Source organism: Pagrus pagrus, assembly GCF_965226575.1.
Source record: "Pagrus pagrus genome assembly, chromosome: 6".
NCBI classification, from domain to species: domain Eukaryota; kingdom Metazoa; phylum Chordata; class Actinopteri; order Spariformes; family Sparidae; genus Pagrus; species Pagrus pagrus.
In genome coordinates, this window is record NC_140190.1 from 14,593,368 (window position 1) to 14,877,686 (window position 284,319).

Below are 284,319 nucleotides of genomic sequence, written 5' to 3' on the forward strand. Positions count from 1 at the left end.
TTCCCAAAATGTCAAACCATTTCATGAAAACAAATCGTCAAATTGAGCAAGGCTAGTTTCCCCCCTTTACTCATATTTACAATAAGCTAGGCCAACCACCTCTTGGCGCGAGCTCGAATTTAAGCTTATAGATGTGAAAGTGGCATCAATTCTCTCCTCTAACTCGCCAAAGAGCAGATTTCTCAAAATGTGGAACCATTTCATGAAAAAGAAATAACTTCGGTAGGCCCACATGTTGAGATTGTGCTAACAAAACATGCTGACATGCTAATTGCAGCAGGAGTCTGAACTTGAAGTTGTTTCGTCTGATGAAAGTAGAGAAGAGGGTGAACCTTTTTGTTGCATTAATTATTAACAAACACTGGAAACTCCTATTTTAAGCTACACCTAACTCATCTCTCTGTCTTAAATCCATCCATCAATTTTGCGACCATTTGCTAGCAAGGCTAATGACTGGTTAAACAGAGAAGAGCGTCTAATTTAACAAATACTATCAAATTTTTGCAAAGATCAGTTTGGATAGAGATTTATTAGAATCGTCTTTTTAAAAACTTAAGCAGACCACAATGGGCTGCATTTACTTCAAGTGGGCTTATCAGGACTTAACTCACTCTTCCCTTTGTCCAATTTATTTCTGTCAGAGATGTGAGGAAAGCCTCCAGCTCAACTCAGAATCCACTGCACGAGCTTGATGCACAAACCTGATGCAACTTTGTGCTGCTGTGTTGTTAAAAGGGAAATGTAAAGCGCTACATTTCTGTCTTTGGCTTTTCTGAAACCGTTTGGAGACAGCGAGTGAAACATGGCTGTCGTAAAAAAATATTTTGGTAAGCTTGAACTTCGAAGAAAGCAAAAAGTATAACAGGGCTTTTCCCTTCCATCAAATTAAGAGTTATAAACCTCTTACAGCTACGATAGACACTTCTTCAGATATGTTTGCTGATTAGGTTGTACTTTTCAGACATGTGGCAAAACTTTTCACCGTTTGCAGAATAGGAACCGGTGGACAGCACATCCTGGCCAGGCAGAAGTAGTCAGATAACTCTTTATTGTTTTTCTCCCTGCATTTCAATCGTAATAAATCATAAGCCACATTACAACAGTCAAAGCAATTAGTTATAAAAATAGGACTCAATTGAACAATCTGCGCCCATATCAGTGTGCAATTATGAACATTGATGTCGGCAGCAAATCCTCATCTAGAATCAAAGCACACGGCGACTCACCACGAGACAATAAGATCCCACCGAAATTTAGTACTGACGATACTGAAGTGTGTTAGTCATGCTAGAAGAAACCTCAGAGAAGTTCTGGTAACAACATGGTTGAGTACAATTTAGGAAGGTTGAGTAGAAATTACGATAACTCCACGAGCAGGCACTGTATGTTTGCACACAAGTATGCAACAGGGATTACAACAGATCACTGACCTTCACACCAGAACAACCAGCAGTGTCACCGTATATAAAGAATATAGAGCATATCAATAACAGTGCTACAAGTGAGCTACAAACACCGAGTGAGAGTAATCCTCACAGAATTAAACTGAAGCTTCTGGGCGGTGTGGGAGGAACTTCAGTAATTTGCATCACTCTGATGTCTTTGACTTCTTTTTCTGTCTGCGGCTGCTCTCCTCCGCCGAGCACTCGAGGCTGCAATCACATGCAATTTCTTCTCATTCTCGGACGGCGGAGAAGAAGAAAAAGAGGCTGCTGCTCGTGTCAAACACTTGACATATTTTTCTTTTTTTCCTTCTTCTTCCCCCGGGCTTCATTAACATACATAATTAAAATGCCTCTCATCAACACTTCTCACTCGTTGGTGCATAATTGGCATTTCACCGACATTCGTAGAAACTAGTACATATGTAGTTATACAGAATACAAATTCAACGCACGTTTAGAGTCCAGACCATCCAAAAAGCATTTTACAAAATATTAAATGTGTACATAGAAATTAACAACTCGTCATGCTAACAAAACACACTCTCTTTCCCTCACACACATGTACATTAGTAAGGCTTTAGGGTTTTTCATTAAACTTTGAGCGCGTCATGCAAACACCAGTCTGTCAGTGACAAATTGATGCCATGCAGCTGTGACGCTCTGTTCTTCACAGACATTTAATACATTTACATGCACACAAGTTACTGTATTTGTCAACAGCCCACAGTGTGACTGAAGCAACAGCCTGGTTGCATAAACGGTTAAATTCTGTTTTTTTACATGACTGACGTGTTTAAATTGATTTTTAATAACCTTGTTTGTGGTCCCGCTGCGATCAAAATTCATCACAATCAATCAAAAAGCAGTTAAATCAGAAGTTAGAGTCACTGCCACTCTGTAAAATTATCTGTGAAATGCCATCCATCAGGTGCTTCTTCAGAAAAAGATGTCGGAGGGACGAATTTCACATGTTTGACTGAAGCGTCTTGGTGATCTGACATTTTGTAAAGTGGAAAATGGACTGAAAACAAATGTTAAATGTCCTTTCACGTGACCGCCACCAACTAAAAAACTCCAAGCGTATTTCTCTCTCTCTCGCTGCTCCTGCGTTCTTGGTGTCGAGAATCTGTGCAGAATAACACACAGGTATCGCCAACCAGCATGAATACAGAGTGACGATGTTGGTGAGTCTATTTGGCAAGAGCCCGTTGCCTAGTTGCACAAGATTTAATCAAGGTGTCCACACTGGAAGATGCATGCGTGACAGGCTGCAGCTGTGACATCCACTAGAGGCCCGACACAAGGCTGAAGAGTCCCCACCAACCAGACAGAAATAAAGTACATATCCAATATACAAAGGGTTTTTTTCATATATCCTGCAAACATTTCTTCCTTGTAGCTTCACATTCATTAACTCAGTGAGTTGGGTTAATGCAGTTGAAGACATTAACATCCAGGTACCCCGCACTGCATAAATTAATGTATCTAAATTTATACAGGGAAAAATGTCTAAGAACTGAGTTTTAACACATTTTTTATAATAGAAGCAGTGAACTTGATTAACAAATTCATTTGCATTGGAAACATTGTTAGCACACAGCTGATTTAAAGGCACCCTGTGGAGTTGTTGACCACTAGGAGCACTATAAAGCGGCGTTTATAAGAGTGGATCTCAATTTTGTTTGCGTCATGCCACTCTGGCTGTCACGATTTCAGACGATTATCACGGCCTAAAGAATTCACGATAACAAACATTATCGCAATATCTTTAGAAAATTTGAAAAGTAAAAATATTATCCGTCAAATTCATCTTCAGCTATCACCTTTATTGTGTGTTTTGTCTCTTTTTTGGCAAATGAATAGTCTCGAAACAAAAAGAGCAATCGCAATGGGTGGCACCGAGGGTTAAGGCGCATTAACGCCACCTATTGTAACAAAGTAACAATGAAAAAGAAACAAAAATGATTTATAGATGCAATGTGTAAGAATTGGCCACATGACGAATTTATACTCTAAACAAACAGGGGCAGCATATCGCCAGGGCTGCCATTAGCTAGTTAGCTCAGTTAGCTGTGCATCTGGTGGTGCAGATTGGGAGCTCGGCGCACCAGGGATGGGTTGGTGTTTACACAAGACAGGTTAGCATGCTAACTTCAGTAGATATCTCTGCAACACACTACATAGACATCCTTATGTCAAAACTGTTATTTTGCACCTTCAAGAGGCATGCATTCAACACACTTGTTACACAATGCATTTTAGTAAGTAACACTAAAAGTCAACAACTCCTTTTCGTTTAAATCTCCAGAGGGCACCTTTAACTTTAACTTTACTAAATTACAAACAAAACAAAGATTTTTGCAGCACATATACATTACTGGGGTTTCACTTCCTCCTAGTAAAAACATAATGACACCAACAGAATCTGAATACGCAATCATAGGACTTAATCTCGCTTGCATCACTAATCGCATTATGATTCGATTTTTGATGTGCATGTAAATGTGTCTATTGTGGCTGCTCTGTTTGTCCCTCGCTGTGCCCCGTAGGAGGCAGGCCATGGCAACTGGGATCAAAGGGTCATTTGCACATCAGGATGTAGTGCCACTTCAAAGCTCGCACTGATTTACAAAAGCATCTTTGTGCTGAACGCACGGTGTGGCTAATGTAGGATCACATCCTGCTGTGGATTTATGTCACATTACAATAATAAAACCACACAGGACCGACTCGGTGCAGACGAGGACGCCAGGACAGAGTGATGCAGGTGTCGTCCAAATGGCTGGGAGAGTTACGTCCACAAACAAACCCTTTCATCAGTCGTATTCATGTGTTGCTGTTGGTTTAATGAGAAGTCGTTACTGGGAGAAGGAACCAGGCAGGTTTCAACCATCATAAATCCTTTATCTGTCCACCTACAACAAGACACTCATATTATGAGCTTGGTGGTTTTCTTTCCTTCATCATAATGTTCACTGTTTTCATCTATTGGATTAAAAAGAGCGTTCTGTAGAGAGTGCAAACATCAAACTTAAGTTTCAATCAGGCCCTTTTCTTTAAATCCCTGAGAGCAGCTTGGTCAGAAGAACCTCTCGCTCTCCCAGCAGTGTATCCCTCTTGAGGCTGGTGCCTTTGTTTACCACCTTGAACTTGACCGACAGGTTTTTCACCTGGACTGAGCTGATCGAGTCAAAGAAGAAGTCCTCATTGAAGACCGGGTTGCGGCTGTTCTTGATGATGTTGCTCCTTTGCTTCTGTACCTTGCCTGGGTTCAGGTAGACGGACACACAGCAGTTGATGCTCTTGATGTCAACGTGCTTGTCGTAAAGACCCTCCGCCGTCAGGACTCGGATGAGCAGGCGGGAGGTGCTGGAGTCGTAGTTGGCGCTGATCCTCACTGACCCGCCCTTGTGCAGGGTGACGGTGTGCTCCCTGTGGTGCCCGTGGTCTGACGCTCCGGCACCACCGTGTAAGGAGGGAACGTGCAGCCGTCGCTGGACGTTGGGGCTGGGCTCAGCCGAGCTGCACTCGTCAGTGGAGAGGGAGCTGTGGCGGGCGAACGTCCGCTTGGCTTTCACGACTTTGGCCTGTGTCTCGTGGGTGAAGATCTTGAGCAGGGAGGCAGAGCGGGAGAGCAGAGGAGAGCTGAAGGGAGAGGACTCAGCAGAGGAGCAGGTGTCACTCTCCCCACCGCTGAAGTATCGATAAGGATTAATGTGAGAGGTGTTGTAGTCACCTGGATTCAGATGGTTTCCCCCATCACTGCTTTTGCCTCTCCGTTGAGTGTTCGGGGAGGTGATGGGGCTGGTATGCTCGCAGTGGAAAAGGGACTCTTTGCGACGAGTGTGGGGGCTTTCCTTCAAGGTCGCAAAGCCATAAGGCGTCTGAGTCTTGGGGACGTAAGGCAGAGACATGGCTGTCTGCGACTGGGGGTCTGCATTGGTGTCTCCAGCCACCACATCATCAGCACTCTCTATCTGTATGATGTGACGGTTGGCTGCTCTCAGAAGGTTCTTGGTGTCTCCTGCGATCTTGGCCACCAGACCCGGACTTCTCGGGCTGCTGATCTTCCTTCCACTGCTGATGGTTTGCTCTGAAGTCGAAGGCTGCAGTGACTCTTTGGGCTTCACGTTAGGAACCTCAGGCTCTGGAGGGACCAGTTTCGGAGGGATGAAAAAGTCTGGGATCTTGTCCGGGGTGAGGACGTTGCTGTAGGATGGGGTGACGCCTTTCTTGTCCCCGTTCTCGCCTTGACGCAGCACGCCGGTCTCCACCGACCCGCGGATCTTATCCAGAACCCACATGGTCCCACCGGACAGCGGGATGTGTGGGCTTGTGGAGTAGATGCAGTCAGGTGTGTCTGCAATTAATAACACAAGGGTGGGGGGTAAACGATCAGAGGATGGTTACACTACAGGGAGCAGGGCGATAAAAACAACGGCAAGGTGCTGAGGCTCAGAAAACACAAGTGTCTAAAGAATTAAGGCTGAATAAAGCAGCAAACTGAACTCTGGATCTGTTGACTACAGTCTCAAAGAGTCTTTTTTTTTTTTTTTTTCAAGAGCTGCAGCTAATTTTTCTTAGGAAAGAGAAACCAACATCCAACATATCTCAACAGGACAGCAGCACAGTGAAAGTCTTTGTACAGGCAAATGACACAAAATCAAGTAAAATTAAACTATATTTCAATATCATAACAAAGGAAACCGAGACAATGTAGGAAGAGACTTACAACAACGAAAGGGCGACGTCACTATTCCCTATAAAGGACTCAATTTAAAGTCGCATCCTTTATTTTACGCGTAATGGACGATGTATACAAGTAAAAAGTGCGCACCTTCTCCTATTAAAACATCTCTTGTTTTATTGTCTTTGAAAACTGACGCAGAGCAGTTTATATGATTCATGAAGTCAGCTTCAGCTTTACTGAAAAATCAAACGTCAGCTGGTGAAAGAAAAACTATTTTACAGCTCATATTTGCCAAATGAAATGTCCCCACATTAATTATCCAACGACAGATTATCTTTCTGCTCCTTTAAATCACGTGGATTTATGAGTTTTGGCCATAAAAGTTACATAAATCTTTGTTTTTTTATGTCAAAGTTACTAACGAGGATTATGTTCAACAGGTGCTTCCTCCAATTGCGCACTCGTTTCCCCAAACCTCCGACATCCAACGTGTTCACTCCGCTGCTCCTGTAGCAGCAAACACACTCATATATAAAATACTCACAGCTCTGTATGAAAGCACACGCTCCTCTTCCTCTTCGTCCACTCGCTCCGTCAGTAACAGGTGTCTCCTCCTCGGTGTGAAGCCTGCGCGCTCCTCGGCACTGCTCTGCGCCCTCACACGCTCTCCGCTCCGGAGCTGCTCTCATGCGTTTTATATAGACGGCACAGGGCTGCAGCTGACCAATAAGATCAAACTGTGTGTTTCCCAGCAGGACCTACTGGGAATCACACTGGCTTCATATCACAGGCAGAGGAATCTTACAGGTGGGGTTTTTTCTTTGTTTGTTTTTTATCCAACACAGCTCCACACTGAACAAATCAGCATGTTTTTTTATGGGAATGTTTCTTGTTTGTTGTCCTTAAGTGTGCTGCAAATATCTTAAAGGCCAGCCCAGGGAGAAGAATAAGGATAAGACAGTCACTCTTGTTTTTCCTCCTCAGGAATAGAAACACTTCTTTTTATTGATGCATTTTGATCGTTCAGCCTGACAGTCTCATCAGAAGAGCCAAACCCCACCAGGACACGCAGCATAAAGCCAGTGTGTGCTCTTCTTCACCCCTTTGCCTGTCCTTCTTTGGGTCTAAACCACCCGATCGGTTTCCCTGGAAACTTTGCTATGGCAACTAATACATTTGTCTGTCTAAAATAAGAACTGCCCCACTGACTTCATTGATTTGCAGAACAAAAAAAGCCCTTTATTTAAACAGATTGCTTGGTTTCTGAGTCAAGTGCCATGTAAAGCTGCAGCCTCTGGGTTATCAGAGACCAGTCGCATTGAGCCAATAACAACGCTGTATTGACCTGACAGAAGGGAAATGTACAGATTTCAGCTGCTGCAAGAGTCAATATCTGGAGATAGCGAGGACTGTGGCCTCCACAGCTTTACAAACAGCTGATTAGCAGACATTTAATGAGAATAGCCCTGGAAAAGGTGTCCAAAGCCTTGTCTCTCTCTGCCACACTGAGATGGAAAATGAGACGAGCTTGATTTGGAGGTTGCAGAGTAAAACAAACAGAGCTTTACAGTACAATGATCTGTTGGGTTTCACTTCCATTTGAATTTCAACCCCTTTTGAAGCCTTTTAAAGTATTTCTTAGTGTATTATACATTAAATCTTCTTGGCTGTACATGCAACAATAAAAGCCCAAATACAGAAATCTGTCATTGCAATGTAGGATCACATCTCACCTGTATGTGCTCTCTGACACATAAAGCATACAGGATAAACATGTACTGTAGCATTCCTCACCAGGCCGTGAAAGTAAACCCGTCCATCACGGTTCAACCTATAGCCACGAGGACAGACATCAGGACAACCTCGCTACTATGGTATGTAAAGCATGGGTGCTATTCAGGGTCTGAGTGGAGATAATTACACATCTGGCCTCCTGAGGTCCTCTCAGAGGTCATTGTCTGATGTAATCAACCTGTGAAAAGAGCCACTTACCATATAGATTGAAGAGGCACATTTGAACAGTCGCCCACTGCTGTCTGTCTTCTGGAGCTGGCAGCACAGAGGCAGACAACGGTCACCCAGAGGCTCGATTCAGACACTCGACCCGCCACGCTTGACAAGCAAAACACGTTTCAAAAGGTTTAAAAGGCATAAAAAATCTGAATCAGTTGTCGTTATGCAACTCAAGACTGGTCACGAGGGGTCAGTTTACTGGGGACGCAAATGATGATAACTTGGTTATTCTGTGTTTGCAACTGCTGTGTCAGAAAACAGAGCCCAGAGTGACACCTTTATTTTCTTTGAATCAGAAATGTGTTTGAGTAAAGTGGAACAAGATGATGATGATTATTATTATTATTATTATTATTATTATTATTATTGTTATTATTATTATTATTATAAATAGTGTAATTCCCTAACCCTTATTACACTATTTTATTTTTTTAGCGTAAATTCCCTGCTTTACTGCTTTAAAATATCCAGTACCACTTTGTAATAACAATCAATAGATACATTTGTAGTAAATTAAACTGTAGTTCATAGTTTTCACTTCTCAAAAACAATTAAATGCTTTATGAACCATTTGCAAAGCAATTGTAAAGGGTTGTAAACATCAGTTGCAACTTAATAATAGCGATCCATGAGCTACACATTATTTATTAACCACTTACAAAGTATTATAAACATCAGTTGCAACTTTACAATAAACAATCAGTTAATAAAAGGTTTATTAAGCATTTTATTGTTTGTTAACAGTTAAATAACTATTAACTAAAGCTTAATTTACTATAAATTTACAATTTATTAATGATGGTTGTCATAAAGTGTTACTATATATCGTGTATGTTATGTCCCTGTGTAAAAAACAAACTTGTTAATATTTAGCAAGATGCCATCACCAAAAACATATTGTGCTTATTTTCAGGTTCATAGTTTTAATTTGGGTTACTGCTAGAATAGGTTTACATGCTTTAATGCTCAAAAAACTGTTTTCTCATACTGTGCGGGGCTGCATCACTGTATCCCCCTCTGTCTGAAACACTCTGTTTTAGTTCCTGTCTCTTTAAGGCCCCGCCTATGCAAATGTGTGACATTATGACATAGTGTGATGTCACAAAGTCACAGAATTAAAGGCGGGACTACTGACAAGGCGTTTAAGGAGCAGTGTTTTCTGTGGGAGAGAGGAGCTTCTGTTGGTGCGGACTTTGACCTTTTACATGCAAAAGAACATATAACACACTGAAGGGAAGGGAAAAATGAAAAAGCACAATAGGTTAAACATGAATAAAAGAATGAAGAGAGAAAATGTATAAAACTGGGAAAAACACATCTGCTTAGTAACATTTGAATGTCATGACGCTCCACGCTCTCACTGTTAACAGCTCCCTTTACAAAATAATGAGATCAGTACACAAGCATCTAAGGATCTTCAGCCCTGAGACGAGGACAGACTACAGCCTGAGAAAAGGTTAATGTGTCTGTTCTGCTCTCATTAAAGGGCTGGACCCTACATCTCTGTCTGTCCAACACTGAAGCTATTACAAAAGTACAGAAGTGCACGCCCTCTGTGAACGATAGAGCTGCTTCAGTGTGTTGCTGTTCCTCTCCAGTGATAGATAGATGTACCAACACATGGGCAGTGACGAGGCCGATTATGTGCGTGTGTGAGCAGCAGAAGGAGTCGATCCATGAGTGTTTCAGACATCTTCCCTGCTGACATCTAATTGACTTCCTGGAAAGAGGAGTTGCGGAGGAATACGCAGAAATGAGGCTGAGCAGGAGCTGCACAAAAGCTCTGAAGGAGGTGTAGTGCACCTCCAGGTTTGTTCACTTGCTTCATGTGTCGGTCTGCATCGACACATATGGGCAGTCATTATGGCCGACACGTCATAGGGTCCATTTTTACCCCTGTCTCTCATCGTTGCCATCCATTTTTCTCCTTCTTGCCAACCAGCTTCCACATAACTTCTGTTGCCTTGGAGACATCTGATATCCTGACATATGAATCAACCCCCAACTCCCTCACTAACCAACTCTCTATTCTCCTCCTGTCATCTCACGTCTTCACCTCTCCGGTCTGTTTCAGCTCGTTCCCTGGGACGTCCAGCCATCTGCGGGTCACAGAGGACTCTGACTCAGTCTAGTCATCGGGAGCCCGCAGATGCCCGACTGCCACACACTCGGTGTGAGTTGTAACACCTGGCTTTGATCCAGGAGTCGGTTAATACCCTGGAGTTTAAGCAGAGTGTCATCCTTTCAAGACCAAAAAACAATGTGTGAAGTATGAAAGAAACCACAGGGAGAGGAGCAATGCTGCAAATGCCAGGACCATTTCAGAGTCTTTGCTTGTTCTGGTCCACTGAACTGGCATTTGGATTGGACACACGCAGGGCAAAAGGTCACACCTGTCGCTGCAGGAAACAAATTTGATGGACTCTGGAGCAAACAGACTGATGGGATGACCTAGGAGCTGCAGAAAGGAAACACACAGATCTGGTCCGAAACTCCCGCAAACAGAATATTGATCTACATTTTTATGAGGTTTCACAGATTTATGATTTTCATTTTCAAGCACCAGACTGCAATGGACCAATTTTATCGAGAAGAAATAAGAAAGTGGAGGTAATAAACCTTATAACTCATGTGCAGGAGCAGCACACAGGGGTACAGTATGTGAGTTATACTGGCACTCTGCTCATGTGTGATGAGAAAGGTGGAATTGACCAGAGGACATTTCACAAGGGTGAAATACTGCACATGGCTTATATTACTCTCAGTTTCGGTATATTTAAGGGAATAGCAGCACCACCGACTGGAGAACGAAGGCAGGGAAACCTTACGGGGCTTCATCTTGTGGTGTTGATTGCAGAACCACAGAAGTTTGAGCTGAAAACAAGACAAACGCACTTTAATAGGGAAAATCTAATTTCACATTATGCTCTAAATTAAGACTGTTTTGACTTTTTAAATCTACTATCTTTGTGGTCACTTGGGCTTTTGGCAGACCTCAAGCAGCTCCAAGTAACAAGAGACAAGCTGTTGCTGCCCCCTTGAGGCATGAAGCAGTCACAAAATTAATTCATAAAAAAAAGCATGTAGTTGGATGCAAATGTTCAACATTCATACTCACTCACTCCTCACACACACCCTACAGAGAGCTGTAATCCACATTTAAATAGGATTTTTTTATTTATTAGAGCTGAGGAAAATATTATACAAGAGTACTCCCCCGGGACCACTGATGAAAAAGTTGTGGCACTCGGGCAAAGCAAGAACAAACACCATCTTACCTCTGTGTTGCTGCATCACATTCCTTCCTAAAGCATCTGTAAGAAAAGACAGTGACAGGAATTTTTATTACTTTCTAGAAATGTAGCTGCATTGTCCAGCAATCTGCAAGTGAAGCATTACATCCCTTTCTGTCACCAGTAAAGCTGCAGAAAATATTTTAGAGGGCTTGTGCTGTTTTTGCCAGCAGCAATGTCCCCATATGCGACTTGTTTCTAATTAGTTTCTCTGCAGAAAGAAACAAAAAATATTGGCAAGTTTCAAAGGCACAGAAAATTACCAGGAGGCTATAAAGGTAAAAGGTCTATAATCTGTGTGGTATTATAATTGAAAGCAAGCTTGTATGAGGCAGGAAAGGTGTGAGAAGCCTGGAAAATCTTGTGCAGCCTTAGACATTAGAGGATGAGAAGTTTTGACGTTTCTACACACAGATGATTTGTGATTTAATTTATTTTAATTGCTTAGTTTTTTGCTTATTGCATAGTTGGACTGTTCTCGGCTCATTAGAGCTGCTGTGAGGTAATCTAACTTGAAATCTGCTCTGTAATGTGACCGATCAATAACATGAACACATAAATGTTGAACTTCTTTTTCAACTCAGGAACAAGTCAAATCACTTATATCTCCGAACTTAGCTTATTACACTCCTATTTTACTGGCACGCTTAAACACTGAATAATTTTCTTTCAGCATTTGTCAGTGGGGACCGTTACAGAGAAATGGTTTATATTTACCAAGACAATAATGCATTAAAGGGTGACTCCACCAATTTCACACATTAAAGTGTGGGGAATAATGCTGCATGTAATCTGATAAATTGCCTCCAGTGATGTCGCTCAGTCGCTAAATTGGATTGTGGGTAACTTCAAATCACTGAAGGCAATTTACCAGATTACATGCAGTTTACCACGTTAACCATCTTGTAAGTAGACTTCAACCTATACTCGATTTTTGGGGCTAATGCAGATACCGATATTAGGGAGTAATCTATGCTGATATCAATATATCGGCCAATATCTACACATTTTTTGCAATGGTCCCTCAAATGCGGTAGTCAAACACTTGTGACTGATAAAGATATGTAATGAAGGCTATTTTACAGTGTGACAGTAAACTTTATAGTCTAAAATGACTTCAGTGCATCAAAACAGTAAACGTGACTGGAGGTGTGGTAATTATAAATTGCCTCTGCATTATTCCCTCTAAATTTGATATTGGTGCATTTTATACAAAATGCCGATACCAGTGTATATCTGTGATAGGCCAATATCAGCTGATAATATTGGGCAACCAATATATTGGTCAGACTCTATGAGTTAGCATGCCAACATTGGCACCAACCACAAATTACAGCTGAAGCTAGTGGGATTGTGATTAGTTTTGTGGGGATAAAAAGTGTTTTTTGACCTGACAATGGAGCTAGATGAAAGTTAGAGGCTCAGAGTTGTTGAGAGATTTCAACCAGAACGAAAGCTAGAAGTACTGATGATAATTCATCCAATAGTTGTTGAGATGTACAAAAAGTGGTGGACCAACCCAACGGACTGACATTGCCATATATAAAGCTACATTGCTAGCACGGCAATTTAAATAAAGGTGTGATGAATGTGTAAATCACTGAATGCAAAACATTTACAAGAGAAAACTTCAGGCACATGAAGAGGAACGAGGTGATGTGGAATTTTGTCCTTGAAGATTTGCCAAAACAAAACTGGTTGTTTTTAAAACTGTTTCACGAGAAGCCAGGTGACAAAGGCTTCATAACTTCACATAACTCTTAATCCTCTTTGCGTGAAGTTTGCCCTTTTGCACATGTTGGAGCATTCTTGATCTTTTTCACTACATATCAGAAAAAAGAAGTGGCACAGAGCGATGATTTAATTTCATGCAAAACACAGCTAAATGTATAAGTTGAGCAGTGAGCATTGGACAGACCTCACAGAAGACAAAAAGGTCTTACCGTTCAAGACTTAACATTTCCTACAGTGGAGAAGGGAACAGAAAACAAGGAAAAAGAACTATGACCATTAAAAAAAAGTCAGTTCCTATATTCCCACTTGTAGTAGATCAAAGCACGGAAAGCATCAGGAAATCCTTTCAAGTCTCCACCACCCTCTGAGTTTAGCAGGGTGTCTACAGTGTACACATCTCATCACGCACTTTCCTCACATTGCAGTTCCACTACAAGGTTTAAGAAAACCATTAAGTGAAAATGGAGGAAGAACACAAAGTCTTACCTCTCAGAGCTAGCCCTGAGTATCATTCACTCACCGTTTTGGTGTCTACGAGAGAACACAGAGAAACAAATGAGACGCTTAAAGACTCTTAACACTTTACTCGAAATTTCAGTAATAAAAAAAACAGTCAATATCTAATAAAGATCTTTATTTCAGATTTTAAATAGATTTACAAACCATAAGAAAAAAAGAAAATATAAACAAGAAAAAAAAACCAAAAAAAAAAAAAAAAAAAAACATCAAGTGATCGTCAAATATCCACATGTGCATATCAAGGTAGAGATTGTAAACAGTCCTTTGAAGCCAAAAAGTGAGACTCCCCGGGGTCGGGTTGGAAAAGGATGTTTGTTTGTTTGTTTGTTGGTAGGTGGTTTTATTTTTTTCCTGAGGTTCTTGTAGTTTTCTGTAATTAACTGCTGGGTTTTTCCCCTCAGTGATGCTGCCACCAATCAGAGCTCAGAGAACTGGGGGACAAGTGGGCAAGAAAGACGATTAAAAAATAAAAAGAATAACAGTAGTTTGACAAAAAATAAATCCCATTCACCCTAAATCATCAAAACAGGAGGGAGGACCATTCATAGGCTTTGTTGGACATCAGAGAACTCATTTCCGAGCATTCAGGAATTGATAAAAGGCCAATAATTACTGTCTGGTGCGCTGTGTCAATTTGGATCTGCAGAACTTTTCTGCTGTTTGATAATTGTGTATAATAAGTCGCTATATTTATTCTTTCTTCCATGAACAATCCTGGGTTTTTGAAACAATCAGGTCGATATTCGTAGCATGTTATACATATAAGATAGAAAACATTGCAGCTCACACCACAATTTGGAAATAAAAGATAACATCAAAAACGTAAAAGAGCCTCCCCTCCCAAAAAAACAACAGACAACCCTCAGCCCATTCACAATGCAACAGTTTTAGATAAAATTGAGTAGAGGACCTTCGTCCCTGGACACAATCCCAACCCTTATATCAGATCTAAAACCACAAACACATCATAACAGCATGCTAGTGAAGAACCACAATCTTCTGTTCATGCTCAAAAGGTCAACCCCGTCTCCCCATGCCTTCCCATTCCTGCGCTTCTTCTCTTGCACACTTCTCAGCACATCTTATAAACGGAGCGGCGGATATTTGCACACAACAGAAAGATGGTTGAGAATTTCATCGTAAATACTGCTGGATGGTGGCCATGTGTCTTGAGAGTGCAGCAGAGTGAGCACTCCTGGCAGTGAGAAGAAACCACAGGGCCTGAAAACTGTTGGGACTGAAAACAAACACCCGTCAGTCGGGCCATTTTCATTCTTCTGAATCACTCACACTGCTTTGAGGTAACAGGGTTCATTGATTCAGGTGAGTCAAGATGGCTGCGGCCCATTCGGGCATTTCACAGGGGGAGAAAACAAAAAAAAACTGCCTGTAAACACAGCCACCACTAGAGGGCGAGCTCTGCTGAGTGTACAATCTCACTCCTTGTTTCCTCTGCGTTGGAGACTACTCTGAGTTAGAATAACAAACCACCGACGAACGTAGAGACGGATACCTCTGCACGTGTCCATCTCTAACTGCAGTCAGTCCATAGCTGGCTAATAAAACTCAAGCTGGAGTTCAGTTCACACTGTTGAAAGGGCCTTACTGCCACGTTTAAAGCACTGCATATTGAGTAGGTTCAAGCACTGACTGCATAGGTTTTATTTTAAGTACAGTACATTGGATTCCATGAGCAGCAGCAGGCTCAGCTAGCCGTTTCTTTATGCATCCAGGCCACTGGTAGCATGTGATTGTGTGATGAAGGCTGTGTGGCAGTCGATAGAGGACGTTTGTGAGATTCTGATCTACATTCCATTCTTCACTTCAGCTGTTGGGATCTTACCTTTCTCACTCACGGCCTGGACAAATCTGACAGGTGCTGCTATAAATAAACGTATTCCTGGGACCTTGTGAGCCTGAACATCTCCCCTCTGCTACCTTTGTTTGTCTGGCTTTGACCTGCTGTGTATATACACAGTCTGTCTCACAAGTCATTCAGATCTGGGATGTAAGGGAGTGAGGGAAGGCACGAGGGAGTGTGAACAACGGCTTTTTTGAAATGGATAACTTGGAGCAGCAACAAGCCCAGGGGGGCTCGAGAAGGTCAGAGGTGAAGCGTGGCAGGGCTTTTAAACAGCCTGCTAACTCAGAAGTCTCAAACACACACGGCTCAGAGATGCACATATTGTGGGCCAATTTTGCTTGTTTTACTCTGATGTGACCTGACCTGTGACGTTACATTCCACCCTGCTGAGAAAAGGCGTGAACGTTGATTCAAACTTGGCCTTTACAGAGGCTTTGTTCACTCACAGCAGGAACATGAAATAGGTGTTGGAGCTTCTGCATCTTGACAATTCGAGGAAATTTAAATCAGTTCTCAGCACTCTAAGTTGTACTGCTGTGTGTAACGTGTGTAACCTCTACTCAGACAAAATAACTGAAAAATAAGAAACAAGAAAATAAACCAACAACTCTGTAGCTTTCTTTTCTTCGATGCATCAGCGTTTAGTGTGCATATTGTGACTGCACATGTGACAGAAGGTAGACAGGGGGGGCCTGTGCTAAGTGACGATGATGAGGGGGTCGGCGGGATTCAGGAAGAAGAAGAGGGGACAGGGAATTAAAGTTCAGTCCATGATAAGAGAGGGAGGTGTGTGTGGTGGGGGTCAGGTCAGGGGGTGACATCACGAGGAGGCGAGGTCAGGAGTCCTCGGTGCCCGAGTCGTCCTCGTCATAGCAACAGCCCTCGTTGTCGTCCTCGTCTTCATCATCATCTTCCAGCTCCTCATCGTCATAGTAGTCGTCGTATAAGAGGTTAGAGCCGTCATCTGTGGGTGGGACTTGGGTGCGGACACAGTACTCGTCCAACGTGATGGGAACCTTGACGCCGTCCCGCTCTGCGTCAGCTTTGGTAGCCAGAACTTGTTTCCTGTGAGGTGGAAGGAAAAACACAGTCAAGGTGAGGCGACATTCAGCGCTTCACTAGCTTTCCACTATTATTCTGAATATGACAATATTCAATACAATATTGTTTAAGGGCAGCTCCGTGCATTGTCATGGATAAAGCAGGCCAACTAGCCAACAGTATGCAAGACTGGGGTAGAGATTCACGCCAGAAAGAAAAGTCCACATTTCTGATGAATGTTCTGATGTACCAATAAAATAGGGAGGTTGTGTTTGCACGGTCGAAGTACACCACCGGTGGATACAGTTTACCATCCGTCTTGAGTGGACTATTGGACAGCTTTAAGCCCGTCAATTCACACCATTAAATGTGTCTTGACATGTGTCTCAGCTAACCTGTTGTGATCGGACATCACTTCCCTGCTTTATATGCAAAAGGACAACTACGTCACTGGAACAAATGGATATGACATTTTTTACACAAAGTTTCTAAATTTTTTTATCCTAACGCCAAGGCAAGTCAGAACATTTTTTATGGGGGTCTGGGGACTTCCTCCACAAGTGACGAAGATGTAGCCTTTACTGGTTACTGTTTTTGTTATATTTGACACGTTTACCTCAAACAGCTGTTTGTTGTTCAGACTCGAAAACAGCCCCGGCATACTGACACTTTTTACAAAGAAATAAACAACTTAATGTATTGCATTTAATGCCAAATTTACAAGGAGGCACAAATGATTTAGAATTTTACACATACAGCTGTATCACAAAGTGTGTCTGGATCACTCAGGATGCATGTTGATACCAAATTTGAATAGGGCCTGAGAATTATACTTATTTTGATCCAAAGAAGCAGGTACAAGTGGCTCCAACTGTTCCACTTTTCCTTGTTTTGATGAGAGTATGCATAGCTGCATGTAGCCAAGCTTAGTAGGAATATTGTCTTTGTTGGAATAAGAGCAAATACCGGGATATTTTGGCCATGTAAACATAGTCACAAGACAAGTTCCCATTTGAAGTGTGAAGACTGCTGTGTTTGTGTGTGTGTGGTTCTCCTCTTGGTACCTGATGATCTCGATGTATTCTCTGTCCTTGCCCTTGCTGTCCCTCCACTTGCGGTACATGACGGATGCGTCCACGTTGGCTGGGGAGAAGGTGTTGGGCTCGTTCAGCAGAGAGATCACACTGAGCAGGATGGTCCTGAGAGGAGTGGAGAGATTAAAATACGGGAAAGCAATACAGGAGGAGGACAGGGACAAAGAGGAACATGGGGGTAGGAAGGGGAAGATGGAGGTAAGACGAGACAAGAGACATTGAGAGTGCAGGACAAAGAGGTGTACAGAGATGGAAAGAAAGAAAGGACACAAAGAGAGACAGAGAGGGGGAGGGGGAGAGACGCCTGCTAACCCCCCAGAACATCCATTTGTCTCTGCTGTCATCTGTCGAGTTTCATCTCTTTGCTCAAAGAGACGCTCATTAGAGAAACTAATAGACAATGGTGTTATACGTTATTTATACGTCGACTCTCGTGAATCAACTGGTTGAACTGGCTCTAAAAATGTTTTCAAACTGATCTCCTCTTTCCTTGAGACACAAAGTGGGACTAATTAACTCGGGGGATGCTCAGGGCCAATTACTGTGGACACAGTTATATCCAGCTATGAGAGTTTGTGTGTGTCCATAATGCATAAATGACAAAGCGAAGGCGAGGTGTGCGTGTGAGACAGAGAATGGTAAAGCAGTGGGGGGTTGAATAAATAAATCTGTGTCATGTAAATATATATGAAAAAGAGGTATGAATTATACATCATGTTTGGATGTTTGCTGCGTTTACACAGCAGGAAGTTGGTTGGCGGTTGAGAGACGATCTCAAACTGTCATGCTTCACAGCTTCAAAAGACGTCCATGAGCAGGAGAGCCAATAACCTATTAGCTAACAATAACAGACAGTCACTTCATTATATTATAATAGCATTGCTTCTCCTTGATACTGTTTAAATCTAAGACAATAGGGCAGCAGAAATAATCAAAATATAATAGTAATCACATTATGGCTAAATGTCAATATTCAAAATGCAAGAAGCTGCAATTTTTGATTTTGATGAGGTAAAATGTGTGAAAAAACGACATAATGAAGTACTGTTGAGCTGCAGAGATGTCCTGGCCTTCAAATCTTGTTCTCCAGATGAAAGAAAACATGTTTCTTTGAAACAGACCCAAACAAATATCACATCAAGATGGTTCAAGATTTCCACTACTACTACTACTACTACTACTACTAATAATAATAATAATCATATTGCAATCTTATTATCTGTCAAAATAATAAAATATTTTTTTGACCATATCAGTGCAGACACATAACAAACAGGGTGAGAAAATGGATTCAACATTTTGTGTGTAACAGGCAGGTTAAAAAAAAAAAAAAAGTATTAAAAGGCTCTGCTGGAGGTTTGTATCTCTTTGAAAGCTTCAATTTGACTGTGGATGTCTGGAATCAGTCGCATATTAAAGAAAGACATTTCAAAACAGCTGCCAGACCACAACAAAATTATTCCAGGCAAACCAAGGCTGCCTGGAAGGTGCGAAAATGAATCAATCTAAATCCTGATAGTCCAATCCAAAAATATAGTCACGTTTGACAAATGTAAACTTACATCAAGCCATTTGTAAGAGAGAGAACAACAATACCTAACGCCTCATCTCATCTCGACCAGCCTCCAAAACAACACAGAAGTTCCAAAGAGACCCTTCAATCCTTTTGCCTGTAGCAATTGGTGCACAATGAGATAATGGGGGAAATGTGGACAGTAGGAGAAGGGTAGTTATGTGACATCCCATCAAGGTGAAACACTACTGGAAATTAGCATCAATGAAGAGTTATTCCAGCAATTCATCTGACCAGACAACATTTTGATCCACATTCGATCTTTGTCAGGTGACAGATGATTCACATAATTACATTTAAAGCAGCAGCTGTAAGCCTCTGGACAAAGCTTAGGGACGAACTTTAGGGATACAGTCTGACATATACTGGAGCTATGGCGATTTGACGTTTGATGGATATGGACATGGCTTCAAAAAATAAGTAATTTAACAAAGTTTAAGTTTATTCTGCCTAAATCTGTATGCTATGCTTTGTATGCTTCGAGCAGTGGACAGGCTGTCAGTTCCCTGTGAAGCGGTTAAAGCATGTTAAAACTAAGAACATAACATACCTGACGTTCTGTGTGGGGTTCCACCTCTCTGAAGGCAACTCCCCGCTCTGTGGGTCATCCACTGGTGGGTGCAGGATGGAGATGCATACGTCTCCATTCTAGGATCACGACATACACAAACATGTTCAGACAATATTTTTGTTATTACCACTTCATTACTGTCAGAGTTCTACTGGAACCACATCACAAGAATCTGGTGTTTCTCCTATTGTTTTACAAGCCGGTCTTGCACTCATATACAGTATAATCCGCATTTATTACACCAGCTAACAAAGGCTATGAGGGACTACTATATGTGTTGTACTGGTCCAAGTTACCTCATAAATGTTGGGGTGCCACATTTTGGTGAGGAAGCGGAAAGCAGGCGGAGAGTATGGGTAGTCGATGGGGAACTTGATCCGAGCCTGAGGGCGACAGGAGACATATATTAGCATAATGTTTATTGACACGTTCCTTGCCAGCAGACAAGTCGCGACTGCTTCCCTTGAAACTTTTACTGTTGTGGAAAACAGTTTCTTCCACTAATCAGGTCAAAGGAGCCTTGCTGTAAAAGAAAAGGAGAGGTGGATTCCTTTACATATCGTAGTGCACTCGTGGTTTCTTTTGAGTATAGAAAACCTAATCATACATACTTTTGCTCAAAATTACTGTGCAGGTGGACACAGTCTCCCAAGGGTAGATTAAGACAGAATGCAAGTCTGTACAATGCTGCAGAAGCAATGCGTGCACATGCACATACACACACACACACACAGACAGCTGCAGGGGAGAGGAAGGGCTTCATTCTGAATGTTTTCTTCACAAAGACCCATGTTTGCGGCACTGGCGTCAACAAGCGGCTGCTGAATGACGCTCTCCACAATCATGCTGATCAGCCTCAATAGTGATTGATAGAAACCTATAAATAGGAGCTGTGGAGTCATGGCAAACCCTACTGAGGTGGCTGAGCACGGAGGAGCTAATGACAGTGTAATGTAATATGATGTGGAGGAAGGGAGAAGGGAGGGAGGCATTCAGCTGCCGAGTGTGTGCTGCTTTGAGAAGCACCGGTGGGTGAGGGGTGGTTGGTGGTATAAAGACATTGTGGGGGTTTGTCCTCTACAGCTGTCACTGCAGCCCAAGACAATCCACTACTCACACCCGTGTTCTGCCATTATATGTTCTCACATTGAAACCACACCCATCCACGACACACACACACACATACACACTGTATAAATCCTACTGTGTGTCTCTGACCCCTCCTCTCCTTCCATAAGGCGTGCCATGGGAGGGACGGGGAGGGGGACACCGGCTCCACTGATTACACACACGCACGTCACTCACAGCATGAAACCTTCTGCTGATCCCCCCCCCCCACAGCATACACACACACAAAAACTTGCCCACATTTGCTGATTCGGCATGGTCAGCTGGTCCTCGCCACAGTGAACCAACGAGCGGGAGGCAGGGTTAGCTGCATGGGAGCGGGGAGGTGGTGGAGTGGTAGTGGGAGGAGGTAATGGGGGATTTCACTGGGAATAAAGGGAGTTGTGCTCTATATAATACTATTGCTCAACATTAAGGTCTTATCCTGCTTTGCCTGCATTTAAACCAGGCTGTATGACTAATACGCTAAGAGTGTGACCTGTTAAGAGCAACTGTGTTATCTGTTAGAGCTGCATTTCAGTGTCCGTTGTCTGCGTCTGATTTGCGACAAACAGAATAAACCTGCTGTCGTCATATAACACCAGACTGGAGAGGAAACACTGACAGTCCTGGGAGAATGACGCTTGTAGCAGAAAAAAAAACTAAATCCCAGGGTCTGACTGACCCTGCCAGAAAGCTGGCGGCCCTTCAGAGTGCAGGGTTCAAGCCAACATTGTACACATTACAGGCTGGCAACAGTGCAACACGTAGCAGCCAGCCAGGAGGAGGAGGAGGAGGAGGAGGAGGAGAAGGGGGAGGGCCGGGCGGCAGCGAGAGCTCAGTTTGTCTTCCCAAACAATAAAAGCATCAAGATAATATCTGTCCAGTGGCTGAGAAGTCAGCAAAGAAAATCTTATCTGGGAAAAACTCCACATCATGTCCAACTGTCAACACTTCTGTACTTTAGTTTTTATCTTATTTGCTGACACCAATAAGATGAGCAGACAGAAGAGAGAATGCATAAATAAACCAGAAAACATTTAATTCTTGAGGCCATTCAGCTGAATGCCAACACTTTCAGAAGGCAAAGTCGTTCATGTTTGTCTGTTGGTTTGTTTTCCAACAAGACAGTATGTGAATGAAAAGCTCTTCAGCAGCTTGACTTCTGAAAGCCCCGGGTGGATTTTGTTCACGGGCAAACATCACCAAAATCAAAATCCTTTGGCAAAGATCATTACTCTATGTTTTAACGATATCTTAGAAACAAAAAGACAATCAGACGTAGAAGAAAACATACTTATATACTCTGGAAAGCGTTGCTGCTTTCATCACATTGGGTACTTTATGCCTGTACCTTTCTAAAAAAAGAAAGAAAAAAAAGGAAAAACATAGTCCCATCTCTTTGTAGCCTGTTGTCGCATAAACACTTCTCATAAAAGGCTCCATTCATCTCAATCCTACGAGTCTGATTGAAACCCACAAGTAAAGCAGAAAGGTGCATTAAGGATAAGCATGAGCATTGATCCCTGTAAGAGGGTAAGAGCATGATTTCACAATGCAGCTTACTAGGACGCTTTCAAACCATACTTCTTGCAGCACAAAGCCACAAACTGTATGCAAGCAGAGTTAATGCATGCGTATGGATACCATTTAGAGCTCTATGACACCATGTCAAAATACATTTGACAGTAAGGAGGCAAGTGGAGAAGAGAAAGACGCGTGTTGCTTGAGAATGCAGAGCAGTTTGTCCTGCAGGTCTATCCAAGCAACTGAAGACATTAAAACCACAAGTGATGTGGTGCTAAAACTCACTGACCAGGTCACCCTGGCAGCAGAGGGGAGGACTGATACCCCTGACCTGCCCACACAGGTGACACCAAACCCTGGATTGATGGAGAGAGGGAGGAGAGACTGGATGGATGGATGGATGTGAAGCTGTGGTCTGAACACAGACGGGTTGCTTGGTCATCTGATTTGCTCTGCAGCAGCAAGCAGCTAGTCTGCTTTCTAACCAGCACCAAGCAGACGAAAAGAAGAAAGGGTCTTAGAGTATCAGCTTTCCCTTTTGAGTTTCCAGAGATCATTCTCATGTTAAAAGCCACACACTGGAATAGATCTATATCTGTGTTCTGTGCCTTTCCTGTACCCCGCTCTCCAGGAAGATTTTTTTGCTTCAGACTTCTCAAATGAGATCTGACCATCACAAAGTGCGAGTTCCTGCGAGATGCTAACCGCTGACTTGCATGTCATGCCCCATAATTGGATTGAGCACAGAATTAACAGCATCCGCGGTCAAAAGGTGATCCACTCTTACCAGCTCATTCAAGCACCGGACATGAAGTGAAGCCAATTTCCTGCTAAGCACGCAAAAACAGGTTTGTTACAGAGAATACAGAACACAAGGTCAATTTACTCTTTCTATGAACAACTTTCAGCGAAAAAGCTGCCTTGAAGAGAGAAGGAACGAGAGTTAACACTCCCACACCCCTGTGGCAAAATGACAGCAAGGCAAAGTAAACCAGGTCAATGCAAAGACCCTGAACAGATCATTCTGTTCTCTCTGTGCACCTCTTTACCTTCGCTAAGTTTTTTTAAATATGCATTTTTTCCCCCTTATTTAACTAACCTTTTGTGTGCACTTTTTTCTCTTGCTAGTTAGTTTGTTGCCTGAGGCGGGCCAGGGAGGTGTGGGTGAGCGTTGTACTTTTTTTTCCTTTTTGTATATGTGCAGCTTCCAGTGTTAATGATCAATAAAAATAAATTGAAAAAAATAAAGTAAAGAAGATATGTATATAAAAAAGAGCTACAATCAGATTTTAAACCCAGTGCTGCAGAGATATTGGCATTATCAGGTTGTTAAACTGTGCAGAGGGCATTTTTTCTTTACTGCCAGGGTATTGAAAGAGGTATCAAGTATTGTTTTTGAAACTAGTAGTTTTAAGTTTTGGTTTATAATTCTGGCATCGTGATTAGAGGAACAAGGTCCTTGAGTAGAGCAACTTCCAAACACACACACACACACACACACACAAACTCAGGAGGAGGGCGTTGAGGAAAAGGAAATGGATCAAAAGTTGAAGTAATGTTACAAACTGACTCTTTGATGATCAGCCGTGTTTCAGAGTATGATCACCACACTGGTGGCCCATACAGGAAGAGAAAAAGACCACATGGCCTGGGCCTTCAGGGGACAGTTATAACTGTCTACTGGGGCCTCACACTCACCTCTATTAACAGCAGGCTCTCCTTTCAAAAGAGGCACCACTGCAAGCAAGAGTTTTGCCTGCTCTTGATCTGCCTGTTTCTGTAGTCCCTCTTCTTTCCTCTCTCCCTGCTCTCATTTCTCTGTGACACAGCCAGAGGGGGAAACATGAGCCAGGCTCGGCCCAGCCGAGCCCTCTGCGGCTGGGTTGGGTCCTCTCGCCTGTACCCTCCCCTCCGCTGCAACTGCGAGGCTAACATGGTGCGGTTACAAATAATGTAGCAAGCACCCTGAGGAGGAAGGAAGGAAGGCACAAACACAGTCAGCTGCTCAGCAGAACTGGGTGCCTGCCCATTGATTGTCAGGAGCTAAAAAAGACAGACACGCCCAGGCCAAAACTTAAGGGCAGCACCCGTCTTCTTCATGTCTGCTGTGAAGAAGTGGTCAGTCAGTGTTTAAAAACCACTTGACAGAGACATAAAAGACGTTCTGCTTCACAGTATATTTTGAGTTGCACAGAACCCAGTCACATCATAATTACGCACAATACAAAAATGTAAATTAAAGCTGCCAGGTGCTGACACAGCAGCACATCAAACATCCTCTTTCATAGATCCCAGGCTGTTCCACAGCAGTGCAGCTCTGTCACTACACACACAGAATAGTTTCTGTTGTACATCACTGTGACAAACTTTGCTGTGAAACACAACCAGATGTGCTCACAGTCGTGGATATAGAGCATGCCATATCTTTTTCTGCTGCTCTGGTGCTTGACACAAAATGGAGCAGGAAGTCAATGACTGTCAATCTGACAGTCTCTGGTGTCACAGAAAGACAAAGTCACAGTCCTCAAGTGGATTTATGGATCTGCACAAGTCTTTATGGCCATCCTTCTTGTATAGTTCAGATAAGATGGTCAACGTGGGGAGCACAGATTTATTCTGATTTTATTACACTGTACACATGGTAATAGCAATATGATATATATTTATAAAAACAATTCAAATAAAATATTCAGGCAGAGTTCAACAATAATCAAAAGCTGAATTATCTACTAGTTCCAGTGTGTGGTATTTGTGCCAAATACAGATAAAATGGCTCCATACAGCTCATCTGGCGTAATCCCAGTATCCAGAGGCCCAGAGAACACAAATTGATTTAAAACTGTTATTTACAGCCTTGATGGATGGTCGAGCTAGTGCACCCACTTCAGATTGGATGCATGCTCACGCTTTTAGCTTATTTCTGCTTTAAAAAGGGTGAGAATAACATTGTTTCAAATCAACTTGGGTTTTCTGGGCTTCCACAGACTTGGATTGCGTAGGACGAGCTGTATGAAGTCACTACTTTCGGCTGTTTTTAAATGTTTACTTTAGTCCCCATCTACAGTTCGTCAGTTGTTTAGGGGCATGCTGCAACATGGTTTGCTGTGAGGCTCCAGAAATGTTTTGTGGACTACGAAACTTCACCTGACTTTCCATTGGCTTGAGGGTGACTAGATAATGATTGAATGTTTATTTTCTGGACAATTTATCCTTTAATCACGGCTTCATATGTTCTGCACTTCAACGTAAGGTAAAAAATAAATGATAAATTATGATCAGGCCATTATATGTGGGGAAGTGTTGTGATTCCCTGCATTTTGAACCGTTCTTCCATTTTTATAGTTTATGCATATATAACCACTTTTAACCAGTTTGTGAGGAATTTGACAGAGAATCCAAATCAAAAATAAGTAGCTCATCCGCTAATAAAAAATGTTTGAGGTGACAAACATAAAAAAAAAAAAACAAATAAACAATAATTGTAGCAATGGACTGTACTTTGCATTGTTTTCTCTGAATGAATGTTGAGTACTGGCAAAGGGTTGTGGAAGGACGTTAATAGAAGTGTGGCTGTACTATTTCTTATAAACACTGAAGTCTCACTACTTGATTTTCATAAGACTTCCCCGGGGATCAAGAAAGTAGGAGGAGAAATAACAGATGTTAAAGAGAAAGGGTCAAGTCATAAAGCAGAGATTTACTAGATAAAATAAGCAGAGTAAATGACGAGAACAGATTTGATGTTTTATATCACACAATCAAGATACCATAGACAAGTAGACCATAAACTTGAGTCTTTCTATGTATATCAAATGGAATATCTAAACATGTCCCCCTTCAAGGTTTTAACATTCAAGCCTCAGATATATATAAAAAAGTGCATTTCAATGAATAAAGCAGACAGTTCAAACCTCACAATCACAGGACATTATCAGGCTGAATGTGTGCAATAACAACACACACAGTGGGTCACTATCCAAACACTCCTTTAAGTTTGTACTCTGAGGGAAAGCCAACCAGTTGCTCTGCTTCATACACGTCCCAGGACCACTGCTGGCTGTGGGACTGACTGGCCCTCTGCCAGTAATCATCAGACACTCAGAGCCCAGAGGGAAACTTCACATGACAAAGCAGAGGGTATTTGCACAACTGACTTTAAGCTTGGAAAGGTCTCAGAACAGATGAGTGATTATCAGCATCTGGGACTATTGTTAGACCTACTGGTCAATTATTAAAGATATGGCTCTGACATTTTAATATGTCTCGGTCCAGTGTGTGCCTGCAGTCATATGATGTAGTCATCATAGTGTGACTCTTTGAGAGCAACACCTATGTGAAATAAATACCTGACTCAGCCAGGTTTCACGTGACGTCATTACCCACCCTGTTTCAGACGACCAGCCAGCTGCAGCGTGTCATAACAGCTTGTTTGTTTGGGTTACTTCGTCAGAGCAACGTGGGCGTTTTTTTTTGGGATCTTTTTTGTTGGAATATGGCAAACAGGTTGGATGGAAACCCAGCACAGAACAATGAGTCACAACCATGCCGTGGATTTCACAGTCAGGCTGTGCATTCCTGGCCCGACAAAGGAATCCTGTACACAGCACCCACACAGATACGCTGAACACCGTCTACGGTAGCCCGGCCGGGGCCCTCTGCTTGTGTTCACGGGCTCGAAAAAGACCAAAGGCTAAAAGAGCACGTTTCTCAAGAACTGGAATCACCAAAGCACAGTACAGCTGAAGTGATAGAGCCGTTAGTAAATGCTGGACAATCTGAACCCAATGAGAGCCTTCACTGATACATTACAGTTTAGCTATAATATGCAAAGAGCTATGACTAATGTGGGGGTTAGCATCATGAGCCCATGACAAAAAGCTCTTGTAAAGAGACCATATACAGTTTGAGTATGCTGTTTTTTGTTTGCTACTCTAAAACAACTCTTCTTTCAGGGCCCTGACCTATATTATTCTCCTCCTTTCTCTCAGACAGGACTATGATACCACCTTCATAAAAGCTTATTATTTTTTGTTTGATGTCCAACAAAATGACTATCTAGGGCAAGTTTGAAGCAGCACTAACGGGGGTTTCTTTGCCAGACAGTAGAGTAAATTGGGTGAGCAACAATCCTCTCGGTGTTTCGCAATATCCTACATTTATTTTCACACACAAATCATCGGCAGGCTTTCAGCTATGGTAATGCTATCCTGTATTTTAAATGTAGGTGTGAGTCTAAAATACTAAAATATCTGGTACTGTAGCTCCAACTTGTATGACAAAGTAGCACTAACACAACCAGAAGTTCACAGGTCAAGGGTCAAAGCAAGGGAGCCATGAAAATACGTGTAAAAGCTGACAAAAATGTCACTAAAAGAAAAGTACAATTGAGCTGGAAGTGCAAATTAATATGTTTTTTAAACTAAGTAGTTAATAACTTAGTGGAGACTTTGGTTCTGCCGACCCACTGTGTCACAGAAATACTCAAAAAACAGGAACAAGACATCAGTGAAAGCAACACATCTCCACTCTCAAGGGAGGAAGTATGCTGAGAAAAACAAATTATAGTTAAAACAAATGAAGTTATAAAAGATTGGGGATGTCTACATGTCGAAAGCAAGGATTGGTTCCTTTGAGTAAATTTGACTAAACAAACAAAAAGCCTGTTTCAACCTAGGGCTGCTGACTTGTAAAGATAAACACAAACGGGGAATGATTGAATTAGTTGGATGACCAGCTTGGTCAACCATAGTTATGTTAAAGCTAAAGGCGGTTATGCTAACAACCTTTTGTTTCACACAAAAGTAACTGTCAGACGTGATCATGTGCTGACTGTCACCACAAAGCGACCTTAATTAATCCACATTTTGAGGGGGGAAAATTAAAAACTTTCGGTGTAAAATAGCAGGCAACACTTCAATACAACAATCCCGATTGAGTGGAGTTTGTTAAAAGTTGAACAAAGACGAGGAGATTGTTTTTTTTTATCACAAGTGAACAGGCGAACAACTACCATTAGCTAAGTTGACGCTATTAACTGTATCCTGCTGTTGTTGAGGACGGTAACTAAGGTTAACCGAGGCTAACGTTAACAGTTGTGCTGTCCTCTATGAGTAAATTACATAAATGTAGGCTAAATCTACCAGCTACGGAACAATAGATCGACTGCTAGCTAACATTAGCTACTCACCTTAAAATAACCACCCTCGTAGTGTGTATTTGGGGGTCCGAATATCGCTACTTCCCAGTTGTACATGTCCGACTCGTCCACCAAAGTTATTTTGAAGCCTTCGACGGGCTCGTCTTGGAGACTTTTCATCTCCAGCATTAGTGCTTTTTGGGAACTGGCTACATGATGTCCATGCTGAGCCATATTCCTCAACGAGTTGATATAAATATATCAGCCAACCCACCACAGCTGTGAATGCGAGTAAGGACAAAGCTAGCTCGGCACAAACAATAGCTATCAGTAGAAGGACGGAGCCTGCTCGCACAGGAACACGTTCACGCTAGTTTCTGTAAATATGGTCCCAAAAAACAGGGTCTGAAAATCGCGACTGGGCTTTATTTGGTCAGAGCTGGTGCGGCTTCCTCTGTTGTTGTGAACAAACCCGGGGAGCCCCAGGTATTAACGACCATCTCAACCCACTTCTATCAAGTCGGACACCGTCTCCACTCCGTTTCCGGTTACACCTTTAAAAATAATTCCCTATTTATATTCTCAACAAGCATTATTGCCACATATTGCGACATCGATGTGTGTTTATTTATGTTTTTTGTTTGTATGTGAAGTAAAGATGAAGAATTTGTGAGGTATGTTTTCCATTACGTCAGTTTTGTTGTGATTTCCCGTCCGTCCTCATGCTATTTAGCGTTAGCTGTAGCTAAATGCAACACCTTGGCCCCAATTAATCCGCGACGCCTCAATAAAAGCCTCTTGTCAAGACGTATGACGAAGCTAAACGTTTGCTCTACCTTTTGACGGCTCAGCAAGGCGCAATTTCAACGGACATTGCGCATAATCTTTGAAAAACATACAGTTAACGCTGCGAAAGGATGTTTTATTTTGAAGGTCAACACGGTGTTCTTGTGCCGGCGAGTTAGCTTGACAGCGATGCTAACTAAAGCTAGCCTGTCTCCTCTGTCGGATGTGTGGCTATCACACGGAAAAGAAGCCTGCCCGAGTAACTTTTGTGTTTAAAGACAACTAATAATCCATGAAGCAATAAGACTCAAACCATTAGCTTTGTCGGTTAAACTTTACTCAACTCAGCTGCTCACTGTCAGTCAGTGTAGGTGTCGATGACTTCGCTGTCATGCAGGGCTGTCTGGAAAATGAAGTTCTGGCAAAAATATCTTGTATTCAACAAACAAGAGTTTCTCTGTGTAAAAATACTAAATGAAGTATTTATAACACCAAACACAGTCTGTTTCCCATCTGTTGTGTCCTCTCACACAGGAAAGATAAAACATTTTGGCATATGTGGGCGTTTATTGGTTCACTGTAACACACACACACAAAATAAAGACCACAGCAGCTTCTTACAGCCTTTATTTTTAATTTTGGGTGGACTGTCTTTAAAGGGAATGTAGATAATTTATGTTGTCCCCTTTAAAACATTTACATTGTACATCTTGATATTTTGATTATGGACAAATAAAAAGACAGGACCTTCAGAAATCAGAGTCATATGAGAGTATAGTTCAATGTCACAAGCCAAACTTGGTAAAATAACTCACTACAACTGAACCAATAGAGAATTAAGACAGAGTGGGTCGCCTCTCAGTACACTGCTTCACGTGGCCTGTTCGACTCAACTTATCATTTGGAGCACCATGCCCTCAGTGTCATGACACCAAGTAGAACCCCCTTCCTTCCCCGTGTGTTTAATAATTTAAAACATTCAATGATATCACTGTTTTTTTTTTAATTGTCTGAACTTAGAATAGATAAAAACACAATACCATCAAAAATAGAGAATGGTCAAGTAAACTTCATTAAAAAAACTATAAAGAAAAAAAAGGACAAAATGGAATGACACGTTTTTGTTTGTGTAAGCATGTCGATGCAACAGAAAATAAAAGGGGAAATAAAAAGTGTACATTCCTAATCATGCAATATACAAATTTTAATCAAATATTATGCACAGGAAAAATGATCAGAATTAGGACGACGTATGATTAGAGGGGTTGTTTTTTCAGTTTCACTTAATACCAGTCATTTTCAGGAACAGGGAATACATACATACTTATTTTCTATTGACATTCCTGAAATACAGCTGATCACATGTGTATTCAGACTCTACTACTGGACAGAAGATGTCATGGAATGGCTGACCTCATCTTCAGGTCACAGACATCATTATCATAGTTATCTACAATAGCAGACAGATGTGAAGAGGGCCTTACCAGTAAATATGATCAGAGACGCTACCGAGTCAGTTTTTATCTTGCTACTACTGGATTAAGTCGTGCTGGACCGCGTAGTGACCTCAGACATGAATGACACAAACTAAAAACATCAAGTACCTCTGAGAGTCTTCTAAGAGGAGGCCATTTCTTGTTTTTTTTTTTAAAAAACAGCCATTCATGTTCATCATTATTACATGTCAATGAAGAAAAAATTGGCAAGGCAGTTTCTGAAGGGAGAAAGGAACATCAGGGTTTATCTGGTTACACGCCAGCTGGGTGTCAGCCAGCCCGGGTGCAGCTACTGTGATGCAAACATCCAAGTGGCACAGGCGTAAAGGTTTCACATGGTTTCACATGAAGACAGACAAAACTTTCTTTCTGCTTTCTGCTGTTGACAGAGTGGAAGCTTCTTTACAGTGGAGGCCACGTCGCCTAATACTGATTGAAAGGGAACCTAAAACCATTCAACAGTCTCTGCTTACAGAGAACTTCAGCAACCTGATATTCAGCTGGTTTTAAGAATAAAGACAGGTTGATATCGTAACTTTGTCGTCCCTTCGCCAGTCAAAGGAGGCAGGACAGTGATGTAACATGGATGGCTCTCTTTAAGCCAGATTATTCTGTCACTACCTTTACCATTTGGTAACAAACATGAGTGCCCTCAGCACCATAGCAGTTTCATAGAAATAACAGTATCCTTCTTTGTATTACAATAATATAACATCTTCTATACAACCGACTAAACCATCTGTGAGTTTGAGAGGACGCCGATCAGGCGGCACTGGCCCGATAGCAAACTGTCTAAGCATTTTCAGACTCCCATGTCTTCAATTCGTGAAAGGATTGATATGTTGGGAGTGCTTGGGGGGTCAAACTGCAGCTTAGCACAGTTGAACAAGGAGCGGATATACTGGGGGAGGGAGGTTGGGCTCTACAAGACTCATGATTCGCTGGAGTAGGTCAGACTGCAGGGCTAAGGCACAGAGCATCTACAAATCACCCGTAGCGCCACACAAGGATTCTGTTGAACTAACACTAGCAGATCTGCTCTGAGCCTCGCCAAAAGGCAAGTAGGGCAGCGGCTCGGAAAGAAGTGTAAAACCCATGCCTTATATGTAGCTTTGGTTTCATCTCTGCTCTGTTCTCACTGCAGTTGCTCAGTGTCTGGTCTTCTCCAGGCACCAGGTCAGTGGTGGGCGAGCAGGTTTCGAGTCCCCATTTACCCCCCCAGCTAGGACCATACAGAAAGAGTCAATCACATGGTTTTTCCAGGCCTACAACAGACGAGCAGCACGCACACGGATGTTTAGTGAGCGGAAAGAAAAGGGGTGAGACAAAGGCGCAGACAGGCTTCAGACAAAAATAAAGAGACAAAACAAACAAAAACAAACCAAAAGACAAAAAAACCTTTAACACAGTAAAAACACAATTCAACAGCAAAAGTCCAGTTGCCAACATTACATTACATGACTGTCACAGACTGAATTGCCGACAGAGTGGATGGCGAAGGGGTACACGGCAAAGAGCATCCAGAAACAGGAGCTAAGTATAGAGTCGGAGCGGGGAGGAACAGGGTGAGCTGCTGAGGTTTGAAAAATTAAATTGCATTGCAGAGAAGACGGCGCATGTGCACAGTGAGTCTGTAAAACAACATCAAGTGTCGGGGAGTGACCACAGAGCTCAGAGTGCAGAGAAACAACAGAGTGTGGGACACTGAACAGGAAGAAGAAGAAGAAGAAGAAGGTACGGGGAAAGAAATCTTGCGAATCTGAGGACTAATAAATAGGGCGATACTGGAAGTGCCAGCCGCAGTGTTTTCGTAACATGATTATGTTGTGTTTCAGCGAGGGAGGAGGGGGCGGCATGGAGGGGTCGGGGGGCACCCTGGGGCTGTCGGACACAATCAGCACTGAGAGAAGGTCTGCTTGATCTCATCCAGCACATTCCCAAGCAGCGTCGGCTCGTCACATTTAGCGTCAATGGACACTGTCTGACCAGACTGGGAGGAATGAAAAAGGAGAGAGAGAGGGAGAGAATATCGAGGTCACATTTTACACAGGGTTCCCACACTGTCTTCAACATCAAAATTTATGGTCTTACACGGGTCAAGGTTAATAACAATACAACACTGAGAGTTATCATAATGAGAACTAGCTGAAGCTCACAGACAACAATCAAAAATAGAGAGGAATGTCTGAACACATCTCTATTGTGCAGGAGAAACACAAGCAGAGAGCAGAACGTAGCCTGTTGACTAACAGTTATGTGAAAAAAAAAATTCTATTATCACTCAAAATATATTAATTCAAGAACTTTCAATGACCCATGTCTATTTTTTTCTATTTTCAAAAACTTTCAAGGCCTTAATTTTTTCCTTCAAAAAATAATTGTTTATGAAAAACTAAGGGAAAGTTCACCCAAAAATGAACATTCAGACATTTTTTACTCACTGTATCTTCACTGTAGCTGCTCAGCTAAACGCATTAGCCGCACCTCGTTTAAAGTAGGTACACAAGTCGCACGTGCGTCAAGGGTGTAAATATGTGTCAAATGTGTTTTGATAATGACGACATTTCCATTTTTGGGGGAACTTTTTCCTTTAATCACAGAGGATACGGGAGGTGTTTCATTGGTTCACTCACAGTTTTGACCAGCAGACAGACATGGTGACCCTGGATAGACCTGCTGTACATTGAGGCACAGGAGTCGATTCTCTCCACAACTAATCCAGAGACAAAAAAAACAGAAGTGTCAGCAGCACATCGTCATTAATCAGATTGTTCTCAACTTTCCTTGTAAATTACATGGTTTACTACATGGGTGGGGCTTACTGAGCCTGCACAATTTAATGCTGCAAGCTGACTTCAAACATACTAAATGGACTTCCAATACTTTCCTATGATGGTCGTAAGTTTCTGACAAACGCTGTATTGTTAAATTCTGTATATGGAACACCCAACCCATCTGCTACCCTGACGTGTCTGGACAAAAGTCTCTCACTTGAGACCAATAGGCAATGGCCTTGTGTGTTTATGTACCAGAGAAATGGTGGTGGAAGCAGATCCTGGCCAGTAGGTGGTGGAAGGGCATGTTGACTCCCTCCAGTCTGACGGAGCTGCACTTCAGGTCGCCCGACTCCAGCAGCTTCGCAAACGCATCACTGAAAAAACAAAGCAACAGAAACTCAGTTTTCAATTACTCCTCAGCCAAAACATGACAAAGGCCGAAGACAACTCAGAAACTAATGGCCAATGTTTGCTGAATGTACTGCAGATATTCACGGTCCTCAGATGAGACACTTTCAAGTGTCTGGTGACTTTTCCCCTAGTGCCACCGTCAATCATACATTTCCAATTTTACACAGAAAATGGAAAACTTTAATGGGTGGACTGACATGAGAGTTACTAAACCTATCCCTGGTGCCCAGCAGAGAACCCATTTACGTTTTGGACACCACTGTTAAGCCATACTGCAAATACTCCAACTCCTTTACTGTAAAGACTTCTATAAGGCACACAGTCATAAAACCAAAGGGGAAAAACTGTTCGGATATACATGACTGTCCTGGAGAGAATTAAATTGCCAGTATGCATTTTCCTTTTTTATAATGTAGTGTGGAAGGTTTTTCACATAGAAACTTAAATCACCAACCTGTAGCAAGGAGTAGTGATTAGGTAGGAGGTGCAGGTAAAGTGCAGTTTGAAATCCAGTTTCTCATGAGTAGAGGAGTCCTCGTTCTGTAGGAAAACAACAACAAATGCAGGTGATCGATGAAGTAACGTTGCACTTAATTGATTCTTCTTCGGCCTGCAGACCTGCACAGAGATCTGGGTGAAGGGTCAATGCTGAAGTACACAGTTTCTAGACCACTGCACCACCCTGCTGACCTTGAGTTGTTTAAACACATCAGTGGAATCAGCAAAATGGAAACAAGATCCACAAGATCCAACCAGTCTGATTTATGTTTGACATTCTCCGCTTTTTCAATGTTGTTTATTTAGTTGCTACCCATCCTCACAATGTCAGAGCATAAAAAAAATTAAGAAATCATAATTAAATAATAATATTTGAAACCAGTCATAGCTTCCAAATAGGATAGCAAAATATGAAAAAAGAAACCAAGTTTGTTTTTGTGAGTGTATATCTGTGTTTTCCTACTGACCTTTACTATAAAGGTGAGGGTTCCCTTCAGCTTCTGTGGCATAACGATGCTCTGCACAGTGAAGACAAATCGCGCCTCATTGGAGACCCCTGAAGCACAAAGTTCACAATTAAGTGAGGTCTTAAAGAGATCTGACATCTCAGTGTACTTAACACAAAGAAATTCCCACTGATGTCTGCTTCCAACTGTAAAATTAGTGAAAACTTGACATTTGATAACTCAAAAATTAGAACACAATGACAAAATGCACAATATATTTGTTCATGTGTCTTGTTGGGAAATCAAACCTTCAATTAAAAATCTGCATTTTACAGATAATCACTGACCAGGTGGAAGTTGGAAGGGGACGGTTAGGCCATCATGTGGACCCGACCCCTCTGGCCTCTGCAGCTTGGAGTTGAGGGAGTCCAGGACGTTGAACTCCATGGATTTAAGGAAGCTGTCACACTTGTTTTCAAATATAACAGACACCACCACCTGACTGCCATCCTGAAGATTTCCCTGGATGTCGTACACCTTAGGAAGAGGGAGAAAACAGAAAATTATTTTCACTTTTAAATACATTTATTTACACCAGGAATTACTGATGAAACTGATGTCTAAACCTCGCTCATGGTGTTTTATAAACTGAGCTATTTATAGAAGGCATACACAGCAAATCTGATTCATACAACCAACACCAAAGCACACATCACTGTTTCCAAGAAACCAGTCTGAGAAGCACACGGAGAAAATCACAAGAACAGAATCATTCTTAGAAACTTTCACATAGTCTGCCAGAGGCAAGTCTGAAGAGCAACAGCAACAGAGAGAAACGCAGCTAGAAAAGAGATTAATTAATATTCTGTCACCGACAGAACTTTAAGAAGTACCTCATCAGCATCCTCCATCATCTTTAAGAAAGAGAGAAAAGGAGAGATCTGCATACATTGATCTGTTTTTTTACTGCTGCTGTTACCTTAGATAACTTTTGCATTAATCAACAGCCTAAACATGAAATTAGCACGCCCGATTCAACATTTGTGTACACAGAGGTGTAAAGGTTAGAACTGGCTAAATGTTACGGGAAAGTTCATTTTATTATTGGTTATAACAATCTAATTTATTATTGCAGAGATATGGGTACATAGTGACAACCCAAAAACCGAGTCAATTAAGGGCAGATGTCACATGTGGTCAATCAGATGATCAAATATGTTTATCCCACAAAAGCGTGTGTTGTAATCTAGCAAGCAAACATATTTATAGATTAAACCTTGTTATCATTCCTGTTATACACTCAAATCAAATTCTATTTTTATATAGTCCAACATCACAATCACATTGCTACAGTGGGCTTTGTCAAGTCAATGAATATGATTAAATCAGGTAGATGATGAATTCTTGACGCAATCTGATGTCTGACACTTTCATTCAAGTTCATGTGCTGCTCTGACATTCCTGCTGGGGAAGTTTGAACACAGCTTTAAAATAAAATGTTATCATAACCAAATAAAATTTTAAAATGAATTTTCAGAACCCTCTGGTGAAGGTAGCAGCATTTCAATCGCCATCACTCACCATCTTGATGTAGGAGTTCTCAGCCAGCAGGCAGTAATTGGACATGGGCTGAAAGGAGAGACGAGCTCAGGTCAGATCAGGCATTCTCTGTCACTCAGTATGCTAACTAGGAAACAGGAGCTGGTTCTACCTAGTTGATGCATAACAAGCAAGGTTGTGTGTGTGTGTGTGTGTGTGTGTGTGTGTGTGTGTGAGTGTGTGTGTGAGAGAGAGAGAGACTGCAGCAGCCAGGGGTTTTAAACAGTGGCGCTTGGAGGGTAGAGATCAGAATGATGAGAAAGGATACTGCCTTTGTTCAAAATTAACTTAATTGCAGCTTCATAACAATATGAAATCAAGAGCAAAGTACAGAATGACACAAGGATGCTACTTTATCAATACATAAATTAAAAGCAGGTTGAGCAGGTAAGGCTGATTATTCAACGCTGATGACAAACACTGACCGGCAGAGGCTCTTCCTCCTCCACAGTCCCATTCTGCACCGACTCCTCTCCACCTCCATCACTGTGGTGATGATGGTGATGATGCTTCTTCTTCTTTTTCTTCTCCTTCTCTTCCTTCTCCTTTTTCTGCTTCTTCTTCTTGTGTTTGGAGGACTTCTTAACATTGGAAACCCACAAGGAAAATGGAGACAAATGATTAGAAATTCAAGGAGATTAAAAACTGAAACACGGCTGCCAGTAGAATTCCTCCAGAGACCACAGAAGAACTGGCAGGTCTCTGATACATCATTTACACAAACTTGCGAGAATAAGAGCTGCCAATAATCTGCATCCTGTCAGGTCACTGTGAACTGGAGTCTCTAGCACTGCAGCCTGACTTTCTACTTGGTAATTATCGCATCATCGGTGGTGACTCACAGTCTCCTCCATCTCGGTGTCTTTGGGCTCATCGGGCTCGGAGTCTGGCGCCGTGCCAGAGGTGGCCTCGGGCATGGGGGATGCTTCTGCTGCTGCTACTGTTGCTGTTTCCTGTTCACACACACCACCACCACAGAAACACATTACGGCATTAGCAGTGAACAACCGTAGCATGAAACACACACAGTAGTGTTTGCCAATTCTGTGTCAATAGAGGTAAGTGAAGTTAGTGAGTCCACTCAGCCATTCATAGAAACGTCATTCATGATCAGCTGCAACCTACTGAGCTCTGTGATACTGCAAACATAACTACACTGAGAACATTACATGCAAGACTAAAAACCAACCAAAAGAGCTGAACCGCAAATGAGCCAACGAGTATGATATATGTCTGTAGGTGTCTGTACATGTGCAGTGGCTTTGGGACTGGTGGATCGACTCTACAAACCAGCCACACTAGCTGCTGCTAACAGATTAAAAAGCCTGATTTACAGGATTCTACTAACTGCCGACGTACAGTATACGCTAATGTAGCTTCCTATGAAGCAATTCTGATCTTTTCTGCTCTTCTGACAGCAAAACAAGTCTTCCACATTGACATGTTGAGGAATGTCTTCTCCTGTTTCTAGGTCAGAAGTGCTCTCACTTTGGGGCTGACAGCTCACACGTTTCAAAACCAAATTCCTCAAAACCAAAGTTAATATGATATGGCCGACAGGCCTGGTTTTACTGAAAACACCCAAAGGTGCAACGTCAGCGCTAACAACAGGTGTAAATTTCAAAAGCTGGTTCAAGGGAAAGCAGGGCCCGAGGGTGCCACTGTTAAAGTCGCACATGCAACCAAAAATCTGTCAGGTGTGCCTACACTATTTACTTTTGCTTTTTGTTTTTATGGTCTCAATTTTCTTAATGTGCTAATATCTTATTTTAATGCATTTCTATGTCTCTGTAAAGCACTTTCAATTGCCCTCTGTCTGAATATAAATACACTTGCCTTGCAATTAAAGTGAATGTAATTTGTTGTTGCGTGTGCTGTGATTTAAAAAAGCATGTGTTTTCACCTTTATTCCTGTTTATAATTATTTACATAAAGACTGGAAACACCTGACCTGGCTGAGTTCAAAGGTAACATTTCCTTGATCTCAAACAATAAAGGAAGTGCCTTACTAAAAAAAAAAAAAAAAAGTAGTATTTTAATTTGTTTTATTATAACTTCAGAGCAAGTTAGAGTTATCTTGTAAATAAGGAATAGTTCTGTTTACAGTCAGTTATGCATCCTTGAGGTCTAACGAACATTGAATGCATATCCTAAAATATCTGCAAAAATCAAGAATTGTTTACATTGCTGCTAAATAACTGGCGTCTTTCTTCTTCACTGCCTTTGTCAGGGTGTGGCTACATTACCACATCAAATGTCGATCAGCAAAAAAGCCTGAAATTTGGGTATTGCACTGCCAATGTGTGCATCCGTGCGTGTGCAAACAAATCAGAGACTTACTCGCAAGAACAATGCTCCACAGCGCCACAAGTGTCCAAAAATTCCACAAGCTACCTTTCACACTTCTACTTCAAGGAATTTTTGTGTTTCACTGTGTACACTTCTGACACTGAAAAGGTCAAACAGAAACAAAGACGAGCAAGACCCCACATGTGATCATGGAGGAAGCAGTCAGAGGACACATGTGGTGACGACAGGAATAACAAGAAACTGACTCCAGACCAGTTTCCAGGGAACCTCAGACAACCTCCGCTCACTCGTCGCCACCACTGACACAACAATAACAACAACAACAACATTTACTTTGACCTCAAGACCGACACGACACCCAGCGAGCAAAACAAAAGCTGAGGAAGAGAACCACTGGCATTGTGAGACAAACACACACATACTGTGCACACATGCTAGAAAATATAGGAAGGCTGGAGAATGAGAGAGGAAAGTGTTTGTGACCTGTGAAAGAGAGGAAGTTGTGTCAAAAAGGTGAGGAAGATGTGAAAGAAAAAACAAGTGATCCAAACAAAGAGGCAATAGAGGGAGAACGTAAGGTAAAAACCAACGTATGAGGTAGATTTATAAAACATGGGAGTTATGAAGGAGGGACGTAGAGATGAGGGTAGAAGAGAGAGATGGAGAGAGAGGGGGGCGACTCAACCTGGGTGTTAGAGGGCACTGGAGCGTTTGAGAGCCAGAAATCCAGATCCGAAACCTAGAAGAGGGAGGGAGGGAGAGGAGTGCGAGGAGGTGAGAGGGGTGAGGGCCAAACAGGTTCTATATCTTTCTACTATTCATGAAAATGGACACAGAGATTACACTGTTCTATTTCATGAATAAATCAAGTATTTGGCAAGAGGCCGCACAGTCAGCTACCAGGACACTGATACTTGATCACTAAAGCTGATTGAAAGACGGGCTGGGAAGAAGCAATGGGAGCGTTGAGTCAATGACAATGATCAAAGATATCTTTTGGCATGTAAACCTTTTAGCAGAAATTGTAAAATAATGGTATTCTTAAACCATTTTTAATCAGGAATTTTACATTAGTTTAATTAATTTGATCAGAATTCTGGGTCAAATCAGATCTAAAAAAAACACAATCTCTGTTGCTAGGTAGGAAACGGTCTTGCTCCACCCTTCTGTAAGGACGTACCTCAGCACTAGTAGAGGTGGGTGGTGCTGCCACCTCATTGGTTTCTTCTGATTGGACCACAGGCTCCTCTGCCTCACCCCCAAGAAGATCCTCCCCCTTTTCTTCATGTTTGTGTTTCTTCTTCTTCTTCTCTTCTTTGCTCTTCTGCCAAAACAACAAGAGGATAAATTCAGCTGCATGTCACAATACGGTCGGGAACCTCAACCGCTGACTCATCATGTCATCATGGTTGACAGCTCTCCTTATTGTTTTCCCCCTTACTGAGACAGCTTCATAAAAATGATTTACTGGTTTTTAGAAGCGGTTTCATCAGTTCGACAGAATGAGGTGAGCGTGGTTTCCAAGAAGACAGAAGAATAATCGTGTTGATATCCTCACCTTCCTGTCCCTGTCTTTATCCTTCTTCTTCTCTCTCTTTTCTTTGCTGCTCTTCTTCTTGGGCTCCTGTGAAGCGGCATCTCCATCTTCGGTTGGGCTTTTTGGAGCCTCCGCTGCACGGTGTGACCTGACTGGTAGCTTCTCACTGTCTGCGAGTGGCCTGGATAAACAAACATGCACAGTTACACGATTTGACTTTGTTTTGATGAAGATGTACGAGGTAATGATGCTCCACTCGGAGTTAGTGCCATCATCTGGAAAACATTTTTTGAACTTCCTGTTTTTTTTTTCATCTGTTAGAAAAGGGGAACAAGGGTTGTAGGGGGCAGCAATCCTCTGTATTCAGGCGCATATTCTTCACTGTGCAGCAGCCAGGTCTCATTCAAAGCACTGAGTTAAGCCATTCTTCCAACAGAGCTAGAAGCATTGGGAATTCCCAGACAGCTAGAAACTACACCAATACATTCCTCCATATTGGACTGATGAGCTGTCAAGTTTATTTCCCCATGCCTGACCCTTTATAGAGGTAATGACATGCACTGCAGCCCTCTGCTGGTTATTCTCTATAAAGACACAAAGATATATGTCACTAACCCCAGCCTGGATAATAATGCTTGTACAGTTTTATCGGTCTTTATTACCTCCCCAAGGAGGTACTGTTTTTACCCGTGTCTGTTTGTTGGTAGGTTGATGGGTCTCGGCCCAGAATAGGCCGCATTGTGCGCTATGTGTTTTTCACTTTCTCAAACTTTACTAGACAGTGTGTTTCTTCATGTTTTCATTAATTTCTCAGCATGGATGATGATGAAAAAAAAATGGTGTATTTCAGGTGGCTTGTATCTATGAGTGAGTTAATAATAAAAATATAGGTTTAGCAGATTTAAATATGTTTCCACTGTAGCTAGTCCTTTTTCAGCCGCTATAACAAATAGGGGTAGAATCCTGCAACTGCCACCAATGTGCCACTGAGATAATGAAGATTCAGAAGTACCAACGGTGATTAGGCCTGATTGAATTAAAGGGAACTGTCGGGTCTAGCGAGGGTATGTGCTCTCTAAGGCCTCGTCCTCACGTATACTCCAATATCATAACATGTACTCTGGGTTCAAATACACCAATGATGCTACAAACACTGATAAACGTGGGTGCCTGCTCCAATGTTTCCAAAGATCTCCGTTTCTGCCCGTCTGTTTCTATTGAGGACAGCTGTCAGTGAATGAAAGCTATGGCATATAAATGTATGACTACTACATTTTCCTCCAGATGTTTACAAAAACTCCTGCACAATCTCTACCTACTCTTCATTTCTTAATCTAAAGCCAAGCCTTGTACAATTCAAATGATCTAAACCAATGAAGGGCACATGTGCATGTTATTTCCACCAAGGTCAGGCAGGGAGCATCCACTTAAAAAACAGCTGGTGAGAATTTGGAGGCATGGCAAGTCTATCAAACTCTACTGAGTAGGACCTTGGAAATGAGAGCAAAACAATTGTACTACCTATCCCCTAGGATGAGTTTCCTTAAAGCACAGTGATGCTGATGATCTTTTCAGAAACAAGAGTCAGAATGCTTTTAGGAACCTTTTCCAGGTGGGCAGATAGTGAAAGAATAAGTCCTGAGAACATCAGCAGCAGTCAAATTAATTTCTATGACACTAAGAAACTCTTATGAAAGAGATATCTTCTTTTATGAGAATTCTTCTTCCTTAAAGTACAGGAACAGAGTGATATGCTGCTGATATTGTCAAGCTTATAGAAGCAGGGTAAGAGCAAAGGCATACTGGATATTATTTTAGGCTATAATGAGCAATAGACATTGATAATACAGGGAAAGAAGAGCAAAAAGATGAAGCAGGTATTGCAAAACTCCAAACAAGGAAAGAAAGGACAGCTACGTTAGTGGGAGGAGCAAGACAGCTATTTAGAGAGATAGAAAGAGAGGCAATCCATGTGAAGTCGGAGCCCAGGTCCTCTGGCTGAGGTGCAACTCACCTGCGTGCAGCCGCTTCCACCAAGCTGCCCACACAAAGAGGCAGTAAATGGGTGTGTGTAGGCATAGAGAGGAGGAAGCAGAAAGCAGAACGCCATGAGAAGGAGTGAGAGGAGGGAAAGGGCCAAGTCTCATCGACTGTGACATTATGGCTAGGAACTAGGTCAGGAATAAATGCAGAAAATATTCAGATTATAAAGAAATCTTAGAGGATTCGACTTCAGTGTTGCTCAGCTCTAAATCTGGTTGGTTAGCTCAGTCAGCAAATGACAGGTTACAATATTTGCTTAAATCAAGAGTTAATTTACACAAATATCTTGATTATGTGTAGAATTAGGATCTACATAGTGTGGACTCACTTGTCTAGGTCGATGTCCAGGGCTTTATGAGGGTCATTAGGGTCTTTGTCATCATCATCACTGGGTAAGGCATTCTGAAGTAATAAGAAGGTGAAATCAATGAACAGAGTTAATAACTTTCTAAATAAATCTTTAACTACAACACACAAAATGTGAAGACATCTGTTGAGATATTGACTTCCAGTCTCAGAGCTGAGAACCCAACAAACTAAACAAGCAATAAAGGTATTTAATTCTGACTGAGACACATTCAATCTCAATTGTTATGCTTTGGTCAATAAAGAGGTCAGAGTAATGTGTAAACAGCAATATAATTCAGAGAGGTGAACTGATGCCTTTTCCATCTTTTCACAGTAAATTACAGTTTTATGTAGAGTTCAAGTGTAGTGTAGTGTACAGAATCAAACTGAAATCAAATATACTTTTAATACTATGAGTGAGGGCGCCTGTCAAATCAAGTTAAATTAAGTGTCAAGTGTACCTCTGGCATCTCCTCGGTAACAATGTCGACCTGGTGCGCAGGTGTGATGTCCTCCTCACTCTCTGGGCCCGAATCATGTTTCTTCCCTCGTCCGCTGCGCTTTTCTTTCCTCTTTTTCTTCTCCTTCTTTTTCTTCTCTGCCCTCTCTTTCTGCCGACGCTCCTCCTCCAGTTTCACGTACTGGTCAGACATGGGCAGACCTGTGGGGCGAATGAAAGCAAAGTGTGCAGTTTTATTTTAATAATTAGACAAATATAAAAAGAAAATCAGAAGATTAATAAGTGATGAAAATAAAGGGCAAAATAGCATTTATTTTGCATCTGAAGCCATTTTGATTTCACGACAAATAAAGTGAAGTGACGGTTTTGTCGTAGTCTTAAAACAGTGTCTCACCTGGGACTTTGAGAGGCACACTGAGGTCAATCTGTACGACTGGGATGTGCTCCACTCCTGGTGCTTCCTGGTACACCTACACAGAAGAAACATCCATATAAAGCATTAATTGCTCTTAATACACATTGTTTGTTATTGTATACATTTCATCGTCAAGTCCAGCAGACTGGATTCAACACAGACGTGTTCTCTGGGTAAGCACACCTTCTGAGATGATGGGGAGGCCTTGATGTAGAACGGGTTGTTGGCTTGCTCCTGCTTCCTGGCTTCTCTCCTCTGGGAGGTGGGGGGAAAAAAACAGCGGAATGAATAAATCAATGAAGGCAAATCCTTCCTCATTTATAGCATGAAAGGGGGAACCACATGGGGAGCCAGATTTACAGTAGAACTCAGAGAAAGTCAATAAATAGATAAGGACTGCATGATTGTGTGTTTAGATTTTATGTCCAATTTTTGCATCTTATATGAATGTCTTGACTATTTCCAGTAAGATGCGGTGAAAATAAAATTACACTACAACATACAAATCCACACAAAAAATGTGATTTATAAGACAGTTACAAAACTAAAACAATTAAAAGGGTTCATATAGAAACACACACATTTGTTTTACACACTACAACAAAGTGTGTAGTCATAAGACCCGGAGATGATTTAGCATTTGTGCACTTTCAGTTCCCTCATTCCCGCAGTTGCTAAGACTACAGACATTGTCAGGGACATCAAACATCATCGCACCCAACACAGAAACTCATGTCATTCATAAAACTAAATTTCTTTTTCAATTTGGAAATGCCACACTCATCGACCAGCTTACCCTCGCCAGTTCCTTCTCGTCCACCTCTTCTCGACGGGGGCGGGAGTGTTTAGGCTCCTCCTTCGCAAAAATAGCCTTGGGCTGCTCATCCTCAGACTCGCTCTCAGATGGAGGCTCGTTGATCCAGGCGTCCAAGTCCAGACTGCACAAAGAAAGTCAGTTACACTTCAAAGTTATGAACAAGTGCTAGTGGGTTTACCATCATGACAAATCATTTTAAAATGTAGTGTTTTTTTAATGAGCCGACTCACCCTTCAGGAACAGGCACTTTCTTCTGTGCCTTGGGGGCTACAGGGTTGAGTTCTCCAGCAAACAGAGCACTGACCTCCTCCGCTACCTCTACGTCCTTCTGCTGCAGTTTCTGGATGTACTTGACCAGTTGCAGGATGCAAGACGCCTAAGGACAGGGGATGAGACAGATGTGAAGATCAGCAGATTTATTTACCAGTTTTCTAGTTAGTAGGTAAACTTGTCAACAAAGCCAAAAAAAAAAAGATAAGCATCTATACTATGTAGATCTCCATCTTACCCTCTCCTGCACCTCCAGGTTGGCACTCTGGACAAACAGCGGCAGCCTGTCTATCATCAGTTGGCTCGTTTCCTGTGCTGCTGTGCCTTCTGTGTTCCCCTCCTGGCTCTTCAGCACGGTGGCAAACAGCTTGGCTGCGTTCTGCACATACACCGCCTGGATGTGGCCTGGTAACGTGGCCACCTTAGGCCGCAGCATGGCCTCTAGAGTCTGCATCGGGTTCTCCAGGTGTCTAAGAAGACAGTGCAGATTAAGAGAAAGCCTGACTAAAAACTACATTGAATCACAATACCGATGCAATTTCCAGAATGAAGGTTAATAAAAAAGGAGCAAGTGTGTCAAAGAGCTTTGAAAACGGCCATTTAATTTAGAGACGGATTTGCATTGCTGTGCGTAAAGAAAACTAAAGTGTCAACTGTCAATCAGGTCAGACTGCCATGACTGGGCTAGTTTTTACTTGGATGACAAAAGAGGAAGAAAATACAGATGTGCAGAGTGCTGTATCTTAACCAAGCGGTCAGTCATTTCCCTCTGGCTTCATTGTAAAAGCAACTGGGGTCATGGGATATCTTGTCAATATACTGTCGTGAATTTTTTATGTAGGATCACTGAATTACTTAACATTCACCTTCCCTTTCACTGCCTTATATGCTCATGCCTTCTTTCATCTTACACCAGTATGTAAAAGGACATCCCAATGAGATAAATCGACGTACTCTGAGAATTCACCACAGATCCAGGCTGCCGCATACAACACTTCACAGATGCCCATACGCTGCATGTTGCCTGTCAACAGGTGGGCGTTGTCCAGTAGAGTGGCCATCTGGGCAACAGCAAAGCCTCGGATGGCTTTGACCCGAATAGCCACATCCAGCATCTGAGAGGCGATGAGGTGGCCATGCCGTGTGCCCTCTAATCGGGTCAGCTCCACGAGGATACTGATGTACCTGTCAGGCAGATGAGAAGAGGCACAGGTGGAAAACATGTCACAGAGTGGAAAATAACATCAAAGTCGGAATTAAATATAAGACGATGCTGGGGTCGAGTAACTGCTGCGAGACTGACCATTCAAAGTTGGTGATGTACTGGTAGTTGCTCTGGCTGCAGATGTCGATGATCTTGGTGAGCAGCTCATCTCTGTAGGTGGTTCCTTCTGCTTTGTCCACATGCAGCATCAGTTTCTTTACAATCTCCATCAAGTTCTTTTTGGATACCTAGGAGAGGACACACCAGTTCAACAAAAGTCAGATCATAGGCAAGAATTCAAAAGAGATTATTATTTTTTCTTTGGCAGAGAGAACATTTTCAAAACAGCTTCAAAACTAAGAGGGCACAGTCGACCACATAAAATCTTATACAATGAATAAATCACAGAATTTGTCTTGTTTCTATGCCATGGAGTAGCTGGCCAGCAACTGTGCAATTCCCCCGACAAAGCTATAGTAACCAATCAAGTAAATTAACAATTAATGTCTCATAAAACAGTGCAAATGACAGGTGAACTGTGCAGTCAACCATTCTAACAGTTGAGGTAATTTTCTGAAATAAAATCCGACAGTGGAACCAAGATTATATGGTACTAATAATAAAGTATGCAACATTACGTAAACTGAATTAAGTGAAAAATGCCAATATAGACAAACTGACATGTATGAACATATGTCTGCTACATACCATGCCATAGAGCAGGTCTAGAGCTCTCAGGCGGATAGACTCATCCTTGTCATCCAGACACTGGAGGATGAGGTCCTTATGAGACTGTACTGACTTGGGGTGGGTCTTCAGGATCTTTGACATGGCCAGCAGGCCCAGGTACTTCACTAAAGAAAAGTATCAATACACATGGCCTCAGCGTATTTAAATACAGACATAAATGCGGCCTTAGCTCTCCGAACCCTATCAAGCAAAAGTATTTACTTCTATCTTAACATTATTCTCTGCATAACAAGTTTGTCTTCATAAGATTTTCTTAATCAAGTTCCTTTGATATATATAAACATGACTTGATGTGATACAATATTTAGTTGTATATAAAGTATATTCAGTTTATACTACATTACATCTAGTCACTCTATAAAGCCTCACTGGTTGCATATACAATCTATTAAATCACATGGAAGTGACAAACTAAATATCGCAAAGGAAAGGAACACAAAACATACAGGACGATGTAAAGGACACACAAACACATACACACGGTACAACACACACACACACAGACAGACACACACTGGACACAGTAGTTTTGTTTTGCTTCATCCTCCGTTGTATCCCCGGAAGATTTTCCTACATCCCAAACAGGTTTTTAAAGATTCCGAAATCTGCTGAGTCATGACCTTCTGTCGATCATCTAATCTGGCAGAGACAAATGCCTCTCAGGTTCTTGGATCAATAAGTGTGTGATGGTAGTGACCTTGGGGCGAGGCTGGTCACTGCAGTGAATACGTATGCAGAAATGACCGGACGCTGAGAGGCAGCCTCTGAATCTACCTCTGCTATGTGAGGAGCAGTTTAACTGCAACTTTCTCTCAGTGAGAAAGTGGAATGGAGCGATGAAATGTTAGATGGACAAAGCCGACATTTCAAAGATTGTTTACTACACTCTTGTCTTCACTTGATGCCTTTTCAGGATTATTTCTGTTCATTGAGAACATTTTGAAAATTAATTTAAAGTGACACAAGAGAGGAATAAATCTATTGCATCTGGTGTTTGTGTCAACACACTATGTAACTTAAATCATTGACTTAATAGTCATTGACATGAATTGCAAAACATCTAAAGCGTTAAGAATGACACTGCTGGTTTCATTCATTTCGTCCTAATTAAACTTAAATGTCTTCAAATTTTGCCTGCAAAGTGATGGAAGGACTTCCATTATGGCCTTTACAGCCTCATGTGTGTAACTTTACCTTAATTATTTCATCAGCAAAGTATCTTCACGGTCCAGAGAGGGTGTAATCTTTCACCTACTTTACCTATCTGCATTGGAAAGTGTAAACCAAGCAGCTATGAGAGCCAATAAGAAATGTAGTGTAAGGATAAACAAAATCTAAAACCACAGGTACACAGTCTGCTCTATTAACATCAGAGGTCTATGGTCTACACACACAACTATCTATGTATGGGTGTCCAGATAACTCGAATGGCTGGATTCAGCATGCTCCGCTTCAACTGGGAGTGTATTTATAGAGCCAAGCCCTATGTTTGTGAAGCACAAACTGGAAACCCCTTTCAGACTGAAGCAACAAACCAGGAAAACGCTGCTGTATGTTGTTCACTCCATGTGTCATACACAGGATTAATGTGTGAAAGGGGTAGATGTGACTTAAGTGAAATGGTATTCTAAGCAGGCCACTTAATTGAGAGTGGGAAGGTAATAAGGTTCGAGTTATCCAGAGTCAGGGGGTCTACGTTGTTGTTGTCGTCTAAGGGTGAACTGTTCCAGAAACACGCAGACAATGAGAAAATGACACACTGCAGGCATTGACAGAGGGCTCACAGTTCTGGTCCGAGTCTTCTATCAGGATTCGCAGTTTCTGCACACAGAGCTGAGGAGGGAGAGACAGATACAGACAGAGAGAGACGGAGAGAGAAGGAAGGGGTGTGGTGTTAACGTCACTGTAAACCTTTTCAACACCAGTTTCATTCTTGTCATGCAGGCAGACAAACAAAAGTGGGAGAAATGGGGCCTAACACTATGGTGCAAAATTACTTTTTCATGCTTTAGTGACAGTCACAAGAACAGCTTTATGAGTCTTGCTGGCCTGTATGATAGTTGCTGTGTCTCTGGTGAAAGCATGCATTCTGGTTCAACTGGAGTGGAAAGGTTTATTATCAGCTAAATCACATGAAAGTGCAGATGAAGTGGACCTCACAGGCTTACCTGGATACTAGCACTGTGGTTAGGCATCCCAGAGGACAAGGAAATCAACACTGTAATGTGGGACAAAGAAGATATTAGACCTGATTCTGAACTTAAAAATAAACCTTTAAAGATGTGAAATTAGTCTACATTTGTTTATAAGAGGCAACAACTTGATGCTAAAGACTTTGATATTGTTGTTAAAGCAACATTATGTAACTATTTAACCTTCAGACAGACAGTCAGACAGACGCCAAGCTGGTCTTCCTGCTGTTGGGACTAGAAAGTAATATTTGCTAGCTTGTTTAGTTGGCTCACTAGTTTTTGATCATAAGTAATCCAAATATTACATGTATACAGCTTATTCATATCCATATTTACGACAGAGGTGTATAAGTGCATTGCACTAAGCGCAGAGGAGCAAGATCGCAAAAAATATCAATTCTCGCATAATGTTGCTTTAACTACTAAACCAAACACACATTCAGGATGAAGGAGATCACAACATTGCACACAGAATACCAGTACTGACCTGCAATCACAGTGTTGACACATTCATACAGCAGAGACATGGCAGATGTACTGTGAGAGAGGAGGACAGGGTAAGAAACGGAGAGAGAAAGTGCAGATTATTAGTGAGATAACCGTCAGATCAAACTGCTGTGATAAAGTTAATAATTTAAGGATTTCATCTCACCTGTGGATAAGGTTCGTAAGAGGTTCAATCAGCTTCTTCCCCAATCGTGGCTCCAGTGGTGTGAGTGCACCAAACTGTAAAACACACACAGAAAGTGCCGTGACACACAGTTGAATATCTCTTACATCAGACTTAACACTTTTCTAAAATTAAAACTCCTCTTGAATTCTTTCCTGTCTGATCATAATCACTAATGGATTCAAGGAGTTATATTGTGAAAATGGGCTTTAATTTGTATTTGACACTTTCTCTGGTCACATGAATAAAACTCGCTATGCAATGCCACCAGTCATGTGACTGCATTGCTTTTTGGTTGACTAAGGCAAACATTGATAGAGGAACTAGTATCAATTCCTCTTTTATGATGGATTTATCCCTGCATGGTTGGTGCAATACAGGGAGTGTCAAACAAGAATCGTGGCTTGGTGGTGCACAGTATGGAGTATGTTGCTGTGTATCTCTTTGCTACAGTAGACAGAGAAATATAAGACCACATGTATAATTTCTACACAGATCCAGGAACTTTGAAAAGGCAGTTTTCTTGTATCCTGTTGACATACCAGCTTGATGATCTTAATGAGAACCCAGTTATTAGTAGAGGAGGTCATGAGTTTGAAGAAGAGAGGGGCCAGGGACAGGTAGTTCTTGGGATTTCTCCGAGCCAGCTCACAGATAACGTTTACTGCTGCAGACTGGACACCTACAGAGGAGAAAATACATTTGATACGAACAAAGAAATAAATAAATCAATTTAAAAAAAACAATTTAAAAAAGTTAGCAGAATAAATGGAGAAAAGACCAGTTTATTAGACATAGCTTGAAGCTTAAAACTAGGGTTTGTGTTGACTGATTTAGGATGATTTAAGTACAGTGGCTACAAAACAGCGCTGCTCTAAAATCGCAGTATAACGCAGTATAAAATTTCTACAGTAGTCATTAACGAAGCCCTTTCAGAAACTCAGACCAGTAAATATTGCCTCTCTGACACAGTAAACAAGTGTGACACCACCACTGCCAGATAAATGTCCTGTGAAATGCTTTTATCTGTGCAACAAAAATAGTCCTGTGAGTTCCCAGACAGGCCCTGGCAGTTTTACAAATGAGCCTTCCTTAATCTCATATTCTTAGTTGCTGAATAATTCATGGGGTTCAGGTGACAGAGAACGCCGGCCCACCGGTGTTTCCAGCCGAGTCTACCATGCACTGTCTCTCCTTATACCTGGGTCTGGGTCCTCCAGTTTCTCCTTGAGCCTGGGGAAAGCAGGGCGCAGGGACTCGGGGTACTTCAGAAACACTTTGTACATGATCAACACCGCTTTCTTTCTGATGTAGGGTTTAGTGTGGGACATCTAGAGTAGGGGAAAAAGCAAAGCGAGTACAGACAGTTCAGTTCAAATTCTTGAATGCGAATATAAAGATGCAGGAGAACTTAAGTGGAGAAATCGTGTCAGGAAAAAAGCAACAGAGCAGTCCTTGTTGTTAAAACTCTTCTCCATGACTCACCAGTGTCATGATGTCATTGGCCAGGTCCCGAGCCAGGTCAGGGGTCACAAAACAAGACAGGCCGGTGAGGGCAACACCTGTGTCGTACTGGTTGGGACTGCTGAGATCCTGCGAAACAAAAGGGATAAAAATAGGAACAGTTCGTTAGACTGAAATTGTTGGCCGAGGGATGAAAAACAGACACTGAGGGTGCAGAATGGAAATAAAAAAAATAAAAAATCACTGACCTTTCGGATCTGATTGGTTGTCAGCATGATGACATCAGTGCTCTCATGAAAGCACTGTGAGGCCGCCAGGTAGCCAATCCTCTGTAGGAAGAGAAGCAAGCAGAAGGCATTATATACTGATGCTAATATCAAAGCTATTATTACAAACATACAACAATACATAAAGGAGAAAAGAAGTCAGCAAACTGGACTGACATAGAAACAGGACCGCCGGGGGCTCCAGCGTCAGGACGAAAACTTGACAGAGCTCAACATTGGGTTGGCTAAGGCCTGAATAATACCATGTTTATAGACCAAACAATTAATCTTGAAAATAATAGGCAGATTATTCAATAATGAAAATAATTGGTCATAATGTCATACTATGGCAACAGACAACTTTCCCCCCAAAGCACTTCGAAGTGGTATTATTGTTCTGCTTTCCTCAGAGTAGCAACTACCAGCGACACAGGATAAAATGTGATTTTTACTCATTCATTGAGTCTGTAACGGAGACGTGACAGCAGACAGAAATGGTGCCAGACAGCCAGCCTGACTGGATTGAGAGTCAGCCTTCATTATCCCGAGAGATTTCGTGCCCAGTGGCAGACAAAATAGCACAGAGAAAGAGAGATTTATATGGAACCTATCTGAATGACGGTGGTGTCGTTATTCTACAACCATTACATTGTGCAATCAACATTTAGTTCATAACGATCCATTAAAGCAAAAAAAAAAAAGTCTATTGCCAGTTTCATCCAGGAAGTGATCAGACTGAACGTTCTGAGATCTGCATTTCAGAGACTTATTCCAATTGTACCTTGTATGTGAACTTGGAGGAACTCATGACTTCAACGATGTTGAAAGCAGCCCAGCTGACATCATAGCCCAGCATCTGAAGCTGTAACACAGAAAAGAAAAGACAGATAGAGAGAGATGTGGGTGAATAAACAGAGAAGAGAGGCCAGGGGCTCTATGGTGTCCCTATGGTGCACAGAGAGACTAAATGATCTGAACTGAAAGGTCTCAAAGTGAGCACAGATCCATGCCAATTGCATCAAGTCATCTAAACCTAAATGTGGGCCTAGGCTATAAATAGAAAGAGCGCTTTTCATTTTAACAGAAATTGTACACTGTTCTCAATAAGTGCCGGCCGCTGGCTATCAGGCTGTGCAGTGACTAATCCTGAGCTACAAAATTAAACATGCAGGTGCAGCTTTGTACCTGTTTTATATATTAGTCACTTCTATCTGCCCCTGATGAAGCCTTGAGCGTAAACAATGGGCTTTGATTCAGAAAGATGCCGTTTGAATAGAAAAGATAATATACTATACAGGTGCATCTCAAAATATTAGAATTTCATGGAAAAGTAAATTTTTTTCCCATAATTTAATCCAACAAGTGAAAATTTCATATGTTCTAGATTCAATACTCATAAAGTGAAATATTTCAAGCCTTTTTTAGTTTCAATTTGGATGATTACGGCTTACAGCTCATGAAAATCAGAAATCCAGTATCTCAAAACATTAGAATATTACATAAGACCAATCAAAAAAAAGGATTTATAAAACAGATGTGTCGACCTTCTGAAAAGTATGTTCATTTATGCACTCAATACTTGGTCTTGGCTCCTTTCGTATGAATTACTGCATCAATGTGGCGTGGCATGGAGGAAATCAGTCCATACAGTATGGAGATGCTCATTTCCTTACAACCCTGCTTGTGCTACAGGAATAAAGACACAGGCTCAGAGGTGGGCTTACACTGAGAGTCATTCACTGGCTGGTGTCTATGTGTATCAGTGCCTTTGTAATCAAGTAGAAGTGACAGACAGCGAGAGTAAGTGTTGAGAGATCTTACGTAGGTGAGCTTGCACACAGCATTGGCTTTGACAGCGATGTTGTCCTGCTTGAGCTCCTGTTTGATCTCATCGATGCACGTGGAGATGTACTTGGCCTGAGGGTAGACAAAGGAGAAAAAGGACAAACAACACACAAGATCAGATTAGGAGGTGGAGTGATATCCGGAGTGGGAGCCTGCTACCAAGCACCAGAGCAGGAACAAGCTGGAAAATCCTGGTCTGTGTGTTGTTGCTATCAAAGACACCAGCTAGCAGAGGTCGAGCTGTACACTTTATAAAGCCGTAAAGCAGGCTTCATCTCTTAGTATGCTTCTGGTGTTGGCCTTTGACTTTGGGCTTTAAGTTAAAAATTAAACCCAAGTCACGAGTCATTGACATTGGACTCAAAGTTAATCCAAGTTTAATATGAATATGGGTTATGAATATGGTAGTATACTAAACTAAGAGATCGAACAATACTTGATTTTTGGGGCAGATACTTAAAAAAAATTCCCGATTTCAATATATCTGCTGATAGACACATTTTTTGCAGTGATCTCTCAAATGTGGTTATCAAACATTTGTGACAAACATTTGTAATGAAGACAGGATATATTTCTGTGATGAGCCAATATCGGCCGATAATAACGGCTAACAAAACATATCGGTTAGGCTCTGGCTAAAATACATAATATGGATGCCCTTTTTCAAGTTGCAGTTGAAATATGTTATGTGGCTTTGGCTTGTTGACCAAGAAAGTTTCCCTCCCCGATGGCCATCATCGATACACATTAAATGGTACTGCCTGCCTATGAGGTAACCATCATAGAACAGATTGAGTGTGTTAACCTGCCTACGCTTTCAGAGCAAAAAATATTAAAACATGAGAAAAAGATTGAACAGTATCATTCTAATTACACATTTGCTAAAAACAGGCTGTTTTATTTGAGTCATAAGGTAACGGGTGACTCATTAGCTCGACCATCCTTTACAGCATTTTAACAAACGAGTGTTGTTCCAGGAGCCCCACGCCTGAATGAATGATAGAAACATAGCTGCTCTTCTGAAGGTACATTTCATTCAAACATTTAGACCTGTAGCCGTCGGTCAACCTCGTAAAACAAACACATACACATATAGCTCTGTGGAGCGTGAGTGTGTGTGCCGGTCATGTGTGCGCAGTCATGAGACAGCACAGTGACAGGAGGAGGTCGAGGAGGGGGAGGACTGAGCTCTGCTGCTGCTCCTGTGGCTAGCGGGGCTGGATTTAACCAGTCACCAGACACACACAGAGTGCTTCTCCATCACACTTGTTTTCAATGACCGATTCAGAACCCATCGAAATAACTGAAATATTTGTCAAAGGGCCAACAAAGACAATCTTTCAGCCACTAACGCAGACTGACCGAGCTGGACACACACTTGAAGGTCTAATAATCTCCCAACTAGAAGCGAGTGCAGTGAAGGTGAATAATGCTACACCCACAAGATGCCGGTTACGTATAATAAGCCTAAAATTCTTCCTCAGAATTACCCTTAGGACATATTCACACCTTTCTTCGATATGGCTGCTGTTTCCCGAAAGGCGTGGGAGGCAGAGTGAATGAATGAACCGAGCAAAGACTTAGCACACACATGAAAAATAAACAGTGTATGTGAAGCTGTGGGCAGGCCAGGAAAAAGGTCAACACACACTCGGGCGTGCACACACACAGCGTATTAATATTTCAGCAAACTGTCCACTGTTGACTGGGCAACCACCACCTTATCTAGGCTGCCCAGGTAGGGTTACCACTGGCGAACAGCTTAGCCCATACATTGAATCAAGAGATCAAGGATTGATAGCCTCGAACAACACAGCTGATCCTCATCTCTAGAGACACTGAGACTAAAAAATCCAAGCAAAACATGAATACAGCTGATTAGATCTGCTGGTTTTGTCTGGAAATTGGTTTTCTGATGAGAACAAGACGTTGAGACAGAAACCCAAAAGCTGCCCTCAGAGTCGGACACGCTACCTCGACATTTCACACCTGACCTACAGCTAGAGACAGGTGAGCACAACCCAGGGATCCTGCCTTACACGGGTTAGACATAGCCGACACACACAGCTCATGAGAGGAGCAGGCTGCTGTGGCAGTGGGAGATGGAAACGTGGCTGCCCCAAACAGTGCCCTCTAATGGCCCATCCCACCCTCCTCCAGCTTCAGTCTGGTGCTGTGATCATCCTGTCATCACCACCATCAGACCTGTGGCAGGGATGACATCAGCTTCAACCACCAACAGGCTGTTAAAAATGAAGGCACTGGCTGACTCATTTCACATAAAGTTTATATAGGATGCAGTGTCCATATAAACACCCAGAAAGATCACATCTGCTGTTTTTTCTCTTCTTTTCAGTTCAAGTGAACCAGATGGACTCTTTCACACACAGAGCACCACGACATCCATTTAGCAGTTGAGTGATTCATAGCGGTTTATTGACAACATCACTGTAAACCCCTCTATACTTCTCCCAAATTAATCCGCCACTAAAGGCCGACAACAGATACAGTTGTCAAGTAGTTGCCTGACGGTTAAGGGTGGTCACATTAGCAGTGGTTATCCTCTGGTATGATCTCTGTTAGAAGAGTATCTAATCTCCTGCTAAATTGTGATAATCTATCCAGCTGCTTCCTCTAACTGGTCAGTTAGCTAGGTTAGCTAGCTGTCAGTACAACAAGTCCCCTTGCTTAAAACCCTGACAGGTAACGTTAGCGCAAAGTAAGCAACGGTTTGCGACTCCTAACATGTTGTTTAACAAACGTTAAATTAGCATTGTGTGTTTGCACTAGCCGCTGAAAACGACTGTTTTGAGTGTCCGTTAGCTAGCGGGTGAGCTGACTGAGCGGACGGTAACGTTAGCTGGCCAGCCTACCTAACGTTAATTTACCCAGCGTTAGCTATTAACGTTAGCTAGCTAGTCAGCGATAACGGCGTTGGCAATATGTGTTGACGTGAAAGACATCAATGAATGTGAGCTTCAAAATGTTCCGGGTGACAGTGTTAGCTCGTCGGTCGTTTTACCTCATCTTCCTTGTGGTTCCTAATGCCACGTACTAAATCCTGAAGGTTTTTATCGAACATCCGATCGATGCTCCCTTTGACAATCTTCAAAGCCATGTCTTGTCTGTGACTGGTACCGCTTCTGTCCTGCGGGGCCAAGCGCCTTCCAGAGGTCTAGTGGGTGCCGACCGACCCGCTAGACTGTCTCTCATCCACCCGGGACCGTGTGTGCAGGATCCGCTGCTGTTTACCAAGCCCGGGCAGATGAAGCTGAGGCCAGACGGGGCGTCCTGTGCTGTGCAGAGACGCTGGCAATGGATCAGTGTAGGAAATGGCTGACAAAATGGCGTCTGAAGTCAGCTGACTTGAGTATTATGCGAGATTCTCATATGGGAATCAGGGGAATTAAAGGTCTAGTGCCCCCAGTTCAGAGTAGAAGACCATTTGGAAATGGTGAGAAACTCTTTTAAATAAAAAATTAAAAAATACACTTTTCGTCTAAAAGTGTGTGCTACAATCGATCATAATAACAGCAGGAAGTCCCATTAATGATCCTCATGACATTTCAACAGTCATTCACAAGCCTACACTAAATGAAGAGCAGAGAGGTTGACTATTAACTTCATAATTAAAAAAAAAACAATATGCAAATGCATTCAAATGTTTAGATGCCAAGAAATGAGAAAGAAACCATGCTGAGATTTTTATTCAAGTCTCAACTTAGTGATAGAAATGCTTTACCAATTTACATAGCACTAAAAACACCAGTTGTATTCATATGACAGAAGAATGGCAACAAAGGCTGCAGCTACATGAGATCTCAATAGCTTTTAAGGGCAGTTTTCAATCTGTACAGTTATCCCATTTATTATGCAAGTTACTGAAAGCGGACACTATGGGGAGACGAGAGTGCGAGGTGTTAAACTCCGCTGCGACTATTATTTTAGACAAAACTGTAGATGCAAATATTTGCAAACAAGGCTATAAAAAAGTCAGTGGACCTCAGTTGGAAAACAGTTTTAAGTGACTGAATTAATGGCTTTACATTTCAGACTGGATAATTAAAAAAACATACTCAACATAAAAGACTCACAAATAGTACTTTACCACTCTCACAATGCCATACACACAGACAAGAGGCCTTGGTGATGTTTTGTGGGCTTTGTAAAAAATTAAGCCGACAGATGCAGGGAGGGGGTTGCACAAAACTGGCAAAAATCTAACGTCATGGCTCCATTTCCCCACGAGAATCATCACAGTTACATCTCAAACTAACCCAGCCTAAACTCTGGTTAGAGGTGCTAAAAATCATTCAATATATATAAGGTACGAAAGACCAAAGTGAGAGTTCGTGTGGTAGAAAGAACAAAGTAGCCATGAGCAGGGGTACGGGGTGAGGATCCAGGACGGGCCGAGTGTCGTATAAAAGGAAAAGTACATTTCAGAAAACAAAAGGGGGGCCGCGCGGCGCCACAAGCTATCACACTAATAAGCTTTCCGTTTTGCTGTGATAAATAATGGACCAAACAGTTTGAGCGACAGGGCCTTCTGGTTCGATTTCATGTCATAGTACAAAATGTCCAAAACATCAACATTGACGTAACAGATAACTGTAGGAAGTGCTGGGTGTGTTCTGCAACGTTGTTGTGCCAGGAGCACTGTATGACGTCAAACAAAGAGGCCACCGTCTTTAGCACTTGGTCCACTACAGTGGTAGTTAAAGGTCTTTCAGCTTTCTACAGCAGGTGGTTCCGCCTCTGCAGAGATGGAGTTGTCTGCTTCTTCATGTGAGTGAGTTTGTTGCTCAGCCGGGCTGTCAGGATCCGGTCTAAAGAGAAAGTACACCGTCAGTCACAACCACCGGTGTGGTAAGAATGGGATAATTTGCACACATAAGCTTGGTAATGGTTGGCAAATGGTTGACAATGCTTCTGCTTCCAAGGAGGTCCATGTGTTTTTTATTGCACAAGACCTGCTTTCATTTCCTGTCAGTTGCTAAGATGCTGTATATTGCATCACGTGGGATGTTCACCTGTTTGGGCTCGAAGCAGCATCGTCATTATTCTCCTCCTGGGAAGGTGATTTTGGTTTTTCTTCAACCTCCATGTCATCTGTCTTCTGTTCTGAGTCCCCATTCACTGGAGTGGAGTCTAGAAAATGCAAATTTAGATCAATATTTATGAAAATACACGCAAAATGGAGGTAATGTTGAAGCCAGGTGGAGGCAAGATCAGTGTCGTGGCATTTTACCTGCGTTTTGTGTCTCATCATTGTTATCTTCTGCGTCCTTGTTCTCCATTTTAGGTTTAGCTGCCGGCTCCGCCTTGCCCACAAAGCGGAGTTTTAACTTGTTGTAGACCTCACTAGCTTTTTCCATGACTGCAGCGCTGGCTTTATACCGCCGAATCTATATTGTCATAAACATGGGAAAAACCCAGATGAAGTAAGTAGAGTTGTGCATCACGTCATGTATATTTTTTTCCATTATTTTACCTTTGTGTTAATCCTGTCTGAATGCAAGGTGAGTTTCCAGTCATAAAAAAATCAAGGTAGGTTTAACAACAGACAAGAAAATGCACCTTTTTCAGTGTGGCAATGACTTCAGCATTCTTATGTAGGATCTGGCTGGTGACAGGCACGGCCTCAAGTTCTGCCAGGGCTTGTAGACACCGCTCTATGTCCTAAAAACACACAAATAAATATAAAAAATAGAGTTTTCATGCTGAAACAAAAAACAGAAAGAACCAAATTCATAGATGTCACTTACCGGGTTGTCCACTTTGAGTGCAAACTTTATATCTGTGTGGAGTTTCTGTAGCTTTTCTTCTGGCGATGGCTCTGAATACGGACACACAAAGTAACAGTAAATATGCTGGAATGAATTTCCCTCTGACGGAAAACCATGTACTTAACTGATATTTGTGTGAATCTGTCTACCTGCTGCACAGTTTTAGTCTATGCAAATCAGTTTCCAACAGGCAATGATTACTAATCAGCTGCAGTTCTTGTGAAACTGTGAGTATATGAGAGACTGACCCTTTTTCTTTTCCACTTTCTTCTCTGGTGGCCTCTCTGGTTTGCGTTTGGGCTTTTCAGGCTTAGACCTGAGAGAGAGAGATGAAGAGGACTGTGTGATCTGTGTACATTAAATATTTATAAAGTTCTTCTAATGAGGTTTGCATACAGAAGTCTGTTCCCTGTTGTGCACTCACCTCGCTCTGGACTTCTCTTCTGATCGTCTGGCTTTCTTCTCTTTGAGCTCTTTCTCCTTTCTTTCTTTTCTCTCCTTTTCTTTCTTTATTCTTGCTTTCTTCTGGTTGTCGGGCTTCTTGGATGATTTCTTCACCTTTTGTTGGGTAAAGCACAAGTAGTTGTATGTATCAACAACACCTTGATTCACCTGTAGTCATTTTACTTTGGATGAAGCATAATGTAACAGAAGATTTTCTATACAGACGATTTTTTTGAGTAAGAGACGGTACCTCAGATGGTGGTGGAGAATCTGAGTCCGAGGGTGCAGGGATTGGCGGTGGAGGAGGTTTCTTGGACTTCTTCAATGGATGTTCGTCTACACCTTCATCGGAGCTACTGCTGCTGTCACTGTCACTCCCTTTTTTACCCTTATCTTTATCTTTGTCTTTGTCTTTGTCTTTTTTCTTTTTCTCCTCCTCCTCCTTCTCTCTCTCACGTAACCTGCGGAGTTCCTCTGCCTCCTCTTTTTTCCGACGATCCTCCAGCTCTTTTCTACGTTCCTCATCTCGTTTCTTCCATTCACTGATGGTGTCGGGTTCACTGTCACTGTGAAACAAAATAAACAAAACAGAGGTCCTGTTAACAACAAGCTTGTGTGTACCCTCACATTACAGTATTTGATAATTGGTATGGTCTTCAGAGCAGCCTTACCTGTCGCTGTCAGAGGATGACGAAGGTGCTCGTTTTGCCGGGGCGGGTTTGGGTTTCCGTGCACGAGGCTTTGGTGCGGGCTTCTCTGTGAATTAAAGAAATAAGCACTGAGCACATTTACATCAGAGAAAACAGGAGAATGAAATCTCTACTTCAGTATCAAACAAAATTCATCTCCAGGACTTTGGATAAAGCTGAAACTGATTCATCCGATCATAAAACCGGCCTGAACACACACCTTTCTTGCGTGGCTGTGGGCCCTTCCGAGGAGGCGGATCTGAGTCTGAATCAGACTTTGAGCCGGACTGGGATTCAGAGCCTGACAGAGCTGGTCGAGGCTTCTCGTCCTCTGAGTCGCTGACCACTACTTTCTTCTCTGACCCCGATGCCGAGTCTGAGTCCGAGTCAGATGACGCCTTCTGCAACATCACAGAGAAAAAAGGGATTTGGACTCGGACATAAAGGAGGAAATCACAAACAGCCGTGACAAAATATACTCAAACACTTTAATGTGTGACAAGGCTGATGGGTCACCTTTTTCTTCCCTCTGCCTCCTGCTTTCTTTCCACCTCGGCCACCAGCTTTCTTTTCTGGAGTGAAATCCTGTGGAAGAAAAAAAATGTGTAGCATTCATAGGCTGTTTAGTTTCAGATCGCAACAATCACACCATGATTTAGTGCACGTGTGTGTTTGTGGTTACCTGGTCACTATTCTTGCCAGAGTCAGACTCTGATGGTGTGGGTTCTGATTCAGAGGGGGATCCGCTCTCCTCTCCTCCATCTCGGTCGCTGGATGAGCCTCGAGCCTTCTTTGGAGGCGGAGGCCGCTAAAATAGAAAACAAGCATGCAAATAAAAGACTTTAACAAGGACATATTTGCAGCTCTTTATCATACACAGTCTAGTTGTTTTCCAGCCTGACCTGACAATTTGAATTAGTCATGGCTCATTATTGCTTTTGTCATTGCTATGACAACTCCTAATAAAAAACAGGAAGCTACCAATAATTAGTGGCCTGTTTTCTCCATCTCCTGTTTTCACTTCTACAAGCAGACAGATTCTCAGTAAATATCTGAGCATTACTAATTGTTGTGGTAACTACGGTTCTGCTGATGGCACCTGGTTGTGTATTGTGACATCAGCAGCCCTTTTGTACACATAAATGGGACCGTGGATGTCATTTTTTGTTAAGCTCAATAACACAGTTAAATTGTAACCTAATGAGTTTATTATTTTTTAGCCAAATCGCTAATAAGCTGTTGAGTTTATTTCCAATAACAGTGAAATAAAACAGCACCTACCTTAGCAGGTGGTGGCTTTCGCTTCACTCCTCCTCCCCTTCCTTGGTCATCACTCCCAGAATCTGAGTCAACCTCACTTCCTGAGTCTGCTTTCTGAGGCACTGGGGCTTCTTCCTCATCATCATCCTCTTCACTTCCTCCTCCTCCTCCTCCCCCTCCTCCTCCTCCTCCTCCACCACCTCCTCCTCCTCCTTCGGCATTGTTGCCCTCGCTGTCAGATGAGCTAGCTGGCTGCAGACAAACCGTGATAAAAACATTGATACTTGACAGCGGAGTCAAACATGGGGCCACAGATACAGCAAAGGTTCCAGGTCAGAACTGAACAGTACATGTTGCAGTAACTGGAATATCTTAGACTGCTGGATGCCATAGTCTGAAATGCAGTATTTCAATCAAAAGACATGACAAGGCAAGTTCATTTGTATAGCACCTTTCAACAACCAGACAATTCAAATCGCGAGTTCTCAAACAATGGACATACAAATCACATAAAAGTTCACTTTTAAGTCTAGTATCTTTTAAAGTTAGAGGTAATGTTGAATTGCGAATAATTCATGATTTAGAAATTCTGATATCAGGAAAACTTACTACAGGTGGAGCACTGTAGGAGGCATGTGGATTGTTCTGGATCTCCCATAAACCTTCATTGAATCCCTTCCTTTTGTTGGGCTTTCCATAGCGTTCACTGTATTTTTCATAGGCAAAAAGGTCCTTTGCGGCAAGGAATGCACTGTGAAACAAACAAACAGAGAAAAAGTGAACAATTAAACTTAACAAACAAGTTGTTTGCACCACTGACTCGAGACATTAGCACGGCAGAGCATGCCACCTAGTGATGGATTAATATACTGCAGGTGCCATCTTGTCAAACAGATGGCGTCTGATGCCAGATCAGACATATCAACACATCTCTCAATAAAACATACTGCACAATCAAAGTGATAATCAATGTGAACCTTCCCAAAACAATAAAGGATACTAACAAGCAACAGCATGAGATGAAAGTAGGGATTTGTGTTTCTGTGTCACACCATTCTTCTTAACCATGATCCCATGCTACTGTGGCAAACCGATGACTCAAGGGTTGACATTTGAAGTTAGCACAGTCGATTCAACCATGTATGAATTTTGTGATTAAATTCCCTGCTTTCCCTTGGTTAGACAACAAATGCATAATGCAAACACAATAATTTCGGTCTAAACAGGTCTAGGTGTCTACTCTAACAACTGATAATACAATACTGTACTCACGTTTCATGTGTCCCAAAGAAGAAAATTGGGATTTTATTAGGAGGTGGTTTCACTGCCCCATCAGCCACATCTTCGATCTGTAAACAAGCAAGATTTCTGAGCAAAAACCACAAAACCAAATGACAGACTTCACACAAGTTTTCTAGGACGTGATGGAGCCATGTTTTGGTGTTGGTTATCTCTGGAAAAACAACGTATTGCAGATGTATTTTTAACCGACTGAAATTGTATGGATGTGTGGTGCATGTTGTACAGTTTTATAGCGAAAGGGGGGGGGATTATTTCCTAAAAGATTATTGAGTTATCTCAAACGTCATTTCAAAAATAACAACGTTAGCTTCGCTGCTGTAACGTCTCCATGCAGATTAACGTTAGGCCAACAGCATCTCGTGCAAATTACGCTGCTCCCACACTGACTGTGGGCCTGAAACACAGCCTGTCAGCCCAATGATAAATTAAGATATGTATGTGTGTGATAGGTATCCATGTTTGCCAGTGCCGAGGATACACAGAGAAGCTTCTACAGCGTCCCATGCAGAGCAGCTCATCCCCTCCGCCCCTCCGGCTGCTGCTAACGTTAACGTTACTTGCTTACCCTGGCTGGCCAGTGGGGGTACCCCTTCATTTTAGCGAAGACCAGATCTCCAGGCTGGAAGTTGTGTGGCATTGTCCCGCTCCTCTTTGCAGCCTGGATTTAAAAAGTATTCAGCGTCGTATTCTTTCAGTGTCTCTCTTCGTTTGCTTTTTTTTCAGGTCGACACGAAACCTGGAAACGATGGGGTTAGCTAGCAAGCTAACAGTATACTAACGTTACCGCGAGAAGAGACCGCCGAGCGAAGTTAGCTACAAGACAGAAGACACTTCCGGTGACAGATTTGTGTGCGCCTTCAAAATAAAGCGCTTTCTACTTGATGTAATGCAACAGATTTCTTTATGGTACAAAAGTCAAATTCAGATCACTATCAGGTATAAAAGTAGGTATAAAAAAAAAAGTACAAACCTCAGTAGACTATACGTTATTAGAATAGTTATCTATCTGAAAACAAATTATAAATAACAAATAAATAAATAATTAAATGACTGAATGAATAATTGGATGAATGAATACATAAATAAACAAATAAATCTCAGCTTTCACAAATATAAATTGTGTCTTAATTGTTAAACACTGCATGTGAAATGGACAAACTTTTCCCTGGTAGGTCCCTGTCCAGAAGAGGGGTCAAATTATCCATATATGACTTTTTAATCAGCCGCCAGTCTCATCAACTTCCATATGTCCAAGTGTCATTACAGACATTAACACAAACATTGTGCACTATCCATTAGATTCGGACAAAAGATGTTACTAACTTATTTTCATTCAACTTTATTTGGTTTGTATTAGAGACACTTGTTTTCGAGGCATATCAAATGACCATAAATGTTTCTGAGCCAATATCACAAAATCCATGTGTAATAAATATAATCTGTTTTTCTTAAAAAGTTGTTCTGATAATAAATTACATGGATATATTTAATAAATGACAATTATGTAAAGTTACTGACTTTTATTCTATTAAATAAATTCGCCGTGGTTGTCATACCGGAAATGGAATCGTGCAGCATTGTGAGAGCCTTCACTGATCCGGATGAAGCAGCCTGATCGCTTCCACCCGATACGACCATCACAGCGGAAGTCCCGCCTCTCCTGGCTCGCCATTGGCTGGCGTGCCATCAATTTCCGATTCACCCAATGACAGTATACAATGTGGAAGGCTGCATTGACCTCCCCCCGGATTCACCTCTAATGCACAGCCATGTTTCGCTCTCTGAGAAGTGTTCGGCAGTTTAACTGCAACCTCCTGACTTTACAAAGACTCAGCGTCAACTCTAAACTCCACATCTGTACGTCCAGAATGGCCAGCTCGGAGTACAGGCTGGAGCGGGACACATTTGGGGAGCTCAAGGTCCCGGCGGACAAGTACTACGGTGCTCAGACCGTCAGATCCACCATGAACTTCAAGATTGGGGGACCAAGTGAGAGAATGCCGATCCAAGTGATCAAGGCCTTTGGTATCCTGAAGAGAGCGGCTGCGGAGGTAAACAAGGACTACGGCCTCGACCCAAAGATAGCAGACGCGATCGTCCAGGCTGCAGATGAGGTTTCAGCTGGTAAACTGGATGAACATTTCCCTCTGGTGGTGTGGCAGACTGGCTCTGGTACTCAGAGCAACATGAACGTCAATGAGGTGATCAGCAACAGAGCTATTGAGATCCTAGGAGGGAAACTAGGCTCCAAGGATCCTGTCCACCCTAACGACCATGTCAATAAGAGTCAGAGCTCCAATGACACCTTCCCCACTGCCATGCACATTGCTGCAGCCACAGAGGTCCACCACGTCCTGCTGCCAGGCCTGCAGACTCTACATGATGCTCTGGCTGCCAAGTGTGAAGAGTTCAAAGATATCATCAAGATTGGCCGCACACACACTCAGGATGCTGTCCCCCTCTCTCTGGGACAGGAGTTCAGCGCCTATGTGCAGCAGGTGAAGTACAGCATTGAGAGAGTGAAGGCTGCCATGCCCAGGGTGTATGAGCTGGCAGCAGGAGGCACAGCAGTGGGCACAGGACTCAACACCCGCATTGGCTTTGCTGAGAAGGTAGCCTCCACTGTGGCCTCCCTCACAGGTCTGCCATTTGTGACAGCTCCCAACAAGTTTGAAGCTCTGGCAGCCCACGATGCTCTGGTGGAGCTGAGCGGGGCACTGAACACGGTGGCTGTCAGCATGATGAAGATCGCCAACGACATCCGCTTCTTGGGGTCAGGACCTCGCTCCGGCCTGGGAGAGCTCATCCTCCCAGAGAACGAACCAGGAAGCAGCATCATGCCAGGCAAGGTGAACCCCACCCAGTGTGAGGCCATGACCATGGTGGCAGCCCAGGTGATGGGGAACCACGTGGCAGTCACCATCGGAGGCAGCAATGGACACTTTGAGCTCAACGTGTTCAAACCAATGATGGTCAAGAACGTGCTGAACTCGGCTCAGCTGCTTGGCGACGCCTCAGTCTCCTTCACCAATAACTGTGTGGTGGGCATCCAGGCCAACAGGGAGAGGATCGACAAGCTCATGAATGAGTCTCTCATGTTGGTCACTGCGCTCAACCCACACATCGGTTATGACAAAGCGGCCACCATCGCCAAGACGGCTCACAAGAAAGGCACCACGCTGAAGGCCATGGCTGTGGAGCTGGGCTACCTGACCGAGGAGCAGTTTGACCAGTGGGTGAAGCCAAGTGAGATGCTGGGGCCCAAGTAAACAGCAGCCAGCAGACAGCAGAAGAAACACTACAGAACAAAGAAAGAATGCCTTTTCCAGTGTGAGAAAAGACTATTTACATTTAAATCGAAGCGGTTTAACTGTGTGGACAAAACATTCTCTCAGTCCGAACATCTCGTCTCTTAATAAACAATCTGAGAATCCTTTGCTGTTGTTTGATACAGCTTCTTACTCTCACTGTCTGAAACTCAACAGTACTCCATCCATTTTGTTGAAACAAACAATTTCAGGACGCCTGACCTATTTCTGTCACATGCACACCTGTAGTATGTAGTTACACCTGTTGCTCGACAATACAAGAATGTTTACCATCAATACAACTTTGTCCTGCAAGCACAAAATGTGTGTATTTGTATACCAACTTGTTGCTTTTGGTGTTAAAGTCTTAAATACTTTTTGACTATTAGTTGGTACCTTCAGGGTAGTCCAGATTCACAATGTGCCATCCCAAATGATTCAGCATGCTGCTGTACCTTGTGTGTTCTGGTTTACAGTTTGTGTATACTATGTGCAGAGTTCCCGTTAAATTAAATCTGTATTCATTAAAAAAGAGTATATTCTGGTTTCTGACATGTTTTTCTTCACAGTTTATATCTTGCATACACACTCAGGTTTTAAAATATGCATTATCGACTGATGTGCTCTGTGGTCAAATCACAAGGATGAAAGCAGCGTCAGAATCAAATTAAAATCCTTTATTGTACACGTCAGGAATTACATCGAACAAATAACTGAACTCCAATTAAACACATTTGAATTGGAAATATATAAAACTAGCAAATAAAATGTGATGTGCCGGAGTTCTGTACAGGCGGCAAAGAAAACAAGAAAATGAACATTTGCTCCTCTTCTACTTGGTCCAACTGACTTTGGGAATATCATAATGTTCTGTCAGGTTGTCCAGGTGGCGATTGAAATCCTGCAAACAAACAAACCGAACAAAATGTAATTTATTTGAAAAAATGTGCTGTTTTACAAGTCTGATCTAACGAAGTTGGACTGTATGGTGCTCTGCCAGGACTGACATGACTTACCTCCACTCTGTGTTTGTGTGTCTTTGAAGCTTTGTTCAAAATCCGCTCCATTTGCTTCAGGGACAGAACGAGACAGAGAAAAAATTAATGTGGAAGAAAAATCACAAAATTCCTTTTTAAATGTCAGATTCGACAAACTGTAACACCTCATTACCAGGATACTATTAAACACACCCTAAGCACAGTAAAATTCATTATTTGAGTGTCAGTGACAACAACATCTGTTGGCAATAAATCACTTGATAAAACTGCCATCAAACTGTTGCACCTGCCTGCTGTAGCTTTAAATATTCAAACACACAATGGCTGTGTGTTATTTTTCAACATTATCCAGTGTTTTTGAGCAGTAGACATGTTGATCAGCCTACTCATAAGCTGAACATGGTGTCCTCTATGAACTATGTGTCCACTGAACTATGTGTATTTTCCACAGTGCATTATGTTGCAATATTCACTGTTTCAAGTAATGACCTTCGTCCTTTGAGTAGAAAAGGGCTGATACATGTCATAATATGATGTGAAGACTAATAAATTGAGACTATGAAACATCTTTACTACACTACAGGATTAATAATAATAATTGTTAATAAGCTTTTTGGTTGAACATTAAAGTTGAAACAGCACATCTGTTAATAATCTACAACCCACCCGCATATAGATAATGTGGTGTTTTAGCTATGAAGCTAAATGACTAAAATCTTAATTTGTCATGTTTTATATCTGGAAAGTTTCCGATCCAAAAGGTCTATTGAACTTGTTCTGTGTTTAGTTGGGAATGTTTGTTTTCACAACAACACCTCTGTGTGCTTCCGGTGACTGGTGCCAAAAGGTTTGCTGATTGCTGAACTGTGTCAGAGTATGGACCCTTAAACAAGCATGGCAATATGGCTGATAGTTCAATAAGTCATTCCTGCTAATTCAATTTCTACAGCCTATTACATGCTTTGGCCTCAAACTCTTGCAGCTCGTTGGTGCTGGAGAACTATAACTTACCCTCTTCTCTTGCATCTTGTCAAAAGCAAATTGTGCCGGTGTCCTTTTGTCAACATATGCTTTCTGAGTGTTCACCTCCTCATCGTTTTGATTGGTCACCTGCTCCAAGCGATGCTTACTCTCTTTGTCCTTCTTCTTCTTCCTGAAAATAAAAATAAAGATATGTAACGCCCAGTTTATTTAGCAGTGGCTTTCCAGGCCAACCACAACCATCAACAGGCAAGGAATCAGAAAGAGGATGCTTGCAATTGCACACGATCAGATGCAGGCAATTAAAAACTGTTCTGGGAATTTCTTGGAATGCCAAACTGGTGATTACCAATCATGTGACTTCGTCCTATTGAACAAGTGCCCCAGTGTCTATAGTTACATATTTATGTTATCAAGACGTCTATGTTGTGGACTTCACTATGTAAAAAGAAAAAAACATGTATTTTCCATTGTTATATCATATAATTTAAAATGAGATTTACGTGCCGAGATTGTGTCTATATCCTGTGTATCTATAATTTAAATACTTTAAAATGAGATTTACATGCTGAGATTGTGTCTACATCCTGTGTATATATAATTTATATAATTTAAATAACTTAAAGTGAGATTTACATGCTGAGATTGTGTCTACATCCTGTGTATATATAATTTTAATAATTTAAAATGAGATTTACATGCTGAGATTGTGTCTACATCCTGTGTATATATAATTTAAATAATTTAAAATGAGATTTACATCCTGAGATTGTGTCTACATCCTGTGTATATATAGTTTAAATAATTTAAAACAAGATTTACATGCTGAGATTGTGTCTACATCCTGTGTATATATAATTTAAATAATTTAAAACAAGATTTACATGCTGAGATTGTGTCTACATCCTGTGTATATATAATTTAAAACAAGATTTATATGCTGAGATTGTGTCTAGGTCCTGTGTATATATAATTTAAATAATTTAAAATGTGAGATCGTGACTATCTCGTGTAACTTAGCAGCTGTAGTTGCTTTAATGTAGCTAGCTCAGACTAGGCTGCCTTAACTAGCTAATGTTTTTAGCCACATGTAGCACTCCATAATACCGCCGTATTGACGCCAGTGTCTAAGTCACATACGAGACCAGAGATTTTCAATTGTACGATGCTATTTTCACAGTGAATGTGCACGAATATTACTTGGTTATATTTACTGAATCTCCGTACCCGCGATCGTAAGATTGTTTTTCTATTAGCAAACAAGCTAACAATAGCCTCGCCTAAAGTAGCAGGCGCTTTTTTTCAATCACTTGCGACTGTGTCTTAAAATATGTTCGTCGCGTCTTACAAAACATATTACCCAAAGCCACAAAACTTACTTTTTCCCAGCTGAAATGCTCCCTAAACCTTTTATTTTCAGGGCTCCCTTCTGGGCCTTGTCGTACTCAGCCATTTTTTCCGAGAAGCTCTCCCCTCGTCTTCTTCTGGTTTGTTGTTATACCACCTGACACGAGTACGACAGTGCTGCCACCTGCCGGATGAAAGTGAGACGACACGATCCCGCTAGCTAGATCCATGCTAGCTACCCGTGCTAGCTCCTTGTCTGAGTCGTGCTGCAGTGCGTCCTCCCGTCCAGAGAGGGGCAGTCGATTATTTTCACAGAGCCGAAGACGAAGCAGAAAACGGAAGTGGAAGGAACTATGAAAGTCAAACAGTAGCATGGTGTGCTGATAGCATAACGTTGCAGTAAAAATGTCAGGATACAGTTTATTTAGGATCGTCACGTTAACCAGAAGCATCACAAACAACGCTGCGACGTCGCTGTGCAGGACGAGCACGTTGAACAGAACACAGACATGCGGATATGCGAAGAAAGTTGGTGAGTAAAGAGGACATCTACCATCTCTGCTCATTTAAATATGCTTCTGTTGTTAATATGTTGAGCTTATCCACACTGTATGTAATTAAGAGTGGGAAATAAGCGATGGATAATTGTTTGATTGACACAAATAGGATTGCTTTTCTGTTATTTGTATAACCATTCATAGTTTTGCCATTATGTCATTACTATTAACACAATGTCAGTGGCTTCTTTTCTATTTTCATTCAACTCATGTCCCCAGTCACAATCAACGTGTCACTATAGTGATGTAAATATTGCAAATATCTCTGTCCGTGCTTCGCAGTGGCCAAAGGGAAAGGCAAAGGCATGATGAAAGAAGAGGTGAAAGGTCCAGAAGTGTGTAAAGACCCTGTCAGACTTACTTCTTACGCGGTAGGGGCCAACATCTTGAAGCAAGGAGAAGACCCTCAGCTGAAGCCTTCTGACCAATATCCAGAGTGGTGAGTATTTCTGTCATCATCATTTAGAAACAAACTCTTTCTGTATTTTGTCAAATTTCTTTTCCTCCTTCTCAATTTATTTTCTGAAGTAAATGTAAATGAATATCTAGGAATCACACACACACCAGGAGCCTTAGATTAATGATATATTACAGTGTAATATATATACATTTGTGCACAAAGAAACAGACACATTTGCAAGTAATGCTCTTTTTAATGTTATGTTGGCCACTTTTTATGGATGAAAAAGGCTTTTCATGTGTATAAGAAGTAACTTATTTAATCACAAACCCTGTATGTCTAAACATCATTCACTCAGGTTGTTCCAGTTGGATTTGGGAGAGCCCAAAAAGCTGCAGGAGTTGGACCAGGACAGCTGGAAATATTGGAAACGTCTGAGGAAGGACAACATTTGGCGTTTCAACAAAATTCATAAAGGGAAGAAGATGTAGGCCTTCACTGGACTGACAGAGGGCCTCTTCCTGTAAACTGGGTCGCTTCAGACACCGTGGTTGGAATTACCTGAAGTGGTTCATGTTCAGAGCCAGAGTTCAGCTTCCTGATTGAAATGTCAAATGACCAACTCTTTGCCTCTTCCAGCGTGTTGTCTGGAATCATGCATCACATTCAGTGGGCATCTGGTGATGATACTTGAAAACTGTAAGAGAGTTCATCATTGGTTATGTTAAAAAATGGATAATGGTAAGACCCAACACTCGAAGTGTAATGGATTTCAACACGCAACCAGAGTAAGGCATCAAAAGTGAAACAGTCAGCAAAAAATTAACATATAAGCTCAAGACAGACAGACAGACTCTTGACCTTAGGAACAGTACTTGTTCTGAGCTATCAATTGTATCACACAGTCTCCTTCAGCAGAAGGCATCATAAAATGTTAGAAATTTGAATTTCAGTGATATAAAGTTCTATAGTGTTGTTTTAGGGATACTGCATTGCATTGAGTTAATTTATACATGTATGTGTGAAATGGCCTGTTGACACAAATCACTTTTTCACTGTTTGTTTATTTTTTTGCAGACTCATTATAAATAAATACAGTAAATGAATATCCTGCTGATGTTTTGTCTTTTATTCTGGCATAATGCCTCATAGTAGGGCTGCACATTAAATCTAAATTATTTTTTTTTGCGTTTTTGGCTTCATGCACCACTGAGCATGGTCGATTGTCGTTTTATCCTCAGTTACAGGTGTTTCTGGCACACTCCTGACGTGAAACGTGATGCTACAGATAAATATCACAGAGGGGCAGCCTTGCCTGCGGTTAGTGGGAATGGGGTGAATAGACGATTGTTCAAAAAAACCTAGCAGACTCGCTAATCTTGGTGGAAAAGCGGTTCAATTCTTACATATAGTGCCTTTAACTGACTGGAGTTGACTTGAAGAAAAAAGGGTCTGCTTGAGACTTGGACTAATTGACTTGAGTTTTTATAAAACTAATTAGTGATTAATTAATAATTTACTTATACTTTACATGTCTCATAATCTACTAATAAGACACATTTGGGTGTTACCAGGCGGGCTGTACATCTGATAATATTTGTTCATTGAAACAAAGTTGTAATAGAGTTGCTATGACAACGCTTCATGCAAATGATCGAGGCTGCCCGGGGAGTGCAGAAATGAGGAACCGAAAAGAGAAGCAAATCATCGGGGGAACAATATCACGTAAGATTGGAAGATTGACGATGCATAAAAAGCACGAGCCGTGCCTTTTCATGTAAAAGGCCCTCGTTCCTCTTCCTCTACACATGGACCCGAACACCGGTCTCGAACTTTGCTTCTTGTAAAGTCGGTAAGTCCGAACTTTTTCTTCTTCTTTGATACTCTTCTTTGATACGCGTCAATGGCGGAAGACGGAAGCGGTGTCGCATTTTTTTTTTTTTTAAATCGAAACGTCGTTTCATTTTCTAGTGCTACTCAAGGTTAATATCCCTTGCACTTTGCCTGTGTACGTGCCCGCGTGTGTGTGTGTGTGTATACAGTTACAGGCGGGTTTTCCTCCTCGCCACACACTCTCATTTGAGTTGACGACGGGAAAACCCGAGCAAATGTTTACAACCAGTAGTTTTGTGGCGCACCAGCCGAGCAGGTGGGAGATTCATTCAACATCAAACCTCTAGCAGGTCATCACAGTCAGTCACACCCTGAGGAGTTACATCATGGAGTCACTGCTGCTTGCTGGAGCTGATCATTAAAGGCGGTGGAGACTGTCGGGGGCAGATTTCAGCAGCACAAAGTTTCGGTTTAGTACCATCCCATTTTTGTTTTTTGTCAGAGGTGACACATACGAAGATGGAGGAGGGGAGAACGAGTATTGGTACTCTGAGTGAAGATGTCCTGAACAAGCTGTCGCAGATGTTGGACAACTCCGCCTGCGGGTGGAGGCAGCTGGCCAATGCGGTGTCCGAGCAACCGAAATTCCGCTGCAGGTGAGACCCTGAATGCATCACACTAAGAGGCTAGCAGCACCCGTAACAATAGTCAAGTGATGGCCAGAATGACTTATTTGAACATTTACACTTCATCCTTTATCTTTATATTATCATATTCTTTGATATATGACACATATAATAAAAAAGGTTTGTACAGTGTTGCAAGCAGGGCCGTAGCCAGGATTTTAGAAATACAGAGGTCATGCCCCCAGGACAACCCTATAAGTCAAAGTCAAAGTCAGCTTTATTGTCAAAACCATATGTACAGTACACAGGAGTTGAAATTGCAGTGCTCTCTAAGGCCCACGGTGTAACATTAATATAATAATAAAAGATTAAAAATAATTGTTTATAGTATAGTATAAATTGTATAGTATAAATATAAATATATAGTATATATAAATATAAATAAATATAATATATAGTATAAATTGAATTATTTCTTTGCTAAAAAGAACTTACTGACATGAGTAACACTTTATAATAACCATCATTAATAAATGGTAAACTTATAGTTTATTAGTTAAGTAATTTCACTGTTAAGAAACAATGAAGTGGTTCATAACACATTTATATCGCAGTTGTAAAGGTTAAAAACATCAGTTGCAACTGTAATGCCCATCCGAATAATGTTTATAAATGAACTACACAGTATTTACTAAGCATTTACAAAGTTTTATGAACATCATTTGAAACTTTCAAATAAAGGATTGCTAACAAAAAGATTATAAAGCATTTAATTGCTTCTTAACAGTCAAATAACTATTAACTAAAGTTTGATTAACTATAAATTTGCCATTTTTTATGATATATAATTGTTTACTTTAATGTTATGACCGATATTAAGATTAAGATATCAAAGACCAAGAAAAAATACTGAGAACATGACCTCAGTGTCCTCAACAGTAGCTACGGCCCTGCCTGTAAGTGACCCTGACTGTCTGCACCTCTACCATTTTACTCTCTTCTTGCATATAGTGAGAGGGAGCTGACCAGCTGCTCACTCCAGGTGCTTAGCGCTGCAGGCAGCCCAGGACGCGCCCTCCTGGCTTGGCTAGCTGATCGTTCCTGCTCCCTGGACTTCCTGCTTCACTGCCTGAGGAAGATGGACCACAAGGAAGCTGTGCAGTACCTCACCACAACAGGTAAAGCAGAAGTGACATATGCAAATATATAGAAATGTTTTTCAGGAACTACCCCTTCAACGATAAAAATCCATCTGAGATAAACTTTGGTTGGTAACAGTAGAAGTTCATTATACAGGTTCACAAATATGATAGAAGGGGGTATTAGTTTCTTTGAATTTACCCCCAAATACACAGTATTTGCCTTAATATGTAAATCCTCTTCATGAAATGTGCATAAATGAATGAAGTAATACATACAAGTAGCACAATGAAAATGTAATGGAGTAAAAGTAATGATTTTTTCCTCCAAAAATCTACTCAAGTGTAAGTATACCACATCAAAACTACTCTCAGAAGTTTAAGTTACTCAAGTACCAGTAACAGAGTTAATGTAAGTCATTACTACCCACCTCTGTAAATAGCTGCTAATTTCCTTCCTGCTTAACTTCTGCTGATTATGCCAGCCTACCTTCCAACTAGTTTTCTGACTTACTTCTGCCAAACATGCCTGTTTAACTTCCAACTACTATTACTTGGTAATTACAGCCTATTGACCATGAAATTTGCAGACCTGTAAAAATAAGTGTTACACTTGTTTTTAACATAACGATATGCTTAGCAACTATGGGATCACTATGATATTACTTGAGATTTGTAGCTCCTGATCTAAGCCTGCTTTCCTAATATGGTATGAGTATGAGTTGTTGGGGTGACAGCACAGTAAGGTTGTATGTCGATAACTAAATCATGTTATTCTCTTTTAGGGTGACTCTTAACATCAGTCCAGGGACAGCAGATGTAAAATAGCCTTTTGGCTAATTCTGGCATGTTTACATTTGTTAAAATGTTTTATTAATGTGCATTGTGCCTGATTATTAAACCTTTAAATAAATAAATAAATAAGGTCTGAGCTCTGGTGAGTCGGGGAGGGAGAAGTGGCACAGTCGAATCTGTTAAAAAAACAGATTCAATTGTTTGCCCAGTCCTGGTCTCCAGATTCAGGGCCCCTCCCGCTGTCCTTTGTGTGGAGAGAGATGGTTTTCAGGCCTCTCCAGACCTCTCTGGCGTTGCTCCCCTTGAGGCGCTTCTCCAGCTTCCTCCTGTAGCTGTCTTTGCCTCTCCTTATCCCCCATTTCAGCTCCCTCTGCACTCTCCTCAGCTCCTCCTTGTCCCCAGATTTGAAAACCCTCTTCTTTTCTTTAAGCAGGGCTTTTAGCTCTGGGGTTACCCAGGGTTTGTTGTTTGGGAAACACTGTACCTTCCTGGTAGGCACAGTGTTTTCCACACAGAAATTTATGTAGTCTGTGATGCAGGTTGTCAGGCTGTCGATGTCATCCCCGTGAGGTTCACACAACACATCCAGTCGGTGGTGTCGAAACAGTTCCTCAGTGCAATACTGGTCTCAGACCAGCTCCTTACATACTTTTTGGTGGGTGGTTGTTTGTTCACCATAGGTATGTATGCAGGGGACAGATGAACCAGGTTGTAGTCAGAGCGGCCCAGTGGGGGGAGAGGTGTAGAGGTGTATGCGTCCTTGGTGTTCACATACATTAGATCCAAAGTTCTATTCTCTCTGGTGTGGCATTTGACATACTGGGTTAATGCAAAACTATCCGCTGATGCTCCACATCCAGGTAAAAAATACCTGTTGCTTTTTGTCTGTTGCATTTCATTATATGCCTTGTGTGTTCATTAATTATTTATTTATTTTTTTGTGTGTGTGTTTGTGTGTCTGTCTGTGTGTGTGTGTGTGTGATAGTGGCAGAGCTGATCCAGATCACCGTGCAGCCACAGTCCCAGCAGGCCACAGCGGGCAGCAGGGTGGTGTTGACCTGCAGAGCCTCTGGTCCCCCTGGACTCTGCTACCAGTGGTTCAGAGGCAAAGAGGAGGTCAGTCCAACATTGTACAGTATGTTTATGTGACTATAAAGAAAAACAAGTATTTGTTACTTTTTATACTGATGGACACAAATAATTTTCTTTTTTGATAGTTATTATCAAGTGTTATTTCTAAATTGCACTTTTTTTTGTTTTGTTATGTCTATTAGATTATTGATGCGACTGGGAGTACACCAGAGCTGGTCCTGTGTCCTTTAGCCCCGGTCCACCAAGGTCACTATATCTGTAGGGTGAATCATGGAGAAAACTGCATCTTCTCTCAGTGGGCTCAAGTTTGTGTCGTCCACTCTGCAGGTTCCTCCTCTCTCCTTACTTCTTTTGGCTCAGCTTGTTTTATTTCATCTCCTGGCGTGTGATTTAATGCCATTGAAAATATTTTCATCTTAGGCTGCAGCAGCAGTCTGTTTCCAGGCTCAGTGAGTGGACTGCTTATTACCCATCAGCCTCAGTCTCAAGCAGCGTCTGAGGGAGACACGTTGCTCCTGGAGACCAATGCGGAGGCAAACCCTCCTGCGCAGTACGAGTGGTACCACAACATGGTGCCCATGAAAGAACACAAGACTCGTTCACTCAAGGTAAGTGTATTCTTTTATCAGCTTTTATTTATTTGTTTTATTCTATTTTAACTACATAGAGAGAAGCCATGCGAAAGGTCCTGAGTGTATTGAGAGGAAAGCGCATTCATTCATTCATTCATTCATTCATTAATCCACAGAGTCTGCTGTGAATTGCTTACCTACCTAGGTAGGTAGGTAGGCTACCTAAAAAGCTTTACAACCAAGGCAATAAATATAAAACCAATGTGCTATCATCTTAAAATGGATATCATAAACAAAAATAAAAGTTTATCACATAAAAGTAAGTCTGTTTTACATTTAAAAGGGGATTTGGTTCCAGCTCCTCTGGAAATGTCAAAGTCCCATTTGTCACTTGTTTGTACTATGTATTTTCCAAATAACATTACATAATTTATAATGTGAGAGTCATCTTAGACAGATGAAATAATAAAAAAAGGTTGAAATTGAGACAGTGTCAAGATGATCTGAATCAGTGTGATGTAATAGATCAGGTCCAAAAGCACAATTTGGTTTCATCAGAAGAAGAGGTTAATAAAGCTTATATTAAAATGCTCCAACCATTATAATTAAATCTTTGTTCATCATCATATAAAAGGAGACATTTTTAGGCCAAACCAATGCAGTTGTTAACATTTTTTAGCAAAATACAGTTGACCAATAATTCTCAAACTATTTGCTCTGTGTATCTGATGTTGTGTTTTCTTATGTAGATCACATGTGTGACCACAGCACACAGAGGACAGTACAGATGCAAGGTGTTCAATCTGTATCACGAGGCGTGGACAGACACAGCAACAGTCACCATCGGTGAGACCTATGAACACTTGTTACTTTTGTATTTAAAATTTTAAATTATAATGAGTAAAGGGTAAATAGGTATTTAAAAGTTTTAATGCTTATGATAATCAGAGTTGGGCAAGTTACTTTTGAAATGCAATATATTACTAGTTACCTTAATTTTAAAGTAATATATTATTTTACAATATTACTGTCTGAGTAGAGATTACTATTACACTACTTATTAAGTACTTTCAACAAAATGCCCAAATAACCTATATAGAACACTTAAATAGCCTAGGACACTGGACACAGGGATGAACAGGCAGACAAAGCATCAAAGTCTGATATATTATGAGATAGGAATAAATATTTTTAATTGAAGGATTAGTCATGTGAAACACAATAGATCTATACCTTCTATAATGTCATGATAAGACAAAAATCTCTTTTTTTAATGCCTTTTTATTTTAGTCCACAGAACAAGAAATGCACAGGCATGTGTGATTCACGATTGTACATTAAAGTGTGCTCGGAGGATTAGGCTACATCATCAGGCCTACGAAATACAGCTCACTTCAGTCACAGAGACTTAAAGAACTTATAGGCTCGATTATATTAAACATGCGCACAGCCTATATTATTATTGTCATGCGTGGTGTGGATGGGTTCTTAAAAAAAAGGCAACAAACGCTTCACTTTGGTCGGTAACGCGGATTTGAAAGCGTTACATGACATAACTGTAGTAATATATTACTGAAATATTATATTAATGTAATAATGTAATATAATGTATGTTATATTACTCCATTACAGTAATATATTACTGTAACATGTTACTTTTGTAATGCACAATCCCCCAAAGTTAATCATATTATTATTACGTTGGAGAAATTTGCTCACAACACAGACGGATCAGCTTTTAGTGTGAAATTATACAATCACAGTGCAGTCTGTGCAGTGAATAACTTCCTGTTTTACACTTTCATGCAGGTCCCAGTTCCATCACTGAAGCCTCGTGGGTAGAAGTTGATCGTGGTCTAGGTATTTTTTACATTTTGATTGAATATTCATGAGGGAATAGAGGAACTATGGTAGAATGTCTTTTTACGCATCATTGCATCACACCTTAATTCCTCTTTTTCTATGTGCATCACTGAAAAAATAAAGATAATCATGTAGGCTTATTTAAATTGTGTTTTTCAAAGCAACTCATTTGACTGCTGGTATTGGTAGGTTGTCCATGTATTGAAATCTTCAAACTGTGGACACATTAATAGAAAGCAGTGTTGACGGTGTGTCTAGTTACCAAGCACCGTCGTAATTATATGAGACGTTAAACAAACAAACAGTCTGAGCTCGGGATTTTTTTACTATAATTAAATCTTTTAATACTTGTGTTGACAGACTCACAGGAAGTACACAGGTCAACCTGCGGACCAGGAGTAAATCCGCTACAACAGATGGTCAATCCGCCCCCATCAGACAAGAATTTCCATGGTGTCTTTTGGCTAAACAAATACTGTGGTTATGACTAACAAAATACAGTAAACACTGTAAGTTTAGCTTAGTACTTCTTTCCTGATGCCCTGCCTTTTCCCCCACAGCAACAGACAAAGTAGCTCTGCTGATTGGCAACATGAACTACCGCTACCACACTCAGCTGTGTGCACCCATCGCTGATGTCCACGAGTTGACCAACCTACTCAGACAGATGGACTTCAAGGTGGTTTCCCTACTCGATCTCAACTGGCAGGAGATGCACAGCGCTGTTACAGAGTTCCTTTTGCTGCTTGACAAAGGAGTCTATGGTCTGTCTCTTGTCCATCTGGACATTATGTTCAATATGTTCATGTTGTTTCATATCTGTGCTTGTAGTTTTGAAGATTGTGACACAAACTACGCACTGATCTACTCCTACATTATCATGACATTAAAGGTCCAGTGTTTAGGATTTAGGAGGATTCACAGTTTCTCTACAAAAAGCTTTGATATCAATTAAATATCTATAGAAACCAACTACATAATTATTTAAAACAGACAAGACACTAACGGGAAGAAGCTACAAAGAATAGGAATCTAAATTAAGCATCCGTGGCAACTTTTCAGCACTTGACAGTGTCCTACATGCTTTTGATAATATATCCGATTTGATAACAGCCCTTTGTCCTTCCTTCCACAGGCTTGCTGTACTTTGCTGGTCATGGTTATGAGAATTATGGCAACAGCTTCATGGTTCCCATCGATGCACCGTTCTCCTACACATCAGAGCACTGTTTGTGTGTACAGAATATACTGACCAGGATGCAGGAGAAAAAGACTGGACTTAACGTATTTCTGCTTGACATGTGTCGCAAAAGGTGGGAATGTTTACTTTAAATTAATGGATTGATGTACCACTTTTATGTCATGTTAAGTTTAGATCATCTGCTGTACATATTCTTTTTTCAGAAACCCACATGATGATATCATTGTACAACCAGGACTGATCAAAGTGACAGCAAACATAGTTTTTGGCTATGCCACGTAAGTCTCTAACTATGTTGGTGTCACCTGCTCTGCTTTTTAGCTTTGAATGAATCCAGTGTTGGAGACGATAGACTTAATGTACATGTCTAAATGAATCTCCCTGCTTTAGGCGAAAAGGTGTCACTCACATGTGGCTTGTTTTGTTTAGATGCGTTGATGCGGAGGCGTACGAAGTGAAGAGGGAAGACGTGTCAAATGGCATTTTCATAAGCTTCCTCAAACGGCGTGTATGTGAAGATGAGAAGGTCACAGTCATGCTTGACAGAGTGGCTGAAGGTATGTAGAGCATGTGAAATCTGAGATGTCTAATTTCGGCATACAATAGATTTGCACCCACAGGATTTACAATAAGCTATCTATGTTGCCTGACGTTTTAATGTTTGAGATGATCCTATACATCCAAAGCAGCTCCTGTGTGTGAATTTTCCTCCCACCTATATGTTGCGTGTGTGCTTCCTTGATTGAATTCAGATGATTAAATGTTCGCCTGGTCAAATAACTGATGTTACTGTTTATGTTGTGTTTATGTGTGTTTCTCTCACCAGACATGGGTCGCTGTGCGATCACACGAGGGAGGCAGGCTCTGGAGCTGCGCAGTAATCTGTCTGAAAGACGTTCCCTTACTGACGCCATACAGACTTCTGACCACTGCTCTGAGTCCCATTCGGCCAGAAACCTGCAGTGGGCTGTTGCTCATGGTACTGTTTTCACAAACATTAGCTGAAAGGAACATTTCACCCCAAAGTATTTTCCCTCTTACCTGTAATGGGATTATCCATCTAGATTGTTTGGGTTGGTGGGATTGTATGATGTCTGCCTTCTCTTGGATATAACTCAACTGGCCAAAAAAACAAACATGTTAAACAGAGCAGCTATGTGTCTCTCAAGAAATCATGACCCGGTTACTCAAGATAATCCACAGACCTTGTTGTGAGCAGTTTCATCTTCTTTGAACTGTCCCTCTAAGTTATTGTAGATTACTAAATTTAATGTTGGCATGAAATCAAAACATATTTGTCTCAGTCTAAACTTAATACTAAATGCAATTGTCTTTCCTCACAGTTCTACCGCAGAGTCTTTGCCTGCAGTTTGACTGTGGCGTGAAGGTTCAGCTTGGGTTTGCGGCCGAGTTCTCCAACGTCATGGTCATATATACTCGCATACTTGAGAAGCCCAAAGAAATTGTCTCCTGTTGTGCTCAGCTTACTGACTTCCCTGAGGTTTGTTATCTGATATTGCATATGAAGATTTGAGATTTTAAAGACACACAGAGATTTTTGTTCCTGCCCGTAATGCCTCATCATGGTTATGATCTGGAATCCATCAGTGTCCCTATAAGCAGGAATTTATTTGTTATCACAGATACTTGTACACTGTATTCTGTGCTGTTTTGCCAGGATGTGGACATTGATTTGAAGAAGAGTAACCAGGAGACTCTGTTTGAAGCGGGCAGTTTGTTATTGATCAAGGAAAATCTTCCTCCACCTGAGGTTCCTAGTCTCTACACACGCATCCGAAGCCTGCAGAGACTCAAGGTCAGATTCACATCATTGTTTTCATAATTATTTCTCTTACTTCTATCCCACAAGAAACCTGATAAATGTCGATGTGCCCTCTGGAGACAAACTAGTAGTTATATGTCTAACGCTAAAAAAGCATTTTGCTCTTCACTGTCTTTACAGACGGAGCTTACATTCACCGCCTGCCTTCATTATACCTATTCCAACATGGATGAAGAAGTGCAGGAAAGGCAAACGGTGACAGTTGGTAAACCACTGGTCTCCAAACTCAATCTGCATGAACCACGAGTGCCGCGTGCCTGCTCTGGCTCCTCAGCCTTCAGCCTTGACTCCTTCAGCGTTGCCGAGGGCTCTTCCTTTGCCTCTGTTGGTTCAACCTCAAGTGCTTGGTCATATTATGCACAAACTGCCAGAGAATCGTCCAGCACTGATTCTCCAACTACACCCAGAACTGCCAATATACCAGAGGAGACTGACAGTCCTGAATTATTTGATGCCCCTAAATCCCTTGTTGCCAGCAAAAGCTTGCCCCACAGCCAAGTAAATGACACAAACTACAAATTTAGTGACATGTACAATTTTCATTCTTGCTAAGCGTCCTGAAACCTGAGATTTGATCATTACATGCTGATAAATCAGAAGTACACATTGACAAAAAATGGAATAAGGATTTGACACAAAATAATGCATAGAATAAGTAATTACACTGTGGATCAAGTTTGATGTGTGTTCTGAGTGTAGGAAGGAAGAAATAAAACAACCTGCTTAACTGATGTTTGAAACTTTTATTACATGTCATGCACGTCTACAGTTTCTTGCCATCACTGCATTTGCATGTTTCTTGTTTATTCATATTTTAACACTGAATGTGTGTTTACAATATATCTATATAGTTTGATCACATTGACAAAATCTGTCCAAAGACATAAAGACACCCGTCAAAGTACTCAAAACCACTTATGTGGTAGTTCACACTACACAAAGTGTCTCCTGGAGCACACTTAGTCACGATGACACAGGTAGGAATGAAACTATCAAACATTAACATCCATAAAGTACACTGCAATCATACTGTATGTATACTGTGTTGGGATCTCTTTGGAGGAAAATTGGGCTACTGTGTAAAAATGAAGTTCCTGTCACCCTGTGTCTCGTTTGGCTTTTTCCCTGAGGGAGAAACTTTTAGTGTAATAGTGGTCATCAAACTGCTGTTGATGAGGAGCTGCTGTGATTGATCAATGTTTACAAATGAGTGCAGCTCTCTCTCCTGTGCTTGTCTCTGCACTGTAACTGTACTGCGCATGCGCCTTCACGTCAAGTGGCTTGCCGCGGCCTCCATTTTGCATTAGTTTAGCTTGCGAGCTGCATTCATCCGTGGTGCAGCGCTAATAAATAAAGTGCATACAAGGAGAACTTCAAGCTGAAGAGACATTTTCACGGACTAAACGATGGCTGACCCATCAGCAGACATGGAGGTCCTGGAGGGCGCAGAGGTCCGCAAACTGTCGGAGCTGAGAGTTATCGATCTGAAGGCCGAGCTGAAGAAACGAAACCTGGACACCACGGGTGTCAAAAGTGTGCTTTCGGAGCGTCTGAAAAAGGTCAGAGACTACTCACTTGTTGCACAATACAGACGCTGCATTTTAATAATACAATTACTACAGACGCCTGCGATTTGTGGGTAAACAAAGGCCCCCCTCTCAAATAATATCAACTTGATGCTAATGCTAGCTCACGAGGCCCATTGACCTGAACTGCGCGCTAGTGCTGACTGTTAGCCAACGTTTGCGCCAAGCATCTAGCGATCGTTAGCATTAAGTTCTTACACTTAAATGGCTTTTTACATGAACTACTGAATGTCACGCTGTGTGTCTATATTAATTGTCGTTCGTGGTTTTGGTTTAATCTCCATTAGGCAATCGAGGAAGAAGGCGGAAATCCTGATGAGATTATCCTCACTCCGGATTCAGCCCCAAAGAAAGCTACTCCTAAACGGACTGCCAAAGGTACAGTATGTGTTAGATGGACTTTACAGTGTGACACGACGTTTACTGGAGAGTCCTCATGGTACTGAGTGGCTGTGGACACTTAAACAGGCTGTCTTGGGTTAACACATCGCAAAAACTCACTGACTTTCCGAATGAATTGCAACTTAAAGGTGCACTGTGTAGTTTCGAAATCACCTTTGTTTTCTTTTGTTTTCATGAGTGAATAATCACACTGTCCTTAAAGAACAACACAATTACATACGGTTTTACTTTGTTTATATTTGACGTACCCTGCCACCTTTTATAGTTTCAAACAGTGTTCTTGGGACCTTATTTTCCTCTGAGGACAACTTGTTTATTCAGTTAGGGAAATGCTCAATATTTCTGAGTTTGTATTATTACCTTATTATTTAAAGTTCTTCTCCAAAACTAAATACCTTGTAAGGTTTTAGTTGATATTGATATGTGTTAGATGTACCTAATGTGCAGACTCGAGGGTTGACTCGGTACTTTTGTGACACAGTTGCAGAACTTTTTGAAGTGTTTGAATTGTGTAACCTGCCACATGTCTCTAATGGGTTGGATTGCAAAATACTGTTTGATACTTATAAGACACCCAAATGAGGACTTTGTCTGAACATATTGATTTTTCTTTTCTGTAGACACAAGGCAAGAGAATGACGAACCAGAGGACACTACTATTGAGGAGGATTCTCATGATGGCCATGTGAGTTTGCTGAACAATTTTCACATTGCTCTTAACATGATACGACTGCAAAGTTGTTAGACACTGGATATTGACGTTGACAAATGTCCCCTGTCTTTTTCAGGAGGAGCTTCAGGATGAGCACGAGAACATGCAGGAAATGGACATCCTCGACATGAACATTCTGGATGAGACGGAGAATGACAATGGGATACCAGCCGAAGATGTTGATGAGGGTGACATGGAGAATTATCACTCTGACGATGAGGCAGCATTGAACGACGAGCATGACGACAGAGCCCTGGAGTCAGAAGGTGAAGCAGGCGGTCCAGAGGTGAGAAACTAGACTATAAACATGTCAACTGATGTCTATCCTTTATTTGTCCTAATGAAATGTATTAATGTGTCTGCATTTGTATCTATTTTAGCAGATGGAGGACTCTGAGATGTTAGATAAGGATGAATACATGACATGCTCATCTATCAATATGGTATGTTCCCTATCAAATATTGAAGTTGCAGTAAAACGAAATGTTACAACTGGTCACCTTCACTGAAACGTCCCTCTTTTCTTTTTGACTCAGGATCCAGATGCAGATGACGTGAAAGAAGAAACAGGTACTGGTGAAAAATGGTTTATAAAAAGATGGAAGCATCTTTTTTACAGTGTTGAGCTTGGAATGCAAACACTTTAGGTTAGTTTCAACCAAGAAGAGAGACTGGAAGCCCAAAGGGAATTGCTGGCTTTTTGGACAAATTTGGTTAACCACAATTAATAATATCACTGGTAAATATTGATTTAAGTTGCCAGTTATGTTTTTGTAGTAGTAAAACAGCAGTGGTTAACAATTTGATGCACACTGTCAGCAATTAAATTCCAAAGGTCAGGGAGGTGTTGCAGGTGATTGCAGTGTTTCCAGGTTGCCACATGAAGATCAAGACAAAGAAGATCCATCAAGACTCATCAACTGTTACGGCTTTTTTAGGACACTGACTCAGAAATCAGCTGGATATGAAATTGCTGGACTTGAGCTGAAGTTCTGGCCATCACGAATGGACACTGGGAAAGTTCAAAGGCTGAAAGAAGATGGGACTGCAGCGAGAATCTACTGCTGTACTGCTGATCTTGTGGCTTTCTTCAGCACTGAACTCTTTGTCTGCTTTGGATCAGGTGAACAGAGTGAAGTGGTTCAGCTTGTGAAATGAGCCAAAGTGTTAGTTGCACTAGTTGTTTGGTTGTCCTCCAGCCTTTGGGTTCTTTTCCAGTCTCTCGTTAGGGTCTACTTCATCGTTTTAATACATAGCTCTAAGAGCACAGGCCAGTGGTCATGACGTTCCTAATCCAGGCCTTGCCAGTTCCTCGTTAACCATTGCTGTGTTTCAGAAGTGATTAAACTCTGTGCCATTCTATTCCTGTTAAATCCGTAGAAAATGACAAAGTAGCCGGGTCTTGTTTATCTGAGCCGCTTAACGAAGATCACCACCAGAGCCACGAGACGAGCCCTGAAGAAGAGCAAGCTGTCACCGCCGGAGGGGAAGAAAATGTGCCCGACACTGGTGCCAAGTCCGACATGGCCGCTTCCGGAGATGTGGTGAGCGACCGGGATGTTGTGGAGACTGACACCAAAGAGGTTGGGGACACGCAGAATGTCCCAGAAGAGACAATGGACGCTGAAAATGAAAGCTCTCAGGCTGTTAGTGTAAGCAAACAGGGCGCTGTGGGTGAAACTGTTGATTCAGAATTGGGTTCTAAGAAGGGTGAGGAGGATGAGAAGACAGAAGAGAACGCTGCTGCGGATTCAGCCTCGACAGTGAAAGAGTCCTCTTCTGTAGAGGGCGATGATCAGAAAAAAAGGTTTGTTGCTTTCTGTCTACTAGAAACCAAAATGGCTATCTCTGTTGCATTGGCTCCTTTGTGCTAGCAAAATTTGGATGCTCTTTTGGAGGTAAAAACGTTCTGTGCATTTGTCTGTTTTCATTTGTCATTCCTTACACCCACGTACCCCACTTGATTACCCATTAATCAGTATTGTATTGGGATTGCCATAGGGTATAGCTCCATTTATTCACTGTTAAACCACTGCACTTTGGTACATGATGGGCTGATCACTGTCAGTTATGTATTATAGCATAGAACACATAAATATATACATCTTTGTGAGGAGAAAGCCCAGGTATCCTCACTGCTGTACGTTTATGGCTTTTTTTTCTTTGTCCCTAGCTCTGAGGAAAACGATGGCAAGACCGAGTCAAAAGATGAAAAGGGTGAGTGAAGTGTTTTTTCCATGTTCGGATCCTTCAAATTCAATGGATGGATGAATGCTCATTAATTGTGTATTTTGTGTGTAGCTGCTGGAAGCGGTGCGGCAGCAAGCAGTAGCAGGAATCTGTGGGTCAGTGGTCTCTCCTCCACTACCAGAGCGACCGATCTGAAGACTCTCTTCAGCAAGTATGGCAAGGTGAGTCCATACACACTATCCCTCACGGTGCCTAGAATTAAAAATCTTTTATATTTGATCTGAAAAAATCATCTCCGTCTCCATTTCCTGCAGGTTGTCGGAGCTAAGGTGGTGACCAACGCCAAGAGCCCTGGGGCCCGTTGCTATGGCTTTGTCACCATGTCTTCCACAGAGGAGGCCACCAAGTGTATCAGCCACCTTCACAGGACAGAGCTGCATGGCAGGATGATCTCTGTGGAGCGGGTCAGTGTTGGAGAAAGATAATTCCTTCATTGTAGTGTGTTCCCTGGTTTTTCCAATTATCAAATTACCATCCAGAGGAGACGCTGTGGATCTGAGTGAATCTTAGCATTTGTAATGTTTTTAAGAACCTTTTTTATGTTATTTAACTCGGAGCTTGAGTGTCTGGTGAAGAATTACAAGTTTTGTTAACCTGATGGATTGTAATTACACTTGACATTCAGTCCTAATTTGATATGCATACACAAAGGTGTCCAGAGGGATAAGGCGAGCCAGATGAGTGAATAAACATGTCCCTGTTTAAATATTGTAGGCTAAAAATGAGCCTGCCGGGAAGAAGCCAGCTGACAAGAATGACACCAAGAAGTCTGGTGACAGGAGACACTCCTCTGACTCCAAGTAAGACTGCCTACAAGCTGCTGCATGCTCAAGTAAAGTCTCTTACTAAAAATGGCCCCACCGGCTCGGTAATTTTAGCCTAGGATGCTTTTAAATATCATGGCTGCATCCATTTTTAGCATGGCTTGCCCCAGTGGTAACCTTTAACCATAGCGGTTAGAGGCCAAGACTGAGTAAGCTATCAGTGACAGAAAAGTAAACCAGTCATTGGATTGTTGTTAAAAAAAAATTGCTGATAGTCTTGTTAATATTTTCAATAGATCTGAAGGAAAGGACGAGAAGTCTGAGGGAGAAGGAAAAGATGGCAAAGGTGAGAAATGTGGGATAATTTCCAGCTTGTGCGCATCAAGTAATTTACCACATTTTCTTATATTCTGAATATCAATTGTATTTGTTTTGACAGGGCGAAATGAGAGGACTGTAGTCATGGACAAGTCCAAAGGAGAGCCTGTCATCAGCGTCAAAACCAAAAGCAAGGAACGAGTACGTTAACATTCACCCTATAAATCCCCATATTACCCCTATGAAGAGACTTGTCATTCACATCTGCAGGCCAGATGTTACTTTGACCTCCAGATACTCTTCCCTAACTTATATTTATATATTGTTTCTGGCCCTCAGAGCTCAAAGAGTCGGGACCGCAAGTCACCCAGTAAGGAGAAGAAAGACATCCTGTCGTTTGACCAGATCAAGGAGCAGAGAGAGAGGGAGAGGCAGAGACAACGAGAGAGGGAGATCAGAGAGGTGGAGAGACGCAGATTCACGTAAGGATCGTGCAAAAAATAACAGCCTGAACCTACCATGAAGCAAAACAGATGACATTTGAAGCTGGGGGATTGATTTTGGCCATCTTATTTCAGTGACCGGGACCGTGATCGTGACAACCGTCCGGATCGTGAGCGCGAGCGAATCCGTCTGTTCCGGGAGAAAGAGGAGAGGAAACACTTGATGCGGAAGAGACACTGGCTGGAGGTCAGTATTTCTGCCCACTTTTCCTACATTGTTTTCTCTGGTGCAAATCTTAACCTGTAGAATTCATTTACTGTTTCCAATTCAAGTAATAAAGTAATCGAAATATCTGTTCATCAATAATTTTGCTTCCAAGTTTCCTCCATTTCTCACAAGTTTGATAACATTACAACAATGGAATTGAATGTTACTGAATGGTTTGATTTCCAGGCTGAGAAGCAGCGCCTTGATGCAGACCGCATGGAGCGTCAGTTCTTGGAGCGGGAAAGACTGCGTATTGAGTACGAGAGGCGGCGTGAGCAGGAGAGGATCCTCAGGGAGCGCGACGAGCTGCGACGGCAGCAGGAGCAGTTGCGTTACGAACAGGAGCGACGCTCCGTTAAGAGGCCGTATGACATGGATGGCAGGTAAATAAAAACAAACCTAGTGTAGAGATTTTAAAAAGAATGATTAAGTGGATTTATAGCTTAGCAGTGGTTCAATTCTGTTGGCTTCTATCAGTATTAGAATATTGCCAACTAGAAGATGAGTTTAAGTACTTTTGTATGTGCTGCATATGCAGAGAATGAACCTCATTCTGGATGTTGTGGCCTGCTTCTGTTTTAGGAAAGATGACTGGCCTGATAAGCGCATGACCATGGATGACCGTTACAGCCGTTCAGACTTTACTCGACAGGATCGTTATCAGGACTTCGACCACAGGGACCGGGGCCGTTACCAAGAAGACACGATGATAGACAGGCGTGACAACACTCGTGGCATCGGTGCAGACAGAGATGGTCAGGTAAGAGGAACAGTTTGGACTCTTTGAATCAAAATAGGAACACCAATGTGTTTAACTGTTTGTAGGCAATGTGATGCCTAATATTTGTATCAAGTGCATCATGAACATGGTGTGAGTCAAACTTTCTTGCGTCTCTCCTTGCAGCACTTCTCAGACAGGTCAGACAGACATGGCAGAGATGGCAGAGACTCTTGGAGTGGAGGCTATGACAAACGCGTTAACCCCAGGTGAGTGCCAAACTGAGTTCACACTGGCTTCACCTCAAGCCGTTTGAAAGCCTAAACAGTCAAGTGCTGACAGTTTTCCTGAAGGAGGAAAAAACTTGTACAAATGATTTTTGTTTGTCTTATAGGGAAGGAGGTCGAGACTGGGACTCCAGTCGGAAGATGGATGGAGACAGACCATGGCAAGGTACACATCTTGAAACTGTAGTTTGTATCCTACTTAATGGCAATAGACTCTGGTGCTATAAGTGCTGTAGTCTTGGTGCATGTGTCTGACGTTTTGCATTTTTTGTTCCAGCTAGAGACGGTGCCATCCCAGGCCAGAGCCACATGACTCGTGGAGGAATGGCAGGGTGAGTATCGGCTGGTTTAAAGCCTAATTTTTTTTCTTTTAAGCCAGAACCAGCTTCAACTGCAGCATCATTTATTCATTACTGATCGTTGTGTCTCTGCGTTTCGTTTATTAGCAGCCGCGGTGGCTACATGAACACAGGAACGTCTCAGTCCCTCTCCGGAGCTCTCAACAGACAGAACCAGCTGATGCAGGGCAGCGGACTGCAGGGTGGAGCTTTTGGTCGACGCTACTGATGCACGTCTGTCTGAAGACGATAGTGGGACCGTGTGAGTAGGTCACCTCATCAAATGAGACCTACTCGGTTTTGTACATGTTTTTAAATTCAGAATTCTTTTTTGACACAGTTCCAGTTCATGTTTGACGGATATCTTTTATTTTTCTGGCCGCTTCCTTTTTTTTTTTTTTTCCTGTTTGTGATGTAGTGATCTCCCTTGTGTTTATCATTCAGTCACATCTTCCTTGTTTGCATAACAATACTGTCTGGTTGCAAGAAAATGTTGGCCCGTGGTGGACCTCACCAGTGTTCTCTCTGTACCCCAGTTTGTCAGAAGAGCCTTATCCACGTTATTCTTTTTTTTATAATAAGCCAAGATGGTTGAAGTTGTGCTGCTGAAGAAAAGGTTTTTAAACCACATGTCACATTCTGACCATTCTTGGCTACGTTTTTTTTTCTCCTAATATTTCAATTAGTGCTTTTTTTGTAAATAGTATTTGATTTGTGTGATTGTTGGATTATGGTAATAAAAGCCCCTCAAGCGTGTATGTGTTCACAATCTATTGATTAAAGTGTCCTGTATGCTGTTTGAACTTAAGTTTTCTGTAACTCAAATGTGTTTTTACTTTTTTGCATAAAAGTGTTATTTTATTTTGATTTCTTGTTTAGTTGCCATGCTCAGTGCAGTTGCAGAGAGTATCAGCTACTGGTGTCTCGTGGGGCTCAGTTGTAAAAATTTACAGGGTGAAATTGCCTCCCACAATAAAAATATTTTTCATTTTTACGCAGCGGTGTTACTCAAATGCTCACAACGAATGTTTTTTAAATTCACACTGAGCACAGAAACTTTAAGGTTTTTGCACTGTCATGATGAAACATTAAAACAACTATCTAAATTTCAATAATTTCATCAGAGCTCTGTTGTCAACTCTTAACCTGATTAGGATTCAAGTAGGATTGAAATGACTAGAAAACGGCTCCCTCTAAGATTTGGGAATGCTCTGAAAAACAATAGTTGGATATGATAATGTTGCTGCATCATAGAAAACTTCTGATTGATGAATAACAGCCTTAAAGTAAGAATGTTTAGGAAGTGGATAGAGCGCAGCATGATTACCAGAGTCGGGAGCAGTACTCAGAGCTTGTCCTTAAGCAAATGGCAATACTACCATGTAGTGAAAGTCATGCCTTTAAATTTTTACAAAAGTAAAAATACAGAAGACTTACCATCAATATATTTAAAGTACCAAAAGTAAAAGAATTCATGTGGAATAGCATTTCAGAATAATATATTATTGGATAGTTATTGATACGAGAACGTGTTCATCGCTTTAATGATGGAAGCTGATAAAGGTGGTTTAACTATTTTTTTAAAGATATTTGTTAGTAACATTTTGTAAGCTAGTAACTTAACAAAAATATTAACAATACTAAACACATTCAGCAGGTCGCCATCAAGTGACGATGATTCTAATACTTGTATTGTAACATACAGTATGGTCGGTATTTGCTGTTCTGGTGCCATGAAACATTTCCAAATAGCAGAAGTGTTAGACAACTTGAAGTCGAGTGATGGAAGAAGATGTATTTCACATGACTTGTAGACCTCCAGTGAAGACTGATGAAATGGGGTGAGAAGCTGTCGGCTGCAATAGTAAACCCAGTGGGAGGCCTGGGAGAACTGGTCCGAGTCCAACAACATCACCTCCTGACAGTGACCTCAGTAGGAGTCAATGTTGCATTTATCATTCTGTCAGCAGAATAGCACATTGTCCAACATATTTTGTATCGCAACAGGAAATGATCTTGACTAGGATCTTGACCTCTGCGCTCGTAAGTCATGACTAGCTTTGTCTTCGATATGATTTCCAGATATAGCTCCTTCTTCACTCATACTTCCTTGGTTCTTATCTATTAGCGTCCCCAAGTTCCTCTTCAACAAATGGAGTTCCTCTCTATCAACAGATACTTTCCTCCTACAACACCCTGCAGCTCATTCGTCATGAAGCACAAATGATGACTCATAGTGTGTGTTGATCACTGGGGAAGTGCTCAACATCCGGCTCAGGTTGTAATTTGAGTTTAATTGAAGTGAAGTTGAAGGTGTATCCCAGAAAAAGCGTCCAAAATCCCTTAAAAACTTTGTAACTGAAATGCTGTGGTCAAACTTCAAGGTTTGGTTTGGACATGATCACGAGTCAGTTACGTGTTTTGTGAGCTTTGAGAGAAAACTTGATCATATTGTTTTAAAAAAGTCTGAAGAGACAACATTAAACAACTAACGATGGAGGGACAGGTTTTGCCTGTCATGACTAGTGATGGGAGTTATGGCTCTTTGTATTGAGCCAGATCATTTGGCTCAGCTCAGCATAAGAACCGTTTATTTGGACCTACTGTATGTGTACACATGTATCATTTCAATTATTCAATGTCATTATAATAAACCTTTTAATTTCCAGAATACCATAATGCTACATCACGTTTGGTAACCACAACATGTAATAATGTTTAATAATGCGTCATGTCATTTATGTTGGTGAAGAACCTTTTACACATTTCAATAAAGTTTCTTTCCAAAAACTTCCCCAACCTTCCTCTGTCGTTTTCCTTTTGTCCACTAGAGAGTGGTATATAACCATAAATAGGAGATTAAACTGGTCTTATTTATTTACAGAATATTTAGATGTTATTAAGCAGATTAATCAACAGTTAATTAAACTGTAGAATCAGCAGATATACAACATTTTCATTGCAAACAGCTGTGTGTGACAAGAACTCTTGCAGTCAGTTGGAAACGACTGACAGCAGTGAGTAAAACTGACAGGGAGGATGGGGCCCTCGAGGACACGACTGTTGGGGATGAAATCAGGACATGTAGCAGTGACCCCTTGACTGGTTCATATCTTTTCTCCTCTCGCTAAGACAGACCGCTCCACCACCGCAAATAGTCCACCAGATGTGGCACAACGAACAGCCTAAAACAGCATGTCCACGGCCTCCGGGCAGAGGGGCGCACAGGCTCCGAGCTCACCTGGATACACACTCAAAGAAAGAAAGATGTTTATGCAAGCACACACACGGTGAGGTCAGCATAGAAGGAATGAACACACACACACACACACACACACACACACACACACACACACACACACACACACACACACACACACACACACACCACTGATCCCCAGGGCCACCTCCATGCTGTGTAACATTATAACCCAAATTCCTGCCTTTGGAAAGTAACTGTGCTTATTTTCTCTGATGTCTGTCCAACTGAAGTGTCCTCCATGTTTCTACGTTGGTTGTGCCTTCCGTTCTCTCTGGGTTTATGTTGGATAGTCACTTGGGTTTATGACCTTTTGAGTGGCTGTCGATCATAAGATGGATTTGGCTACTCTGACTCTAGATTTTACAAACTGTGATGCATTTTGCTTCACTCGACATTTTCTAATGTCACAAACAAGCTTTCTCTCTTCCTTCGTGATGGTGTGTGGAGCTATAGCAGGTAATATGGCGACTACAGCAGGTGCCAGAGCTTCACCTGCGTCCTGTACGTGAGAAACAGACAATTCACATCATATCACACAGCAGGTTATCGGTAAGGTCGCATCAGTGGCAGTGCATTTTAACGTTAGAGCGGCAGCAGGGGAGCTGAGATACGGCTGAATGTGTGTTGTACACTCGTGGGCATTAGCTCCTTTGTATGTTGCTCAGCGAGGTACCAGACCTGAGACCACCACAGGTGGATCCACCAGGAGCTCCCTTGATCAGCTGTCGGAAAACAAAGCTGAGACAACATCCTTATTATGTTTCCAGGGAACTGAAGCTCAGAGAAACAGCTTGACCTGCAGGGAGGAGAACGAGATATGCAGGGCTTCATTGTTGTGGACCATAGATAGATGATCCTTCATCTGGTGGAAGTCTGCAGCTAGAATGATAATCCTTACTCTTTACCCAGACTTCATGTCGGACTGCTGGGCAGTGGCATGATGGGAATGTTGCAAACTCTGTTTTCTGGCTGCCAAAGACATCAGGCTCAGACAGCAGCCATGCTGATGAAAAGAGAGCGAAGGCCAAATCTGAGCCAAGCTGGGTCATTGCAGTCCAAGACCTTATCATGGAGAGGTACAACTGGAGAGTCAGACATCAGGGGGATGCTACACAATATAAGCAAACTCTGTCCCAAAGTCTTCATGCCTGACCTGAAAATAGTCTTCGATGTCCTTCTCAGGGTTCAGTTTGTTATTTTCTAATGTCTGGTTGCACAAGAAACAAAACACATGACTTAACGACTTCATAAATCCATTGATCAATCCTTTGAAATGTATTCTCAGGTAAGATTAAGTTGGGAAATAATTCAAATAATTTAGGAAAAGTTAACTGGACTGAACGTTGCGCTGCCTCAGCCCACATTTGCAACCCCCTTCTCTCTGCTGCCGGGACAGACAGACGCTGGCACCGTCTGGATGAGCTGAAATCAAACAGTTATGAAATGTCTTCTCCCTCCTGACTTGGGACATCACTGGAGAATTGAGAAAGTCGGCTCACACCAGACTGCCGCCGACTGCTGCATGCACAATCTTTCTTTAAACCGACTGAACGCTGCAGCATGACCAGCTGCCGTCATGAACCGAACATAGGACTCATTCATGCTTCTGCTCTGCTGCATTCCTCTCATAACACAGACATATAGCCATCCACACACATGTGTAATAGCACTTATGTAATGAACAGGCATGAAACTGTGATGGAAAAAAACTGGAGAGACCCAACTGAGCACAAAGAGTTACTGGAGTGTGTGTGTGTGTGTGTGTGCATCGCAGCCTTCACGCATCCATATGTGTGTACATATGTGTGCATATCACAGTCAGGACTCTGTGAGCATCCATGACAAATGTGTGGAGGCATTCATTTACTCAACAGCGTGTGTAAAGGACAGTTTAGAGTGAGCGCGCAGCAACAGATGTTTGGCCTCCAGTTCGTTCCTCTGTCTATTTGTGCAATATATGTACAGTACATTTATATATATATATATATTACATATGTCAGACATTATATAAGGGGGAGGGCTGATGTTTCTGGCTTCCTTCCAATCTTGCGTGGTAAGTAACACTACCAGCTCTCATATATTATTGGCAGAGTCAGACCCTCACTGAGATCACTTTTCTGGGTTTGATAGCAGTTAAAAGGCTCTGCACAGGCAAAACGGCACATATTTTTAGGCATAACGTCAATTGATTTTCTTAAAAGACTATTCGTGATAGACGCATTCCTCTTGTCAAAACATAGCGCCTACATTCCCCTCATGCCTTATCTCACTGCCTGAAAGAAAAGTCCTCAGTGCTGCCATAAGGTTTGGAATCTGTGCATGCACTTAGGTTTCATGTATATCTAAATATATGTTTATATATGTCAAAGATGATATGCTGTAAAAGGTCATGAACAAAGACAAAATGGCTCACAGCGAGACCACAAAGGTGATTTTATCTGCTTTTTTGTTTGCAAAACCAAGACGCATGCAGGTCAAATAAAACAAAAATAATGTTTAGTTTCAACCCAATTTTTCTGGAAAATCACTGTTAAGTTAACGTTTCTTTATGCTGCAACTTTCTGTTTGTCTGGGTAGAATTTTCTGCTTCTCATGTGTCACCACATTGTGCTTGTGCTCTGCTTAGGTTTAGACACAAAAACACTTTGCTAAAAATAATGGTTTGGCTTTAAATACGCAGTTTGGTGTCCACAATCACGGATGGAGATGGAAACGTTAGCTGCTAACATTATATCCTGGTGACTCGGCTGGTTTGTCTGGACATTTCTGTACATGTTGCATTCTACGTACATCAGATAATCTATAAGTATGATCTAAATTGTATATTTTGACACAGCTGGAGGACCTTTGTAGATGAGTCTTCCTGTGAAAGTGGTTCACTTACTGGAAAATGACGGCTGAAAGGTTCATAAAAGAGGCACACACAGTTTACAGTGAACAGTGGATACAAACAAGAGACACGCTCAGTGTATGTTAGATATAAACACCCAAACGTCCTGTGCACACACACGCGACTCAATTAACTTCCTCGTTAAACTGCCGGCACAAGTGCATAACACAACCTCTCCATGTCACCCTTGAATAGAGGGAATAAAATACTGCTTCTCTCACTCACTCACACACGTCTCCTCCTTCCCTCTTCTTTCTGCACTATTTTACGACCTGACTGTTTCTTTAGTAGGAGACTCGTAAAAGACTGAACCCCCACTGAGGAGCCTTTCTTTCTCTCTCCCCTGCCCAGCAATACTGTTTCCTCCTCTAATGGATTCTGAATGGACAATTAAAGCTCAAATACACTCTGATGTCGGCTAATTAGGGCTTTCTCTTTAACTTGCATACCACTAAGTAAAATGTGAAACCATCGCCTGTAATTGGCGATTGGTGTTTTTTGTTCTTTGACATTATTTATTCTCTCGCTGGCATTCAAGGTCTCAGCTGAATTTCCTGAAGGTCTTTTCATGTCCTGATGTGTCTGGCAACTGATGGCCATCAAACAGAGTTGAAACATTCAGATAAAAGGGAACACAGTGTGTCAGTGCAGTGAAGAAAAACAATGAATGGATGGCCTTGCGCAGACCACAATGTGCAAAATAGAAGTTAAAGAACTGAGAAGAGGATGGAAGTGTCGCCCTGGATCAAAATCAAGCCATGTTAGCATTAAAGGAGACATATTATGCTCATTTTCAGGTTCATAATTTATTTTGGGTTACTGCGAGAATATGTTTACATGCTTTAATTGAAAAAACACATCAGTTTTCCCATCCAGTGCTGCAGCTCTGTATTCCCCCCCATCTGAAACGCTCTGTTTTAGCTCCTGTCTCTTTAAGGCCCCCCGTGTCTCCTCTGATTGGTCAGCTCACACACGCCTGACCCAGCACCGCTAACGACAGCAGAGCAGCTGTGCCAAATCAATTCTTACATGACAAACTAGCAGCCACACGTGAATTATGCAAATGTGTGACATGGCGACGTAGTGTGAGAATTAAAAGCGGGATGAATGACGAGGCGTTTCAGGTTCAGTGTTTTCTGTGGGAGAGAGGAGCTTCTGTTGGTGTGGACTTTGACCTTTTTAACTTTCAAGATCTTTTACATGCACAAGAACTGACATAGCACATTGCAGGAAAGGAAAAAAACGAAAAAGGATAACAGGTCTCCTTTAAAAGTCACCAGAAAACATGAAAGTCAGCAGCTCTCACATACTGTACACACACTCTGAAACACAGTGAGGCCCTGCAAGCTACGCCGACAAGAATATTTATGCTGCGACGTCCTGTGAAACCCAATCCATGTTTTCCTTTTCCCGAGAATCAGCCTTCTCAGTGAGTCATCAGAATGAGCGTTTATGTTGAGGATTTCACCCTGTGAGAGTGTGTTTGCACGGCTGCTTAAACACATGTTTAGAGATTTACGTCTCACTTTAGGAGAATTTGTTTGAGCTCGGCTGACTGTATGCTGTTATTATTGTGGGACCGAAGTAACACCTGTGACTACACCTGCGTAGACGACACACGTAAATACTGGAAAGAAGAAGAGACATATAAGGAAACAGACTCAGTGTATTTGTGAATAATTTAAATATTTGCAATCAGCAGATGCGTGAGGCGGTTTGCGTGGCTCAACACTGATCTGCTCTGCTTTTGCAGGCTGCAGCCGACATCATCTCACGGCGGAGTAATGTGAAACAAATGTGCAGCCTTTCAGGTTCGCAGGAGAAAAAGCAGCAACAGGAAAGTGAACAAATTCCTCCTCAGCAGGAAATCACTGTTCTCTCCGCAGTGATCTTTTAATTTCCTCAGCGGGTCTCGGGGTCAAAACAAAACCCTAATTGGAGATCAAATGGACTGAACGACATTAAACCAGATCCGTTTACAGGCCGAAACACCACAAGCTGTCCGTCCGTCTGTCTGAGTAACCTCCTCACAAACTCCTCCTCCATGCTGCCAAACATAATTTTGATGAGTGTGCCAGGGTGTGTCTCATCTCATACAGGATATGACATGTTTGCCCTGTAGTTTATCAGTGCGAGGCTCCCATGGGGTCAAGTGCATTGAATACAGAGATCGGGACGAAGATCACAGGCCAGAGGATAGGCGTTGCTCTTCTCTTTAATCGCTGGGTTGGGTCTGTTGGTCAGGCCATAAGCAGCACCTTCCCGACAATCATACATGCAAACGCACCTAAACATATATATACTTGAACATGTGAGATGAAAGCAACAGCAGACTATATTTAGAAAAGGCAAGTACTGAGCAGCAGATGATTACTGAGGACGGAAAATGCAGAAAATGTTGTTTGGTGAAGGAGAGTGAACCTGATTCTTAGCATTTAGCCTAATGGACTCTGGAAACATATACTAGCAGTGACCCAAAACAAAATTTTGAACCCGAAAATGAGCATATGTCTCCTTTAAGTTTCTATTTCTGCACGGTTGAAGCTCTTCCATCTGTGTGCGTAGTGAACTTATAGAGGAGACCATAAAGGAGACAACACAGCCTTCCTCCTCAGTCACGCTCCACATGTGATATCTTAATCCAAATTTTATTTAGTTTAGTTGCTCTGCAGGTTTTAAAAGAATAATATTTTTGTACGTTAAACAAACTAGCGGGGTGGCATCTCACAGAGCACTGATTCTCCGAAAAATGAACGTATATCACGTTTAAAAACATGGAAAGGTTATCCTTTAATATCAAACATTATGTGGTACTCAGGTTCTGACCTGAGGTAGCACACTGAACAACAATATTGTGATGGAAAGATATCTAGGCTATAGGTCAGTCTTGTTTTATAGCCTCAGTTTGGAGAGGCGTGAAACGTTCTCCTGCAGGTGTTTTGGACTGAAAATCATCATAAAACTCAGACACATTTCCCTCGTGCCTGTTCTCATCCGACATGTGTCTTTGATTTCTCTGCCGTTTCTGAGCTTCCTTGGTGCCCCCAAGTGCCGCAAAATGGCTCTCACTGCCAACATAAAGTATGCACAGAGTGTCTGAACATCTTGTTTTCATCACACACGACATGATAGGAGACCGGAATGTGCTTTTTTTCAACATTTCTTTTTTATTTTAAACTTCTCAAGCTTCCTATTTGCGTGCAATCCAAGGGCATGGGTGAGTACATTGTGGTATCATTTGTTATCCAGCTGTGCTTTGTCTTTTTTTTCTTTTTTTTTTTTGAGTCGCCCCTCTCCCACCAATAGCAGAGGGGGCTGTTTGGCACACCCACACTGAAATAGATCTGTCTGAAATGACCACACTCTGACTCTGCTCTTGAAAGCATCAGCAGGTCGGAGCTGCTGACAAAGGCTTTTCAGCCCACACCAAGCCATCCATACAATTAAATAATTCATCATGAGATTTAAATATGATATTAAAACATCAGTGATGTGTGAGCAATTACATTAATCAACATGTCGGCTTTTTTAATGATTTAGCCACGACAATAAAGGCTTTTTAACATCTCCTTCCTTGTTTCTTGATATTTTCTTCTTTGCTGTGCCTGGATTGTCTTTGAAATCACCCTTTTCTCCGTTTTCTACGTTGCACAGACACAATTTTTGGCTACATTGTGCTGAATAGAGCAACCAGTCATCTTTTCCACATTTGTGTATAATTGTGTGTAGGCTTGACAGCTAAAACACCACACCACACTGTGCTGTTGTGACTGTGTTTTAATTGTTTTATTGTTTTGTTTTTTTCATATATGAGGGACTCTCTGGACAGCAGTAATTACACTGAGTGGATAATTCTGGTAAAACAAGGTAAATTTTACATTGAATTACAAGTAACAGAGCGTTTAAATTCACTGGATTTAATAGTATATGTTATCAGAGGAGGAATGTAGTTATTAACTGTACTTAACTACAACTTTGAGGTACTTTACTTGAGTATTTCAGTTTGATCCCACTTTATACTTCCTCACAGTTCTGAGGGTCATACTTGACTTTTCATTACATTTATTTGCCAGATAAAGGGGTTTACTTAAAAAACATGATAAGCTATTAAATATGGTCTTTTTTTAATAGATAACACTACAGAACAATGTATGTAAAATGCTAAAATGCTTCTTAAATATGATCACAACTAATGTATAATCTGTATTAGTAGATCATTAACAATGATCCTTTGTGCTTTTACTTCAGATACTTTAAGTATTATTATTCTTAATATTTATTCTTTATTATTGTGCCTGTAAAGCCCATGGAGCAACCACTGGGTATGGTAAGGTGCTACATGAATAAACTTGCCTTGCCTTCTTTTGTCTTTCCCAACACCTGAATATGAGTCATAAAATGTGTCCTAAATCCTGAGGTAACTGTCCTGTCATGTCCTAATAATCTGACAACCTCCCTGGTGACTAATTACCTCCTCTGATGATACAGTTTGGTCTTCATGCAGAGCCCTGCGCGCTCCAGCGGCTCAGCTCTCGAGTCTGTGAGGAAAATTGTGAATGACTCAGAGCAGGGACCGAGTGTAAGCCCCGCCCCTCGAACCTCCAGCCAATCATGTTTGAATATTCAAATGAGCCACCCATAAAGATAACTTGGAGCGGCATCTGTGACAGACCATAAGAAACTTTACTCCCAAACCGCAAGTCCACACCACCTTCTGACTGAAAACACACGATTGGATACACGCCCGACATCCAGAGAGCTCTTTCTGTTTTGATTCAGGATACCTTAAGAAAAAAAAACTCCTCAATAATATGGGAAAGGAAAATATCAGTTTTTTGACAGTTTGGATAATTTTGGGGAAAATCTTTGCAACTTTTTCTTCTGACCCTGAACCCAACACGACCACCAGCAGCAGCAGCAGCACTGTGTACGGTAAGACGGACCAATCAGAGATTTTATCTTATCATGAGACTTTTATTTTAATATCATGATTCATCCGCAGCTCTAATTAAGAAAAACACATCCTGGAAGTAGGTGCATTAAATCGTGCCGTCCCGTGCTGACCGGGAGTAACCCCGCGAAACGCTTTCACATTTCAGGTCTGCAGGTCTGCATCACATTTCATAGGCGAACCATTCATGTCCATGTGTGCATGAAGGAAAGCTGCAGGCCTTTTGTCTGGAGAGAGACAGAAAGAGAGCATTTTAAATTCGATTGAAATCACATTTATTCAGAGGCTGACACTGAAAACACACTCTAGTATTTATTGTTTGATTAAAACTACACCACAGCTGCTTTTTAATGATATTTCTCCGCTTTGAACCTGCAGCCTAATCAAGATTTTTAAAGACATTTTAGGTTGCTGGGCTCACTGAAAGAAGGGCCGTTTGTTTTATCCAGTTTGGATTCACGAAACTAAAGTGAAACTCTTCAGGAATTCTTAATTAACCATATTTTGTGGTTTCATTCAAGTTATGCTGGTAGAAAGGCAGAGGAGACAAAAGGGGGCGACACTGCCCTGCTCTATACCCCTACTGGTTGAGTCAGTAGAGTAGTTGTCACCTAATATAACTGAAAAGAGCAGCAGGATTTTCAATAAATAGTTTTTTGTTAGTTTCAGAGTGTTTACTTTGGGTTTTGCAAGAAAATGTTTTTAATAGATTGCTGCCTGTTTCTTGTATGGGCACAAAAAAATAGAAAAATGTTATAATAATGTTGTAAATTTACCTTTTTCATGATTGTGCATGCAGCTCATCTAATTAACTACTGCATACGGTTTGTGTGTGTTGTTACAGTAAACACCACCATCACTGCTACTCCCCTGCCCACCTCTACTGAATGGATCACAGACTACACTGACATTGTGTCCAAGTTCTCCTTGCGCACAGCCGACATCCCAGATGATGACATGTGCTACATTGTCGCCGGCAGTCCGGACACCCTCGAGGAGTGTGAATTCAACCCACAAACACAAACTTTCATCGTGATACATGGCTGGACGGTGAGTCAGAGGCACCATTATAGAGAATCATTTTAAAACCACAGCAGTCTTTATTAGTCTTTATTTTGTGTGTTAGCATCCAAGTCCTCTTCAGATGCCCCTCTGGTTCTGAGATATCAATGTGGTGAAATTGTTAACCACAAATACCAGTTGAAATAAGCTATAAAATGTGATCTTGCATCATTATGTGATGAAAATAACGATAAACACACATTTCAGAGCAGAGAGGCTGAGAGCAGTGATTCAGCTCTGCACACAGCTCATCTCCTCATAATGTGATTTAGAGCCAGTCATGCAACAAGATTTAGACCTTGGATTCTCTCCAGGGCTCAGAACGAGGGCTGTGGCCAGAGTAGATCACGCCATGCTGCAGCTGACCTCAGAAATATGCTTGAGAAAACCCCTAAAAACAAGAATTGAAGTGTGAGGTGTGTGTGTGTGTGTGTTACTGTAGGTAACAGGGATGTTCGAGAGCTGGGTGCCCAAGCTGGTGTCGGCCCTCTACGAGCGCGAGCCGAGTGCCAACGTGATCGTGGTGGACTGGCTGACCCGCGCCAACCAGCACTACCCCACATCTGCAGCCTACACCAAACTAGTGGGCCGGGATGTTGCTAAGTTTGTGACCTGGATCCAAGTGAGTGCTTTCATTGAACAGTATCCGACCAGCTGGGTCATATTTTCCACATCCTCTTTGTTAATAAGTGGCATACTTTACTTGGATGGCCGATTATCGCTGCGATCTACATTAACCTGCAGCAAAGACAGAGAGCAGCTGGTGAATGTGTCGCACATGTGTAGCAAATGGCGTAATACATTTGTGCTCGGTGTTGCTGCTGTGGATATGTTGTCCTACCGGTTATGATTTTAAACGCCCTATAAACTCGTTTTATGGTCGTGTTTGCCACTTGTTACAAGGCTCAGTGTTTAGTGGATCGCTGACTTTGTTTGAGCGACCTCAAGGTAAAAAAAAAAAGGATGTTGGCATGACCGACAATTTCTTTTTTTTGTCCTTTGTTTACCTGACTTCCAAGTTTAAGTTTAAAGCTTGCAAAGTTCTGGCAAAGCATAAAATTACACAAATTAATCCTCATCCTGGATTATGTCCCAGACTCTGTTGAGACTGGAGCTAGAGCAGTGCAGTGCTTTGCCAGGTGCAGCCTGCTGCTATTAGCTCTAATTCCTCCAGCAAAGTCTGCAGGATTCACTTTAAATTGTTTTAAGGCATGTCAACATGTTCGTCTGGCACATCTCATCCATCACCTCCCTTTCAGAAAGAGCTGCATTTGCCCTGGGACAGGATTCATCTGCTGGGTTACAGTTTGGGAGCACATGTGGCCGGGATCGCCGGAGACCTCACTGAGCATAAAATCAGCAGGATCACAGGTGAGAACATGGAGCATCATCTGCTCACATTATATGACGATAAACAGCGCGAGCATAGATGTATTTAATTGAAAAAGTGGGTCACTGTCATTGGTATTTAGCATTTAAAGCATTTAAAGTGACAAGAAACCTGCACCTATGATTCTCTGCCCAGCCAGAAGCTCCTGTGCTAGCAGTGCAAGCTTGCAGTCCATGCAGCGTATTTACAGTATCTGTGACGGCACCACTAGCTGCAAGGTTAACTAAGTCATGATTAGTCTGTTGTGATTGATTCAAATACAAGTGCTCTTTACAAATCTATAAACCCAGTAACGAGCATGTATAATGTGTTTTAGCTATAAGAATTCGGGCTGACTTGGCTCATATTATTTGGTCTCTGAGCCAATAAATTCATGCATGCAAACATACCATACTGTAACGTAACATATGGGCACTATTCTCTCCAGCCCCGCACATAAAAACAACACGGCACAGCAATGAAATATGATCCGCTGGCCATTGCATTCCAGGCCCTTATTGTATGCGTGCAGTCTTTGCCAGTTAGAGAGGGTCCAATCCCCTTTATTTGTCACTATGAAGTTTATCCAGCTTTGAAATTTCTCTCTGACCTGCTTAGAATAATGGTATGTTTACTGTGATCCGAGGCAGGAGCCCATTAAGAACCCACAATCACTGGTTTGTATTGTTCTGCAGAGCTGCACGTGGAGAAAAGAGGCCACACGCTCACATGTTTAATGTACAGTTTTATGGCCGGAGAGATCCATAGAGACAGTCTTTATCGATGCTCTCTCTCCTTTCTTCTAGGTCTGGATCCTGCTGGTCCCACCTTCGAGAACGCAGACAACCAGAACACCCTGTCCCCAGACGACGCCCAGTTTGTGGACGTGCTGCACACCAACACCAGGGGCTCCCCGGACCGCAGCATTGGCATCCAGAGACCCGTGGGCCACATCGACATCTACCCCAACGGAGGCACTTTCCAGCCAGGCTGCGACATCCAGAACACACTGCTGGGGATCGCGTTAGAGGGCATCAAGGGCCTCCAAAGTGCGTATTTACAGTTTTTAATCCACATTTTAATTCACTCCCATTGACAGTAAGGTAATAAATCCAGTGTGGAGTGCCCTTATTATTAGACTCCAATTGCCAGTAAGGGACTTTAGTCGCTCAGACCTGCTGGTAGCAATCTTCTCCACCCCCGCTGTGTGACATGCTGCACCATAAATAAACATCCCTGCCCACATTGTGTGAAACGTTTTCAACAACAGTGTTGTAAAATCGCCCAGATCAACAGACACTTTGACTCTATAAAACTTTGCGGGCTACAACTAAACATGCAGTGTCATGTTCTGTTTTGTGGAGGTGAAAGTCTTACTTGGTGTTTAGCCAACACCAGCATGTCAAGAATCATAAAAGCGACACACGAGGAAAACATATTCTCTGTTGAAGACGCAGATTTTTTTTAACCAGGTATTTTCTTTGCTGCAGATATGGACCAGCTCGTCAAATGTTCCCACGAGCGCTCCATCCACCTGTTCATCGACTCTCTGCTGAACACCGAGCAGCAAAGCATGGCTTACCGCTGCAACTCGAAGGAGGCCTTCAACAAGGGCCTGTGCCTCAGCTGCAGGAAGAACCGCTGCAACAAGCTAGGCTACAACATCAACAAGGTCCGCAGGACCCGCAGTACCAAGATGTACCTCAAGACCCGCGATATGATGCCTTACAAAGGTAAATGTCAGTAGAGGAGGCTTAGAGAGGAGAGGACGTACGTTGGACTACTGTAGAAAAGTCTGACTGGGTTTATGTACTTTACTGAGGATTATCGAGAGTTGAGTTAATTAATGCACATACCCTGACTGGAGTAATCCCCAGTGTGTGAGCTGCTGTTGTGGCTGCTCTGAGCTGAATATTAGTTCAGTTAGTGTTGATACAAATACACTACACACACTTTTAATGGGGAACCATTCACACATAATGAAGCAGACAGACAAGTTACAAGCGTTCAGGAGGTCACATGAAGAAGAGGTCGTGGGTATTTTAGTTGCTCGCTAAGGTAACGCGACACGGCGGCGTGTGATGCTCCAGCAATGGAAACGTTTATTTAAAGCAACACTATGCAACTTTCTGCAGAGAGATTGTTGATTGTTGAGTCTTCATCAATCCATCCATCCATCCATCCATCCATCCATCACTGTAACCACTTATCATTTGCAGAAATGCGGGTTTGCTGGAGTCGATCCAAGCTAACACTGGGCGAGTGGCGGGGTACGCCAGTCTCATGCCCAGATCATTAAATACCAAATATTAACCCAAAGCATTGGTATTTGACGATCTGGGAATTAAACTCAACATCAATGATTTTTCTCCAGAATTTACATAGTGTTGCTTTAAGAGGATAATTTGGCAGCGAGTCAGCAGTATGTACGGTTGGAAAGTGTGTTGAAAGATTAGCATGTTTTATAAATGATCATATATGATGTTATACTGTACATACATGAGGGTGTGTGCATGAAAGAAACTAGGATTAATCACAAATCTCTCTTCAGTCACATGAAGACAGAGAGAGATCAAGCTTATATAAGGGATTTTCTGGTGTTAAACTGACTTTAAGTAGTGGTACGAGAGACGTGGGAGAGTCTACAGCTTTCTGTTTCTTCTCTCCTAGTTTTCCACTATCAAGTGAAGGTGCATTTCTTCAGCAAGGACCCACTGAGCTTCACGGATCAGCCGATGAAGATTTCTCTGTACGGAACCCACGGAGAGAAGGAGGACATTCCCCACGTCCTGTAAGTCCATTAAACAGTACAGCTTTTTAACAACCCTCACGTGAAAACAGAAAATACATACACGTGGAAATGTTAAAAAAAGTAAACACATAGTCAGCAGCAGTGTTACCCTGACCCTGATTCCTGTGTTGCATACGTCACACACGTGCATCCACGCACATACCTCGGATACCGTTACTGCTTCCACGTCGAGGACAGTCCAGCTGACCATTAAAAGCTTGCTCCTCTTTTCACCCCACAGGCCAGTCATGAAAGGTAACACCACTCTGTCCTTCCTCATCACCACCGACGTGGACATCGGAGACCTGATGATCGTGAAGCTGCGCTGGGAGAAGGACACGATCATCAGCTGGTCAGACTGGTGGGGCAGCAGCAAGTTCCACATCCGCAAACTCCGCATCAAGTCTGGGGAGACCCAGTCCAAGTAAGTTGTCGTTAGATATGATTATCAAGACATTCATACGTGAGACAGGTGATTTTTAATTTTCCTAATTTCCCCGTGTGATTTCAGGGTGATCTTCAGCGCAAAGGAAGGAGAGTTTGTCTACCTTGTCAGGGGAGGAGAAGATGGAGTCTTTGTCAAGTCAAAGGAAGACAACCTGAGCCGTAAAGAGAAACTGTAAGTCGAGAAGAAGCTCTGAGGTTTAGAAAATATAATCGTTATTTATTGATGTATTTTGGAACAGAACTGCAACTAATGATTATTTTCATAGCCAAGAAAATGACAAAAAATTGTGAAAAATGTTGATCGTTGAAGTTCAAATTCTTTTGTCCACAATTTACATTTGAATTATATGATTTTAAGTGATTAATAAAAATAAAATAAGGTTAGAAAATTGCCACACTACAGACTCCACACACGTGATCCATCCTGTGAGGCGTGTTATGTTTCATCAGAAGCAGAAGCTCTCCTCTTCACTGTTGTCTTCTCTTCTCTCCAGGATGCACAAGCTGAAGAAGCAGGGCAGTCTTTTTGGTCAGAGCGACGCTTGAAGTTGCACTTGGACGCGCCCCTCCCACCCCACACCCCCACCCATCATGCACATCATCCGTCTCTACATACATAGCCAAAGATCGACAGCACACAGCAACACAACACTGGGAAAGCCTTTGCAAGCACCTGGACTTATACTGAATGCTGCGTTTTTCTCATCTTTTTCTTCCTGTTGTGCCTCCTGACTTTTAACTCCCAGTGCAAACCAACACAACCTCAACCACTGTGCCGGAAATCAGTCTGCTCACGAACTTTCTCCTCTCTCTGCTGCAAATTCTGCTGCTGAGAAATGTTACAGGTTTCTTTGAGATGATGTGCTCACTTTTGACAAATTTACACTTTCAGTAGCTTTCGCTGCATATCTTTGTAATCATTTGTTTATGTTTTTGTAGCCTATATGTACTGTTTATACTGGTTTGGATTTTTTTTTTGAGCTGGTGTGTTTTCTTTGCCTATGTGAACTTGGGATTATTGTAAATGTATAAATAATTCAGAGTGAAAGGCACAATTTAGGCACATGGTTTTGTTTTTTTTAATGTTTTAAATGTGCTAAATGATCATTTTGTCCCCAACGTTTGTCTTTGCCTAACCACTAATTGCCAACAATCAACAGGGACCAAAGAAGTATTTACTATCTACTGAACAGAGAATCACCGTGGTCTTTGTAAATACCTTTTTTTAATCAGTATTATATATATATTTTTTGAATATGAGTCATGTGTTAATATCTGATCTCTTGAAGCCCTGCTTGTACTTTGATTGTGTTTTGGTTATTGTGTCACTGGTCACTTTAAAAGGCTCTCAGTCCCCTGCAGCCATTTTGATATCTTTGGTCACTAAGTGTGCGGCCCAACAGGGATATGCATTTTTTATTAGATTTTCCAGTTTGTCCAAGAATTTGAACTGAGGTCACTTTTTAGATGTTCCAGTAATAGCTAGGTGCTTCTTAATTACGTCATGAATGGGTCAACAGCGTCTCACCCGCAACAGTTTACCTCATTGACTAAGCTCAGTCTCAATGTGCCCTTATTTTGAAAGGTCAAACAATGCAAAATTGCTGAAAACAAACATGCAAGCCTTTGTGATTTGTGACTGGCTGGCTTACATGATAGCCATAATACATCTCAAGAATACGTCATACTGTATTTATTGAATGTACATTTATATATTTGTATATTAAGCTGTAATATATTTGGCAGGCTTCCATTTTCGACTGTATTTTTATAAATGAAGCATTTTGTGATTTTATGCACGCGGCTTTGGAAAGATTGATTAAATTGGTCTCCACGCCAGCTGATCAGTACATTTACTTTTATAAACTGAAATGCAGTGCACTGTATCTGAGCCCGGGATGGTTTAATAAAGAGATAAATCACATATTTCAATATTCCTGACTGCGCACGTTGATTTTAAATAATAATTAAACCATTAAATCATCATACGATTGTAGACCTGCATCGGATATAAGAAACGCTACACGCCTATAAACATGGCCAAGAACTTCCACATCTTTGTGTGAGATGTCAGACATAAAACATCTGTCTGGTTGCAGCTCATTGATTTTAAAAGCATGTAAAAAATATATTTAAAGCAATATTATGCAGGAATTTATATATATTTTTTTCTAAATTTGGCACCTCTACATTTTATGGTTGTACTTCAGCAAGCTAGCATACCATAGTTACTGTCTAACAGCAAGACGGACCTCAAATGACGCTGATTGGTTTAACTACTGTCTGTTCAGCCACAAGCGCATAGCTTGAAGCCTGTTACGAGATATCGCATACCCAGCTGCCTCACAAGGTCAGCTAGCTCCCAGCTAACTGAGCTAGCTAGCTAATGGGCAGCAACAGTTAGCAGCAGTTAGCGGTTACTAACTATTTGTCCATCGGGAAACACTGTTAATCACAGAGAGTTGAAGCAACTGGAGGACATCAGAGGAAAAGCAGAAAACATTGACATAAACTATGATCCAGTTATACTGACATACTGTACAGCAGTTTGCGGTGAATGCCGAAGTGCAGTAAAGGATTGCGCTGTTTCGTGGATCATATCCACTCGCTAAAAGTTAGTGCAGGACCAGGCATTCAGGGAGTGGGACAAAGGCACAAGTCACAGTACCATCCAGATGTTAAATAGTTAGATAATGTTGCTTTTCTGTCAGTGATAACAGCTGATCCCCCTGAGGGGACGAAGCCAACAAAGCTTGTGGAGACAGATCCTTGATTCAGGCTGACAAACAGGTCAATCTTCCACTTACTGGAAGGGAGATATGAAGGAATGAAAAAACATGAACATGAAAAATTTAAACTGTGTGCTGTACAGTAGCAGTTTTAGTAATCAGAAACATGATTGTATGTTCATTGATGCACAATTCTCTCAACTTTAATCACTGTCTCACTGATGCAAACTGCATCGTTGACCCTCAGCCTCAACCTTATCACAGTATAAATACATACGACATACTGTAGACTTAACTAGTACTTTGCTGACGGCAGTATTAATGGCTTCTTGACATTTCATTTCCACCATTATAATTCTTCACGAGTTCAACTTTCTTTCTTCTTTTCCCTTTGAGAGAAAAGACAGGCATGCTTCCAGCTCCCGTAAAGAGACTTTTATAAATTCCTGTTCTGAAATGCATTTCAAACAAACACACCAAATATAAGACCATATATAACAAAAAACACACGGAGCAGCTTGACGCTAACAACCAGACTTTAAGGTACCCTGTGGACTTTTTATTGTTAACAGTCACATTTTCATTAGCATGTCTCTCCCCAGAACACAATGTCCAGAACAGTATGTGTACAGAATGTATGTACGGGTCTGAGAAACATGTTGAATGCATTTCTTGATTTACATTTTCTAAGCTTGTTAGATGAATGCATTGTTCACATTCTGTACTCACACTGGTTTACTGGCTTTTCTGCATTTTTATTTAAAATAGGATAATTTGATTTCTTGCCCAACTGGTGTCATTGTTCAGGGGTTTCGATGTCAGCTGTTTCCAGTAAGAAATGTTTTGAACACTAATGGATGGGATGTTATTAAATTTATTACATACAGTCCAGCCTTTTAACCCCTTAGGGATTCAGTGTCGCTGGCAGGTTCGTGTAAACCTCCGTGATACTTTGAGATCATGCAACCATAGTATGCTAAAATGCCAACATCTTGGGCTTGGGCTTGGGCTGACGTTAAACTGAGCCTAACGAGCTTAAGTCTGAAGTTCAAACTGCTTCCATATGAGACCTTCGCTGTCTCTCTCTCGGCTGTCTATACAAGCCTGTGGACGTTTTCTTTATGTCGTTTCATGCTGGGCCAGGTGTCGGGTTTTCTGTGACGGTCCAAAGGATGTGACTTTAAGTGCCTCTCTCCGCTCTGCTACCACGTTGATTTAGAAATGGACCGGCTTCCAGCACACCACAGAAGTTTTACAGAGAGACCTCAGGCATAATAGCGTAATTATGCACAAGAAGAGATAGTTAACTGTGGTACAAGCACTAAACTTGACTGCTCATCTACACATGAAGCTTTACAACCCAGTTTGTTAGTCCACCATGTCAAACACACCTGATGGAGTATTTAACTTTTATTTTGATCAGTACAGCTGTTTACACAGGCTGCGTAACAGCTCTTGTTTTATTTGCGCTTTACTTTTGCACTTTGTTAAATGACAGTAGTTGTGTATTAGGCTCTGAGGCCAAATACTGATGATCTACACGCTCTACTGTAGCTAATCAGCCTGTTTGGACACTAAATCAGGGCTGTGTTTAACTTTTAAACGCTGCTGCCTTGCCTTTGCTGATGTCATTATATAGGGAAGCTGCTTATTTTTATATGACTTTGTATTGGTGCTAAAACATCCCACAGTGTCTCTTAAAGTAGATTGCTGATGACACTGAGTGGCTGAACTTCCTCTACCTCATGACTTACAAATGTGTTAACAGTTATTCTCGTCAAAGGTCGCTGTAGATCAGCCAACATCTGAAGCCACTTAATAGCCTGAGATTATAGCTTGTTGTTATCACTAAGCCAGCTTTGCTAAAAATGTAAAAAAAAAACGCATTACGTAACACAGAAAAAGTGGTTGTATCTCTGATTCCAGAGTCTGTGGATTAGCTCCCCTGAAAGAGATTCCCACTCGGCTGAGAGGCCGAGCCACAGCTGAGAAACTGACGAAGTTAATGAAGTGACAATTGTAGAAAGAGAATAAAATAAAGCTGCTCTAGTTGGTTGATCTGCCCCTCAGCTGACAGCTGTTTCAAGTTTCAGAATGAATCGGAAAGAAACCTGCTCGCTTGACCTTAAAAACGTTTCCAAAATTGGAGAACTAATGATGCGTAAGCGCAGATTTCCTCATCAAAGTTGGCAATGACGAACACTCAGTGGAAATTCACAGCAATTACAGCTCAACAAATACATTCATGAGGCTCAACTGATATTATTATAATTACAGAAGCAGTAAAAGGTTTTCAAATATAAATATATCCTGAGACTGTAACACTGTAACAACATCCAGTAACAGTATCATATTTCCTTGAGAACAGTTACTGTGTGAAAGGTGAGTTTTAAATAAAAGCTTAGCAAATTGATGACAGCTTCCAAAACATTACAGAACAGATAGATACATTTGTGGACATCCATCTTTTCTCTCTCGCTGTGGTCACTGTGGAAACATTCCCTCATGACTCTGTGTTGTTAGTGGACGGACAAGTTTTGTTGAAGCCACAAAGATGACTTTTAAAACCTGTTTATTAGCCGTCCTCTGACCTGCAGCCTGACTCTGTACTGATTCACAAAGACAGTAGAAATTCTGCATTGTTTCTTTTCTTGTAAATGTATTCCATCGATTTGATTCGCAGCCTTTAAATAAGAAACAGCTGTAAATACATGAAGAAAAAACAATATCCTGTTCACATATTTATATTACACTATAGAGAATTCTGTAATTGTGAATCTGGACATGTGCAACATGTGATCTCGTGCCATTCCTAGAAATAAGCTTAGGAAACAAGTCTTGGAACGACATTAAATTGAAGACATTTTGTTGTCTCCAAGCTTTGTGGAGGAGTCCGCTCTCCCTCTCTGCTGGCACCGACAACTCTCTGCTGTGGAGGTCTGATTCACTCTGCTTTTCATCACCTCCTCTCCACCACCACTGACTCTTTTCCCCTTGCAAAAACGAGGACACCGGGGTCTGAACTGCAGCGGCAACAGTTGGAAAACAAATGCAGTCACTGCTTTTCGAGGAAAATTTTGTAACGCTCATAGAAGAGCAACAGCTCGCGGAGCCAACTGCTCTGCAGAGGGAGCAAAGTCGTGTGTGTTTGTACATGTGTTTATTTTAGGAGCTAACAGCAGAGCAACACTGAGTTAAACACCCTATATTGTGCAGTTTATGATTTTACATCATAAAAAGTGCATCTGTAAGCATCGTAACTGTATACTGTATAAGCTTATGTACGGAAGCAGATGAAATTTTTGGGGGTTATACTTGAAAAGTCTGTAACAGGACGGAGAGTCTGCAGTCATACACGCTCTATGAGGCTGCACAGCGATGCTTTGCGCTAAATTTTAATGTTGCGTATTAGCATGCTAACATTTGCACACTTGCATAGATGGAAACAGATTTTTATTTAAGTTAATGAAACATTTAATTTGGAATAATCCTCTTAATCAGGGTTGCCCAAACTTTTCGCCTCGAAAGGGCCAAAACTGTGCCTTGCTGAAAGGCCACAAGCAAACGCCTGTTGTATTGTGTTGTATTATTAAGAATGGTACTAGGACTGACACGACTCTGCTGCTGTGCGTCTTTCATCTTATGAGAAATAATAATTATAAATATAATTACTGCTGTGAAAACTGAGACCTTCCCTGTCTCTCTCGGTTGCCTACACAAGCCTGTGGACGATTTGTTTAAAGCTGCTGGACTGTTGATTTCTTTTTGAAGGACCTGGATTTTTTCCGCAGCAGGTTGTGACTTTATTCACGTTCTCGAGTGCCTCGTCTCAGTGCACACAGAGAGCTAAAGTAGTTAATGTAGAAATGGAGTCTGTTAATATAAACTAAGGACCGGCTTCCAGCACATCACAGAAGCTGTATGTAAACAAACCTTTAATGACACGAGCTGGGTTTGATAACTTCTAGTTGTGTTTCCTGGTGAGTCCATCAATGAAAAGATTTATATCCAAATCAAATAAATGTTTGATTTGAAGGCAGGTTCAGATGGTGACATTATGTGTACAGAGTTTTGGTGAACCCGTCGTTTACATCTGGACCTTTAAAGAATCAAGCTCATTAAACTGGTATCGCTGTAAACTGATAATTGGTCTCAGTCTTAGTTGTTTGTTGAGTGTTATCGGGCCTGTGAACTTTATTGTTTAATTGACCTTCACATCAACAAGCTTGTAACTTTTTTCAAGTGTTTTCCTTTTATTATGATACCTTGATTATTCAAATAGACCTTGTAGCTGCAGAGATACACTCACACACAATAGAGGCTAGTTCAACATTAAAGTATTTTTTTTTTACAGGTCTAATGCATGTGTAAAATATATATATACAAAACCTTCTGTGGCTCCAGAAGAAGCTGCATTAAGCCTGATAAACTGACTCGTGATGTCACATGAGTCAGCAGTGGTTGGGGCTGAAGTCTGAAGTTTTTGTTTGTTTGTTTTCTCTTACCTGTAGCCTGCACCTCTTATCTGCTTGAGGATAGATTAGCCACTACTAGTGTAACACACCTGAATCTCCGACTGTACTGTTGGTGATTGAGTTGCATTGTGGGTAATGTAGGCAACAGGTTTTGACAAGAAAGAAGAAGGTGTGGAATAAAATCAAGACGGTATTTCTAGTTCAGCTGCATCATCTTTGAGCCTTTATTCTTCTTATTGTCCATCGTGAGTCTGACAAAGTTATAGGAGTAACTTAACTTTATTGGTTGAATACTTTTTAATGACCTATAATGCATTTGCACTACAAATGATATTGCTTGATGCAATTTCTCTCTCCTCTCGCCTGTCTGATGCCATAACAGCAGGTCAGTGAAAAGAGGCCCCAAAATGTCCTCGTGAGAGGAGTTTATCCTCTCCTGAAGCACTCATGACCTCATGACTGCCTTCCTTAGCCTGCATCGCCATCCTGACTGTAAATACTGACAACAGATTCAGACTCAGGGCAGATTCAGGGCCGCAGATAGCTTTGATCGTGTCCAGGACAGTCCGACATATGCTGAACTTAAAGGTGCACTATGAAGTTTTTTAATCAGAAGAAAAAGATATTTTTAAACAAACTCACCTTAGATGACAACAAACTTTCATACTGTGTTACTTTGTTTATATTTGGTGGACCCTGCCACCTTTCTAGCTACAAACTGTGTTCTGGGGACCTTATTTTCCTCTGAGAACAGCTTGTTTAGTCAGTTATGGAAAAAAATGTATATTTCTGAGCTTGTATAATTACCTCATTTATCGTGTAAATATTACATTTTTGGTTTGAATTTCTTCTCCAAAACTACATAGTGCCCCCTTGTTATGGTAAAAAGCAATAAAAAAGGGGGAAAAAAGATTTTTCAAATTTTTGCATCCATATTTTTCATTTTTGTGCAGTGCATTGCATGTTTTTGCACATATACACTCCTCAAAATGAGGTATGGGTATTACTGTGACATATCTAAATTTATATTTTGTGTTTTGTTTTTGTGAATGTGACACATTTCATTTGACTTTTATTGCACATCCATGCATAAATGCACCCATATATGTGCCCCTAACTAATCTGGAGTAGTGTAAGTTAAGTTGTATTGTTGTTATCACAGTTTTCTTTTGAAATAATATAAGGTTATTGAAGATGACATGCAGACATGTTTGCAATGTGTTTATGGTTTTGATTTAAATTAAAAACTACCTTAATCTTACTAAGCTTACAAATACTTTTGAATTAAACCAATTAATCAGTGACTACAGCAATCAGCTCACATAGTAATCATCCAATCAATAAATCAGTTGAGTAAAGCAAACAGGAAAGCCTACAATAACACAGTAACTCACTCCTCCTGCTCTACGTGGAGGGACATACATGTAATAAAGTGATAAAAACATTAATACTACATTGTACTAGTTTTAATTAGAAGCTCTGCTGCCCAACAGTGTTGTTAACTCTCCTCATAAAGCAGTCTAATGATTTACTTTACACATATTTTTCCATTCCCCGCCCGGAGGTCAGCAGCCAATGGTTTGTCAGAGTCTATTTAAGACGCTGATAGTTCAAGGTGGTTCAGATATCAGCGCTCTGCGCGCAACAGGACGCACTGAACTCAGTCTGAGAGGGAAATATACAGTCTTCTGCAACGAGATCCGACTGATTTAATTAACTGCTGAAGCGATTCTTCTGTGAAAGGACAAACCTGTGAAAGAAATGAAAGCGTGGCGAGTTGTGTTTCTGTACTTTCTGGTGTTGGATGCAGTCGTGCAGCATGTGACGTCCCTGGAAGAAGAGCTCTCCGATTCTATTTTTGGTGAGTTTCCACTTCAAACTTCACGCACATTTACTGTCACACACACTTCTGTGCAAAACTGTTTGGATTCCGCGGACATAGCGGTGCTGATAGTCGCGGTGAAGATGTGTCGTATGAAGTAAATGTGCGTAATTTATGCGCCCTGCTCGTGTTTTCATGCTGGGTGTAGTTTGGACTCTGATAATAACAGTAACGGTCTTTCTATGAGATACTACGTATCACGTGTCTATGACTAAACTTGTCTTTGTGGTTTCTGGCGAATACCCAACTTCTACTAACTACTACTGGCTGGGAGAGACAAGATGTCTGTTTTTCACCTTCAGAGAAGGAGAGGAGAAAAGTGGTAGAAACATTCAGACCGCTATAAGATCTCAACATGAGAAGAGTCATCAAAGTGCAGATATAATCATTTATGTTTACAATATGGCACCTTTACTGCTTCAACCGTGCAAGCCTTGTAAATGTCTGTGAGGCTCCTGCATCCACCTCCCCACCCCCCACTCTGTAAACCAGCACAACCCCCAGTTGAGTTGAGTCAGCTGACTGTGTGAGGACCACTGAAACTTGGGCAGATTATAGTCGGTGAGGTGGCAGGAACAAAGCTGGGAAAAACTCTCAGTGGTTTCTATGGAGCTCCGTCTGACCAAGTGAACCCCTGTAACCCCAGAGGACTGATCTTGTCTAAGGTGGAAGCTCATTTACTGAGGGGCCCCTGAGGGGCCAGTGCTTATTGGAACCAGTCACTCAGTTAGCCAGTCAGGCGTCTCAGACCGCCCAGCCAGAGCATTAGATAAGATTTACACATCTGACAAAAACACCACAGAGGAATTTCTTCTTCTCTCTTTTTTGTGTGTGAAAAAGTCAAAAAACAACTGATTAGTTAACCTTCCTCTCGTTCAGGTAACTTCCTCGACCCTCTGAAAGACTTGATTGAACACAAGGATGACGCCAATCAAACCGTTGCCAAATTCTCCCTCCGGAAACCGTCCCATCCCGATGACGACCTGTGCTACATCGTTCCTGGCAAACCTGACTCCCTGGCAGCCTGCACCTTCAACAGCTCCTCCAAAACCTTCCTAGTGATCCACGGATGGACGGTGAGCCGAGATTCTTCAGCCTGTTGTGACCTGTCTGTCTTTGAAAACTCCCACAGGCTTGTTGTTCTCTTGACACGGCTTTGGTTCAGGAAAAAAAACACCTGTGACTGGAAGTGTGTCATTATTTCACCAAAATTCTGGTGTACATAACTAATTTTCTTCACAAGCACCAACATGTAGAAGTTCATACCAAACATAATGTAAATGAACTGGACTGATGTGGCTAATTCTTCCTCAACTTCCTAGAATTTTTACAAAAGCCTGTTTTTTAGCCTTAAGTTTACTGTTTTGATTCCAACAGTTGAGCGGCATGTTTGAAAGCTGGGTGGCGAAGCTGGTGTCGGCGCTGTACGAGAGAGAGCAGACGGCCAACGTCATCGTGGTGGACTGGCTCACCTCGGCACAGAACCACTACGTGGTGGCTGCTCAGAACACCAAAGCAGTGGGACAGGAGATCGCTCACTTCATCGACTGGATCGAGGTCAGTGAGATTAACAAGATTAGCTCAAGAAGCTCACTATCAGTGAAATGGAGTATTTGTGTCACTGTTTGCCTAAATCATATTTTTGTTAATGTTCTATAAAGGAAACCACCAACATGCCTCTTGAGAACATCCACCTGATTGGCTACAGCCTCGGCGCTCATGTGGCAGGATTCGCCGGAAGCCATGCAACCAATAAAGTCGGAAGAATCACAGGTAAACCAACACGTCTCACAATCTTTAATTTGGAAAGAGTTCAGTTAATTTGCGAGGTGACTGGTGAATTCACTGTTGTCTGTCTCTGCAGGTCTGGACCCAGCTGGTCCTGACTTTGAGGGAATGCACGCCCACAGGCGTCTCTCCCCGGACGACGCTCACTTTGTGGACGTCCTCCACACCTTCACCCGCGGCTCCCTGGGTCTCAGCATCGGGATCCAGCAGCCAGTCGGCCATGTTGACATTTACCCCAATGGAGGCAGCTTCCAGCCAGGCTGCAACCTCAGGGGGGCGCTGGAGAAGATCGCTAACTTTGGGATATTTGGTAAGAACCACCTATTAAGAGAAATTAGCACAGCCACATCTATATTTGTAGAAAGTAACAGGATTTTCTTCATCGTTCTCTTTGTATTACTGCAATTTTCTGGTTATTAGAACAAATACACACAACCATTATGACCATAAGTGCTGTTTTTACTCAGTTTTTAAACAGACAACGTTATATTTTGGCTTCACATAAGAATGCATTATTCACCATTTCAGCATAGCCTGTTTAACCAACCATTAGATAATGTTGTCCTCTGCTGTAAACAGGTTACAATGCACATTTTTATCCTAATTATTACATACAGAGTACACTGTCCAGCAGCTTCAGTAACACTGTAGCTCCTTGCTGCTTGTCATTAATCTGTCTCAGCAGTGCACATTGTGACTGTCAGTTGCACAATGACCCCATTCACAGCACTGAAAATAAACAGAGGGCCCCAAACATGACCGAGGAAAGGTCAGATACAAAATCTGTCTGAATCGGTTGAGGTAAAGTAAATGTATCCAGAGTGTGGGCAGTAGAGGAATGTAACATAATTATATGTTTCATTAAAAGCCGTTCCCTCTCTTCTGTCTTCAGCCATCACAGACGCAGTCAAGTGCGAACACGAGCGCTCGATCCACCTGTTCATCGACTCCCTGCTGAACGAGCAGGAGGCGGCCAAGGCCTACAGATGCGGCAGCAGCGACATGTTTAACCGCGGCATGTGTCTCAGTTGCCGCAAGAGCCGCTGCAACACGGTGGGCTACGACATCAGCAAGGTCCGCAAGGCGCGCAACGTTCAGATGTACACCAAGACAAGAGCCTCCATGCCTTTCAGAGGTCAGTGGGCTTTTATCAGTAGAGACTAAAAGGTGTTGTTTGTTTTTACTTTTTTCATTTTTCAATTTGTGAGAGTTGTCCAGAGTCACATGAACTAAGAATATTGCATAAACAAGGTTCACTGGCTGAATCTAATCCTATAAAAAATGTTTGAGTAAGTGATTTAAAAGGAATTACAGATTTCTGATCATTTGCAGCTAAAACAACCAAATCTAAGTTGAATCAGCTTCACTACACAAACCCACAGGCATGTTTAACGTTTTCCTCCTGTTGTTGCTCTTTCTCACAGTTTACCACTACCAGCTGAAGATCCACTTCTCCAGTAAAGTGAACCGCTCAGAGATGGAGCCGTCACTCACCGTCTCGCTGTACGGGACAAACGGAGAGGCCGAAAACCTGGAGCTTAAACTGTGAGTTCATAAAACAGAATTACAGCACGGTGACTTGCATCTTATAAGTTATATGAGTTGTTTTGTAACAGTCAGAGAATACGGCACGAGGCACAAGCCATGAACAGTGATGTAACCGCAGACATGGAAATGTTTTGCCTCTTGTGGTTATATCATGCATGGTTTATGGTGCAGGGTTTATGAGGCTGAGCTACATAAATTATTGCGACTGGCTACAAGTAGAAAACAAACACTTTCCTGTGTTCGTGTCTGGCAGGAAGGAGAAAATTGCGACAAATAAGACACATTCATTCCTGCTGGTGACAGAGAAAGACATCGGAGATCTCCTGATGCTGAAGTTTAAATGGGAGGAGACAAACGGTTGGTCAACCTCCAACATGCTGAAGATGGTTTCTTCTTGGTGGTCCGGTGACTCAGACGGTGCTAACATGGAGGTTCACAAAATCCGCATTCGCGCAGGCGAGACCCAACAAAAGTAGGTTGTGTGTATAATTGGAAAAAGACTACAAATATTGGAAATGTGACATAAAAACACAACATTTTAGCATTATTTATTCATTATGTTTTATTTCTTTCTTTTTCAGGTTGGTGTTCTGTGTCAAAGACCCTGAAAGTCAGAAGTTAACACAAGAGGTCACCTTTGTTAAATGTAAGGATGCATGGAGGACGAACTCAAAACAAACTCCTAAACGGTAAGTTCCTCCTCTTCAAGTTTCTCCAGTGAGTTTAGACCATATTCACAGGGCGGCCATTTTCCTCTGACATGATGATCGGTGTGGGAAGTCCTATAAATGTGGGAAATCTGTCAAATTGTTAAAATGTCCCTGACTCCTGTGGCTAGTGAAAATCCTGAAGGAAATCAGGCTGTATTTCTAGATAAAACAACATATTTAATAAACTGACAACAGCAAACATAAGCATTCAACCACTTCCTAACTAACGTTACTGTTTGATACACAATATGGTAGGAGAGACATAAATTAATTCTAAAATACTAACACACATCTTGGACACATTTATTTGAGCCTGGAAGTAAAACAGACTGGATTTAATCAAACATTAATGTTAGAAAGGAAGTGTTTGCATGCTAACGTTAGCTAATGGGCTAATCAAAAATGTTGTTTTGCCTTGAAATATAGCCTGATGTCCCTCCAGATTTTCACTATCTAATGTCTTTTCAGTTGCTGATCAATTGAGAAGCTGTGAAATGATAACAATCTGTCACATTCCCTTTGTTTTAATGACTTGTACCTGCATGACATCAGACAAAATGGCCGCCATGTGAATATGGTCTATTAACAGTTATGTTAAAGCTGATAAATAACAATAAACTTATTTGTCTGTAGAGTAACTCTGGAGAAGCACTGACCTCGAAGAAAAGACCCCACTCCACCGTTGAACATCCCTCCGTCCATTCAAGCACTTAGTAAATAATTTATACACCTGTAACTTATTTTACTTCTCAAAACTCTCACCGCCTTGTATATATCCACAAAAGTATGTTTGTTATTTAAAAAAACATCTATGTGAATACTGTAAAATATTTTATAAAGAGTTGTTTTTATGATAGTAACTGTATGTATGCCGTCTTCTTTGGTGCGTCTTTTGTGTCCAAAAGGTTGGATACTGCGCCTCACACACTGAGAGGTACAACCAACTGGATTTACTTTCATATTTCTGGAGGTGCTGATGTCCCATTGTGTAAAATACCTCAATCAATCAAAAGTTAAATTTCACAATCGACCACTGTGAGGAATAATGTCCTCTTTGTGTCCAAGGAGGTCTGCAAAGGGGATCATGAGAAACTCTTCTTCACAGTAAGATGAAGGTGTTTTATGCAATAGGGCCCACATTATTTACCTTTATGTGTTATCTAACCTGACAGCATTCACCACTGTGGCTCTCAGTACTGTATGTGACTGTGGGACCTGTATCAGTGTGCCTTATACTGTTAACAGTCACCAGAAGTAAGCTGTTGCTGTTTGTCTTAACTTAGCGCTTTGTTGCTGTTTTTCACCTCGGCATGCTTTATTGTTGTTATTCGATTAACTGTGTGACTTTTACTGGAAACGTCACCCATGAAAAAGATGTTTTAATATCCTCTGCAAGATGTTACTTTGAAGCTGTTACGGTATAGAAGACATTTTGTCGACCATGGTTTTATTAAATTGGTGAAATTCGATGAGAGGCGTGATGCTCAGTGCGAGGTGGAAAGCACAGTTCATATCAGTGTTGTCATTTTGTTGTACTGTCTGTCCTTAGTCACCTTTAACTTCTGTGCATTTAACTTTTTAAAATCTTTCATTCATAATTACATTTCCAGTTCTGTCAGCAATGTCTCAACCTCGGCTCTTTAGAGATCGGTACTGTAATCATTGTGACTTCATTTCAACTGACTTGAAAAATGTGGAAATGTTTGACTTTTGCACTGAAAACAGGGGACGAGATTGCTTAACCAAGTTACTTGTACAGTTATGTAAATACAACAATTACAGATGATAGATTTTGTAGTATTCAGCACTGTTAGTTGTATATTTAATGTGTAAAATCTATAATCTTTTGTACATATTTGTAAATATTCGCTGTACTGTATACATTCTTTAATAAACCAAAAGTGCCATCCGAGAGGTCCTCTCTGGAGGACATCCTGACATTTATTTCATAGTTGTGACAGTGAAAAATGATAATAAAGTCAGCTCAAGGTTGTTTATTCCTCTTTTTAAATTCGTTATCAGCCAAAATGTGTGTTTGCTCCAAACATTTTTAACATTTTCGACTCTCACATCTGTTTTTGATACAAAAGGTCCTGTAATTGTTGAATTACACAAAATAAGCTCTGTGATTTCTTCATGTCCTTGTAGCTGTGACGCCATTTATGATTGTTTGACTGTGTCAAGGTGACCCAAGATATTCATGAGCAGATGTGCCTTTTGGCTATGGCATGTAAATCATTAGTGGTGGAAGAAGTGTTTAGATCCTTAACTTGAGTAAAAGCACTAAAACAACAACCTAAAGTGCAAATTCCTCACGCTCTTAGCGGTCCTTGTGGTTCTACTGTTGGTGGCTGCTGTCACAAAAAACAGCGTTAACAACATGGCTAGTGTGAAACCCTGAAAAACACCCCATTGTATTGTAAGTAGGCAGGTTTTGTTACTTGCTGAGTAGAAATAAGTGCCAGTTTGAACCATCTCAAGTCCCCGTGGTAAGGGGGAACACATATCTGTGTGGGAGCAGAGTTTGACACAACTCTGGGACACTATCCCTCAAGTGGATGCCCGACTGTCACTCTTGTTTTACCTCAGTTTCTATCACTCTCCCTCTTCGCCTTCTTTGCCTGGTAAACAATGCTTTTTCCTGTTTATGTTGTGTAATGGCAGACACGCTTTCTTAAAGCGACCTACATTTTTGCGGCCTAAATCAAGTGTGGGCAGACTTAATAGTGTATTGATAGCAAAGTCTATACCAATCTATGCACGGATAGTATCTTTTTTTGTTTTGTTTTTTGGAGCGATTTGTGCAATCAGGTTTAAATTCTGAAATCAAAGTCTTACCAAAGTACAAATACAGCATCATTATCAGTAAAATGCACTCTTACTTTTAGTGTTCGACTGGGTCTTTAAAGGAAAGAGGAGAGGAAACAATCTTCTGCTGTTTGTGTAAAATATTGGATCATTTGACCTCTTTGGGCCTCAACAATAAAACCATCTGTAATGTGTAGAGTAAAAACACAACTGCTATCAGCTCATGTATATAAAATCTTTATTTACAAACACATAAATAGAAAACAAAATGTCCCTCTGAAGTTAGAAAAGTAAGTGGACAAAAAGTACAAAGTTGCTTAAAATCTAAAATTGAAAGTTAAAACCTCAAAACTGCAAGTACAGCACCTGAGAACTTTGAACCACTGTACACTCATTCAGATGTCCAGCGTGTTGACTATCACTTTATTACTTTAAACCTGAGAATCCTTTTTCTTTGTAAACACATAATGACAATGACATTTTAATGACAGCATTTAGACCAAAGGTCATGTTCTTAATCAGTGTGCAGGATAGCTGGATTGTCATCAAGGCTTAAATTAGAGCTTAAGTTCAAATACAACAGCAAGGACACAGCAGGGCAAAATAAGGGAGAGTCCCATCAGTCTTTGCAGGGACGCTTTAAAGTCCCTGTAGGTGTTTGATGTGACGTCAATGGGGGTCGACTGACTGGCAGCAACAGCGATGTCTTCCACAACACGTGCATCACAGGACACTCACGTTAAAAGAGCCTCCTCAATGTGACCATGACACTTAAAAATCCCAGATAAATAAATCCTCTTTCATCCGTCATCATGATGGTGACGGGGATCAGAAGGAAGAGTTCACTCCAGGTCACTGGTGTCCAGTTTGCGGCCACAGAAGCAGACGGTGCAGCCCATCACTCCAGACAGAGTCAGGATAGCCAGCAGGATGGCCCACCAGTGAGCCTGCAGAGGATCAACACAAACAGTGCATGAATGTTTCATTTTAATAGGATCTCTATAAGCTAAAGGCTATAAGGTATGAGTTTGGATTGCTGTTGACTGTCTTGATCAGGCTTTTTGAATGCTAATCAGAGAAATGTTTGGCAGTAAACTTCAGCTACATAAACTAAAAACATCAGCTTCCTTCATCATTTTGCAGCTATGTTGTTTTTGGGTGACAACGGTTAAGTGACAACAAGAGAATAAACAACATGGATGACAAATGATGTGACTAACTAAATGTCACGTTTTTCAATTGAATTGAATTAACTAAATGTTGAGTTTTTGTTTAAGTGATTAAAAGTTAAGAAAAAAGTTAATCACAAAATTTGTACAACGGTTTCTCATGTCTTTTTTGTTGACAGTCCAAAAGCTAAAGATAATTAATTCACAGTGTTTTATCACATTTTTTTCAAGTTCAACCATTACATTGGTGAGCAGAAAAACACAAGAAAGTCAACAAGTTTACTTTACTCATTTAACTCCTATATAGGTCGATTGATGTATACTATTGACTTTGCAGCTCTGCACATCAGAGAATGACTCAGCAAACTAAGTGGGTCTCCTGTGAAACAGTTGATACATGAGGTCCTGAACCCAAATGGCCTTCCTGATTCTCCGCGCTGTCATGAGAAACTAAACCTCAAAAGCAGCCACGTCTAAAACATTGGGACAGCTGAACATCGAGGCAGGAAGTTTACCAAACACACTGAGCGGAGGAGGAGACCTCGAACATCTGCTGCATCTTTACAAAAATGATGTCAGCCAGAGCAGAAGGTAAAGAAGGATTTCCAACCACATGACATGATGGTCAGAAAACCACTGATCAGGACAACTGGGTCAGTGGAGCAGCCTGATGTCTAAACCTATGAAGTTAATACATGAAGACCTGATTGAGGGCATACAGACTAACTTTTCTCTGTGGTAAACTAAAGCAGTAAAGGCTAAAATATTGGGCTTTTAAAAGGGTTTGGCTTTTAAACACTGATTAGATGTACACTGTGGAGTTTCCATTATAAACAAAGGCAGATTTGTTTACATTCACATCATGTCCGTGAGGCTAAACGGACATGTTCAATGCATTCTTTTAAAACATTGTTCCCAATTAAACACTTTATCACCAGCAGCTGTTGCCGCCCTGTGCAGCCAATTTAAATGTACAGCACAAGATTTAAACTGTAGAGGGGCCTGCTCATCACAACGTTGCTCTACAGTGCCACCAGTGGTCAAAGACAGCGCAGGGTGCCTTTAAAGTGAAATCATGTAACTTTTGCTAAATGAAAACTACTGTGGCCACATGTGACAATTACCACATAATGCTAAACACCAAGTAGAATTGTAGACTCAGCAAAGTCAGACAGCAAACCTAAAATTTGCTAACATTAGCCAACATAGCTACTGGTCAAAATTAAGGCTGTAGCAACATAACGCCTCAGTGTTTTGAATTGAGTAAGGGCGCAATTAATTTCCTTATAAATTCAACTTGTCATTTGTTTCCTTCACATTGTATCTTTTGTGCAAATTTGCTTGACCATTTGTGTTCATTAACACTAAACAATGTACGTACCAACTACACGTTAGCCAGCTAGCAAGCCAGCTTACAATGGAGGCACTCAAAACTCCCCTGAAACTCTGGTCTGAACACACGGTGAGAAGGATATAAAGCTATTTCTTTCTTTCAAAAATAGCAAAGTATCTAAAAGGTTGATACTGGTTTAACATTGTCAAATTGTTTTAAAAATTGTTATTTGACACTGTGTTGTAAAAATCTAGATTAAAGCCACTTGAACTAAAGATTAGGACAAATTTGGCATTACGGCCGTTGCCATCTTGGTTTTTAGAAGCCAGAATGGGTCTGACTGAGAACCTGACAAACGCTGTGGTAACTACTTGTCAGTCCGAAGGTAGTGGTGCCCTAAAGTATAGTACTGTAAGTACTGCTTTATCATCAATTTTACTCTAAATGGGACCATAACTGACTAAATATACATCGTGCTGGATTTAAAAAGACTTGAGACTAGACTTGAGACTACAAAGATGAAACTTTTTGGGTAATAATAGGTCATTTCAGACCCGGATGCTTCATCCACTATTGATACAGTCTGTGATCATGACATCCATATTAATTGTTCTTCATCTTTACTGTAACATCCTCCAGCATGTTATGTATGCTGTAATCTTATGTATGTGCTATCAAACTGATCCTTCACCTTCATCCACTCAGCTATGTCATCAAAGTCATCCAAGTTAAGAAAGGAGTTTTTCAGTCTTGCGATGGGGCCGTCTGCATCCAGCAGACGACACATGCTGAATTTGTCGCAGTACCCCTTGTTCCCTGAACACGGAGCCCCGCTAGCCAAAGCCAACGCCTTTCTCTGGAAGTGACGTGACAGCACAGATGAGGTGGTGCTGGCACACGTCTCTGGCTTATCTGTCATGGACACAGAGAAAACCATTAGAATATATCATAACACATATCATTTAGCTACTTATAGCCAGTGAGTGTACAATCGGAAACACAGATGCCGAACTTCCAGGTCACCAAAGCATCAAGGACCATAGCAAAGCTCCTCAATAAAACAACTCAGGTTATACCTGGCACGCAAAAAAATGTGTCAGATGGTGTCTCTTGAGGTAATTTGTAGGGTTGCCTAATGGAAAACAGTGATGTACGAGGGTGACCTCAGTACAAATTGACACAGGCTGACGTGTTGAGACACAAAGTGTAAACACATTCCTCAGTAGTAGAGGACAGATGGAGCTATAGTTACCGGGCTGCTGGCAGCACATGTGGCATTTCTCCTTCATGGAGTCTCCTGGACAGTCACACTGCTGCAGGCTGTGCTTCACACACACAGACTCAGTACAGACCTGCAGAGAGACACAGGGACACTCATTAAGAAGAAGAGTATATAACAGAAAAACAGGATGGGATACACAAACAAAATAGAAGCCAAGCGAAAGCAGGTCAATCGGACAAAATTCGTCAAAGTTTACACAAGGATTAAAAAAAGTATAATTTTGTTTGATACTTCAATATTGACTCTACTGATAAGTAGTTGTTGCTCTCAGCTGGACTTTGTTTTGTTTACGCTAACTACCAAGTAATTGGTGGTAGGATACACTTACCACAACCAAAAGGTCAAAGGTAGCTATGGCTGGATTAAGATAGTAAAAATATTAAAAGTTCAAGTTCTGTCTACAATTCCAGCATCCATCCCTTTCCATTAATTACTGGATGATATGAACATCTATCAACAGTCTTTTGAAACTTCTGGGTTTTGTTTAATAAAACTACTTAAACTACATTATAATTAATGCAACAATAACGTAATAATGAAACGTGAGTGTCATGTCAACTTAAGGAAGTTTCAAGAGCCCGTTAACTGATTTTCTCACCATAAAAGAGTTAATGGAAACCAATAGATTCTTGAATGTCAGTAAGAATGCCTCAAAATATATACAGATGTATAGCCTGCATTCAAAAATGTTCAGTACGACCCATAAGCACTAAGTTTATTGTGAGGTGGCGACCTCTAGTGGTGACAGTAATTATGACTTGGCAAAGGAGGAAGTCAGGTGATGTAGAGTAAGACTGACTGATAGGCAGATGGGTCAAACAATCACAGGACTTTCACCCAGGACACCGCAGTTCATGTCTGTTAAACCAAAAGTCAATGGTGAGTTATTTTAACTAACTTTATGTTTATAACTTGAGTTTTGTACAGTAGCTAACACACTTATTTTAACCCAAACCATGACCTTTTGCTAAAGCTAACCATGTAGTTTTGGTTCCTAAACCTAACCAAAAAGTGATTGTTTCACAAGGTTCATTGCGTGACGACAACGGTCAGGTTCACCACCTGTTGCTGGTACTCTGTAATCGTCAAATATGACATTTTGGGAGTCATTGGCAATATTCTGCCATTTAGGAATGAGGATGTGGTCGTTTTGCCTATTGTTTGCTTATATTATGTCTATTTGTTTAGTTCACATTTCACTGACACATTTCACAATACATTCAGCAGATAAAAGAGATATCTATGTTATGGAGTTAGACAAATTGTAAAAGTGGGTTATCATTATTTACACATTGTGGACTGATTCATCTCTGGCACACTCTGTGGATTATCTTTGAACTTTCTTCAAAGTGTTTTGAGGAACTGAACTGAAGTTCTGTTTTGATTCTGTGTATTTGTACAAATGAGTCACTTTTCCTGTTTTCTGTTCATTTGATTCTTAGAAGGATTTGAGCAATCAGTGAAGGAAACAATGCGAGTCAATTGAAATGATTTATGATTCATTTGGAAACTAAAACTAAAACCCCACCTTTATTTAATCCCCTCAAAAGTCTTTCCCAGACATTATTTTCCATGATTCTGGATCAGGTCTTCATTGGTTAACATAGTTAGCACCCCTGGAGAGTAATATGTCCACAACGTACGATGAAGCAACATTCACAGCTGAAACAGATTCCTCGCCTCTCCTGCTCAGAGAACTGTGTATCAACAGAAGACGAACACGAGTCGAACTTTTACGGTCTCACATACTGTTGTCTCGTGACAACACGGATGAGATCAGATCTTTTCTTGGTAATGTTGTGTTGAAATTGTGCCTTTGCTTACAAATAAAGTCGACAGTGAGCTCGGTGGATTGTCTGATTGAATCCAGGAGATTTTCAGCTGATATATAAACAGGAAACACTTGACATGGCGATGAATCACTTTTGCTGAATTACAATATCATATAAACAATAATCTATAAATAGCTTGAACTTATATTAAATCACTTTAAAAAAAATATATCTTTTGAAGCAAATAAAACTACAATAAACCAAGAGGATGCTTGTTCTGTAGGTATGAATGCCATAGTCACTTTACAGGTGTGTTTCAGTGTGTCATTGCCCTCTCTGGTTGAGCGTCATCATCACATCTGATTACATGCAGAAATGGTGATGGATGTGGTTGGTGTCCTCAGACATGTGCTTCATCGCACTTGTAAACACTAAACAGTAATGTCACAGAGTACAGACACACTGTAGTGTACTTGGCTATCCACCTGGTAGCAGCAATAATTTACAATAGCGATAACTTGTAGCCTTGTAAGTTCGCCATAATGTATTTATAACTTATCTCGAAATGTATATCTAACACAAATACCAAACTATCACACGACTGAGGGAAGTGTTGATGCTGATGCGAGTCTCTAAAGTACCCTCCACCCCATGGCCCTGCTGCAACTGCACTCTCTATATTTATGCCCTTGTTCTGAATCACTTGCATCACATTTAACTGCAAATCTGAACATTTTTTAATGCAGACTATACAGGTTGGAATTTAAAAAGGTCATATTATGCTAATTTTCAGGTTCATACTTTTATTTGGGGGTCCTTGTAGAATAGGTTTAAATACTTAAAAATGGGGATCATTGAGGCTGTTTCTAAGGTCAGGACTATAACTACTTGTTTTTGCCATACATTAGTTCAACATTAAACCATGTTGCGTCACACTGTGGCGTGCTGTGTGTGGCTGCCTCACCCCATTCAGGCAGACACGCGTGCCCTGATTGCAGACTGTCAGGTTGTCCTTGGCGCTTGGCTCGGGGCAGAGCGGCGAGAGGCCTGAACACACACTCGCTTTCAGACAGTCGGTCTCCTCATCGCAGGTCTGATCCGCCGGCTTGAACTCACAGTCCTGACTGCAGCACAGGCCCTGACTCGGACTGATGGATCAAAACATCACACGCACGAAGTCGAGGTGACAGATTAACGTTAAAGCCACATACAGACAAAACAAATACACACCTTGAAGACAGTTAATCAACAAAATAGTTCAGGCGAATGTGGTGTGCTTGCTGCTGTAATTAAAAAAATATAAACTGTAAATATCAGAACAAGTCTGCATGCAGCATCTGATGTTTCTGTGTGAAGTACCTGCAGACTTTACCCGGCTTGAGGCGACACTGGACTCCAACAGGCTGCTTGGCGCTGAAGCAGCAGAGGTCTGCTTCGTTTTGACCCACATCACACTCCTCACCTTCCTCCACAATCTGGTTTCCACAGATGGGCTGGTCGCTGACTGGCCAAAAAAAGAGCAGACACACAGATAAACACGCACATCAGGACAAAGTATAATTATTTACAGTGACTGCAAACATTTAACCTCGACTCTGCTCCATCTGAACTGTCTTTTCTCACCCACAAAGCAGTCATCCTTCTTCAGCTTCAGGATCTTGCTGATGTGTTCGATGCTGCAGGGCGAGAACTTATCGTTGTTTTCGCGCACCTCGTCCGTGGCGTGAGGGAACATCAGGTACCTGCCTTTACCGCCCGTCGACCCGAGGTTCCCGCAGTTTGAGCCCTCATCGTGCTGGAACACAGACAAAATACCAGACATAATCTTTTAAATGATGCGTTTCTCTGCGTAAGTTATGTTTCTTCACGCTGTGAACACATGGAATAAGCATTTATTTAGACATTTCCACTCAATGATCTCTGCAGGGGGGAAAGAAATGATCCAACTAAGCGGAAACCATTTGTTTCCATCCTAGTCACAGTGGGACGATTAAGTCCCTTTATTGGAAAGTGCCTGTAACATCAGTTAATTTACAGACTCCTTCTGAACGGGCAAAAGCCAGTTTTTCCTGACGTTTAACTTATCTAAAAAATGTTTTCTTTCTGCAGTCTAAAGATTTCCCTGGCATCTGATGGCCCTGAAGCTGCAGAGGAATGTCGCGTTCCACATGTGGGACAGCGAGGACAGAACAGAGAGCTCCTCGTGCTCTGAGGATGTATTTGTGAAACATTATCAGGAACTCTCTGGATGTCAACTCACTGGTGAATAAAGAGACCGAGGGGTAGACTTGAAATTGGCGTGGACACATGTGGAGGGAACATTTTTTGATGTGGATATTTCGGCATCTGTTCTTCGTTAATTTGACGGATGTAACGAGTGTGAATTTATAGTCTTCACTCTGTCAGTATCTGCAGAACTACATGTGACGGCAGATGCTGGTGCAGTTTGTTTTGTTTTTGTTTTGTCACCACGTTATCTATTTTGAGCAACATCTTAAAAAGCCAATATAATGTCTGGTTCTCAGCCATTTTGTGGGATCTCATCTCAAAAGTATGCAGAGTTTCAACTTCAAGTTCCACTGAACACCATACTGTGAACTAGAGCTGCAACAATTATTGGATTAATTGTAAAAAAAAATTATATCTATCATCAATTATTTTGATAAGAGATTCTTTTGTTTGTTTTAATCAAAAAACAGTCAATGTTTTCTGATTCCAGCTTCTTAAAGGTGAATATTTTCTGGTTTATTTCCTCCTCAATGACAGTAAACTGGTTATCTTTAGGTTGTGGACAAAACAAGACGTGTGAGGACGTCATCTTTGGCTTTGAGATACGTCGATAAACATTTTTCACCATTTTATGACATTTTATAGACCAAACAACCCATCGATGAAACATGAAAACAATTAACATCTTAATTGACTATAAAAATAATCATTAGCAGCAGTCTTACTGTACATCTGGTGCTGCAGTCACAACAGTGCAAAGGGGTAAGAAAAGCAAGAACATGCATTCTGGATTTCCTGCTCGTCCTGTTTACCTCTTGAACACCTGCAGTGGTTTTACAGACGCTGCTACCACAGACATAACCTTGATGCAGTTTTGAGATAAACAACCCATTAAGAAAAATGATTCATGAATGTTGGAACTATAACGTTTTTTCCGTCCCAGGGGAAAATTCAAGTCAAGTCTTCTGCCAATGTGATGTTCGGATTTGTAATTACTATTACTATACTACATTATATGGTTCCAGCTACTCTGATATGCAAATGTGCTGCTTTTATTAGGTAGTAAACTAAATATCTCAGGGTTATGGACTGTAGGTCGGACATTTGAAGGTGTCACGTCGAGCTTTTGGAAATTATAGTTGACAATTCTCACTGTTTTCTGACATTTTAGTCAAAACAATTAATTCAATCAAAGATAAATGTTAGTTGCTGCCATGATATCAAGATTATATGCGCACTTATACACAATGTGTCAAGTCATGGCATGGCATTTATTAAATTTGAGCTGCAAACTGATCCAAAGCACACAGCTCTGAAGGTCACTGCATGCATGGATGCATAGGCGTAAATTCAAGGGGTGACAGGGAGGACATGATATCTTCGCCCTCCATGGATGGTTAAACGGGAAGTCGGCCAAAGGTTAAAGCAGTTTTTTAGCCAGACCTCACTTTGAATCACAGCGCAACTCTCAGGTGAAGCCTGAGATCTCTTCATGTGCTTCTTCCAGCCTGGCCGGCCTGGAAACAATGAGACATGCTTGTCATAGGAGCCAGGAGAACACGTGAACTTACGGTGGTTTAATTTATCGAAAGCCTGCAGGGTCTGACATGGCAGAACTAATGTGCTCAGGAACGCCTCAGAGGAGTCTTTGGTCTGTGGAAGTGTGAATAACAGAGGGCAGGGGGAAAATGGACTGCTGGCATTTTGGGCAGTGGGAGAAAGGTCGCAGGTGTTCGCAGCCGTCACACACACACAGAGACGTGCATGCATTTTTGTGTATACACAAGCTGTGTGGTGTTATGGTGGGGCTGGATGACTGCGGAAGAAGTACTTACTTATGTTAAAGTACTAGTACTATGATGTAAAAATACATGTGCATAAATGTGTTAAAGCATTTTACTGGCGTAGCCAGTAATATACAGCACTTTATACAGCATTTGCTGCTTTATATACAGCAGCAAATGCAAAAGTGGAGTTTAAAGTAAAAAACCTCAAGAATGTACTCAAGTATTTAAATAAACGAAGAAGAACCGTGATGAGAAAGCGAGAGGGAAATCAGAGATCCTCCTGTTCTCTTTTTTTCAGATTATCCAGTGAGCCTGAGCCAAGGATGTCTATAAAACCAGCCGGTCAATAAAGGCCAAGGTTTGTAATGCCCACATAAGTGAATCATTCACAGACAATTTGTTCTGGTGCAGTGCAAACAGCCATGCGTGCTTTGCGGGACCATGTGAAGTGAAGTAAGCCTGATTTTTGAATAGCAGAGATTCATCATGTTGAATTATCATTCAGGACCACAGTGTCTCATGTTCGGTGACTGAGGCACCAGAAGGGGTTCAGAGAGAGAAAGAGAGAGGTTACATCTGAAACACTACACTGAGCTGTGTGTGAACTGTTTTTTGGGAGGGGTCTTCTTATCAGACCTTACAGCAGACATTTTAACATGTAATGGAAGACAATCACAGGTGTAACTGAAATAACATTAACAATGGCTTCATTCAGTTTGTGTCAACACGTTTTTCACAATACCAGATAATGTTATTAATGACACGTGTGAATATCCAGCCATGGAAGATAAACTGTCTGTAGCGCCGAAAACATCCACTAGGTTGTCTTTGTTACATATGCTATTACACTACTGGTGATATTTCTATAAACTACTATTTATACATGGAAATTTAAAGGGAAAATCCACCCTAAAACAGACTACATTGTGTAATTTCAATGACTTTGGTCAGCTATGTATCTGCAGCGTCTCCATTTGTTTCCCTAAACTTCATATCTGAGCATCTGATCTTGAATTCCTGATGTCACCAGGTTTTTACTTGTTGTTGATATACTGTTTGAAATACTGCATTATATGAATGAAGGGCGTAACGAGTGGCTTCAGGATTTGTCTGTACATGACATCAACATTACAATCTGACATATTCAAACTCTATGAAGCTGAAAGAACACGTAGATGTAGGGTCAAAAGAGTTGAATACACACTTTAATATTCAATCAAGACAGTTTAAAATCTGATATTATTGGTATTATCCTTACATTTTACACTATGAGGGAAATTTCATGTGATAAATTGTGGGACCCTCCTCTTCATCAAACAGTTGTTTGTATTTTGTGGAATCTGTGTGATGATGACTGACCGGTGATCCCAGGCTGTGTCCGAGCTCGTGGGCGAAGGTCAGCTGGACGTGTCGAGGAGGCAGGAACTCTCCGTAGTTCTGAATAGTGACCAGACCTGTGTTCAGCGTGGAGCTCCCGCCGTTACGAAGGGTCGTCTGCTGAGAACATATTCCTCCCCAGTTACCTGAAGTACAGATAGAAGAGGGGGATAAACGTGGAGGCTGTGGGTTTGGACTCCACTGAGGTCAGATAAAGTAAAAGACAAGGCCCATTGAAGTAAAACAAAATTACAGAGCCAAGGGTTGGTAATATTCCCTGATTTGTTTTTGTTTTTTATTGTAAATTTCCCACTTTATTCTCAGAGATTATCAAAGTACTCTTCAGAGAAATCTGTAACTTTCGCTTTGAAATTCTGAGTTTTCTTTTTGACTATTACCTCCCTCTCTCGGCTCTGTCATTTTTCTTTTATTAATCTACAATGATGCTAATTGTAGTATTGCTTTTCAAGAAAGGGGTAGAAATATAGGTTTTGATGAAGTTGACAGCTCCTGAAAGCTCACTGCGATACCTATGATGATTCTGCAGATTCAACACGCTCAGAACAGAAAGAAGTCGCAGACTTCGTGAAACCATACCTGCCTGTCACTTCGCAGTACAGTATGGTTGCATAACCGACCTTGTGCTACTGGAAATACCTTAAACCAACAATGTTCTGCTACTGAAGCGTTATCGACCTCTGAGGCCCCAGAGGGTCGCGGCGGCAGACAGACCAACAGACATGCTGAGCTCCTATAGTTTAACATCAAAGCCTGCAAATCCATTTGGCCTCCAATGGTCCCCACTGTCTATGTGTTTACGTAATTCCATCCCCAAAGGCCATTCCCACAATTACAAACAGCTGTAGACGTTCACATGGATGCATGGCAGGGTTGTGACATCATCTTTCAGGTGGCCAGTCAGAGGACGAGTTTACAGAAAACCCGACTGATTGGTCAAACCTGTGATACGACTTCAGGTAGTTCAACAAGACCATCTCTTAAATCTGTGACATCTCACACTTGGTTGAACAGGGACAATCCTTCCTATTGTGCAGAACACATGGGCAGAAAATTAACTAAATACTGAAGCTTTGAAGATGCTAACCACCTGCACCTCTAATCTAAATCTAAATCTACTACATTCATACTCTTCCTCATCCATCATCATTTTCTCAACACTTAGAACCACCACCAAGTCTTTCAGTCAGCCACTGTGTGAGTCATTTCCATACTTCCATACATGCCCATCCTCTCTCTTCATTGGTTCCCGCCATTTCTGCCCCTATGTGCCTCAGGTTGGAGGTCTCAGCTCTTCTTGCGCGCACACGTGACTTTTATGTAACACCTGTTACACAATGCGGTCAGCGGCGCTACCGTTTTGAGGGGTCTGGCTTGTGAGGGGAACGTCTGTTTCAGGGAATTCCAAGTTCACTTGGTGTCATTGAGGACTGTGGGAACCAGTCGCGGGCATCTGGATTCTGCCGCCAGCATGTTTTTGTTGCGCAGTGGGCGTATGTGTGACGTCCAGGAACGGTGAGGGACAGTTAGAGGTCGAAAAACAAAAACACAAGTGCCCCCTATCTCCGCTGTTGTAGAAACAATGAGTTCACTGTCAGGAGCAAAGGCAAGACGGTTACACCACCATCATATGCCAGGTGGAGTGGGCTGCCCGTAACCGGATCTTTTGCCAGAAATGAGGAGGTGCATTGACATTTTTAGATGAAAACCTGAAGGAAAGTGTCAGGATTTGTTCTCCTCACTGATAAAAGTAAAAAGACAGCTCTTCCCTATCCACACACAGACTCCCCCAGCTACGTTAATCAAGAATTCTGGATGCATTTCTCCAACATTCCTTGCTTTTGACCTAAAATGGCCCCCCCAGTGGGCTATTCAAGGATCTGTGTTTCCTAGAAAGAGCTTACTTTGGAGGCCTGCGCTGTGGTTTTTGGCATCGCGAGCAGAGAAAGGGGGCTGCGTATGAGTCCCCTCCTCCTTCTCGTCTTCGCCACAGAAAGGAGCCCGTAATGAAAGAGTCCTATTATTAGCTCGCTGGACAAACACAGTCGGGAGAGACAAACAGTCCTCCGGATCACTTAATGCACACACTCACTATAAGAAAGAAACACACACTGACACACACACACACACAAGTAGTAACATACATAGTAACACTTGCTTCAAGACAAATAGAGTAGAGTATTGATTGAGATCACAGTCAAAACTCGAAGGTACACACACACAAGCACACACTCTTTCACACAGTTTATTATGAACGAAAAACAATAGTAAAGGGGAAGTCCTTCCTGAGATAAATATGTGGGGGGGAGTCCCAGTCTCCCAGTAATACCTCTAACAACAAAAACAGACACAGGGAGCGATTCTGAGAATGACGACCAAAGTTCTCCGAAAACTACAGTGGCTGTACTCTGGACGTCAACCAAAAGTAACGTAACTACATCGGGTGACTTTGCATCACTGCTCCCTTTGTCTCCAGAGTTCAATGACCTTCACGTTGCAAATGTGAACAGGATTTATTCACTGTGTTCTGAGATCAATTTGATCTTTTTTTGTTGATGAAAACAAAGGACGGTCTGGAATGTATCACATTTCATATTCATCCTGGGACTTGCTTTCGGTGTCGGCGAGTTCAAAGTGCTACTCGGCCAATTTAGAAAATCTGTTTGTATGTTGCAACATTCTGGAGGTAACATCTTCAATGTTATCTTGTGACAACGCTGTCCTTATGGTCTGATTAGATTTAGGCACAAAACCCACTTGGTTAGGGTTAGGAAAAGATAATATTTCAGGTGGAAAATGTCTCGACATCTCATAAAAAATATCCAGTGTTTTTTCATTGACAAATGCAAAAGAACGGTATTTCAAACATTGTTCTTTCATTTGGCAGCTGTTTTGCCGATGTGTCATGCTACCACCACTCCCTTCTTCCCCTGACATGAAAGTCACTTCATATTCATGTAATCTGAATGTGATACCTATTGTTGAAATGTTAGGGTTGGTAAAGATCATGTACCTGATTTGGTCTCCACAAACAAGACTGGATACGTCCCAAACCTCCCATCAAAAATATTTGTTTTTTGTTGCCACAAGCACAGCTGGAAATCGTCCGGTCTGCTTAAAGGATTCTACTCGTAAAAATCATGTTAAAAAACATGTTATAATCGTGCCGCTTCAGTCGGAGAATCATGCAAACTTGCACTCTACAATAATGTCTGCCGCCTGTCAGTGGTGACCTGCCCTGGAAACCAGTTCAGCCTCCCCACGACCTTTACGGGGAACCTCACCGATTTTACACATCAAAGACTGACAGGTCTCGGGAAGAAATATACTGCATGTGTGGAAAAAGTTGCGTGAAGCCAATTGTGGGTCCAGAGGGAGCAGCGTGACGTCACTTGAGTGGGTCTGAAGAGTTTGGTAATAATCTGGGTGTGTGAAGGTGGGAAAAAATGTGTTTAACCAGACCTCTGTAGCTTGTCCTCCCTCTCTGCTTGAGGCTAGCAGCTGGAGGCTACATTAGCTGCTGCTAGCATAACATTTTCCCCTCGGGGATCAATAAAGTGTTTCTGGTTTTGACAATGGAAAAAAATGTGTGGGTAGTTAACCTTTTTGTATTTTTATTTGTTTTAAATATTGTCTGTTTTGAGTCTGACATCATTACAGGAGTCAAATGCTAATCTGACGGAGTGCTACACATTTGTTTGGGGATTACTTTTCCTCAATTTAAACTGGCAATAGACAAGTTTTCTTGCTTCAACATATCATCATGAGGTAAATGTTAATGTTACAAATGATCAAATGCCAGCAGGGAAAAGGTCACCTGGGAAAAGGAAAGTTACATGGTGATCCATTTCTGTTATAGACCGAATCATTATATAAACCCATGTTGTTTTCTGCGTTGGTGTTATTTGCGACAGTGAGGAAAACGGAAACAATCCAGTTGTTTTTGCCAACAGCAGCACCAACAATAATAACACTTGCCCACCTGCAAGGGGGAAAAGTTGTCCGTTGCCACTATAAACCTATTGACTACTTTTGCTTGCTCGGCACTTCTTTTTTTAAACCAACTTTAATCACCAAAAAGAATGAACTCTAATCTATCCAAACATCTTTGACCTACATGTAACTTCCCATCGAGCTAGCGGTCAGTAAAAGACATAGCAGTAGAAACCGATGGGAAGAACAATGAAAGGTGAAAGGCTGACTAAAAATCAACACATCCGGGTCCCATTAAACTCAGTTGGTACAGCTGGCATCCCATGTACTGAGGCTTTGTCTTCGCTGCAGCGGCCCCGGGCCCCTCTCTCTCATCCTGTTTCCTGTCATGTCTTCAGCTGTTCTATCAATAAAGCTATATAAAGGCCAAAAAAATACTTACAAATAAAAATAATCAACACATCCCGGATATTTATTTACGGTAACACCATTAATTTTACTCCCCAAAAAGGACAATGGCACTACCACACTGCAGCCAGCAAACTAACAAAAAAACAACACCAAATTTAGATTGCGGAAAATTACTATCTGTTCCTCGATCAGCATTCAGGAGAGGAAGGAATTTTACTGGTGAGAAAGCTTACTGGTGGCACAAGCCTTTGAGCCCCCAACCCCCCCGTCCTCCACCGACGTATGAACGCATAACTCGGAGGGGTTAGAGGAGGGGCTCCCAGTGATTGATGGGGGCTGTGTGTGAGCAAATGTGTGTGTCTTCTGTAGCTTTAGTGGCATTGGGGTCTTTGGGTTTAAGGTTGAATGGGTTAAGACCTTCTATTACCCAAGACCAGTAATAAACTGGTGGAAGTAGGTTAAACTGGGAGATACTCAGCGTGGGTTCGTATCTGTTTCTGGAGGTCAAACATTATCCACGTTTAATGGTCGGCTCATTCAGGGCGATCACATGAGACCGAAAAGTCACAACAATGTCACTCAATCCACAATGTGTGTGTGTGTGTTCCTCACGTGAGATGTCACCATGGCGATCACGCTGTGGAATGCAGTCCCCAATCCTCACTGAGACGTCTGGGAGTTGTGGGTGTGTCCTATCTATGTGTAAGTGTCAAAGGTTCAGTGCTCCATAATCACATGTCATTGTGGTGGTCTGCTCTCACGCCCCTCAGTTTAGCCAATCAAAAGCTGCGTATGAGACAATGTAAAGCAGGACGAACCCCCAACGTCAACAATCCCGACATACGTGTCCGACTTCCTCCAACTCAACAACAACAACAACACACTCACAGAGTCTGTCGCGGGACCGGAGAGACGTGGCTGACGTTAGGAAGGAGTACGTTTGTGTATTTAGGTCAATGGACAATATGAGCCAAATGTTTCATGGAAGTTTGTAACTTTTTAAACTTATTCTTCAAAATGTTTCAATCCTCAAGCAGATTCTGTGCATCATTTCAGCTCAGCTATCAGTAAAAGATCATAACAAGGGTTGATTTTAAAGTCCTGTTGCTCACTTACAAGGCTCCTATTGGCCTGGGACTTTACCATTACCAACTCTTGTTTTATACTGTAATCCTTCATGGCCTCTTATATCTTCCACTGTTTTTTTTCTTTTGGTTGTTTGTTTTAAACTATCACACAAATAATACAATTTGCCGCTCAGCCTTTTTTTTAAAATTTGCACCAAAACTATAGAACTCCAAGAGATAAGCTAAAATAAAACTAAAAGACTTTAACTGTCATTCTTCCTTTGTTTTATATCTTTTTACACATTTAATTGCTCTTAGCATAACTGTACTTGTTATTTGTTATTTGTTATTTGATTGATTGGTTGTATCCTGCACTTTTAAGGCTTGTTTTGGTTTGCCTGTTTTTATTCTTTTCTTGTTTCTTCACTTAAAGCACTTTGAACAACACCCCGGTTTAAAAAGGTACTATACAAATAAGTACAATTATTCTGAAGACAAAACAAAATGGTGATGTTATTCTCAGCAAAACAGTTATTATTATGACGGTCCATGTCCATCATGTTGTCCTTTAATGACACACCCTAATGGTTTCACCCTAGCAGCAGAGGGAAAGGCTCTACATGCTAATCAGCAGGAAGTTAATTGAGGAGTCTGCACACGTTTTGTTTTTGGTCTCTCAAACCAAAACACTGCTTGAATAACAGGCCCGGGATTGGAGATGTTTATCCCTGCAGCTCTGTGTGCCACAACATCATTTGATCCAGGAAAACCGAAGGAGGCTAACATGTTTTCTTCCTGCAGTTTGGACTCCTTTTTGCAACGTTACTGACCCGACTAATGAACTAGACAGCTAGTATGCCTTTGCACCAGTTTGAACACCTGCTTTACGCTCCACTTCTTCTTTTCTCTGTAAATATTTGCGTCTTTTACTCAGAAACAGTTTTTTCTATCGTCTGTGACAGCACAGTTGGATTCAAGCTGATTCTACACAAGTAATGTTCGTCATGGGCCAAATAATTCACACTGATCTGGAAACTGTGAGTGTGTGTAGGAGTGTTGAACGTGGCCTCTGGCAAGCTTGTATCATGTGAAGGCCAGAGAGTCCTGGGAGCCAAAGAAGGAGCTACGCTTTAATGGATCAACAGAGATTCATGCAGAGATTCACAGCGAGAGGCTGACCAGGAAAACATTATTTCACTTTCCAAGTCTCATATTTTTCAACATCGAAAGACTCATATATGTTTCATGTTTCTGTCAGTCTGCCGCATGTTTTCAAAACAAACTTTCAACTTTCAACTTTCTTTTTTCGCTTTTATTTGTAGAGACATTTATCCAGACGATTTATTGTAATCGTCCACGAGCTCTGTCGTATCATCCGAAAGTAATGGCATCATTATTTAAACAACGCTCTATTTTCATTATATTACAGTGAAACTCCTCCACGCCTTTCTGGTAGTTAGTTATAGTTGAAATATTTTAAGGTGAGGTCGGTTATTTTGACAAAAGTTGGGTTCAAGTTAAGTTTAGGTTGAGGGGAGACCCGATGGGCAAAAACATTGTTCTTCATGCGCTGGTCAATTTTGAGATTTTAGGCTATTTTGCTCACAAAAATACACGTTCAGGTGTTAATTTTAGGTCAGAGAGTTAGTTCTGGAGCTCCTCCAATTCTCAACAGTCTCCTTTACCTGTATTAAATTCTACTCAGTCCTTGATACCAGCCATCTAAATATGCTTGATTTTTTTTTCATTAGGATCCACACATTATCTCATAATGTTAAAAAAAAGTGAGAAAAAAATTCCTGGATCCGTCCCTTTAACCGGATCCAGACCAAAAATGAATGGGGTCTATTCTGCACTGAGGTCCATCCTCCATCCGAGTTTCATGGATATACTTTTGGTAGTTGTTGTGTAATCCTGCTGACAAACCCACCAACCAACAGACACCGCTGAAAAACACGACCTTCTTGGTGGAGATTATAATCACACAATACCCGTTATCCGTATATCAGCTGGCTTTACCAGAAGCCCTGAAACCTTTGACATCACCTCAGAGCTAAAATTGTCTTCAAACAATAGCAGATGGGTTCCTAGATTGATGCCTATTTGCATATTTAAGCAACGAAATATCTGAAAACCTGTCACACTTGCGTCACGACTCACCAGCCTTGCCCTCCCAGGCGAGCCCCAGGACGCCGCTGTAGTCTCTGTTAGTAAGCAGATAGGACAGGCAGAAGTTGCCCCAGTTGTTCTCAGAATACAGACTCAACAGCTTCTCCGGCCCAATGTACAGAGGATACAGAGGATCGTTTTTATCCTCCTCAGTCATCACCTGGAAGGAGACGAGCAGACAAAATGTTGAATTAAATATCTGTATAGAAGTCATTTTGAGGACGAGAGTCTGCCCCCGTTTGACTCTCACGGGTACAAAAGACATAAACATAAACACCACCTAATTAATTAACCCAATTATCTCAATCAAAGTAAGTCATGACATGTTTGTTTACTTAAATTGGATGTGTCACAGCCAGGATTACTGTTTGTGTGGAGTTATCAGAAACTGCATCTGCAGTATGTTGCTGTGGGACAATCGTGTCACTGTAGATTGGATCTCACCCTGAGGGACTTCACTTTGAAGTTGATCAGTTTTATTCCATCAAAGTCCACCTTGTCGAAGACGTCGTTCACAGCTCGCATGTAGTTGGAAACCTGAGAAAAACATAAGTGAGAAAACACTCAATAACATCTCCCGTTTTTCATCTTTCAGAGCAGGTGCTGGGTGGTTGAGGTTCAGCTGGCCATGAGAACTCAACACATGCAACTAGACAAAACACAAACAAATGAAGAGCATAACATCTCCCACTTGACAACACATAAACAGCATAACAAAGCAAACTGCCGAACCTGAAAACACAACCAAAAACAGAAACGCTACAAGTGGAACTTTCCAGAGGACACTAAAAGCTGATGGAGATGCCCTGATGCATGAGTTGTTGTAATGGTTTGTGTGTAACTTGTGGGATAATGTATACAACTCTTAGCAACTCTGAGCATCATCACCAAGGTTGTATTTTGTGTATTTGGTTGTATTTCTGTAAACGCAGCACGTTTTTGATGCTGCATTGTCAAATTGGTGAAAATGTGTTTTCTTAAGTTGTAGTGTTGATGAAGGTTCTCGGTCATCCAGGTCATGGTAATTTTAGGTGCTGTATCATAGGCAACTGGACTTGTTTCCATTTCTCAAAGACGTTTCACCTCTCATCATCCATTACGCTGCCTGGGAGGGAACTCAGTGCTGCATTGTAGGTGGGTGATAAGTAATGTCGTAGGCCACCTCCTCTGTTCAAAGACGGCCATTCCAGTTTGACATAGATGGATTCCTTTACTCCTCTTTCATTCCATCTGTCTTCTCTGGCCAAGATGTTTTACATTGTTGTTCTCAAAGGAATGATTTTTCTCCTTCAGATGTAAGTGGACAACAGAGTCTTGACCTGAGGAGTTGGCCCTCCTGTGTTGTGCCATTCGTTTATGTAGAGGTTGTTTTGTCTCCCCAATGTAGAAATCTGTGCAGTCCTGGCTGCATTGAACAGCATAAACTACATTACTCTGTTTATGCCTGGGTGTTTTGTCCTTAGGATGGACAAGTTTCTGCCACAGCTTGGTGGTAGATATGATGTTTACGTTTTCCTGTCTCCTCCTCTCTGTCTGCTCTGGATCTTTTAGAGGTTTTGACAAAGGTCCAGTTTGGGTAGCCACAGGCTTTAAGTGCTCCCCTGATGTGCTTCTGTTCCTTCTTCACCCCCAGCTTGTGCTCCAGTGGGTGATGAGAGTTGAACAGCAAGTGTTGATCTGTGTGTGTAGGTTTTCTGTACACCTCAATGTTGAGGCTTCTGTCTTCTTCACAGTCCAAGAAGGGCCAGACTGTCTCCTCTGACATCTTCCCGCATGAGCTTGATGTTATTGTCTACAGCATTTATATGTTCTGATTTTGACCCAGGCGTCGTCCTTAAGTTCTAGTGCGCTGAGCTCTCAGGGCCACAATAGATTTTCTCCAGAAGACAAAAAAACCGAACACCAAATGGCAGAAAACAATTACTAAACAGTATTCCACAAAAGATTAAGTATTTAATCCTTTCAACAATACAATTGACTCTCTCTGAACTCGACCAAGTTTGGATCATGAACCATAATTGGACCATGTGAGGTAATCTGCAAAGTGTGGTCTGGTGTTTTCAGTGTGGGTGGCGCCGTCGGTCCCACAGCATAGAGGCACGTGCAAACCAGTCACATGTGAAGTTCTGAGTCTGCGCAGCGGGCGATGCATATACAGTAGAGCCCGCTGGGTGTTTCCATAAATGTAAATATTGACACCTTGGATGAAGGAGACAGTGAAACCAGGTCAGCGGTGATTGACAGCATTTTGTCTATTTACACTCAAAGATCACATCACGGCATCACTTACAGTGTATTTTCTCACCCGGCTCAACAAAGGTCTGGCACTGAACCAAGGAAAGCAACAAGTGTGTGTGTGTGTGTGTATGTTTAAGGTGGAAAGAATCCAAGAGGACGTGATGAGAGGACGGACAACAGGAGGACAGCCAGAGGGAATAACGGCTAAGGACAGACTTACTCACTCATTGACTGACCTTGCTTTGACCATGAAGAGATTTAATTAAAAACGTTCAGATGTGAAACAGGAAACACGCAAACAAAAGTGCAACTCGTTCCAAACTGAACCTGGACCAGATACTGAGAATGTGAATCTAAAATAATTAGATACAATCAAACATCTGTGCTCTTCCTATCAAATATCGAATGTAATAATAAACATATAAACACTGTTTATTGGTTTTCATTTAGAGTAAGCTACAAAGGTAATCATGTTCAAGTTGAGTCACTGGATTCCCAGAACAGTCTGTTATTAAACTCAATATTAGCAGAGCATCCCACGTGACCTCTGACCCCAATGGCAAGGGCTTTGTTCAGACACTTTAACCCAGACAGACTCTTTAATCACTGTAATCTTTCATATAATTGAGGCAATGCAGGAGTGCCAGCAGACAAGGCTTTTAACCCAGTATATCACTCAAATCAGAGTTCAGAAATGCCTGAAATGTTTGAGTCTCACTTGAGCTGGAAAAGACTATTTCTCTGAAAATCAGACAAGTGGTTTTTCACCCTCTGGCTCCTCAGTGTAGGAGGAGTGCTTTTGCTGAAATTTTGCTGCTCTAATAAGGTCAAAGGTCAAGAGTAAATGACAAGGGGTTAAACATGTTTGACATCTCAAACGTGGCGAGCCACCTCAGAGTTCAGAGAGTGCATTAAATGGAAAAGAGGGGTCATTCAGTTTTCAAATCAGGTTGTGTTATTGCAGTTGTGTAGCTTGTTTTTGGCATGGCACGTGTAGAGTTATTTATTTACACTGAAAGTGCACACTTGAGCTTCGAGGTGCCTGTCCTGCCATGTGTGCCTGCTCCAGAGTCTCATTCGGGCAAATGTCAATGATAATCAATGTGCAACAATCTTTTCAGAGAGCGAGAAGCTTCTCTCTCCCTACTGCGTAACGCCATGACAGCTGTGTGCGTCAGTGCAGGCCCTAGCATGTGTTCCTTTATTCAGCCTCATGCCAGCAACAGCTTGTTTTTTATCTACAACCCCGATTCTGTAGAAGTTGAGACACTGTTTCAAAACATAAATAAATAAAACAGATTGTGAAAACTTACTAATCCTTTTTGACGTATACTCAATCAAAAACGGTAAAAAAATAAATAAATACTATGTTAATGTTTTAACTTTTGTAAACATATGCTTATCGAGGGGCAACCTCGAAACGCTCAGTCATTCACAAGCAAGGATGGGGCAAGGTTCAGCACTTTGTCAAACACGATTGAATACGGGATATTACTACATGGGCTCAGGAACACTTTGTAAAATCATTGTGGGTAAACACGGTTTGTTTGCAGATGAAGGTTGTTTTCATTTTTTGTTTAATGCAGCGGTCCAAATTTCTTTTCATTCGTGTTGTAGTATTTTTAAATAACTCAGTGCCAATACTTAGCCAGTAATACCTACCTAGCCCAAAACAAATGTTTTTCCCCTCATTTGCTTTCAGTCATTAAATGTTGATCATTAAAGAAAAAAAAACAACTACAAAATACAAAACTACAAAAGTTTAAATCATGCTCCTTTAATCAGAGATGAACATAGAAATCCTGAAAAATTGGACAAGGACATTTGTAAAGAGACTCAAACTGAGAGCCCAGGCTGCACTTATTGGTTACATAAAAGGAAATCAAACATTAAACAAATTTAAAGTCAGTATTTCACAACCTTTTACTGATTCTCTGAAACACCGTCCACTGATCTGGTGCCAAATGATGTGACATTTTGAAATCGATTAAATATCTTACATAACAAGTGAATTTATTGAACACTACTGGCATATTTCCCTTGTTTTAAGATAAGATTTTAGGACCAGGAAGCACAACAGGTCTTTGATTGCAGCACCGTGTACCCAAATATCTAGGACACTGGATTCAGGGTTCACAGGTTTGTAAACAGAACGTGCTCATCCAGCCAATGTGGAGGAAGTCCTGTTGTGTTTTGATGCTCTGGCTTGATGTTCAATGACACTATAAATGATCTGGCGTACAATGTGTTCTCTGAGGCCTCAGACATCAGGCAGCTCAGGTAGCAGCAGCATCACCCTGAAGGTGGTGACACTCAGGCTTGAGGCTTTGATTTGTGTGATTTAAAGTAGGTCAAACCTCAGCGAGCTCTGTCTTGAGCTAAAACAGAATCACTGATACTTAACTAAAGATGAAATCATGGTAAATAAACTTGTGTGTATCAGATATGAAATCTCATCAAGTGAAGATAAATGATGTTTAGTCACCTGACCCACAACAGCTTCCACAGACTTGAACCTCTTGTAATACAGGTGGTCAGCATGGAGGTGGAGCAGGCAGCTGGTCTTTGACTCATCCACTGTTCTCTTCAAGCGGCTCGCTGGTGCCTCCTGTGGATGAAATTGCAAAAGGAAAAGGTACAGGTGAACAAACTGTAAATGTGAATTTGAACTATGACATAGATGCTAAATCAGTGAACAGTTTGTCCTGATCAACCCCCCCGACTTGTGTATCAGGTCCAAACATGACATCATTTTAACCTAAACTACAACTGGGATGTCGCATGTCCCGGTGGGAGAGAGGACAAGGAGGTTGGCTCCACTGAGAACATCTGTTCAGACCATCTCATGATCCAACAGTGGAAATGATCTTCACCGGCAGGCATGTTGTTAAAAATGGATCCACATCAACGTACCGACATCCATTGTTGAGAATGAACATTGGGACTCCCACCCTCTCGGTTAAAGGTCGACGACAAATAGGGGCACCCAAGGGGGATATTAGTTAGATAAATGTGGCAGATGTTTTTTCCATTGCACCTGGTTTTCTAATCACTTTTTATAGTAAAGGTCATCTTGTGCATTTTGATCTCAAGCAGCTACTATAAATATTATTGAAGTCCGTAAAGAAGCAGAGTTCATATTTCTCAAGTCAACATGCTGTGTTTTCTGTAGCACACACTTAGTGTCTGTTTCCGTCAAAGCATCGTGAAGAAATGAGTACATTTAGTCAAGTCCAGTTTTGAGGTACTTGTACTCCACTTGAGTATTCCCATTTCCCGCTAGTGGTCAGAATAAATTATATCTAATAGTTATAAACAACAAATAACTTTTTGCATTACAGCCTGTGGTAAACTTGAACACAAACATACTATAGGTCAAAGCAGCCACACCATCTACAATCAACACAGGAATTCCCAGACTCCCTTAAAAAATCACTAAATTTTGTGAGTTTTTTGTGAGGAGTAACTTTATCAACTTTGTGAAAACTGTCTATGACGAATTCTCAATCATTTGGGCCTTCTTGTAAATTTTGCATATGTTATACATTAACTTCTCTGTTTCTCAGTGAAAAAACATTGTGTCCATCATTTTGGACCCAAAACAATCTTTGAATTTATTAATTCACAATCATAATAATTGTTTACGCAAAAGAGATACTTTTATTCTGCACCTTTCTAATATGACCTTTAATATCAGACACTTTTCAGACTTTTACTCGATTTGTATAGGCGACCTTACATTTTTCAAAACTAATATTTTGTCACGATATCTCAACTTTTACTCCCGCATGACTTTTGTGTACTTTTTACTACACTAGCTGGAACTGAATCCTGTTATTTGCTCTTGATGACTCAACAGGCTAAATAAAAGTGACCGAATGAATGAATGTGCCCATAAATAAGGTCATTTATAACAGATGAATCAGACACACTGGTTTATGGACTGTTTCTTCCTTTAACTGGCTATAAATGGTTTTGCAGAAGAGGAAGTTTTGAGGGTGAGGACAGAAAAAGAAAGTGAGACAGAGTGTATGTTAGTGTTTTATCCACTGAGGTGATGTCTGGACTGTCCTACCTCATTGGCTCTGAGGCTTTGGGCGAGGACGTTCAGATGTTCTGCACCGCAGAATCCATCAGTGCCGGTTCTCATGGACGGCAGGACTACACAAAAACAAACACACACATTTAAATACACACAGTTTAAAAGCAGAGATTCATCTGCTTCAGTCAAACACACACAAAGCTGGACTCACAGGTAAACACTGTCATTGGTGTAATTTCGTCCTTGAGCATGTTCCCTCAGTTGGTGAACTCTTAATTACCCTTCAATGACTCATGTTCATGTAGGCTTCCAGCGTCCCAAATGAAACTTTCAATCATAACAACTGATTGAACAGAGATTAAACGGCTCATTTGTGGGAGCAGGCAGAACATTGTGTAAGATGAGCTCACAAATAAACCCACAAAATGACGTGTGTCACAGTCTATCTTTGAAAAAATGATTTGTTTGTGCTGAAGAGACTGTCGCAAAACTGTTGCGTGGTGTATGTGCTTAACCAGGAGCAATGATCGGGGCAGGACATTTTGAATGATTCAAGAGCTCCAGAGCTGGACATACACTCTGAAACATGTCAGCAATTGGAGATATCATATCTTTAAATGCCCTGAACGAGTATCCAGGGCCATTATCAGAAAGGAGACCATGTCAAGTCAATATCAATTCTGTTGTTTAGTCTTTCCTGATGTTTTCCTGTCATGGTCTTGCAAATCATGTTTTCAAGAAACATTGTAAAGATGCTGAGTCATGTAACTTATCTGATTCACTCAACAGGCACATGAGGTCACATATATTGCTTTTTGACCCATTCACAGAAAAGATTGTTTCCTGGAGGCTAAGTTTACTATTTTTTGGGATGTAAGATACTAAACTTCATGTTATGTCACTTTTCCACACAGTACCATCCTTTTCGGGGAGAAAGGTAAACCAGTGACCCTGGTTACTGGTTTGAACAATGCCAAAATAAAACAAGAATGGCATCAACAGTCCCCCTTAATTGAATCAGGCCTAATCCAATATCAAACTTGATAGCCATGTATCACCACCCATACCAGCCACCTAAATATGTTTTTTTCATCAAGATCCATGCATTATTCCCTGATAACTTAACAAAAAGCATCAAAAGTCTATTCTGGGCTGAGAGCCATCCTCCATCCAAGTTTTGTGGAAATCTGTTTAGCAGTTTTTGTGTAATCCTGCTGACAAACCAACCAACAAAGGGATAAAGGTGGAGGTAATGATGGCAGATGGTATTGAGGCCATTTAACAGAAAACTTGAGAGACATGTATTTTATGAAAGGTGGTCTATGCTTTACATTTGAACCATTTCTTATACAGAACAACAGTAATTGCAGAAATCCATTAAAATCTGCTCCTAAGTGACATCTTATATGGGCAGGAGCACCCCCACATTCTCAGACGCTTTATAAATAGAGGAATCCACATTTGGAAATCAGCGCTGTGGTCTTGAGTGGGAGCCACGGGGCAGCCTGTGGAAAACGTTGTGATAGGTGCTGGTTTGAGTCCACTGAAACAACATAATTGTCCACGATTTGCAACACCTCTGGGCCGGCTCCCTCCAACGGCTTGATGCAATAATGACGGGATTGCAGTCGAGGGAGGTATTGCATTTGCATAAATTGGCCCATCTCGTTGCACTGGAAAAGGACTTCATTGCAACAGAGTATATCAGTTTTATGGTCAGGGACTGTGGGGAATCTGCATATGAATATTAAGGAAAGAATGTAATGTAAAGTGCTGACAGTGTTTCACGATAATGTAAAATAGAATCAGAACAATTGGTTTCAGTGGGATTAACCACAAACCCTGTGACTCTAATGCACAGACCCAGATTCATGTGCAGAAAACAAACTTTTCCAGGGACATTAATGTCGGCAAAAATATCTTTAAAGTGAACAAGTAACAGTGGAGTCACATGACGTAATAATCATGTCCACTTGTACGTTGCTGGAGTTAGAGTGACAGATTCAGGCAAAGATTTGCCAGAGAACTGGTGACCCATAAGAACTTCAAGGGGGTAATGTACCGCGTGTGCATGTGTGTGCATGTGTGTGCATGTGTGTGTCCAAGAACAACATCTTCCCCGATCGGTCATGGGCCTACAGCGAGGGAGAGGCAACACATGATTGGATCACACCATCCTAAGAAAGTCCTCAAACCAACCGGCTCCAGCCAATCACGAACCTGTAATTCATTCTAAACATGGCATGAGTGGGGGTGGGCTGCGGGGGTGGAGGTGGATGTGGAGGCCTAAATGCCGGGCGTTGACACACTGACGGAATTATTTCCAGACTTACCCATGTTCTCACTCTCTCAGTCGGCTTCTCCGTCTCTGTCGTACAGTAGAAGATAAATGTTTCTGGTCTGTGGAAGACCATCAATTTCTATTCTTTTGCCAATTAAAAAGCAAGAAAATGTCTGAATGAATCAGGTCAGAGTAGAATAAATCCCATGGTATATTGCGCTCTATAAAGAATTACAAACTGCCAAACTGTCGGTGTAAGACTTGCCTGGAAAAGAAAACGATTTCCCAAATGAAAAATCAGTGTCACATTTCAGTCAAGACTCACATTCCCACTAACTGTTGGAAACTACATCTATTTAGAGTAATGTGAAAAACATTTCCCAGACCATCTCGAATCTAATTCCAGTTGAGAGGATATAAAATCAATACACAGTATATATTCATGGATTGTTGTTAGAGTGTCTCAGAGGCTGGAGCGACACCGCCTATAACAGGCATTTAGTGTTGAAATGCCCCTTTTTTAAACCAGGATACTGTATCTCCAAACTGCAATGGTACTGTAAAGTCACTGCCCCGCGAATGACCCTTTGGTCGGGGTCAAGTATCCTCCAAATGCTGCTCTAGTTGGCCCAGGTGCCACTTGTGGTCTGTCTAAGTGGCCTGGATTTCCCCTTTGGTCAGCTCAAGTGCAAAATAACCTGAAACCTAAATATAACATAACACTAAACTCAATGTGTGTTTCAGAGGTCCCCCCCAAGAGTCTGTTAACAACATCCACTGCGTGCATTAAAAATCTGATCTGTTAGATATTGGATGATCTGTTGGGTCCCAACACGAGGCCCAAGAGATCTCACAAATAACACAATTCACACGCTTGGTGGGAGATATTTTGCTTCATCCTCATGTAGTCCAGTGCACGCAACAACTGTAACAGCTGTTTCTGAAGCATAAACGCAAAAGACTGATAATCTCAAGACACTGATGCAACAGTTCAGCCAGTGTTCCACGGAGATATTTCCCAAATCCTCCATGATTTGCTTTGGGAATTAATATCATGAGAGACATAGATGTCTGGCGAATCAATTACACGAATGTTAAACTGAAGATTTAACCGATTTGTATGTGCGTGGAATTTTAATGTAAGTTTCAAGCTGTAAAACTACTGAAGGCAAATACAAAGAGATAACATGATAACTTCACTTTCGTTTTGAAGCAACGGTTAATAACCCAGGAGTTAATCATTGAGAGATATACAGTGATATTTATAGTCAATAACTCGATTTATCACAAGGAAGAATGAAGTTAATAGTTAACCATATTTACTGAAACTGAGAATACAAGTTCCATACACACACGTGCGCGCGCACACACACACACACACACACTCACATACAAAACAATAAGTATAACAGTGTAAATCTGGGTTGGGTATGATCATATGAAACTGATTTCTGCAAACCACTGATTGGTCACGTTTGTATGTGTCACAGGCTATATGACATATTGACATTACTACAAAACGCGTCATGTCACTTTCACATTATGTTTATGACCTCATGTCATTTCATATCGAGAGGTTTGAGAGGACGGTGGAGGAGTTACAGGCAAGATGGTTGCCCATCCAGTGACCGCAATTCAAGACTGCATTTCTACAACTGTGAGAAACCATCGGATATTTTGGATAATCTCCGGTCGTGTTTGTGGGGACCAAAGCAGGTATTTGACGCCAAAACTTTGTTTTTTTCTGACCATAACCAAGTGAGTTTTGTGCCTCAAACTACCCTGAACGGCACAGCGTTGTCTCAACATGAAATAGAAAATTTGAACCTAAAGAAATGTAAAGTTCTACAAGTTGGCATAAATTGCAACTTGTAAGATCCTATCCTCATACTATAATAATATAATATGATCACTTCCATTTTTACTTTAACATTACATTTTAATATATTATTTTACTCATCAAGGGAACATACAGTTCAGTCTAGTTATCCTCTTTGCCACTGTAGCATCACTTGTGTTAATCTACTGTGTCCGTGTTGTAATACATTCTTCATACTTTCAATGCTGTTTATTATTCAGTATGTAGAATGATGTCCTTAATTTAAATTTTAAAAACTTTTATTAAAGGAGTTTGTTTTCAAACAGAGCAAGCAGGTGGGGATTGTGACCAGGTGTCCTGATGTCATTACATTGTATTTGTTGCAAAATGGTTGCCCTTGTCCTTGACCTATGTCCCAGATATGAGAGACCACATGACATCCCAGGAGACAGAGAGTCCTTATGTAACCTCTGTTGCCCTCAGACGACAACCACAGGAGGTGGAAACGCACACAGGAGCAGACACATTATGTTAGACCCCCGTGTCCTAATTTACCTCTTGTATGGAAGCATTGATTGTTTATGAAATATCATGTGCCAAATCTTTCAGTTTCCTGCAGATATGCAGGCCTGTGAATGAAAGAACAGGATGCCGTCAGCTGCAACAGTATCTAATGTAAATGTTGCTACAGTTGTGAAAGGGGTTGATGAAATGGCGGGAGTATTAGGGAGGAACGCAGCCACGGAGTCTGTGGAGTCTTGAGGACAAACACAGGAGGCAGGGTTTGGCACAATCTGTATGCTTCCAGTAGAAATGCTTTCTCGGAAATAATCTTCTACTGATGCACACATGCAGCCGCAGAAGCACACATAGAAACACACACGCACATACACACTAACACAAAACACTTTGACAGCTCTCAGTGATGACTGCCATCTGGCCACATCATAAGCTGACAAACTGGTAGGCCAACAATCCCTGTAAGATCCTCTACATGCTTGTCTACTCTCTCTTTTCGCTTTAGAAATTCACCCTTCCTCCTCCTTCACCCTCGTACCTTCCTCAGTACTTTTCCCTCATCTCTCCTCCTCCTCCTCCTTAAAAAGTCACACCACCTTCACTCTATCTTCTCTTCAGCCTGTGCTGGGAAAGCTTCCAACACCCCTCCAGAGTTAGTACAGTGCTGTTACAGTATAACTCCACTCTACTACGAGTTACAGGCAGAGATAGTTCATTGACCCTAATAACCTGAGGCTTTACTATAGCTTCAGGGTGCAGATACTGTACATATGAAAAAAGAAGTAATGAGGATTAGCAACAGGGAGCAGATGAATTGTGTTGTTTGTCTTTCTGTGAGACTGCCAAGAGGGCCGTGAATCAAACTGTTGGGTGAGATTAACCGTAACAAGGAATTTCATTTTATGTCATCATCACCAAGCTGCCAGGAAAAGCCGCTGAGGTTATGGCATGTCATTGGGACAATTTGAGTATGCAGATGCACATTTATTTCTTCTTTTCATCATAGACAATTGGGACAGTTACTACAGAGCCAATACAAGCTTAAAAATGTATGCCGAGAGAATGTTTTTTGACTTAAAGGACTTATACTTACTTATACTCATGTTCAGGTTCATGATTTTATTCTATTATGCTTCAATGCTCAAAAAACGCATCACTTTTCTCATACTCGAATGAGAATAATCGTCATGTGTTCCCCCTCTGTCTGAAAAGCTCTCTTTTAGCTCCTGTCTCTTTAAGGCCCCCCTCTCAAATATCTTGTCTGCTCTGATTGGTCAGCTCACACATATCTGAGCCAGCACCACTAACAGCAAACCAGCCACCGGACATAAATTACACAAATGTGAGACTTTTTGAAGTGGTGTGATGTCACAAAGTCACAGTATTAAAGTTGAGACTACTGAGGAGGCGTTTCAGGAGCAGTGTTTTCTGTGGGAGAGAGGAGCTTCTGTTGGTGCAGACTTTGACCTTTCAAGATCTTTTACATGCACAATAACCCATAAAAAACACTGAAGGAAAGGGAAAAAATGAAAAAGCATAACAGGTCTACTTTAAGTGGAAAACGGATCACAGTCTCACCCATGTCATCCTCATGGTAGATTATAGAGTGGTGATCTGTTTCTCTGCTGGCGTATCTTTGTACCGGCTCTATGTGATAAGTCCCGTTGTCTGAGTAGATCGTTCCCTCGAACTGACCCTGTAACACAGAGCCATGGCAGGCTGAACCAGGTTCACCTGCAAGACCAGGTCAAGAGAGATAACATGTCAGGGTCAGAGAGGTGAAAATCATGAAGATAGAGAGAGAGACGTATAGATTAGAGGCAGCGCTCAGACATCAGAGAGATACAAGAGGTGAGATATGAGGCAAGAGAGAGAAGGCAATGAATTGACTTTCATTCAATCTGCACACATTTTTAAACTTTACTTTGTTCTTCAATAATCAGGAATGTTTTGCCACTAACAGATGTTGATCCCGATGTTTAACAACAAAGATGATAAATGTCTGTTGATTTAAGATGATTAAAAGCTTCGATGGCAGTCAGTTCACTTCAACATGCTGGTCACACCCACCCTCGAGTGTTCCTGAGTATATGTGGGAGAGGTCAGCTGATGTGGAGCCATTTTCACTGACCACCACGAAATCTTCTGAAAATGCCCCTGCGTCGCATTTCAAATACAGTCGGAAAGTTCTGAGGGAAACAGAAACACAAACGGCTCACAGATGGGCTCAAAGCTTTGTAGTGCAGTGGAAGGTATGCAGATCTATCAACAGCAGGAAAACAGGATCAATTACTGGCTGACACGTGTTATTGGTTTGGTAACAGGAATAAAAGTGTGTGTTCAGACAGTAGAATACTGTTTATTTAGAAAGACAGATTTTGGTTAAGAGGGCTTTTGAAAGACTTCCCACAGTTGCAGAGATTGTAAAGTTACCTGTGGAAAGCAGTAAAGTCCAACTGCAGTGTGTATTCATGAGGTTGCGTGGCTCTTCTGGCTCTCAGGTGCTTCCTGTGAAGATCCTCCCTGTCGTATGACAAGCCCTCATAATACTTTATATATGGGCTGATGCCACTCACAGCTCCTGGCACAAAGGAAGACATTCCAGTCACTTCACAGAGAAACCAGACAAGAAATCCCAGTCTCATATTCTGTGTGTTACCTTCAGTGAACCCTCTGCTGCAGCATCTCTCATTGAAAAATCAGCCTTTAATTACAGTTTGTTATACATTCAGGAGTCGCACGTCTCATTATATGAAATACTCATGTCGATCAAGAGTCTATCTACAATTTTACATTGACAATAAAAAGTAACGAAAGTAACGAAAGTAACATGTTTGGGAAAGATCGAGGACAATAATACAAATATCAACATAACTTGTGAGGCTATTTTATCGCATTTCGTTATTGGTTATTTATTCATACTTTAATTTCCGTGTTTCCTGTTTCCTAAACAAGTTATTGATTATGATGTAGTAGAAATGACACATCCAAGAAAATGTCAAAACTGACAATTTATATGAGACAGAAACATTTACTTTTACTTTTACAAGATTATTTTTTTATGCGTTTTACGAATGTCATTGCCAAACAAGCAATTGTTGTTTCTTCTGCAAGGTGAACACAAACTTGATGTTTGAAGGTCCAGCGTGTGGACATTTAGTGGTGAGGTTGCAAATAAGGCCCTCTCTCTTGTCCATTCTGGGCTACCCTAGCAACATGGTGCTGTGACATGGATGAAGACGGCTCATTCTAAGGTACTATACTCTAAATTATTAAAAAAAACATGACTTTTAATTATTATTGTTATTACTATCCATTTCTGCCAATAGGTCCCTCCTACACACTGGACCTTTAATAAAGCAAATCACCACACCATCACACCAAATGTTGACTAGACCTCATACTTTATGACTAACCGGTCATCTGCTGCGTGTTGGCTGACTGGAGAAAGCTTTAGGAGAGGCTTGCACTTTACTGGACAAGGGGTCATTACCAACTCACTTTTGCCCCGCCTGAGTGAATCACACTTACCTAAACCCTTACAAACGGGTGTGCCCCGTTAATAACAACTGAAAAAGCCAAACGTTATGTCTCCGTCACTGTCAGGTTTTGTATAAAGACTCTAGTTTGCAGCATTCTTGAGAGGACAGGTTGAGACATGTCTGAGCCCAGGAGAGGCCAGTCCACCAGCAGCATATTCACACACACACACACACACACACACACACACACACACACACACATAGTGATACAATCATAAATAACCCCATGTACTTATTCAGGGGGCAGAGAGAGGAAATATACACACACACACACACACACACACACACACTAATCTGCACATTCCTCTACCTGTAATCCGTTGACGGCAGTTGAACAACAACAGCAGCAGCCAGTAGTGTTGAACCCCCATGGTCAGGCGTGTTCTTGTTTTTCTGCCTTTTCACAGTTTTTTCTTTCTCCTCCTTCGCTCACACTCGTCTCTCTTTGTCATTCTTCCAGGTTTTCCCTCTCTCGTCACTAGCCTCGTACCTGTGGTCGTCCCATACCGGAATGTGAGTAGTCAGGAGGTTCAAGCCAGGACTCAGCATGGAGATACGAACACTGACACAGTGGAGAGGCATATTCAGACTTGTTGGCTAACATGAGTTATCTGCACAATTCAAAGTGGCCTATACAGTATGGCAGGAATGGTGTGGTAAAGATCGAAAGTTACTATCTGTAACTTTAAGATCCACGTGGAGAGTTGAATTAAGGAATAATCCAAAGTATTAAACCTCCATTTGCTTAAAAGAAGTTGCTCAGTTTGATAAAGATAATAATACAGTAATACAGTAGTATAGCACCACAAATGTCAACCGTATGGTGCCGCTAGATGAAAGATCAGAGGATTATCAAAGCCTGAAGGTTTCAACCTGTCAGGACCATGACTGAACCAAGTCTCAAGGCAGAAGTTGTTGATATTTCAGTTGAGCTCTTTCATGCATGGTGTCACTACCATTGCCAGATATTTGGGAGCCATTTAAAGACATTAAAGTTTGCGTCTCCCAACCCAATTTTTACATTTCTGATCTTCGACCATGTTATTTAGTTGAAAAATATTGTTTTTGCCTGTCTGGTTTACTGAGCATTAAAGAATTTACCAGTTTTTTTTCTAAATCATTACGCAACACCTTCAAAATAAAATATATTAAACAAAATAATGTTTAAGAGTAAAAACAAACGTTTGAAAAAAATATAATTATTTTTGTGTTTTAATAATTCAAGCATGAAAGGGCTAGAGGCTAGCCCTAGAGCAAACTGGTAGACTGGTTGACCTGCAGACAAGTCATGCCACTCGTGAGGCTAAAAAGAACTTAATAACTTAATAAATGCCAAATCTTGAACTCTGATTAATTTTATCTATTTTCTGACAAGGGAAATGCCTCCCACGGGTCTAATTAAAGACCCATGTGTGGCAGAGGAAAGAGAAAGAGAAAATATGAGAAGGAACCAATCATTTGTATGATTCACACTGTGTCAAAGGTGTTTTGAAGGCTCAGTGTGACTGGTTTAGTTAATTTTGAGGAACAAAAATCTCTAGAGAGACACTGTTTGACCCGGAAATGACGTCAATTCAAACAAAGGTTTTGTTACTTAAAATATAAGCCACCTATTTGTTGAATGTACTTCTGCATGGATGGCCGGCAACAACTTGCAACAGCTTCCAGAAAATAACGTAACTTCTCGTTATACATGAGTCTCCTTTCTTAATAATCTCCGCAGCATTGCATAAGAAATGGTCAACATGAAAGTGTATATATTTCCTCCATCAGAACGTAAGGTAATGTGCTGCAGCACTTCGCCCGCCCCATAATATGTTTCTCCAGTCAAGATACAGCAGAGAGAAAGCTGGAGCTCCGCCATCACTATCACCACAGCAAATTGTTGCTCCACAGGAGTCCAGTTACTCTCCAAGTTGCACCAGATCACTGCAGCTCCTCCTGTAAAATTATCAAAATCATGAACAACTAAAGCTCAGATTGATGGCCTGCTGACAACGCCACAAAAAAAATTTAAGATCCTTACAAAGTAAAGATCGGGGAATTAACAAGCACCACGCCAGCACCACATGTCTTTCACTTGTAAATGTTTCCTGCTTGTCTCAGACCTCTATGAGATAGTTAAGGACTATGTGCTGCATGTTAACCATGTTGGAAACCAGATACCAGTAAGCCATATGGACTGTACATATACAGATTAAAACAAAACTCCTAAATCCAATCATTTAAATACTGGATAGTTGCATCTGAAGCCCTGACAACTCACCGGGACACCAATGACTGCAACATAGTTTGAGTGAAGAATGACTGATGTCTCTTGATCTTTAGCTTTGTAGTTTTACCACCATGTGCACTCTGATCTTGGGGCTTGGGGGGACCCGGGCCCTGATCTTGTTGCATATGACCTGACTGTCGTTAAGACAATGACATAACATCTTCTCAAGTCTTAGTTGGCTCATGTCCAGCTGTATAAACTTGATAGATGTCACACTAGGGCTGCTGCAGACTGGTTCCTAGCACGGACAACACACCGCACCACCAGCTTACTCCCACAGGTCAATGTTTTACAGCCTAACCTCCCCCATCCTCTAATCATCCACTGACCGCCTCCCCCAGAAACCTCATGCTTCACACCGATTGGCCAGGAAGGGATCACCCGGAGCCATGACATCACAAAATTTACACACCCCAGAACAAGCTTACACAAATATCCAGACACACACACACACACACACACACACACACACACACACATATGGAGGTTGTCGACTTGCAACTGTGTAACTAAACACCCTCATGTGTCCCTCAGGTCGTCCCAGTGAGCTCCAGTGTGCAAAGTGTTACGCATTTTTAAGGAGTTCTTGCTATTTTAAGAGGTTTTGCAAGTCAGCTGATCTAAAAACTACATAAAAGTCATGAAAATGTCAAAGTAGCAACTGAACATTGAACACCTGCACAACTTTTACTCCTCCTGTGTAACCTTTACTTCTCTCGTAATTTGAAGTGTGGAGAGGTAACTGCAGGATGTTGACTTTAGTCGGCAAGGTGACTGAAACACGGGCTTGTTCTCGTGAAATGTGAATTGTTTTAAACAGTTACGCTACCAGAATCTTGACACGGAGGAAGGGAAATCTCAGTTCCTGCTACATGAATGCATTTTTGCTGGCAAAGAAATTCTTCTCAGGGTAACTGATCCTCTTGATTCTGGGAACATTTCCACATATAATTTCTCCGCTCTGCATTCTAGGGTTCATGTGCGTTTCTCCTGGCGGATTTTGCAGGATGTTAAGTTCTCATGAGGTTTGTCACCGCTTGACTGAAATGTTTTCATGGGAGTTTCTGGTTGCCTTTGAGGCTAATTCAAACCAACACTACACATGACATCCAATCTGACCCTACAAATGTCTGGCATTTAGTGCCAGACAAAGGAACATTGGAATAATTGGAGCGACTGCATCCCCTAAACAGGTTTCTTTAGTTCTACAAGGGTTCATAGGCTATGGGAATTATCAAATCACATCTTTCTGCTGACATAGCCAACTGTTAACCCCTTCACAGAGCTGACCCACTTCACAAAGGGCCGCGGCCTTCCCTTTCTTCAAGCCCGGGCACCGCACAATATCCAGTCTGTGTCACACTCCATAATGAGTGCATTGTATTCAAGGCATTGACATAGATCTTAGATGAGCAGATAGGCGAGCTGCCATCAATCTCTGTCTCTTTATTGATGCATCCGATGCCTTCAGTGTCAGAATATGGCTCCGCATTGTAGCCCAAAAAATAAAACACATGTTGATTTAACTAAAATAGTTGAGTATATATTTTTAATGTGATCATGTATCATATTGTATATCTATGCGGTTCAAGGTTAATTGGGTCAGTTGTTTCATAAACAAGACTGAGATACATAGCCATGTGTTTGTTAAAGAGTGTCAAAGTTTTGTTTCTCTTCTGCTATCAAAAGAGATTGAAGGTTGCTTTGTCATGTTTGCGGCAGTAAACCTCCAACAGGTGCAATCGCTCAGTTCAGGAGAAGACAGGAGGCCAGCTGAAGGGTTTTACTCCAGAAGTCAGTCCACTCGCAATGCAATGCTTCCCCCTAGAGAAAGCTTTGTGAAATGACGCATAAAGACCATGAGCTGCATGATTTCTATTAATTTCCTTATTTCTTTAAAAAATGTTGTGCACATCTTCATGAGGATGATGCCATAAGTGGTTGAAGTCAGGATGAATTGGGAATGATGAAATGGACAGTACACTTAACAATGCAGTGTGCAAATATCTGCATACAGCAATGTATTTTATTGCATAGCACATTTCAAACGCTGCACATAGCACAGCCTCAAACCTCTCAATATCTCACCACACTGAGAAGACTAGACAGAACAGCCTAGCTCACACCCGATCATGTGTAACTCTCACCTTTTTGTTGTCTTGGACACAAGGTCATGACATTAACAGCTACCCAAAACAACAGACGAGGTCATTTGGACACATGATTACAGAACAACAGCGGGGACTGTCAGGAACTGTCTGTGCCAACAACAACAGGATAAAGTGTATTTAAATGTCCATGAACATTGACACATTTGGGAATGCAGTGCAAGCAATTTGACAACACATGCACATCATTTAGAAAACACAGAGGCAACACAACAATTACAGAATAGTAGAGAGTATTGCTAAAACTGGTTTTCAAATCCTGTTCCTGGGTCCACCTTCCCTACGTTTTAGATGTTTCTCTGCTCCAACACACCTGATTCAAATGAATGGGTCGTTCAGCAGCGCTTGATGACTGAGCTGATCATTTGAATCAGATGTGTTGGAGCACAGCGCACATCTTGAGTCGTCATATTAGGAGTCACACAGGTGTTACCAACAACTTTAACAGTGACTCTGTTCTGTTCGAGTGTCCCAGTTTGTCATAAAAGTTTGATGTTTGGCCGCATGACCAATACCGGACACTGAACCTGAAGCAGCTAAAAGGAATTCAGCTTTCTTTTTTCTACTACAACATGTCCAAATGTCTTCTTTGAAAAAGGGCCTGTGAAGTGTGCCTTATGCTCTTTATTCGGCACGAGGAAGGTCTGGAATGTTGCTGTAAATACATTTATCTCTGACCAAAATTAACTTAACATTCACCAAAATTAACTCTGGTGAATGTTATCTTCTTAGTCAAACTGAGCGTTGTGCACATCCTACTTGTGTGTCATCCTCTACTCTTTAAAACGGTATTCTTAGTTTTTAACTGTAAAATTGGGAGTAAGCTCGTGGAAAACTTTAGTGATTTTAATAATTGACCATTAAATAACAGAAATACCTCAGATAAACCAGATGGCATCAAGTTAAGATGCATTTGATATTACAGACTTTGTTGGGACCTTGTTGCTAACAGTTTCCAAGTTGACTGTACTGTATTTGCATGAATTCCTGCAAGAGGCCTGTTTGGCACTCTGCCTCCTGACAGATGTGATACTCTGCAGGCCCAGCCGAGGGAGCTGCTCACACACTTTTACAGAAGTGACTACATTTTGTAGGCGCAGTGAGGAAAGGAGGGGGAGAGGGACACCCCTACAAATGGAAACAGCTATATTTTCTACCAGGGACAGAGGGAGAATGGGTGTGACTCAGCCAAGGTAGCTGGAAAAACTATGCTGACACAAAATAAAACTTTAAAAACTGATTTTGCAGCAGTTTTGCATGCTTCAAAGTCTTTAATAAGAAAATACAGGATTTAATGTAATAGCCAACATTACATATACATCTCTGAAAAGGTCATGCCTCTCTCTCTCTCTCTCTCTCTCTCTCTCTCTCTCTCTCTGTGTGTGTGTGAGTGTGTGTCCACGTTTGTTTATACTGCTAAAGAAAAATGACCCCCTTCTATTAGTCTCTAAATGAAGCCATATGTTTAACAGCATGTGAGCGAGGTGAAAAGACACAGACCTGTTCTCAGCCACCACACACACACACACACACACACACACACTTTGTATGTGACACGGAGGTTAAAATTAACACGTCTCTGGTAATTAGTCGAGGAGGAAGCTGTTGTAACGGTGCAGTAAGGAGAGGAACAAGCTTTAAATTCACAAAATGAGTCAGGGAGTGACCGCTGTGTCCTGACGTGGGCGGGAAGTTCTGTCCCACATTGGGAAACCAGGACGGACAACATTTCAGGCCAAGCTGGTGGTGCAGGAAGAGGCAGCAGCGAGCAGTCACAAATCGAGCCCGTGCTGCGGTGGAGAGAAAGGCTGACCTGGTCTGTACGTTTTGGGGAGTTCCTTTAGTATCGAGACTTGAGACTTCCAGTGGAGGGAGCACGGGAGGGGGTGACAAGAGAAGAGACAAGTTTGGGGAGGTTAAAGTCAAGGCAGGCAGCACTGTTTTGGATGAGGTGCTGCTGGAGTTGGAGAGAGAAGAGAGGGAAGTTCAGCCAAGAGGGAGTTACAGTAAGACTAGAATCTGGATAAGGAGCTTGACTCAAAATGTAAATGTGAAGCAGCTGTTTGATTTGATCCATTTCATGTGAGATTCAGCAGCAGCAAGAGTTCTCACAGTCTTCGTGCGCTCTCCTCACCAACTCCTCTCCATCTTTCTGTTTCATTTTTAATCAAGGGAGTGTGTCGATCACTCATACAGTGACCTCTAATGACTATGCTGGCACCTATCAGCTATCAGCAGAACGGCTGTGGGATAACATCATCACATTCTTCCTGCATGGGCTCTTAAGTGTGGCACTGAGATAACCTCTGTAATAACAGCTTTGTATTTTTAGGAAGGTCTATTTTAACACTGTGTAAATAAATGTGTACATATAAGGAAGAAAAGCATATTTATATATGCGCAGTCTTATGGGAGTTTGCAGTATGTTTACTTTTTACTTGAACAATGGGACCAATGAATATGTGTGACATGAAGGGGTCACTCGCACCGACAAACCTGCAGAGAATTATTACCCAACTCTGCCCCTTCCCTCGGCTCGACAGAGCTTTATAGCCTGTTTTAACTAATTGTTTTGGTTTTACAGCCCGCAACTTTTTGTTTTTACTGTCACCTCTCTCAGCTCTCTGTGCAGCATTTAGCAAGTCCGGGGCCAAATAAGGGCTAAAAGGAGGGTTTAAATATTAGACTTACGTTCATCAGATCATGACAAACAGATAAACAGGTAGTTAAGGTAACTTAATCCAAGTATCACAATGTAAAAGTCACTGTTTCCATTACTTTTGGGTTACCTCAATACCAAATATATGGGGAAAAAAAGGCGAGAGAAAATAAATCAATAGGATGACTTGGACATGTGTATGGTTACAGACTAGCATATCTAGTATACTACTATATTTTTCCTGCAATTTTACTGTAATACAATTGCCTTTCTTTAGTATCTTGGTTATGTTCCCATTACATGTATTCCATTACTCCCCAAGCCTGGTAAATACTTTGGCAACACTTTGCTGACACAGTCATATAAACTTTACCGGCCATATTATCAAATGTGTAGGATTTTTAAAAGCGACAGTTCGGTGTTTTGCTGTTCTGGTGATCAATTGAATGAATTTAACTCCCTGTGTTACTGGACATCGGCCTATAAGTTGGCATATCAATGTATGAACTAACTGTGAGTGAACTAATCATGAATCATTAATTAATCATAAACTCAGTGACCAGATCATTTCTTGATGTTGAGCAACAGGAATCCATGATACACTACGTCCTACGTTACGCAAATCATCATGACTTATGCATTAGTTATGCAGTCCAAACATGCATTTTGTGCACTTATTTTAAAATGTCACGAACACTTTAAGTGTGCAGGAGGTGAAGCTTCCCTTAAAAATATCTGTGTATTGAGTTCTCTCCTCTCTGTGCTCTGCCACCAGAAAGGGTCTACTGTACATTTCCTCTCTCCCTGCCAGCCTCTCTCTCGTAAATGAGTGTGATGAAGTGATAAACACACTGAATAACTGGTGCAAGACAAGCTCTCATTACAGCCATTCAACCACGGGGATCTTTATTTACACACCGTCTGTGAGCAATGTCAAAAAAGGCAAATGTTAGGCCAGATAACAGAGGGCAAGAAGAGGAAGTGCCAAAGCCTCACATACACAGCATTCAGTGATGTTGAAGGCAGTAAAGGGAACCAAGGGTTGAGCTGACCCGTTGTCATGACACACACAATTACACAAACCAAAGCACATTTTGAAATATCTTATTTTAATCCACCAGTTACACGTATATATGAGATTCAAGTATTTTCAGCGCTTATAAACTTTTACCAGCTTTTTCTTACCTCATTTTTGTGTCAACTTCTGATTGGAAAAGATTCAAACATCATTAATCTACACTCATATCCGTATCCAGGGAGCGGCATCTATCGACGGCAAGAATAAACGGGCATCCTGATCAAAATCACCCCTCGGTTAAAACAGTGTGGGTGTGTGTCTCTTCAGGCAAGACCAGGTGAAGCATCAAATCCGATCCAGGAAGTCCAGTTTGAGTAACAGATCAGTGAACTTGAAGGAGCCAAAACACTGCACAGAGGTTTAATAAAGCTGACCCAAGATCAGAGGCAATTATTTTCACCTTTGCCCTTATGATCATGAGATAAACAGTACAAATGCAGCATTAATGGTACAACGTAATCCACCTGGAACGTGTGCTTACATGTATGTGATTAGCCGACGCAGTACCAACATCACAATGTGTTGCAGCAAACTTTGCTATTTTCATACAGGGCAACTTTCCGTCTGAATGTGGTGTCAGAGTCTACAGCCGGTCCAGGGCTTTGTGAAACTGATCTTCAGCAGTAATGTTGAGTTAATGCTAATGAAAGCATGCTAACAGGCTGAAGGCCCTGATACACCAAACTGACTTCAAAGAACTAGCTGTGATGAAGGCTGCTGCGTCGCTGTGTCGTCGACAGCTACTCAGGTGATTTCTCTCTAAAGGCTGGCCGGGGCCTTTTGTGTCAGTGCCTTAACAGCGGCGATGATGATACACTAATTGGCAGGGAATAATGGTTACCATGGTCACCACTTTAGTTAATGGGGTCAAGATTACAATTCCTGAGGTATGCAAAAGTCAGGGGATCCCCGAAGTCTGTAGGATTCATCCTCTGAATGTCTGCACCAAATTTCATGGCAAAAAAATCTCTAGAGCCAAACCACTAGAATGAAACTTTATTAAGGCATTTGGCTACAAAAACAACATCATGGTGTGTTGTCACATAACAGGTGATGAGAGATATTAAACTGTCCTGGCATCAGGCTTGAATATTTGTTCATCATGGCATCTCTTGGTGACACGTCTCTTGTAATGAACCAAGAGAGATAATAACCTAAAGTGAGGAACTCGTGCAATTCTCTTGATGATACACAACAATTTCTCATAATGGCTCAGTTTCGTGGATGCATGTTTTGTTTACAGTTACTTTAAATTGCAGATAATTTTCCCATGTGGATGAAATGCATGGGGTCTGTTTCCCACACTCCTCTGCACTTATTATGACTCAGACAGACGACAAGAATGTTTCTCATCTCTGTGCAGCAGGTCACCGGCTTTGCCATAAAGATGCAGTCATGACCGGAGCTGATGTGTGCCTTCAGTCATAACTTCTCTGATAGTTAAATGTTATGAAAATGTGAGTTATAACTAACCACAGGGCATGAAAGTGGCTGCACTCTTAATGCATAAATTATCTACAAAGAGAGGCAAAAGTTCTGGGAGAGCTTTTTTATTATTATTTAACTTTTCATAAAGTCTTTCCACACTTGCAGGCTTCCACTCTGCTTTTTCCTGCTCTCTCTGTAGCTTTAAATGTGACTATATTATAGCTGTATTCCCTAGTGAGAAGAGTTTTGGGGAGTTTTTTACCTTAAAAGGCCATGTGGAGCAGAGTGCTGGTTTCCTGTGGGAGGGCTTTCCTCTCGCTCTGACTCTGGAGCTGGAGGCCGGGCCCATCCTCATCCTCTCTCACCCTGACTGCTTCAGCCCCTCCCACATCCACACACACACACACACACACACACACACACACACACACACACACACACACACACGCCTTCCTTCTTACACTCCCAACAAAGTGGTGAAATCCAGCTACAGCCAGATGTGTGTGTGAGTGTGTGTGTGAGTGTCCACATGTGTTTGTGTGCAATCCACGCTGACCTCCTTACTTAACAGGAGGTGAACACACGGTCACACAGGAAAATAAGGTAATGAAAGAGACAAAAAGCAAGGAAAAGGAGAGAGAGATCATCTGAGGTTGAAGTCGCTGAACGCCTCAACTCCCTCCATCCTCTCCCTCAACACTCTGTCTGTCTGTCAGTCAGTCAGATAGTAAACGAGTAAGAGAGATGTTGTCCTTATAAGGTCAGCGCTGAAGACCAGGCTGCTCCACAGCAGCTGGTGTGTCACCACCATGTCAGCATGATGTCATAACGATCACATACTGTACCCAGTCTAACCTGATTATCTCTTTCCTCTTGTTAGTGACTATACATTTCCTTGTAGGTGTTGATAGTGTGTTGATTATGTCTCTATTTCTGTCATTCTCAGTTAATTTTAGTCACATGTCACATTTAGGGGAATTTGAAAGCTTAAAATGATATGAAGAGGAGTTTATATTTTTCAATAACCAACATGTTTTAAAGCTGACATTATAGAGAAGAAGGACATTAAGACATTAATGAAGGTAGATCTTAAATCAAAATTCCTAGTTACAGCCCCGGCTAAAGAATAAGTTCACCCAAAAATGAAAATTCAGTCATGATCTACTCACCCTCTTGCTGATGCAATGTCAGTCAGGTGAGTCCACAAAACATTTCTGGAGCTTCACAGCAAAGCAGCGTTGCAGCATTCTCCTATAAAACTCAGGTAGATGGTGACTTGTTTTAAAAAGTAGAAACACAACAGGAAAAAAGGCCTCGTACAGCTTGTTCAGCGAAATCCAAGTCTGCGGCTGCGCCGAGATCCCAAATTGATTTGAAAAGATGTTATTTGTACCCTCAACACGCACTCAAGCTCGTGAACTAGCTCCAGACAGGGTGCACACAAACACTTTAAGCTTTTCTTCTTCTTCTTCTACTTTTTTTAAATAAGTCCCCATCTACTCCAGTTGTTTAGGAGAATGCTGCAACGCTGTTTTGCTGTGAAGCTCCAGAAAAGTTCTGTGGACTGAAAAACTTCACCCAACTTTCCATCGACATGGCGGTGAGTAGATAATGACTGAATCTTTATAAGTCCACTTCTTAGCTTGTTCTGGAGCTTTTGACCATATCACATGGTCTTCATCAGCAAAGATCACGTATGAGCTTAACAGTTACTGGAAACACCAACCAAACCAACCAAGGTCTGAAAAAGCAAGGAAGTGGTGTTTCCAAGATCAAGAATAAACTGTCCAACTTGCCAAGGGAATAAATCAGTCTACAGGCTTTAGAATGGAAAGTGAAATCTGGATACCAGTAAACTCGATCGACAGATGGTGCAAACCTTTAGAGATACAGTATGTTTCGATTGCTTTATTGGAAGGCAGTTTTGACACACCGGATTATACGGATTTAATAATCAATGGAGAATAACAGACAACGAAGCATATGGTCTCAACAGTTTTCAAACAAAACGTCATTTGATGATTAATGTTGTCTGTCTCCGTGTCATCTTTTAATCTGCCCGTCTTTGTCTGTTCTGAACAGGTTTTTGTTGTGTCATCCATGAATGAGTCTGGAATGTTCTCACTTGTTTCACACAGAGGAATTTGTTGCATAATCAGAAATCCACAGATAGTGGGGTCATAGTGTTTGCTGTGTAATTTGAGTTTAATTCAATTTAATTCAACTCAGTTTAATTCGGTTTTACTTTCATAGCGCCAACCATAACAGAAGTTATCTGAGGGCACTTTTTAAGGGCACCATGAAGACGCAGAGAGAGCGAGAGAGAGTGGGAGGAAGGAGAACACTTGTTACAAGACTGGACTGGACCGGACTAGACAGAATAAAATTACAGGCTTATCAAAAACAATAATTTGACAATGTTGTCCTGGTTTAGATCAGTGTATTTGTCAGACTCAGAGGGAGTAATGTTAGACTTGTGGCACGAAGTAAAACACGTCACACTCCCTGATCTCACCACTTCACGTGTGAGCAATCAGGTTCCTTGAATTCACTCTCACCGTCTAAAGCCCAGCTACAGGTCTCTGTCTCCAGGTGGCCTGACAACAAATCTTTGTCAGCACACTGACTTATTGTGCACTGATTATAGACTCGCTGAGCCGTGAGAGTATTTTATTAACGTGGTGGAAATAATTGGGACAAACCATGAAAACCTGACAAACTTGACTGAGATTCATCACATTTAAATTGTGCACAACAACACACTTAGGTCACGTAAATCACTGCATTCATACACATTTTTCGATGCTTTAACGTAGAGAAGAAGGTGAAATCGTTTTACAGTCAAATGTACGTCCTCTGACGTCATTATTACGCAAATATATGTGCATTTTGTAATTTCTCCTGTATCGCTACTACGAGCAATGACGTGTTGTACTTGCCCCGAAGCAAAGTGAAGTTCAGACAGGCAAACTCACTTTTAATTGGTTAGCTATGAGCCAAACAATTGTGAAATGCCTGGAGAGGGTGTGTGGTGTGCGTTTGTGTGCGAGTAGGTGAATGAGCAGGTGGTCATGACGTCATTGCAGACAGCACAGTAGCTCATCGTCATACAGGAAGCGAGTGCTTCTGCCTGTACAGACAAAATGTAACAGAGATGAACCTCACTGTCTTTGTGTGCGTGTGTGTCACCAGAGTCCAGGTGGTGTCCTGTCTAGGTGACTCATGAGGGATGCTTCCACCCCAAGGCCAGGATGAGTTCACACATACACATGTACGACAGAGGCTTTTCTGTTTCCCTTTGATTTCAGCACAGAGAGTCTTCCCTCTTCGCTCCCTCCTGGTCCTCTCCATTATTCCCTGTTCTCCATCATAAATCCAAAACATGCACTTTTATTGGCTATTCAGCTTGCATTTGCAAAATATCTTCATGTTTAGTCTGGGCCTGTCCACAGCATTTCTGTGGCTGAGCAGCAGTAACAGAAAGCATACTTGGAACATCAGGAGAGAATATTGAAAACTCTCTGTTAGACTGTTGAGTTACTCACTGAGGAGGCTGGGAGGAACATGGCAGCACTCATACAGAGGGCTGCTGCTAGTGTTGCTATCCACATTTAGAACGGGGGGATGCCTTTAGGGGTAACAGATTCAACTGATTAAATAGATCCCTCTCAGAAAATCCCCTTTAAAATGACGATTTAACAGTCAACTATTGTGAAATACACATACAATTGATTACAGCTTACGTTAGAGCGGACAAAAACACAATTTAATCCATTCTCTCACACTTTTGCTATTTTATTATTGGGTAGTTTTTTTTTGTTTTTGTTTTTTTTTTTGTACACTACACTCCAAACTCTTGATAAACTTAACATGGCTCTTTTTTAGGGTGTAAACGTCACCAAATCCAAAACAAAGAGCAGGACAGAGTAGCTCTTTATTGAAACTTACAGCCTACATCAGAAGCTATGAAGCTGCAATGTCTTGTTGTATTTCTCCAAATTACTCACACAGACTTTTGGTTTTCCAGCGACCCTTTCTCTATTATGTCCTTTATCTTTAACTCGCTTAGAAGTACAGACATTCTTTTAGTTAGAGATGATAACCACACTGCTGGCAAGGCCCCAGGGATGAAAATTTCGGTATGTGTGGCCACAACTTTGGTCCAGACTAAAGTCACTCAACAACTATTGGATGGATTGAAATTTTGTTTGTGCATTCATGGTCCCAAGAGGATAAATAAATTCTAGTGATTGTGGTGATCTTCTGACTAATCCTCTAGCCAACAATGAGGCTGACATCTTTGGTTTTGAATGAATTATCAAGTTAAATATTGGGTGTATTGCCATGACAGTTTCTTACAGTACAGATATTCAAGGTCCCTAGAGGATAATTTCAATTAACGTTGGCGATTCCTTAAAGTTCCCATGAAACGGCTAATGGAGTGGTATTTGATTTGGTGTAGTTGGGTGTTTCCTGGAAAAACAGGCAGCAGCCAATTGCATGGAATGTAGGTCACGCCCCACCCAACCCCCTAACCATGATGCTGCCTCTCCCCGGACTGGCAGCTTCCAATGAAAATGGGCAGACCCGAATATAACAGCCTCCGAGAAGACGGAGGCCAGTTTGATGGCAAGAAAGACAGTACTGAGGTGGTTCTCTTGCCAGGTTCACTCAGCGAATAGGACCGCTTACCGAGCTCACCAGCCAACAGCAGGTTGGCAGAGCTCACCTCGGTACTGTAACTGGCCTCCGTCAACGTTCTCGGAAGCCATGTACAGCCCCGGTCCAGAGGTTTTCACCGAGAACCTGCTGGTTATCAGTACAGTAAGTTTGTTAGCGGTCACTTTTAGTGGTTTGTTAGTGGAGTTTCTCAAGGCAGAGGGAAAACAATTTTGTAAATCATGGTCCCATTTAAAATAGAGGATAAAACAGGGTATGCATTGGGCGTGGCTGCCAAGTGATTGGCATGCTGCGACCATGGCAGATATCCTTCTGTCTCCAATGAACAAAGATGGCGACCCAATGAGGCCAATCTTGAGGCTTCAAAATGGTAGTCCACAAACCAGTGGGTGAGATCACAGGGGCTGTCCACTCTTACAGTCTGTGGTTTAAAGCCCATTACAAAAAGATATCCTAATCCATATCCATAAACCTGATGTATTACTTGTCCCTAACCAGTGTCACGAAAAGCTAAACAATCCCCAAGCTTAACAACATAACGCTCGACCACACAACAGTTCAAACAAGTCTAGACTAATCCTACCAAAAATTGTACACAACACTTTCATTATGATGTAGATCACATCACCTTGAAGCCGTTGCTCCTGTTTGCATAGTGAAAGCCACAACAGCTTCCACCAGTCAAGCAACAACAATACAAAGACCTTGCAACTCACTTAACATTGTTCAAGCTGCAGTCACCTTGAAAGGCTGCCAGACACCAAACAACACTTGATTATGGATCAAATTGTTCTGTACAGATCTCCACCCTGACCAGAAAAGTGTAGCTGGACGGATGATAATGTGATATTTTTCTCTTCATCAGTTCTTTCCCCTGGCTGTCACTCCTGCTCTACAGGAGGAGGGACAGTGTGATGGTGGATCAGTGTTTGCAGTTCGTCCACATCAACACCACAAACAGCTGTTGCTCACATCAGAGGCTGAAAGTAGCATAGGTGCTGAGTCTCAGCAGGGTTTTTCTTCCCCTGTCAACACATCTTCTCCCAATAAAACCTGATTCAGGGAGTTCTTCTGGATATTGGCCTTTAACTTCATCCTGGTTTTTGCTCCCGAGTTAATCAAAAATAAACACAGCAGATGTTTTGAATCAAGGCCTGATGTTTTATGATGGCTCAAACCACGGCGGTGGAGTGGTCAAAAGGTCTGCATTCCACTGCCTATAACTGATCTTTGTAAATAATGCTATGTTACATAATAGGCTATAGACTTTAGATCAGTAGCAGTAAAGCCTGTAATCTAATCTGCCATAGAAATCCAGCAATATAGATCTATTGTAGGTGTTAAGTAATATATTACACCCAATACCCAACTGCACATTCCTGACTGTAATTATAGTTCCCATGGTTATGTAACAAACAGAAGTCGCAGTTGGTTCAAAAGGAAAGTGTAAGTGGTTGCTGCAAGCAAGCAAAGCAACAAGCCAAAGACTGTGTAATGAGAGCTGATGTTAGTAACAGTTATGGACTTCCTGGTTGAAACATTAGGCTTCTAGGTAGTTTGCTAGTTAGCCGGACTTGCTAACAATTGATTACAGCTCACGTTACATGTTTTAACCCTTATACTTTTGCTGTTGTATGTTTCTTATTGGGTAGTTTTTTTCTTTGTTTGTTTGTTTTTAATACACCACCCACCACACTTGATAAACTGAATATCTCTTACGTGGGGTGCAAACTTTCCAAAATCAGAAATAAAGAGCAGGACAGATTTGCTTAAAGGTCGTTGCTGGAACTACCTGTTGTTTACATCAGATGCTACATAAAGCTGCTACATATAGTTGAATTTCTCCAAATTACTTTTGGTTTGCCAGCGATCCTTTTTCTATGATGTCCTTTATCTTAAACTTGGTGGGGCTGGTGAAGTGCAGCTGCCAAGTTAAAGCTTAAACACAATGGCTAAAGGATGATATGCTCATTCACCACTTCCTACTCATGACCAAGGACTGTATGAGGTCATCGGTCAAATGAACAAACACTTTTAGACACTGCTCAGGTGCTTTTTTGTAATGCATTGTGGGATACTTTGAGTTAACTATATAGGGTATAATAAATCTCACTTTACTTTCGGACAGCACTACAATGTGCAAACTCACTATATAGTGGGTAGTGAGTGAATGAATACCAGCCTACTGACGCCAAATATAATATATATACATAATACATAAATTAAACAATATATATATTGTTTTTGAGTGCATACATTCATATCTATGGATGCTCTCCTTTAGGGCCCTTCCATCTTTCTACATATCCCTCTATCTTTGAGACAACCATGGACACTGGTCTCCATTGTTCACTGATTTCATCACTCTCACCAAACTCAAATACCAGGTGCACACAATTCAGAGCTCAAATTTCGAAAGGTTTTTCACAACTTCTCCATATTTTTGTTATGCTCCCTCTGATAATGGCATGTGGAATAACCATACAGGAGCAGTCTGAATTACATCACATAGTCATAAAACCAAAACAGCTCAGTGAGATCATGATAGAGGCACAAATTTGCAGGATGCAAAGGTTGCACCATGACGCGACCTCAAAGTGATACAAATTAATCCCTGAAAAAAAATATTACTCAGTTCCTTTAATCCCTAATTATCTCTCTTTGCATGTTGTCCTTCACCACATCACGGCCTCTGTTTGGCTCCTTTTAATTGACTTAACAGTGGACTCGGGCAGGGCAACACCTTCAGATTTAACGTCTAAATATTATGACAGCGTGATTACAGTATGGCAACGTTCTCTCTCTTTCTCTACCCTTCTTTATCTCTCAACCTCTCCCTTACTTTACATTGCATTTTACTCTCACTCTAATATAAACACTCTTTAAGGTCCAGAGTGTGAGGTGTAGTGTGCCAGGAGGTTAAATGTGGAAGCAGGACTTGCACTTCTCTCCCTCCTGTCTGATCTCTCTGAGAACACAACAACCCAAATAAGGAGATCAGCCACATTTGAAGAGTGAGTGAGCGGAGTGGAGAAGCCAGGCTTTGGATGGCTGGTTTGATAGGGTGGAGTGTGTGTGTCTGAGAGAGTGATAGTCAGGGAGTGAGGATGGAGTGGACGCAGAGTGGTGAGTGACGGAGCAATGGATGGAGAGGGAGAGGATGGAGGGAAAGGATGAAAAGAGCGACGGAGGGAGGGGTGAGAACATGGGAGGAGGAGGAGGGTGATCAGAGACTGGAGGCAGGTTCTGTTGGCGTTTTAATAACTACCCATATAGGGCTCAACTCTCCATCTCTGTCCACAACTCTTTCTGTCTCCTTCCTACTTTCTCTCTCTCTGTCTCTCTCTCTCTTTCTCTACCTCTCTACAGCTCTGTTGGACTCCAGCTCTCTGCTGAACTGCACTTTAAGACCCAATCTCCTGCATCTCAACGAAAACAAGCTTTCATAGCCGCACTTTCACATCTCAGAGGGATCGAAATCCAACCAAGCAGTCACCATGGAGGCCATCAAGAAGAAGATGCAGATGCTGAAACTGGACAAGGAGAACGCCATCGACCGGGCGGAGCAGGCTGAGACGGACAAGAAGGCAGCAGAGGACAAATGCAAGCAGGTGGGGACAGACGGAGAGGATGATGACAGAGATAGTGTCAGAGTCTTGAGGGCCAAAAAGAAATACTGTTTTTGATTTTTGTTATGAAAAAGGTCAATAAAATATAAATATAAAAGAGATTAAGAACTCTCCAACAAACCAGATAAAAACAGCAAAGGGACACTTTGGCACCTGGAGGAACAGTTTATTATTTGGTTAATGAGTTGCAATCATAGGAGACAACCTATGTGTAAAAAAGTTTGTGCTTGAGAAAGAAATTTAAACCCAGCATAAGGCATACTTAAGGTTTTACTTTAAGGCTTTCACTTTATCTTGCTCTTAAGCTAATCACAACATTGATACATACCAGACATACCTTGAAGACATTAGTCTGTAAACACTTTCCACAGTTATGTATGCAACATCACTCACAGATTACTCACTGTTTTGCTTTGCCCTGTAACAGCTAGAAAATATTTAAAGGTTTTTTGTCATCGCTCAGAGACTGGATGGTAAATTCAACAAATGTTTGTGACATTATGTGAAGCGCAAACACCCATCGCTCCTTACAAGGCCAGGCAACACTGAGATGATAAGATCGCGAAACTATGTAGTCACCATTTTGTGGAAAATAATTGTGTCATTACTTCAATTCAGGCTAAAATTCACCACCTAAAGGAAGAACAAGTGCCAAAATGTATATGTCAGCTTTTCAAAAATCAGATGTAGCAACAAATTGTTCAGTGTTAATGCTGTTTACAATGAGGCTTAAAGCAAAATCTAACCCCCACCCCATCCTATGGTGGTTATGGCCACTTCAGGTGATGAGACCACCCAGGATCAGTCTTTGGAGAGGCGTAAGTCCCTCCTGAACCAGTTTGAAGAGAGTTAATGGAGCATCTGTCTCTCTGTTTGACAGGTGTATCCAACACAGAGACAACACACACACACACACACACACACACACACACACACACACACACACACACACACACACACACACACACACACACACACACACATTATGAGCATGCAAATAGATACATATAGATACACAAATGCCAGAGTGAACACACATACACACATACAGACGCACACATTAGGCCCGTTGTCCCAGGCGCCTGTGTGTTTTCACTGATAACAGCTGTATTTTTAGACTCCAGAAGAGAACGACCATGTGGAATTCAGAGGGATTATCAGAAGTACTTCATGGGCTCAGAGGGGAGCGCTGATTAGAAGGAGCATCTAACATTTAACCTTGTGTGTGTGTGTGGGTTAGGGAGAGAGGGGATTAGACTGGGGTTCATGTCATGAGAGACTGATTGTAAACCATTTTAATGTTCCCAGTGACATCATAAACACGATTAGACTAGACCAAATCAGCCAACACCTCGGCTCCACTCTTCCCCAGAAAACACTGGTCCTGAACGCCTCGTCAGTAGTCCCACCTTTAATTCTGTGACTTTGTGACATCACTCTATGTTACAAAGTCACACATTTGCATAATTGTTTGGCCCTTTAAAATGAATGGCACAGCAGCTTGGTTGTTGTTAGCGGTGCTGGCTCAGGCATGTGTGAGCTGACCAATCAGAGGAGACACGAGGGGCCTTAAAGAGACAGGAGCTAAAACAGAGCATTTCAGACAGAGGGGGAATAAAGTGCTGCTGCACTGAACAGTATAAGAAAACTGATGTGTTTCTTGAGCATTAAAGCATGTAAACCTATTCTAGTAGTAACCCAAAATAAAATTATGAACTTGAAAATGAGCATAATATGTCTGCTTTAAGTTATTTGACTGTTAACAAATGATGAAATGATTTATATTTGCAACTGATGTTTATAATACTTTAAATAAATGATTTATAAAGCATTTCATTGTTTGTTACCAGACAAATAACTACTGACTAAAGTTAAATTTACGATAAAGTTAGTAGTTATGATAAAGTCTTCAGCAAACTTTTTTTGCTTTTCATCCATAACTGTAAATTTAAAAGATATATAGTCAAACACGATGGTCCGACCTATCTGACATTTCTACCGATGTTATCATGCGTGTTGCTTTGCTTGCATCTTTGATATCTTCACAACAGCGATGTCTCTGACTAACTGCTAGTTTAAAGATAAACTCCCACTATCATTTTCTTTAGTCCGGGCCCAACAAGTAAATTAGGCATTCAGTCTAGCGTTATTGACAGTTTAGATGTATACATTTTGAAATAACATCATGAAAAAAGTCAGTTAAATTGTATATAAGCTAGTGTGTGATGCATGGGGTTTCTACCCGGAAGTTATTGTGAACAAAGATTGTGATTCAGTCTACAAAACAGGACAAAGCAGACCACAAAAGCGAGCAGTAACAAGGGCAGTCCTGCACAAGACATTTTCATACCATAGTGGAGGAAAAGTGAGTAAAGGGTTGAGTAAAAACAGAAGACGAGACACTGACCAGGGACAGCATAGTGAACTGGACTAACTGTCTCTCCTGTTGTAGCTGGAGGATGAGCTGATGGACCTCCAGAAGAAGATGAAGCAGACGGAGGACGAACTGGACAAATTCTCTGAGGGCCTGAAAGACGCTCAGGAGAAACTGGAACTGTCCGAGAAGAAAGCCGCAGACGTGAGTGAAGGGTCACACACTCATACTGTCCACATGCACACACACACACACACAAACACACACACACAAACACACACAGACACAGGGACATCTGGGGTCAACTGAGTTTCACTTCACTTATGTGAAAATGTGAAATAAACCCGCCATTCCTACACAGTAAAAATGATGCAGCTCTGTCTCCCAGTGAATCCTTGGTAAGACTTTGCATATTGACAAGAGGCTCCTGCTCTTGTCATTAATTACTTGCTTTTTCCGCCTTTGATGCAGACTCACGTTACAATGGCACTGCTGACAACTAGAGCCAATTATTCCACAGCTGGACTGTCTCTAAGCCAGCACCAGCTGTGGGTTTACTTTGATCCACAGTGAATGGTTTGGAGCACTTCAGAGACTGTTACATTCCTGTGCAGCCAGTCCTGAAAGATGAACACATGGATAAACTGTAACCTCCTCACTCACCCAAACACTCACGCACACACTCACCCACCCAGGTCCTCTAAAGCAGCCAACCAGAGCAGCAAAGGTCAACAGACAAGTTGCTCCATTTGTTCATCATCATCCAAGTTAACTACATTGATAATGCAACGATAACGTTACTGTCTAGTTTGGGTTTTATCTTACAGTTCTGACATACAATCAAGTGTCTCTAAGGGACCATAAAGCTTATATATTTATGTAAATGTACAATGTGACAGCTCCAGCGGTGTGCACAGTGACTTTGCTATAATGACAACAATGTGACAAAATTATGGAAGTCTTGTGACATGTGTTATGTCATATGATTGGGACCTCAGGCACAACTTTCATCTCAAATACTTTACTTTATTAGTACAATTTTGCGGTACTTGTACTTCACTTAAGTGTTTTTATACGCTTATGTCACGGCATTTTAGAAGGAGATAATTATGCAAGTTACTAGTTACTTGATTTTACCTTGTAAATCAAGTTTATCTAATTTAAAACATGTGATAATGAGCTAGAACTCCACCAGCTAAATGCCACTTACACATTAATCAATACATAATAGAATAATAATCACAGTCTATTTTTATGTCAAACTAGTGAATTCACTTTTGATACGTCAAGTCCCTTAATCTTATAATACCTTTATACTTTAACTCTATAAAGTAATCCACCGATTTATCATGCATTTCCCCGACACTGTGAGACTGTTTAAAAAATGATTCACATTTATGCAGCGCAACCAGAGGTATTATCTTTTATAGTCCATGTGTTCCTTCTGGCGTCTACATTACCCACAATGCAACTTGACCACTGACAGTTTACTCACAGATTCAGGCTAGCAGCGGTTAATGTAGCCTCAAGCTCAGATGAGCAGCGGTAAGCAGAGGTCTGGTATGCTCACTTCTTTCTAACTCCAAACTTCAAGATGTTTTCATTTTCAAACTTGATGTTTTCTGCCTGACATCACTTGAGGCAGTTTATCTAAATGTGCGCAGCTACCTCCACCATACAAAATACTTTGGTAATAATACTTTGGTATTTTGTATGTTTTTTTTTATATATATACACTTGAATTTGATGCCTGCAATTGAAAAAGTGAGAACCACAGTATATCTCACCCTCGGCTTCGCTAGTACGTTGTGGGTAATGAAGACAGACCACAGTGTGTTGTGTGTCAGTATTATGCAGAACAAGTTAAGATGCCACTTGGTGACTATGCATCCTGAGCACAAAGACGAGCCTGTCGATGTCTTCAAAATAAAACTACTTAACTTAAACTACTACTAACTTGACTAACTACTGTTACTGTTAAACGTTCAAATGCAGGATTCAATTACTTATCTTTATTTATTTCAGTGAGATGTCACACCGAAGTTGTAGACAATGATTAAAATAAACTCAGTAGGAGTTTGCAAGCAAAAGATGTGTGTGTGTGTGTGTGTGTGTGTGTGTGGGTGGGTGGGGGTTGTTTGAAGATATTGTTTTTTTTACAAGGCCCCGCAGAAAAAGTTTGGGAACCACCTCTGTAACGCGATGACTGTGTCCTCTATATCAGGCCATAAGTAACCATTGAAGATATTTTTGTGATAGCTGATATCAGTAAATCAAGCAGAACATCAGAACAGTCACTTGTCCCGTGGCTAATCGGCTGCAATCTGGGAAAAAAGATCATATGCAAGATTATTGGAAAGACCGCAAACCACAGTGCTGTATATCTGTCACTGGTGGTTCCTCTAGTATTTAGTGCATGTGTGCACAGCGTGTGTTAACTCCAGAGAGGAAGAAAGAGGAACTCATATCTCAACTTAGACCTTAGTAGGGGCTCAAATATGGCCAAGATAAGGCTTAAATGCTGAGCATACCAGTTTGATAACAACAGCTAAGAATCATTCCAGTGAGATTACTGAGCAAACTGCACAGGAAAGAAGCGTCATGACAACAAAAACTCTCCCAGCTTCCACCAAGATGTGGTATTGTTTGAGCCTTGTGGAGGATATCCCAAGGAAATGCAGTGTTGTACTACACACAAAGAGAAGGGAAGTGTCTGACATACAGACACAGAGACTGAGGCTGAGACACGCTGGATTATCCTCACACAGTGATTAAATAAACTCCGAGAAGAGTTCTGAGAAGCCTCACATGTAAAGTGGGTCAAGTGGGCCCCTGGAAAAAGTGGTGGTTCAAGTTGTGCTTCGAGCATTGACTAGGTGTGGATTCCACTCCTGGGTCTGCTGTAGCACATGAAAAGTAGATGTTTACCGTCCCACATTTACAGTTTAATCCTGCACACTGACAACAACATATCCAGCCGGTGAAGCTCCATAAATTCCCGTCCACATGTCTCTTATTAGAGGCAGCAGTCAAGTCATTACACATGTGAATTCACACACAGAACACGACCAGATTGGGAACCTGGAGGGGGCTGGGAAGCAGAACAGTGAGCCAAAGACCCCAACAGGAAAGCTGTTGTGATTCATAAAGAAGTAGTCCCTGCACCCACGATTGGTATTACAGATATTTAGGTCATCACAGTTCACTGTCAGCTCAAGAAACCAGACGGGGTCTGATGCAGGAAGCTGAAGAGAGGGCTGCAGTGTGTTGTCTTAATGCAGGTATTAATAACGGCGTTCACAGCACCAGCAGTTACTGTTTTAGGGGAGAGCTGGACTGTGGGGGAAAGAGAGAGCAGAGAGCAGGCAGGGGGGCTCTGGTATGTCAGGAATGCAGCTAAGGCAAACAGAAAACCCCACACTCCTGTGTCTAATGAAATCAATGCTTCCAGGTTTTCCGGTGCAAGGGGCAAATCAGACAGATGGGCTCAATCAACAGATGAGACTGATTGTGAGGGAGATTGATTCGTCTTCGACTTGAGTTCCAGCTGAACTTGAACCGAGCTGAGAGCTGAACCGAGCTGCTCGTCCAGCCAAAGTGTTTGCTCACAGGTCAAGCGTGTGAATGGGAAACTGAGAGGGTAAACACAGGCAGGGCTGGCAGAGGAACATGAAGGATGGGGCATAAATCTGATTTACACCCACACAATGAACATCGTCTACGAGCAGGCAGCTGCTGGATGATGTCTGTTTGCTTACTCATAACAAACGACAAAAGCAGAAATCATGGTGCATATTTGACGGTCCTGTTAAAAGTTCAGATTTGAGAGGCTGGAGGTCTGTAAATAGCTGGATAGTAAAATAATGTAAATTGGGAGGATCAGGATCAGTAGTGCCATCAGCTGAGGATATATATATATATATATATATATATATATATATATATATATATATATATATATATATATATATATATATCATATCATTATGAGTTGATATATGTTTCTTCTGCTCATTTGGAGATTAAAAGAAAAAGATTTTGATCAATAATAACTCTTCAACATGTCTTCCTGATATAAAGGCATAGAGAGACAGAGAAACACAGAACTTTATTTTGAAAAATAGCCTGAAAAAATGTACCGTGAACTGTAGTTACATGGTGCAGTCATGAACGTTGGTTTTAATCTGTCACTGAATGTAAGCGTCATGTGACATGATGATGCATCATCAAAAGATGTTACAGCATGACCGGTGCTGGATTTTTGTGGTCAGCTTGAATGTTGATATTTGAGATTTCAAAAACAACAACATGAGCAATATATCAGCTGATATTTGCGTGCAATTTCTAAACGGATTCCTTAAATTGAGCAAGAATTTCTGTTGTGCAATTTCTCGACTGACATGTAAGCCAATACACATCCATACAAGCTAATATTGTCTGATATATTGGTCAAATTCTACACAATGTGTTTTATCTTATCAATGACTCTTTATGGCCAAAGTGATGCTATCTGTGAGCTTCAACCAGGAAGTGACGTCCCTGTTTGAGACTGTTTCATTTCTATGGCTATTTGAGTCTGTGATCTCCAGTATTTTCCCAGAAAAAATGTTTGTAGCGACATATTGCGACCCCTCAGGCAGGGGTGCACCGATCCAACTTTTCCCTTCCTCTTAGCGATTCTGACACCCTTACTCAGGGTATTTGGAGACACAGAGTACTGATTCAATACCAGCGACGAAATTCACTGCTCAGAACTCTTTTTAATCATCTGTAACAATTATAGCTCATAAGTAATAACTAATGCATGACTCGTCAAGTTAATTGGATTTCAGTTTTGTTTTTCACTGAAAGTTACTTAATTCGTGTATTTCAAGTTGGAATCACACAGTAACTCTTAATACATTGCCCGCGATGACAGCAGCATCACGATACAGCTATTCTGCAACAATCAATACAATGACAATCATCTAATGATACATCACCATATCTGTCTTAAGTCTTTTTTCAGTCCAGTTCCTGGTGGACCCCCTGCCCTGCATGTTCAAGATGTTTCTCTGCTGAAGCCTGATAAAGGCCCCTTCATTTGAATCAGGTGTGTTGGAGCAGTGAAACAACTAAAACAGGCAGGACAGGAACAGGACTGAAAAAACAGAGTTAAGCATTACTTAAGTTTAATTGTATAAATTAGTATATATTATTCGGGATGCAAAATATACATCGGACCGATAAATCGTCGATCCAATCATAGGAAATGTACACTACTCAAAATGAGTGAGGGATATTGGGAAATGGGTGCATATATGCATGTGCATGGATATGTAATCAAAGTCACCAAAAATATTCACAAAACACAAAATAAAAATTCATATATGTCACAGAATATCAATGAAGTGAAACACTAAAATATCCCAAACTGCTTTTGAGTAGTGTATATTATCGGTTATCGGCAGATAATGAAATTATAGCCGATAAATAGCAACACAACACAATTTGCAATACAGCTCCACCAGATTTTAACACAACAAATCTGATTAGAGCTATTGAATAATAAATATTACTTCTCATCTCACTACAATCAGGCTACAAAAGCCAATCTTACCCTAAATTGTGCATGAACTACAGGTTAGGAACTTCCATATCCAATCCATACTGTGGAACCATCATACATACTGTATTATTTTAAGTGTCATATTTATTTTTAATGCAAGCTCTTTGTTCCTCCATGACTGAATGAATGTAAGCGGCAGAGGAAACACATGTGCACGGGTGATATGCTATCTGCTTCATAAGGTCACTGTAGGAGCGATGCTGATAAAGCTTTCAATGAAATGTTGGAAGCTGCTTCAACATTCAGGCGTACGTCATTTATCATGTTGTCATGTTTAAGCTCTAGTCAAGTCAAGTTTGTAGTGGTGGGAAGTTTGTGTGTGACATCTAAAGTCGGGGGACTGCGCCTTTACACCAACTGGAAAGTAACTCATCCTGACTTTTCCTTTTTCTTCTGAACGTCTCGTAGCAGTGATCACATCAGTCACAGGGATCAGCTTTTACACGCACGCACACACACACACACACACACACACACACACACACACACACACACACACACACACACACACACACACACACGCCGCACGCCCCGCCCTCTCTGACCTCATCGTCCCAATCATCTCTCTCCTCCTCCGGCTGCACAGTCTGCCGCTCTCCGCTCTCCTCGCCGCGCACCGTTTCTAAATCCTCCTCCCGCGGACCAAACACTGCTACATTCCTGAGGACGACTTTCTATCACCGCTCGTGAGCTTATCATTCCTGCACACCTGAAGAAACACTTGGAGAACACCTGGACGCTGTTACTTCCTGGGTTTTTTCCTAACTTTTTTTGTTGTTGCACTTGAACGACTTCTTTACATTCCAGAGACTTCGGCTCCGGACGGGACGTTCATTATTTCACCTTCAAATCGACGATCAGGCTCTTTTTTTTATCCTCTTATTGTTATTTTTAATCCGAATAGACCAAACAAGGACACTCAGCCTACTTTTCTGTTTTTCTTGCACAGCCCAGATTTAGTCTTAACGGTGTGGTTGTTCCCCTCCCTCCACGTGTAGTCTTTAAATTGAGTAACAAATCAGTGAATAATGGCAGGTGTGAACTCTCTGGATGCTGTGAAGAGGAAGATCCAGTGTTTGCAGCAGCAGGCCGACGACGCAGAGGACCGGGCTCAGGTCCTACAGAGACAGCTGGACAGTGAACGGGAGCTCCGAGAGAAAGTGAGACAACCAAATCCTCTTTCTGCGTCTTCTAACCTGCCTCTGCTCTGCTTTCACACTGTCCCGCTGACGACACCGTGTTTAACTTCTCCGTATTTCACGTCTCGGGCTTTAATAAAGTGCAACGAGCGCATGTCATTGATTCATTCGCGGGCGTGATGGTGCCACAATGCAAGGCGTTGGTCCTCAATGAAAAAAGTTTGGATTCCTGCAGGTCTGGGCGCATGCGCAGTGCAGTCTGACTTACAGGCCGCTGTGAAACTACTGTGAATAATGTAGACCACGTAGACAGCACTGAGGCTGAATTCATCCACCACTCTGATCAGATTACTCCTTAAATATTCACACAAATCGTGTTAATTATAAGTTTTGACTGCTTGTTCATTAGCAGCTTTCAGAGCTGGACACATTTCGATGAAGGGGATGGTGTGTGTGTGTGTGTGTGTCACACTCTTAATGTCTTGCTCAGTGACACTTCAGCAGGGTGGATGTGTGCCAAGCAGCAGCTGTCTGGATGGACGCCTAACCACCATACCAGCCAGCCTCCACTGATGATAGGAAAATAAAGGGCATCGGCTTAAGAGTATCCCTACTCTGTTATTAAAGGCTTCAGTGGAATAGTCGGAAAAATGTGCCATTTTTAGCAAAAGCTGAAGCCGTTATTGGCTTAATCGATTAGTCAGTCGACATTAAATTCATTATAAACGATTTTGATCCTCAGTGTGTCTTTAAAACACTAGTTCCAGCTGCCAAAATGCAAATGTGTTCTGCTTTTCTTAGTCTGACATGATAAAAAACTAAGTATATTTGGGTTTTGATCAGTTTTCTGACAAAACAAGACCCTGGAAGAGTTCGATTGTGACTCATGTTGACATTTGATGTTGTAAAAAGCACCCAAAAGTCATACTTGAGTGAAAGTAGAAGTAGTAGTAGTGGTTAGATTATCACTTTGGTAAAAGTGAAAGTCATCCTAACGAATAAAAGTCTGAAAGTTTCTGATAATAAATGAACTTAAGTATCAAAAGTAAATAAAACATTTATTTACATTTACATATAAACTGTTAATGGGTCAACTGATTATCAGATTCAGTGTTTTTAAAAAAAAAAATCTGATTGCTAAAAAAGCAAATTAATCTAAAAATGTGCTACTTTGCTCCGATGCAACATGTAATCTGCAAAGTAACAAGTAACTAAAGTTATCAAATAAATCTAGTGGAGTGAAAAGTACATTATTTGCCTCAGAAATGTAGTGGAGTAGAAGTATAATGTAGCAGAAAATGGAAATACTTAAGGGAAACTACAAGTACCTCAAAACTGTACTTAAGTAAATGTACTCTCTATATATCAAACTGTGAATCAGTAGTTTAATTGATAATGAAAGAAATGGTTATTCGCAGCTTTATTTTCAACAGGTTTACATTCTAACGTACAGTATGAGCAGCAGTTACCCAACTTTGGCTGCAGTCATCGTTGAAGTTGCACAAGTTGTGGTTTCTCAGACTTGACGCTGATGTGATGAAAGTGACTCATCTGATTCTTTTTTTCTGACTTTTCCCAACTCTGTCACCTGCCCCGACTCTCCTGACTCTGCCCACATCCGGGGTTTTGTAGCTTCATGCAGAAAAAACGATAGAGGTTGGAGAATAAAAAGTTAGGTAACAGTCTTGACTTGTTTCACGTGCTGCTTTATGACATACGGTGCTATATCCTTTGCATAGGAGCTGGTTAATGACAGGACAAGTGGAGAGATTGAAGGAGAGTGGGAGGGGAAGGAGTGGCTGTAAAGATATGGGAGCTGGGATGATGAAAGGAGCTGGCCTGCTGTAGGACTTACCCCTTTGTTACAGACTGCCTATTAGGTAACGGGGCACCTTTTTAATTTGACAATTGGGCGTTTGTTCAGCTTTGTGGGTAATCGTTCTGATAGGAACTTTTAAAAGAATTCGTCATCGTTGTGTTTGTCACGACGTGACTGGAACACATGAAGCACGTTGACCTCACTGTTACTTACAGTGGTGCTGTGATTGTTTGGTGGGTGTCTTCTGCCCTCCTTCACTGATTACACAGCCCATACATGGTTGTATAGTCCAACCTGCAAGCTTACACAAAATTCCAAGCAAGTGGGTACAGTGAATATTAGTTTGCTTTCTTTATCTCTTCGGACGCACCAGCTGTTGATTTATGAGTTTAAATGAGGCTACCTTGTGTTTCCTGTCACATGAGTACAGTCGAGAGCCAAACGTAGTGACACAGTTGTAGAGTTTGTTGTGAAACATTAACTTTTTTAAAGGATGACATGCACTTTGAGAACTTGGCTGACAAATTGAAATGTGTATTTTATAGGTAATGACTCAAACGGCAACACTTTACTGTAATCCCCTGTAGTTATGAGCAGTTTATAAAATTAACACATTGTGTATAACACATTGTAATATAATTATAAAGCAGAGAAAACATATTTAAGTACAAGACCCTCAACGATGAATGATAACTTCGTATTTAAATACATGGACCCAACAAATGTTTGTCATTTTTGCTTGAAAAATTACTGAAATGATGTATTGATGGCCAAAATAGTTGCCCACTCGTTGTTGCAGGTCTACAGCCTGTAAATGATCAATAGGGGTGAAATTGCCCTTTACCTGCAGAGTGGCTTTATAACATTTTGGAAGAAGTCCTTCCATTTCATCTCGGTCAGCCTACACCAAACAGGGCGGTGCGTTTGTGTGGCAGGGTTGGTGTGGTCCCACATGTGAATAATTAGGGCAACCTGGAGTTATTCGTTGGCACAAAAACTCCTTCTTCGGAGCACGGGGAGATCAAAACAGGAACCTTGCTGCGTGTGCTCGGGTAGTGAATCATTGTTTGAAAATGTGGAGGCATCAGAAAAACACACTTGGCCACATCTCTCACTGAAAAATGAGAGTAATTGCTTCGTGTTATTTCTAGTGCGGTGTTGACGCCTCTGGAGACGTGACTCAACTGCTCAATAATGCTTTAAGGCTCCGTTAGATTACAGAGATGTGACATAGTCGTGAAACGCTCCTTAACTCACTTGGATGTGTTTTATGTGCGGCCATTATTCTCAATGGGCTGGTTTATCTTCATAGTGGTTCACAGCGGTCATACTTGTTTATTGGTTGAAGGTTCAAAGTTGAGAGTCTGGCAAAAATGATCATCGTTGATGTTCGCTGTTTCACTTCTGAGACTTTGTTGATTACAAAACAATTAGATATCATAAACAACAACAGAAGATAATATGAAAAGGGCAATGCATTCCCTTCTTTCGGTTAAAGAGTTTGTTCAGCACAGTCATGTTGTCATCAGACAGCACACGGTTGCCATGGTGATAATTGGTGTCCTCCCACAAAGCGTGCAGAAATACAGTTGTGGCATACCGATCTGTATGTAAGACCAGATAAAAACGGAAGCGGGACTCGAACTTCCACCGAGGTATCAATGTTGGGAAGCAGGCCGCCCCTCCTTCACCCACCCCCCTCGGCTGCCCCTCCCAGGATGTCGTCTGCCGACTCTGGTCCAGCACTTCCTGTGCTTCTACTCCCAACACTTCCTGTCCCTGAGCTCCTGCCCTGATCAACAGGAAGATTAGTGTTTGTGGTTGACTTAGTTTTAAAAAAAAATGTTTTTACACAAATTAATGTAGTGTCCAACCTAAGTTATAATTTAAATACTTAAAAACAACTTAAATATCCACATCAGCTCCTGGCAGTTCACTTGATGTTATGGCAGTGGGGGTCAGCTATTGATCTCAAACTGTCTGGCTCTATATATAGAGTTGTCTGTGTCTACCGTACCATAATAACATTTACACTGGATTTGCTAGACCCTTGTTTTTACATACGTGACAACTGTTCTCATTTTAAGCCACTTGCATGTCATGCTGAAACCTAATCGAAGGAAGTTGTTTAGAAATTCTGTGCCTCTTAAGTACAACTTCCCTCAGCTCATGGGCCAGAGGTGACGTCTGTTTGCTGCTGGCTGTGGTCAGTGGGTTTCAAGGTCTGGAGGCCTCCAGCGGTCTCCTGCAGATTCAGTGGAAAGAATTACTTCCTGGTTTGACTGTTTTTGTTGGAATTTCTCCCTGGGAATAGCTCAACTTTCCAAATATAACTGCCACATGTTGATACGTTTTGGCGGTGTTGGCATTCTTGGGAATACTCCCATGTTAGTGGCTTGTGGCTGAGGTGATTATGTAGGCCAAGGTTGCAAGGAGTAAAATATATTTGCACAATCTGTGCTAACAAAGCTAGATTTGCTGTGATGTTATTAAGAAGCATTTAGAAAGTGGAAATTATAGTATATTATGTAGAATTTATAGCATAAAGCAGTTTTTGGATCATATCAAATCCACATGGAGCCGGTCTTTTCCTGTATGGATGCATGCAAGTTCAGCATTTGTTAATGTGACAGTGCTGGGACTGCAGAGTAGAAATGAAGGACCACATAAATGGTTTTATTGCTGGAGTAAACTGCAGCAGGGATTGTTTATAGTTAAATCACCTGACCTTTATCTGTTCAGAGACCACACCATTTAAGTACCATGCTATTTCCAAAGACTGTCATTAACATTATTTAACTTCCAACAAAACCAGGAAAGAAAACTGTCTGAGTCATGTAAAGTCTGCTAAATAGTTTGCTTCCCAGTGTATTTCATGGATTCCTGAAGGGCATTTTACAATGAACCTCTTGTCAGCTTGAACAAAAGACAAGCTCAAGGTCTGTGTGAAAGTCTACGTAAATACTGTCGGAAAAAATGGCGACAAATTACATTTTGCACGGAGAGAGCTCGCTGTGATGCTTGTTTGCAAGTTTTATGACCATCTTTTACATATCATACCTCATGGCAGGCTGCCTTATACTGTATGTAGCTGTCTTTGCATGACAGATCTTTATATGGGAAAAGATTACACACTTGCACAGCAACACATGCACATTGAGAGTAGCGTGCAGTAGAGTCAGGAATAACTTCCCCTGAAACCCAACAGCATTGTGCAGCTCATTAGCCCACTGCCCTGGAATCAGCCAATAATTAGATTTTCTCTTTCACTTGTCCTTGATCCTGTCTCTAATACATGTAATACACTCAGGTATATCTCAAGTCGGTCCCTGAAGAACTGTGCTGTATCCTCAGGTCAGGCTGGAGACTGTTTACCAAGTCGAGGCCAATGGATATTATTTAATCAACCAGTGACAGGGAGGTGGATGTTTTCTATGCTTACTGCCTTCTTGCTGAGCTTGAGATGAGAACATTGATACCACTCACATGTCTGCACAAGGTTTTTAAAAGCTCTGGCCAGAAGCTGGTTAGCTTAGCTTAGCATAAAGACAGGAAACAAGGGGAAACAGCTAGCCTTTGAAAAAACAAAGTGTAAAAATGACACATTGTGGTTTTGTTGGTTCTTGTCGTCACTGTGCAATTGACCCTGGGAGGAGACTGCACCCAGCCAAGAATAATCCAACGCATAACCGCTTTAAAACCACAGTGTTGTTTTTCTAGCGTGGTTTTTGTATGGATTAAACAAAACAAGATATAACAAGTTGATTTGTGAGCTTTAGAGGTGCTGGTAGGTGGATATAGTGACTTTTAGACAGAGCCACGCCAGCTATTTCTCCCTGTTTCAAGTCTGTGTGCTAAGCTAAGCTAACCGGCAGCACTGTCAGTTAAAGGAATAGTTTGACATTTTGGAAAAATACACTTAATACTTTCTTATTGAGATTTAGATGAGGAGATTAATGCCACTTTCATGTATGTGCACTAAATATGAAGTTACAGGCAGCTGGTAGACTGGACACCGAGGGAAACTGCTAGCCTAGTTCTGTCCATGAAGTAAAAATCAGCATACCAGCACCTCTAAAACTCACTTTTTAACACATTATATCTGATTTGTTTGGAAAGGGCCCTTGTCGTCACTGCACTTGTTACTTTTGGACACAGCCAGGCTAGCTGTTTCCCCTCGTTTCCAGTCTTTGTGCTAAGCTAAGCTAACTGGCTGCTAGCTTTACAAACATGGGAGTGGTACTGTGCTTCTCATCTAACTCTCTGCAAGCTATTCCTTTAAGAATCTCCTTCTTGCTGCTATTCTCAAGCAACCAGCAGTAACTGAAACACCACTCAACTCTTAGAAAGCACTGGTGGTACATATTAAGCTAGCTTGATAACAGGGCAGCTACTTGTCCTCCAGTATCTTTGTGCTCGCTGCCACAATCTTCCTGATACTCAGCCACAAACATTCTCCATAGTTTGTTTTACCATATAAGGGCCTGGCAGCCGAAGAATGTAAAGTGGGTGCTAAAGGAAGAGGCAAGGCCAGATACCAGCCCTGAAGAAAGAACAATCAAAGGGAGGAAATGAAAGGATGTTGGGCAGCTGACTTCCTGTCTCTTTTTTTTTTCGAGATCCTCATTTGTATAGTAGTTGGTATCTATTCTTGTAGTAAAGGTTTGTTGTTAGACTTCTCAGTTCTTGTGACCTTTAACTTAACATTGCTCTCACATTTGGGTTTGTTCTTGTGCTTAACTTCTCAATACTGTTCAAGAGCTGTGTTGCTAAATGATTTTCTTCAGCTGCAGAGAGTATTTTCAACAGGGCCTCCAGGATTTACAGGAAAAGCTCTTCTCTTCTCTGGTCATGGCTGAGTGAATTGGAGGCATGAGAGTATGTGCTGCACACCCATAAGCTGTTTTACTTGACACAAGGCTGTCACTGTCTATAAGGGGATTCCCCTTCACCCTTGATTGTGAAAATCTGATGACAGATAACACGACAGGTTGCACGCATTTGACAGCGAGCGTAGATGTACGCACCGCCATAGTGGTGTCAGCTCAGATTTTGGTTTTTGTGTTTGTGCGTTGCTTGACAACAAACATTCAGCTGGGCAGGAGAGTAGCCGGTTGCTACCTGGTAATTATGTTTGTTTTAGAGCGGCAGAGACTGACAGAAAGAGAGCGATTGTTTGCATGTTTGCGGGAGTGTACGGTTGGAAGTGCATTACGGCATCGGATGTGCCAGCACACAGCGTAGCTGACCTGCAGCTCATGAATAGCATTTTTGTTAGTGTGCACACGGTGTTCTTCACAGCACATTGCTCCACTCAGGAAGTAACAATATCTGTTATTTCAGGCTCCAGTTTAAGTCTGCCCGACGTTTCTCAACAGCCAGATGTAGTGTCGACAGAGGCAGACCTGTGCGGAGGACGCTGCTGATGAGGATTCAAGATGTTCCGACCGATTTTATGTCTTTCGTTCATTTCTCATTGGGTTAGGTTTTCCTCTATCAAGACGTGTCAACGCTAGTTCGGCAGACATTTCCTGTCTCATATCGGCGGCCTCTCTGGGTGCAGTAGGGCAGGGCCTGGGAGAGGACGAGAAAGAAGCAAGGGAGGAAGAGAAAGAGAGAGAGAGAGAAAGAGAGGTGGAAAGACTGAGTGGCTAGTCAGCAGTCTAAGATGACATGGAGATGAGAGGGAGAAAATCTGAAAAATTAAAATAGAGGTCTGCAGCCAGCTGCCAGCGAGCAGGAAACCATGCTTTCATTTCCTGAAATATTGAGTCTATGACAGAATGGAAGAACACACTGGACGTGGTCTATTTATTCTCACCACAAAAAGACTTCATAACTCTTCTCCATTGAGCTCTCTGCTCTCCTCTCTGCAGTGTTACCTTTTCCTAGCCATTGCTGATCCTTTTGAATGATTTTTATCTCACCAAATGTGCAGCAGAATGACTCACCTAGCTGTAAACTTTAGGTGCAGACACTTTGACTGTTGATCTGACTGGCAGACTGACTTCTGGACTGAATGACTAGCTAATGAGTCACTGACCTACTAACTGCTGCCCTGCGACCGAGAGCAGAATAATGTCTGTTTGTCTAAGAAATCCCCCAGCTGCTTCGTTTTGGGAACAGGGGGTGAACTTGTGCGAGGACGTCGGTTTTGAATGAATAGTTCAGCATTGTAACGGTTCAAATGTGCAGTTATGAAGAGCTGTTTGACCTGCCCGGTTGTAAACGTACATTTTAACAGTGGACAGTCTCTTTGTGTTAACTTTGAATGAAAACAGGCTGGTTTTCAGTTTGAAAGCATCTCCCCAGGAGGTGGTGGTTGGATAAACTCCCCAGCCAACAGAAAGGAAATGCCTGTATAGTTGTCTGTTTGCTTTTTTTCCCCTCTTTCTGCCTTTGTTTACCAAGGGCAGATGAGAAGAAGCCCATTTGTCCACCCTACTTGGCCCAGTTCTGCATTCACAGTCACCGGAAATTGAGTTTTTGTGAACGTTTCATTCAAAACTAAAGTCCTGCGAGCTTCAGATATTAAAAGGATTACAGCCAGAATCAGCTGTAGGTAGTTGTGTTTGTTACAGGTAGGCCCCACTCCTGTACAAGATCCTCCGAGGACCTCCAGCTGTCTCCATTTCACTTATTATTCATCAGCAAGACTCAACTATTGATTTGTTAAACGTGAGCGACCCCAGAGAGAGTGAAGATCAGATAACAGTATCTCACTTGCTCATAGTACAGAATGGACCTGAATGTGTTTGAGAGACTTATTTTTGAGGATTCATGAGAATTTGCACTGGCTTAATAAAAGACTACGCAGAACATCTCCCTGTAGTCATGGCTCCATGGTGATTTTTCAGTTTATTGTTTTAAAGCATATTTATCAGAGGTATTTTCCGAACGAGAGTCCGTTAGAAGCATCGCTGCCAATGTTTGTGTGGCTGCCTCTTTCCCAACATGGCTGCCTCGATCCACCGGTAACACCATTCAAAAGAAGATGCACAGTTCCTCTGCAAAGACTGAAGTTGCTGTTTTACACAATGCAGTAATAACGCTGAAGTTTGGTTTTTGTGTATGTCTTTCTACATACAAGGATACACATAAACTATCGCCCACTCACAGCATGCAAGAAGGAGATGGTGAAAAACATCTGTATTACATGGAAACGTTTTTATTCTGTTACAAGGTTGATAGTATTAAAAATGGCATATACCTCAATGTAGAAGAAATTATTAAGAATATGTGCAGGTATGATAATCTGTTCTTGCCATTTTGATGAAGAACTTCAACACCTCAAACGGAGGCTGATGACTAAATCATGATTTTAAACCTCCTCGTAGTGGCAGTGGTCAGGGAAAGGCGAGACTGGACAGTACAGCACACACATTCCTAGAAACTAAGCTGTAATCCCTGTCTTACAAACCTAACACATTACATATAAAAAAAAACGTTGACTGCCCTCGCTGCCCTCTTTGTGCCTTGTCCTTCTCTACCTGTTTTACGGTGGGTAACAGAGGGGAAGGGGAGACCAGCTTGGATGATTTAAAGTTGAATGAATGACTGAATTTCTTTGTTTCTTCCCTAACAGGCGGAGGGCGATGTAGCAGCTCTGAACCGTAGGATCCAGCTGGTGGAGGAGGAGTTGGACCGAGCCCAGGAGAGGCTGGCCACAGCACTGCAGAAACTGGAGGAGGCTGAGAAGGCCGCAGATGAGAGCGAGAGGTCAGATTAAGTCACATTAAACAAGATTAAACCTTGATATTGTTACACCTGGCTTTCACATCGTAATTTAAAGGCTTATTCATCATCACACACTCTGTCCTGTCCATTCAGAGGGATGAAGGTGATTGAGAACCGAGCGATGAAGGATGAGGAGAAGATGGAGATTCAGGAGATGCAGCTGAAGGAGGCCAAACACATCGCAGAGGAGGCCGACCGTAAATACGAGGAGGTGAGACTGACATCCCATATTATGCTTCTTTAGAGAAGCATAATATGAATACAGGCAGTTTCTGAATACAGGCTGTGTATCTGACTTTCAAAACAATACGGGACCTCTACATCGGCATGCACTCCACTGTTCAGGCATTTTTAATCATTAATCTGACCTACTCTTGTCTTTTGGACGCTGCTGTGCTTCAAGTCAAAACATTTTCCCCCTAAAACTTTCATGTTTTTCACTCTAGGTTGCCCGTAAGCTGGTGATCCTGGAGGGAGAGCTGGAGAGAGCTGAGGAGAGGGCCGAGCTCTCAGAATGGTAAACACACAGACGCACAAACACAAGCACATATACACACATAGTAGGGATGCAATGATTATTGATTTTGATGGTACGATTACTGTCTGAGGCCGTTTACTGAAAGTCAATCGTTAATCACTGCTGTTGCTTTAGCATCTGAACCAAGCATATGTCCCTCTCTCTCCACAGTAAAGCCAGTGACCTGGAGGAGGAGCTGAAAAATGTGACCAACAACCTGAAGTCCTTAGAAGCCCAGTCTGAGAAGGTGAGAGCGTCATGGAGCAATTGCGTGATGTGCATGGCAATGACTGGACTCTCATTTATATAAATAATACTTCTTGTTTTGGCTTCCTGAGGACTTTTTCCACGCAGGAACAATTTTGCTTCTTTTATTTTAAACCAGTAATGTTCAAAAGGAGCATTGTGTCAGGCTAGCCTCAAGCTGTGAGTAGAAACCACTTGTTTACTATGTCAGGAGGCATTCACTGACTCTGACACAGTTTTAGCCTCGCTTAAGGCGAACGTAAAACCATACGTTCTAACCATATTGGTTCGACATTGGCTGATGGTTTGTGAAGTTGCCTTCATAAATACACAACTTAAATATAAACAAGAGTAAAAACTGAACACCAGGTCTGGCACCCAGCACATGCTCATCTTCACTCCCCTCTATCCTATCATTTGGGCTGCTCTCATGGCTCAGTGGACAGTAATTTAAGTGAGAAGGGAGGGATACCACATCACCAAAGTATTGTTTCATACTACCTCCATTATAATTGTGTATCATCAGGCCCTACTGAGAACGCAACCATTTATCTAGCCCACAGGTTGTTAAGACGAAAACCTGAACGCATCAAGAGTGCAAGACCTGAACTCTTTTGTTCAAATACATGTTTGCGCAATAACTTATCCACCACATGACAAATTAGCCACTGATGCTGGTTTTTGGGGGGGTTAATGGTGTTTCAGTGTGCGTAAACAGCCAGCCAGTAGAGACCTGTAATACATTCTCCTTTTTTGCTACATCACATTCCTCTCCAGGCACAGACAGTTTGACGGCATGCCAGGCTCACCACATGACCGCTCTCCTTCAGCAACACATGCCTTTGCTTTGTTCAGTCAGGCCTGCCACAGTTGACATCACAGCTCAGCCCTTTTGTTACACTATCTACTCTCACAAATCCGTCTTCAGGAGGAGTGGTGCAGTTATGATCCTTGGTTAAATAGAGTGTGTGTGTGTTCACACAATGTGTTTTCATTTGTAGGTGAAACCGTGTGTAAACATGTCTGTATTTCTGCCACTGATTATGTAATGTTATTTCTCTGTGTCTCCGTCAACAGTACTCAGAAAAAGAAGACAAGTACGAGGAGGAGATCAAAGTTCTGACCGACAAACTGAAGGAGGTGAGATCCTGATTCTAGTGATCCGACAGCAGTCGGATCCCCTCTGATGACATTACTATACACTAAGAGGGGCATCACAGTCTAGGTCCGGCTAGGGACATATGTCATTTCCTGTTTGCTCTCTCTTTTCTCTTTTTTGAACATAAAAAAATATCTTGTTACACCTGATGGTCAAATATATCAAAATAAAATACAGAATACTGGTATGGGAAAATGTTTTTAATGGAAATATAAGTAATTTGTAATTTAAAAAACAAGACAAAAAGGACATTGACTACGAATAGATATTATTACATTTTGGTTGTATCAATATGGGTTGGATTTTGTTGAGCCAGTTGATGAATAGCAATAGACGGAAGCACCGCAATTTAAAATAAGTCCGTCATTATTTGTGTATTTAGTTCATCATTCAAGTGACTTGTTTATTTTTTCTGTTCTTTTAAGTCCTAATGTAGCCTTCTCTAAATTTGTATCGAACATAGATCATGTCCAGATGATCTAATGGAAAATGTCCGACATATTTCATTTATTCTAAATGATTAATCAATAATCCATTATCAAGGCAGCCAACTGTCAATTAAAGAAACTGCATAAAATGTACGTCCCTAGATGTTATGATAGGGTTTCATTTTGTTTGATAGTGTGCACGAGCATGAGGATGCACTTGTATGTGAACATTGCAGTCTAATCTAGTGTTTGATAAGGAGAGAAATGCTTTCAACACGTTTGTCAGGCCTCGAGGATGAACACAAGGTGTTTTGGTGAGAATGACAGAATGTGAACGGACTCATTGTTTGTTTACAAGAAAACTCCACAGAGCAACTTTAACATGAGTTACTTTTGCTTCTAAATTAATGATTTTATCTTAAAATGTGAACCTGAAAACCAAAATGTAAAACATGTCATTTTTATGAACTTCATAGCATGTGTCTTACTGTGGTCATGTTTCTGTCAGGCTGAAACCCGTGCAGAGTTTGCAGAGAGGACAGTGGCCAAACTGGAAAAGTCCATTGATGACCTGGAAGGTATGAGATCAGTACCACTCACACACCATAATGTTTGCACTACTTTGCAATATGCAGGCAAAAGGCAATTCAGTGAGCGACTGGCTTTAAATGAACAACCAGTCATCTGGGACCTGAAGATGCAGGAAACATGTTTGTTGATGAACCACAATTGCCAGATATTTAAGTGGAGTTTCCTGTAGATTGGGGGCAAACTCTAATCCTAATCCATGTTAATGCACACATGCACAATTACATTGTGCTTGACTTAGATCCCAGAAGGAGTGTCCTATTTCAGCACACAGGAAATGTTTTCTGTGGAAAAGAAAGAGTTTCCCCTGCCAAATGTATGGAAACTCCTTACCTACAAGCTAATAAAAGGCCCTTGTTTCTGAAGGACAACCGTGCTGCAAAGAGGACAGAATGTGCTCAGATGTTTTTAGGTCAGGATTATTTAGCTGTCGAACCACAGGCAGCTGACTTTATAGTCAGTTAGAGTTATTGGTACAGTTTTATGAGACATTCAGAACAAGCTTAAATGCTCTTAGCTTACTCAGCTTGAGAGCTGTAAGCGAGATTAGATATGCATCATTCTTTCTTCCAAGCATTTCTGCATCTTTAAAAAGCCTGACCTATTTTTTTTGTCTTCTCCTTCCTCCCTCTGCTCTTTGCCTCCATCTGTCTCTCATTCTCATCCTGCTTTTGGCTTGTTTGTGTCGCCGCTGTCCCTGACACCTGCCTGCACTTCCTGTCGGCCTTATGACCTCCAGATGAATTGTATGCTCAGAAGCTGAAGTACAAGGCCATTAGTGAGGAGCTGGACCATGCCCTCAATGACATGACATCTCTGTAGATGCGCTCTCTCTGCCTCTCACTTCTCCTGTTATCTGTCTTCTCCATCTTCTCTCTGTGGATCACATGTGCCTTCCGCTCTTCTTACTATGCAGAAAAGTATTAATTAAAAATCTTTTTCTTTCCTACTTCACAGCTTTCTGTCTCTCTGTTCTTGGTATAGTAGTAAAACATTTTTGTGATTGCATAAACAGTCTGCTCTTGTGAAATTTGGATGTTAATTTACAGCAAGTTTATGTGAGACAAGGTGAGAGTTACTCCGGTTTTGGTGTGCATTAATGCAGTTTGACCCCTTTGACCCTTTAAAACACTATTTTGGTTGTACATCTAACTTATTTTCAGTGGTCTCTGATATTATATACTCACATGTGTCAATAAGTAGAGATATGAACACACTTGAATGACCCAACAGTGGTGCACACATGCCCTCTAAAAAGTCCACAGTGTAATCTACTAACAGTCTTCAGACAGAGATAACAGTCAGCGTTTATGCTTGAAAGGACACAGCGGTGTGGTTGACTTTTTTGCATGATGCACTATTTAACCAAAACAGTCACATGCAAAACATCTGCTCAGTAAAACTGCTCCGTGCTGTTTGACGAACCTGTGAAGGAGAATATATCGGCCCCACACGAGCAGTATTATTTGCTGATGTTTGAGACTTCACCGTGTCTCTTTTCATCCTCTCTCCAGAAAAATTATCACATGCCAAAGAAGAGAACCTGGGCATGCATCAAGTCCTGGACCAGACCCTGCAGGAACTGAACAGCTTATAAACACACCGAGAGGAAACTGGAGAGGATGAGATTGTCATGCAACATTCCTTCAATGTCCACATTCCACACTTTCAGCTGTAAAATCTGTATTCCCTTGTGAAGGGGGGATTAACTTAATGCTTGTCCCTTGATGTTTTGTTTTGTTTTTTTGTTTTTTTTTTCTAAGGCACAACTTATTTTATGTTTTTTTTTTTTTTTTAAGATGGAAAGTCATTTTGACCCATCGCTTCTTTTTTTTAATCTCCAGCTGTGATTACACAAAATCTCCCCAGAAATGATTTTTGACCACTTACTTAGAAAGAACTGGCATTCAATACCCAAAGAAACCTCAGATTTGGTCACTGAACCACTTAAACTGGCTCAATTTTAACTTTTTTCGCGCACATACATGAATATTTTAGTTCATATGCTACAGATGGTGTTTGGTTTCGCTCTGGCTACATTTATGTGGCTCTGAAGTGCCACCCGGTGGTGATGTAACGTTAGTCAACGGTTTTGTTTTTCAGATCGTGCTATACCACATTAAAGGTGCAATATGTAAAATCTATGTGCGAATTTTTGTTTAAAACATTGAAAAATTGAAGTTGATGAAACCCAAGTTTTGTTTTCCAGCAGTGTAACACCAAGACTACCCCATTGTGGTGACTCGTGTCAGCTTAGGGCCACTAGCTGCACGGCTAACTGAGCTAACTACAGCTAGTAGATACAGCCATAGATAGCTAGAGAAAAGAGTATAGTGAGCAGTAGTCAGTGGTTTCGCTGCTGCTTCCTGTTTCGGCAGGTGGCCAATTCTTACATATTGCACCTTTAGTAAGAGGCTACAAGTTAACGGACACAATGTGTGCCTGTCTCAGCAGTATCCTCTTAATGTAGTAGCAGTATCTTTTCTGTCCTATCCTGTTTGTGTTTCAACAGCGTGATGGTCAAATGGGCAGGTGACTTTATAGAAAGGTTTCATTGATAGACAAGTCGAGGCACATCCTGCTCAGTTACTCTAAAGACTCTTTACATTTAAATAAAAAGATTTTTAAAATACTAATCATCCTGAGGCCCATACAAGCTGTGCCACCTTCCTTTAAGTGCGACCTGACCGTTGACACATTCTCCATCGCTGCAAACATTATGCCATACTGTAGCCAATATTAACTAGATTTACACTATATTGTATTACATGAGCGAGCTAAGGCCTAAACCACTGGAAGCTCAGTCAAGTTTTATCAACCATGGATACTTATTGTATATAGTAGAATAATGTTAGGTATGTGAGAAATTGTATTGCTTTTTTTTTTTTTTGTTTAATTTACACCACTTATTTTTGCCAGGGGAACTCTCAAGACCAAAGAACACACATAACGCAGACAATAAATTCTTAATTTGTTTTATTTTTTTGTTTTGTGACGGTTCTCGTGGGTTCATCTCATGCCAGGGCCGTGAAAAGCGCCTCACACGTGATCGAGACCATTCTGAAATATTTTATTCACCACCACCCGCCCCCCTCTATGTCAACCTAATAAATGTTTTACAGAAATCATGACTCATGGACTTTTTGTGCAAAATTACAAAACATGTTTTACTTGGTCAATAGAAGTAGTCAAAACTACTGAAGTGCTTCATCATATCAATCTGATATACATAGTTAAATGTGAACGTCTATGTATGATTTCAGTTAATCCTGAGCTTCTCTCCTGCTCTGTCCTAAGAAACCCCACAGGGAGGATGACATTTCACTCCACATCATCCAGATATTGTACAGATGGAGGTGATATCTCCACTGAGGATTTGCCACATTTCAGATCATTGAGTGTGAGGCTCGGACTCATTTATCCACGGTCCATGATGCCGCTTTTCTTGGGTGTCATGGCAGATTTCTGTTCAGGTATATTTTCTTCTGAAGGCACAACCTAGAGGGAAGGAAACACACATTACATCTCCTCAAAAAAGCAAGCAAAACAGCAAGAAGGATCAACTTTCGGGTGTCTGTATTTACAAAATACCTGTCTTATGCCATTTTTCTCACCTGCAGTTAGTCTGCATTTGCCCCCTCGTGGTTGACAGAGGATTAAAGAGCAGCCTGAGCAGGGTACCACTGTCTGAGCATGGCTGAAGATGGTGGTGATCCTGTAGCAGCCTGGGAGGAGGAATTTAAGATAAATGGGAATGAGGATACACAATCAGTCTAATGAAAACATCATATCATCAGTGGGTGAAATGAGATGTGAGGCGCGGTCCTCACCTACGCATTTAACATCCATGAAGTAGGAGTTGGGACTTTGTACCAGCCTCTTCTTCTTGTGTCTTGTCCTCTCCTTGGACAAACTGGGGTTCATCATGTCGTTAGCCAACTGTAATTGAGATCAGAGCCTGATTTTAACATTGATCATTTCAAAGAATCAAATCAACGTTTTGTGTCTTTAATATTGTTTCACTTATATAATGAATACGAGTTTAATATTTTGGTTGTGCTCTAGTGCCCCCTACAGTCTGATGAATAAACTGCTACACAGTAAATACACAGACATGTCCAGGCAAGCCCAGGCATCACTCCTGACAGCTACACCTGTACACTGACTACAGATACTGATTTGTTAACACATTTAGACATATTCACGCCGTACAACCCATGTATAAATTGATTAATACATCTTTCTCATTCTGTTTCAAAATAGTGTTATGTTCATCAATTGATACCTGTACTGGAGCAGCTTTCTGCCAATATGAACTCTTAAATAATCTAAAGTGTCAAACCAGAAAGAAATATATAAAGCAATACAAATATTTTTTACTTACAGGCATTTTTGCTCAGATCTCGCAGGTGTTTTTTCGTCCAATGCAAACTCGATGAAATAAGTGCGATGTAAAGGTTCAAGTGCGACCCTCTCAACACTCAACAGAGTCAGCTGTGGTTGTTGTTGGTGTGCTGAACAACGTTTACAGCACCGGAAGAGACCGAGGAGGCGGGGTCTATCTGTGTAGGGGAGGAGCAACAGTTAATTATATAGTGGCTGGACTGGGCCTTGATGGGAACATAATGTTTCTTTGATAATATTTAGGAACAGATTAGATAACTAACTAATTAATCCGACTACGGTATGACAGCAGTTTTTCAATTTGACTCTGTGGTCTGGTTAGTATGGAAGCCCATTTACACCAAAAAGATTAAAAAGTAGACTTAGACTATGTAAGTAATTATGAGATAAAAAGTCCTCATGATGAAGAGGCAAAAAAACTGCTTATCTCATCAATTTTTATTTTTGTTTCATGAATTGGACTTTTTATTTGATACATTTGATTGATTGATTGATTGATTGATTGATTGATTGATTATTTCTAAAATGTACATTTCTTTTTAAAGACCAAAAGCAAACAAAAGAGCAGTTCATAAGAAAACAGCCAATTCTAATTACAAGCTCAAAAAGGATTTGGAAGAAGTGTTATTTTATGTAATCCCGACCCCTTTCCATGAATCCAAAACCTTTTTAACTCATAATTATGACTTTTATCACATATTTTGACTTTTTATCTCATAATTATCACCTACCATGGACATTTTCTGATTTTCCTTTTCTTTAACTGGCAGAAATTGGCTTCAATATGACAGAGAACGACTAGGGCTGAACAATATGGGAAAAAAATATTATTGTGATTATATACAGATTGGAATATGAGTCATGATAGTGAGCATGGAAAGTTTTCCATTTCATTGTCACTGGAAAAAAAGTTTTAAATGAAGGTGTGACTTTTGCTGTGTCTTTAACCTGTCTTTATAGTTTCTTTAAACGATATCTGATACCTGTCTGATATTTTTAATGGTGCAAGAATGGTGTCAATCAATAAATTCCCTTTGAACTTACCAAAGTTAAACTTATTTCTGCCTGCTAACTGATGATAGTTAGTTAGATAAGTTATAAGTTGTTGTCACAAACCGACTCAATATTGGTTCGTTTCAGACAACATCCATCTCCACACGATGAACTTTTATTGTTAATCAACAAATGTCCGACTCCGGGTGACTGTCGGCATCAAAACGAGCGCACCTCCCGGGGTCACAGCGGACTTCCGGAGCCACGAGGACAGAGCAGAGTGACAGTTGATTTGACCAAGAGGAAGCTCGCGAGCGGTGACGTCTCTGGCTGCGCACCGGGCGGGATATCCGCAGTAGTAAGCTAACTAATAACATGGCGAAGACTTACGATTACTTGTTTAAACTACTTTTAATCGGCGATTCAGGCGTCGGGAAGACCTGTGTGCTATTCAGATTTTCAGAGGACGCCTTCAACTCAACGTTTATCTCCACTATAGGTGAGTAAAAGTCGTATTATCGGTGTTGTCTGTGCCGAAAAGTGGCATAGGAGCAGCCCATCCCGTCATGCTAATTTGTTGCTAACTTTTCTGGCTAGCATTCATCTTGTGTTGGCTAGTCAGGAAGCAGGTCAACCGGCTCGTAAAAGGGGCTTTTACAGAAACGACACTGATATTTTAACCTGTTTCTATACCAAGAAAGTCCCTCTTAGTGTGCACTTTCAGTTTTGGCACCGTACCCAAGCTGTAACAGCCAGTTAGACATGTATTAGCTAACTGTGACCAGCTGAGCTAACAAGCTACAGAGCTGTCAGTGAGCTAGGTGGCTGTGTCATTTTACATCTGCACTTCGCACTCAGGTTGCCAACATCACAGAAAGTAATGATGAGTTGTCAACTGCTCTGTGCTCCTGAAATCAGTTACTATTACATTACTACTAATGTTACTATGATTGAGATACAGTTTTAGTTTCAGTGTCAGATGATAGATGTGCCTTAAACTTGGTAAATTATGTGACTTTTGTTTTTCTTCAGGTATTGACTTCAAGATCAGAACAATAGAATTAGATGGAAAGAAGATCAAGCTACAGATATGGTAAGGAAGCCATGCTTTCACTTCACAGCACGACAAATGTGGAGTCAGTTTCCTGTTTATTAGGTAACTCACTCAAGCTAATGTGATCTAATGCAGCACTACAAGACAGTTGTATACTCTAGTAGATAAAAGATCGTTCAGATAAATAATCTGGATTATATCTGGTCTTGTTCTTCTGTGGAGTTTTATGATATCTAGTCGTACTAATCAATCATTGATATTAGTCTCTTGTCCTCCCTTGACAACACTTCCAACTTCATGGTTTTCCTTAGTATTTATAATCTAATACATACTCTACCAACTCTTGACTTTATTTTTATTCTTGTTTATTAACCTTTATTTAACCTTAAATTAAACAACGTGAAACAAACAACATAAAACATTTTCAGATAAAATACTTTTTTTCTATTATGTCCTCAGTAAATACTGCAATCGTAAAGGGATGTTTAGGGGATTTTACTGAGTAGTTGTCTTACCAAAACTTAAATGGCCAATATCAACATCTGCTTTTTTTCTGTGCTTTCTATGCAGAGGTAGGTTTTGATTTGTTAAATCTGCATAAAGACTAGAACCAGGGGGAAGCAGAGTGCTGTCAAAGGTGTATGTCAGCACTCTAAACCCAACATGACAACACTGTTTGTTGGTCTTTAACACTTGTTGAAGGAAAATATGAGACGTGTCTAAAAGAGCAATTAGCTTTCGTGCTATGTGTTGAACTACAACAGCTTTGCCCTGTGGCTGCATGAAGCATCTCATTAGTCCTGTCCTGGGTTTCTTCTCAACTAGCTGGTTTTTGCAATTTTCAACAAACCCAGCTCTTGGATGTAATCCTGAGTAGTTTGCAGTATAACAACTCACAGTGAGAAAATAAGACAAGTTAGGGAGATGATTGTGTTTTTGATAAATGTTAATTGTTTCCTCTGGCTTCCAGGCTCTTAGCTTAATTCACTAAGATCAAATTGAGTTTGTTCCTCTTAAAACTAGCTGCCAGCGAGACATTTTAGAGAGGCTCTATGTTACATGTACGTATCAATTTTTTATTGGCCATATGTGAGCAGATTGTAATAGGATGAGAAAAATGAGACCTTCCCGGTCTCTCTCGGTTGCCTATACAAGCCTGTGGACGATTTGTTCAAGTTGTTTAATACTGCTGGACTGTGGATTTCTTTGTGACGGGTTTGGGTTGGAATAGTCCAAAGCATGTGACTCTATGCACGTTCTCGAGTGCCTCGTCTCAAAGCCTCTCTCACTTTGCTAACAGAGAGCAACAGCAGCTAACGTTAGTTTTAGAAATGGTCTCTGCTAACATTTATACCGACCTTCTTCCAGCACAACAGAGAAGTTCCACAGAGCCTTTAAATGAATTTTAATGTGTGAATGTCTCCAAATATTTCAAATGAAAATCTGACAAAGAGCCCTGTATAGATCACTTTGACAATGTTCTGCAAGGCATGTTTTTAATAAAGTGTTTTCTATGTAGGGATACAGCAGGACAGGAGAGGTTCAGGACCATCACAACAGCCTACTACAGAGGAGCCATGGTAAGTTGCATCGACCGCCTTACAGCTCATGCAATAGTATAGATCAGCTCTGGGATTTGAGTGGATGAAGTGGTGGTCATCTCAGGTGTGTTTACTGCAGCATAAGTCTTTAAAACCACACCCAGCATTGTTGTCGTACACACCTGGGAATCAGAGGCGCATTCACTGCATCGTTGTGGTATTTTGTTAGCCTCTCCTTTAGTTCAAGTTTAACTGGATGCCTGTATTTGCATGTATAGTTTCACAAACCTAATTTATTCCTGTTGGTATTCATGCTTTTACTTCAGGGTGTAAAATCTTGTGATCCATTGCTAAGAAATATTGACATGGACACCAGAAAATCCCTTTTGGCACTTCGTCTGTTTGAGACTTCTATGGAGAATTAGTAAGAAATGACTCCATTGTTATTTGGCTACTTGTTTTCTAATGTCTTTCACTCTGTGAACTCTCCAGGGCATCATGTTAGTGTATGACATTACCAATGAGAAGTCCTTCGACAACATCAAGAACTGGATACGGAATATAGAAGAGGTAAAATATTTTCATATCAGTGAATGTGTCTAGCTGTGTGTTCGTTAGCCTCTGCTTGTACAAATATTGTTTTCCACCTGGTTTGTTTTCATTTTTGAGTATTTTATTTTCATATTTATCTTGTACATAGAGGAGTATGCACAACTCAGAACACACTTTGTGCTGATTAATTTCCTTTGTGTTGCCAAACTTCCTTCCACAGCATGCTTCAGCAGATGTGGAAAGGATGGTCCTCGGGAACAAATGTGATGTCAATGACAAGCGACAGGTGTCCAAAGACAGAGGAGAGAAGGTGATGCATTTGACAATAAATTCAGTCAGAACTTGATAAAATAACATAGGAACCTATTGATTATCTTGGGATCATCATGCAGAAGTACTGACACTGACTTTGTCTCCTGCTGTCAGCTGGCGCTGGAGTACGGTATCAAATTCATGGAGACCAGTGCAAAGGCGAACATCAACGTGGAGAATGTGAGTTCACACTTTTTCTGCTATTACTTTTTTCATAGTTGACTGTTTTATTGTTAGAAGAAGTCAACCTTGTTGATACTTTTGACTCTATGAAGTACAGAGAATGTCAATATTCTGTCCATTACAATTCAGTGTAACCATATTGTTTAGTCATTTCTACAGTCGACTCCCTACAGACAAATCTGTACATCTAGAAAAAATCATAGAGCTTAATGGAGTAGTTAAACATTTTGAGACATCCACTTACTCACATTGTTGCAAAGAGTAGGATGAGAAGATTGATACCACGGTCATATCTATTAATTAATTATGACGCTGTGGCTAGAGGACGCTTGGCTTGGCTTAGCTCAATGACTGGGCAGAACCTTGCTTTCTCCTAAGACAACAAAATGCTGCTCCCTGCACCTCTCAAGCTCATCATTTGACATGTTATATCTCATTTGCTTAATCAAAGTTTAAAATCAAAGTGTAAATACACCAGCTCCGTGGTTGCTGAGATAAATTAAACACAAATCAAGCTCTCCAAAATCACTGGTCCCGGTACTGTAATTCATGTTTTGCTTTACATGTTTCTGTCCGCAGGCCTTCTTAACCCTTGCCAGAGACATCAAAGCAAAAATGGACAAGAAGCTGGTAAGAACATAGAAGAGTGCAAACATAATTCGATAAAGTGTGATGTAGTGTGCGTGTCTGTCTTCTGTCATGTTAAAATGTGTTTTCTCCTTTTGTGTGTCTTTGCAGGAGGGCAACAACCCGCAGGGCAGCAGTCAAGGAGTAAAGATTACAGAACAGCCCAAGAAGAGCAGTTTCTTCCGCTGCACGCTTCTGTGAGGAAACAGGAGCTTCGGCATCCACCATCGCCTTAACTGTGTCCCCCACTGGACAGAACTGGACAGAGCACACTCTGATCTCTCTTTTATCCTCCCTCACTCGTCTTCCTTCTTCTCATTCTGATTGTCCTGTGCTTATCTAGTAGGAAAAACAAGAAGTTTTTCGCTTCATTGCTTTACCAGTCTTCCCTCGACACCTGTGAATCTAACCACTGTGGCCTCTTTTACATGCTAAGTCTGATTTTCTTTTATATACTCGCTCATTAGATTGACAGTTTCAACTTGATTCCTTAGATTTTATTGACTTTTAAAGACTGCCTCTAGAAACGATCAAACGTTTACTACTCACAATAATGTCTGTAGCTGGTTTCTTTCACTGTAGCTTGGTGAAGTCTTATTTATTCGATCCTTGTCACCTAAAGCAGCCCAAACTTACAGTTTACTTGTTCAATGGGCTTCCTAATTTTGAATATACTATATCTATTAAATAATGCAACCTATGTATCCAAGGTGATGAGAGTACACTCCCAGCTGATTACTGTTTTTTTACTGACTGGGTGGCCTAGACTTTTATACATCCACACAAGGTAAATGCAACATGTAAATACACATCACTGATTATGATTCCACATATGAAACGGTTGTGCCAGCACATTTTACTCATATCAACATTCGGGTTTACACTTTCTCTGTCCACCTTTTCTACAAGTGTCTTTTTGTTGCTTTCTTCAGCTGAAACATTCCTCTTGTAAACTCTTTGATGTGCAATGTAATGTGTATGTGAGGTCCACGTTTTGTCTATCTTAAAGGGACAGTTCACCCCAAAATCAAAATATGTGTTTTTTGTCTTACCCGTCCTGCTATTTATCCATCTACACTGTTTTGGTGTGAGTTGTTGAGTTTTGTAGATATCAGCTGTAGAAATGTCTGACTTCTCTCAAACATAATGGAACTAGATGACACTCAGCTTGTGGCGCTCGAAGCGAAAAAGAAAAACTTAACAACAGCTCATGACCAGGTTACTCAAGATAATCCACAGATGTTTTTTTTTTTTCCTTTCCTATCACTGTACACAGGGTCCCAGCATCTACTCATGGAAGAGAAGCTTATGCTCTTGACAGAACAAGGATCATTAATGGCATCGTCTGACATTAGCTAGCCAAGTTAGCTAGCCTCTCGTCCATGAGTAGATGCATGCTTCCTTCTCCGCTGTGATACAGAGAGAAAATAGGTCCTCCATGAAACTGCTCACAACAAGGTCTGTGGATTTTCTTGAGTAGCTGCGTCATGATTTCTGGAAAGACGCATCGCTGTCCAGTTTTTCAAATGTATTTTTTTGTTGGCACCACAAGTTGAGTCCCATCTAGTTCCATTATATTCAAGAGAAGGCAGACATCTCTACAGCTGATATCTTCAAAACTAGGCCAATCATACAAAAGCAATGTAGATGGCTAAACAACGGCACTGGTAAGAAGAAAAACGTGTGTTTTTGACTTTTGAGAGAACTTCCCCTTTAAGTATTCACATGGTTTCAGTAAGACTGGGTTCTTAAGAGAGTATGCTTGTTTTAAGGGCACACAGAGATTCCTTTCGTAGTTGCACACCTCATCATTTTAGGTATTGCACTTTCTAGGGATGAGAAAGATGAGGTTGGTGTGAGGTAGACGGTTATTTGATGCACTTCACCTGGTGGACTAGCAATACCTGACTCTAACACCTGGAGGCGACACAGTCACACGGCAGTGGTACAGAAGGTATCACAGCAGTGATGAAATCATTGTTTTATGCATTCATACTTCTTCCAGTTGCCAGATCCAAATGGGGGAACATGCACACAACTGTTTTCTGGGCCTTGGGATCGGGGCTGTGCTGTAGCAGTATTTATGGAGTGAAACAAAAACATAGCACCAAAATGACAAAGTGCCCTTAATTGTTCGTATTGATAATGCACTTTTCCTTTGTTTTTTCTGTTTAAAAAAAAAAAAAAAAAAAATTCTTAACAATTGTTGACTGTGTTTGTTTAAAGTCTTAACTGAGAGAGCAAAGAATATTCATGCACAAGTTTTCCATCTGGGCTTCCTGAAACATCTGAGCACTGAAACCTCGTCTTATCAGTTACATGATGAAAATATACGGAAGGCCTCTGATTAAGAGATGTTTTTCATTCCCACACCCTACATTCCCTTTAATCGATTCTTTTTTTCTCATTTTTTATGCATTTCCATTTCTTTTGATGCTTTTGGGAACCACAGATGCACCCACACCCACCTGGTCTCCCACTTATTCCCTCCCCTCATTCCCTCATTCTGGGTGTGTAGAAAACCTCCGAAAGCTTTGCACATGTGACTTGACGAGCTTTATTTGAGATTGGAAATGTGCAAAAGATCCTTGTTGTTTTATTTTCTGCTGTCACTCGAAATTCAATTGCATTTGCTCAGACATAAGCATAGGAAATTAACTGAAAGCTGATTAAGATCACCTCTGAAGTTTTACAGTGAGAGCAAATTATTTCTAGTGGTGCTGGAGAGTCATTGATTTGAATATGCAATTGCGTAGATGTTAACCTGTGGATTTAAATCATTGTTTTGTTGGACTTGGTGGTTGGACAATTTTGGTTTTACTGACAGATTTTGCCAATTCATGATAAAAATGCAGGTTTTTGGACTTGAGTTTGGCTTAAATTTAGTCTGTTAAATGAGCTCGGTTCCTCCTTTGATCGGAGTCATCTGTAATTTTCACCGATTGTAAATTTGCCAGTTCTTCATTAACATGTTCAGTATTCCCGAGCTAAATTTGGATTTTGTTGCTGATTTCATGGGGGTTAAATTAAATAATTCAGCAATTGTAAATAAGATCTACAATGATTGTACTTCATAAATCGTATTGATCTACGCCTTTTGTAGATATGTGTACTTTTGATGATTTATTAAAAATGAGATTCTTAAGGAAATGTTTAGTCATTTTTTTTCTGCCTTTTTATTTTGGAGAGTCATGTGGACTATTGTTCAACAATAACAGGAAGTTTTATTTTAGCATTTTATGTTCATGTTTTTTTACTTGAAATTGTGATCAGCAAATGTAAACTGGAGAATGTTGAAGTGAATGAATGAATAATTATTTTTCGGTTACATACATCTTGAGAAACAAAGATTATTTCACACAAATTTTCTCAGTCAGTAACCAAAAAAGGAACAGACTGAGCCCAAGGCTTATATTTTTTTAGGCTATCCTATATCAACCAAAGAATAACGCAGAATATTAGCAGACTATTGCTCTAGCATTAGTGATGCTAGAGCAATATGTTTAGATTGTGATTGCTGTCATCTCTCTAATTGCACAAATTCTCCTCATACACTCCCCCTTCCTGCCTTACAGCTGGAGTTGAGGCCACCTACTGTAGATATTTCTTACTGACCTGGCAGAGAGAGGATTTCTGCTGTCTCCTGTGCTTTTGGTTTTTCTCTTCTACTCAGTATACTCACCAGATTAAGTGAAAACTAACATGGTTTACTTGAAGAAGGAGAAACAGGAATTGTTCACTTGAATAGATGGGATTTGAACAAACGTTGGTCATTGGAGTAGAGAAGAGTTTCCACCTCATGGAGAAGGTGGTGGAGTGTGTGTAGGTGGTTTGTGTGTAAATGGGGAAAGGCCCCACCGACATTTTACACTGCATCACTTGTGTTTCGCCCACCATCAGGGAAGTTTATTTTGACATTTTTGAATTACACAATCATCATGTGGGAGGCAAACTTCCCAGTTTGGTTCTTTCCTTTCCCTGAAGTCTCTCTCTGGCATCACCTTTCGACTGAATCAGTGAATTGGAAAGTTAATATGTCACCGACAACAATAACGCCAAAGACCATGAAGTTTATTGTCAAGATAGTTCCTGTCTGTGAGGTTCCTCTCTGACTGGAACAGCAGATGGAAGTCAGAGAGACATTTGCACATGCACACATTTGCCCATATAATTAAACAAATTCTTTCAAAACCCACAAACATTACTTATGTGGCAGTAACATATATTAAATGTGAAAAGAGAAATGTTTCTTACTGATGATAATTGATTGTGAATGTTTGCATCTGTGTGAGTTAGCAGAGCCCCGGTGGAGGCTCCCCCCTCAAAAAAAGCAAAATAAACTTCACAAAGATGGTTGTTGCAGGGCTGTGAGATCTATTGTAGAAAAGTCCATGGTATTGTATGCACTCCTTATAGATGTAAATCCCAGGGGTGACATAACCTTTCCATAGAAATGCATAAAAAATAAGACTTTAAGAAAATGATAAAAAATTCCAAGCAAATAAAAAGTTACATACTGTATTTAAAAGTTTAAAAGTTATGAACAAATCCACAGTACTTCAGGTATTCAGGTAGCTTGTTCCACAGGTGGGGAGCACTGACTTAACCTGTCCCAGATGACCTGAGGGGTCTGGATGCTTACGCTTACGTAAAAGTAATTCAGAAATAAGTTCAAGAATGAGCAAGCCAAATGGTGAGACAGTGCGGTAATGAGTCCAGTAATGCTTATTGCAGCACAGAGGCTGAGATAGCCTCAAACATTTCTCATTAAATGAGTTCAATATAGACGTGGCACTGAAATAACCCTGATTGTTTAGTTGTTAATCTTGAAGAAGAGCAGAGGGCTGAAGCTTCATTCGATACAAAATACAACTCTCATACCTGTAAATGACTATGAAACAGCAGAAGAGGCAGGACTGAAACCTCTCATTGCACCTGAGTTAGCCACTCTCTGATCAATCGAAACCCACCCTTTGACCTTTTTATTGTGCGGATACACCTGCGTCCTCATGATATTCTTATCTATGTTGGCCACATTCCTAATACGCTGTCATTTATGTTCAAAAATGTTTTGTCTCACATTTCCTTCATGAGCTAGCGTTCTTTCTAAATGTGTGTGTGGCTGCTACAGACAACAACGCGAGTTTTGTCTCCTCCCCCACGGGTGTAGTCAGGTGAGTCAGCTCTGCTGTGTCATTTTATCACGGAGCTGCAACTAAGGTGAGTAAACTTACCTGCGAGCTATGTTAACTTTAGTGTGAGTCAGTATCGTTTTTAATCATTTGAGTGATTACACTTTTTAAATAATTAAATGGTATTATAACAGATCCAATAGTGATAGTAGTATAATATCCTGTCTAGGCTACAAGTGTATCATAAACCGTCTTTATTTGATTTATTATGGGGTTTCTCTTTAACCTTTGCGCTGAGGAGTTGTTCTCAGTACATCACAGCGTAAACGTTACCTGGCAATTATTCAGTGAAGAAATGTGTAGTTGAAAGAGGAACAATGAACATGAAAAGGGATACACAAGCAGATTAATGAAGTGTTGTTCTGAGGTATCAAATCACTGGCATTTGAATGTATAATCCTCTAGTTATCCGGAGCACAACAGCCTAAATACATGAATTTGTTTATTGACCGCACATATATCTGTCTGCACTCTATGAAGTATCTGTTATATTAACTCAGTGAGCCATAATGACATATTTGCAGGTCTTTCTGCTCAGTGAGTTTCCCAGCAGACACAACAGAGGATTAAATGAGCTGTTTCCCTTGGTGATGGAGGGGGGTCAGTCGTTACATGGACAGCGCGCTTCATTCGTCTGGTTCACCGAGTCCCAGCTCCAGTCTGTGATCAGGAATGGTGTGGTCCCGGAATGGTTTCATGGCATCATTTCCAGGAAGTAAGTTCATAAAGTCTATCACTGTCTGTTATCTGCAGCCGAGGAGGCATGCAGGAAGGAATGTGGAGAGAAAAATCGTTTGCGATGAAGATATCAGCGATGTGTCCCAGCATGCAGTGATTGTTTTAGTGAAGGATAAAACTGCTCCAGTATAATCATTTATGTTTGGATGCATGTTCTTGACTCTGCTTCATGTATAATATTAATGTCAGGTTAAAAAGTAAATTTTTGGAAATGTAAGACAGTATTTATGTAGCTCCTTTCTAGAGCAAAGTGGTTCCCAATAGCAAACTGAAGACATGAAATACAGCCACAATCTTAATGGGTCAAACATACGAAAAAAGCCTAAACAAAGTCTCAACAAGGGGAAATTTTGAATCCCCAGAATGTCAAATTTTCAGGAAGTAATACAAACTTTTCAGGAAGTTGTTGACAACCAAGTAAACAATAGGATCACATTCTTTCCTCAACATGTTCTCTTTTAGGTGATAGCATGACATCAAATCGCTACATCTAAACAGAGATATCTTCCTCTTCCTCCACATTTAGCAGCCGTGTGTGTCGAGCCATATTGGTCGGAAGCAAGTTGCAAACGATTTTTTCTTGGGCAAGTCAAGTCCCAAGTCAGATCACCATATCCGGTGTTATTAACCAATTTATCTAACCTGTTCAAAAAGTAGGGCAATTAACTGAATTGGTATCATAATTATTGATATTTAGTGAAATAAATGTAATCAAACAAAATACAAATCATTTCATTAAAGCTTATCAATCAAAAATATTCCCTCCTCATCACCTTTAAAACGTGAAATCCAGACTGCCAGAACTAAAAAGAACAACAACAAAAAGACTAAAATGTAATATAATGCACACAGAGAAGTCCAAGTGGAGGCTCAAGTCATTTATTTTCTGTCAAGTCAAGCTGCAAGTCAGTGACGCAAAGCACAACGAGCAAAGCAAACACGCAAAACTAGACCACTGCCACGAGAAATAAGGTGCTAAAACCAGACTAATAACATGTGTTTTTGCACAAACTATGTCTTAAATGATTGAATAACAGGTAGCACTTAAAGATTTCTTCTTCTTCTTCTATTCTCTTTTAACAATAATAATAACTGTTTAATGTGATTTCTATCTGATTCATTTGTATTGTGTTGCCTTCTCATCTTTTATGTTTTATTCTGTTTTTATCTTGTATGTTTTTATTGTATTTTATTGTCAAGTATAGGATTTTTTCATGTTTGGTGTTCTTCTAAACTTCTAATCTTTTATCTACACGTTAAACATTGATTATACATGTTTGCTAATAATACACAATAACCACACATATATCTGTGAAGTAGCCTCTTGACCTGGTGGACTTTGAATTTATGCTTCCTCCTAGCCCAGTGACACAACTTTGTACAATGCATGATACTCTATGTGGATTATTATGGTGTATGTGATTCAGTTTACTTGACACACAGTATTTATCACATATGACGAGAGGATTTTGTAATTTGATGAAAGCTAAGCTGTTTCCTACAAATCTTGATGACAAATTCCCACGCTGACTTTTACTGCCGACTGATTGTAGCTCCACTTCACACAAGCAAAGCTAAAATTACCAGATCATTAACAGATTAAAGTGCATGTGTGAAAGCGTTTTTTTTGTCTAAGTTAATTGTACTGTATGTTTATCATTTGTGCAGGACGTCAGAGGATCTGCTGATGTCCAAACCTCCTGGCTACTTCCTCATCAGAGTCAGTGAGAGCCGGATTGGCTACACCCTCTCATACCGGTGAGTGTTTGCAGGATTAAAAAGAGCTTTATTTCACAGTTTACACTCACACACACTCAGTTCAAAGTCCATCCCTGTTCACTCTTCTTGATATATTCTCAGCGCTGACGACCGCTGCAGACATTTCATGATTGATGCATTAGAGGATGGCCAGTACATTATAGTAGGGGAGAACAGGCGTCACCGGTTCCTGCAGGACCTGGTGGACTTTCATCGAAGGACTCCCATCGAGCCTTTCACTGAAGTGCTGACTGTCGCTTGTGGACAGGTGAGGAAATGTTTTATTGTCTTACCTGCATGCAAATTAACTCTTCAGGACCACATTTTTGCTTTTCGGCATTTACAGTGCACACAGTTAGAGTGAAAACTGAGTCACCATTACGATCCAAAACCACAATATTTGCTTATTGGTTTGCCACCTGCACACCATGCAAACAGAGAACAGTCACAAATTGTCCTGTGTTTCTCTCTCTTTGTCTGAACCAACACAAGGCCTCGAATGACAGGACTGACTATGCAGAACTACTGTTTCCCCAAAGACATCAGAACCGTAACACAAGTCTGCCACCAAACCACTTCCCGCTTCCCAGCGTAAGTCAGCCAGTGTCACCAGAAGATGTCCCACCTGCCCTTCCTTATCGACCAAACAACCTGATGCACTCTGCAGTCCCGTCTCCAAACAGACTCTACCCTAGTTTGGAAGAAGGATATCCACATGTCACCTCACCTATGTCAGCCACGGTAATATTGATCTAGATACTTTCAGGTGCTAAAACTGTTAACTGAACAGAAGATGTTAGTGATGGGCTCTATATGAACGCACACTTTTCTCCCAGATTATGACCAGTGTTTAGTTGTTTCACTTTGATTTCTGTGTTTTTGTTATTAATTTTTTTTCAAGTAGTCTGAAGTGGACGAGTCCCAGCAGGAAAACGTCTACTTTTTTTTTTTTGCCCAAATCACAATTTAGCAATATTTAAAGGAGACCTGTTGTGCTTTTTTGCTTTTTTTCCTTTCCTTCAGTGTGTTATAAATGTTCTTTATAATGTTGAAATTTAAAAAGGTCAAAGTATGCACCAACAGAAGCTCCCCTCTCCCACAGAAAACACTGCTCCTGAAATGCCTCGTCAGTAGTGCTGCCTTTAATTCTGTGACTTTGTGACATGACGCTACATCACCATGTCACACATTTGCATAATTTCTGCCTAGCTGGTAATTTGGCACGTAAGAAATAGTTTAGCACACCTGTTCTGTTGTTGTTAGCGATGCTATGTCAGGCGTGTGTGAGCGGACCAATCAGAGGAGACTGGGTATTCAGGAGAGTGGCCCTTAAAGAGACAGGAGATAAAACAGAGTGTTCTGAGCAGAGGGGGAATACTGTGCTGCAGCACTGGACAGTATGAGAAAACTGATGGGTTTTTTTAACATTAAAGCATGTAAACCTTATTTGCTTGTGATAGAGATATACATAAGATTTGTAGTTCAAGGTCAATTTTTCAGCAGTTCAGAGTCCTTTTATTCTTTAACAAATGTCTGTGCTGCATGTTTCTCCATGTTTATCATCTCCAGCCTGTACCGATGACCAGAACCAAATATAAAGCCGACTACCCTCCATCTGAACGGCCCCCTGAAGTCCCTGCTCGAACCGCTGTTCCTCCACTGAAGCAGAACCAGGCTTGTATCAGAACAGTCTCTGCACCTGAAAGTCCCCCCACACTCACAGCCACTGAACACCCACCCGGCACCAACATCCAGTCTGCAAAGAACCAGGAAGCAAAGCCGTCAGTCGTCACCAACCTGAAGAACCTCAAGAAGAAATTCCATAAAAAGAGAGCCATGTCGCAGGAGCTTATGTACACGGAGATTGATTTGAAGGCGACTGACAGGAGTGGAGACACTGAGAGTGAGTACCAGGAGATCACGGGGGAAGAAACCTTCAGGGGTTCACCGTTTTCCAGCAATTGCACTGATGTGAGACTGACTGATGGAGGGTTACCTCAGGAGTACTTTCCGCCTCCACCTTTTGCTCCAGGCTACTGATACACAACTGCTCCCTTAGAAAATACAGATGGATCAATCAGTGGATTGAGGAATGACTGTAACAAAAATTAATAGTTGTTAAGATGGTGGACTGTGGGCACATCCAAACCAGAGTGGGTGGAGGTGCAGGACAATAGCAGCATCCAAAGGAAACGGAACGATAGTCCACACATTGTAAATGAGTCCTTACAAGCTTTCAATCCTAAACCGGTAAATCTAAAGATAACCAGACCTGCAAGCAAGCATTTAACAGGCCCAAAGTCTGCTGTGGGAGAAGAAAATAATGCCCTGTGGACAAAGCCTGGCTAGCTGTTTCCAATCTTTGCATTAAACTACCCTAACAAGCAGCTGGCAGAAGTGTCATATTTAGCATTTGACTCTCAGCAAATACGTTCATTTCCCTAAATGTTGAACTTTTTCTTTAATATTTTGGTTAGTGTGCAAACTACAGTACCTCTCCCTTTATATAAGTGATTCAAAGCCGCAGATGCTTGAATTGTTTTGTTTAGATCTCAGCTGCCTATAAGTGAGAGCACTTACGTCTGCGCTGTTAAAATATAAAATCATACAAAACTGCTGTCTGCGTGTGTCTTTAATTACTGCCAGTGACGAGAAAATGCTTTATTTTCTATTTATTTCTTTTATTCAACAGAGACAATCCAGATACACACTGTTAAATAAGAATAAGTCATCTACAGGCATCTCATAGAAGCTACCAACAGCTTCTTCTCTGGCTCAGCTTTTAAAAGTAACACGTTTCATATGCCGCTTTGGTTATGTTTAAAGTATGAAAAGGCAGTAGGAGGAAGGTTTGTGCAGCATATGTAAATCACGTTTCATGTTAGCTGCTTTGAATACAGGAGACATACTGTACTGTAGCGTCAGATGCTGATCTGTTATCAGCAATATTACAGGGGAAGCAGGCAGGGGCAGATGAAGGTACTGGTAAAACTTGTTTCACTGGTAAAACCACACGGGTGAATAAAATCCACCTTCATACCGCTTCTGGACACAGAAGTAGCTATTTCCCCAAACATATCATTTCATTTTTACTGTAAACGACTTGTATCCAGACATTGTGATCTCAATAATGTTTAACATTTATGTCTATGACTATAATATCTCTTTACAAAGCATCTGATTTTGTCAGATGACTGAGCTAATAAATCACATTTGGAAAAGGTTCAGGCTGTATTGGTTTCAATTAAAGTTGTTCTGCAGTTCTTTGTTTCATGGGACAACGCCTGTCTGTCTGCAGCTTAAAAGAAGAGATGTATGTGAATTTGACTGTGACAAATCACCACTTTATCCACCCATACTGGGCATTTACATAGTTTCTGTTTCTGCTCTCTGCAGTTCCTCCTGTCCATCCTCCTATTCCTCCTCCCCTGTTTCCCTTCTCACTCTGATCTTTGCATGTATTTGCAATGTACACATAAAGTGCTGGAAATGACCATCTGAATTTCTCTCTGTTTTTATAAGCAGTATTCATGCTTTTATGTATTCAATAATTAGAATTATTGAGTGAACCGGTCAAGGCAGATGACCCGTCACTGTGAGTCCAAGTCTGCCCTGAGTTTTCAGCGTGATAAAAGACAGTTTTTTCTCACCACTGCTGACAAGTGCTTGCTCATGGGGGGAAATGTTGGGTCCAGACCTTCTCCTGTTGAAAAGTGTCAGGAAATGACTTTTGCTGTGAACTGCTGCTTTATAAATAAAATTGACTTGACTTGATTCTTGGGCTATTTCTTATATTTTTGACCATATAAAAACAAGCTTAATCTCAAAAAGTAACTACTAACTTGTCAATGTCAATAGTTGGGATTATACACCAATCAGATAGAACATTTAAACCACCTTCACAATACTGTGCAGGTTCCCCTTGGAGGTGCACTTGGTCCACAACAGTGTTTGGATGGGGTGTGTGTGTCAAGTGGCGTTCAACTTGGATGCCAGGACCCAAGGTTTCGCAGCAGAACTTTGCATTGTAATGAGACGATCATTGTCATTCACATCACCTGTTATTGGTTTTAATGTACTGGCTGATTGGTGTGTGGCGTGTGGTGGTCACATCAGTTCAGAGCTCTCCAGTCCACCAAAAAAACTTGTTTTATTATACACTACCATCTAGTGGCAGCAAACCATGAAATGGGGTGCTCTAAGAGCCTACTAGTGGTATTTAGATCCTTCATGAATTACCACAATGTACAATTCTTATTTAACAGTGTTAACTACATCATGCAAAATTCACAACCTGGTGATATATTTTGTTTTAATATGTAAAGTAACTTGAAACTGTAGATGTTAAAAATTGAAGTGGAGTAAAAAACTTCAACACTTGCCTCGTAAATGTAAAAGAACGACTCAAATAAAGCAAGCTACAAGCACATTAACTTATATTCAAATACACTAAATATCCTTGGTTACTTTCCACCACTGGGTTTTACAATCTCCTACCCAGGCAGAATTACCTCTGAGAATTGTATTAAATCAAAATAGGCGCCCCAATGCTGCCAGAAAAAACGAGCAAATAGATAACCATGTAAGAATGATTTAAAAACACATATTCTATGATCAACTCACCATTTTATGAGTAGTAAAGAAAATGCAAACTCAATATTTTGAATAACTATGTCATACGTTTAAATTGTTGAATATTAGTTCTATTCTTTTAGTATATTTATCTTAATTTAAATTTTTCCTGGTGGTTATTGACTTCCATTCAAACTAATTAAAAAATAAAGAGCTCAGAACTAAAGCCAACCAACCAAAGCTTACCCAATTACCAATGTTGGAAGCTCACATTATATACCCTGGGCTCCCATTGATTATTGCTATCTTCTGTTTTACTACCTCCTTATATCCGTACTTCTGTCAAATTTAAATCATTTTACATTCTGATGTTTTGTTCTGCTAATTATCTTGTGTGGCCCGTCCGTCATCTTCCAGGCCACCATGGTGGAGTGGATCCACACACATATATTTTATACAATCTACCTGTATCAGACATTCTGTCAATGCAACTTGTAAACAGTGATATTGTTGTTCTGTTCTGTTCTGTACACGAGACATCTATTGCACGTCTGTCTGTCCTGGGAGAGGGATCCCTCCTCTGTGGCTCTTCCTGAAGTGTCTCCCATCTATTTTCACCCCCAGTTTTAATTTTTTGGAGAGGGTATGTCTAAAAGATAAGACATAATCCAAAAGGTGCAAGTGCATAAATTGTATCAAAACTAGGTCTGAGTGTAAAATGTGTAACTTGCCCTCTCCATGCTCATACTGCTGCACCTCCTCCTCTTCAAGCCTTCACACGTGTGCTGATATCTCTCGGTGTACTCGCTCATACAGATGGGAAGGACTGTGCAGGATCACTGTTTGCCAGTTCCTTTTAAGGAAAACACCCAGCCTCGTCCCGGGACACAGTCAATGGAGGGTTTGGTTTGTAACGCATGTCTTCACAGAGTCAGTGGGGCTACGGCCAACCGCTAAACACCGCCCCCCCTGGCTACCCCTGGCTGCAAAACGCGCTGAGCTGATAAACTAGCAGGCGAAGTGACGTCATCCTGGCAGCCGTTGGTTTCCATCCATGGGATCAGCCTGCTGATCGAGGAAGTTGTCCCGCTGTCGACACCTCTTTTCTCTGAGACTTGAACAGTTGTTGTGAGTTTCTACGTTTTTTGGGGGTTTTCTTTTGCCTAAACCTCTCAGCGACACCATGTCAATTTACACCCCAGGACAGCCGGTGACTGCAGTTGTGGTAAGTTTGTGAATAGAGCAGTTTCCATTCAACGGGACTCTATTGTTTAGTCTCCGGGTCCGACGTTAACGTAAAACAGCCTCGGCACTAAACTCTGAATCAACTGTTGTTAGTTAGTTAGCTGTGGTGCTCTCACTGGCGTTAGCTAGCTCTTATATTAACTGTAACATTAGTCACTTTCTTTTGTTTAGCTGAAGTGTAGCCGGTGGAAGAAACTGACCTCGTCGGCAGCCACGTAAATCTCCATGTTGAAAAACCAGTCAGAAATGACCAGTTTAACCCAAAAAACCTCCACAAATCCCCGCATGACGAACTGGGACACCGACATGGGACACAAACTAAAGCTATCATTTAGTTGTTAACTTAATGTTAGCTATGGTTGAATGACTCGTCAGCTAACCACTCTTACAGATGGGCGTCACCGTCGGTGTGACTCAGTCTCAACACAAAGTTACAGATTTAAACTACAGCTGGGTTGTATTGTTTTTACGCTGCCTTCAAATGCTGCAGGAATTGTCACTATTGCAGATACAGTTTTATAATAATAAAGTGGTGGATAGATATTTGCTGGGATAGCTGTGATTTTTTTTTTTCCTACCCCAGCCAGGCCAGAGATGCAAAGATGTCACATGTGAAGGGTGGGGAGCGGAGAAGTGTTTAAAAAGCATGGAGGTGAACCTCTCTGTATGTCATAGTCTGGCTCCATTAAAGGGCCACTATGTAGTTTTGGACAAGAAATTCAAACCATAATCGTTATATTTACAATATTAATGAGGTGATAATACAAACTCAAATATTCATCTTCTCCCTATCTGAATAAACAAGCTGTTCTAAGAGGAAAATAAGATCCCCAGGACACTGTTTGAAGCTAGAAAGGTGGCAGGGTTCACCAAATATAAACAAAGTAAAACAGTATGAAATTGTGTTGTCCTTTTAAGGTCAGTTTGTTTATTCTGTTTATTCAGTCATGAAAACAAAGAGTTTGTTTATTTAGTTTGTTAAGGTATAATAAAAAAAAATCAGTCAATGAAGATCTTTCTCTTCTGATTAAAATGTCTTCCCCAAAACTATATAATGCACCTTTAAGTTTGTTTATCATGAATTTTTAACCATATTGACTGTCATGAAGTGATATTCATCACTTTGTGTTTGAGGCAGATACTGAAATTGATGTTCAAGATCAAGATATCAGCCAATATGTTACCATATATCAGTCCATTTTTTATTTTTTTATTTTCTACATAAACACACACCATAAACAACATTTTTCAATAAGGAGCGCTTACATTTAGTCATTGAAGAGTTCTAACAAACATATATGCTGAGTGGGACATTTAAAGTTATAAATTGTAGCATTTCTTGCATTAAAATGTCTTAAAACGACTAGAACTTTGTTATATATTTGTTGAGTGGTGTACTTACATTATCCCAGATGTTTCCAACAATGTTCAAACCAAGAGAAATCCACAAGTTTGCTCAAGGTGACGATGCATTTCATTTGGTGGCCGGTCGCTACTGCAACCAGGTTGACAAACAGGAGTGAAGATTAATCTATTTTGTAATATTTAAAAAAATTTAAAATAATCTCTAATCTCTCACAAAATCCGATGTGACTCCAGGTGTTTATTCCTCCAAAAGGTCTGGGTCTGCACCTGACTCTCCCCTTCTTCTGTTTCGATTGAGAGACCCCTAGCAGAAGATATTATGTATTGTGCATTCAACATATTTCTTTGCTCTTCTCTATTGCAGTTACTTTTTGTCTGAAACTGAAATATCTGCAATAAGTAGATATAATTTAATTGGTTGGACTGTTTCCTCCTGTAAATTTCCTCCTATTAATTCAAATAGGATTTTATCTGCATTACAATGAAACATCTTCCTCTAACAGTCCACATATTAAAAAATTGGCCTATTTTAATGTAAATGAGTGTGCTAATGGTCTCCTGTTTATAGTTTGATGTTTTTGTTTTACCAGTCCGGCCTATTAATCGCTTTTTCTGGGAGAGAGAAATGTGCTGTAATGCCTGCAAGTCCTGACTGACTGATAGACTCTTACTCACTTATATCAAAGATTCAGACATACTTAGACTTCATTGTATCAGCGACAACACTCAGTGAATGTCTGGTTATTCATCACCACACACACAGACAGTCTTTGTGTTGAGGAGTGCTGTGAGGAGTCCTACTGTCAGAGTCATCCATCCATCTGGTTAGTGAGCCTGCAGCTGCTTGTCAGTGTCAAGGGCAGGGCTGCACTAATAAAGTCTCTGTTCCAGCGGGGACTTCAATTATGAGGGGACAGCTTCTAAATCCACCATTTGTTGCACGTTGAAAATTGTCTGTGGTGGATAAATCCGTGCTGTATGCCGTCAGTTCCCTGTTTTCAAATTGATGGCAAGCTGAATGCCACTGAGAGTAGAAATCAAACCTTTGAAACTATACTGTTTCACTTCATTATGGTTTACACACAAGATCTGCAATGTAAGTGAGTGTGCTTGCAGCTCATGTTGCAGTTGATTAATAATAGCTAACACATAAGAGCAAGAACTGGAGTCTCTTTAATCAATGAGAACAGAAATGTACAGGAACTTGTCAGCAACAATGACGTAGAGACAATATTGACACAGTTATGAAGTACTGATAGGCCAGCAGTTCAGATTTCTGAGACATGAGAGCGCTGCCAGTATCCAGTGTCCGCTGTTTTCCTAATCAGGGACTTGTCGGTATATAACAGTTGTTAATTTAAACAAATATTGAATGCATTTGTTGGCAGTGTTTTAAATAGGTTGGGTTTATTCCCTGTGAATATGTATCTGATTTCGTCTTTATTTTTCTTCCTGTGTAACAGCAACGAATTGAGATCCATAAGTTGCGACAGGGAGATAATCTGATCCTGGGCTTCAGCATCGGAGGAGGGATAGACCAGGACCCTGGACAGAACCCCTTCTCTGGGGACAAGACTGACAAAGTAAGTCCCAGTGTGTGTGTGAATCTATCAGGTCTGTATGTAAAACAAATTTAACGTAGTTACGTATTTTATCTAAACAAAATCCTATAATTCTAATAACTTTGAATTTGCGACCCATTGTTGGGTCCACAATTCTAAACAAACAAAGATAATCGAGCAGAATCCATAAAAACGGTAGCAAAGATTATAAATGGTAAAAAGCTGTCCAGTCCTACATACAACCTAAAGTTTCTGAATACTCCTTTCATAGTTTTGTAGTTCACATCAGGCAGAGACAGCAATAAAGTTGATTCTGTGATGTGACCTGTCAGGATCTCCCTGCATTTCAGGGTCTTTTAGTAACACAAAGCTACCAAAGTATTTATGATATCAGTCCCAATCACATCCCTGTTCTGATGAAGCACAGTGGTACTAGAGAAATGCTGTAGGAGTGAGGGGCAGGCCTAAACACATCACCTGCAGCCTCAGGAGGGAACAAACCAGACTTGCTCAATGATGTCATAGGCAGGAATACTGCATGTTTACACAAAGTTGTATCTTACCTGCTGAAAATAAAGTGTGAGCTGAAGAGATGGTAATGAGCCAACAGATTCTGGGCACAGATACCATGTATGGAGAAATGATAACTTTTCTTCAGATTTAGATATTACGCTCTATCTTCTGAGCTTTCTGGCTTCCTTTACATACCCTTCACATGCTTATGAGCATTATTGGAGCTTTCCCACAGAGCTGCTCTTATGTCATTGATACCACTTATCCTTAAAAGAGAAGTGGGCTTCTGTCTTATTTGAACTATTTTAACTATAACTTTATTAGTTATTCTAACTATCTGTTCTGCATAGGGCTGAGAAATTTTTTTTATTTTTTTTTTTTAATCAGTGCTAGCCGATCATTTAAGTCATTCATCAAGCAAACATGTGAAAAATGTGTTGGTTCCAGCGTCTCATGTCTGAGTATTTGCTGTTTTTTGGTGATTGAACAAAACAAGCGAAGTGTGATGGCCGTTTTCACTATTTTCTGATGTTTTTTTTTCTTTTCGACAAAATGATTGTACAAATATTTTAAACAATAAATTAATTGCCATATTTATCAAAAATAATGGTAAGGTGCAGTCCTATTCCTGGAGATATTGTTGGTTTGTGTGCTGGATATTAGAGGCCACCTGTATTACTGTAATCATGAATGTTACTCCTCCGAATAAGATCCCTAGATGCAGCAAAACATCAAGTTATGAATGTATACATGTTTTAATGCCATCTTGCCACCATCATAATTTCTTTGTAATAGTCAGAGGTTACAGAAAAGGCAATTTAAGTGAAGATGATAAAATAAAATTAAAAAACTAATGAAATGAATAGTAATATTCATACAGGAAAAGAATGCATTATACTAGAGTATCTCTTATGTCTTATTTATTTTTTATTTAATTTGTTTGAAGTTTTTACATTGTCTGTATTGGTTATGAATGTGTTTGTGTTGTCTTAAGGGCATCTACGTGACCAGGATAACACCAGGAGGACCAGCACATGAAGCAGGCTTGAGAATGGGAGACAAAATAATGCAGGTGTGTAGTGAAGCTGCGCTTCGGTCAGGATCCACAAGATGGCACCATGAGTACACTAGAGAGTCAGACAGGCGCTGTGCTCACCTTTCTCCTTATTCACCTTACTGCTGTTCAATCAAGTTGGTGTTAGGGCTGCGTGATGTATTGGAATTATATCAATATCATGATATGAGACAAGATATGGTCTTAGATCTTGGATTTTGTTATATTATGATATGGTAGTAGTGTTGTCTTTTCCAATTACCAATTAATAGTCATTTTTGTCGCAATATTGATATTCAGGTATTTGGTCAGTCATATCGCCCAACCCAAGCATTTATGAAGTGCTTTTAAGGAGATTTCAAAATATCGAGATATAGGTCGTGTATCTCAATATAGCCTTAGATTATTATGAAGGGACCATATCACCCAGACCTACTTGGTTTTGACTTAAATTTGTGAAAATGACTCCAGCTTATCTCAGACAAAATCTCAGACTTTCCTTCTTCCCTCAGGTGAACGGCTGGGACATGACCATGGTGACCCACGACCAGGCTCGTAAAACACTAACCAAGAAGAATGAGGACACTGTGCGGCTACTGGTAACCAGAAAGTCACTGGAGGACGCTGTCAAAAATTCTATGGGCAGTTACCCCAGACAGTAACACAGTGACGCTACTTATGACCACAGACTAGTGCAATATTCAAGGACTGAACATTCACATACTGAGACTTCCACATATTCAGATGATGGTGGCCTTTTGAACATTGAACAACTTCAGTGTAAAAATATTAGACAGATCTCGTCAGATTGTTTAATGATTAGGTGACGTTTGCAGATGCCCAAATCTGCTCAACTCGATTCTTACTCTTTCAGTCATTGGACAATGAGACGGTGCTCTTTCTCTCCACAGCCACTCAAACTAATCTCAAAGTTAGCTGCTTAATTTTTCATAAATCTTGGTAGCATATTCACCTGCAGTTTCTAAAATATGTAGCAATCCTGAACGTAATCAAATATATTCAGTCCAAGTCTGTCTTCAAATTAAATCAATTCATTCACAGTCAGAATATGATTTCCACTTTTGCCATCCTGTTGTTTGACCTTTTCACCTGAAGAAAACGTTCCAAATCTCATGTGAGCCTTTTTGACTTTCGTGGAGAAAACACTTGCCAATTTAAAATGTTGATGTATAAAAGGTAATGTTAAGGATTATGAAAGATGAACGGTTTATGTAGATATTCACAATAGCTACTGTTTGCTTGTTTCAATCTTTGAACAACAGTAGACTGAAATTAGTCTTAATTAGAAATCAGGAAGACTTTTCATAAAATAGAGCTTACACATCTGTCTACATCAATTTTAAATAATATAGCACAGTATTCTTAGTATTCATTTCCACTTGGGAAGTATTTGCCAAATGTCCTCAGTCCATCAACAAGAGCAATCCTCATCTTTTTTCGATGTAACATTTATGACATCTTGTTCAAAAACATCTTTGATTCTTTTTGCTTAAGCTGACCAAAGTTGTTCCTGATGGTTTGGATACATCAAGATTGTTCAGTGCTCTTTTTTGTGTCATTAATGATCAGAGTTTAATCTCATTTAAATAAATAAAAACAATGTTTTTCTGTCAGTCCTGTCAAGATTACAGCATCAAATACCAAAGTAAAAGCCAGGCACTGTAAAATGATCAAAATATGTACAGCATTGTTTGTAATCTCTTTTTTATGATGGTACAGTATACTGTACAATGTCTGTACAACAACAAATATGCATGTATTCTCAGTGTTTTAATGCATACTAATGTTTTTCACTAATTATTATTTTACTGATGCATCTCTGTTCTATTTATCTTTCTTTTCATTGATGCCTATTGCATGTGGGAAATTAACATTTCTCTCTCTGTGTCTGCGTAACAAAATGCACATTTTCCTCCAAGTAACATTAATTACAGTATGTCATACAGACAGACCTACTTTTGGATAATGGCTATCATCTTTATCAGTTTGCAAAACGTTGATAATTTGCAGTTTTCATGCAAGTAACCCCATTAGTGTCACACTGGAATCAGCTACTTTCAGATTGTGTCAACCTGGATAATGTTTGAAGATGTTTATTGTCAATGACCAAAAGTCGTAGTCAAGAGTAGAAACTGAGTGAATGTTGGTTGAGAAATAGCAATGTGGAAAACCGCCTTAAATCAATACTTAATACCACTAAGCTTAATGATTTGTTTGTATTTTACAATTTGCCATTCCACTATGGTTTTTGTGACACAACAGTAATTTACTTTACAACATTGCAGAAGAGTGATTTAGTACTAACTATTTTGGCTTTGAAATGTTACAGGACTGACACTGTTATTACAATATTAATCTTATGTCTTTGGGTGATTTTGTTGGCTCTTTTTTTGTTATGTTCGGGGTGTATATCATAATATGTTTTCTGTGTGTTTAAAGGTGCACCATGTAGTGTTGGGGACGAAATTCAAACTTTAATATTTGGATATTTGCAATATTATTGAGGTGATAATACAAACTCAGAAACATTTATTTTTCCCTAGCTGAATAAACAAGCTGTTCTCAGAGGAAAATAAGGTCCCCAGAACACTTTTTAAAGCTAGAAAGGTGTCAGGGTCCGCCAAATATAAACAAAGTAAAACCATATTACTTCGAGGTCAGTTTGTTTATTCAGTCATGAAAACAAATATAGTTTGTTTAGGTGGAAAGAAAAAACAGTCACTCAGATTAAAATTTCCTCCCCAAACTGCATAGTGCACCTTTAACAGGACCATTTGATTTGTATATTATTAACATCTAACCCAATAATGTAAAATTTAAGTTTTCATTCCACAATGAAATATAAGAAAGAGAGGTAAAGATATAGTAACAATACAGTAGGGAGTCAGCATTATGCTGACAGAACAATGAATAAATGTTAAAGGTACAGTCTGCCCAAAAGAAGTTTCATAATGTATTCAAATAAGTCAGAATTTTAAATCTGTGTCGTCAAATTGACACTTTTTTTAAAAAACAAAACATTTTGGAATGAAACTTTTTGATACTTTACAGCACTGGTTCCCAAACCTTTTGACTTATGAGCCTTTAAAATGAAGCTATCTATTTTATGAACCCATTACAGCTCAATCCCAAGAGTGTTTTTTTTTGTTCCTTCTCGGATAATTTCATGTAAAGGCTTTTTGAGGCCTTACAAGGTGGAAAGTATCTAGTATTTTGCAGAAGGACAACAAACATTTAAGAAAAGGCTAAAGCCTGGATTTTGTGCGCATCTTTTCCTACTTCTAAGGTGCACAGAGAAGGTGAAAAACTCCAGCAACACTTCCGCTTCATTATCAGATCAATGACCCTGACGAAGGCCACCATACAAAACCTGTTGGTCTGACAGTAAGTGTCTCTGGAATTTTTACTTCAGAAAAGCCAAACAAACATTTTAATTATATTGGATTTTCCTATTGTCAACAAGGAAAACTCATTTTGCTCAGGTCAATGTACAGCCCAACAAACTTTTTAGGACTCCAAGGGGATGGGGACCACTGCTTTACAGCATTTTGATACAGTGGTACATTTAGAAAAGACAAATCACACTTGCAGTATTTTCTTTTTGAATCATGTCTGTCCACCTCCAGATTTTGTAAACTTTCAGCAGAGCACAGAAGTTTTGCATTTGATTGTATACAGTTTACAATGTGAATGTTTCTCAGTTATAAAATGACCGAAAATGAAATACGACTCTCTCCCATTTATTGATGAAGCAACAATCTATTTTTCACCCCCTCTTCTCCACACTGTAAAGCCTTTTTTTTTTGTTGTTCTTACAGGCCCTTCAGAGAGCTTCATGTCACCTGTTATAGAGTAATCAGCTGACATTTCAGAGCAAAGAATCTATTCCCTGACCTTTCTGTGTTTACCGAGGCATTTTGATACACAGAGCTTTCTCTACTTTCATCTCTTAAATATGTGAGCCTGCAACCAATCACTCGCCTTTGAACTGGAGACCACAGGGCAGCAAAATGAGAAATAAACTATTAACAGATAGTGACTCAAGCTTTTAAAAAGCATGTGAGAAAAGCTTGTTTTTGTTGTGTGTCACCAGTTGATTTTGATTTGGGTTTTCCTCCATTTTCTTCCCTACGAATTTGGATCTAGACCTTAAAGAACAAATAACATTAATTTCCAATTATTTCAGATCACAACCGGGGTTACCCTTCATTTTCTCTGTCTCTGTTTTCTCATCATTTTTGTTTAAATAAAGGCAACTGCAGTTTGTTATTGTACTGACCAAGTTAGTTATCAGCTCCATGATAGCAGGCGGTACATAATGTAAAGTGCTACTGAGGACCAGAGGACAAGTTGCTGTGTAATGTCTTAAAATAAAACCTGTGTCACTTCATGGCAGAGGGTCGATTTAGGGCAACGCTGAGCTAATATCCCCCCTTTGAGAAATAATTGATGAGCAACCTGTATGTGTGTGTGTGTGTGTGTGTGTGTGCCTGTTATTTTTGTTCCAGGCACAGAAGGAAGCATGCTCCATTCCACTTGCCTTTGCATCATAATACTATTATCCCATGTCGTGAGACAATAAAGGGGTTGCACAAACATCTCATCTCAGCGCTCAGACTCACAATGTGAGTTTGCTCTCACCAGTACCACAACATAACATGTTGCATGTTGCTTGGTAACTAATGGACAGCTATAAGTGGGAGAAATGACCACCAAAATTCATCACAGCAGGTACTGTGCGCTATAATTTAATCAGCATTTACGAATAAGGGTCACTCCTCATACTTTTGTTGTCACAGTCCCTGAATGGACTGAAGTTGTTTGAGCTGAGTCTATTTAAACATATTCAGTGAACTCATTTAAAAACTAAACAAAATAGTTGATATGTTGCACCAGAAGAATTCCTTCATGCTTGAAGATAACACAGAAGAGATAAATGTTCCTTCCTGCAGGCGGGTGAATAATTACGCTATCCAACCGTGGATCATACATGATCCTTGCCTCCCACGTTATGGCAGGATAATTGTGTTGCCATGGCGATGCAATCTGCTGCTATCACTTTGGTCCTCCAGCAGATTGGAACCAGAGGGAAGTCCGACGCCACACATTCATCCGCATGTTCGAGAAGAGACAACGTACGGGCACGTCGAGGTGATCCGTGGGTTATTTTAGTAAAAGGCAGAAGGGTATTAACATCTTATTCTGCTGACCCCTGTGCTGGCTCCATCTTTACAAACATGTGCTGTGTGGCGAGGCCTTGTTCAAACTCACAGAACTTTATTTCCAAAAGATACAAAATATGTTTGGTATGAAATGATGCAAAATAGACAATTTAAATATCTTCATGTGATGGGATAATGCAGCTGACTTCTTGTCCATCATGGCCCAGCAATCTCATCCCAAGTCAAGTAGCTTTTCTGGTGCTTTCGATGTCATTGCATAATGTTCAGTAAAACTGAATTTAAAAAGGTTTCTTTTTAAGACAATATGGAAGAGAAGTGCTCAGACAAAGGAAAGCCATGACACCTGGGCACATCATCTGCTGAAGAAGATCTCAGGATTTGGCAGGTAGTTCAGCCACAGTTGCAAAATGGATCTTGCGCTGTGTTTGGTACAACTACTGTTTTCAAGGTTGAAGAATGAAGCTTTGGAAAGGAGAGCTACAATTTTGTCACAAATTTGTTTGAAGTTTAAAGAATCTGAAGAAACTTAAAGGATAAGTTCACCCAAAAATGAAAACTCATTGTCTACCCACCCTCGGGCCAATGGAAAGTCAGGTGAAGTTTCCAAGTCCACAGTCATTTCTGGAGCTTCGCTGCAAAACAGTGAAGCAGCATTCTCTCAGACACCTGAAGAAGACGGTGACTTGTTTTAAAACATACAAAACAATTGAAAAAAACATCAAATGGCTCCGTATAGCTGGTATGGTGTAATCCAAGTCTCTGGAAGCCCCGAGGGAGCACACTGATTTGAAAAGACGTCGTATACCCCCTCGACATGCAGTCAAGCTTGTGCACCCACTTTAGACAGTGACGATTTCGGCTTTGAAAAGGGTGTAGATGTTGTCTTTTTCCATTTTTTATTTATTTTTTTTAGTTAAACTCGTTTATTTAAAACAAGTCCTGGATAACGACTGAATTTTCATTTTTGGGTGTACTGAACCTTTAACTTTCACTGTAGGAATCTTTGGAATAAGGAGTGGCACAATTTTATCACAGATTTCTTGTTTAAATTTGAAGAAACTTGAGAGGAAATTCACAAATCTTGCGTCTGTTCTATAAAATCTGTCAAAATGAAAATTCATATCCAAATGCACACTTAAATGCTCGCAGAGAGTTTAAATAATAATGTTAAATTGATAAAAATGTATATATAATTATGTTCAACTTAAAGTTTGTTGCTGCTTGTGTGTTCTCCCTGTAATTTACACTTGGTATGATAAAACTACATAAATATGGTGCAGCTGTATCAGTGCGTGGAGGGCTTCATGCATATCAATGCAACTTTTGTGAACGTGAACATGAGTGAGTGGGTGTGAGAGTGGAAAGCTGGGCAGCTGGGTGCCAAAGGGTTACAAATACACAGCTCCCCAGAGGGGCTCAGAGCTGCAAGCAGATGCATTGTAGTAGAAACCTACTGTAAACTCCTCCAGGACCCAAACCCACTGTTTAACAAGCAAAACACGTTGGCAAATAAATCAGCTCCATCATAAAGTGGTTATTTCTTCATCTAATTATAAAAACTCATATGGGAAGTAGTGTATCGGCTCCATTGTTGTGGCCAGGCAGCAGGTGGTTTATCTTTAATATTTATTTCCCTCCTGAAGGATGCTTTCACCTCTCCTCCTCCCACGCAGACCTCCCAGGCGCTCCTCTCCGCCGCAGGCTCCGCGCAAGAACCAACAATCAGCCGCTCGGTGGTAAAACAGGCGATAACGGTGAAGATGATGATGATGATGATGATGAGCGGAGATACAGTGTGTGGGCACCACTAGTTCATTATCGGCTGCGTGGTGCAGACAGAGAAAGAGAGATAGAGAGAGAGAGATCCACATGACGGTGTGAGGAGCGTCTTGGACAGACTGACAGAGGTGTGTAAGATTGGATTTGTTGTCATTCTGTCTTGAAAGTCACTTTCCAGACACGGTTTGTGCGCAACTTGTTTGGATGCTGGTGAAGTTTTAATCCCCAAATGTTTTTTTTTTTTGCAGCGTCTTCAGGGAGGACAAGCAGCTGAAGACGGAGGGATCTGTCTCCTCATGACGGCTTGAAACAGGGTATCTGGCTTCATCTTTTCTGATTCTTCTGCAGCAACTTTCAATCTGTTGATCTGTCAACACACTGAAAACACTTTAAAAAATACATTTTGCCATTTGGGGTCAATATAGCGTAGGTGCAGTGGGTTAACTGACTTGGTGTCAGTTTGAGAGTGTTAAACTGACTACAAATTAAAGGGACATTCCAGCAATTTTGTAGATCTCTGTCATAAAGTTGGGGGACTTGTGAGATGGAGATTTATTAGTGAATGGTTTGAATCAAAGCAGCAGTGTGTGAGATATCTTGACTTTTACATACTTCCCTCTTGCCTCCAATGATTTGAGATGCAGTCATGATTTATGTGCAAATGACATACTCAGGTCTGACTGGACGATATGTTCACCTGTTGCTACTATACTTTCACTGGACTAAGGAGATTAGTTCATTTCCAGAGCGATGTGTTGCCATAGTTTCTTGGCTTGGTAAAATGCGATCAATGAGAACTGGGAATCCAGTTTAGAGTATTTTACACTTTGTTCATGAATAAACAACGTCAATTCTGGATTTTTGTACTCGGCAACTGTTGTTTTTTCTGCCCCTGAGTCTTTTCTTGATACTCCCGATGACTATCATAGGTGAATAAAATAGGAAACATCTGTGCTTCTGTTTCCCCCGGGAATCAAAGACCCACCATATAGTGAAGGTTTTGATTTTTAGTTCAGTGAATGATTTCTCCGGTTCATGACATCATCACAACCCCAGAAGAATGAATCTTATGGGATCGAACTGAGCGCAGCCATTGTTTCACTGTGGTTACCTTTGTTCTTAGTTGCTGTGCTTTTGTTTTTTCATTCACTGTGACGGAGAGAGGCGATGGTGAGCAGAGGGTTTGCAGTGAAGATGGCTCTGCTTGACATGTGTTACTGAAAAGGATCATCAGGAACTGGTAGAAGAAAAGACAAGCAGCCAGTCAAGCAGCAGTCCGTTCATGGTATCTCCAGAGCCGCCCACTGTAGCTCCAACTTGTGTGTTTTTGTTGTGTGTTTGTGTATTGTTTTTTGTTTTGTTTATGGGTTTGGTTTCCTGTTCGCCTGCTTGCTTTATGGAGTTGTTTGATTGGTGGGATTGTGTTGGTCTGTATGAGGTATGAGTTACTTTTTTGCTGTCAGCTTTTTATTTCCATATATTGAAAATTGAAAGAAACAAAACAGAGGACAAACATCAGGTAGGGGAGGCGATGTACTCGCTTTTAACTACACGTGTGCGCATGACGACTGCCTGTGTAAAATCTGGAAACTCTGTGGAGATCCAGAGTCCTCTGGTGTGCCCTCTAGTGGTATCCCCCAGTAACAAACATGCTGCATCGGAAAGTATGTGAACAATTGCATTCACGACGCAGCCGGTTGTCTTTGTGAATGCAAGGTTAAAAAGCGAGTATATCTCTCAGCGAATGCGTAGTCAGTACATTTACAGTTACATTTCAGTAACTTAACCCTTTAACGCACGGCCATGAATCAACCTTTAGTCCCCCGTATGGCTCAAGCTCCAGAGACACTGAACCCTGCTGCTCCCGTTCAGACGACATACAACTAAGTAGTACTTTTTACGATGAGTGATTTTCATTCAGAATGGAAAAGCCACTTAAAATCCGAAGATGTTGGTATGGATGTTTTGTTGTGTACATTAACGTGTCACGTTGTACGAAATGTGGTCACATGAACAGGTTTCTGTGATCAGGGAGGTAGATCTGTTGTGTATAGAAGGTGTAGAGTCGGATTAGGGAATGGAAACTAGATGGTTGGATTTGACTTTGATGGACTTGTCGTGGACCTGCAAAAGGTTGGCTGTTCCACGTGTGTGTGTGTGTGTGTGTGGAGGTGTGAGAAGGTCAGGTCATATGAGAGGCCTTTTCATGTCTGTGTGCTTATGAGAGCAGAGCAGCGAGTCTTCCTGTCAGTCTCACACACACCGTCCTGACCGTCTGTCTCAGGCTGACGAACTGAGAGCTGTTACCTGACTTTGATCGGACAGTTTGACACAGACTCGCAACCATGAGTGGTGAGTAACCAGTGACCAGTTTTCAGAGCTGAAAAGCTGCTTTTAACTCTATATTTCATGTGGTTACGTGGCGAATAGTGGATATTAGAATTTGCCAGGAAAGAAACAATACCCTTCTAGTGAAAGATATTTGGGATTTAAGCGCATTTAAGTAAGATGTATTTTTCCTGATTTTGAAATTTTAATGGAATCAGTAAGAAAATTCTTTGTCTGAGGGATAAATCACCTGATAATATATATCACTGATCGTTCTTAAAGTATCATTACTAGTGCCATTATTGTGATGCAGCGGTGCAGATAAGCAAACATGTGAGACTAAAACAGATTGTCAACGTGTATGTAACAGCCTGAGATGAGATTCCTGCGTCCTCGTATGTTTTAACACGTCAGTCTGAAGTGGCTTTAGGTGAGATGTGAAATGTGCTCTGCCTTACAAGCTGCATGCCCACCAACAACACTGATCACACTGAGTTCAAGTTGCATTATTTGATAGTGTTAAGTGCTGCAGTGGTTTTGGATTCAATGATAAAATATTTTTTGTTATCGGTATATAAAATTCCTGCTGACCATCTCAGACTTATTGATGCTTTACATAACTGTTAGCGATAGAGATGTTCAGATAACATTTTCTCTTACTCCTGATACCGATTTCAATACCTAAACTTTGTGTATTGGTCAGTAGGAGTATCAAGAACCTTAGACCTTTGTTTTGAGTAAAAGCTCGCCAAAAAACCCTTTAACTGGAAAAAAAGATGAAGGAAACCTCAGGAAGAGCCAAAGAGAAGGAATCCCTCCCCCAGTCACAGAGTATACAGTCGCTTGCAGTTTATGGATATTTGCTTCTTGTCCGGTAAATATTCTGTTAAGTTTCATACAGGTGATCGGGAAGCTGCTTGCTAATAATTAAATTAAGTGATATTGAATCGGTACATAGACTTGCACACTCACTTCTGAGTGGCATTTCTGACACTGGTTTCATTATTGGAACAACCCTTATTAGAGCCCCTCATTTTGCCCTGTTGTTAGCTTAATGTTTAAATGTTCATCACTGGTCTGTAATGCAGTGTTGGATGTTTGGGTTGTCAGACAGATGAGCGCTGCCTGCAGCCTGACCAGAGCCGAGCAGTTTGAGCCGGAGTCGGTGGCTTCAGACTGGAAGTCAGGTGGCTGCTCTGGCCCGACACTGCTGACACAGCTGCTCAAATGAGACTCAGTGACTCAAACATAATAAAACAGTGCAGTAGCCGATTGTACAAAATTGGAAATATGTCACATAGCTCCAATATGTTCAGGCAGCTTCGAAATGCTGCTGCTGGTGGTTTGTCTGACAGCTTTGAGGAAACTAAATTCATTCCTTTGAATCAAACTGAGCTGGAAAGGGACATTTTCATCAAACTATTACCTTCACCACAATCACTGACATACTGTACATGTTTCAAACAAAATTCTCAAGATTTTTTTATTCTGTCTGTAACATGAGACACACAGAGGCAGGAAGGTAAAACAACAACAATCCAGCTTTTATGATAAACCAATGTCCAAGGTCCAAAATCCAAAATCCAAAATAAAATACAAAGGCAGGCCAAGGACACACCAGAAGCCACAAAGATCTAAGCAGGCGCAGGAACACAGGAGATACAGAAGACACAAAGAAGAGTAAAGGAAAAACACAGACTTAAATACATAAAGTTTCCTACATGAGACAGGAAGTGGAAAGTAAAGACATGACACATGAGCATATAATCTACAAAATAAAACAGGAAACAGCAAATCAAAAACCTAAACCATGACAGTATATACAATACTCAAATGTAACTATTTACTACTATTTATTTGTTTTTTGAACAATTGTATGGTGTTTTATTTTAAATCTGATGATGACAGGAAATGAGACTGGACTTGAACTGGGGTCAATGCGGTTCACAGTCTTGACCTGGAGGCTATGGGGCAGACGACGCTAGAATATTCAATATTATAATTGTGTATTAAAAAAATTTTACATTCTGGGCGCCACAGTGGCTCAGCTGGTAGAGCACACATCCCATATGCAGAGGCTGTGTCCTCACTACAGCGGCCCAGGGCTCGAATCCGACCTGCGGCCATTCGCTGCGTGTCATCCCTCGTCTCTCTCATCCCGTTTCCTGTCATCCCTTAAGCTGTCCTATCAAATAAAACCTTGGAAGGCCCAAAAAAAAAACTTAAAAAATGCTACATTCAAAGACTGATTATAAAGCTGCTTTTATCTGCCGAAGTGATTAATATTGTATTGTCTACTGTAAACGATCAGAGTCAGAGGTAGTTAGTGTTGCAAAGTTATAATCACTTAAATAACATATCTTGAGGCTGACCATCTGATAGATATAAGCACGGTGGTGTCTGTATGCTCAGCAGCTGATGTTTTCACAGTTTAATTCATTCACGGTCTCATAATTCCTTCATTGTTTTCTCTGTGACACTGATTTACAGCGAACATGCACAGAGTGTGACTCTACATTTTGTTGACATAAGCGGTCGTCCACTTCAATGCTAATGTGGAGCCGCACAAACTGGACAGAAACAGGAGAAGTGTTTTATTTAACAGCCTTTCCATCCACTTTCATCCATTCAGCACTCAGTGGTGTAACACGATCGTCAGCACTCTCTGGAGTCCTTCAGGCTTGTTGCAAAACATTATGACTGTGTTACATATTTTAATCAGATGTTTCTACTTGTGCTTCAGTTACACACTCACACACACACACGCACACACATATGCTAATAGGCAGTAAGTGTGAACAGTGCCGAGGGAGAGCTGATTATTCTGCGTCTGACACCGAGCTAAAACATGGGCTTGGATTATCCAGGGTCATTCCACGAAACCTGCTCAACAATGGGTCTTTAAGTCTGTGTGTAGGATGTGTAGATAAATGTGACCCTTAGAACAATGGACAAAAGAAAATCAATAGATGACAATGAAGCAAACAGAATAGATTGGAGAGCATAAGTGTTTATCCCTCTGGGAAGAATGAAAATATAAAGGTGTCGGAGCTCAGGGGGAGTTTATTGGAGTTAAATGACAAGCTGATGAAGAGGGTGGCTGTTCAGTATATTGTTCCTTAAGTGCCGGGCGTCAGGTCTGTTGGAAGAGGGTGATTCAGAGGAAACGTTGTAGCCTAGATAGATAAGGAGCAGCCACGTGCTGCACACAGACTGCTTTGTGCTGCTCAGCAGAGAGAAACACGGTAAGACTACTCAAGCTCAATGTTTATGAACTTTTAGTGTTGTTACAGCTCGATTCTATTTACATGATCACAGTAAAGATTAGGAAAACCAGAGCTGACATATTAACTGACTCGCTGAACCAAAAAAGCCAGTTAATACGACTTTAATCGTGCAAAATAAGGGAGCCAGAACTAGACGTATTCAAGGTCATGCAGTGTAATTTAACGTTTAACATGTGCTCTGTTTACATTAGTCCTGCTGGTTGGAGAGGACAAACAAGAGGGCTGATATCTATGAATATTCTGCTTTGATATTCATTCATTGTGTATTGTCTTTACAAAATAATTGTTTGTTTTTTTTTGTTTTTTTTTTACTGGTGAGTAATTTTCCCTCATCTCCCCAAACCAAATGAGATCTTTTCTAATTGTTTCCGTATCCTATAAAAAGTCCCATACCTCAAATATATTTATTTTTCTAATGATATGAAACAGAAACAATCCACAAACTCACATTTGAGAACTTTGAGAACAGGTAAATGTTGTTTTGTGCGTCATCATGACTTATTACACAAATTGTTGTGAGTTAATGTTTTGTTCACTACTCATCGTTTTACCAACAGACTGCAGCATGTTATATGAAAGGGGTGGCATTTGTTTAGCTAATGATTAAATGTTGTTAATTAAATAACATATCACATATCGCATGAATCTGTCACTCAAGTACTTTACTTGAATCTTTCCATTTTCTGCCACTCCATACTTGCACTCAACTACATTTTTGAGGAAAATATTGTACTTTTTACTCCTTTTTATTTGATTACTTTAGTTACTAGTTACTTTGCAGATTTCATGCTGCAGAGCCAACTTAAAATTTGAACATGATGTTTTTCCTTCAACTCCAGTTTGACTAATGCTTTTTACAACAATGCTGTCGCCAAATATTAAGTAACTCTAATTAACTCTAATAACTGTGTCACAGCTGGGCTTAGATTTGATTGAACGTCTTAAGCAGTTGCCTTAATCTTTCACACACAGCAGCAGCATTGGTCCATCCGATGAGATTTTCCCTCCTGTTTACAATTCTCCACCATCTGTTTTTGGGATCTAATGCTTTCTGTCTGTTCGTCAATATCATCAAAATGTCATCCAGCCTACTGTTCCTGCCAAAAATCACACTCAATAAAAACTGAGTATCTGACCAATTATTTCTCCTAGTTTCCCACGAGACCTGCCTTTTGGACCAGGTGCTGGATCTGATTATGAACGAGAAGCCCCCCACCAGCGCCAGTCTTTTCCTAAACGAGGACTCGGACAAACCCCCCCTGCCGGAGAAAGGAAGCTTGAAGAGGCGTCTACGCAGGGCCATGGAGAGGAGAGCCAGCAGCATGAAGGAGAGGATGAGCTCCATCACCCGGGACAGCGTCAAAGGCTTCCTCAAGAGGAACCTGTTCGTCCTGTTTACTGTCGCCGCTGTGGCCCTCGGTGAGCGAAACTTTGTGGAGGTTTAACATTAGTCTCTGCAGCCAGTTGACTTTATTTCACTTCATGTACACTGTGTGTGTGTGTGTGTGTGTGTGTGTGTGTGTGTGTGTGTGTGTGTGTATGTGTGTTTGTGTGTGCGTGGGTAAATGTATTCAGGTGTAATCCTGGGCTTTGCTTTACGCCCCCACAACCTGTCCCTGAGGGAGATCAAGTACTTTGCCTTTCCTGGGGAGCTACTAATGAGAATGCTGCGGATGCTGGTGCTACCTCTCATCGTCTCCAGTCTGGTCACAGGTCGGGTTATAACAAGCACAGAAGAACACACACACTTAATGCTGCCAGCATGTTTCAGGAGATTATTAGTTAGACCCTAAAATGGGAGAGGTGAAGGAATGTTAAAATGTTAATTATGCAACTTTAAATATTGACAGCTTCATTCTCAGCCAGAAATAATCATAAATGTCAGAAAACCCAAGTGCTTTATTATTTACTGCACAATTAAAATATGTCAATGTACATTTTAAAAGATGCTAACAAGATCTTAACTTGAAGCTGATTAATTTCTTAAATGTATTTCCTCTTTCTCAGGTATTTCCTCCTTGGACAGCAAAGCTTCAGGTAAGATGGGTGTGCGCGCAGTGGTCTACTACATGGTGACCACCCTGATTGCAGTGTTCATCGGCATTGTCATCGTGATGATCATCCGACCGGGGAAAGGCAGCAGGGACAGTCCTGTGGACAACAGTGGAAACATAGAACCAGTTCAGGCTGCCGATGCTTTCCTGGATCTCATCAGGTAACAGCTGAGAAACAGAAACAGAAACAGCTGTGTTGAGTGTGTCCACATGCAGCCTCATCTTCCACATTTAGTTAATGTCTGACATTTTCAGAAATGAAAAATGCAAAGTCAGATGAAAAGATTGGTATCCCTCTTGTATCTATTAGCGATGTGATGCTACAGCCAAGAGTCAATTAGCTGAGCTTAGCAGCAGCCATGTCTGCCACATAATACACTAATTTTTTTTAGACTTTGGATTAGTAAACTTTAGAGATGCCGGGATGTAGATTAATCTGTGGAAAGAGCCAGGCTGGCTGTTTCCCCCTACTTCCAGTCTTTATGCTAAGCTATGCTAACTGGCTGCTGGCTTTAGCTTCATATTTAATGGACAGATATGAGAGTGGTATCGATCTTCTCACTTAACTCTCGGCAAAAAAGTGAGTATAGTAACATATTAGTAGTGTTACAAAATGTACGACCCGCTGTGACACATGTTCTGGTGCTTATAGAAATATGAGCATGAATATAAATATAATTATTTATCCTTTCATCCCAGGAACATGTTTCCTCCCAATCTGGTGGAGGCTTGTTTCAAACAGGTGAGGCTGTCTTCTCCCATCAGTAATATGTTATGAATATTATTTCCTTTAACATATTTAATTTTTGCTCATAGAAACAGAAATCACATGCATAACACCACACCCATCATCCATCCTAAAAAGCTTGTAAAAGGAACATATCATTTCACTGTGAAATCAAATTGCCTCAAAACTCAAACTCAAAAATGTAAACACCCTAATTATTAATGTATTATTTTGATTTAATTTTCATGCTCTCGCTTGCAGTATAAAACTGTGTACAAGAAGACTGTGCACACAAGGAATGTGACAGTGACCCTGAACCTCACCGACTCTCTTAACGTGACAGACTCTAAGCTGAACATGAACCTCAGCAGGGTCCTGCACACCATACAGGTGGGTGGAAAACAAGGATATGATGCTCATATACTTCATATTAATGTATAGAGATTTAAGTGTCCTTTTCCACTCAATGGTGCTCCATTAATCCATTGAGCGTTTGTGCTTCTACAACATCTAATTTATGTAACAATTCACATAATGCTTCCTTCCACATATTTTCTCCCACAGGAGACAGTAGAGGAGACTGTCCCTGTGTCCGGCTCCTCTGCCGGAGTGAACGCTCTCGGTTTGGTGGTTTTCTCCATGTGCTTCGGTCTGGTCATTGGCAACATGAAGCAGCAGGGCCAGGCCCTCAGGGACTTCTTCGACTGCCTGAATGAAGCCATTATGAGGCTGGTGTCCATCATCATCTGGTCAGTAAAGACATACCTCACACTCCCTGAGCTCTGAACTCTAGGTTTCTACTTAAGTATTCCTGTAAGAGTTGGTCACCTAAGTTGCTGAACAGATGTGTCTGTCTCTCTGTCTTCCTTGTACATCTCACCTCTCAGGTATGCTCCAGTGGGCATCCTGTTCCTGATTGCTGGAAAGATTGTGGAGATGAAGAATCTGGCAGAGGTGGGCGGCCAGCTTGGGATGTACACCGTCTCTGTCATTGTGGGTCTCCTCATCCATGGCCTCTTTGTCTTGCCAATGCTCTACTTCCTGGTGACCAGGAAGAATCCCTACACCTTCATTGGTGGCATACTGCAGGCGCTCATCACTGCTCTGGGGACCTCATCCAGGTAAATGTCATCCTCTGTCCTGCTCAGATACTGGTGTCCCTTAATGTTTGTGTCCCATTCAGTGTGTTTAAGGGTATGTGTCATGAAAAGAAGGAAATATATTATATTGTAGATCAGATTCTGATTCAAACAACAATGAGCAAAGAGATTCAGGTTAAATGGAATGATATACTGCAGGTTACACTTTAAGATATGTAAATTTAAAGTCAATTTATTACCTAAATGACAATGAAAGGATAGGATACAAAATGATATGATACAATACAATACAATATTATTCAATATGATACGATACGATATAGTACATCAGATACGATATTATATTATATGATATGATAGGGCATTATGTGATATGATACAATAAGATATGATACAATGTGATGCGTTACATTTTATTATTATATGATATGGCGCGATACGATACATTGCAACACAATACGGTGGTATGATATGAGATGATACCATACCATACATAGTGGTGGAGGAAGTACTCAACGTTTACTTGGGCATAGCAGCAATGCCATAGTGAAGAAATATTCCAAAAGTCCTGCATTCAAAATTTTACGGAAGTATCAGCATCAAAGATTGTGAAAACACCAAAAATCAAAGTACAATGTAGATGGGGCTAATTTCAGTAACTTATTTTACTAATTTTAATTACTTGTACTTAGTACAAGTTAAGTAATTGTATTTAGTTACTTTCCATTTACTTTTCATTGTTTTATATAATTTAATTTGGTCTCTGACTGGTTCTACGTCATGATCCTACATCTTTCCCTGCATACTGCAGCTCTGCCACCCTGCCCATCACCTTCCGCTGTCTGGAGGAGAACAACCGTGTGGATAAACGAGTGACACGCTTCGTCCTCCCTGTGGGTGCCACTATCAACATGGATGGCACCGCCCTCTACGAGGCTGTGGCAGCCATCTTTATTGCTCAAGTCAATGACATGGACCTCAATTTTGGCCAGATTCTCACCATCAGGTAAGCCTCGGTTAGTTTTATTAGCTTTGGTTTACACCATATATGTAAATACTGTAGATGCTGGACGCACGGAGCCCTGTCATTTGATTCATTACAACATCTTTTTGTCTGAGATGGGTGAAGTACAAAACCAGTGTTTCAGGGTGACAATCAAGACAGATATTATTTTTTAATTCAGTAAATTAATTAAATGCAGCTTACGTTTATATTACCTGAACAGCTTCTCCTAAAAGGGGAAGTACGCCTACTACAAATGCCAAACTACAAGTCTGAAAATGAATGAGATCCACATGCTAACAGGCTAATAGCTTAACAAGTACTGGGTCTACTCAACGAATCTGATGGCCTGAAGCCTCCAAGTGGTCTCTAATGTATTCTTCAGTGTTGACACTGAAAGGGTTGTATATTTTAACACAACCATCTTCTTATGGTGATACAAACCCTGGCTGCTTCATCTTTATTACCACCTTACTCCAGAAGAAAATCAACTTATGATGGTACTTTATTTACACCATGATTCACCTGATCAGCCTTTTCATTAATGTACATTAATGTGTGACACAGTGTGTGATTATATATGTGTGTGACCAACTCAAAGCTGATTTACATAATTTCATAGTACCTCGTGTGCTTTTATCACTCTCACCAGAAGTGCACATGTGCAGTTTGTTTGTTTCCCTTTATTAAATGTCTTCACTCTCCTCTCCATCCCTCCCACCGCCCACGCAGTATCACGGCAACTGCTGCCAGCATCGGAGCAGCAGGCATCCCTCAGGCTGGCCTGGTTACCATGGTGATAGTATTGACATCGGTGGGACTGCCCACAGAGGACATAACACTGATCATCGCCGTGGATTGGTTCTTGTGAGTTCTTACTAAATGTCAGCTTGATAGGGATTGGTCTGCGTACTGTTCTGTGGGTCTACCAGCCTAAATGTCATTGTAAAGCTTCAGAGAGCCCAGAGGTCCCACCACTACAAAGGTTACTGATGCATAATGCAGAGTGACAGATTAGAAAGCTTCTGTTTAGAGGCGCATTTATGAATGTTGGCCTGGGGGTGCTTTTATAGCAGATGTGCAATAATATTTCAACTGTCTGTACTGTCTTCCATCTTTCTCTCTCTCGTCTCCCCAGGGACCGCTTGCGTACCACCACCAACGTGCTGGGTGACTCGCTCGGGGCTGGCATCGTGGAGCACCTTTCCCGTAGAGAGCTGCAGAGTCAGGATGCTGAGGTGCGCAACTCTGTGATCGAGGAGAATGAGAAGCCCTACCAGCTTATCTGCCAGGAAAATGACACACTCAATCACCGCAACAGTGAGACCACGATGTGAAGACAAGAGCTACACCCTGAAGAGCTTTGTGTACCAAAAGCATTTTAGCTAGAGGGTTTGCTTGCAACAGTGCAGGAACAGTCTTAAAAAATAGTAGTTCTTGGTCAACTCAGCCAGTGCCTGGGGCAAAGCCTGGCCTGGGGTTGTTTGACGACAGGAAATAAGTACACAAGCTGTTTAGGAACAGTTACACACCCTATGCCTACAATCTGATACTGTCAGTGGCAGTTATTTGGGGGCATTTTGCTGTTTGATTACTGTTTTAATCAATGTCAGACAGGCTCAACATGTCAAAGACAGCTGAAAGTATTTTTAAAAAATCTTAAGCCTCATCACGTTTTCAAAGATTTGTATAATTTATCATCCATACAGTCTGTCACCAGCATCAGCCTTAGAATACACAGTATTGTAGAAAAACCAGCCCATTCTCACTCCCAACACGTCAAATACAGCTGCCTGGTCAATGGCCCTATGCTTTAAAGTTTGAAGCTGTATTTACCCCTCCAGCGTCAGTTGTTGTTGCAGTAGTATAAAGAGCGACAAAGTCCGAGCCAGGGGGGTGGCTGGGGTGCTCGGGTGGGTCCAGCATTCATGACCCAGGCCATTTGTGACCTAGAGTCAAGAGTGATTTGTCAGTAATTTATGTAATCTATGTAAGTGAAGTATTTTGTTTCTGTCAAATCTTAACCATTTATTTTTCCAGAAACCTAAGTATTATAACACAGGTATTTATTTAAGCCTAACCCTAGTCAAGTAGTTTGTTATGCCTAACCCTAACCAAGTATTTATTTGTTAACCAAACCTAACCAAATAGTTTTTTTTACTAAACCCAGCCAAGTACTTGTTTTTGCCTAACCCTAACCAAGTAGGGTTTTTTGCCTGAACCCAGCCAAGTAGTTTCATAATGCTTAACCCTAACCAAGTAGTTTCATAATGCTTAACCCTAACCAAGTAGTTTTTAATGCTTAACCCTAACCAAGTAGTTTTTTTTGCCTGAACCTAACCAAGTACTTATTTTTTTGCCTGAACCTAACCAAGTACTTATTTTTTTGCCTGAACCTAACCAAGAACTTTTTTTTTTGCCTGAACCTAACCAAGTAGTTATTTTTGCCTGATCCTAACCAAACCACAACCATTTGACAACATTAATAACATTCAAAAGTCATAATATGTCATTCTATGTAAGCTGTTTGTCAGTAAGTCTCATTGGACGTTGCAAATAACGTATTAGTTAACTTAACCGCAAAACCTTCCATATACAAAACTGACACTAGCGCGGTTTGTAGAGTTTCACAGTTTGAAGCTAAAGGCCTCTGACCAAGCTGCTGTAATTGACGAGATGGGACTGAGAACATGTTGAGAAAAAAAAACCCATTCATAGACACACAGTTAAACATCTGATTTTCCAATCTTGAGAATATGTAAATCTGCATAATTTGGCTATTTCTTTTGCATGAGTCAATACATATTATTTAATTTACAAACACTTGTTTTTGTCATTCTCATTATGACTACCTCTAGTAGGACTTAGACATGGAGCTTCTACAGCACTACACACAATATTCGAGCATATCAGCAGAATGTAAATACATCGATCTCTGCATTGTTTTGTTTTGAATTTTTTTTATTATTTACGTTTTCTTGTCATTGTACAATTCTGAATACTTGACTGTTAAACACTGGAGGATGGTGTGAAGGAGAATCTTTGTTGTTTTGAAGTTGATATATTTCAAGTGACTTTGGTATAATGTTTTTTTTTCACTCTGCTTTCTTATAAATATTATATATATGTGTGTATTTCCTGCATTTCTTTGGTGCTATTGCTGTTAAACTGTACTGCAGTTATGCTATGTCTGAAACTCTTGTACATCAAACAGGTGAGGGAAATATACAAGGGAATGACAAATATGTTCCTTTTTAGTTATTTTTTCCTTTTTTCCTCTAATTTTCAGGTTTGATTGTTCTTGCATTTATTTTTTACATCATTACTGATTTATAAAGTATTAACAAGTGTAGATTCATGACCGTTAGAAGATATTTCATTGTTGGTCACATTGTGCTTTACATCAATATACCCTAGAATCTGCCTGTTTGTGTTTTCTGTTTTATAATTAATACTACCAACTAAATATGGTATTTAATTATGTTATATTTTAACTGGAGTAATATATTGCAAGCTAATAATGGATTCATTTCTATTGTTTTGTGAAAAGGTACTGTGAAGAAAGCTTGTCAATGCCTTGAGGAATTGAATGTACAGTTGCTTTATGCTTTTTGGTGTTGATTGCTTTAGAGGACAGTGTAGTGTATGATTATGAAAGTGAAAAGCTATGTATCATTTAATTAAAAGCTCCTCTGATTTTGTGTTTGTTACATGCTCATAAAGAGGTCTGACTTTAGTTTCCATGCTCGATGTTATTTCAGTAAAAAGCTCAACATTTTTGATGGACAGCTTATGAAAAATGTGACAAGTAAATGGCTCAGGAATTAAAACATGGGTCTCATTATTGTGTTTGTGGCTACCCCTGGTGGAGGATATCCTCCTGTCCAGAAGCTGTTCTGCTTTTAAGCATACATGAGTCAAATTTAATATGAGAGAAATAGTTTCAAACTGTTGATCAAAATAACTGGATGTGTTCTACAGCATGTTAAAACTATTTGATTTATATATAAGTAGTTCATCACTAAAACGGTAAAACTTTACCCTGTGTGCTTCTGTTTAAATGTTAAAACCGTTGTTATTGCAATGCTTGACATGCTTATACCCCTTATGACATCCTAGTTTCTTGACCATGGTTGCTACAGAAGAGACAGCCATGCTAGCAGCTCTCTGAGGTTGTAATATGGCACAGCTGTGCTTTATGCTGAATGCTAACACAAGCATGCTAACATGGGCTCAATTAAAATGCTAACGTTATATCCTAGATGATATATTTAAAAAAATGTATAATGTTTGGCACGCTCATCGTCTTCGTTTATGATGTTAACATTTGCTATTTAGCACTTAACACAAAGTAGCCTGGAGCTGAGGTATTAAACCGAAATATCATAACTGTTGGGAAAATTAAAATGTACCTGAAAACATGCTCGGGATCACCAAAATTAAAAAATAGATGAACAGTTTTATCCTGAGGATATGGAAGTGTATTGCTGACAAGCCAGAAAAAGAATAATTTATCAGTATTACTTATACATATAAAATGAAAAAGTTCTTGTTATAACAAAATATTCTCACGTTATAACAGGATATTTTCATGTTATTATGACATACAAACTTCACACGTAAAACATGATAATGTTATAATTTGAAAACTCTTCTTTGATTGAGAAAATGGTGTGCGCAGAACAGACTAATTAATGGTTCATTTGCCCTGCTAGCATGGCTACATAACTGTCCTGTGCGGTAAATAAGACATGCAAACAGACAGCCAGAAAAAGACAGTGGGGCAGTTGCGGTTATTATTTCAGATTAATTTATAAAATAGTTCACTTGAGTTACTGTTTTAACATACAGTGCATTCTTCTACAATACAATACTTGTGTGTTTCACACACAGTTGAGCCCTCTAAGATTTAACAGCCTTGCCATGTGGTGAATTGAATCATGAATACTTTGGCATAGTTTTGTGACGGACTATCGGTGAAAAAGACAAATGTAAACTGCAAATGCGTAGATATTTAAATCTCTGGTAGATGCCTGAGGGCCTCCTTTTAAAAGATCGACTTGGGCTTCAAGTGAGTTTACAAACAGTCAATATACAGAGTGGACAAAATATCAGGAACATTTGCTCTTTATGTTACACAGGAAGTCGTATCCAGGTGAAATCTTCTCACTGATCCCACTTTGATTTCACCTGTCTAACAGTCAAACATATCAGGTCAAAGTCTGCACTGTGTGCAGTGTCATTACATATCACTGAAGGTATACAAGTCACAAATAAGCATAGAGTATGCTGATATACAATATTAATATCACTGCTCGTTAATCATTTGTTTAACTAAACCTTTTTCAAAACTGATTTCACATCAGCCACGAGTAGTTTATGTTTTTGTAGAAGGAGACACTTCCAGGCAGACTCTGGCAAATAACAGTATGAGCCATTAAAAAACAAAAAAAATCAGTTCAACTTATCTTACAAGTAAATACTCCTCTGTTGAGGCGTTTCCAGCCACATGTTTGGGAATATTTCAAGCACAGTTCATGTTTAAATATCTAAAGCCATTTAAATATGTATTGCTGCCCAGGTCTGGTCCCAGGGAGACAGATAGTGTAGATAGAGAGAGACACAAGACGACTGGAGAGTCAGCGAGCTTCGCCGTGTAAAGATGACGAGCCACTGAAAGTTTACTTGGCCTGTGGAAGAGCGAGAAGAATGCAGAAATATTGGATGAGACATTTGAGAGAGTTACTTCCAAGTATTATAAACTATACCCCGAACTTTCAAAGGATACAACATTGTCAAAAGTTAGAAAAAACGTACTTATGACTATGAGTTTTCCTCCATATGTGATGGTGCTCCATCACTCCGTATTAAGAACCGCCCAGTTGTCTTTCTTGTCCTGATGATCACAAGAGAAAGAAAAATGTCGCATGGAAATAACATGAAAATCCCCTCAAATCAACATCCATGGATCACATTGTCTACTTTTTGACTGAATACATTTTAAAGGAGACATATTGTGCTCATTATCAGGGTCATAATTTTATTTTGGGTCACTACTAGAATAGGTTTACATGCTTTAATTCTCAAAAAAAGCATCTGTTTTCTCATACTGTCCAGTGCTACAGCACTGTACTCTCCTTCTGTCTGTAACACTCTGTTTTAGCTCCTGTATCTTTAAGGCCCGCCCTCCCAAATACATAGTCTGCTCTGATTGGTCAGCTCACACACACCTGACCCAACACCACTTACAACAACAGAGCTGTGCTAAATCAATTCTGGTGTGCCAAACTAGCCACTAGACACGAATTATTCAAATGTGTGACATGGCGATGTAGTGTGATGTCACAAAGTCATGTAATTAAAGGCGGTACTACTGATGAGGCGTTTCTGGAGCAGTGTTTTCTGTGGGAGAGAGGAGCTTCTGTTGGTGGGGACTTTCGAGACCTTTTACATGCATGAGAACCTATTCAAAAAACACTGAAGGAAAGTAGGAACTTAAAAGCACGGTCTCCTTTAATGAATCATATTTTATCTTATTACTTTTGACATCCAGTGGATTGCTATAGCTAACAGCCATATAGCTGTACAGTAGCTTGTATCTGACCTCTGACATGACGGGCAGGTTGTCATGAGGAAGGAGCCACATGGTTCGGTGGGCCTTGGCTCTCTGTCTCTGCAGGAGCTTTCTCAGCAACCTCTTCACCTTCCGGTCTCTGGGGTCTGCACATTTCACCGCCCTCTTTGTGTAAAGACTATAAAAAGATCACAGTGCTTATTATACAACACGGGATGGCTGTACAAGGTCCTGCTGGACACAGAAGGAACAAGAGAGCCCCAAACCCCAAATTCTGGCACAAGCAATGATTCAGCAATAATCTGGAGGACTACAAATATGTCTGTCAGGTGTAGCAGAGCCCAGAGGAATCACAAAGAAAAGATGATATAAGATGCTGGAAATAGAGTGAAATAAGGTTTTTTTCTCTGGTATAAAGAAGTCAAACTGTGATCAAAAGTTGAAGAAAAGAGGTTGGGAACCACTGAAATAGAGAGGAGCAAAGGAAACTATTGTATGTGCTGCATAAGAACTCAATGTTTTTGTTAACTGGACCACATGAAAAAGCAAGCTCCTCATTCCCCTGCAACATCAGATTTCTCTGACCTGCTGGAAACAATAGGTATCACAATGCAGAATGGTTTACTTAACTAAACCCTGCTGTGCTGACTGACTGGCTGCGGCAGGGCTCAGCTGGCTCGGAAGGTATTTTCAGATGGCTTGTTATTCCCACATATTTCTTTTCTTACTTCCCTGGCAATTACAGCTCCGAGCCCTGCCATAACAACATGACCTGGAAAGATGACAATGCCTCTCAGCCCGGCTCTGCCCTCCTCTAACAAGAGGCATATTTTCCATGCCTGCAGATTGCTGTGTGCTCTTTAGCTCCAGGAGTGGATAGTTGAAATACTTGCATGATGGCTTGTATACTGCAGTCGGGCCCCTCCGTCTGCACCTCAAACCGCAACACATCTTTGGTACGCACCTTGCCCTGGGAGTACAACATGCAGCACTGGACATCCCTTTGCATCTGCACGCCTTTACCTGGGAGAAAGAGAGGCAAAAACAGAGAAAAAAAACAAGAAACATTAGAGAACAAAACCAGATTCACTAATTATCGTGGCTTGTTGCATCCTGTTTCACACCTTTGATTATATTTTAGCTTTCCTTTCCAGGTCATCTTAGAGTGTAAATCCTTTTTTCAAGTGAGAACAGGACACCGAAGCAACATCATGACAGCCGCAAAAGTTTCAAACAACATGCATTATTTCACATTATTACAAACAACGGTAAAAACAGACATGGAAACATTTTGCATTCATATTTACTGCAGAGAATCATGCTAATCCTTTGATGTGAACGACTTAAACAGAGTGTTTGGGCAGCTTTTGCAAACAGCAAAATGTTCTCTGTTCTGCAGGATGTGCACATGCCCTCTCGTTACATATACACACAGTCATACACACACAAGAATGTCAGAGGAGTTACAATGGCATCCCATTGTGCTGCAAAACATACTACCATGGCAGGGAAATGAGAGACAGAGAAAGTGAGAGAAAGCGAGGGGGGGTGTGTGTTTGTGTGGAAGGTGTGCCATGATGCCTTTTCATCCAAAGGAAATGTGTAAACAAATTAAAGTGTGATGGAAGCAGCAGGAGCAATAAGGGCTGTAAAATAGGACAGTGGCGCTTCGTTATGCCGCAGATGATTTTGAATCCATCCTCGGGCACTTCCATCACCGTACTTCCAGCGCTTTTCACAACAGACGAGACGACACCATCACACAGACTGAGCCCTGACACAGTTGCTGTCTTTCTGTGTGAGTGTTGTGTGATTTCAGATGCTCGTCCTCCTGCGTTCTGCCCCTCTGTTTACATCCATGCCTCTCTCCCTGCTGCTCCTGCTGCTATCCCTCTTTTCCCTCTTCTCTCCCTTTTCTGTCTTCGCCATCGCTCTCTTTGCTACACTGTCCACCTGCAGGGTGCATGCAAGCCATGCAACACACACACTCACACACACATAGTAAGTATGGTTGTGTCCTACCTTCCACAGATGCCAGGAGAATAACAGTCAGAGAGATAACAGTCAACATCTGCAGCATGAACATGATGAGGCTGGCAGAGAGGAGGAGAGGAGAGGAGAGGAGAGGAGAGGAGGATAATCTACTCTGTCACCTCTCCCTCTATGGCTGCCTCTCTTATATTACTCCCTCCCTCTCTTTATACCTCCCTGCCCATCTCTCACTCACTCACTTCCACCACCTCTCTTTTTCTGTCTTACCGTCTTCCCCTCCCACCTTCTGTTTATTCATTTTCAGTCATTCTCACGCTCAGCTAACCCCCCTCCCCTTGCCTCATTCTCTTCTTCTTTCACACTCATCTCACCTCTCACTCGTTTCTCCTTTTCCTGCCACTTCACTCAGGATGCCAAGCCTCATTTGTCTCATTTGAGGCTTTAAATTCCTCCTTTGTTTTTGTCTCCTTTCTTGTCTGAAACAGATGTAATGGGTGAAATTAACAAAAAATTTCCCTATAGCTTTCACATTACAGGATCAGTCCTGATTTGGCTTTTTTGAAATAATCCATTCCCAAATAATATTCAATTTACCCGGGTTTGCAGCTGTATAAGGTAGTTGTCTACACTCTAACACCGAACAGTAGGCGTGTCCGACTTGTGCATCTGGATCAGTCTTGCCGGAGAGTTATGTTCTCTGTGAGATTCCAGACAAAATGCCAAACATACCTAGAAACTGTAACAAACTGAATTTATTGGCTTAATTTAACCCTGAATTACAACATGAATAACTTGATCATGGTTTAGAAGAGCAATATGTACGAATTTTAGTTTTTTTTAGTTTTAAGTACTGAAAATTATCATCAGATTGTGAACAAAAACTATTTTGACACGTCAATGACATATTGTGTTGGAGAGATATCTACTGAAGTTAGCATGCTAACCAGCTAGCCCTGTCTTCGGCCTGAAAACCTATTCCTCTTTTGTCCAAAACTCCTGTGCTAGCACTGTAAACATGAACAATCCCCAGGTGCTCTGTGCTCCAGGTCCAGGCAGAGTCAGCTAATAAGACCACTAGCTTCACAGCTAACTGAGCTAACGAGCTAATGGCTTCTACAATTAGCAGTAGTTAGCATTTACTCTGATGACATGCTGCCTCCTATGTATTTGTTGTGGTCCATTCTTACATATTAACCTTTAAAGGTCATCCTGTTAACATTTTTATGTAGACAAATAATAAAAAAAAAACAATTCATCTACAGATCTTGGAGAAAGGTGCAGAATAAAAGTATCTGTTTTCCTTCAAAACATCATGTTTGTGAATCAATGATGAAAAATGTTTGTCCAAAATGATTATTCCAGCTTCTAAGAGAGAAAAGAGTTTTGGTAGTTCACAGTTTGTGGAAAAAAATGTAAAATGGCTGCCCAAACGTTAGCTAGCTGGCATTATTCATATTAACATCAGCTAGCCTTAGTGATGTTAGCAATATGCCTTAGCTAGCTAGCGTTAGCAACGTTAGCCATGACAAACTGTTATTTGAGGGGACAGAGGACTCGACAAACAGCGGTGTTGTGGCGTGAGTGCAGTGCAATTCGTGTACAATATAAACCCTTCCTGTTTTCTTTCTACACTGATGACACACAGTTGTACGTCTGATCTTAAACCAACAATTTAGCTTAGTTTTAAGGCGTGCGTTACAAGTCTCCAGTGATAAATCTCAATGTTTTCTTCAAACATATTTTTGACATTCTTTTGTTGAGCCCTTCTAATCATGTCTCTGATTTACGAAACAAACTTGAAAATCTGACAGCCAGTATGAAACCAATCCCCAGGAATTATTTTACTCCAGCCTTTGTTTTCTTGCTTTTATTTCTTTTTTATGGCTTGGCTCATGAGAATGCACCAGTTTCACTCAGTAACTGTAATATATTTGGTCAATAAAGGTATTCAGATGTTTGAAAAATATGTCTTTGCAGCCACTCCCTGTCTGGCCACAAATCATAATAAACTGGTTACAAGTTTCCATAACTGAACACCACAAGAATAAGCTGGAGGCTGAATCTGAGAGTCAAGCATCTACATCCATTTCAGGGAGGTTTTAACAAAAAAACAGCATCGGGACCTGATTATAAGGAAAGAAACCAGAGAAATTGATGTACATCTGTTTCACAAGGATATTCCTTTGAAACATCTTTGTGGTCAAGAAAAAATTACAGATAAGCCAAAGTCAGACGATGTTGCCAACAATAACAACATATACAATAATTGATCACAGGCCTGTTGAATAGATAAATGTTGCCACATCTAATTGTTGACACATTAAACTGACAGTGTTTAATAAACAAGTAAAAATGAGTTGTAATTCTTATTAATGAGGAGATACATGATTTCATTACCACATGAGTGTTCATCCGTGAACCATTCAGATAATGTCACCCAAACACAATGGAGGTGAATGCTCATTTGTGGTAAAGCATCAAAAGTAAGGTTAATAAAATTCAGCAGCAATGTTCACAAACAATGTCCTGTGTTGTCAGCCCTCAATACTTTTTGACTACAACTATTATAACAGCTGAATACTAGTTGAAAATCTTTGTTTGCTGACCTCTAGTGAGCCATTACGTCACTGTTGTGTGTGGTTACTGGTGCAACAGAGCATATTTCCACCACCCAGACCACCTCATCTAGGGTTGGTCAGAAGCATTCACATCAGACAAAAGCTGGTCTCCATCCTGATATCACTTTATTCTTTACTTTACTTTGTTTTTTATTCTTTTATTAGTGGAACACAGTAGAAAGATGTTAGGAAATGAGGGGAGAAACAGATGGAGAATGACATGCAACAACAGGACCAGGATATAATGTTAGCAGGTAACTTTTCTGCAAACCACAGATACGTACGAGGTTGTCATTGGTACCAGACGCGCTGTATCATGTTCCCATTCTATGCTTATTAGCGGCCTTTCACATCAGGAGCTGAAAGGGAGGTGGCATTGTACCAGTTCGAGTCTCTGGGGACATTTCAAGGGGTTTTAGCGGCGACCAAAACAAGCTGTTTTTCACAGGAAGGCGGATCAAACCCAGGCATTTTGTGGCAAAACATAACCATGACATTTTCCTAACCCTAACCAAGTGGTGGTTGCGCCTAAACCTAAGCAGAGCACAAGCACAGCGTTATGAGAAGAGAGAGATAGAAATTGAACCTAAACAAGAGAGAAATTGCAACATATAGAAACGTTATTTTCTTATCTTTGGTTGCAGAAATGTACTTAGCTAACATTTATTCTGGCAATTGGGTTGGCAACAAGCGCTGTGGTTCATGGTTGTCACCTTAAATTCCAGGTCAATGGGTCAAACCAGAAAAAAAGGCACTCTTTGATATTATAAATCATAACCATTTGTCTTGTTTGGCATGTCAGGGGCACATTACCATCTTGTTCAAAGGTTGATGATTTCCTGTTTGGTTACCAAGTTCCTTTAAGTCTTGCCAGAATTACAAATAATTAGCAAACATTTGCAGCTTGAATGTCGGTAAAAATGCAACATGTGGCTGCAATTGATTCTTGATCTACTGAGGCTGACGCTGAATGGTGGAAAAACTTATATCTTCCCTCAAGTTATTCCTGTTGGATTGACACCAAAGTCTGACATTTATAGTTGAGATAGCTTGGCCAGTTATCTGCAGGGAGAACCAAGATTCATCACCAAACAAAAATGACACAGGAATGCATCATACTTCACTAATAGTTGTTTTTTTCCTTTTACATGACTTACAAACTGTCTCACTAAAACCACTGCGGAAATTATGAGGGTAAAACTCCTATAAAAGTACTCCCCAAGTTAAAAATACATAAATCAAGCTCACAAATTAAAACAATACATCGCACTTCATTAGTCTAAAGCCTTTGGACGTACTGTACTCTGGAAGTAGACAAATGTTAAGTACGTTGGCAGGCCAATGCTGGAACCATGAGTCACTTCTCATGCAGGGAAATATTGTTTTAGACACTAATGTGGGACATGTAATGGACACATTTTGTAAGGGTAGATCAGTATGGGCCGGCCTGAGTTCCTGCGGTTAAACAGATCTAACATTGAACAAAATATCCTTTGGCTCCTGAAACACTTGTTGGAAGAAATATTCAGACATTAAGGCAACAGCATGTCCTTTATGGGCATACACATCCGAATCGTGGATATGAAAATATGCAGTCTGTGAACAGAGGGGTGAGGCTGGGGTAAAAGTGTGTATATACATGTGTGTGTGTGTGTGTGTGTGTGTGTGTGTGTGTGTGTGTGTGTGTGTGTGTGTGTGTGTGTTGGGGGTGGGGTGAACCGTTCAAGAAATTGACCCAAGAAATCAGGTTGGAATGTCAGCTGCAAAAACATACCTTCCACATGACTACAGGTCGACTTGTGAGCCAGATACATTTCCTGCATATCTTCGCAGCGATTAGAATATCTCCTGTCAAGGTGTGCAGACTCACAAACTAAAAAAAGAAAGGAAGCGACAGCAGTGAATAGTAGTGATAGTCTTCCTCTTTGAGGGGGTGGAGAGCCTGAGATGTATGGAGGGATAGTATGGCCTCCTGGAGATGTTGGAGGGCTCGGTTCAGCGCACTGAGCATGCAGCCTAAGAGATATTACTGTACCTGAAAGGGATTTCCGAGGGATAAGATGCAGGGGGCAATACTTCCACTAATCTGTGAAACAAGGCAAGCAGGGAGGTGAATGAAACAGACAACAAACTGCCTGCTGGAATCAACCTCTGAATCCAGAACCATGAACACGTTTCTTTGTGCTCCAAAGGCATTTAGATTATCTTGAAATCAGTTATATGATGTTCTTGCGAAACATCGTGCTTACCACTGTTATTGTGAGTATGTTCGTACATTAGCCCGCGTACAGCTTCACAGAGCTGCTAGCATGGCTGCTGTCTCTCAGTCATGTTTAACTTTGGAGCCAGGCTAGCTGTTTGGACCCGTTTCCAGTCTAAAAGCTAAGCTATGCTAATCACCATTTGGCCTTAGCTTGATACTTAACATACAGATATGAAAATGATTTTCTCACCTAACTCTAAGAAGAAAGCCAACCAGAGCATTCCTGAACTGTTAAACTTTTTACATTTTATAGAAAGATCTTAGTAGTTAATCTATAGGTAAAATAATTTTACTCTAATATGTACCTGTGATCTGATTATAAATGCCATTATGATTTGTTTTACTGTGAGGCCTATATCTGAAATAACTACACAGTTAAATCAATGATTAAGCGTAATTTCCATAAACAAAGCCACAGGATCAAAGTTTATTCTCCCAGCATGCCATTTTCCCATCAAGACAAAGGAGGCTCAGTCAGCCCCAGACTCATTGTTCATGTCCAGTTCTGAGCAGGTGGAGGCTCGACAGTCTCTTTTCACATGAGATTTCCTTAATGGAATGTCTTTATTGACTGTGGAAATAAAATGATGTCCAATCCTTCAACATGTGATTACATTTTATTAGAAAAGAGTACTCTGTGTTCCCCTGTGCCAGTCAGGCATTCCTCTGCAGGGAGTTGACTGGTGCTCTTCTGGAACCAAACATCTGTGCTTCTCACAGCTCTGTTTCATTACTCCACGAAACACTAAACCCAGAAAATCAGCTTAAACACACTCAGGCATTTATTTTGAAAATCCCCACTGCAAAAACTCAAGGGGTCTTGACTGTGCCGAGAGTGTGAAACTGAACACTTTGGATGTGTTTAACAAATGCTGCCAGGAAGAACAACACACATCTCAGGTCTGGAGAGATTCAGATACATTCCTAATGCAAACTCCGACTCGATGTGATTTTCTCAGTGTCATACAACAGTCACTGTGTTGAGCAAGAAATCTAACCTGCCGCATTTCACCACTGGCGTGTACAGTATGTGTATGTCAAAATCTTGGCTCTCTAACTCGTCACTAAAGTTATCAAAAAAATGTAGAGGAGGAAATGGAAATACTCAAGAACAAGGACCTTAAAATTTTACTTCAGAATAATACTTATGTAAATGTACTTAGTTACATTCCATCACTGGTTAAAATTAAATAGGACACACAAAGTTTGAAGATTTAAGACACAATTTAAAGCGGCAAAAGCACACATAGGTTTAAATCCTTTCTGAGGCATGTGAGGAAGTACATTGTGGAATGAACTACCTGTCGTAATTAGGGAGTGCCCCACATATCCGACGTTTAAAACTCATTTCAAACAATGGCTTCAAGAAAACCAGAGCTGTGGTCACTAAAATGGCCATGTTGTGCATGCATTCTGTTCATTTTTGTATCATTTATTATATATCTGTGTATTGTTACTGTTTTTGTGACCTGCCGAGGGGCTACAGATGTAAATTAGCATTCCTGCTGAACTCAGCATGTATACGTTGTGTATTTTTACAATGATATTCATGAACTTGCTGTCCCTATCAAATAAACAAATAAAAAAATGTTTTCACAAATACTTTGTCAGTTTCTTTTGGTCTAATTGACTGTCAGGCAGTAGGTAAACAGCAATATCAGCGCTGAGACGACCACAACAAAAAGAAACTACCAGAGTTGTGCCCTTAAATGTTAAAATAAACAATCAAAAATGATGAATTTACTGCCAAGTTTCCTATAATAAAATCAGATTAACTCAGCAAATCCGATCAGTTCATATATCATCCCATCATTTTTGGTAGCAGTAGGTCTTCCTTCAAATTTGTTGACAGGGGCAGGACCCTGGACAGTTACTGCATCCCTGGAGGTCCCAGTATCAGCACCTTGGACAGAGGTGTTGACACAATTTGGTTCATATTGATAAAAAATGATTGATAGACAATGTGCTAATGTAGAACAATGTAGGTTCCCAACTGCGAATGTTGCATCTCATTTAGAAACATCTCACCTTACACATTTTCAAGGTGTTTGATGGAGCAGACACATCATTTCTGGCCTCCAGTTACCAATACTGAATACTGTCACCAACCCTTGATGATGGTTAATGGGCACTTGTGAGGGGAAGCATCTCTTCAGTCAGATGAGCTCAGTATGATGGTGTGATTTACTCCACATGCTGCAAACTCCATAAAAATCCAAATTATTTTTGCTGTGCCATTTAACTGAACATACTAAGTGGCAACAGAAAAGGACAGAGCCTGCTGCCAGTGTTTGGGAGGTGTTGACCACATGGAAAAGGTCAGAAACAAACAGAGTGGTGGCTTGCACACTTTATAGTCCAGAGGAGAAAATTACTCTGTATTCAACATTACAACCACAAGCTCGTTAGGGAACCTTGCAGATAAATGCTCTATGTACAGACCTAACAGGCTATAAGGAGCGCCAGGAGAATAACCAGTGTCAGGAGTTCAACAAACAAAATAAAAACAAAAATCTAAGCTAAAAAAACACATTGCAGCTAGTCAGAGGAAAATCAATGAGCAAAGGACACAGTGTTTTGAAAACGTGTGCAGCACCACTCTTAGCATGTCATATTAACAACTCTTTCTGAGTTTTAAAAAATTAATTCATTTTATCAACACTTAATCATGTGATGCAGGGAAACAGATGTACAAGCATGAAAACACTACTGAAAATAAATAACTGTATATACTCTTTTCTCTCAGGCTGGAGTGCCGTCAGTTACTCAGAGCTTCATGTTAACCAACACATGTCCAGCTGGAGCACTGAGGAAAGGCCAGGTGCAAAACAAAGACTCCTTCAGTCCACAGAGGTTATACCATATTTATATCTATATATATATCAAAATCTATTCCTGTGGACTAAAAGATTAGTTTATGGTTAGTACCATAAACAATAAATGTAAGTGGTCTGTTGTGAATGTGTGACTGGCTGCCACTGATGTTAGATTCAAGGCCTGAATTATCAGTCCAGCACTGCTGCCCGTTTGAATGAAATGGTTAAATCATGACTAAGAGTGTGCAATGCCTTCTCTTGTCAATGTTAAATATTTGTGTACTCTTGCAAATGTAAAAAATCTCAAGCAGTTAACTTATATTTTGATACTGATGACAGAACGACTACAAATGTCTTACAAACCACACATTTACTAATAACTCAGGGTGTAACAAACTGATGGACTGTTTGATTCTGACAGAAACTGGTCGTTTAAATCTTAAATTTATTTCACAAATATTTACAAAACATTTACATATTACCACTGATGTCTTCAAAGTGGAGTTTAAAAAATCACGATGGCACGTAGTAGAAAAGCATTTATAAATATCCAATTTGAGAGTTTGACTTAGAAAAGTACCACGAGGGTTTCCACAACAAATCGTGTCCCTGTAACTGAAGGTTTCTTGGATGGTTGTAGGTATTCAATGTTCTTGTCCCATTGAAGCATTGTTCTCTATTGATCTAGAGTGCCTACAGAGAAAATAGCAAGTAGAATTAGCACAAACTGTTCAAAAAAAGTAAATACAAAAGTCTCAAATACATGCATCTTCCTGAGCATGCTGTATGTTACATCTTTGTTAATCGTATATTACACATGTGGGACTTATTCAACCTGGTATTGGTAAACATAATTATATTATGTATACATTAAATGACTATAAAGACTTTAAAGGATAAGTTCATCCAAAAATAAAAATACTCAAGAGCTTGACAGCAAAACAGTGTTGCAGCATTCACCTAAAAACCCTGAAGTAGATGGGGTCTCGTTTTTTAAAAAAAGGCTCCATAAAGCTCATTCAGCAGGAACTTAGTCTCCTGAAGCCCACAGATCCCAAATGGATTTAAAAAGACATTATTTACACCCCTTTTAAAGTCAAAATCTTCACTGCAGCTGCTAAGCTAAAGAAGCTAGCATGAAGCGGGTGCACAAGCTAAACTGTGTGATGAGGGTGCAAACAACGTCTTTGCAACTCAATTTGGGATCTCGGGGCTTCCACCGACTTAGACTAAAAAATAGCCCCCATCTAATTAAATTGTTTAGGAAAATTATGGTTTGTTTTTTCTGTGAAGCTCTAGAAATGTTTTGTGGACGATGAATCTTCACCCGTCCTACTATCAGCATCGGTGTGAGCAGATAATGACTACGTTTCCATTTTTAAGTGAGAATTTCTAATGTCCTGGTAAGACTTACCTTCAAGAAATGCGAATTCATCTATGGCCTCTATTGCGTTGTCTGAAGAAGAAAGAAAGAAATAAAGAAAGAAAAAAAGAAGACAGATGGGAGATATAGAGGTCAATGCTGAGAAGTGATAGTAATTTATATTTTCATACAATCTGGCCACCATCAATGCACATTCATTCAGTTTCCTTTACAGCACTTACCCAAGTCTTTTCTTTGCAAAGTTTTCCTCTTCCCTTGCTGGGCATACACCAGGGCATCTTTGGCAATCATCTCAACAAACAACTCCTGGAAGAAAGAAACGCAATTAACATTCAAAAATGAAATACATTTAGAGACAAGACAGTAATAAGGAATAACTGTTATTTACCAGACCTGAAGGAGCCTGATTTAAGTTTTCAGTAGGCTCAAACATGGTGCCTTTAATGTCAGTTGTATAAGACAAACTGCTGCTGTATTTGATATTAACAATGACCACATCATTGTATTTTTCCACATTTATCATACTTTACTGTGAAGAATCTCACTGAATAGACAGATTAGTGTTACATTGTGAAAGCATAGCGGGTAGTGTTGAGGATTCCTGTTTGTGCAGGGTCTCCTTCGTGTTTTTAATGTTATTTTATTTAATTTTTTACCGTAGCTTTAGCGATGATGAACACAGACTCCTGGCTGGCGAGTGACACGTCTGGGTCGGTCTTCATGAGCGCCTTGATGCGGGCCAGCGGGAGTTTGGACAGCCGGCTGTGGGTCGCGGCGGCGGCAGGGCCTGTCTGCTGCTGGGTGCTCTCCTCCTCCGCCTCGGCCCCGCGGCTCTCCTCTTCGCTCCCACACCGGTCTGGGTCGTGTTCCGTTGGGGTGACAGGTGTAGCCACTGTGGCTGCCATTCTCTGCTTTTTAAAAATGTTTTTTACACAAACGTTATTTCCAAAAAACACACAAATCACTACGGGTTTCTAGCTACATGTCGCACATGACAACAACATTAGCAGCAGCGCGCCAGCATGTGCTTCCGGGCTTTCAGTGAGGCGCCTGTGCTGATTCGTCAGCAGCGCTGCCTGAAGTCCCGCCTCTTCCTCTCCCGCCAACTAATCCTTGTCGCTGATTGGACAGATTGAGAACCGAGATCCGGCTATTGGCTAGTTAAATACCAATCAACGAACGTTGCCTTGGACGACAACAATATTGAGGAGATGTTGATGATAAAGTCAGTAACGTGTGAGTTATATTTTAACTTACTTTGGGAACGACACGTTGGGAGATGAATATTTATCATCTTTATGTCATACACAGAAAATAACATGGATAAAATCCAACTTTACTCACTTTCTTTAATCTTTTTTGGCCACTTGGGGGCAGTGAAAACCAGCAGTGTAAACACAACACAGCCATGTTTTCAGCTAGTAAAGACTGATTCACAAACTCCTAGCAAAGGTGCTTATTTAGCCTTCACATTTAGAAGATATGGAGCTGCATTAGCATTCATTTTGAGTCACATTCCTGGTCACCCAAAGATTGTAAGTTTGATATCACTGAAATCAGTTGGACTGCACAAAACCAAAACAATGTGCTGAAAATAGGCTAAAATGCTGCATAGAGCTGAGGGGAATTTCAGACTCACTATATGAGAAATACTTTCATATACATTTGATCCATTCTTAATATAAAGTTTTGCATATGGTAGTTTTTATTCAGCTATATTCCCACTCTTTTGTTAAAATTGGAAAATAAAGTAGCAGCAAAGACCTGAACAATTTGGGAGTGAAATCACCTGATTACCTCTTATTTTTAATGCTTCCAGCTCCTCCAACATATTAATGTTTTTCTACTGAATATAATAACTCCCTGTACCTTATACATGTTAATATGTGTGATGTTTCAGTAATTTATTAATACTTGTAATTTTACTGTATTCTGTATTTATGATTGTTTTCATGAGCCGTTTCTGTAATAAAAAAAAATACAAAGAGATGTAAGTCAAAAGATGCAATCAATAAGGTGCCAAATGTTTAAGAAAGTATAAATAATTTGTGGACTTTCATGTCAGTAAAATTTGATATCGCTGTCTGAAATAGCCTTATTAATTTACTGGACAAATGGCACAGTTGCAACTCAAAAACACAATAGCTTTAAAGCAGTATTACTCACTCAGTTATTCGGGAGGTAGCATTTCCTCTATCGTTTGAGTCTATGAGAGATAACACAATGAGCAGGCCACTAATACACTGCATTAATCGGATTATGAGGCGTTTTATCCTCCTCTGAGACTCCTTTCAGTCCAGTTACAGTCAGGTGTTGCAGCCTGAGGGACAGACATGAAGGACCCACATCTCCCAGGTAAATTTATTTATTTGTTTCAAAAAATTCCTGTCTCCAGAAAGGGCTATAATTTTTTATTTTTTTTTCGAGTAAGACACTCTTCGTTAAGACTTCGTAAGCTGTAAATGATCTCTTCAAGTCATGAGCAAACACTTTTGCTTGTGCTTGTCCTCCAGCACAACACAGGCTTTGTCTCTTCAGCTCTTTTATTCATCAGTAAAGCTGATTATTTTAAACTCTATTAATGACTTACCATTCTTAATGGAAGGGTTGGTAGCTCATTAGAAAGTGAAAAACCTGTATTAGCATTCATTTCTGGTTTACAGATATTAACTGCATTGCCTGCAATAAAAGGTTGTTTTCTGAACATGGCAACTGCAGACTTCTTTATATTAAGGCCTGCTAACCAATCTGTAAGTGTTTAGTAAAAGATTTTTATGAATAATCAATGCAGCCAATTGATACTGCTTATAACACCTTTATAAAGGTTGTCTTTAGCTTTATTATTATTGGTCTATTTAAACTGCAAAATGGCTGTGTGGCTACTGAACTCACATCCATGTTTAACTCTAATATGCTCATAGGAATGCAACAACAAAGTTGTATGCAAAACAAATGCAGAGGTTTTGAATGTCTACAAAGTAAATTTTAAGATTCTGTAAGAAATTGCATTGCAATCCCACCTCTACCCAAGATAATTGTATTATAATTGCCATATTGAATTTGTTTTATTGGCAAGGCAATTTTATTTAGATAGTCAGCAAATTCAAAGTGTTGTATGTTAAAATACATCCAGCAACAAGTGACATGTACAGAATACAATACATACAATACAATAAAATGCAGCAGTAAGAAGAGGAAACAGAAAAAATAACTCTTATATTATTCTTTTCATATTGACCAGACCCCCCTATACAATATCTAAAAGAAGCAAGTAATCCGAGCCAAACTCAAGTCTACTAGACCCACTAATACTTTTTCTAAAAGCAGAAAGTAATCCCAGACACTCTGAGAGCTGAGCTGACTACAGGCTAAATTTATCCCACAAGGACCAGGACGAGACAGAGAATTATTTCACTGTTACAAAAGTTAAATCACTTATCGTTATACTGACGATTGGCTATTTTATCAAACTCAGTAACCATTTCTTCACATGTGCAGGAATTGGTAGATATGTCCTCTGTAAGACACCCAGACTGAGTTCAAGCTCTGACGGATGAAAAATCTGACATCTGACCCTAATGCTCATTCCTCTTTATGTAATGCTGAAACCTTTATAAACAGTTTCCTGTGAAAACAAAAGAAGTAGGATGCAAGCTTTACACCAAAGGAAAGTCAATATAATGTTTGGCCAGTTATTAAGAGAAATGTGCTGAGGTTGGAGGACTGTGCGTACTGTGATTAAGACTTGTGTTCCCAGAACAGAAGAAAACAGGAAAGGTCGACACATCCTGCTTTTGTCTTTTCATAAAAATTAAACCGGTATATTGAAAATGATTTAACGCGATCCAACATACAGTATATCAACACCTGTGAATCTAATAAGAGGCTCGTCGCAACAATGATGGCACAAAGGTGTTTGTCAAATAAAATTTGATTTGCATCCTGAGAATAGATTTAATGTCATCTAATTCAAATACACTTAATCCGACACAATCAGTTATTATTTGCTTCCTTCTCATAAAAGACATGCCAGCTTTAAACTGGACACAAACTAAGATGCAGGTTAGTTCAGGTTGTTATAAAAGAGGCCAGACGTTTTATCGCATGCGGGACAAAGTTAGTTAACATGAAGGCCAATCTCATTACCAGTGTCCTATGCATAGATCAGCCACATGACTTCTGGACATCGGCTTGTGTTAGACTTCCATGATCCCATCCAAAAATACCGTAAGAGAGTATCCTCCAACAGAAGTAGTGTTAGCAGTGCTAGTTAGTGGATTAAAGGGTCCACATACTGGGAGCTGCCTCTGCAAAGAAACCCACAACTCTAAACTGTTCTCAAACCTTTTCTTGTTATTTAAAAATGTCTTTTTTTTCAAGCCATCACATCACGCCTCTGGCCAAAGCAGAAAGGGAGCAAGAAATCAAAAGATGAGCCTCCAAAGGTGGAAAAGACAGCCAAATCTCCGACCCCTGCTACTGTATGTGCCATCCCGCAGCTGACTGAAGCAGAGAGGATGAATCAGTCTCCGTTTGAGAGGGTCGTCTATGACATGGCTCACAACGAGAAGATTGTCAACGACCTGATGCTCGGCAGGAGAGTCGGCTTCTACGAGCTGCGTGGAGAGGTCGGGCAGGGAAACTTCTCAACAGTCAGGTTGGGCATCCATGCCTTAACGAAAGGTCAGAAATCAAGAGTTATTAATGATGTTTTATCACATGAGTTCAGTTATTTTTCATGTTTATCCAGTTGAATCTTGTAGGCAATGTAGGCAAAAATTGTGTTGGGTGCTCTTGGGAAATGGGAGAAAAGGAGGATTTCAGAGACAATCCAGTCACTCCAAAAGAGAAAATATCAATAAATGACTAAGGAAACATTTAAAAGCCTTTGTCGTTATGGCTAAATTATTAAAAGGCCAATCATTAAAAAAATATTTACCTGTTAGGGCCTCTGTGGATGCCTCAACGTCACTTAAACTAATGCAGTCTTTTTCAAAGTAAACTGCAAAGAGTTACCTTTCAGAAGAGACCTGGATCAGGAATGTGGTTTAAGAACAATAGGGCTGCAACTAATGATAATTTTCATTTGTTGATTATTGTCTCGATTAGTTGTTTGGTCTCTTAAATGGTAAAAATGTTCTTGTTTTGTTCATAATTCAAAGATATCCTTACTGTCCTAGAGGAGTAAAGAAACCAGAAATGTTCACATTTAAGAAGCAGTTTTCTGTAAAAGAAATTATCAAAATAGTTGCTGATTGATTTCATAGTTGTTTTTAATCGATTCATTGTTGCAGCTCTTACAGTAGCCATGTTTTACTTTCAGCTTGTCGATCGGTATTGTGCACAAAAACCAGGGGTTGCATGTTAATTTAAGCTTAACGAATATTTTATCAAAGATGATGTGCATTCCCTTCTGTCCAGTGTTGGCAGTCTCACGTTATCCTTTTCTGTTTTGTAAACAGTTTGACTTTGGGGGGGATATTGAACATGATAATATTAAGGGTTTGTGAATAATGTAGACTGATCCCCTGAATAAGCCTTTCTGATCACCACAGTATTTTCTGACCCCTGCAGTGCATTTATTTACTGTTGAAAATCACACTTGTGTATGTGTGTGCAGGTTGATCTGTTGGGGGTTCTTGGTTATTGGCCACATTTTTGTCATACCTTAAAATAATGCTGCAACAATCTTCCAATTAAATTAGACGCCAAAAATGCATTCCTCCAGCAATGGCATTCATCCTCCTGTTTTCTCATGTGTTTAAATCTCTTAAGTACGTCTCCATCCTCATTCTGACCCTTCACCTTGTTAGACCCTCTCTAAGTCCATCACTAACATCTAAGCCTCCCCTCCTCTTCTGTTTCAGAGAGAGTAGCTGTAAAAATCGTGGACAAGCTGCGTCTGGATAAGAAGAGCCAGCCGATGACCTCCTCAGAGATCAACTGCATGGAGAAGCTTTGCCACCCCAACGTAGTGCGACTTTACGAGGTGTTCGAGACCAGCAGGAAGCTGTATCTGGTGATGGAGTACGGCAGCGGTGGAGACCTCTTCTCCCGAATCACCACTAGGGGGAAGCTGAACGACCTGGAAACCAAGCTGGTCTTCGCACAAGTCATCTCTGCTGTTAAACACATGGTGAGCTGCAGAGTCAGAATCAAGAATCTACTGCACCACACTGTGCTCAGTCTGTGACTCACATCCATGGATGTTTGAGGTATTCATTAATCATATTCAAAATTCATTAGAGCTGAATGTAGAAATAATCGTTTAGTCTGTAAATGTTTTCACCACTTTCATTTGAAGTGAAACTTACTCTTTTTTTCATAGTGTGGAGGAGAAGGCTGACAGGAAATGAAGGCAGATAAAATGCAACAACAGCTTCTCAGTCAGCCTTAAATCCCTAGACCACCAGATTGACCTATGATTGGGGAAGTCAGAATAAAAAATGTTAAGCTTGCCTGTTTCCTGTGCGAGGATAAGATTACTGCTGCAAATAAACATTTTACAGCATTGAAAAACAAAACCAACTCAAATTCAGTTTTCTGTGTGTCAATAATAATATGTAATGATCAGCGGTGAAAGTAGTACACAGATCCTTTACTTAAGTAAAACTATGTGAAAAAATACAATGTGATCTTAATCTTAATTGAACTCACGCTGCAAAAAAAAGTCCCTCCTGACAGATATGTTATTACCCCCACCAAGAAGGTTGTTTGTACCTGTCGGCAGGATTATACAAAAACTACAGAATGGATTTACAAGAAACTTGGACGTAGGATTCTTAGCTCAGAATAGACCCGATTAACTTCTGGCGCTGATCCAGATAAAAAGCAGATCGAGGAATTATTCCTCACTTTCTTTAACATTGTGAGATAGGAAGGTTTTCACCATTTTCGTTTATTTCTTAGGGAATAATGCATGGATCCTGATGAATAGGTGGCTGTGAGATTAAATTATGGCGAAGCAGTTATGGGTGGTTTAAAATTCTGAGAGCTACAGGTCTATTGAGTTTGATAATGGATTAGGCTTGATTCGGTTAAAGCAACATTACATTGAAATTGAAAAATTATGTTGCTTTAAAGGGGACTGCTAGACCTTGGTGGAGGCATACGCTCAACTAGTTTTTTTATTCTGATGCATTAATGTGGAAGCAAACATCTTACGGATGTAGCTCGTTGAGGTGGAGCGAGTTTTATCTAATTCATCCAGTAATAGTTTAGTCCAGTGGTCCCTAACCTGGGGGTAGGGCCCCTCCAAAGTCACAAGATAAATATGAAGGATTCAGAGATGTTAATTGGGTATAAAGGAGACACAGTCATTTTGTTCTTGACTTTTCGCTTTTGTGGTGAAATATTGAATCATTTTACTTAAGTAAATGGTTTCACTTAAGTAATAATTAATTAATTACTTAAGTGAAACCATCTGAGAAGTTCAGAGGGAACGTCTCTCTTTAGTGAAACAAGTCATAGACATCTGAATCATGGTACGGGGCCCCAACTACCACTGTTTTCTTGGAAGGAGTCACAAGCCGAGAAGGCTGTAAATCGCTGGTTTAATCCTTAACAGCCCCTTTTATTTTATAATCTTACAGCATGTGGGCGCTGTACGTTTGCTGCCCTCTGCTCCTCTGGGATGGGTTAATTAAATGCAGAACCCCTGCTGACATTCTCCCCATTCTTTGTCATGATTTCAGCACGACAACAACATCGTCCACCGAGACCTGAAGGCGGAGAACATCTTCTACACCACCAGTTATTGCATTAAGGTCGGAGATTTCGGTTTCAGCACAGTGAGTGCCCCTAATGAGCTCCTGACCAGCTTCTGTGGCTCACCACCTTACGCTGCTCCTGAACTGTTTAAGGACAAAGGTTATATTGGGCGCTACTCAGACACCTGGGCTTTAGGTATCCTTTTGTACTTCATGGTGACAGCCACTATGCCCTTTCATGGGGACAACCTGGGGAGGCTGAAGCGCTGCATCCTTCAGGGGGCCTACAGCATCCCGGCTTACGTGCCCGATCCATGCCAGTTTGTCATTAAGGGAATGCTGCGGCCTGTGCCTGCCGATCGCTCCACTCTCGCACAGATTACAGACAGTTCCTGGCTGAAGGGGATCGAGTACCCTCGTCCGTTTACCTTGTTGCCCCTGTCCCCGGCCCACTTTGCAAAGGACAACCAGGCTCTGTGTGTGGAGGAGCAGGAAGTGAAGGCTTTGCTGTCAGATCTGGGTATTGTGACAGTTCATTTCCAAAACAATCCCTGCTTAGACTGTAGGAGCCCGCTGACAGGAACATACCGGATCATTCTCCATCGGGTCCAGAAGAGGAGGTCGGTGGAGGCTGTCGGTTATTCAGCGCTCCACCCTGATGAGTATGGGAGTCCAAAGCAGTGGTCTATAGCGTCTGTGGCTAAACACACCCCTTCAGCTGTCTGTGCTGTACTGTAATGAGAAATAACTGGACTGGCTTCAGTTGTGGCTTCATCACATACGCATGTGCCCTTTTGCTCGCTGACACTCCTTCAATCACATCAAGCTCCTTTAATCTCTGAGGCGTTAGGTTACATGTTGGAGGGTTTCCAAGTTGTGCAATACTGACATGCTGACATGGCAGCCACATGGAGGTCTCTCTGTCCCTCAGTGTAAGTCAATTACAGCTTTCAGAACAGACTAGGCCATCTCTCTTAAGTAATTAGCTATGACTGTTCTCTGTTCTGATCACGTCATCCACCTCAAGCTTACTCACGCAAAACATCCATCAATTACTGTATGCCTATCAGCATTGTCAAATCCCTCTTAGTCAGTGCATAAATCTATTGCACTAATCCCGGGTCACATGGTCGTCCTAATAAGGGAGACACTGAGGACAAGCAGGGTCCGACACAGAGGAAACCTGAGACTGTGGAAAATAAAAACGTGTCCTCAGAAAAAATGAAGACCACATGAGGCCAGAATAATCAACAAAAGTTAAAACCAGCTGCAGCTGTTTTAGTTTTTTGGGGGGTTTTTTGTGCATTTTAAACGCAAAACCTGATGCCTAAAATGCCTTCATGTAATTTAGATAATTATTTAAAATATTTTTAAATATTATGCACATTTAATGATTGTCAGAAAGGCGCACACAGATGTTGTGTATTATGTTTTGCACAATTTGAATTCCATTTTTTAAAAGTATCTGTGTTAAAGGTGCAATATGTGAGAATTTTAGCAAAAAACATAAAAAAAAAAAAAGTGTACTTGTTTAAGTACACTTTTTTGTACTTGTAAGCTAACTTCCTAACTTTTGCAGTTAGCCATCACCTCCCTCCTCTCTTCATCACCACATGAACGTGCAGCAGTAATCACCAGACATAGCAGCAAACGGGAGGATCCTGCTCTCTGTGTGTTCACGAGCAGACAGGAAGGCCTCTTATGGATTTCTCTGTCCTGATTGGACAAAGTGGACAGGGATACCAGAAATGTTCTATTGTCTTTTACTGCATGAGCAGGGGGAGGAGAGACATGGGTTACTGACATGTCGAACACTATTAACACTATTTACGGAATAAAAAAGCTATTTAACACTTATTTAGATAAAAAAAAAACAGAATGAAGAAAAAACATTTCTGACGTTATGACATCTATATATTGTGTTGCAGAAATATCTGCTGAAGTTCGCATGCTAACCAGATAGCAACAGCTCGATCCGGTCGAACATTCCTGTACTAGCTAATGTGTTATAAACACCAACAGCTCCCTGGTGCTCCGAGCTCCCAGTTTGGACCACTAGATGCACGGCTAATTGGGCTAACTAGCTAATGGCAGCCACAAATAGCAACAATTAGTGGTTACTTAATGTATTTAAGGTATGAATTCAACAAGTGGCCAATTCTTACATATTGCACCTCTAAGTATTGCACTAATGCATGCTTACTGTATGTTTAAGGCAATACGTCCATAATTGCTTCATGCATAATGGCCTGAACTCCATGCAACTCTGTATTCATAATCATAGCAATGAAATGAATCAATCATTAATCAGAATTAAAGTATTTTCAAACAATGGCATTGGATTATTTTCTCTCAGTCCCCTCTTTCTTCCTTCCAGCAGGAGGCATGTTATTACAAGATCCAGCCAAGATTTGAACCATTTACACGTTGATATCTGCAAGGATGTTGATGATTCCTTTGTCCCAAGCAGCCCTGAATTATGAATAAGCTTTGACTCTCAAGACCTTTTGCAGGAGTTGATTTTGGAGCCATTTCAAGCACTTTCGGGAAAAGAGCTGATGATGAAATATGATGCACTTGTATGTTACAACTACAGAATTATGAAACATTATTTTGAGACCATGCAACTGTATTTCCTGTGAAGTGAAACCTTAAAACTTCTCGTAATGTTCCCTCAGAACCTCTTCTCACCTGTGAATTCCCCTCAAGGGCACAACAGTCTTCAGGAGCCAGGCATCACTCTTTGCCTATTACCGTCACCTAACAATTTAAAGTCAATGTTTCCAGTGTCTGCACGCCACTGCAGTGTTTCTTATCGGAGATTGGAACAATGATAAGCATTATATTTTGCAATAAAGTGTTGAACCCCTGTCTCCCCCCCCCCCCCCCCCCCCCCCCCCCCCAGCCTGTTCCCACACAAATGTGTACACAGTATGTGGGCAGGAGCAGATAAACAGTCAGAAGTTGTCAAGGTCCCAACGGGTGCCAAGTGTCGAGTCTTGACTTGTTGTTTATTAAAGAGTCTTGTTCTTGCTCAATATCACTGTGAAAATCCTTGCTATCACGTCCTCTTGAGAAAATTACGACCATCCTTTAAACCGATGAAGGATGCAGTGAATCATGTTCGTTGTGTGAGAAAAGATGAAATTAAACAGTCAGCAGCATCTGTCTGCAGCCCCTGTTTCAAAATTAGTTAATTTATGAGCTGAATTCAAAAGTTGTTTTGAACCAGAGTAAATGATTTACTTTGACGTCACATGATGATGTCAATCAGGTTCATTTAACATGGACAGAAACTTGCTTTTAGTTAAATACTTTAAAGGGGCTCTGTGGAACTTGTGTGCTTGTGTGTGCAGTCATTATTTTTTGTTGTTTCTAAACTAACATTAGCTACTGTTGCTCTCTGTAAGTGGAGCAGAGAGAGACACCGATACAAGGCACAAAGTCACATCCTTTGGACTGCCAAGGAAAATCCGACCCGAGTCCTTCAAAAAGAGATCCACAGTCCAGCAGCATTAAACAACTCAAACAAATCATCCACCGGCTTGTATAGGCGACCGAGAGAGACGAGGAAGGTCTAATTTTTACACAACATTAACACACGCTCACATGTGGCCAACAAAAAAGTGAGTAATACATGTAAAACATACTACAAATTCTTACATTGAGCCCCTTTAAGCGTGAAACCAACACAGAACAGATTTCAAAATCCTTAAATGAAATGATATCATCATAAGTCTATTGGGAAAGAATCACTTTTTAATCTGTTTCAAATCAGATGTTTTATGTCTGTTAACAGCTCGTAAATGCCACAAAAGACATTCAAATCAATGTTACGATTTAATGATTTGACACAACACTTTCTTTGATCAAGTTACGGCCTTATGAAAGCGATGAGTAAAATTAAACGATCAATATGTACGAATTTGAGTTTGCTCCCTAGTGTGAATTCAAGAGGTGGCTGTTTTTTTTACATAGTGCACCCTGAAGCTAAAAAAATCTCTGTTCGCTCTTTATCTTAACCTCTCCTCTGGTATTATCATGAAGAGCCAAGACATCGAACCCATAAGCAACTCAACATTTATTTGTTTTTGCATTTGGCAGTGAAAGAGCAGCCTTGGGCTCTGGATGTCAAGTCAGTTCAGTCCATGGTTGCGAAATAGAAGCAACTGCCTTATATAGACAATATCCTTTTACAACTTAACGAGAACACAACGTGACCAGGTGGCTGCTTTTGGGAAAACTGCAAATATGAAAAGGGTTTAGAAGTCTCTTATGATGTTTACATAACACAGCAAATGTTTTCATACTATTGTGTCAACATCTGAATGGTGATTTATGGTCCCTACTTGATTCCCAGCACCAGTGGACAAAGTTTCACTTCTACCAAAAGTAGTAGACGAGGTTGAAGGGTTTGATAAAAGCAGAAACTGAACTTCTTACTTTGATCCTTCATTTTGACGTATCAAAAGCGTGACCAGGTGTTCAGTAGGTGGTGAAGTTAAATCTAAATATGTGTAATCTTCCAGAGACAGGCAAGAAACGAAGCGCAAATGTCTTCAAATTGAGCACAATTGGAGCAAGATCTAACAAGTCTCACTGATTAACTCTCCCATAAAGAACTACAACTGTGCATCAGTTTTCAGGCATGCAGCACAGAAACTGCAAGTGAAGTCATAAAAAACTAACTGAGCCAGAGGTGAGAAAGAAAGAAACTGCTTCAGGGCTTGAGTCAGCAGCTGCAGTTCATCATCGCTCCCACATTATCTGGGTCATTATTCTCACACCAGTGATCTGAATAAAATAGAGGGTCAGCTGAGAGACTCAAAGCCAATTAGTGCTTTGTTAATGTGCCATGGTGTGAAAAATAAGGGCAACTGTAGCTCCGCTCTGTCAACACCTGCACTTCATGTTTGCTTTCACCATCTGGTTTCTTCTTCTGCACCATTTCTGCAGTTTGAGACACCTGAACCGGACAGTGTTGCTTATGATTACTCTAACGCTGAGGCATTCAATAGCATCCTGAAGCTGTTTACACCTGTGCAAGAAGCGTCTTGGGTGATCTGATCACACAATGATTCATTTGGAGGAATGTAGCAGCACTAAGACTCATTCCGCCTGCTAGACAAAATAACTACTGCTGCCAACAGTTGAACACGTAAACTGTGAAGTATACGTCAAATTGTGAAAGTTGGCTCGAGACGCATCCACTCACACAAAGCAACCCGCACAACATATCAAACTCAAAAAGTTTCTAAATGATGTGATTAGCTGCCGAGCCCAATCTGGAGACTCTTAACACTTTTTTGTTATAAAATAAAACCTAGATCAGCCATAATAATAAAATCAGCCATGAGAACAGATGTTCAGTTTAAACTTATCTGTGGATTTGCAGAAACATACTTAGCTTCCTTGTATTTTCGCAATTGGGTTTGGTTGGGGAATACGCTTACATGGCAGACTGATTATTTTGCTGTGTCCTAAATCCATCCCACAGACTCACAGAGTTTAGGCATGTTCACAACTTGCGCATGAAAACCACTCAACTTGAAAGCGCTGATTACACCATTGTCCCACAATGCAAAGAAGGCAAAAAAGAAATGGAAGAGCTGCTCACAGCTGGAAAAAGTTCTAGATGCAACATCAACATCAACATCTAGTCGCAGTTGTTCATGAATCATTTCTGGAAATAACATCAAAAAACAATCGATCAATTACATCTTTGGAAAAACATTTTGTTGTGTGCTTATGAAGTTTAATTGACAGTAGCTTTGATGTCTTGTAATTCCCTGTAATCACAATCAACAGTAAGCATGATGTTATATTCTGTGGTATTTTTAATGCGCTCGTCTTTTATTGATCTATAACCCAGAAATAAAAAGGAAACATAGAAAGAGAGATGCATAAATTACCAGATGTGCAACAAATGTCCACAGCTGGGACAATGTGGTTTAGTGTCTTTGCTCCAGTGTCACCATGATGCACTCAAGTTGTTTGTGACGTGTGAAGACATTTCACAATCTATCTAGTTCCAGTAAATGAGAGATGTCTTAAATGAGGCAGAGACACTTTCAAGTTTTAACCACAGTCCCAGTTTCCTTTATTCACAGTCTGTTCATCCTGCTGCCGTCTGGCAAAAGATACAGAAGTATCTGTTGCCATACAGCCGGACTACACAGCAGCTTCTCTCCTCAGGCTGTGAGACTCCAGGACTTATTCTCCCACCATAAAGAAACGTTTTGTCTTTAGCTTAAAGGGACTACAACTTGCATTTCATTGTACAAGCCTGTGTTGTAAAAGTACAATAAATCAACCTTTAAAACCAGGACAGGACGACCTCCAAAATCCCCTCCAGCAGGTTCGATTTTATTTTAAGGCCCTTTTGGGCCCTCTAATGACCCAGGGCCCCTCAACAACTGACCTCTGTAGCAGGATCGATTTGAAACCTTTAAAACCGTTATCCTCTTGAAAGGGCTGAACTTCCAACTGGGAAAAATGGGCAACTGCCACAAGGAGCCTTTTACTTTTGAGGCATACTGTGTCAAAATCTGGTTTTCCCACCTTCATTATTCTAGCTTATATAATGCAGTGCTTTTTCCTGAAAAAAATAAAAAAGCTGCTTCAACTACGGCTTGGTAGTATTCTAGTATAGGAGCAATAGTTGTTTTCTTGGGGCAAAATAAAATGAAGCTGCCAGCGATGGTGTGCTGTGTCTGCTGTTCTTGATAGGAATTTTAGAGGCAACACGGATCCAACAGGAACGTAAGTAGGTGAAAGGATAGGTACACTGTTTGTTTAACTTTGAGATGTACTCTTGCCCAGAATGAGGACTGTGGGATTTTTTCCGCACACATTGTGAAGGGAAGCAAAACCTGTTCCAGTATAAATTGGGTCACCTGACAGATAACAGGTTAGACAAACTTGTAAAACTGTGAACAAATCCTTTAATCCAGCCTCATTGGACTGAATTGCTGAGAACTTTTAGCTTTTAACTTCCAAGTCATCATCAAGGGTAATGCAGATCAACTGTCCCGAGAGCCGAGTTTCAAAGTGTTGACAGATGGCTCATGTTGTCAATTATTGTCTTATATTGATGTCAGGTTGAGATTTTAAGAGTGGGAGACTATTGGACCCAAGCTGAGCCTGCTGTGTTTCATGGATAACCAGAAAAAATGTCATCAAGGAGGAATGCTGCAACTTTTCCCCCTAAAATCAACAATGGGATCACCAAATCAGGACAAATCAAACTGATTCAAAACAGCCAGATAAAACCAGAGTCTGGTTTGTATTGTTTCTTTATTTGATATGGTGGGACACAAAATACAACAATGGTGGTGATACAAAAATATGGAAATCTGTCGTATAAAAAACAAACTCTCAGCTTAACTACAAAGGGGTTATTATTTTATTTTTTTCATAATACTACATCACACACTTATACACTCTGCAAATACATTTCAAAGCTGCCAAACAGTGGCTCATTCCTAGCAGGCACTACATTACAGTATGGACAGTATGGTAGTGATGGCTCATACAAGTGAATTCTGCTATAGAGGTTTTAACATTCAGGGTATATTCATATTATAGTGAACTGTGTACATTTACTTTCTCTGTCAACGACAGGAAATACCAGACCTGGTGAAACCTTATCCACAAGGTTAGAAGTGATATACGATGCCTGACGGGGGGGGGTGAAACATCTGCTCTCCTCTGTCCCGTTTTCCTCTCTTGTTTTTCTCCCTCTGTGGTCTACGAAGACAAAAGATTCATGATGAAGAATTCACTCACTGAGTTCCTCTGTGAGGCCTAAAAGTATGTCATTGAGAGAGTATGTTGTGTAACTATTTTACCTAATTCTGCACTGCCGTTCTCTGATCCACACCTGCCATCAAATGCTGGACCCAAGGCTTATCTGGATTGGCACAGACTGTCCGCTGTCTGGCTTGTGAGGGCCTCTTCTTCATCAGAAACCTGCACATACCAGTATATTTACTTAATTTCATCAAGCTTGCTGTGCAACTTATAAGACTAATGAAGGATACTTGTATCACATTCTTAGTAAACAGTGTACTTTTCCATTCCTCTTTGCCAATTTATTAATAGATGGAGGTTTTTTTTACAATGTAGGACAAAAGCGAGGGATATAATATTTGTTACTCACACGACTGCTCTCTTGTTACAATCACCATCTGTTTCCTGCATCCTGTAACTTTCAATGTTTCTCTTTGCGTTGTTTCTCATCCCTTGAACGTAGCCAAGGCAGCAGTCACCGTACGAGCCTGGAGAGAGAGAGAGACAAAAGTCACTGAGGGTTAGAGAGTGATCAACTCCACTTGAAAATGTCTCCCTTGGGTTGAAAATAAGCAATTAGTTCACATATACACTCTTGTTAGGGCCCAAAGGGAAATCAATTGTTTAGTTTAAACATTTTGAAGTGTCTCTTGTGTCTAATTGTGTTGTTTTGTATATCTGTGTGTTTATTGTGTGTGCCAGTAAACTACAAAGCATTATTTTTTTATGTTAGTTAATTTGTGGGCTAATAACTCAATATGAACACACGAGCATGGGTCTTACAAATCACTATTAATTCAACTGCACGTCATTAAATAATTATTTAAGGGGCGATTTCTAGAATTTGAAAAGAAGTGGGAATAAACCAACAGCATCTTGGGAATCTCCATCTCCTCGTTCTTCTCATTTACAGATACCAGAGATTTATTTTGGGGACCTCGATTGATCGATGATTTCTTATTTCGTTTACTCTCTCCCCATCATTTCAGTCGCCTCACATTTATGTTCGTTTACTGTCAGTGTGTCACCAATTGGGCTATTCGCAGTCATTCTGATCTCAAAGTAGAACTGCATATTCTGCCACAACTTTTACTTAATTTAGTTTTAATTTAATTTAATTTTGTTTACTTATAGGCTAATATCTGAGGGATTTGTCTTGAGGATCCCAAATTGACTAAATATTGACTGTAAAATGATTAATTCTATGTTTTTTTAAATCCTTGCAACAGCCCTGCCTGTTGTAGTAAATTACTCACTACTGTACCTAACTCGTAATCCGGTTACAGGGTTTGTAATTTGAGAGGAAACAGAACGTTTCTTTGACACAGCCCAGTTGTGTTCTTTGGACATTAAATAACGTTGTTCCAAAACGTTTCACTGTATTTTCTCTTACTTTACTTTTCTTTTTATTTAAAATACCAAGAATTTTGGATGATTTTTTTCCTTCATCATAATGTCACATCATCTAACTCCTTGCAACAATTCTCCATGTGACCTTTGTCTGAAGCTGAAGCCCCTAATGGTTGGCTGTATTGATAACATTAATGTCCAAAATAGTATAAATCAGCTAAAGGATTGGTGTATTCGTGACAACTTTAGACTCTTCTTCATTCACAAATTTGCTTGAGATATAAGCATCTTAGTGGCTGTACTTTGATGTAAAGAAAAAGTCAGTTTTACTCCAAAGTGCACAATCCAACACTCCTCATTTGTGCTGTATTTTGCTGATGAGGAACTGATGGTGATAATCTGTCATTTTATTTAACGCATTTAAGATTAGCACGTCAATGTGGTCCTTAATAGCAAGCCCAGACAGATTACACTTTGGTATTAAGTGCTACGCTGAATGTTTTGGAGCAAAAATAATGGCCCTCACTGAAAGAGTGGATTTAGCAACAAAATGAAGGAATGTGGATTATGAAGTACAGCTACAGTCAGAATTTTACCAAGTTTGGTCAAAGCCAGACTCCATGTACTCTCCACAGTAATACACAGAAGTACCAGTTTCACCAAAATTGGGTCTATATTTGGAGATTTTAGCTTACATTTTGTCAGAATAAAACAGTTGCCTGCACAATACTGAGCTACTTAAAAAAAAAAAGAAAATAAATTTTTAAAAAAAATCTATGTGCAATCTACAGTTTGGAATATTTCAGTTCTGGTATGAATCAAATCTCTTCCTCTTACCTTGTGCAAGACTCAGGTACATGGATGTGAGGAGCAGGAGGAAGAAAAGAGCTTGGAACTTCATGGCTGCTGTTCTAGTTGTGTGGTTCGCTGCACAGAAACAAAAAGATTCAACCAAAGAGCAAAACACACTAAGTTGGAGGCAGTCTCCTGACCCCCTCTGCCTTGTACATTTTGGCAGTTGATGTAATATTTTCCATCACAAACCCCCCCATCTGCACTCTGGTGAAAGAGAAAGGTTATGTCTCTAACCCTCGATTAAAAATGTTGCAATCCTTGTCTGGTGTCCAGCTGTGTGCAGCTGTTTAATCTCCAAGTGCTGAATGCTTTTTTACAGAAACTGAGTAAGTTTCTGTTGAATTGTGACCAGATTCCCTCTCTGACATACATGTAATCTCAGCATTTGAAACACACAACAGCAAGTCTGCAAACGTCAGGATTACAAAAGCGGCAAGAATAACAAGAGGGAATTGTTTTATAAGCATGCAGAGAACATACCCGCTCACATTCAGTATTTCACAAGAGGTCCTGGGAGAAAAAAACCTGAGTCCAGTGCAGGCTCTGTACTCTTATAGTACACACACATGAGATCTGCCCTCCCTCAACATTAACTCCTTTACTGCTCCTCCTCCGACATGTCGACACTCACACAGTTTTACAATTCCACAGAAAAAGCATGAAATTTGATCACTTAAGCCCTTGAGGCTGTCACACACACATTTATCAATAACACTCAAGTACCTCTGATGTTACTGCAACAACATTTCTGGTTATCTCTCAAAAGATCAGAAATTTGTTGGAAAAGCACCAGATATTCTACAATGCCACATTCAGGCTGAATGAGAATTAAAGAAAACAATGAATATAAAGGTGCAGTTTAGGTAAGGAAATGTTAGGCACATGAGAAAACTGCACTTGGGACAACAGGAAATGAAGTAATATAATAATGCAAAACTTGCGTTCCATAAAAAGTTATATTCTTGAATACTTTCACACAAAGGCTGATCCAATCTGGCGGCACTAAAGCTTTCCAGATGCATGACATGCTTCCAAATTTGGCTTATTATGTGTTGATTAAGTATGATTTACATCAAATGAACAGGATCAGTGAGATTGTTTATCTCTCTACAGCTGCAGCCATTTGTAACCCTGCCCTGCTTCAAGTCCCATTTCCTTAAAAATCCTGAATCTAACAAACTACGTATGTGCTTCATGGTCCATCTTGTGCCTTGGATTGCCTCTTTGCACTTATCCATACAGTCAGTGTTGATTCAATGTCACTCATTTTCCCGTGCCACTGTAATCAAAGTCAGTCATGAGACGAGATGAAATGAGAAAAGACAAGATGAGATGAGACGAGAAGAGATAAGATGAAGAAGTCATACTCAGAGGGTGTAGAGGGTTGTCATACATACTGTATAATTGTGATGAATGTTACTGTCGTTTTCAGGCTCTCCCATGTTCATTTTGAATTACGTAACGACGTGCAGGTATGTGTGTCCTTTTGTGTGAATGTGTGCAAACTTGTCAGTGTATTTATTTCATAGTAGTTAAATTGGCAGCAGAGGAGCCATTCAACCTCGAACAACCTTATACCACAGGAAGTTATGTAAGACACCTAAAACCAGCTCCAGTGGAAAAACACTAACAGTTAAAACACAGGGAAAACCAATATTTTCTTATTTTCTAAACTCGAGACCCTGCTCTTTAATACTGGTCTGACACCTCTTCTTCATGTTTTACAAATCTGGCTGGCATGTGTTAGTAGTAACCACTTCAATGCTTTGTGTTTTTTATGTGTGTGGTTAAATGGTGTTTTTATTGCTACATTGTGGGCCCCTGATCAACAGAAATATGCACTTAATGATCAATCCTAGCTAAACTTTTAGAAATACTGAAGTCATGTATTCAAGTCACCCAAAAGCAACAGCACCCACCTCATTCATAAACAGCCAAAACATGGTAAAAAGACATGAAATGGCCATGTCACGTCTCCAGACGCCTCCAGAAGCCTGAGATCAAAACCAAATTAATTTGTAAAGACATTATTTACATCCTTGTCATAAAAAGGGTTCTTTCAAAAATAAGGAATGGATGGCTGGAGTCGCAGATATGCTTTGAGGTGCTTTTATTAACAAAAAAAATGTGAAGAAAGAAATAATTACGTCTTCTGCTGCAAGCAGGAAAAAGGCAAAAATGTTATTATCACACAGGTTTTGGTCCAGTAACTTCCTTTTCAGTTTGACTTCCACCTTCAGACTGATTCAGCTCTCTCGAGGCCAGTGGTGGCCACAGGCTTATATATGCTCAGCCCCTCCCTCCAGACCAACCAACTGTTCTCAGTCAATTAACCCACATTTTAACACCAGAATTCACCATTCCTGAAATTCATGTACATTAATTTAATCCATGCAATTAACTTTACCATCACCCTGAAAATAAAACCCCATAAATAAACTATGTAGTTTTAACAATAAACACAATTTACCTCTCACTCAATCAAACATGGTATCTCCCACTATCGTCCCACCTGAGTGTGCTCCCCCCTCCCTCCTATAAAGGAAGCACTCAGCTTCAGCTCTGGTTCACACCCTGAAGCTGTGAAAGGACAAACTCAAAGATTGGTGAGATCCAAACAAACAAATTAAGCAAACAAAATCATGAACTAATGTGTCTTTTATATTAAATTATTGAAATATTGTGAAATTGTAAATGGGGATTGAAACTAATTTATTGCAGTGCATGCACTCACTACAAATACAGAGGGAAGAATGTGTGTGTGTGTGTGTGTGTGTGTGTGTGTGTGTCACATCTTTGTCACAGTCCTCGACATGCACTTGAGCTCGTCCACCCACTTCAGACGGGGTGCGTGCTAACTACTTTTCTAAATAACAGCAAAGTTGTACGAAAATCCGAATGAGCTGTGTGTTTTCTTTACGTTTTAAAACAAGTCCCCATCTGCTTCAGTAGTTTAGGAGAATGCTGCAACGCTGTTTCGCTGGAAAGCTCCAGAAATGTTTTGTGGACTACAAAACTTCACATAGCTTACCATCACTGTGACTGAATATTCATTTTTTGTGAACTTATCTTAGAGGGCTACAAATCAATCACGCTCTAGTCACTATTTTTTCCCTCCGTCATTTATAATCAAATTAATATACAGTCTAAAAATATTGGAATGAGCTCATAAACGACCCTACATATGTTCATTTTATAAATTGTGAAATGTAACTACCTGAAAGTTACTAAAACCCAAAATTTCCTGGTAAAAATAAAGAGGACATGACGTCAGTATCCTCACTTTTTTCTACACTGAGGAAATAGCGTTTCAATCATGACTGTCTCTGGTGTTCGACAGAAATTTGCACTAGAGAAAAAGAATGACGGTTTGATGGCTTACGCACTCTCGCACTGAGATCACTGCATCCCTGCAGAGATTAGATTGCTTCCAAATGTTAGCATTCGCTTTCCCATCATGTTTGTCTGAATCAAGAATACCAAGCAGTGACGGAAACTGCTCTTGAATATTTGTGTCTAAAGAACAGATAAAGATTCAAACACAAGCTCCACATGTTATCATTAAATAAAGGCCTCATTCCAAAACAAAACACTTTATCGTACTGCTGTATCAGCCTCCACACTTCTGGGAAGGCTCTCTACAAGATTTTCACATCTGGCTAAACGGATTTCCTGCCATTTAATCACACGAGCACAAGTGTGTTCCAGCACTGATGTTGGGAGATAAAGCCTAACTCAGTCACTTTTCCAGTTTAATCAAAAAGAATTGACTTGGCTTTGTTCACAGGGGAATTACCATGTTGAAACAGGAAAGACACATTCCTTTCTCATTCACCAACATCACACACATAATCTGCGGATAAATTCATTAATGATGTCAACCATCATGTTCTCGTAAAGTAGAGAAGTAGGCTGAAGATAAGATAGCAGTATGAGTGTACTTTTGAGTGCTTTTGATTAGTGCTACTCCGCATCTGAAAATAATTTATGGATGTGTGTCTCTTGATGATTGACATATCCTGACATATAAATGTTATATGTTTATTATAGGATTAATCTACAATTTATAGCAAAGTAAATATAGTGAAGTAAAAAGTACATTCCTCCCTGTAAAGTAATAGAGTAGAAGTAGGAACAGCGTTGTAAAAAGTAGCCAGCAGTCATACTTAAGTAAGAGTAAAGATGTTGTGCTTATATAACTTTGTTAAAAGTCCAAATCAGCCAAGGAGTAGTACTTGAGTAAAAATGTGAAAGTATTTGTTATCGAATGTACTTAAGAATTAAAAGGAAATGTTCTGCCAATAATGTAAAGTATCAAAAGTAAGTAAAAGTAAATTATACATTTATTTGCATGTATGTATATACTGTGTGCTATAGGTCGACTGATTACTGATCACTCTCAGAGAACAAACACCACTAAGCCGTCATTAGCGTGGTAATACAGAGCACACATGACACTAAATAGGTGAGGAGCCAACAGTCAGAGATGATGGACTCCATCTGTGAGAACTCGCCTCAAAGACGGCCTCTTAGTGTTGAAGGGGTGTGACCACAATACAAAGACAAACTATCAGAAAATAAGTAAGACTGGAAAAAATAGCATATAAAACACATAGAAATCTATATCTTACAGATACATCCACTACCAATATACACAGAAAGGGAAACAGTTGTCACAAAAAAATACATCAAATATAAATGTTCATATATAAGAGAACAATTGTCACCAAACTAATCCAGTTTCATATGAGCATATACTAACACTGCCTGTCCTCTAATTTATTTGTGATATAAAACTACTCATCAGTCAGTAAATAAAACAATAATGCCAAAAAACTGATTACCTGGTTACCGACTGATTACCTGTCAGGCCAATTATTGGATACAATATTACAAACATCTTTCAGATTATCAGTGTTTCTTGTTTTTTTTATTTGACTGCCAATAAAATATATTAATTTAAAAATGCAGCACATAATCTGCCTAGTAACTACTAACTAAAGCTTTCAAATTAATGTAGTGAGTATGAAGTAGTAGAAAATGTAAATACTCAAGTAAAGTACAACTAAGAAATTGTACTTAAGTAAATATACTTGGTTACAACCCATCATTTCGTATGAAGTAGTAGAAAATGTAAATACTCAAGTAAAGTACAAGTCCCTCAAAATGGTACTAAAGTACAGTACTAGAGTAAATGTACTTAGTTACATTCCATCACTGAGTATGAAGTAGGCTATTAGAAAATGTAAATACTCAAAGTACTACTATGAAATTGTAGTTGAGTAGATGTATTTTAGTTACAATGTTATACAACGTTACCCTCGCTTGATAAAACAATAAGAAAAACTGCAGCACCACCTCGTGGTCACAAGAGGGACTGCGCCCACCATAACACTCCGCTCCGTCGATCCAGTCCGGTGTTATGGATGTAGCCGGTTCGTCCCGGGCATCCTGACCAGGTTTTACGGGACAATCACCGACCCATCCGTGGGGGCGTGACCGACCGGCTTTCCTCCATAATAGCCAGTATCAAACCAGCAAACCAGCAGGTCGGTCAACAGTGACTGCAAGTCATCCTGACTTCTTCATTTTTAACAGTAGCGGGGGCTGTACTATTGTTGGCTAGCTGTGCGTTAGCCGGCAGTTACAGCAACAGTCGGTGATCGCTCGCTCGCTGTCACGTTTCGTCGCAGCTCACACTGATTAGCAACTTGTTAGCTCGCTAGCGGAAAACCACATGGATCCTCAAAACACCAACATGAACACCGAGGCGAAGATGATGATGAACCACGCGAAGACTCTCAGGCTCCACACCGGGAACTTAGTCAACCGAAGTCGGCTGAAAAAGAAATGTCCGGCTTCTCCCAGCGAAGAGGTAAAATAACGTAAGACCCGTGTCATGTGAAACGACGACAGTTTCATCACCCACGAAAGTTAAGCTAACTAGTTGTGTTGTGTTCTGTGACAGGTTAGCTTATTAGCTTAGCCTCGATGTTAACGTCATAATAGCTGGCTAAATATTTAACTAGCTAACGACACCAGTGTGTTCACTGATAATAAGATAATGTGTCACGTAATATGAACGGTCCGTACAGAGAGGAAGTACACGGGGATATCTTTACAGTATTTCACATTGTACTTGTGGAAAATAAATGTTTACCTGGGGCAGGTGTGCTCAGACTTCTAACCACACAGGTAGTAAACGCTAGTAAACTCCAGAGTTCAATGCTGAGTAGCTTTTATTGGCAGAAGCAGGTGCAGTAATTTCAACCGAGGTGATATCTGGAAAGTAACTGAGTCAGAAAGCAAAATCATTCAAGTGGTACACTAAGACAGAGTCTCTTAATGTGGAGCTTAACTGTAGATATACAACTGTTGCTTATATAAACTATACGTTTATAAACTATTGTTTTCTGGGGTCACACTTACACAAAAATAATGATCATACATGTTGTTTTTTGCACTGGTGTGCCTGACTTCTTCATTTAGGTGCACCTAATAACACATTTTAATTTGATCTCTTAACACACAACATAAATGATGTTTGCTGAATGAATGATGACATGTATAAAGGTGCAAATACATGGTTTTCTTTATTTAGATGACAGCACAGCCGACAGGATATGGCAATAACCTCAGTTGTAAAAATAAACTGCTAAATTTCAGATGAACACTTTACGGATTTTAATATCCGTGTGCGACAAAAATAGTCGTACACTGGAGCCCTAACGTACTTGTCAAGGGCGATAGTTAAAGCAACGTTATGTAGAAATTGGCATTTTGTGCGATTTGGCGCCCCCTATAGTTTCTGAGTGAAACACCACTGTCGTAAATACAAATCCCAGGTCTGTCACGATTTGTCAGTCGCAATGTAGGTGCTAACTAAAAACAAAACTCATGACGTAATAACAATGTTATGTGTTAAACTTGTATGCTGAAGTAAACATGTATGTAACGCTGTGATCCTACACTCTCACTGAAGTTACATAATGCAGGAACAAGTGATGAGGGGCAGAGTGGCTGAGACAGAGACACCATTCACCCTGTTACAAGACACTGTACCATCAAAATGTGTTACATAATGTTGCTTTAACTACAGGACTTAATCTCAGCCAAAGGGGAGTAACTACCTTTTTTCAAATTTGCATCTAGTAAGTCTTGCTTATGTGATGAAGACAAACAAGATAACTGGCTTTATGACCCGCCCTGAGGTGAATAGTTTCTAAATGGTTGTTTGCTTACACATAAAACACTCTTAGTGTGATGCCCTTATGTCACTCATAACTTCAGTGCTGCAACTCAATGTTGTTTTTCACGTTGATTATAGGTTGATATTTGCTGGGGTAATATGGTTGACTTGCTATCAATTACTTTAGTTGGTTTATAAATAGTGTAACACATGTAAAACACAAGAGAGTCTAAAGCCTGTTTCACACTGCCTAGGAAAATAATCACTTATCTGAGTAGAGGCTGATTAATTTCTGTCCACTGACTAACCATAAATCAACGACTTGTAGTGGCATGGCGTCGGTGTTTACTGTAGTTTAATAAAGTTGTGGCTGCGCTCTCCTGGAAGGGTTTGGTCAGACTTTGCAAACTGCTTCTGATACTGCATCACATTGTTTGATCTTATAATTTATGATTGTTGTGATGAAGGGCAGAGGTCGCCACAGTTCAACATTCAATAAAACTCAGATACAGGATACAGAAAATAGAGAGCCCAGTTTTGTCACCCAGGCTGTTTAGTTAAAAACAGTTAAAAATAAAATAAAAAGCGCATTGGTTTGTACTCAGACACAGGGAATGTGAAATCTGGCCTTTGGCACTTTTTTCAGATCCAACCCTTCAAGTTAGTTGAGTGCTCCTGACATATGACATGTATGCAGCAGCAGAGCGGAGGCTTGTTCATCACATATGTCTCTAACAGTCTCTTTCTCTCTGCCGGGGCCCCTCATCTTCAGGTTTTGTCTTGTTTGACATTTTCTACATGCCTTCACCACTCAGACTCACATTTCTCACTCATCCGTACTGTCCTTACACGACTGATGCAGCTGGCCTCCACACACCATGCTTATCTGTTTGTAAATAGATAAGTTAGCTGTTAAAACTTGACTTGTCCCCTCTCCTTGTCCCTCGCTCTGGCCTGGTTTTGAAGTTCTGGTTTCATTGCGGAGCAGCAAAGCAGCTGTTCAGATGTTGATATGGATTCCAGGAATCATTGATAAGAAGTATGCACGTTTCATGGATGTTAATTAAACTTTGTTTTTCTTTGTGATATTTCAGCTTCAAGACTGCATTCAAGCCACACTGAGCGATTGGTTCTCCACAACAAAACCACCATCCAAGGTAGGAAGACTTTTATAGGTTTCTGCTGTTAACTGTTTTCATGTAGTGCCGTTGGGATCTGAATGTGAGAGCATAGTAGTTCATCGATTTTCAGGCTCTTCTACACCAGTTTTGCATATTTTTTTACAGCACTGAGAAATAATTGGCAGTAGTATTTGCATTGGCGGTCAGTTTATGGTCAGAATGAGTTGCACGGTAACGTGCTACTACAATGTCAGGCAGCAGGGTTTCGGTGCTTTGGGGAAAAGAAATAACTGTAGTGATGACATCAAAGGATGCCTCCAGGCTGACTGAAAAGAAGCTGTCATGATGAATGTTCATGCAGTGCTGGCTGCCAAAGGCGCCATTCCGAATGTCTGTCTGTCTGATGGGATGGAGGGTAGGCGGGGGCGGGTGGGTGCACAGAAACTTTGCTCTGGAGGTTTTGTGCATTGACTGTGACAGAATTTCTAGAAAACAGTACTGACAGTTACTGAATAATCTGTTTAATCAAACTAACATGTTCTGAAAAGTGTGAAATCGAGATAGAAAAAGCTGCCGGATCAAACGTAGTGAACCTTCATTCCTACTGAACACACCCTTGTCCGTGCTGTTTTGCTTGACTCAGCTAATCTGCTTGAGCTTTTATCACCACGCCTACCGGACTCAAATGGCTGGGGGAGGTTTGAAAGAGTTGAATTAAGAGGTCTTAAATACAAAGCTTGTTAGAGGCATCCCTTGCAGGGAAATGTCATTTATGTCATGAAGCTGTCATTTTAACATGCAGATGAAACCAGTAATTTTACATATTTAATGTCGGAAAAGAGCTTTAGTCACGTAAGAAGTGACACAGTTGGTAAATAAATTGCTTGTCTTGTCATGTAGGACTTTCCAGATACACTGGACTGCTCGAGTTCACAGGAATCA

The 284,319-nt window shown here is 40.9% G+C and overlaps 23 protein-coding genes across 36 annotated transcripts in view; 13 read left to right on the forward strand and 10 right to left on the reverse strand.

Annotated features, from left to right (window-relative positions):
* Positions 1-1,031: 1,031 nt before the first annotated feature.
* Positions 1,032-6,792, reverse strand: LOC311258725 (C2 calcium-dependent domain-containing protein 4C). The gene is made up of 2 exons (XM_084355276.1): positions 6,680-6,792; positions 1,032-5,805 (listed from the first exon to the last, which is right to left on the reverse strand). Exon 2 carries the CDS (start codon positions 5,747-5,749, stop codon positions 4,502-4,504), a length of 1,248 nt encoding a protein of 415 aa, XP_084211402.1. The 5' UTR covers positions 5,750-5,805; positions 6,680-6,792; the 3' UTR covers positions 1,032-4,501.
* Positions 6,793-13,794: 7,002 nt separating this feature from the next.
* On the reverse strand, positions 13,795-29,117 carry cdc34a (cell division cycle 34 homolog a). Its single transcript, XM_084355803.1, has 5 exons — positions 28,659-29,117; positions 20,134-20,220; positions 19,817-19,914; positions 17,664-17,798; positions 13,795-16,623 (listed from the first exon to the last, which is right to left on the reverse strand). Exons 1-5 carry the CDS (start codon positions 28,839-28,841, stop codon positions 16,395-16,397), a joined length of 732 nt encoding a protein of 243 aa, XP_084211929.1. The 5' UTR covers positions 28,842-29,117; the 3' UTR covers positions 13,795-16,394.
* An 885-nt stretch (positions 29,118-30,002) lies between these two features.
* ap3d1 (adaptor related protein complex 3 subunit delta 1) lies at positions 30,003-56,567 on the reverse strand. Of its 6 annotated transcripts, none has more exons than XM_084355752.1 (35): positions 56,234-56,567; positions 53,188-53,283; positions 52,148-52,228; positions 51,349-51,429; positions 51,122-51,229; positions 50,838-50,967; positions 50,179-50,318; positions 49,619-49,692; positions 49,454-49,503; positions 48,943-48,992; positions 48,559-48,607; positions 46,733-46,878; positions 46,124-46,272; positions 45,775-46,005; positions 45,059-45,290; positions 44,781-44,926; positions 44,530-44,671; positions 43,917-43,988; positions 43,713-43,788; positions 43,320-43,519; positions 42,839-42,912; positions 42,482-42,505; positions 40,489-40,648; positions 40,111-40,251; positions 39,616-39,669; positions 37,463-37,573; positions 37,046-37,201; positions 36,603-36,650; positions 35,915-35,935; positions 35,369-35,558; positions 35,043-35,131; positions 34,532-34,617; positions 33,919-34,040; positions 33,523-33,602; positions 30,003-32,879 (listed from the first exon to the last, which is right to left on the reverse strand). In XM_084355752.1, the coding sequence occupies exons 1-35, from the start codon at positions 56,327-56,329 to the stop codon at positions 32,784-32,786; spliced, it is 3,801 nt and encodes a 1,266-aa protein (XP_084211878.1). In that variant the 5' UTR covers positions 56,330-56,567; the 3' UTR covers positions 30,003-32,783. The 6 variants fall into 6 exon arrangements, with proteins under 6 accessions (XP_084211878.1, XP_084211877.1, XP_084211880.1 ...); XM_084355751.1 differs by having other exon boundaries at positions 40,111-40,254; positions 56,234-56,566; XM_084355754.1 differs by lacking the exon at positions 42,482-42,505 and having other exon boundaries at positions 40,111-40,254; positions 56,234-56,566.
* Positions 56,568-56,902: 335 nt separating this feature from the next.
* Positions 56,903-63,511, reverse strand: hdgfl2 (HDGF like 2). Its single transcript, XM_084355422.1, has 16 exons — positions 63,261-63,511; positions 62,666-62,742; positions 62,003-62,144; positions 61,415-61,645; positions 60,816-60,941; positions 60,650-60,718; positions 60,354-60,534; positions 60,116-60,200; positions 59,695-60,010; positions 59,425-59,558; positions 59,249-59,316; positions 58,980-59,050; positions 58,792-58,893; positions 58,463-58,619; positions 58,245-58,362; positions 56,903-58,040 (listed from the first exon to the last, which is right to left on the reverse strand). The coding sequence occupies exons 1-16, from the start codon at positions 63,330-63,332 to the stop codon at positions 57,941-57,943; spliced, it is 2,049 nt and encodes a 682-aa protein (XP_084211548.1). The 5' UTR covers positions 63,333-63,511; the 3' UTR covers positions 56,903-57,940.
* An 851-nt stretch (positions 63,512-64,362) lies between these two features.
* On the forward strand, positions 64,363-66,547 carry fh (fumarate hydratase). Its single transcript, XM_084355674.1, has one exon. It carries the CDS (start codon positions 64,465-64,467, stop codon positions 65,962-65,964), a length of 1,500 nt encoding a protein of 499 aa, XP_084211800.1. The 5' UTR covers positions 64,363-64,464; the 3' UTR covers positions 65,965-66,547.
* A 118-nt stretch (positions 66,548-66,665) lies between these two features.
* Positions 66,666-69,492, reverse strand: fam32a (family with sequence similarity 32 member A). The gene is made up of 4 exons (XM_084355676.1): positions 69,362-69,492; positions 68,013-68,154; positions 67,020-67,073; positions 66,666-66,904 (listed from the first exon to the last, which is right to left on the reverse strand). Exons 1-4 carry the CDS (start codon positions 69,433-69,435, stop codon positions 66,836-66,838), a joined length of 339 nt encoding a protein of 112 aa, XP_084211802.1. The 5' UTR covers positions 69,436-69,492; the 3' UTR covers positions 66,666-66,835.
* A 143-nt stretch (positions 69,493-69,635) lies between these two features.
* On the forward strand, positions 69,636-71,392 carry mrpl54 (mitochondrial ribosomal protein L54). Its single transcript, XM_084355675.1, has 3 exons — positions 69,636-69,861; positions 70,169-70,325; positions 70,645-71,392. The coding sequence occupies exons 1-3, from the start codon at positions 69,735-69,737 to the stop codon at positions 70,775-70,777; spliced, it is 417 nt and encodes a 138-aa protein (XP_084211801.1). The 5' UTR covers positions 69,636-69,734; the 3' UTR covers positions 70,778-71,392.
* Positions 71,393-71,931: 539 nt separating this feature from the next.
* Positions 71,932-81,981, forward strand: malt2 (MALT paracaspase 2). 2 transcript variants are annotated; one of them, XM_084354306.1, is made up of 17 exons: positions 71,932-72,138; positions 72,622-72,775; positions 73,757-73,923; positions 75,665-75,795; positions 75,954-76,098; positions 76,192-76,379; positions 77,093-77,189; positions 78,153-78,203; positions 78,567-78,659; positions 78,767-78,970; positions 79,342-79,519; positions 79,611-79,685; positions 79,837-79,964; positions 80,234-80,386; positions 80,751-80,908; positions 81,086-81,223; positions 81,371-81,981. In XM_084354306.1, the coding sequence occupies exons 2-17, from the start codon at positions 72,639-72,641 to the stop codon at positions 81,800-81,802; spliced, it is 2,475 nt and encodes an 824-aa protein (XP_084210432.1). In that variant the 5' UTR covers positions 71,932-72,138; positions 72,622-72,638; the 3' UTR covers positions 81,803-81,981. The 2 variants fall into 2 exon arrangements, with proteins under 2 accessions (XP_084210432.1, XP_084210431.1); XM_084354305.1 differs by having other exon boundaries at positions 71,932-72,011.
* Positions 81,982-82,529: 548 nt separating this feature from the next.
* On the forward strand, positions 82,530-90,092 carry safb (scaffold attachment factor B). 2 transcript variants are annotated; one of them, XM_084355373.1, is made up of 21 exons: positions 82,530-82,809; positions 83,124-83,214; positions 83,859-83,923; positions 84,027-84,236; positions 84,331-84,393; positions 84,487-84,520; positions 85,331-85,757; positions 86,124-86,167; positions 86,252-86,361; positions 86,455-86,604; positions 86,915-87,000; positions 87,261-87,310; positions 87,404-87,483; positions 87,622-87,764; positions 87,861-87,972; positions 88,180-88,376; positions 88,576-88,753; positions 88,898-88,980; positions 89,106-89,164; positions 89,276-89,330; positions 89,445-90,092. In XM_084355373.1, exons 1-21 carry the CDS (start codon positions 82,657-82,659, stop codon positions 89,563-89,565), a joined length of 2,511 nt encoding a protein of 836 aa, XP_084211499.1. In that variant the 5' UTR covers positions 82,530-82,656; the 3' UTR covers positions 89,566-90,092. The 2 variants fall into 2 exon arrangements, with proteins under 2 accessions (XP_084211499.1, XP_084211500.1); XM_084355374.1 differs by having other exon boundaries at positions 84,334-84,393.
* A 10,076-nt stretch (positions 90,093-100,168) lies between these two features.
* Positions 100,169-108,040, forward strand: lpla (lipoprotein lipase a). Its single transcript, XM_084354605.1, has 10 exons — positions 100,169-100,420; positions 101,284-101,489; positions 101,944-102,123; positions 102,761-102,872; positions 103,677-103,919; positions 104,361-104,603; positions 105,541-105,661; positions 105,903-106,085; positions 106,173-106,280; positions 106,603-108,040. Exons 1-10 carry the CDS (start codon positions 100,300-100,302, stop codon positions 106,652-106,654), a joined length of 1,569 nt encoding a protein of 522 aa, XP_084210731.1. The 5' UTR covers positions 100,169-100,299; the 3' UTR covers positions 106,655-108,040.
* Positions 108,041-114,957: 6,917 nt separating this feature from the next.
* On the forward strand, positions 114,958-121,232 carry lpl2a (lipoprotein lipase 2 a). 2 transcript variants are annotated; one of them, XR_014622770.1, is made up of 11 exons: positions 114,958-115,173; positions 116,074-116,270; positions 116,572-116,751; positions 116,856-116,967; positions 117,059-117,292; positions 117,875-118,117; positions 118,407-118,527; positions 118,784-119,002; positions 119,112-119,219; positions 119,874-119,953; positions 120,146-121,232. XR_014622770.1 is itself a non-coding variant. In XM_084355304.1 (10 exons), exons 1-10 carry the CDS (start codon positions 115,074-115,076, stop codon positions 119,893-119,895), a joined length of 1,536 nt encoding a protein of 511 aa, XP_084211430.1. In that variant the 5' UTR covers positions 114,958-115,073; the 3' UTR covers positions 119,896-121,232. The 2 variants fall into 2 exon arrangements, 1 of the variants encoding a protein (XP_084211430.1); XM_084355304.1 differs by having other exon boundaries at positions 119,874-121,232.
* Positions 121,233-122,328: 1,096 nt separating this feature from the next.
* On the reverse strand, positions 122,329-169,416 carry LOC311258087 (disintegrin and metalloproteinase domain-containing protein 10; the record flags this gene model as incomplete). Its single annotated transcript, XM_084354133.1, has 15 exons — positions 122,329-122,995; positions 125,242-125,462; positions 125,803-125,902; positions 128,569-128,752; positions 128,964-129,108; positions 129,228-129,399; positions 132,980-133,143; positions 140,587-140,755; positions 141,040-141,132; positions 145,319-145,441; positions 146,909-146,994; positions 153,073-153,228; positions 153,565-153,683; positions 153,928-154,075; positions 169,374-169,416. 15 exons carry the CDS (start codon positions 169,414-169,416, stop codon positions 122,891-122,893), a joined length of 2,028 nt encoding a protein of 675 aa, XP_084210259.1. The 3' UTR covers positions 122,329-122,890.
* Positions 169,417-172,627: 3,211 nt separating this feature from the next.
* Positions 172,628-197,696, forward strand: tpm4a (tropomyosin 4a). 4 transcript variants are annotated; one of them, XM_084355925.1, is made up of 9 exons: positions 172,628-172,935; positions 175,406-175,531; positions 191,479-191,612; positions 191,724-191,841; positions 192,077-192,147; positions 192,319-192,394; positions 193,471-193,533; positions 194,489-194,558; positions 195,308-195,517. In XM_084355925.1, exons 1-9 carry the CDS (start codon positions 172,822-172,824, stop codon positions 195,388-195,390), a joined length of 855 nt encoding a protein of 284 aa, XP_084212051.1. In that variant the 5' UTR covers positions 172,628-172,821; the 3' UTR covers positions 195,391-195,517. The 4 variants fall into 4 exon arrangements, with proteins under 4 accessions (XP_084212051.1, XP_084212050.1, XP_084212052.1 ...); XM_084355924.1 differs by lacking the exon at positions 195,308-195,517 and adding an exon at positions 196,083-197,696 and having other exon boundaries at positions 172,630-172,935; XM_084355926.1 differs by lacking the exons at positions 172,628-172,935; positions 175,406-175,531; positions 195,308-195,517 and adding exons at positions 181,507-182,095; positions 196,083-197,696.
* Positions 197,528-199,103, reverse strand: LOC311259073 (small ribosomal subunit protein eS27-like). Its single transcript, XM_084355928.1, has 4 exons — positions 198,953-199,103; positions 198,399-198,507; positions 198,183-198,293; positions 197,528-198,066 (listed from the first exon to the last, which is right to left on the reverse strand). The coding sequence occupies exons 1-4, from the start codon at positions 198,956-198,958 to the stop codon at positions 198,038-198,040; spliced, it is 255 nt and encodes an 84-aa protein (XP_084212054.1). The 5' UTR covers positions 198,959-199,103; the 3' UTR covers positions 197,528-198,037.
* Positions 199,104-200,278: 1,175 nt separating this feature from the next.
* Positions 200,279-205,226, forward strand: LOC311258229 (ras-related protein Rab-8A). Its single transcript, XM_084354365.1, has 8 exons — positions 200,279-200,464; positions 200,998-201,058; positions 202,539-202,599; positions 203,053-203,130; positions 203,333-203,422; positions 203,539-203,604; positions 204,187-204,237; positions 204,346-205,226. Exons 1-8 carry the CDS (start codon positions 200,341-200,343, stop codon positions 204,433-204,435), a joined length of 621 nt encoding a protein of 206 aa, XP_084210491.1. The 5' UTR covers positions 200,279-200,340; the 3' UTR covers positions 204,436-205,226.
* Positions 205,227-210,016: 4,790 nt separating this feature from the next.
* hsh2d (hematopoietic SH2 domain containing) lies at positions 210,017-214,340 on the forward strand (the record flags this gene model as incomplete). The annotated part of the gene is made up of 5 exons (XM_084354134.1): positions 210,017-210,141; positions 211,833-211,922; positions 212,025-212,190; positions 212,415-212,663; positions 213,492-214,340. 5 exons carry the CDS (start codon positions 210,017-210,019, stop codon positions 213,960-213,962), a joined length of 1,101 nt encoding a protein of 366 aa, XP_084210260.1. The 3' UTR covers positions 213,963-214,340.
* Positions 214,341-217,498: 3,158 nt separating this feature from the next.
* tax1bp3 (Tax1 (human T-cell leukemia virus type I) binding protein 3) lies at positions 217,499-224,678 on the forward strand. The gene is made up of 4 exons (XM_084354031.1): positions 217,499-217,719; positions 220,568-220,687; positions 222,174-222,251; positions 222,746-224,678. Exons 1-4 carry the CDS (start codon positions 217,678-217,680, stop codon positions 222,893-222,895), a joined length of 390 nt encoding a protein of 129 aa, XP_084210157.1. The 5' UTR covers positions 217,499-217,677; the 3' UTR covers positions 222,896-224,678.
* A 4,183-nt stretch (positions 224,679-228,861) lies between these two features.
* Positions 228,862-243,449, forward strand: slc1a6 (solute carrier family 1 member 6). 2 transcript variants are annotated; one of them, XM_084354013.1, is made up of 12 exons: positions 228,862-229,344; positions 229,465-229,530; positions 235,984-236,250; positions 236,407-236,544; positions 236,839-237,046; positions 237,585-237,627; positions 237,874-238,002; positions 238,177-238,361; positions 238,500-238,733; positions 239,524-239,718; positions 240,448-240,582; positions 240,854-243,449. In XM_084354013.1, exons 3-12 carry the CDS (start codon positions 236,028-236,030, stop codon positions 241,050-241,052), a joined length of 1,689 nt encoding a protein of 562 aa, XP_084210139.1. In that variant the 5' UTR covers positions 228,862-229,344; positions 229,465-229,530; positions 235,984-236,027; the 3' UTR covers positions 241,053-243,449. The 2 variants fall into 2 exon arrangements, with proteins under 2 accessions (XP_084210139.1, XP_084210138.1); XM_084354012.1 differs by lacking the exons at positions 228,862-229,344; positions 229,465-229,530 and adding an exon at positions 231,484-231,568.
* Positions 243,450-244,502: 1,053 nt separating this feature from the next.
* Positions 244,503-248,496, reverse strand: ccl44 (chemokine (C-C motif) ligand 44). The gene is made up of 5 exons (XM_084354877.1): positions 248,312-248,496; positions 247,183-247,312; positions 246,320-246,467; positions 245,533-245,611; positions 244,503-245,405 (listed from the first exon to the last, which is right to left on the reverse strand). Exons 1-4 carry the CDS (start codon positions 248,373-248,375, stop codon positions 245,573-245,575), a joined length of 381 nt encoding a protein of 126 aa, XP_084211003.1. The 5' UTR covers positions 248,376-248,496; the 3' UTR covers positions 244,503-245,405; positions 245,533-245,572.
* A 7,907-nt stretch (positions 248,497-256,403) lies between these two features.
* Positions 256,404-258,410, reverse strand: pole4 (polymerase (DNA-directed), epsilon 4, accessory subunit). The gene is made up of 4 exons (XM_084355997.1): positions 258,019-258,410; positions 257,584-257,668; positions 257,393-257,434; positions 256,404-256,671 (listed from the first exon to the last, which is right to left on the reverse strand). Exons 1-4 carry the CDS (start codon positions 258,265-258,267, stop codon positions 256,655-256,657), a joined length of 393 nt encoding a protein of 130 aa, XP_084212123.1. The 5' UTR covers positions 258,268-258,410; the 3' UTR covers positions 256,404-256,654.
* Positions 258,411-258,528: 118 nt separating this feature from the next.
* Positions 258,529-267,679, forward strand: LOC311259165 (serine/threonine-protein kinase NIM1). Its single transcript, XM_084356093.1, has 5 exons — positions 258,529-258,598; positions 259,658-259,717; positions 261,743-262,045; positions 263,230-263,498; positions 265,057-267,679. Exons 2-5 carry the CDS (start codon positions 259,696-259,698, stop codon positions 265,807-265,809), a joined length of 1,347 nt encoding a protein of 448 aa, XP_084212219.1. The 5' UTR covers positions 258,529-258,598; positions 259,658-259,695; the 3' UTR covers positions 265,810-267,679.
* Positions 267,680-272,348: 4,669 nt separating this feature from the next.
* Positions 272,349-277,008, reverse strand: ccl25b (chemokine (C-C motif) ligand 25b). Of its 2 annotated transcripts, none has more exons than XM_084354882.1 (5): positions 276,987-277,008; positions 275,050-275,139; positions 273,233-273,350; positions 272,922-273,042; positions 272,349-272,820 (listed from the first exon to the last, which is right to left on the reverse strand). In XM_084354882.1, exons 2-4 carry the CDS (start codon positions 275,111-275,113, stop codon positions 272,922-272,924), a joined length of 303 nt encoding a protein of 100 aa, XP_084211008.1. In that variant the 5' UTR covers positions 275,114-275,139; positions 276,987-277,008; the 3' UTR covers positions 272,349-272,820. The 2 variants fall into 2 exon arrangements, with proteins under 2 accessions (XP_084211008.1, XP_084211007.1); XM_084354881.1 differs by lacking the exon at positions 276,987-277,008 and adding an exon at positions 275,548-275,667.
* A 3,587-nt stretch (positions 277,009-280,595) lies between these two features.
* Positions 280,596-284,319, forward strand: part of gclm (glutamate-cysteine ligase, modifier subunit) — a 7,206-nt gene continuing 3,482 nt past the window's right edge. The window contains exons 1-3 of the mRNA XM_084355403.1: positions 280,596-280,942; positions 283,351-283,413; positions 284,278-284,319. The exon at positions 284,278-284,319 is cut by the window's right edge and continues 43 nt beyond it. Coding sequence (XP_084211529.1) covers positions 280,805-280,942; positions 283,351-283,413; positions 284,278-284,319 — 243 coding nt within the window. The 5' untranslated portion in view covers positions 280,596-280,804. The remainder of the gene's footprint in view (positions 280,943-283,350; positions 283,414-284,277) is intronic.

Coding starts and splice junctions, on each gene's coding strand:
- lpla (XM_084354605.1), top strand. CDS start 100,300: ATGGGAAAGGAAAATATCAGTTTTTTGACAGTTTGGATAATTTTGGGG. Junction 100,421..101,283: donor CAGCAGCAGCACTGTGTACG/GTAAGACGGACC, acceptor GTGTTGTTACAG/TAAACACCACCATCACTGCT. Junction 105,662..105,902: donor GAGGACATTCCCCACGTCCT/GTAAGTCCATTA, acceptor TTCACCCCACAG/GCCAGTCATGAAAGGTAACA.
- LOC311258725 (XM_084355276.1), bottom strand. CDS start 5,749: ATGTGGGTTCTGGATAAGATCCGCGGGTCGGTGGAGACCGGCGTGCTG.
- slc1a6 (XM_084354012.1), top strand. Junction 236,251..236,406: donor TGTCGCCGCTGTGGCCCTCG/GTGAGCGAAACT, acceptor AAATGTATTCAG/GTGTAATCCTGGGCTTTGCT. Junction 238,003..238,176: donor GGGTCCTGCACACCATACAG/GTGGGTGGAAAA, acceptor TTTCTCCCACAG/GAGACAGTAGAGGAGACTGT.
- pole4 (XM_084355997.1), bottom strand. CDS start 258,267: ATGGCAGCCACAGTGGCTACACCTGTCACCCCAACGGAACACGACCCA. Junction 257,669..258,018: donor TCATCATCGCTAAAGCTACG/GTAAAAAATTAA, acceptor TCTTTCTTCCAG/GAGTTGTTTGTTGAGATGAT. Junction 257,435..257,583: donor TTTGCAAAGAAAAGACTTGG/GTAAGTGCTGTA, acceptor TTTCTTCTTCAG/ACAACGCAATAGAGGCCATA.
- malt2 (XM_084354305.1), top strand. CDS start 71,966: ATGAGGAACCGAAAAGAGAAGCAAATCATCGGGGGAACAATATCAC. Junction 72,012..72,621: donor CATCGGGGGAACAATATCAC/GTAAGATTGGAA, acceptor GTTTTTTGTCAG/AGGTGACACATACGAAGATG. Junction 79,520..79,610: donor CTTGACATGTGTCGCAAAAG/GTGGGAATGTTT, acceptor TTCTTTTTTCAG/AAACCCACATGATGATATCA.
- tax1bp3 (XM_084354031.1), top strand. CDS start 217,678: ATGTCAATTTACACCCCAGGACAGCCGGTGACTGCAGTTGTG. Junction 220,688..222,173: donor CTGGGGACAAGACTGACAAA/GTAAGTCCCAGT, acceptor TGTTGTCTTAAG/GGCATCTACGTGACCAGGAT. Junction 222,252..222,745: donor TGGGAGACAAAATAATGCAG/GTGTGTAGTGAA, acceptor TTCTTCCCTCAG/GTGAACGGCTGGGACATGAC.
- LOC311259073 (XM_084355928.1), bottom strand. Junction 198,294..198,398: donor CATGGATGTTAAATGCGTAG/GTGAGGACCGCG, acceptor TCCTCCTCCCAG/GCTGCTACAGGATCACCACC. Junction 198,067..198,182: donor CAAATGCAGACTAACTGCAG/GTGAGAAAAATG, acceptor CCTTCCCTCTAG/GTTGTGCCTTCAGAAGAAAA.
- LOC311258229 (XM_084354365.1), top strand. CDS start 200,341: ATGGCGAAGACTTACGATTACTTGTTTAAACTACTTTTAATCGGCGAT. Junction 201,059..202,538: donor AAGATCAAGCTACAGATATG/GTAAGGAAGCCA, acceptor TTTTCTATGTAG/GGATACAGCAGGACAGGAGA. Junction 203,605..204,186: donor CGAACATCAACGTGGAGAAT/GTGAGTTCACAC, acceptor TTCTGTCCGCAG/GCCTTCTTAACCCTTGCCAG.
- safb (XM_084355373.1), top strand. CDS start 82,657: ATGGCTGACCCATCAGCAGACATGGAGGTCCTGGAGGGCGCAGAGGTC. Junction 83,215..83,858: donor TCCTAAACGGACTGCCAAAG/GTACAGTATGTG, acceptor TCTTTTCTGTAG/ACACAAGGCAAGAGAATGAC. Junction 87,484..87,621: donor AAACCAAAAGCAAGGAACGA/GTACGTTAACAT, acceptor TCTGGCCCTCAG/AGCTCAAAGAGTCGGGACCG.
- ap3d1 (XM_084355751.1), bottom strand. CDS start 56,329: ATGGCTTTGAAGATTGTCAAAGGGAGCATCGATCGGATGTTCGATAAA. Junction 50,319..50,837: donor ACTGGAGGACCCAGACCCAG/GTATAAGGAGAG, acceptor TCTCCTCTGTAG/GTGTCCAGTCTGCAGCAGTA. Junction 40,649..42,481: donor GTGGAAGCGGCTGCACGCAG/GTGAGTTGCACC, acceptor TTGTTTATCCAG/GCCACTCGCAGACAGTGAGA.
- ccl44 (XM_084354877.1), bottom strand. CDS start 248,375: ATGTTCATGCTGCAGATGTTGACTGTTATCTCTCTGACTGTTATTCTC. Junction 247,313..248,311: donor TCTCCTGGCATCTGTGGAAG/GTAGGACACAAC, acceptor TCTTTCTCCCAG/GTAAAGGCGTGCAGATGCAA. Junction 245,612..246,319: donor ACCTGCCCGTCATGTCAGAG/GTCAGATACAAG, acceptor TGTGATCATCAG/GACAAGAAAGACAACTGGGC.
- ccl25b (XM_084354882.1), bottom strand. CDS start 275,113: ATGAAGTTCCAAGCTCTTTTCTTCCTCCTGCTCCTCACATCCATGTAC. Junction 273,351..275,049: donor GTACCTGAGTCTTGCACAAG/GTAAGAGGAAGA, acceptor CTCTCTCTCCAG/GCTCGTACGGTGACTGCTGC. Junction 273,043..273,232: donor TGTAACAAGAGAGCAGTCGT/GTGAGTAACAAA, acceptor TGGTATGTGCAG/GTTTCTGATGAAGAAGAGGC.
- fh (XM_084355674.1), top strand. CDS start 64,465: ATGTTTCGCTCTCTGAGAAGTGTTCGGCAGTTTAACTGCAACCTCCTG.
- fam32a (XM_084355676.1), bottom strand. CDS start 69,435: ATGGCTGAGTACGACAAGGCCCAGAAGGGAGCCCTGAAAATAAAAGGT. Junction 68,155..69,361: donor AGCATTTCAGCTGGGAAAAA/GTAAGTTTTGTG, acceptor TTTTATTTTCAG/GAAGAAGAAGAAGGACAAAG. Junction 66,905..67,019: donor CACACAAACACAGAGTGGAG/GTAAGTCATGTC, acceptor GTTTGTTTGCAG/GATTTCAATCGCCACCTGGA.
- tpm4a (XM_084355925.1), top strand. CDS start 172,822: ATGGAGGCCATCAAGAAGAAGATGCAGATGCTGAAACTGGACAAGGAG. Junction 172,936..175,405: donor CAGAGGACAAATGCAAGCAG/GTGGGGACAGAC, acceptor CTCCTGTTGTAG/CTGGAGGATGAGCTGATGGA. Junction 191,613..191,723: donor GCCGCAGATGAGAGCGAGAG/GTCAGATTAAGT, acceptor CTGTCCATTCAG/AGGGATGAAGGTGATTGAGA.
- mrpl54 (XM_084355675.1), top strand. CDS start 69,735: ATGTCAGGATACAGTTTATTTAGGATCGTCACGTTAACCAGAAGCATC. Junction 69,862..70,168: donor CGGATATGCGAAGAAAGTTG/GTGAGTAAAGAG, acceptor CGTGCTTCGCAG/TGGCCAAAGGGAAAGGCAAA. Junction 70,326..70,644: donor TCTGACCAATATCCAGAGTG/GTGAGTATTTCT, acceptor TCATTCACTCAG/GTTGTTCCAGTTGGATTTGG.
- LOC311259165 (XM_084356093.1), top strand. CDS start 259,696: ATGAAGGACCCACATCTCCCAG. Junction 259,718..261,742: donor GAAGGACCCACATCTCCCAG/GTAAATTTATTT, acceptor TTTTTTTTCAAG/CCATCACATCACGCCTCTGG. Junction 263,499..265,056: donor TCTCTGCTGTTAAACACATG/GTGAGCTGCAGA, acceptor TCATGATTTCAG/CACGACAACAACATCGTCCA.
- hdgfl2 (XM_084355422.1), bottom strand. CDS start 63,332: ATGCCACACAACTTCCAGCCTGGAGATCTGGTCTTCGCTAAAATGAAG. Junction 60,011..60,115: donor TCATCCTCTGACAGCGACAG/GTAAGGCTGCTC, acceptor TTTGTTTCACAG/TGACAGTGAACCCGACACCA. Junction 58,041..58,244: donor GCTGCTTCGAGCCCAAACAG/GTGAACATCCCA, acceptor CTTTCTCTTTAG/ACCGGATCCTGACAGCCCGG.
- lpl2a (XM_084355304.1), top strand. CDS start 115,074: ATGAAAGCGTGGCGAGTTGTGTTTCTGTACTTTCTGGTGTTGGATGCA. Junction 117,293..117,874: donor CGCTAACTTTGGGATATTTG/GTAAGAACCACC, acceptor TTCTGTCTTCAG/CCATCACAGACGCAGTCAAG. Junction 119,220..119,873: donor TCAAAACAAACTCCTAAACG/GTAAGTTCCTCC, acceptor ATTTGTCTGTAG/AGTAACTCTGGAGAAGCACT.
- cdc34a (XM_084355803.1), bottom strand. CDS start 28,841: ATGGCTCAGCATGGACATCATGTAGCCAGTTCCCAAAAAGCACTAATG. Junction 17,799..19,816: donor AACCCCACACAGAACGTCAG/GTATGTTATGTT, acceptor CACTCCTCTCAG/GACCATCCTGCTCAGTGTGA. Junction 16,624..17,663: donor GAATACATCGAGATCATCAG/GTACCAAGAGGA, acceptor TCCACCTCACAG/GAAACAAGTTCTGGCTACCA.